Raw genomic sequence first — 240200 nt, forward strand, 5'->3', positions numbered from 1 at the left:
TCTCAGTTTCTTCATCTTTTTGTTAACTCTACTCAGTTTCCAAGCACTTGTTCTACTCATGATTGCCTGTGTAAAAAGCAGTGGCTTGTTTCATTTTTTAAGTTATTTGATTTAGTTTCAGAAACAGTGGTATGACTGACAACATCTGTAAACAGAGGGACAAAATGATCATCTTGCAGATTTTTCTCTGGAGAAAAAGAAAGTCCGTTAGCTTTGCTTTGTCTAGCAAAAGATTTCCTCTAGGCTGATGTTGCACCTGAAGAGCACACAGGTGACCCTGGACTTGCCTTGCTGATGCCAGGCTAAAAGAGGAGAGAACAGATGCCAATTCAGTTCGAGCCAACAATCATTAAGGGCTCCCTGTGGATCATCTTGGATATATGAGGGTTGTGTATGTGTTCCTCCTTCGCTTTCGAAGACCATGACATCAGGGAAATGATGACTTGACTTGCACTTGACTTTGTTTTGAGCGAGGGAGGGTGGATCCATGAGGGACTCGCTAGCTCAATGAACCTATGAGCTCTGCCACGCAGGGATACCCAGGACGGAGAGGTCATAGCGGAGAGTTTTGGCAATGGCAATCCACTCCTGTAGCTTTTCCAAGAAAACCCCAAGGAGAGGACCAGACAGGGGTGCTGTGGTCCACGCTGTCACGACTGAACAACAAACGGAAAGACAGGACGCCGAGCTGCGTGTAAACAAAGACTGAGCCATGGGTGAGTGTGGTGCAGAGATAGGGCAGGATTTGGAGACGAGAGTCCTGGGTTCGAATGCTGACCTTGCCACTCACTAGCTCTCTGACCTTGGGCTACTCATTCACCCACGCCACGCCTCAGTTCCTTCGTTTGCAAAATAAGGGACTTGAGCTAGATGACCTCTAAATTCTTCTTTAGATCTCTGATTCAGAGGTGAGATCTGAAGGGCTTTAGAAACGAAAGGAAGGTGAAATAAGTGGAGGGTAGCTCAGTTTACTTTGCGGGAGGCCCTAAGCGTGCACAAGCTCACATCTTCTGACCTACAAAGAGCACTCCTCCCGGCCCCGCCCGTGGGCGGGCCCTTCGTCACTTCCCTCTCTCCCTTTCCCACAGGCCCCGCCCAGTCTTCGGAGTCGCGGGCCTACTGGAAGGTGATTGGTTGTTAGAGGCCCGCGGGGAGGGGGAATGCAGGGGTGGGGACGGGGCTACGGGCGCGAGCCCGACGGCGTTCGCGTACCCGGGCTGCGCCTCTCCTTTTCTTCCGTCACCGCGTTGTGCGCGTGCGCTCCCGAGCCTCTCTTCCGCGGGCTCTTATAGCGGCGGCCGGAGCCCTACGCGGATCCAGTGACCGAGCGAGCTACCGAGCCAAGGCGCGGGTCGGCCGCTCGAAGACTTCGGGACCGCGACGCCGCGACATGGGGGCCCCGCTGCTGTGGCTGCTGGCGGCAGTGCTGCTGTGCGCTCGGGCCGCCTCCGGAACCGGTGAGTGGGGCTGGGGCCGCTGGAGGCCCCCGCGGCCCGGGCCCGGGGACCGTTGGGGGTGAGGGGACCCAGGGTGTGCCCGGGGTGGAGGGGTGAGCCATGCGGGCTGAGGAAATGAGGCTCTGGGGGCCCCGCGGGAGGGACACAGGCTGGAGGATTGAAGTTCAAAGGATTGGGGGGGTCGCGGGTTAGGGGCCTCTGAGGTTCAAGGGGTCCCGACGGGAGAGGGGTGCAGACTGGGGGCCTGGGGTCCAAGGGGTCCTGGAGGGGGAGGGGTGCAGACTGGGGGCCTGGGGTCCAAGGGGTCCTGGAGGGGGAGGGGTGCAGACTGGGGGCCTGGAGTTATAGGAGTCCTGGAGGGGGAGGGGTGCAGACTGGGGGCCTGGGGTCCAAGGGGTCCTGGAGGGGGAGGGGTGCAGACTGGGGGCCTGGGGTTCAAGGGGTCCTGGAGGGGGAGGGGTGCAGACTGGGGGCCTGGGGTTCAAAGGGTCCCGGGAAGGGTAGTAGAGGAGCGCAAAAACTAGAGACTTGAGACCCCGAACGCTCGGGAGTGAAGGGCCCCCAACTTGGGGACAGGTAGGGGGAGATGAAGCCTCAAGGTTGAAACGCTGGAGGGGACCTGGTGGGGGAGCTATGACTGAGAAGAGTTGGGGTCCTGGGGGGTCAGGAGGGGGCCTTGTATGGGGGAGGCATGTGAGGCGGGAAGGGTCAGGGACCTCGGGGGGAGCAGCCTCGTGGGGGTCTCGGAGGGGAGAAGGGAAGGATTCTGCCTGGCGCCTGGCTGGTGGGGGTGGAGATGGAAATGAAGTGTGACCCTGTGTCTAGAGGAATGGGGGCGGGGCTTTGGGCCTGCGGAGATGGGGCCTCCCCCGGGTGGGGGACTTTGGGGTTTAGGTAAGGTTGGGGAAACTGTGTTTGAGGACCGAGGCTCCAGGCTCTTAGGGAAGGATGTCTGACTCACAGCCCGTTTAGCAACTCGAGTCTCTGTCACTCCAGGGCTCTTTATATTTTCAACCCCCACAAATGGGGTCTGTTTGTACTCAATTTAGGCCAGAGCTATCTAGCCTTCATGTGACATAGGGTGGGAAATGTTTATGTAAAGGAAGATATCTTTTCCTCCTCTGTTTAGTTCTGGATTAAAGCAATTACAGGCAATAAAAATTTTAGCTACAACGGTTTTGTGGGCTTGATGTTCTGAATTCTGGTGAGAAATTCAGCTTGACTGCCATTTACTGGGGGAAGAGTTTTGCGAAAGGTGAAATAGACTTCATTGTAAGGAATTTTTCCCCCTCTGAAAAGACATAATTTATTTTGTTATGAATGATGGCTAATAATAGGATATATGTGTTGTGCACCCACATGGAAGAGAGAGAAGATTTGGAGTACAGCTATGACCCTTGAGGGTTTTTTCATGAAGTCCTTTTTGGACAACAACTATAAACTGCAAGTATTACTGTCCCTATTTTACAGATGAAGAAAATGTTCCCAAGATGGGGAGCAGTTTGCTCAAGGTCATAGCTAGTAAATGTTGGAACTGGAAAATTTCTGCCTTCCATTTAAATGTTCTTACCATAACACTATACTGAAATTTCTGTATCTCTAGCTATTTTCATTTTAATATTCTCATTATTACTGTGTTTCTGATTTTTTCCCCACTCTGCTCCTTTTCTCTTTTTCATAATTAAAAACTATTTCAATGCTCCCTGCACTAGACACTTGTGAAGAAAGACGAGATCAACAAAAACGTTGAACCTTTATTCCCCTTTATATTGTAGCCCTGGGAAGAAAGAAAAGCTAGAAGAAAAGAAAAAATAGAAGTTTTGCTCTTGTACTGAATTAATTCACTTTTAACTTGTCTTTAGGTCATGCTATTTTTGCCACATGGGTTTGTCTTCAATTAAATTTTATTTTTTCATTTATCAAGCATTTATTCTCCCCTCCCCCATTTCTTCAAGAAAAAGTTTTTATAACCTTGTAACAAGTGAACATAGTCAAGTGAAACAAATTATCCATACTGTCCAGATTTTAAAAATGTGTCTTATTCTGCATATTAGTCCGTCCCATCTCTCTGTCAGGAGGTGGGTAACATTCTTCATGATTGGTTCTCTGGAGTCATGGTAAATCACTGTCTTGAATAGAGTTCTTAAATCTTTCAAAATTGTCTCATGTATAATAATGATGTTATATAGTATAAATTGTTCTCCTAGTTCTTCCCACTTCACTCTACATCACTTCATATGAGTCTTTGAAGGTTTTTCCAAAACTATCTCTTCATTTCTTACAGCCCAGCAGTGTGCCATTATGTGAACATAATAATTTATTCAGCCATTCCCCAGTTGGTGGCCACTCCTGAATTTCCAGCTTTTTGCCACTACCAAAAACTGCTGTAAATATTTCCTATTTCTTTAGTTTCTTTAAATGACTCATTTTGTGCCATAGACAAGTTTGGTTGCATACTCAGGAAAAAGCAAAATAATTATTATTCCATTAGGATATTTTTCTCCCTGTGATTTGGTTCATCTGCTTTCTATTCTTCTCCTCACCTAAGGGAAAATTGACATTTAGTCCACTTAATTTGGGGGGAGAGAGGAAGGAGAGCTGTTCTCTTGCTGTAGTCAGATTGCTTGAATCAGTTTGATTTTTCTTGTAGTAGTTGAGATACCAAAGAAGAAGATTTCTTGACCCAGATTATACATCTTGGCTTTGTTTGTTCGTTTCTTGCCCTAATCTTGGAATGTAGCCAACTCCTAGTTTTCTTTAGGTGAATTATCTGCCTTATCTACAAAGAACTATAGAGTAAAAACCTAGAGGGGATCTTAGATGTCATTTTTGTCCAAACAGACCCCCTTGCTGGCTATTCTCGTGGCTTTAGTTGCCAGGTTCTTCCACATGGTTTCACATCTCTCATTCCTTTCTGCCATGGGAGCTCCAGAATGGGGTTGCTAATAAAGGTTATTTTTAAAGCTTTCTTTATCCTCATATCTGTCTCCCTTACTATAGTAGTAGTGGATTATCTAGGAAGGAGCCCAGTATTGTATCTGAAAGCTGCAGGGTGTGTGCTACGGGGCAGCTGAAGATGTAGAGGTTGTCCTGTCCTCCCCACCTGTTGTGGGATGTCTCAGTTAAACTTTGCTTACAGGCCAAGCTCTCTGGGCTCTTTCTTCCCCTGGAGCAGGTAGTGTCTGTTTTTAGGTGAAGGTGACTTTACTTAGGAGTCTGTCATTAGGTCACATGGTTTCCTTATGACAGAGGACCAAATGGCTGTAGTAGAGTTTTAACTTTTAGACTGATTTCGGAAAGAAATTTTACACATTCCTCCTGCCCCTAGTTGCTGGGGAACTTTATACCCTTTGTACTCTGTTCACATTATCCAGGCTCTGGCTGTATACCATTTGAGTTGTTGGCAATGATTTATTGCTTCAGGGTACCTGTAAAGCCAGGCTTGAATCATTGTAAATTCTTGCTAAATAGTGATAAATGGTGTGCAGTACTTCCTACAGATTTCTCAAATTTTCATATATACTTTCCATAATAGCTCAGGTTAAAAGTAGATTTTATTTAGTTGACGATAAACATAACTCCCTCGTTTTATAGATGAGAAAATTTAGGCCAGGAGTTAGTTTTTATGACTTGCCAAAGGTTATATGATAAGTTAGTGAAAGAACTAAGGTTAGAACCCAGGTCTGTATTAGTTCAAAGCATTTGTTAAGCACTTACTGTGTGCCAGGCACTGTGTTAAGTGCTGGGGATACAAAGAAAGGCGAAAGACAGTGCCTGCCCTCCCCAGTCTAACTGGGGAGAGATATTGGAATTAATGGAGACCTAGAAAGGCTTCTTGCAAAAGATGGGATTTTAGCTAAGATGTAAAGGAGGCCAGGAGGCTGACATGAAGAATAGAAAGGGAAGTGGGGAAGGAATAAGCATTTATTAAGTAGGGGCCAGGCATGTTGCTAAGTGCTTTACAGATATCTCCTTTGATCCTCACAGCATCTCTGAGGTAGGTAGATGAGGAGGAAGAGCTGTCCAGGCATGGAGACAGCCAGTGAAAACCCACAGAGTGTGGAGGTGGAGTGTCTTGTGCCAGGAATAGCAAGGAGGCTGCTATCACTGGACTGTCGATTATGTACAGGGGGTGAGTGGGTGGGTGTAAGAAGGTGTAGGAAGATTGGAAAGGTACGAAGAGGCCAGGTTAAGCAGGGCTTAAAAACTGAGGGATTTTATTTGGTTCTATAGTGATAGGGAGCCATTCTACACCTTAGGAAGATGATTTTGACATCTGGGGGGAGGCTGGACTGGAATGGGGAGACCTTTGAGGCAGCCAGACCAGCCAGCAGGCTAGTGCAGTAGTCTGGATGTGAAGTAACAAAGGTCTGAGGAGAGAAGGGTGAGGATGAGATGTTGCAAAATGCAATCCAACATTCTCTCTTGTGAATGAAACATCAGGGTTGTTTCTTCAAAGGGATACTTTCTTTAGAGGCCACATCCAGTTGCTTTTCATTTCTGGTATTTCATTTACTTTCCAAAGCCTGTACAGAAGTAGCTGTAGTCCTTTGCAGACCAGGGCAAAACTAGGCAACTGGTAGTACAGTAGATAGTCAAGTGCTGGGCTTGAAGACGGGAAGACCTGAATGCAATTCTGGCCTTAGACCCTGACTAGCTTGTGTGACCTTGGACAAGTCACTTCACCTGTTTGTCTGCTTTTCCTCTATTGTAAAATGGAGGTCACCTCCATTGCGCCTCCCTCCCAGGGTTGTTGTGAGGCCGATTGAAGTAATCATTGTAAAGTGCATAGGCCAATGCCTGGCACATAGTAGGTGCAAATAAGTGCCAGCTATTATGAAATGGTTGAGAACCAGACTGGCATTAATCCTCTAACAGGTGCCGGCTGCTCACAGAGACTGTTACGAAGTCTCTCAGTTCGTTTGGAATGAAAGCTGTGAAAGGCTTAAAGGCTTGATTCTCTTAAACCCTTGAACATTCACTTTGCAGAACGTAGCTACCAGACCCTTTCCCACCCACAGAAGTGTTTGTATAGGCTCATCTGTATGTATGTGAGGTGGAATATCACTGAAGTCCTCTGATAATCTGCTACCCGTCACCTCTCTGGTTTCTTCAGTTCCCCTTCTCACACACTCAGCTGCACTGCTTACTATACCTTGATCTCATTCCCTTGTCCTTTAATCTGTATTCCTTTGCTCATCCTCCTGTACTCCCAGGCCTGGAACAGATGACTTGCGTCCCTTAGCTTTCTTCTCTACCCTCTTGATACACCACCAACCACAAATCACCTGTTCATATCCCAAAGCTTAGCATTTTTAAGGCCCCATTCTAATGCCACTTCCTCAGTGAAGCTTTTCTTATTTCCCTTTTCTTTTTCCATGTTGCATCCCAAACTGAAAACAATCCCTTCTTCCTCAGTCATCCTATATCATGTAGCTTTGATCTGTCACATTCTAATTTGTATCCTGCTTCTTTCCTATTGGCTTAGGTGGAAGTGATTGTATTTTATTCCTCTTTATTGTATCCTGAGAGACAAATAGAGTCTATTGCACATAGTGAGTATTTAATGTTTATTTAATTGAACTGTATACCAGCTTCACATTTGGTTTCTTGAAGCTATAACACTTTTTTCCTCCTCCCCCTGCCCCTTCCCATGGAACTATAAAATCCATAATCAGATATGTGTCTATGGCTCAGTCAGGATTCATCCAATGTTATGGCTAGAAGCAGCATTCTTTGGGAAAAAGAAAAGAAAAGGAAAATGAGCTTAAGAACCATATTTATGCTTAGCCCAGACAATGAATGGCTCACTGTGAGAGCACAGATCTCTTCAGCCTTGTCAGCTGTTGTACAAAGTTTATAAGCTCAATCCCTCTGAACTGTGGCTTTGCATCTTAGAATTCCTGGTATACTGCCATTACCCTTTAGGGCTGTTCTTCCTGTATGGGACTTGAAACACTGCATGAATACGCACTATTGATTTTGCAATTTCTGAAAATGTTAGTTCCTCTTGAAATGTTTTGAGTTGAAATGAGGTGAGATGATTGTTTTGTTCTGGTGGCACCATTAGAAATTTTCAAGCCAAAGCAACTCTTTGAGGATTCAGAAATTCCTTTGGCTTCTGAGTTAATGACAGCTGCTGTTTCCACATGGCTTCATGGGTGCTCAAGCCCCTTAAAAGAGAATGTGCTGGTCAGTCATTGTGTTGCTAACAAGCCCCACACAGAATCTGGAGCCCTGGGTTCTGGCTTTGTCTTTACAAATAAGTGACCACACGACCACAAACAAATCCTGTGTTCTGTCTTGGGAGCTGCCCTGGGCCCCAGCAGGGGCTGGTGATGGGCTGACTTAGGAGGACAGTGAAGCTTGATCTTTTTTTTCCGAGTACTTAATTGGAACATCTATTAATGGCTGTTGGATTCATGTGAATTACTACACCTGGCCAGGTACCAAGTTTATATTTTGTGCTTTAGCTTTGCTTGGTGTTCTAGTTCAAAAAAATTGAGTTCTTTATCTTTTCTGGATTTTGTTACCTTCAGCAAAAGAAGTGAATGGTTTAGAAAGATTTATTTATTTGAGCTTTCTTTACTTTTAAGCTGCATCTTGGACAGTAGGAAATATTTATTTGTTACAATTGTGATCAGAGAAAGAAAACTGGATGTTTCTTAATTCCTGTCAGGAGCTGACACAATTAGAGATACTAGAGATACTACCTATAGGTAATATTTACCTTATATAGTGTCTTTAGAAATATATTTGGATAGTTTGTGAAACTGAGAACTTCTGTTCTGGACTTCTACATTTTCCCTCCTATCCTCCACTTTTTTTTCTTCCCTCCACTACCCCCAAGCCACACCCCACAGGTGGATAGATGCAAACAGACAGCAGTTGCAGTAATAAAGACAAGCCAGTGTGAAGCTGCTGCTTTGTAATGTTCATAGTCATTTGTCTTTCTAAACTATGTTACTCACAGAAACATCTTCCAAAGTATGCTCTCTAATGAGGAGGGAAAAAATGCCTTCTGCTCTGTACCTTGTATCCTGCTCTCGAGAACGGTTCATTAACCTTTGTCACTTTGTGAGAAAGCTCTTAGAAATGATTTATTCTTTATTTATAACATAGAGCAACATTTCACTCAGCTGAATTTGCTAAATAATAAGCAACTTTTGGATATCCAAATAGTGAATAATTAAGAAGCAAAGAAATGCTTCTGTGTAACCAAAATGACAGTGCTAGTCCATGTTTCAGCCTGTTTTGCAGGTATGACACAATCAGATATGTGTCTATGGCTCAGTTACCTCTCTGTAAGGTAGGTAGGACAACTAGAGCTCTCAGTTTAGAAATGAAGAACTAAGCCTCAGAAAGCAGCTTGCCTAAAATCCCACAGCTAAGAAGGGAAAAACTAAGACTTGGACCCAGCTCTTCTGCATTCTGACTCCACTGCCCTTTCTTCTCTGTCACACTGCTTTTTAGAAAGAATGACTACTGCCTACCAAACGCTTTTTTTTTTCTAATGGAGACTATGTTAATCCTTCAGTTCATCCACTCATAATTTGTGAGAATTAAGGGCAGGGATGCAGTTGCTCCACCATGCCAGGGAATTTCCAAATACTTTTGAAGCATGGGAAATACCATTCCTTTGCCATCGTTAATGTGGGGAACTGACTTTAGAGAAGAAAGCTAGTGCTTTCTTAGATTTATTTTTGTTTTTTTTTCTTTTAAACTAACATTTGCACTAATACCTCTCCAACTCATAGCTGGCTTTATAAAATCACCACTATCCAAAAAGAAATTGGTGGAGGACAGTGTGGAATTACACTGTGAGGCAATTGGCAGCCCCATCCCAGAGATCCAGTGGTGGTTTGAAGGAAACGAACCTAATGAGACCTACTCCCAGCTGTGGGATGGTGCTCGGCAGGACCGCATCAGAATCCATGCCACCTACAATGAGCATTCTACCAGTACTGTCTTCATCTCTAACCTCACAATCAGCGACTCTGGCACATATGAGTGTCGGGCCAGCAACGACCCTGACCGCAACCACTTGTCGAAGAGTCCCAAAGTCAAGTGGGTTCGTTCCCAGGCAAACGTAATTGTCATCGAACGTGAGTGGTCAGGCTGAAGCACTTGACCAGACTCCACATTTCTCTGGATGTCTGAAGTTTGCAGTGCACCACCTCCTACCTGTGCCCTGTGGCTTTCTGAAAGCCCATTGTCCCTCCTCACTTCCCTGCTTTGGCTTTGTAGACCTGAGAAACTTCTTTCCTTCTGTGAGTCTCCCTCTCATTCCCTTACCACTGAGGCCCTGCTCAAAAAGGGTTGTGTGACTTTGATATAAAATGCTCTCTTACCATCTTGTGCTGGATTCCAAAGGCCTAGAACTGTTCCATGCTCCAAGCTGTCCTGTTCTGTGTTTGCAGATTTCAGAGTCTTGATTCTGTTTAAGGGCTCTGTTTTAACTATTACCAGTAAACTAGTCCTTCTGTTTTTTTCTTCTGTGAATACTCTGCCTTGCATTCAGAGGAATCCTGCTTTTTTCCAGATGATACAACCATTTTTGAAATGGCCATTTCTGTGTTACACAAGTAGATCATAGTTCTTGGTGTTGTGAACCAACCTTGCATACAGAGCTGAAAGTGTAGGTTTTGAAGAAGGAGAGTTTTCCCAATATTGGATCTACTCTAAAAATAGGTTACTGCTTCGGGAATACTGTACTCTTTGAATTATATTTGATTTCCTAAGACAGCTTTTTGATATTCAAAGCTGTTGCAGCCAAATGGTTTAAAATGTTCCCTGGCTGATAATGCAAACCCAGCTACACAGTATAGTGGGACTGTGCCCAGGTGGCCAAAACAGAACATTTTTCAGCCCTGTATGAACAGTTTGTTGGGTGGTACCAGGGTGACCTGGGCATAATAGGAGGGTAGACATGTGTATGTTATGATAGTTATATGTTTGTGGGGGGAATTTTAGTCTCAATTTTGGCTGCTTGAGGATATTTTAAAATATATGTATTTTTTTACTCTTCAAAAAAAAACTTTTAGTGATAATTAAAACTGATATTTCTTTAATGCTTTAAGGTGAGGTGCTTTCCATATTTAATTTGATCAACATAACAATCCTTTGAGGCACTTCTAATAGCTGGTGTCATCATCATTTTACAAATGTGGAAGAAGCTGAAGCCCTTTTTCTCATTACCCTAATTTTAAAGATTTCTGAGGCTAAAATAAAAAGAAAGCAATGGATGTATAGCTATTAACCTGTTGCTCACAAGGATATATTTGTTTATTAGAGGTAAAATTTCTTCCTGCAGAAAGGATTCACATTTATTTTGGGATTAAAATCAATTAATTTTTCCTATTAAGAGAATGGCTAGGAATGCTGCCTGCCTATATAGAAAAGCATTTTTTATATAGTCTCTGCTCAATACTTTGGTCTGTAGACTGCAGTAATGTTCACTCTTCCCTCTACCCCCATAAAGGAAAAAACTATTTTTAAAAAGTAATGGGGATAAGAAGGTAAAAAAGAAAGTGGAAAGAGAGAGAATTAAAAAAAAAATTCCGAATTTGACTAGATGATGGTTTTTCCTCCATTCCTTTTGTTAATTTTTTTTTTTTTTTTTTTTTTTTTTTTTACTAACTTTGTCCTTTTCTTTTGTAAAAATGTAGGAAGCACCGTTTTGACGACTATAGATGTTTCTGGCCATAGAACACTCCTGACTTGTACATTGAATCAAGCTTCAACTCAAATTCAGGGTCATCGTTGGCTGAAGGGTGGCAAGGTGTTGAAAGAGGATACGTCGGATAGTACAGTCACGGAATATGAGTAGGTTTTTCTTAAAATTAATCTTACTACAGAAGTAGTATTTCTGTGTGTTTTTTCACGTTACAAGGGCTACAGCAAGATTTTCTTTAAAAATTTTTAATAAATATCTTGAAAACCCTCTGAAATACCTACCCCTAAACCCTCTAAATTTGTCTTCCATCGTATCACTAAGGTAAGGGGGAATGTGTGGCTGAGTAGGAATTGGCTGTTGAACAAGGAAATGAATTGAGAAGGGGAGGCAGGAGGCAAGGAATTTCTAGGCTTCCAGAAGTGCAGTAACACTAGCCCCTCAACCAAATCTCTACTTGGAAAAGCCCATGTTTTGTTTTAACAGATCAACTTAAGCCACCCTCCCCAGTCTTTTCAAACTTTGAGCAATTTCCGTGGGTTTTTCGTAAGCACCTACTAGATGCAAGCACTCCTCGATGCTGAGGAAGATTCAAGGTTTGACTAGAATTTCTGTTCTTTAGCTCAAAGGTTCAGGGCCTGTAGACATGAAAAGACATAAAAATTTTATTGTATGTGGATATAATATAACTTCAGCCAGATCATATGCTGTGTATAAAAAGAGCCCAGAATTCTCTGAGTAGACCCCATGAGGAGGATTTTAGAAAGGACTGATATTGATTGACTTGAACAGTATCTGGTTAAAACGAAGAGAGATCTGAATGCTGTACTCCCTGAAAGGAGGTGAGTGTTATCCTTACAAAGAGCTGGTATGACTTCATCAAGAAAAGGTTTGGCCAGGCTAACCTCCATTTCTATTTTTGCCAAAGTAGATCAGAGTGACATTTGTAATTATAATCATGTACTTTTAAAGTTTGCAGTGTGTGTGCGTGTTGATATGTTAAATGACTTGCCCAGGGTCACACAGCTAGCAGGTGTCTGAGACCAGATTCTATCCATTCCTCTTTCTAGCCACTTTGTAGATCTGGGTTATCTAGGTTTGAGCAAAGGGCCTAGCAGTCTCTCTAGATATTCTGTAGACGGAGTAGAGATGTGGGCTAGGCAATGATGTAGTGAAGTAAAATGGTAACTAGTTGAATGACTGGACCCAAAGAGGATTCATTAGTAGTTGATGTCTCCTTGAGTAACATGCCCCTGGAGTTGTGACTCTTTATAACTGTCAGTGATTTGGATAAAGGTGTAGATGACATATTTATCAAATTTGTCGTGACAGAAAGCTAGGAGTACGAATGGGGATTCCAAAAGATTGACGGATCGGGGCTCTTAACTTTGGGTCATTGGGCCCTTACGGAATTTGTAGATAGATTTAAAGTGTATTTAAAGGGTGAGGGGAGATGACATGTTTGTTTTCACTAACCTCCAGCTGAAATAGCATTCCCTTCAGTTATGAACATAAGGAAAAGGGTTTACGAGGCTGTCCAAAAAAAAGTTACAAACCCATGTGTTAGAATTTGGGGGTGAATTTAATGAAATGAAATGTAATAGGAATTGTTTCAAATATAGTAAAGAGTTGCTAGATGGCTGGACCAGGGTTTGTCTGGGAAAAGATCTGAAGGTTTTTAAGTGAACTGACAGCAATTTCAGGGAGTTGATAGTATGATAATGGCGATCAAGAAGGCTAATTGTGTCTTTAGGCTACATGAAGAGTTAACATATCACTGACAGGAGAACAAATGATCCCACTATGATGAAGACAGACCACATGTAGAGTATTGTATTCATTTCTGGCAGCCCCATTTTAAGAGGACTTTGGTGAGCTGCAAGAATGACCAAGATAGTAAAGGGCCTAGAGATTATACCATATGAAGATGGGTTAAAGGAATTGGGCATATTTAGCCTGGAGAAGAAAAAGACTTAGGGTTGACGTGAGAATTGTTTTCAAGTATTTGGAGGGCTATGTGGCAGAAAAGAGATTAGACTAGTTTAGACTAGGAACAATGGGCAGAAACTGGAAAGAAGTGGATCAGTTCCAGCTATCCAAAAGAATGATTTCCCTCAGGACACGGTGGTTTCACTATCACCAAGGTCTTTAAGCAAAGGTGGTATGACTACTTGTTGGGTATGGTATAAAGCTTATTCTTGTTCTGGTACCAATAGGAATTGGGCTTGTGAAGTCCCTTCCATCTGAGATTCTGGATCCTGGATCCTGCTTCCTACTTTAAAATTGGAACAGAGAATCAATTATTTGTTACTCAGAGTCAGTGTTTAGTATGGTAAGCTCCATCAGTGTCCTTAGAGGTCATCTGATCCAATTAGCCTTCTACCTCAGGTAAGAATCACTTCTGTAGTTGATTCTTAGCCAGCCTTTGCTAGATTCCTTCCAGTACTGGGGAAGCGCACTCCTTCAGTAATGGGTTCTTTCTACTTTATTTGATCTATACTGATCTGAAATCTCTTTTCCAGTGAAACTCTCCCTGCCTCTGTCCTGATGCCGGTTCCTGTAGTTATACAGAACAATCTTCCCCTTGACCAACCCTTCAGATATTTGAAAACCACAATGTGTTCTCCCAAGTATGCTCATTTCTGTGTTAAATAGGCCTAGTTTCTTTAACTATTTCTCACAGAACGTGCTTTAATATTCCTTCCACATTCTAGCTTCTTTGTTGGTATAATTCTAGAGCTTTACCATGAGCCCAGTTTACTTTTAATTACCTGGAGGGATGGGAGCCTTAGGTGTCAACATGTCTTTTCTAAAATGTTAAGAAATGAGAGGTTTAACACAGCTTGTCCCATAGTTGCCTGCTGAGTGCCCTCATGCTGTTCCTTTCAGCTGATGGCCTTGCCTTTTACTTTACTGGGAAAATATAAACCATTTGCCATGAGTTCCCTCTTCTCATCTTTTCTCCTTAGCTCTGGATATCGTCCCTAACTCTACCATGGTCTCTTATGAGGTGCCTTGTCTCACTACTAAGGCAAACCATTCTTATATTCACCTTAATCCCTCCCCTTTCTGTCTTCTTCATTAAATTGCCTCCATATCATCCTTTCTCTGTAATTTTTACCTTCTCACCATCTGCCGTAAGTCTCCATCATCCTTAAGAAAAAATCCTTATTCGACTTTTCCATCTGCTTTTACTATTGTCCTATATCACTCCTCTTCTTGGTTGAACACCTAGAAAAAAGATGTCTGTACTGTGCCTCTGTTTCCTCTTCCAAATCCACTGCAAATCAAATTGGCCTCCAGCCTCATCTCTCAAGTGAACCTTCCTTGTCTAAAGTGACTAGTAAACTCTTTAATTGTCAAATCTTTGGACCTCTGCAGCAATTGATACTCAGGATTGTTCTCTTTCTGCATCCTTGCTCTTGTTTGCTTTATTGTGATGTTGGTCTTTCTCTTGATTCTTGTACCTGACTGTTCCCTTTGGGTGTCCTTTTAGGACAAGCAGTTAATGGAAAACATACTGCTTCTGAAGTCAGAGGTCTTGGTTTCAGATGTCACCTCTGACACTTTGTACTACTGTAACCTGTGTGATCTTGGGCAACTTACAACCTCCTTGGGCTTCAGTGTCCTCATCTGTGCAGTACAGGGTTTAGACCAGATGGCCTCTGAAATCCCTTCTACCTCCAGCCCTAGATCTAGGTTCTTGTGATCCTTCACTGGATTATCATCTGTATCACACTGTGTAGTTGTGGACCTAGTTTAAGGTTCTGTTCTGAGCCCTCTTCTCTCTTTGCAATTGACCTTATTAACTCCTGTGGGTTTAATTATTATTTCTACACAGATGACTCTATTTCCAACCATAGTCTCTATTCCGAACTTCTACTCCCCATTACCAAACACCTATTGGACAATTCTTAGCATCTTGAATTCAACCTATCCAAAACTGAACTAATTATCTTTTCCTTGATCCCGTTCTAAACTTCTGTTTCTCTTGAGGGTACCACCGGTCATCCAGGTTTGTAAGCTTGGTATCATCCTTGACTTTTTTCACTCTACTCACAGTGCATATTCATTCAGTTGCCAAATCTTTCTACCTCCACAAGATCTTTTGCAGTCCCCTTCTTTCCACCCTCATGACTGTTACTGGGATTATTTCAGTTAGCCTCTTGATGAGTCTTCTGCCTCAAGCCTCCTCTCCCACCCATCCTCCCATGGCTGCCAAAGTGATTTTCTTCAAGTGTGGGTCTGCCCAGCTCTCTCCCTTGCTCACTAAAATTCAGAGGCTCAGGAATTTGCCTCTAGGAAGAATATAAACTATTTTGTTTGGATCTTAAAGCCTTTTGCAACCTACTTTTCCAGTCTCTTACATCTTATTCCCCCTATGTACTCTGTGGTCCATCAGACTGGCTTTCTGTGTTTCATGCATGCTATTGCATATCCCTCTCTGTGCCTTTGAACTTGTAGTCTCCTCCACTAGAATCTTCTTCCTCCTTACCTCCACTTCTTAGAATTCCTACCCTAAGACTTTCCCTCATTTCTCCTCCCCTTCAAAAATCACCTGGTATCTATTTGATATATTTTTATATCTGTGTGCATGTTGTCTCCCTTGTCAGAGAATGTAAACCTGTCGAGGGCATATGGAATATTTCACTTTTGTCTTTGTGCCCCTAGTGTTTAGCTCAGTTTTTGGCACAAAGTAGATATTTAATGAATAGGTATTAGTTGATATAGAAAGGGATTTTGGATCAGTGAGATAACCCAAAAAAAGCTTGAAAGCAAACTCTTGAGCTTTAGTTTCTGGTAGAGGAGGAAACTGTAGGAGAGAGTCTCACACCAGAATCCTGCTAGTGGTGTGGATTTTTGCCATTTTGGGGACTTGTCGTATTTTTTCTGAGCTAATCTTAAGGAAATCTGTATTTCCAGTTGACTCTGCCATGGTTAACATTCCCAAATGTGAATAGTTATTTTGTAGAATGGTGAGAACTGAGCCTACTAATGGGAATACTGGCCCATTAAAATAACATAATAGGCTTCTCTTCTCATTACCATCAATTCCAGCTGGTGTTCAGAGCCAAGGCATCATGCTCTTTGTATAGAGGAGTTGATGGGCTTCATTGCCTCTTCTCCCTCCCTTCCCATGGCGACAGGAAAGCAAGATGAGGATTAAAGTATTTCTAACCTGGCCTTCCTCCCATGACCTCAGTTCCTCAGCTGAGTGGCTTTTGGGAAGGGGGCAACATACCCATCTGGTAAAATTAACAAACAAATCATTGTGATCACAAAAGACTCAGAACCCTTTCAGGGAAGGGCTCTGGGATTAGAGAATCAGATGATTTTGGGGAGTGACTAGCTAGGACCTTGAATTCTGTCAAGTCAAATACTCTTAATAGAAATTGCAAGTTTCCCTCTAAGTTTAAATGGGAAAGTTTTTGAATGGACATAGAGAAAGTAACTCTTTAATTCTTCCTATCTGTATAGATAGTGGTAAGAGATTAGTCTTTTGTGAAATGAGTGGAACAAAGTCTTCTTAGCTTACAGGGCTAGTTAAAGCCTGTTGGCTTTCAGTTCTGTAGCCCAAGGAAGTGATTGGAGAGCAAGAGAGTAACTGATATTGACATAGCACTTCAAAGTTTGCAAAACACTTTAAACATACAGTATCCCAGAGGCTCTCACAACAGCCTTTCATCATAGAGATTTCTGGTATGATCTCCATTTTACAGACAGTGGAACTAAGGCTCGGGTCAACTGACCTCCTTGCTGTTCCCCAAATGTGACTTCCCATTGCTTCACCTTTGCTCCTCCACAGGTCTAGCTGTCACTTCAAGGAGCAGCTTGAGTACTGTGTCCTTTGCCTGAACTACTCCCCCCCAAAAAATCCACTTCTCATTTTTTTGGATATATTTGTCTATATACAATACACCCCCCCAAATAGAATATAAAAACCCTGTGGAGTAAGCCCTGTTTAATTTTTGTCTTTGTCTTGAGTTGGTGAATATCAGAGGCAGGATTTTAAAAGGTCTCTGTTATTCCAACACTCGCACTTTACTGTACTACTCAGAAGGCAGAGAGCATTGGTGTTCAGTTACTATACTGTACACATTTCTACTGTTGTAGAAATATATAGCCTTAGCATGCTGGCCCTCTAAGGGATGTTAGGGATTATCTAGTCCAACTGTTTCCTTTTACAGATGAAAACACTAAGGTGTGGACTTCCCCAGAGTGACAAAGCCAGCTTGTGGCAGACCTAGAACAAAGCTCCACATCCTTTGGCCCTTGCCGTATTGTTTTCCTCACTTGAAATGACTGATGAGTTTCTTTAGTCTACTGTCTGGATGGGAGGGAAACGTTCTCAGAAGTGCCAGGCTTTTCTGTGAGCAAGGGGACTGGGAGCAGCCTAGAGTTGTGAACAGTTTGAAATCCTTGAGAAGTGAGGGAATCTATATCTTCCTAGAGAATTCTTAATTGGTATAGCAATTTCAAGGGAGTCTCATACCCAGGGGATATTTTGGGCTTGTATTTTGCTTTCTTTTTAGAATTCCACATAGACTCAACTTTTTCTCTCCTTTAAAAAATGTGGGAATTTGTATCTCTTAGTACTTGGGTGCAGTACTGGCCAGCTATACCTTTGATGTCTGTGTCCTAAGAGTTCCACTATACTTGACTACAACTGTCTGGTTTGTTTGTTTTTTGTCCTCTTTACCTTATACCTGTTTCCTCTTTCAGGGTTTCGTCAGATGATAGATCTGGGGAGTATCAGTGCATTTTTCTTCCAGAACTTACAGGAAAGGCTGATGTACAAGTAAAAGGTAATGTCTATCACTGGATGGGAGAAAGTAATTGTATATGTAAATTTTTTAGCCAAATGTTTATTTATTGGAGGTTAAAGAATTGAGAGAATCTTGAAGAAGTCATTAGGGAGCCACAGGGAATGTTTATATGGGAATATCATAAATATGGCTCCTGAAAAGATTTCTTCAGAAAGCAGTTAAATACTGGTATCCTGATGTTTGTAAAATCCATACTCAATGCCTTTGTGAGTAATCCTTAGAGTGTGTGTGGTTCAGACTGAAAGACCTACTGGGGCCCACTTCTACACTGAACCTAAAGCAGCCTACACCTCATACTAAGGAAATAAAGTCAAACCCTCAGAGGACTTCAGGAGACCTTATGTGAAGTTTTATATAACTAGAAAAAACTTGGAGTTTTAGAAAAATCATAATGTGCAATGGTGAACATTTCTTGTAAAAAGTTAAGTAGGAACTCAAGCTTTTATTTTTTTCTTAGTAAATAAAAGTTACCTTAGAAATAAAGGGATTTATTGTTGGCCATATTAAACTAATCTTGTCTTGTGTGTGCTCTTCTAGAAGAGTGAGTTGTATAAGAATTGGTTTGCAGATAACAAGGTTAACTTAACTGTAGGTCCAGTAGCCTTCTTTTCTTAGAAGGTAAATTAATGGGATGCTATACAGAAAAACTGGCAAGATGGAGTAAGATAGTATAGAGCGATTATAAAGCCCTTATTGTTCAAAGAGCTGATTTCTTCTGTAAAGTAAATCCTATTTTCCCATTTACTTTTTTAATTCTATCAAATATGTTTTTACAAAACCATTGACAAGAAAGGGATTGTCTGTGACATTTCTGGTGTTGTGTGTAGACATACGTTTGCCATTCTATCATACTATTTTACCCATATTACCTCATAAAGAATAGAATTATATTTTGTGAGATTCTAGTGCTGTCAGCACAGAGGTAATTGAAGTCATGGGAGTAAATAAAATTGCCAAGGGGAAAAGTGTAAGGAAAAGTGTACCAAGGAGACCCTTAGGGAAACCTTACGTTAAAGGTTTGAGAAGAATCAAGGAGAAGTGATTAGAGAAGGAAGCAAGAACCAGGAAATGTGGTCTTGGTGCCAAGAGAGGAGAGTCTTTCCAATAGGAGAAGATATTCGACTGTTCTAAAACTGCAGAGAGATTAGAGACTAATGATGGAAAAAATTGTGATCTTAGTGTAGTTTTAGAATGATGGAGGCAGAAATTCATTGTAAAGTCCCTTTCAATACCAGATATGTGATCTAAGGGACAATTTTGGTAAAAGATTAAGGAGAGATGAGTTAATGAGGAAATAAAGCCTTTGGGTCTTGAAAACTTTTTCAAATTTAGCAGTAAAGGAGAAGAGATGTCAGATGGATAGGTTAGGGAAGGTCGAGGTAGGAACCAAAAATTTTGATAGTTGGGAAGAAATTAATGGCAAGAAGATTAAAAATGCATATACCTGCTCTGATAAAACTCAGAAATCTCACCAGACTACATAATGATCAAGAAATACACTGAAAAAGTTTAGTGAATTCTTCCACCTGTGAACTACACAAAAGTTAGCCAGAAGCCCTGGACTGTAGGAAAGAGAGCTTCCAGAAAAGCTACCACTAGTGCAGGCTAACCAAAATATACATACCCTGCCTAGCTGTATCCTCAGATAAGAGGACAGAGGATGCCTACTTCCTAGGAAGCTCCATGGAGGTCAGCTGCTGAGAGGGGCAATGACCAGTGTAGTCAATGTGGCACTCAGAACCTCAAAGGTCAGTTTTAAGGGCCCAGTCCCAGATGGAGTTCAGTTCAGTAACTTAGGTGACAGTTCTAAGTAGGGCTTTGGCATATGATGCCAAAATGCATTGCCTGTACTGACTGACCATTCTCAAAAATTACAGTAGATCCAGAGATACCCCAGAATCTAACTTCCCAACAACCTTAAGCAGTGGTTCAAAGGAAAAAAATTCCCCCGAGACTATATGAATATTTAGAAGAAATGAAGCAAGAGTTTAAAAAAAAAAAATAAAACCTCTGGAGGAAAGAATTAGAAATAGGGTAAGTGGCTTAGAACAGAAAATAGTAAATCTTACCCAAGTAACACACCCAGAAATCATGACTTCGTGAGATAGTGAGAAATACCAGAGCAAATCCAAAGACTGAAATAGTAGGAGGAAATATAAGGTAGATGATATTAAAAAATCTGATCTGGAAAATAGAGATAACTTGAAAATTGCTGGACTCCCTTAAAATTTTTTAAATGCCTGGATACCGTATTTCAAGAAATTGTAACTGAAAATTACACAGATCAATTAGAACCAGAGGGCAAAATGAAGATAAAAGGAATCCACCGATCACCTAAAAGGAACCCTAAAACAAAAAGTCCCTAAGAATGTTACAGCAAAATCTAGAGCTTCCACATTTAAGAAAAAATACTGCAAGCAGCTATAAAAAATTCAAGTACAGTATCAAGGAACCACAATCAGTCTCACAGGCAGCTTCATTAGAGATGAGAAGAGATCTTGGAATACAAAGTTTCCAAAGGTGACAAAAGATACAGGCTTACAACCAAGAGTAATTTACACAGCTGAGGATCCTACAGGAGGAAAAAAACCTTTTACTACTTCATCACAATTTAAAGAATTTTTAAAAATTAATTTTTAAAAATTTAATGCTTTTTGGGCATTCCTGTTGTATATGTGTATAATGATGGGAGAAGTGGTAGAGCAAGGTCCTGGAGGAATCAAGGGAATGGAATCAAGAGTACAGGTCTCTACAGTTAGTAGTCATAGGTGAGTTATAGAGATAACTGTCTACTTTTGTATACAGTGACTGGGGACCATGTTGGGAGTATTGGCAAAGAAGAGTAAAAGTCTTGGGAATGTTGCTATCAGGAATTAGGAGTAAAGTGAAACTGAACAGCAATGACTGCCCAGCTAAGGTTAAGTACCAAGAATTTGATTAAACTCAATTGGCATTATCACTCATGCCCAACAGCCATATAATAGGACTGGAGAAATTTGTTAGAGATTACTTTTGTGATTAGAACAAGGATTCCCCTTATCAGGATTGCTGAAAGGTCAGTGCAGTAAAGGATCCTAGAGTAGTAACTAGTAAGTCATTAAAGTGGCAGATGTATGGTCATAGCTGGATATGGAAACAAGTGAAAGCAGAACAGAGGAGTGAAGAAGGAAATACAGAATAAAAGGTCACACTAAGGGTGTGAGAGGTACTGTGAGAGGTGGCCATAGAAGCCTCAGTGACAGCAGTGGGAGAGAATATTGGAGCAGCTAACATGTGTTGAGCCCTTACTCTGTTGGATCTTGGAAGTGGTGTAGTTCTTCGAGATAGTGAGGTCCACAGTGTGCCCACATCTGTGTGACTTAGAGGTAGAAGGGGATGGTTTCGTTGGGGTAGAAGTGACAGCAAGTTTCTAGGGATGCAGTCAGCATGATTATTGAAATGTCCAAGGATGAAGACAAGGGATGAAGGGAAGAGACAGAAATGATGAGCCACTAAATTCATATAATAGTTACCTGCAAATTAGTAGATGTCCAGCAACGAGGTGGATATGGTAATAACAAATGGAATGAGTGGACCTTGAAAAAGGAAATGCACTTAGTTTTAGAGAAGTAATTTGGGAAGGCAGTGAGAAGCAGAGTCCAGATTGCCTGTTTCTCCTAGCCCTGTGAGTTGAGGAGAATGGAACCAGTGAGTGTTCAGCAATAGGGAGGATGAAAACAAATGAAATATCTCCTGAGGAGAACCAGGCTTCTCTGTTGACTTGAAGTAGTAGGAGGAATGTTGTACCTTAAAGAATAATAAATCTAAAGAAATTAGAGAACCCTGAGAAGAGTTCGATAAAAGATGAGAGCCAATTAAAGTGAAAGGAGTGGGTATGTCCAGGGACTGAAAGACTCGCTGAGCAGCAGTGAAAATCTGGTTAGATACTATGGACAATATTGGTATCAGGGTTTGACAGTTAATGCCTATGATCTTCCTTTCAATGAGTCATTAAAGTGGCAGACCATGCGGTCGTAGCTGGACTCAGCCCTTCTCTTGCCTGGTTTTGTGTGACTGTTCAGGGAACAGGGGTAAAGGGGCAAAGTACTGTAATTTTAAGTTGTTCTAGAGCGTCTCTTGTAGCAACACAATATATTTATCAGGAAAAAAGTTCAAAGCTATAAATCAATTTTTGTCAAGCAGATTAATTCCAAAGGAACAATGGAATGGGCACCGAGATCACTGAAAGCAGGTGGTCGTGGGGCTTGCTGGGAGCTGGAGTGAGCACGGAGGGTGAGCAGGGTTCAGGAGCAGGGACAATGACATCCACCCTCTCCTAAAGCAGGAACACTGGCTAACAGACATCAGGAATCCGGTCCCAAAGGGCTGAGCCTGTGCACTTCCTCCGTAAAACTTCATTGCTGGAGGAGCTGTCTGCTATTAGTCTGATGCAGTCTGAGAGAATTCTGAAGCTGGATCACTTAGCTCAGGGCAGATCTGGGGGGAGATATAGACGTCCTGCCTCTGAGGCATTGCTGCTGACAGGTTTGGAGGCAGGGCTGTGCATGGAGTGATTTTACTTTAAATCTCATACTTTCTCCTCCTTTTAGGTCCTCCAAAGATTATGGTTAACAAGAAGTCAGAGCATGGGAATGAGGGAGACACAATAATTCTTGCGTGTAAGAGTCAGTCATTTCCCTCTATTGAACAGTGGAATTGGCACAGACAGCATGAGCTTGAAAATTCCACAGTAAGTATCACATGGGATGTCTGTGAATTACTTAGAATCTCTGTGGGGCTTTGCAGTCTACAAAGGCCTCCCACATAGTCAGGGAGGCGGCTAGGTAGGTATTAGCATCACAGATTTCTCTCCATTGTATAAATGAGAGCAGAAGATCAGGTCACATAGTTAGTTAGTGTGGGGGGGGTTAGAATAGCATAGATTAAGGTTTTGAAAGGACTGAAGAAGTCTCCTTTTACCTCTCATGTTTCTGAGGGAGGAGTCTGTGGCCCACAGAAGCTGTGACTTGCCCAAGATCTCATAGGTCGAAAGAAAATGGCAGAGCCCAAGTTGGAAGGCAGTTCTGTGATTTCAGATCTCTGTTTTTTCTTCCCATTGCACTGTGCTGCCTCTTGGGAATGCTGGCTTTTAAGTCACCATTCTCTCTGATGATAACTCCTCCTTTACAGAGTATTGTAAATGGCAGTGAAGGGAGGTACTTCATAATAGAGACACCTGAGAAAACAGAGCTGCACATTCAAGCAGCAGATTTGGAGAAGGATCCTGGAAAGTATGTCTGCACAGGTTCCAACTCTGAAGGCTCGGATTCTGCTGTGATCACCGTGAAGGTCCGCAGCCGTCTGGCTGCCCTCTGGCCCTTCCTGGGCATTGTGGCAGAGGTGCTGGTCCTGGTCACCATCATCTTCATCTATGAAAAGAGGAGAAAGCCTGATGATATATCAGAAGGTAAGGGGCTTCTTCATTAAATGTACCTGATTTTTCCTAACAAGGTGGGAAGGGAAGGGCAAGGGAGTAATTGGCAGAGTACTTACAAATCAGAGCACCACAGCCCAGAATCTAGACCACTGGCTTTCATAAAGAAAATGAAGACTTGACTCTTCAAAGTTCTCTTCTCCATAACAATTCCACAATTACATGTTGAATGACTTCTGTATGCAAGACATCATTCTTGCTGCTGTAATAGATGCAGAGATGAATAAAAATATAGATGTCTTACCATCTATTTACAGTGAGCACTTGAAAAAAAATCTCATCTTCAAGGAACTTGGACGGTGGGGAGCAGTCGATGCAATGGTCCAAAAGAGGAGTACAGACAACATTGGGGAAGTGGGGGGGTGTAGTGGAAAGATCGACAGCTCGGCAGTCAGGAGAGGGGACCGGGGTTCTCATTCACCAAGTAATTGGACATTACACCTTTTCTTCCTGGCCCTCATTTTCCCCACCCGTAAAATTAGATGCTCTCTAAGGCTTCTTCTGGTTCTGACATTCAGTGTTTTATGTGTTCCATTCCCTTCTAGCTCTTAATATGCTATGGTTTTGCTACATTCCAGTACTCAGCATGTGATTTTTTTTAAGCTTCCCCCTTAAATTCTGCCCCTGAATTTTCTTTGCTGAAAGCCTATGCATGTATTTTTTAAAGTGAACCCAAGCTTCTGCAAAATATTTTCACTGCTGGTCCCTGTTCTTTCATCTTTGTTATGTTTCATAGCCCTGAGGGCTTTTGTGACCCAAGCCAGACACCCTAAACCCCTCAGGCCCTCCTTCGGCAAATACTAGTCTGTTGAAAAGAACTTTGGACAAAAGGTTACAAGTATGGGTCTTGTCCCTGACATTGTGAACTTTGGTAAGTCAGTCATCCTCTCTCAGTTCTGTTGTTGTCAGTTGGAGATCAGGTACCTCAGTGAGGGAGTGAGAAATGCCAGGTTTCTTCCCTCTTCTTATAGGAGAGGCCCATACTGTAGCAGAAAAAGGATTGTGTTATATATCAAGGAGGAGCTGGCCTCATTTCCTATAACCTCAAGAAGGAATTAATTTTTTTTTAAGGTTACTAGCTTGATATATCAGGGAAATGTAAAAGATGTTGCATATCTAGATTTTAACAGAGCATCTGACAAAGTCTCTCATAACCTTCTAGACAAAGGTGGGGCCTTGTGGGTAGGATGATGATAATATAAGGGTATATTTATAGCTTCTTAAATGTCCAGACCTGCAGCTCTCTCTGTGTCTTGGAGCATGCTTCATCTTCTCTAGCATGCTTCAGGGTTTTCTCTTTAGATCTAGTATATTCAACATTTTTGCCATTATAAGACTTCGGAATTTTTAGTAAAGGTATGAGCTCAGTATGAACCAATAGTGTTCCATGGTCATTAAGAATGCTAAGAGACAGCTGCTGTTTGAGGAACAAGGGAGATGATATAGTCTGTCCATCTTCTGCACTGATCAGACAGTGTCCAGAGGATTCAGGTTTGGGCAGCTTCTTTTCAGAGAGACGTTAAAAGAAGAAAAGTAGATCCAGAAAAGAGTGACTGAGATGGGGAAGACACAAATGAAAGCCAGATGAGGAACATGGGAAGAAAATAAAGGAGATAAGTGGGAAGGTAATTGTTGCCTTCAGGTGTCTAAAGGATTGTCAGGCAGGAGATTTGTTCTAATTCAGAACAAGGACTCAGGAGATGGGAGTTAAATTTGGGCCCAATCTCCATCTGGCATTAGATGCCCTTCCTTCTTCTGGATTGGCTCAGTAGAGTGAGTTACCTTTAAGTGGAAATGTTTCAAGGAGGGACTAGATGACTACTTGCAATGTTGTTGTGAAAGGAGATTCTGTATCAGGTAAGAATTGGACTGGATTGCCTTTGGGTCCCTTTGAGCTTGGAAGTTCTGCTATTCTAGGACTTTGCCACATGTGATTGATAAAATCCCCTTCTTGGGGATTTGTACATGCCTAGGGGTTTGAGCATCCAGCCTTTTTTCCATTTACATGTTTGTTAGAGGGGGAGGAATGGGGAGAAATACAGGGAGGAAAAGGTCCTCTTCTGGACCACCTAGATGTTTGGGGGTAGGATTGTGTGATTTTTTTCCTTCAACTAAATAAATGAAGGTACTTTTCATTTAGCTGAGAAAAAATCTTGTCAGGCTTGGGATGCCAGAAATTCTAGAAGAATTCCAACTTTTTCAATGGCAGATTTTCATTTCCCACTAAGCGATAGAGATAGTTCTGGAGGGTCTATTCCTAGTTAGAAGAACATAAGACTTCAAAGGGCATTCCCCTGTTCCTGCATTGCTTGGTGGGTAATAGTACCTGTTCTTAAACTAGCTGTTTCTAGTTCTATGGAGTTTGTTGTCATAGGTCAGTAGGAGACAGTAGTCCAGGTTAGAGTGACAACTGCTTCACTTTTTCCTTGTTTTCTCCTTCTTGCTTCTGCTGCTAGCTGAACCCCCACGTGGTAAGTGAATGGCACTTCTAGTTGTCATTCGGCTTCAGCCATTACATCAGCTGTTTGAGTCCCAAGCATGAACTCCTTGACTTTGCATGACTTCTCATTGTCATTCCCTTAACTCTCAGGAAACCTGAGCCAAGGCAGCATCAGCTCCCAGACTACATTATGCCTGCTTGCAGAATGAATGAAAGCACCCTGTCTTTCACACTTTCCTTGACTGCATGTGTCTAGCATCAGGAATCCCCCAATATTAACTGAAAGCTGTCATCACAGTTTAGGGTGGTGGGTTTGAGCACCAAATTTGTTACCTTCACACAGATGTCTATAATTCTAACTCGTATTCTTCCACTTTCTTATTCACTGGATGAGGTTCAGATTTCAGTGACTGGCATACACACGAGTCGCTGAACGGCCTTTGTGTCCACTCTGGCCTCTAGAAGGTGCTGGGCATCCTGTCCTGTCAGTGCATGAAATCGTGGAGGCCACATTTGTATTGTGCCCTTGAGACCTTTTGTATCTGCTGATCTTCTCTAAAAAACAGAGAAGCTAATCTTTTACCCTCCCTCTGTCATAGGGAGATTGTAAGCTTAAAAATGAGTTATATTCAGAAACAGTTGGAAGGACCTTAGGGATTGCTTGTCTAGTCCAACTCCTCCATTTTGTCCATAGGATTTAGATCCAAAAGAAATTTTTATGAAGGAAAATAAGATGAGATGAGGGAATTGGTTTGTCTAAGATCTCATAATATGCTGGTGTTAAAACCAATTTCTCAAGAAGAGGTCATCATTCAGAAGTTTTAAGAAGTCAGTTGGCACAGGGTGGCCTTGTAAGGCATTGTGATATAGTCCCATGCCTCAGAGGCTTCCAGGATCTGGTAGCCACTTTTTAAACATGAATTCATCCCGGGGGGTGGGGCTCACATGAACATTAGACTGAACCAGGATTGCAAAGACCTACCTCCCAGCAGGAGCTCTTCCTCTGGTTCCCTATGTAACCAAGTGAGTTACTTCCCTTTTGGGGCTTCAGATTTCTTGTTTGTAAAATGAGAGGACTGGACTCATGATCTCTAAGGCACTTTTCCACCCAGATTCTTTTATAACTCTGAAGTATGTTCTCTTGGGCAAGTTTGTGTCATTTATTAGGAACCAGGAAAATGAGGGTATGTGGGAGAATGATCATTAATAGAATTAGCATGGCTGTGAACTAATCCTAAGGTTTTTCATTTTTCTCTCTTCTTGGTTTCCCTTTGCTTGAGAAGATGAGGATGGCGGGTCTGCCCCACTGTAAGTATTGTTTGGTCACACTAGGAATGAGCAGAGAGCCACTTTCTAGGGTTTGGGGGCCCAGCCTTTGTAAATAGTGTACCGGGAAGGGAGCTAAGAAGGCCATAACAAGTAAGAAGTGAATGACATTTCTGGGGGTAATTTTCAGGTGAGACACCTATTCGGTGACAGCTTCTCAATCTTGACTCACATATCTTTGGTGCATCTTTTTAGTGCATTTTAGATTCATCCATTTGAGTCAGCTAGCATTTATTAAGTTCTTACTGTATGCTAGGCACTGTGCTAAGCAGTGGGGATACAGAGAAAGGCAAGAGACACAGTCCCTGTTCTCAGGGAGCTCACAATCTAATGGGGGAGACAACATGATGATATATTCTGTATAAACTGGGGTCATCTTAGGGGGAAGGCGCTGAGATTATGAAGTACTAGGAAAGGCTTCTTGTAGAAGGTGGGACTTTGGCTGAGACTTGAAGAAAGTGGGGGAAGCCAGGAGGCCAAGATGAAGAAGGAGAGAATTGCCAGAGAAAGTGCTGACAGTCGGGAGATGGAATGGTATGTTTGAAGAACCCAAGAAGGTCATTGGATCAAAGAGTATGATGGGGGTGGGAGTGGGGATCTAAGGGAACAAAGTACAAGGAAACTGAAAAGGTAGGAAGAGGCCATGTCATGAAGATCTTTGAAGGCTAAACAGGACTTCATCCTTGATCTTGAGGTAATAGGGAGCCACTGGAGTTTAGAATGGAGTGGGAGTGAGGGAAGGATATGATGTGGGGAGATCAGTTTAACAACTGAGTTGAAGATGGATTAGGGGTGGGGAGAGACTTGAGAAAGGAAAGTCAGCCAACAGGATATTGCAAAATCTAGATATGAGATGATGAGTGCCCACGCCAGAGTGACTGCATTGTAGGAAGACAGGAAGGGGCATATACAAGCAATGTTGCAAAGGCAGAAACAATAGAATTTAGCAGCTGATTGGATAGGAGGAATTGAGAGAAAATATCCAAAGATGCCTCCTGGATTGCAAGCTTTGGGTGGCTAGGAAAATAGGGTATCCTTGACAGGAATCAAGAAGCTAGGGAGAGGGGAGGACTTCTAGAGAATGCATGAATCTACATTTGGACAGGTTAAATTTAATAGGTCTATGAGATATCCAGTTCAAGAAGTCCAGTAGCCACCTGAATGTGGTATTGAAAGGGCTGGACAAGTAGATCTGAAAATCATCTTTCATTGAGATGATCGTTGAATCTATGGGAGCTGATGAGATCACCAAGTGAAAGAATATAGAGGGTGTAGAGGATTCAGGACAAAGCACACAGCAGACTGAATGTCAATCCAGTAAAGGAGACTGAGGCTTGGTTATACTAGGAGGAGGAAAACCAGGAGAACCTAGAGAGGAGAGAATAGGAAGGAGAAGAAGGTGACAGATAGTGTCCAAGGCTGCAGAGGACTGAGAAAACACCAATAGATTTGATCATTGAGTTATTAGTAACTTTGGAGAGAGTGGTTTTGGTTAGAAACCAGACTTGAAAGATTTAAAAAGAGAGTGAAAGGAAAGAAGTGGAGGCACCAATGATAGATGGCCTTCTCAAGGAGTTTAGCCACAAAAGGGAGAAGAGATATAGGCCATTAGATGTTTGGCTCTCTGCCCAGGCTTCCTATTTTCCAAGTATGCCAAGAGGTTCTCTTCTCTCTTTATCTTCGTAGGAAAAGTGGCTTGTCTCCAAATGACAAAGATAGACAGAACGTTCGTCAGAGGAATGGCAACTGAACAAAGGTAAGACTCTTCCTTATTCTTAATAAGTTTAGAGTAGTGAATGGGAATTTATTTGAAAGACTGCCAAGTCAACTTGTCATCTCCACTGGCACCCACCTTCTCATAAAGACAAGATCACTGTCTAATGGGATATTTAAAGTGTCTTTAAAAACTCGATTCAGCACATAGAATTTCAGATTCATTAAAGTTTAAAACAAAAACTGGACCATGGAGAACATCTGGTCAGATCCCATTGTTTTGAAGATAGGTGAACACACCTGTTGTGTAATGGAATAAACCTTATTGTTTGCTGCATTGAGTTGGCCCTGGCACAACTGGTGCCTTGGGGTAACCAGGGGTAAATCACTATCTGTTTGGGCCTTAACCTCCTCAGCTTCTTGGACTAGAAAGATCTCTAAAAAATCTTGTTCTCAAAAAAGCTGTGATTCTAAACTGTGCCCCTTGGGGCATGTGGCTCTTGGATATTTTCCTCATTTCTTCCATAAGTTTATAATCTAAGTCATTGAATTACCTTGTTCAAGTAAATGCTTTCCCTGTCTGTAATAAGGAGTGAGCTTAAACACACTAAGACCTTCACTGCCTGACATTGTGATCTGAATATACACATGATAAATAACGAAGTAAATACAAATAGGTTTTCGTTATGGTCTGGTTGGCACAGGTGTTTCCTGCTTTTTGTAAATCTCCAATATATTTTGAAATTTTGTTTTGCATCAGTAGATAAATGAGAAGCTTGAAATAAAAGTATTGGTTTAGTTCAGAGATCTTGATCTAATTTTGTTCTGGTTTAGGTCTAGTTTGAGCTGGTTATCTTAGTGAGATCGACACAGGGACTGGACCTTTGTTTAATTAATTTAAGGAACTCCTATGTAAGGCAGTTCCCTCTGCCAATTGAGATGATCTCCTCTTGTACATCTTTGAGTCTTCTGTGCCTAGAGCACTGAGTGGTCATGGGACTTGAACCCAAGTCTTTTTGGCTTTGAGGCCAGCGCTCTGTCCTGCACTATGCTGCCTCTCACAAGCTGCCTCTAAATACTGATCTGGCTTGTGGCTTAATGAGAGAAGCCCAAAGAGCTTGATAAGTTAGTATGATTTATTTCAGCTTCTGGTTCACATGTCATTTTGGTTTCATTCATCATAAATTAGGGGATCATGTTTTGCTTTACTTAAAGTAAAAACTCAGTGTTTTTGATCTGAATAACAAGTTGTCTGTTGCTCATGAATAGGCCTGTGTCTTTTGTATAAGACTTATGAGTTCTTTGTGAACAGAAATAATTGCTCACAAGTAGAGAGTGCTTTTACATCTCATTTGTGGCTCACAAACACCTCATTGATATAACAATATCCTCATTTTACTGATAAGGAAACTGAGGCCCTGAGAAAGAGACTCACACAAGGTTACTTTGGTTGTATATAACATTGTCTCAAGTCATCTAACTAGTGCTCCTTCCATTACACAAGGCCATTGTGAGAGCTGAGTAAAAAGTATGAATTATGTATTCCTAGAATATAAGCAATAATTGGGGAAAAGGTTTTTATCTCTTGGAATCAGGAGACCTGGATTTCAGTCTTTGCTTTACCACTAATTTGACAGATGACCATGAGTAAGTAGCTATACTTCTGGACCTCAGTTTTCTTTATAAAATAAGGTTGGAGGTTGGGAGGACTCAACTTGATTATCCTTGGAGATATAGCCAGTAGTAATAAGGCCCATCAGGAGTTTTAGTTAATGGATTTACATCTCTTTTTTCCCTTATTCCACTTTATTCCTTACAGTTTCAGATGATCAGCAGTGAAAAGATGGGGGTGAAGTAAAAAAAGCTAATCTTTTAATCAGAACTTTATAAATGGAAAAAAACAGAAAATTCTCTTCACTCTTTTCTCCCCAGGTGACTTCTGATGAAGACCTCGCCTGGATGAATGTGTGTGTGTGTGTGTGTGTGTTTCTTTGCAGTGTAGCATGGAGTATATTCATGATGTATCTTGCAAAATCCAAGTTGTCTTCACCAAGTTATAGCAAACTAGGTTGTAAATTCAAGTACTTTTTACAATTGTTGGAGGGTGATGTTTTATGTTTTTGGTGTTTTGGGTTTTGTTCCCTCCCTCCCCGATATAAATTTTTGTCCTCTGCCTATCAGTCAGTCTGGTCTCTGGCATCAGTCCCAGGGGACGTGGGGTAATAGGTATCACGGTCTATGTGCCTGTGCTCTTCTGGATTTCTCTACCCTTGTTCTGGGCAATGAGTCACAGAATTGGGGAGAGTGTTCTTTTGGCAGGAAGAGTTCTTTCTTTTTTTAGAGGCCCAGCTGCCAATAAGGGATAAGATTCCATAGCGGCTGGCCACGTGTTCTAAAAGGGTAGAGTATGTAATATTGTGTTGTATGGGGGGACAAGTCCAGTGGGGCAGAATATAATCTGCTTCTGCCCAACTAATCAAATGAGGTGGCTTAAAAAAATTTTTTGTCCTGCTAACCTGCCTGTCTGAAGCAATTGCTGTCTTATCTTTTTAAAGAAAAACCATATTTAAAGCCACAAGTATTACTTGCAATTCTTGGGAGATATTCAGATGACCTTTTCTGTATGACATGATCTGACCTCAGCAGTTAAGAATAAGTGATGGGCAAGCAGCTACAAAGGCCCCTCTCCTAGTCCCTGAATGTCCTCACTGGCAGTTTGCCCACACCCTGAAAGGTCCTTTGCTCCTTCGCTTCACTATGTAACATTTGATATCCCTGCAGGGAAACCCACACCACCTGCTTAACAGAGTGTTGTTAGGTTAATCTCAATGTTCCAAGCTTGCCATTCGTGGCCTTTTCTTCCAAAATGCTACCTTCCAGCCAGACCATATAAAAAACAGAATTGGAAATCTAGGAAGGGTAATTGTGGTAATAATTTACTGCACAGACTTCTTTAGTGTTGTCATGATATCATTGGCACAGTGGAGCCAACCACACAGTAGGTGGCAGGACTGTTGTGTTTTCGTAGACTAGACAGGCGTAAAACAGTTTGTTATCAACCTATTCCACTTGAAATGTTGGCTCCTTATCCCCATCTGCCCTAGGAACCTGTGAGTGCATAAATGTGTGTGTAGTCTGTGCCGATTGCCAGTGTTCCCCTAGTGTTTGGAGACACCCCTGCCTGTTAACATTTCACCAATAAAGACATCTTTTTCCATTTTCCAGCTTTGTGTTCTGTGTGGTACTAATTGTGTCAGCTCCCAGATAGTCTAATTGATTTAATTTGTTGGACATTTCTTAAGAGCCTCCTGTGTTGTAAGACTGTCTACTAGGCTCAGAGGCTACAAAGACAATGCAACAGTCCCTGTTTTCCAAGGATTTGCATCCTACTGGGAAGGTAGAACGTTTCCACAGCAGTGAAAAACAAGATAGCTTGATTATAAGGGGAAGAAGAGAAGACAAGAGTGCATCCCAACAGGCAGGAGATAAACAGAGGCCACAAATGGAATATTTGGGAACCTTCATACTGGTGCTCATACTTTGTCCCCTCAGAACCTCGTCACCAGGCAGTTCACACACCTGATGACATCTGCACTTGTCAGAGAGTGCTCAGAGGATCCTTTCCAAATCTTTTAGGAGGAATTATGCACAAGCTGCAATTTATTGAAGAGGACCAGGATGGGGTCAGCTGATTCCACTTCAAGAGAAGATCGTTTCAAGGAATAACGTTTAGCTTGGTGAATAACATGGCAGGGATGTGTTCCTTACCTTTTCAGACATTTGAAGGACAGTCATAGGAAAGAAAGAGTTAGATGTGTAATATGTAGCCCCATGAACAGAACCAGGACTTGATAGGGACTTACAGGGAGCCAGCTCAGTATAAAGAAGGAAAGTGCTGTTTTCTAAGTCAGTTAACTGTCAGGGAAAGTATTCAAACAGCCCACTTATAAGATATTTGTAAGGGGGAGCTCTGCTCTCTGGAAGATTCCTGGATTCAATCATTGTCTGTGCCCTTGCCATTCTCTGCTTTTGCATTCCCTAGGAGCTCTACAATGCCGTTTGAAAAGCTGTTAGGAAAGCTTCTTTAGGTATGGCTCAAACAAAAAATTGATTACACGAAGAAAGACCATCCAACTAATATGTTTAAAGTTCCCTGACTAAGAGAGTGAGGGTTTTAATTTCTCATTTTAAAAACCTTCCTCATATCTCCTCATTTATCTACTCCACTGATGTTTGAGGATGCTTGACCCCAGTTGCTTCTTCCCACAACCAACCCCCTTATTAGGATGATGTAACCCTATTGGAAAAAAAAATTATTTTGTTGCTGGTGGTGTTCTCTATCATCTCTGACATCCTCTGAATGTGCTTGGTGATGCAGGACAGAGCATGCTGACAAGCCGCAGAAGCAGGGCCTCAGGAGCCTGTGCTGCCCTTCTGGGGTCTCTGAGGTGCAGGGGACTAACAATTCTGAGCTCTTTTGATTTTTACCATATTTCCCTGAAGTGTTAGTAAGATGTTTTTAAAAAATCCCCACCCAGTCTCTTGAGAGCACTGAGGGTTCCTAACTGAGGTATCCTTGACAGTGACAAGCACAGAACTCACAGTGATAGAGAAAGGGATATTTCTCTTCTCTTTTTCCCTCCAAATTTTGGGGGCTGGTTTGGATCTGCCTGGGCCCTCGCTGTCTCACATTCCTGACAAGTGAGGTGACCTGGTGTAGAGTACTGGACTGTAGTGTATAGTGAGGAAGACCACCTGGCCTTGAGTCCTACCACCTACTCTTACTAGCCATGTGAACTTCACCTAAGGTTAGTCTCTGAATAGAAATGTCCTCGGCGATTAAATGTAGCTACTTCACAAGGTGGCAGTTAGGCTTCATTGAGAAAAACTTAAGGCTTCTCAGCTCACTCCAAGCAACCAGAGCCTGAAAAGGCCTGCGTGAACGGCAGGGAGCAGGGCTTCCCATAGGGCTCCCAGGAGGCGAACAGCTCTCTTCCCAAACAGTCATGCTGTTTTCAAAACATTCCTCCCACAGGCTGAGGGCCCGTTGTTTGTCTGTTCACAGCAAAACGGCATGGGTTTGGCACCAGAAACAACTCTCGTCTCAGAAAGTGATGCCTTGTTCCTCTTCAGGGAGCAGAGGTGAGGGTTAATGATGGCCAGGCTCTCTCAGGGCTGGAGATGTCAGTTTGTTAAGAGGACCCTGCATACAGGGGACATGGAGTTCGTGAATTCGTTTGGTCTACCCAGCTTCAGCTTTGCCTGGAGGAAAACAATGGCGGTGACTGTACTCCTGGTCTTACCTTGGCCACTCAAGAGACATAAATAGGCATATTTGGTCTTTCTAATCCATCCCCTCCCGTATTAACAGCTGGGAAGACAGACTGAGAGAAGGAACTGGTTCATTATGAGTCAGCAGCCGATCTAGGTCTAGAATTTAAAATACCAACTCCTAGTCAAGAGCTCTTCTTGCTATGGAACATTCAAAAACCATATCTTAAGGGCTAACTAGCTATGCAAGGCACCTCACTGCTATCTGGGGATACAGAGGACAAAAACCAAGACTTTTTTTCCCCCTTCTTATCCCCAGTGCTAGTGTGAAACCTAATATATAAGGCAGTGGAGGTGCATTACTAGTAGCCAGAGACATCTGGGAAGGCCTCTTGGGCAGTGGCAACTGAGCCAACTTTTGGAGGAATCTGGATTTTAAGAGGGGCTGTGAGGAAGGAGTGTACTTCTTGACATGGTATGACTTGTGCTCAGTGAGTTATGCATTTATTTAATAAAGCATGGAGTCAAGATGGGGACCGCTATGTGAGAGGAATAAACAGCCAGTTTGGCTGATGCAGAGATCATATTAAGGGTTGTCTCATGGTCATATGGATGTTGAATTTGTTTTCCATGTGGCACAGATGAGTTGTAATGTCTGAACTGATCAGGATTATTACCAGTGGCACATCTACCAAGTCATCAGCTCACCTGTCTGTGGTTGTAGAGCTAAGACCCTCCCCACCTGGCACTGGTTCTGGGTTGTGACTGATTCAGTTCAGGTTGAACAAGCTGGTCCATCTTCCCCTGGTCCTTTTTACGAATGAGCAAAGATCCAGAAAAGCTGGAGCTTGTTCACCAGCACTGTGGGAAAGAGCCCCAGATTTAGAGGCAGACAGCCTGGATTATATGACCTTGTGCAAGCCTCTCTGAGTCTCAGTTTCTATTTATGTCATATGAGGGGATTAGACTAGATTTGCAGGGCCCTCCTGTGCTTGTTCAATAAATATTTATTAACCCTTCTAGACAAAAACAAAAACTGGCCCTGCTGGCAAGGAAATGACATTCTGTTGGGCAAACAGCCCATTTTTGTTGTGGCTAGAGCACTAGTCCTGGAGTCAGGAAAGCCTAAGTTCAAATCTTGCCCAGAACACTAGCATTGTAGTCCTGGGTAAGTCACTTAACCTCTTTCTGCCTCAGTTTTCTCATTTGTAAAATGGGGGTGATAATAGCATTTACCTCCCTGGGGGTTGGAGAAAAGGCAAGATGGGGGTCCATTGGAGATCACAGTTTGTTTTTTTTTAATCAATGACAAGAAGCAAGGAGGAGGGGGCGGAACTGCTTAGTCACACTAAATTGTTGCCAGATTCAACAAGAGGAGCGTCTCTTCGGCCTCCTGGCTGTTCCTAGAACAAGGCTATTGGCCAACTCTGGGCTATTTCACTGGTTTTACTCATCTCCACTTCCTGCTTCCCTGACTTCCTTCATGTCCCAGCTAAAATGCCCCCTACAGGAAGTTTTTCCTGATCCCTATTCTAGTGTCTTTTTTTCTATTGATTATTTCCAATTTATCCAGTATTTAGCTTGTTTACACATAATTATTTGTATGTTGTCACCCCCACCCCCCATGCTATTAGATTTGTAAGCCCCTTGAGGGCAGAGACTTACTTGTCTTTTACCTTTCTTTGAGTTCCCAGTGCTTAGCAGTTGAGCCTTGGCAGATCTTAGGGGCTTAACAAATACTGTTTCCTTATTTCCACCTGATTTAAACCAGAAACTCTTCCTTTTTTGAGAAGGAAACTAGATGCTCTCCCTGAGATCCCTCTCTCCACTCTGAGACCTCCTGATTTTATAACTTCATCTGAGCCCCACTGAGTTCCTAGATGCCAGATATAATGACTTATTTCCTCAGTCTTCATCCTTGACCTCTCTGTAGCATCTGACATGGTTGATCATGTTTTCCAGGACATGTACTCCTTTCTGTGTTTTCATGGTAGGACTCTCTTGAATTTATTCCTGCCTATCTGCCTGATGTTTCTTTTGTTAACAGCTTCATCCCATATCATACTCACTAACTGTGGGTGCCCCCTAAGGCCGCTGTCCTGGGCAGTCTTTTCTTTCTCTATTTTCTCACTTGGTGATGTCATCAGTTTCTGTGGGCTCAATTATCATTTCTCTGTAAATGGTTTCTAGATCCGTATTTCCAGCCCTGGTTTCTCTCCCAAGTCCTAGCCCTAGATTACCAGGTTGTCTTAGATATTTCAAACTGTATGGTTCATACACACTCAAACTCAATGGATACAAAACAAGTCATTATCCCTTCCCCTCCATCCTCCTCTTTTCTGACCTTTTGTATTAAGGGTGCCAACATCCTTTTAGTCACATGGTTTCACATCCTCAATATCATCTTTGGGTCCCTTCTCACTCCACTTATCCAATCATTTGTCAAATTTTGTCATTTCTACATTTTATGACATAGTTCAGGCCTTCATCAAATCTTACCTGAAATACTGCAATAGCCTTCTAATTTGTCCCTTCTGAAACAGTTAAAATTAAGGTAAACTGAGGCACAAAATTCTAGGCATGATCAATTTATTAGTTAAGCATGAATTTGCCAGCAAATAGGATCTCAGCTTCCTTGGCAAAAGCTGAGACTCCCACTGAAAGGGAGAGTCCCTTTTTCTAGTTTTGGGGGAGTACAGAACAAAGAACAGGACTTTGTAGGTGGAGAATAAGTTACAGTTAGTTGCCAAAGCTTGACATCATGAATGGCAAAATCAGTCGACTGGTTACAGAGCTGGACAATGGGGACAATATGATTGGTAGGAAATTAGGTATTTGGGGCTATAAACAAGCCTATGACTAAGAAGGGTTCATTATTTGAGTCCAGCTGCAATGGTAGAGCTAGTGGACCTGAATTTTTTGGATAGCAAGCCAGATATCCTTAAAGGACAGCTCGGTGGTGTAAAGATACTGAGCACCCTCCATGGTGTTCACCTGCAGTCCTCAAGGACAGCCGATTTCCCTCGAGGCAATAATAGAAGGGTGATTAGCCAGAGAACTGAATTTCTATCTCTAAGCCTAGAGACAAAGAACCGCTATTTAAGCATTTGCAGGACAAAATCAGTTTATCTGTAAATAGGATCAATAAAAAAACAGAATCAATCTAATCATTTCACTTTGCTTCATTTCTACCAGTTGCTCCAGGGATATTCCTCAAGCTCGATCTGCCTGCGTTGGCTCCCCACTCAATAAATCTCTCTTACATCCCAGATCAAATATAAAGTGTGGCGTTTAAAACTCTTCGCAACCTGGCAACTTCCTACCTTTCCAGGCTTAGGCTCTTCTCTACTCCCTTCCTCACTTTCTGCTATCCAGCCACATTGGATCTCCTTGCTGTTTCTCAAAAGCAACATGATGTTCCATCTTTCCGCATGACCTCCTCTCCAAGGTTACCTTCCATTTACTCTGTGTATATCTTATATGTATCTAGAATGTGACCTCCCTGAATCAGACACTGTTGGGTTGTTTGGGGTTATTTTGCCTTTTTTTTCCTATAACTTAGTGCCATGCTTAGCTCATTTTATATGTTTGATAAATGCGTGTTGGGGGATTCTATGACATGGCCCCATTCCTGGGGATCAGAAATCGTTGTACCATGGAATATCAAGACTGAACGAGATCTTAGAACATGTTAAATTAACATAGAAATCCAATACAAGTAGTATTTTTTAAGCTTTATATTATATGCAAAGTTGCTGAGGATATGACTAAATATATTCCCAATCTTAAGGAATTTATGGTCTACCAAGGAGATAAAATATGTGGATATAAAGATGAGAGGATACAAGGGTGGTGAACCTGCAGCCTCAAGGCCACATGTGGCCCTCCAGGTCAAGTGCAGTCCTTTGACTCAATTTCTACCAACTGCTACAGGGATGTTCCTAAATAAAAGGAACATTAATAAATTAATATTATTAATTGTTAATAAATTAATAAAATAATGTGTTCTGTAAAACCTGATCTCAGTCAAAAGGCTGTACCTAAGGACCTAGAAGGCCACATGTGACCCTGAGGCTGCAGGTTCCCCACCCCTGTTCTAGCAGGAAAGGCTTCCCTGTAAGAGCTGGCCCATGAATTGAGCCTTCATCCTATGAAGTTGAAGAGTAGAGAGGGTGCTTTCTAAACCTATGACACTGAGTTGTGCAAAAGCACAAGGCTAGAGATTTTGAATACTGAATTCAGTGAACAGTAATTCAACTGCTTAGCCTGAATAAATATATAGAGTTCATGAGGGTGGGGCAACGCATAATAAGCCTGAGAAGGTAAGAAGCATGGCTCTCACCTCCCCAAAGAGTACAGAATGTTGTCAAAGGAGGCATTCTTTATTTATCTCTCTTGCGTTATTGTTTGTTTCCTCCTGTTTTTATGTCATATTAATTTCTGAAAGTTTCCCTCTCCTTTCTTCCCTACTCCAGCAAGCCATTTCATGTAACAAAGATTAAAAAACATAAAACTTCAGAAAAAAAAAAACACAACCAATCCATTGACTACAGCTTTCAGCTTTCCACATCCCCAGACTCCTCACACTTCTATAAGTAAAGGAGATTTTCCAAATCTCTTAACCCAGACCAAAATTGGCAATCAGAATTACACAGTATGCAGTTTTTCTTTTTTTAATTTACATTTATCATTTATAATATATACACCTACCACAGCTGTTTATAATGTTGATAGTTGTAGTCAGTGTGTATAATGGAAGAAAGGAGATAAGTCTTTATTAATTACCAACTCTGTGCCAGGCATTGTGCTTTACATATATTACCTTATTTGATTCTCAGCAGCTTTGTAAGGTAGGTGCTATTAATGATCCTCATGTTACAATTGAAGAAACTGGGACTATAAAACTTCATACCCTTTGACCCATCAATACCACTAGGTTTGTATCCTCAGGAGATTAAAAAAAAAAAGGAAAAGGACCTATGTGTATGCAAATATTCATAGTACCTCTTTTTGTGGTGGTTTAAGAACTGGAGTTTGAAGTGAGGCTCTTTAATTGGGGAATGGCTAAACAAGTTGTGATATATGATTGTGATGGAATACTGTCATACTATAAGAAATGACGAGCGGGCAGATTTCAGAAAAGCCTGAGAAGGCTTACATGAATTGATGCAAAGTGAAGTGAACATTTTACATAGTAATAGTAATATATTGTACAACGATCAGCTACGACTTGCAACTATTCAAAATATTTCTGAAGGACTTATGATGAAAAATGCTATCTACCTCCAGAAAAAAACAGATGGAGTCTGAACGAAGATTAAAGAATACTTTTTTTCACATGACTAATATGGAAATACATTTTGCATGACTGCACATATATACCCTATATCAAATTGCTTGCCTTCTCAAAGAGGGGGGAGGGAAAGGAAGGTGGAAGAGTACTGGGAACTCAATATTTTTTAAAAAATGAAAGTTAAAAATTGTTTTTATGTGTAATTGAAAAAAAATTTAAAGCAATACCATCCCACATATTCTTTCCAGAACTGACCCTAATATAAAGTCCAGAGTCAGAAAGTAGGGGAGAAGAATGAGTAAACAGAAAAGGAATCCCATAATCAAAAGTTATGGTGGTGACCAGACCTAGAAGAAGAGGAGGACTTCAGAACATCTACAAGCAAAAGCCTCAAAGGAAAACCGCTTGAGCACAAATTCGACTAGAATTCCTGGAGGAAACAAAGCAAGAATTTTTTTTAAAGGCTTTTTTGTATAATTATTTTTGCATACAAAATGAGAGCATTAGAGGAAAAAAATTGGAAAAGAAATGAGAGCTATGGAAGAAAGAACTGGAAAGAGGACTAACAGCTTGGCATAAGAAGTACAAAAACTTAGCCAAGTTTTTGGCTGGACCAAATAACAGCCAGTGACAGCAATATTATAAAAACAAACCGTATTGAAAGACCTATATCTCCTTTTTATAGTTGAGGAAATTGAGGCATTCAGAGGTTAAGTGGCTTGCCCAGGGTCACACAACTAGAGACAGGATTTGAATTCTGGTCTTCCTAATTCCAGGTCCAGTTCTCTATCCACTGCACCATCAAGCAGTCTCATAGTTTATCATCTCTATAAACTATTTATGAAAATGCCTAAACAAGAATCAAAGGTATTGATTAATGTATGAGAAGGAAATAAGCAGGCTTTCACAAATGACTTTCTATAGCAGACAATGCCTACAATTGATCTAAAAGTATAGAGAATACCAATCCTACATTGTCCTTTGCTTGCTAATTATTTTTAAAAAGAAAAAAAAGCCAAACAACTCACTAGAGCAAGATTTGGCCCATTGTGCTCTGCCCTTACAAAATGTCTTCTGTGAATATGCCAAAATCAGTTAACATCCCTAAAAAATGCAACCACAAAGATAACTTAGTTCAGTGATCCTCTGATTAACAGTAGCAAAGAAAACACAAAATGACATATCTTGTTGGCCAAGGACTACTTAGAGAATGTTCTGTACAGAATGGAAGAGGGTCTCCCTATTAGTGGTGAGTTCTTTCAGATGCTACTGTTCATGGATGTCATGATACTGCTTACATCAAGCCCAACTCTCCCAAAGAGATGCATGACCATTTCAAAGAGATTAACTTTATCTTTACCACAGGAAAAAGCCAGATTTTTTTTAAAAAATGTCCATATTATGACAAGAAGTTGAATGAGCAGCCCATTCAGTTGGTCTGTGAGTGCATATGGATAGAGTGCAGGACCTGGAGTCAGGAAGACCTGAATTCAAATCCAGCTTCAGACAGTTACTAGCTGTGTGACCCTGGGCAAGTCACTTCTCCCCTTGTTTGTCACAATCTCCTCATCTGTAAAATGAGGATAATAATAGCACTTACATCTCAGGGTTGTTGTGAAAACAAAATGAGGTTATATTTGTAAAGCAAATGTTATGTAAATGCTAGTTGAAGTTGTTACTGTCATTACTATCATCCTTCCAGAAGCAGCCTTGATAATTGAAATAACCTGGTCCAACTACTCCTGGTGAAGATTCAGGTGGAAGGAGAGGTAGAAGAGAGTGAGTACAAGACCTGACAAGGCGTGTTAATGTGATTGGACATATTAAGGGAGAGAGGAAGCAGATACTGACTGATTCACCATGAGTCTGCATAATGTTGAAAGGGAAGTTCTCTTGAGTAGGGCAAGAAGAGCAGTTCCCAGAGGCCCTCCACCACCACCTTCCTCCTCCAAAAGGGCTAATATGAGTTATGGGATTGTGGAGACTGTGTACAAAATAAAGCTTAAGAAAAATAAAATGGGGGAGAGGTGGTTAGCTGTGAATGCCCCGACTAAGGCTAGGGTGCTGGTTCCCTGGGAAAGGGGATGAGTGCCATCTGCTGGAGGAGAGCCAAACTGCAGAGACATTGAGCCCATCATCAGAAAATATGATGGTGACCAGGATACTCAAGACACAAACCCAGAAAAAGAAGAAAGCCGCCTTGAGCGGCAAAAGCAAAGTTGAGTAGATCCAGTCACTGAAAAAGAGCTGATGCTCAAAGAGCAAGACTGAACAGCAGGATGCAGGAGCTGCCAACAGTATGGGAACAGTAACGGAGGGCAGCACCCACTGGGACATACAGAGGGGAGGACCAGGATGAGTGAAGACCTCATGCTGGATCTCCATCCAGATTGTACCATGAGTGTCCCCCAGTGCTGCCCTGGGCCCCCTTCTCTTTCAGCTCCCATTGATTCAATTATTATCTCTATGCAGATGATTCTATTTGTCTAGCTCTAAAACTTTTTTTCCTTGGAGGCAACCAGGTGGTTCAGTAGACAGAATGCTGGACCTGGAGTCAGGAAGACCTGAATTCAAATCCAGCCTCAGACAGTCACTTACTGTGTGATCCTGGGCAAGTCACAATCTTTGCTTGTCTTAATCCACCAGAAAAGGAAATGGCAAAACACGCCAGTATCTTTGCAAAAACAGAAAACAACTAAAACATGCTATGATCCACAGGGTTATGAAGAGTCAGACATGACTGAACAACATACTTTTTCCTGACTTCCAATCTTGTATCTCCAACTATCTATTTGAGCTGGATGTCTTGGACACATTACACTCTACATATCCAGAGTAACTTATCTTCCCACCCTCTCCCAAACCTCCCAACTTCCTTATTAGTGTCAAAGGCACCACCACCCTCCCAGTCACCTCAGTTCACAACCTAGGGGTAATCTTCCCCTCCTCACCCTCTCACCCATCATACCCAATCATTTCTAAATACTGTTGATTCTTCTTCCGTAACACCTCTCAATATGTCCCCTTGTCTTTTCTGACATTGCCATCCATTTAGTGCAGACCCTTATCCCTTCATGCCTGGTATATTGCACCGGCTGCTGGTGGGTCTGCCTGCCTCAAGTCTCTCCCCATTCCAGTCCATCCTCACTCAGTTGTCAAAGTACAGGTCTGATCAAGTCACTTCCTAATTCCAGAAACTCTTTTGACTCCCTGTTACTTCTAGGATCAAATTTAAAAAACCTCCTGATTTTAAAGTTGTTTTTTTTTATAACCTTGCCCCTTCCTACTGAGGCAAAATGGTGGAATAACAGGAAGAAAAAGCTCCCCCATTTCTCCAGACTCCTCTAAACATATCTCAGATATAAAACTGACCAAATTCTGATTGAGAAATCCAAGGAGGGGGCAGGGAATATCACATCATTTTTCTAGCCCATGTCAGCACAGGGAGACAGAGAGGTCTATACCCACAAAAGGAGTCTGGCTAGGCTCAAGTTTTGTGGATCATTCACACATGGGGAGAAGCCATGTACCAGCGGAAGAAGAGATCCTAGATCTAACTTAGAGGGGCCTAGACTTGTGTAGGGTGCAGAAATAGAGGCCAACTCACTCCCTCTGTCACTCGCTCCCAGTTCTAGGTAGCAGATCCAGGGAGGACTGAGGAGAGAAGCCGAGCCTGGGAGTGGTCTTCCAGGTTAAGGAGAGGCCCTGGGCCCAGGGCTATAGACTGAGCTAGGAACACATTTAGAACAAAGCAGCAGTTGTGTGGTTCAGACCCTGAGAGTGGAGCGGGATCTCAGATCCAACTTATATGTAGCTGAATCTGAAGCCTGCAGTAGAATGACCAGTGCAGGAATCTCAGACCGAAGGGAAGCCTACAGTTCTGTCATTGTGAACCAGCAGATCTGTCCAGCTGACTCGAAGTCAGAGCTGCAGAGCTCAGACCAAGGGTGGGGCCGGCAGGAGGAGTGGGGGATTGGGGGGGAGGCGGAGAAGTACTGAGCAGACTTTGTGCTGGATCAGACCTTTCTGAGAGCAGGGAACTTGCAGGTTCCCCATCTGGACTGTCCCTGAGATCCTGGAACATCTTACTCTCCCAGGCTCCTTATGCCTTATTTTCCTCACACATTCTGCCATCCCCTTATACCAACATCCTTTCCCTCACACCCACCACTCATTTTCACTGACTGTCTTCTATGCCGAGAATTCTCCCACTCCTGATTTCTGTTTTCTCTCTTTCTTGGCTTCCTTCCCTGACTTCAAGTCTCAAAGTCCCACCTTCTGCAAGAAACTTTTCCCATTCCTGCTGAATCTTGGTGACCTCTCTGAGGTCATCTCCAACTTGTTCTTTCTATGGACAGCTAGGTGGCTGAGCCTAGAGTTAGGAAGATTCATCTTTCTGGGTTCAAATCTGGCTTCAGACACTTGCTAGCAGTGGGCAAGTCACTTAACCCCATTTGCTTTAATTTCCTCAACTGTAAAATGAGCTGAAGAAGGAAATGGCAAACCATTCCTGTGTCTCTGCTGAGAAAACCCCAAATGGAGTCACAAAGAATTGGAAAAGGCTATACAACAGTCTGTATCTTATGTACACATAATTACTTACATATCATCTCCACCATTAGACTGTGAGCGTTCTGACTTTTTTTTCTCATCCTCAGCATTTATCAGTTCTGGTACAAAATAGGTGCTTGATAACTGTTTAAGTTCAAGCCTTACCCAGTCTGTTTGGGTTTCTGGGAATAGGTTGTTTACTGGGAGTGGGGTGGTGATCAAGAAACTGTTACTTTTTGTGGGCTTGAATATGGGTCCTACTTTTCCATGAAAATATTTAAAAACTGTTCATGTTTTAAACATTTGTACTTGCAAGAGATATTAAGTAGATGGAATAGTAGATAGAATCCTGAATTTGGAGTCAGGAAGACCTGAGTTCAAATCCTGACTCAGATACTTAGTCACCTCATTATCTCTCAGCCTCAGTTTCCCATTTGTAAAATGTGGATAATAATAAAGTCCACCTCTCAGGGATGGCATGAAGATCACATTAGAGAGTGTATGTAAAACTACATAGGCACCAAACTATTGCTATGACTCCATGGGGAGTACCAAGTGCTGAAATTACCAGATGATCTGGGCAGGAGCAGCAAATGAAAGAAATTAAGAACCCTCAAAGTCTAAGCCCTTCATGACTCTGTCTTAAGGCTTAACATAGGGGAGAATGTCCCAGATGTCAGAGTCGTCCAGCAGTGGAATGGGTTCTCTTAGAAGCACTGAGTTCCTCTTCCCCAGAGGCTGAATGACCTCTTGTCAGGGACACTGGAGAAGGGACTCCTGATTGTCACAAGTTACAGTGGGACAGGATAGATAACACATGAATATATGGTTATAGACAAGGAAGACACAAGGTACATGCTTCAAGGACAAGGAAAAGCCTCCAGATGACTCCATTTAGGAGACAGTATGGTGACATGGAAAGGACTCTAGATTGATAGTGGGAGGTCCTGAACCCTACCTCTTACTGGCTGAGTGACTTTAGGAAGTCAGTATCTCTGGGCCTCATTCCCTCATTCCTCATCTGTAAAATGAGTCTAAAGGACTGGACTAGATTAACTCAAAGGGCTCTTCTGATTCTATGATCCCAAGGTAATTTTTCCTTCATGTTCCCAAAAGGTGGAACTGGGAGTAATGGATGGAAATTTTTAAAAAGGCAAATTTATGTTTAAGATAAGGAAAAAGTTGCCAAATATTAGAGCGATCCAAAAAGTACATGATCTGGAACATAGTGGGCACCTCTTTCCTGCAGGCCTTGTTCAATTATCAGCTGGACTAAAGGGTCTCCCAGGCCTCCCTCAAGATTGAGGCTCTGTCCCTCCCTTGGTGACCAGCAGAGGGCAGTACTTCCTAGCAGAGCTCAGGAAACAAAGGCAAATGGGCCACCAAAGAGAGAAATATCAGTACCCAGTGGCTAACATGAACCTTTCCTTGAGATTCCCTAAGCACCTCATAGATCTCTTACTGGCCTTCAGTTTCTTCCACCCCATGGGATGGGGATATATGGACTGGCTTTCCCCATTTTGCAGAAAAGAGGATCAGTATTGACCCAGAGCCAAGAAGAAACTGACATCAAGGTAACATTACCTATTCCAGGGTCCCAAGCTCCCAGCTCTAAGTATCCTTATAGCACCTTAGGAAAGACATCTTTGAGGATGGGAGCCACCTCAATGGGAACCAGAACCAGGACCACAAAGCCAGCCTTGTTTTTTCCCCAAGGGAACCTACAATGTCTTGATATCTTGGGTCAAGATGAAGGAAAGATCTTAAAACCGAGGCCCATGATGACAATATCGCAGGTATCTCCTGAAAGTTAACTAAAGGAAACAGCAAAGTCATGAGAATGTATATACTAACACACACTTCCCATCACCCTTGAATTTCTAAAGTCTTAAGTCTTTAGACTTGAAAAGCCTTCTGGGCTACCTTTGCAAGTCATTCCTTCCATGTGTTGGTGAGTATAGAGCTTTCTGAGACTGGGAATGTTTGGTGGGGGAGTGTTGCAGCTCCCAGCTGAATAGAGTGCCAGAACAGATGAGCTGGAACAGATCCTTGAGCCTTAGTGGTTAAGGCACAGATCCCAAGGGGAGGCAGGGCCAAGGCATTGGGATGTGAAGAGATGAACAGAGATGAGGAGACTGGACGACGTCTGAAAAGGATTGGCAGGTGCCATGAGACCCCAGCTACGATAAGACCAAACAGGAAGGTATCCCCATACTCTAGCTCTTCTCCTTATTTTCCCTAGCTGCTTATCAAGTCAATCTCATTGAGTTCCAAAGGTGCAGCATTTTCCCCTTAATCCTTCTCCCTGTTCCCCAGGAAGGGAATGTGGTTTGGAGAATGAGCACTGCACAAAGCATCTCTTAACAAGTGTCTTATTCATTAGGTCCCTGCGTCTCTGAAAAGAGATGACTCAAACATGAGCCTCTATTCTAGTAACTAATCATTTCACTGGGCATGCACACACAGGCATATCCATCCAGAAACCAGAAAGTTTCTATGGTTGCTAAAAAATTGTGGAGGAAGTGTTTCTCTGTTTATGGGTTCCCTGCCAGGATCTACTGCCCCAGATATAGACTCCGATAGCAAGCTACTCAAGGACACCAAAAATAACAGAGAGATTCCATTTTAATCATATTTAACATGCAGATTCTCCACTGGTGCCTTCTCTGTCCATACATCACATATGGTATGTGAGTCATCCTGAGCAAAGAGTGGGGATTCCACAAGACTGAAAGGTTGGCAATGGAACCCTCACCTTCAACTGACGGTGGGAGTGTGCCTATAAGCTGATGATGTGCATTGTGACCCTCATAAAGCAGAAAGGTAGCTTTACAAGATTCTTTCTCAAAAAAAAAACATAGATGTGCTGAGCGAAAGGAGCAGAACCAGAAGAACTTTGTACACAGCAACGACCACAGTGTGCGAGAGTTTTTTCTGGTAGATTTGGAACTTTGTAATAATGCAAGAACTTTAAAAAAAATAATAATTCCCAATGGTTTTCTAAGACAAAATGCCTTCCACACTCAGAGAAAGAAATATGGAATTTATCTGCAGAATGTAGCAGATCATGTTTGTATATGTGTGTGTGTATTAAGTTTTGATTTGCTATATGATTTCTTCCATTTATTTTAGTTCATCTACACAGCATGACTATAGTGAAAACGTATTCAATAGGAAAGTATATGTAGATCCTATATAGAATTGTATGGTGTCTAGGGGAGAGAGTGGGGTAGTGGGGGGTAGGGGGGGGGTAAAAATCTAAGTTTTTTGGTAGTGATTGTAGAACATTTAATTAATTAATTAATTAATTAATTTTTAAAAAGACTCCAGATAGGTAGGGAAAAGAGAAAATTTAAAGAAATCCATGATAAATGATAAATTTTTCAAAAATAAAATTTGATTATCAATGCAAAAAAAAAATCATAGATGGAAGAAGGTAATAGTCTTCACACCAGGTAACAAGAGAATGAATGGTGTAACTGACAATCCTATTGCAAACTCTTTCCAGCACTAAGCACAGTGCCTTGGCACATAAGTAAGCATGTAATAAATGTTTATTGACCATTAGTCACATTATAAAGTCAAACCCAATGACAACCCAGTTATATCTGAGAAGAGGACAAAACAATTCAAAAGTATATGAAATATTGACTTACACTCATTATTGTTCACAATGAATCTCACCCTAAGTGTACAATATACACTTTGAGATATTCGCTGAGATACTATTGATATGGTATAAAGCCATCACAGTTAACAAGAGCTTTAAAAAACCATGCTTTTCATGCCAAAAACCAAATAATTATAAAAATTCATAACAAAATAACAAATAATAAAATATAAATAATAATAACGTGGATACATAATTGTTTAACTTTTTTTAAAATTAATTCATTTATTTTTAGTTTTCAACATTCATTTCCACAAGATTTTGAGTTCCAAATTTTCTCCTCATCTCTCCCCTCTCCCCCACCCCAAGATGGCATACACTCTGATTGCCCCTTTCCCCAGTCTGCCCTCCCTTTTATTATCCACCTCTCTTATCTCCTTCCCTTTATATTCTTGAAGGGCAAGATAGATTTCTATACCCCATCGCCAGTATGTCTTATTTCCCCATTGCATGTAAAAACAACTTTTTTAACATTTGCTTTTAAAACTTTGAATTCCAAATTCTCTCTCTTCTTCCCTCCCCACCCACCCTCATTGAGAAGATAAGCAATTCAATATAGATTATACATGTATAGTTATGTAAGACACTTCCATAACAGTCATGTTGTGAAAGAATAATTTCCCTCTATCCTATCCCGCCCCCCAATTGTTCTATTTTCTCTTTTGACCCTGTCCCTCCTCAAAAGTGTTTGCTTCTGACTCCCCTCTTCCTCAGTCTGCCCTCCCTTCTGTTATCCCCCCCTCTTATTCCCTTCCCCTCTACTTTCTTGTACAGTAAGATACCCAATGGAATATGTATGTTATTCCCTCCTTAAACCAAATATGATAAGAGTAAGGTTCAGTCATTTCTTCTCACCTCCTCCCTCTTCCCCTCCATATTGAAACCTTTTTTCTTGACTCTTTTATGTAAAATAATTTACCCCATTCTATCTCTCCCTTTCTCCTCCCAATGTATTCCTTTCTCATCCCTTAATTCTCACCCCATGCCCTCTATCTATCTATCTATCTATCTATCTATCTATCTATCTATCCTGTATTTCTTCCAACTATCCTAATACTGAGAAAAGTCCCATGAGTTACAACTATCATTTCTCCATGTAGGAATGTGAACAGTTCAACTTTAGTAAGTCCCTTATGATTTCTCTTTCTTGTTTGCCTTTTCATGCTTCTCTTGATTCTTGTGTTTGAAAATCAAATTTTCTATTCAGCTCTGATCTTTTCATAAAGAATACTTGAAAGTCCTCTATTTCATTGAATATCCATTTTTTCCCCTGAAGGATTATACTCAGTTTTACTGGGTAGGTGATTCTTGGTTTTAATCCTGGCTCCTCTGATCTCTGGAATATCATATTAATTTAGAAACTGCTAGATCTTGTGTTATCCTGATTGTATTTCCACGATACTTGAATTGTTTCTTTCTGGCTGCTTATAATATTTTCTCCTTGACCTGGGAACTCTGAAATTTGGCTACAATATTCCTAGGAGTTTTTCTTTTTAGGATGTCTTTCCAGAGGTAATTGGTGGATTTTTTCAATTTCTATTTTACCCTCTGGTTCTAGAATATCAGGGTAGTTTTCCTTGATAATTTCTTGAAAGGTGATGTCTAGGCTCTTTTTTTGATTGTGACTTTCAGGTAGTCCAATAATTTTTAAATTGTCTCTCCTGGATCTATTTCCCAGGTCAGTGGTTTTTTCAGTAAGATATTTCACGTTGTCTTCTTTTTTTTCATTCTTTTGGTTCTGTTTTATAATTTCTTAATTTCTCATAAAGTCATTAGCTTCCATTTGCTCCATTCTAATTTTTAAGGAATTATTTTCTTCCATGAGCTTTTGGACCTCCTTTTCCATTTGGCCAATTCTGCGTTTTAAGGCATTCTTCTCCTCATTGGCTTTTTGAACTTCTTTTGCCATTTGGGCTAGACTGTTTTTTAAGGTGTTATTTTCTTCAGTAGTTTTTTGGGTCTCCTTTAGCAAGCTATTGACTCGACTCGATTTTCATTATTTTCTTGCATCACTCTCATTTCTCTTCCTATTTTTTCATCTACTTTTCTTACTTGATTTTCAAAATCCTTTTTGAGCTCTTCCATGGCCTGCAACCAATTCATATTTTTCTTGGAGGCTTTTGATGTAGGAACTTTGACTTTGTTGTCTTCTTCTGATTGTATGTTTTGACCTTCTTTGTCACCAAAGTGAGATTCTATAGTCAGTTCTTTTATGATGTTTACTCATCTTCCTAGTCAAATACTTGACTTTCTAACTCTTTGTCAAGGTAGGACTCTGCTTTCAGTGGGGGTGGGGATGGGGGTGGGTATAGTGTCCCAGGCTTCAGGAATTTTGTATCAGCTGCTCAATCCCCCACAGTCTGTGGGCCCAGAGCTCTGGAAGCAGCCTGTGCTGCTGCTGCTGTTCTGCCACCACCAGCTACCATCTATCACCACCTCTACCTCCCTGGGGCTGGGGCAGGACCTGATCATACTGCATATACTCCTCTTTCACCCAGGTCCCACAGAGCTTTCCCACTGACCTTTTTGGCATTTATGAGTTGAAAAGTCTGGATACTGCTACAGCTGCCAATGATTCAGTTCCCTGAGGCCTGCTGAGCAGGCAGACTGCACTCCATTCTCTGACCAGCTTTCAGCTTTCCAGGTTGTCTTGGGCTGGAGATTTGTTTCACTCTGTCATTTTGTGGATTCTGTAGCTCTAGAAGTTTTTTAGAGTCATTTTTAACAGGTTTTTGGAGGGCTTTGGGGGAGAGCTCAGGCAAATCCTTGCTATTACTCTACCATCTTGGTTCTGCCCCTGTTTGACCTATTTTTTAAAAAAAAAAATTTACCAAATGAAGAATTTCAGTGGGATTGGGACCCATTTGTTTGTTAAAATGTTAAAAGGTAACATCTGATTTGTGGACAAGAACAACTGAGTGACATCAAGGTCACTGGAAATGTATTAGCTAAATTTCAACCAAAAACTTTGCATAATTGGTAGACAGATTTAAAAAATGAGTGCTTGAGTTCATACTGCCTTTGGGAGAGAGCTTTTTCACCTGTGACAGTCATTAAATCAACTGTCAGAATGAGCTGAACTTAGAACCACTTTGGAATGCACTGTATCACCAAGGGAAAAAATAGTTAAATGTATTCAATCACCCTGTTTATACTAAAGAACAAAAGATTTTTTGTATTGTCAATAATAGAAAAAATATGCATTTTTACTATTTATTTTATCTAAAATTTTTATTTTACCTTTATTATCCCATTTTAATTTTGCATATATTTAGCCATTTTCAGTCATATAAAACTCTTCGTTACCCCATTTGGGGTTTTCTTGGCAAAGATGCTGGAGTGGTTTGCCATTTCCTTCTCCAGCTCATTGTACATATGAGAAAACTCAGAGTTAAAGTGACTTGCCCAGGGTCACACAGCCAGAAAGTATCTGAGGCCAGATTTGAAGATGAGTCTTCCTGACTGTAGACCTGGCACTGTATCCACTGCACCACCTAGCTGCCCACTCTAAAATGTATGGAATGTTGGTAATTATTATGATGCCTATGATGTGCATCTGTTGGTGTTCAAGTATACCTTCAGTAATTTTTGCAGGTACTGACTGCAAAATATTTTGCTTAAGGAAGGAATGTAACTAGTGCTTCTGTATCATCTGTTCCTGGAAATGAAACTGCTCTCCACATATATCCTATGGTACACTCATCCCCTTGGAACATAAACAAAGGAGTTATAAAACACCCCCAAAGGCAAAGCTAACAGACACACACAGAAATAGTTCATGTCCAACATTGATATATAGGCCAGTGTCAGTCAAACTTTTATTAATTTTTATCAGCAAACTTTTATTAAGCACCTACTATGTGCTCAAAGCTTCTCTGGGACAGAGAGAAAACAGAAAGGCATTACTGTCCTAAGTGTGCTCTGAAACAAGATGTTACATGACATGTATGGCATGGCTTCCACGTTTGTGTCCCTGCCCTTGAGAATCCAACTTCCTGATTTTAATGTGAGTGATAAGTATGAGCAGCCATTGTTACTGGATTAAGACTTGTGGCTTTCCATGAGGTAGATGGGAACTTCTGACTATGTTGGCTGCTGCTCTCAAAGTCTAGAACTTGAGTGGCCAGTGACCAAGATTAGAAGCCAGTTCCTAGAGCAGAGATAAAAACTAGAGCTGTGAGGAGGAGGGATACTGGGTGCCAAGACTGAAAACTGCTGTGAATCCCATTGGGCTGTTGAACTGCAGGGGAAGATCGATTTCTCTCACTGCTCTCCCTGATTTCCTTTTGATTTTAGTTGGTAATACTGAGATGGCTTTCTGATACAAACCCTTTCTCATATCCCTTTTCCACAAGCTACAGGTGAATATAGTTTGAAAAGTTCTCTGACCACATCTGAAGATCTAGAAGGGCAAAAAGGAGAAGTTTTAGGAGACATCTGGAGACAAATAGCTCCAGTGAGTATTCTGGCAATATATTTCTTCCCTCCTCCCCATGGGGTTCTATGAACATCCCTTGAGAGCCTGAAGCATCTCTTCCTTAATACTATCAGCTTGAGACCCTATTCTGAAAAATTCCTTCCATTTTTAGCTGCCAGTTCTATATATCCATTTACTGTCAATTAGATTTTACAAAGCAATATTTTCTTTCCAAATATAGTAGGAAGAGACATATAAACACTTCCCTCCAACACTCTCCCCTATACAACCAAAGTCTCTGGGGAGAGTAGACTCAGACTTAATGCAATTTCTATATAGCATTAGTCCCACCAAGTTCATGTCCAAATACAACATCATTGGATGAGCCCTTGTCTCAACTAACTCTGAACTGAGTCTCAAAGGTTGGTCTTTGCTCCAAAGCTGTACCAGCTAGCTTAAAACTCTGGTATGGACCCCACTCCTTGACCACTCTGGTGGTCCTCTCTCCTAACTTTTTGAAACTCACAAGGTCTCTTAATATCCTTTGTCAACCAGACCAAACCAGCCTCTAACCTATGGGTGGTCAGAGTCAAACAGAGCAGACTAGAGATAGGAGAGTCAAGAATCAAAAGAAAGTTTAATTTCAAAATGAGGAAAACAGTTTGCAAGCAAGGACACCACTTCAGGCAAGAAAAAGAGAGCCAAAGAGAAGATCAAAGTTCTGGTCATCTCCTACCTTGTGAATGATAAAAGGTTCCTCTGCATTGAATGACTGGCCAACCAGAACCAGTTACAAAGTGCTGGTCCAAAGTCCATGGGATGGTTGCAAGAGCTGAGCATTCCGTGCATGTTTGTAAGAGCTGAGCTCCTTGGTCGGTCCTCCACTTTACACTCAACCTAATTCCTTTCATTTGTCACTTTCAGTAATAATGTAATAGAACATAAAATAATAATGTAATTGCAGTATGCTAAGACTTTGAATACATAAATATAAGGGGCTAGAGAATCGAAAGAAAAGGACACTAGACAATGGCTCATAAACTATGAACAGGACATAGATTTTAGTATTTTTAATGTTTTGAATGACATTACATTTCATCCTCTAGGATTAATTGTGGTCCTAACCTGTAGGTGAGTTGATATAAACCATTTTGGGGGGGTGTCTCCCTCTGGTGTCCAGTGGGGGTACTACAACTTTGTTTTTACAAAGGCAATCTCCTCACAGGCACCAAGATAAGTTGATCACTGAGCTTGTGACTCCTGCCAGTGGTCAGCTCAGATGTTGCCCTCTTTCACTGGATAAGTATTACAGTGATGTGCAATCTTCCTAAGGGCTCAAGGAAGGCGGAACTCAGGCCACATGACCCAAGGACATCAGGAAGGGAGCCACAATTCTCCCAAGTATCACAGATGTATTTATATGTGTGAACATACCAGTGGGCTTATTTAAATATATAGACCAGTACCCCTTTTATGGGCAGCACAGTGGATTCAGTGCTGGGTCTGCAGTCAAGAGGATCTAAGTTCAAATTGGCCCCAGACACTTACTAGTTGTGTGACCTTGAGCAAGTCACTTAGCTCTGTTTCCTTCTCTGTAAAATGAGCTGGAGAAGGAGAAAGAAAATGACAAACCACTCTAGTATCATTACCAAAAAACAAAACACCAAAACCCAAAAGGAGTCACGGAGATTTGGAGGACAGCAACACAATCAGTAACTCTTTTTATTTACTGCTTTAATAACACTTTCTGTATTTGCTATTTTTGCCTCCTATCCCAGGCTCCCATTCCTAAAGCATCTGCATGAAAGGAGAGGGTCTTTTTGCTTTGAGAATGTAAAGAAAAAGAGATCTTTTTCACAGACTCCAAGCTCAAGATCTTCAGTAAGATTAAAAAAAAATTAGCATTTTAACCCTAAAAACATCTGCCTATGCCTAGCCATGTATAGTTGTGATCTCTAATGCTCTTGCCATCTATGAATGATTCCCTGAATAGCAGTACACATGGAAAACAGCTTAGAGAGCCAGATTAGAATATACGTTTCATCTGGACAAAGCAGGGAGGGCTACAATAACCATGTACTTAGCTCTGGCTCTCACTAAGAAGTCAATTGGCTATATCCATAGCCCCTGATAAATTTCTCTAAGATATATAGATTTGTACATGTTCATTTCTCTGACCTACTGATATATTTGCAATAAGACCATCCATTTTGAGAATGTTTGCTGCTAAATGGCAAAGAATGAGACATATTGATCACCTCTCAAGCTTCTGAAAATTAATCACTTGAATCCAGAACAGCATTTTCAGATCTTTCCTCGTGCTGAAGGCTTCGACTTACCCCCTCCCCTACAAAGCCTGTCATTTCTAGCATAGTCAAATGTGGCCTGTAGAGATGAATGGAGGATTTCAAGGGCGACTGGGCAAATCGGAAAGGTTTCATAGGCAATAACCAAAGATCTTAGAACATGTATTTGTCATCAGTGCTGTTAGTTGAAGGCAAGGCCTTCAGAAGAGAGAGAAGGATGTGGGAAATGAACAGCACAATTAAAAATACAGTACTTGAGAAAGGGATTTAGATTTATGGATCACGGCTTAAAATATAATAATGATGAGCTCCTGGCCAGACATAGGTTAAACCAAACAAAGACTAACAAAAAAAATGAATATAAGAGGGATACTCCAGGGTTGTCTTTATTTATCTACTTCAGTCATGTCCAACTCCTTATGACCCCATTTGGGGTTTTCTTGGCAAAGATACTAGAGCACTTTGTCATTTCCTTCTCCAGCTCATTGTACAGATGAGGAAACTGAGGCCCCAGGGAGAGATCAACAAAAGCTGAAGGTCTGTATGAGCTGGAAGACAGAAATATTGAAAGGTAAAAAGGGGAAAGTCTCCAGATGAAAAATAGATGTTCCCCCAGCTGAAAAGGGTGGGAGGCATGAATACCTGAACTGATTATGCAAGAAAATGAATTGCCTTCAGGGCATACACCAAATTTACACCTCTGTCCCAGTCAAAGGAGTACTGGAAATAAAAATGACTGAACTGAAACTAATCACCTTAAGGCAATATGGAATGTTTTATGGAGAGAAATGGATTTTGATCCAGGAAAATTCTGTAAAAGGGTTAGGGTTAGGCAAGCTTTCTTTCATCTGGAGGTGACAAACAACCTCAGAGATGAGGTTCTAAGAGAGCAAAATGGAAAATGCTTCTGTCAGTCCTAAACTGGGGGTCCTTGCCCTACCTGGAGGAACTTTGTAGCACTAGCTGAAGAGAATGTAGGACATTCTCCATCTCCTTTTCTTAGCCTAGCCAGTGACTGAAGGTAGAAAAGAACTACAGCTGCAAGAGAGAGAGACAGAGAGAAAGGGAGAGAGAAAGAGAAAGAGAGAGAGGGAGCACAAGAGTGCAGAGGATCTAACCTGTCCAGCAGAAATGCTAGGTTTTCCAAAGAACTTCATGAACTAGCAAATGATGAGTGGCAGAGTGGTCTACCTGGTCTTGTTCAGCAGCTGCTGGGCAGTGGTTGCCCAGCCTAGCTAGTCTAGTGAGGAGCCAGTACAGCCTCTATGATCTGTTCAACCCAGCCTAACAGCAGACTACACCCTAGAAGGAGTAAGTAGAGCTAAACATCAGAGCAACTCACATAAAAGATGATGAGCACTTTCCAGAGAGATAAGGACACTGAGGCCAGGTCCAGAGTTATCAGTTGCCTTGGCTACATATGTCTTCTACATGTGTACCTCACTACCACTGTATTTTAAATCCATTCCCACCCATATTCCCTCTGCATGAATTTATGTGAGAGTTGTGTCCTTAGTGTTGGAGGAAATGCTTTGTGTCCAGTATTCTTGCTCCATTATTTAACTAAATGCCTTACTAAAGAACTAACTCTACTGGCTGATTATTAAGGGAAAGAATACTGATGGGGGCTTGTGAACCAGTATTTAGAAGGATGAGATCCCTCATGTAATTCCCCTTCAGTCTCATTTGATCATCTCATACTCACCACTGGCTGCTGGGATTCCCAGAGAGATGTTTTTTTCTACTCCAAAGGTTCTAGGGTTAACCCTCTGGATGGTTACCCTCCTAGATATTGTCTGTGGGCACATCCAATCTGCTATAGCAAGTCTCACAAATAGTAAACACAAGGACAATGGATTTTTTTAAACAAGCATTTACTAAGCACCTACTCTGTTCCAGGCACTATGCTAAGCACTTTGCAAATTCAACAGTTAGGTGCTATTTTTAATCTCAATTATACAATTGAGGAAACTGTGCCCAGGGTCACACAGCTAATAAGTATCTGAGGCAAGATTTGAATTCAGGTCCTCCTGGCTCCAAGTTTAATGCTCTGTCCTCTGTGCCACCTAACTGCCTCTTATCTTTTAATTTTTGTTTAATAATTAATTATTAATTTCCTTGAATGGTATCAGACATCAAAATTGTGACAAAGTAGAATGCCATCTTCCCTTTAAGTTACAAAAAAGGGGGGGGGGAATATAGTAAGGTTAGAGGGAATTAATATAATGAGAATGAGGCAGTGTAATATTCTCCAAAGGGAGTCAATGGACCATTCATGAGAATAACATCTGGTTGTTTCTATCATGACTATGGCTCAACAAATAACTAGTGACAACTGAGTTCATATTGTAGAAGGAACAGTTGAAGAAACAAGGCACCTTTAGCCAGGAGAAGAAAAGATGGGGGTTCGAGGTAGGATGGGAAAGGAAAATATTCAGGTATCCCAAGGGTTAGCCTATGGAGGAGGGATCAGACTTGCTCGGATTGGCTTCATAGAGCAGAATGAACAGTAATGAGAAGTGACAAAAGAGGCAAATTAAGGCTCCACATCAGGAGCTATACATAAGTGGAATGATCCGCCTCTGGAGGTGGAGATTTCCCCTTCTTGCAGAAGTTAGATAACCACCTGTCAGGTTTCCTGGTCTCCCTGAGCGCCATCATGCTCCAGGCACCCTTTCAGGCCACCTACAACTCCAAATCAGATAGGTGGTACAGTGGATAGAGTGTCAGACCTGGAGTCAGGAAGACCTGAGTTCAAATCCTGCCTCAAATACTTGCTAGCTGTGTGACCCTGGGCAAGTCACTTAACCCTGTTTGCCCCAGTTTCCTCATCTGTAAAATGAGGTAGAGAAGGAAATGGCAAGTCACTCCAGTATCTTTCCCAGGAAAACCCCAAATGGGGTCACGAAGAGTCAGGACATGACTGAATAACAACAACAAAAAAACCTCCACAAAGTTTCCTTGTATCAATGTACCCAGTATCCTGTACCCAGGCACCTTCCCCTCCCCTCCTTCCCTCCCTCACTCCTATTTCCAGCTGCATAGCTCCCTGATATCCTGGGATATCTCCACTTAGGCTGAACCTGTATGGACAATGACAACTTACCTGAACTCAATCCTCAATGACTAACAAACTCCAACTCTACCATTCCTCCCATCCTAGTGACTCTGAGCCCTCAGCTGACATTATTCAAACCCCTTCTCCATCCATCCCCCACTGCCTAATCCCTTATTCCCATGGCCCTTAACCCCATCCTTCAAGTCTCTCCCTAAAAGTATTCATCACTTTTGGATAACATTGAGAACATCTGCTCCACAGGTAACAAAGTAACTTTGATTTGAGACCTTTTCCTTTCTTCCACCTTCCATCTTCTTGAATTCCCTGAAATCTATCTTTTGTTGGATGACACAGTTTCTGGTTGCACTTGCTGACTCACCAATCCTGGTGGAGGAGTTGGAATACTCTTTGTGCCCTGCTACCATTTCCAGGCTCTCCCTCTAAAACAATAACTCAGTCATCTCTTCTTCTTTGTGATTTATTTATTCAGTTTGTATTTATAATCCAAACAAGATTCTGGTGGCTGTTGTCTACTGGCCTCCAGAACACACTCCTCTCCTCAATGAGTTCAGTATCTGATTCATAGTTTTTTCTCTCTTCCCCAACTCTTGCCCTCATATGAGGGAACTTCAGCATACATACTGATGTTCACTTAAAGACCCTAACCACTCAGTTCTTCACGCACAGAGTAGTCATCCCCTTGATCTTGCCATCACACACCAGTATTTCCATTTCCATAGTCATGGACTCTGAAAGAACTTTGTCCAATCACAATTTACTATTACTCTACCCGTCCCTCTGTCTTGCAACCCTAAACCCTTCAATCCCTCTCCTCTCAGTTCTTTTCAAGGTTCTTACTCCTACACTAGATATGCTTTTTCCCCTTCCCCCTCTTGGTCCCTTTGCTGACCAGTTCAACTCTTCACTGTCCTCTTCTCTTGAGTCCCTTGACCCTTTATCTTGATGGTAGTATTGCTCTCCTAAGCCTCAGCCTTAGATTAATCCCACTCTTCATTGTCTGAGTTACTATTCACATATTGCTAAAAGAAGCTGGAGAAAATCATGGTAATATGCTGGTCAAGTCCACTACAAATTTATAATACACACCCCTAACTGGGTCCTCACTGCTGCTAGGCAATCCTACTATACCTCCTTTATCAACTCACTATCTCACTCTCCACAAAAGGTCTTCCAAACTTCATCTCTCCTCAAGCCTCCCATTGCTCTCCCTTCCTGTCACTCCCTCAACTGAGAGTCTTGTCTCACATTTCACTGAAAAAATTGACATAAACCAAGATTTTCTTCTTCTCTTCCTTCTCCAATCCTTTCCTTCATCCCTGTCTCACATGAAAAAAATGCCCTGTCTGCTTGCCAAGACTATTAATGCCTCTATAAGCATAAGTGCTCTCATTCCATTCTAATTCCTCCAACTTTTATTATCCCTACTCCCTCCCTAATTTTTTATCTTTTCTTGTCTATTGGCTACTTCCTTACCCCATTTTCAAAAAACCCTCATTTGATTTATCCATCCCTGTTAGCCATCATCTCAAATCTCTACTCCCTTTTGTGGCTAAATTCCTAAAGAAATCTATAAGCAATGCCTCCACTTCTTTTTCTCTCACTTTCTTCTTAACTCAATAGTCTGGCATTCCACTGAAACTGCTCTCTCCAGAGTTACCAATGATCTCTTAATTGCCAAATCCAATGGCCATTTCTCAGTCATCATCTTTCTTGACCTCTCTGCAACCTTTGACACTGTTGTAACCCACTTTTCCTTGATACAATCTTCTCTAGGTTTCCATGACACTGCTTTCTCCTGCTTCTCCTCCTATCAGGCTAACCGCTCCTTCTCAGTCTCCTTTGCTGGATCTTCATCTAGGTCATGACTGCTAACTGTGAATTTCCCCCAAGGCTCTGTCCTGAGCCCTCTTCTCTTCTCCCTTTATACTATTTCAGTTGCTGAACTCATTAGTTCCTAGAGATTCAGTTATCTCTATGCAGATGATTCTCAGATCTATTGTCTCTTTCTAAATTCTTTCCCTACCTCCAGTCTCGAATCTCCAACAGACTATCAGCCATCTCAAACTGAATGTCCCATAGACATCTTAAACTCAAAATCCAAAACTGAACTCATTAGCTTTCTCCCCCAAACCCTCCCCTCTTCCAAACTTCACTATGAATTTCAATGGCACCACCATCCTCCCAGGCACCCGGGTTCATGACTTTGGTGTCACCCTTGGCTCATCATTCCCTTTCACCCCACATAGTCCATCTTGTAATTTCTTCCTTGTAACATCTTTCCTATACACTCCCACCATCCTGACACAGACCCTCATCACCTCATGCCTAGACTAGATGTTGTTGTGTTGTTATGTTTGTCCTTTGTTTTTGAAGAAGACCATGACATCAAGATGATGACATGACTTGCACTTGACTTTGTTTTGCATGAGGGAGGGCTGTGCAAGGTCACCAGCCTCACTCTCTCCTCCTGAGCCATCTGGATCCGGTGACCAGATATTCATCAGAATGACTGGAGATGGCCCAGGATGCCTATACTAGTAATAGTCTCTTGCTGGTTCTGCCTGCCTCAAGTCTCTTCTCACTCCAGGTCATCTTCCACTTAGCTGTCAAAATGATCTTCCTAAAGTGAAGGTCTGCCCATGTCACCCCCCCATTCCATCAACTCAAGTGGCTCCCTATTAATGATAATGATGATGATAAGTGGCTCCCTATTATATCCAGGATCAAATATAAAATTCTCTGTTTTACTTTTAAAGGCAAATCATTGATAAAAATGCTAAACAGTGCAGATCCAAGCACAGGTCCCTGAGATACTTCACTGAAGACCTTCTGCCAAGCTGATATTGATCTATCTATTAATGCCTGATTTTTGAGTGTAGCCGTTCATTCACTTCCAAAACCATCTAATGTTTTTATTATCTATTTCAGACTATGACTCTCTGGCTTTTTCACTAGAACATTGTCAGATACCTAATCAAGTGATTATCAAAATCGCTATGGATGGCATTGCCCTGATCTCCTCATTTAGGAACTCCATCAAAAAAGAAATAATAATCTGTGATTGAAAGGATGAATGAATGACCACAAGCAGAGGTTGACAGCCAGGCTCACTAAACAATCACGGATGGGTTTACAGGAGGCAAGGGTCATACCACAGACTCCCCCAGTTAGAGATGGGTACACTCTATTACAGACTCTTATTCAAGTTCAGTGGACCTTGGCATCTCTCTTTCAACTCTAATTTGTTGTGCTCTCCTGGGCTACCACACCATGCAAGATCCCTTCCTCTCCCATCAGCTACTAAAATCCTTCATGATGCACTGAGACCAGAAGGCTATGATATCTGGGTTCTATCCTGGATCCTTCTGGGCTCCATATTTCTATTTAGTCAATGAATTAATTAACCAATAAACATTTATTAAACACCTACTATGTGCCAGGCCCTGTGTTAAGTGCTGGGGACACAAAAAAGAGGCAAAAAACAGTCTCCTGCCCTCCAGGATCTTACAGTCTAATGGAGGAGACAACAAACAAATATATACAAGCAAGCTCTATAAATGGGAAATAATTAATTAATAGAGGGAAGACCCCAGAAGTAAGAGGGGTAGGAGAAGGCTTCCTGTAGAAGGAAGGATTTTAGTTGGGATATAAGGGAAACAAGATAAGTCAATAGAGGGAGTGGAGAAGGGAGAACATTCTAGGCTTGGAGGATAGCCAGAGAAAATACCCGGAGCCAAGAGAAGGAGGGTCTTGTTCTTGGAACAGCCAGGAGGCCAGTGTTACTGGATCAAAGAATGTATGTATATTGGACAGTGAGATGTAAAAAGACTGGAAAAGCAGGAAGGGTCTAGGTTATAAAGAGCTTTGAATGCCCAAACAGAGCATTTTATATTTGATTCTGGAAGTGATGGGAAGTCATTGAGTAAGACCTTCACTTCAGGAAAATCACTTTAGTGACTGAATAAAGGATGGATTGGAGTGGGGAGAGACTTGAGGCAGGAAGATCCACCAGCAGATTACTGCAACAATAGAGGCATAAGGTGATAATGGTCTGTAGCAGAGCAGGGGCAGTATCAGAGGGGAGAAGGCAGAGTATTGGAGAAATGTTGCAGAAGTGAAATCAGTGGGTCTTGGCAGCAGCTTGGATATGTGGGTAAAAGAGACAGTGAGGAGTCCAAGATGACTGCTAGGTTGTGAGCCTGAGGGATGGAAGGATGGCATTCCATCTACAGTAATAGAGAACTTGAGGGGAGAAGGGTTTGGGGGAAAGAGAACGAGTTCCATTTTAGACATGTTGAGTTTAAGATGTCTAATGGACATCTAGTTTGAGATGTCTAAAAGACAGTTGGAGATCTGAGATTGGAGGCCAACAGAAAGTTTAGGGCAGACTAGGTAGATTTGAGAATCATCAGCATAGAAATGGTAACTAAATACATGGAGCTGATGAGATCACCAAGTGAAGTACTGTAGAGGGAGAAAAGAAAAGGACCCAGTACAGAGGCCTGAGGGTCACCTATGGTTATGAGGAGACATGAGATAAAGGAGCCAGAGAAAGAGCAGTCAGAAAAGTAGGAGAAGAACCAGGGAGAGTGGTTCCCCAAAAACCTAGAGAAGAGAGTATCAAGGAAAAGAGGGTAATCAGCAGTGTCAAAGACTGCAGAGAGGTCAAGGAGAATGAGGATTGGGAAAAGGCATTTTGATGGCAATTTTCTCTGATAAAGGTTTTGTTTCTCAACTATATAGGGAACTGAGTCAGATTAATAAAAAATAAGAGCCAAGACCCAATTGATAAATGGGTAAAAGATATGAGCAGGCAGTTTTCAGAAGAAATCAAAGCAACCAATTTCATATAAAAATGTTCTAAATCATTAATAATTAGAGAAGTGCACATTAAAACAACTCTCAGGTACCACCAAATATACCACCAGATTGGCTAAAATGATAGAAAAGGAAAATGGCAAATGCTGGAGGAGATGTGAGAAAATAGGTACACTAATGCACTGTTGGTGGAGCTGTGAACTAGTCCAACTAAAAGGGCTATAAAACTATGCCTACCCTTTGAACCATCAATACCTCCAAAGAGCAAGGAAAAAGGAAGATGAACCATATGTACAAAAACATTTATGGCAGTTCTTTTTGTGATGGCAAGGAATTGCAAACTGAGTGGATGTCCATCAATTGGGAATTAACAAGTTATGGGATTTGATTGTGATGGAATATTATTGTGTTGTAATAACTGATGAAGGATATGGTTCAGAAAAACCTGGGAAGTAAGCAGAACCAGGAGAATATTATGCACATTAAGAACAAAATTGTAATGATAATTAACTGAAAGACACAGCAACTTTGATCACGGATCAGCAATGACCTATGACAATTCCAAAGGACTCATGATGAAAAATGTTATCCATCTGCAGATAGGGAATAGATGGATTCTAAGTGCAGTTTTAAGCATACTTTTTCTCCTTATTTTTCTTGTTTTTTTCAGTATGGCTAATGTGAAAATACATTTTGTGCAACTTCATATTTATAATGGATGTCTTATTTCTTGCTTTTTCAACTGGGTGGGGCAGGGGAGTGGAGGGAGAAGGAGAATTTAGAATTAAAATTAAAATGTTATTTTTTTTTAAGAGAGAGGGAAAAGATTATTGTATTTGGCCATTGAGAAATCATTGGAGAGCGCAGTGCAATGAGAAGGTCAAAAGCCAAATTGTAAGGGATTGTGTGTGTTCATCCTTCGTTGCCGAAGAAGACCATGCCGTCAGAGAAATAATGATATGACTTGCACTTGACTTTGTTTTGAGTGAGGGAGGACTGTGCAGGTCACCAGCCTCACTTCTCCTCCAGAGCCATCTGAATCCAGTGACCAGAAATTCATCAGGATGAGTGGAGATGACCCAGGCTGAGGCAATTGGGGTTAAGTGATTTGCCCAAGGTCACACAAGCTAGTGAGTGTCAAGTGTCTGAGATGAGATTTGAACTCAGGTCCTCCTGATTCCTGCACTGGTGCTCTATCTACTGCACCAGTTAGCTGCTGTAAAGGGTTAAGAAGAGAGTGAAAGGAGGGAAAGTGGAGACTCCTATTGTAGATAGCCTTTTTGAAGAATTAGTCACAAAAGGCAGAAGAGATATAGGAGGACAGTATGGAAGGACAAAGTGAGGATTTTTTTAGGATGGGGAAGACATGGGCATGTTTGTAGGCAGTAGGGAAGGAGCCAGTAGAGGGGGAGAGATGGAAGATAAGTGAGAGATGACAAACGGGGGAGTGTGTTGGAAGAGATAGAATCACTTGAACAAGTGGAAGGGTTATTCTTGGTAAGGAATCATGTGAGATAAGGGTGAAGGAAGAGAGTGGGGCAGAAGGCACCTGAGTGATATGAACTGAGAGAGAGTGGAAAAGAGGGAGCTCACAGTGAATGGCCTTGATTTTTTCTATAAAATGAGGCAGTTCAGTTGAGAAGGGAGGAAAAAGAGAGGAAGAGGGAGGTTTGAGGAAGGATGAAAAGATCTGGAAGAGCCAGAGTAGTGAGTGGGATAGTGAGTTGAAAAGGGAGGCATAGAAAGATTGCCTTGCAGCAGTGAGGGCCCAGTTGAGATTGTGTAACAAAAATTTGTAATAGACCAGGTGATTTTCTTCAGTTTCTTTCAGTAGCATGTGGTTAGGAGTGAAGGCTACAAATGGTGGGAGTGATCCAAGGCTGAGGCTTGTCAGGGCACAATCAGCAAAAAGATAAGGGTGTTAGGGATCAAAAGAGGATGACACTAAATTTGTTTACCATGGATCAAAATGGAGAAAATATGAGAGAGTAGCTGGTGCAGGGGAGATGGCCTAGGGGAGAATTCAGGGATCAAGGGACTGTAGGTCATGGTACAGACAATGAATAGAGTTTTATAAGGAAAAGCAGAGGGAGAGGTGAAAAGACAATAAATTATAGTCAGATGAGGGACTTTGGAATTCTTGAATGTGGTAGTGGTATATTTGTGGGTGATGATCAAGGGAAGGACCACTTTGTGTGCCTGACTGAGGTGAAGTGGATGAGCAGGTTATGGGAAGTGAGTAGGTTGAGGAACTGAATGGTTAGTATTTGAGGGATAGTCAACATGTATGTCAAAGTTCCCTAGTATGAGGACAGGAATTGGGAAGAAGAGAAAAAAATTCCACAGTTAAGAGGAAGCAGTAGTCTGAGGGAGAGAACCTGCTCAGCCCTCAGTCAGGTTCCAGACCAGCCAACGAATCTTCTCACAAATATATTAGCCAAGAGAGTGAAAGGTTGAGATAGTCCATCACTAATCCCTTTCCTTATGGTACAGTATCTTGAACCCTAGATCTTTTATGGTCTTCCTATTCGTGAGTGGTCCCTGAGGGGCATTGGAGCTTGTGCCAGGGGTAGGGAGTAGGGGAAACCTCAGGAACCGGAGCATTGGGTCACTCAACCCATGGCCTAGTATTCAGGGTCAGAGCCTAACTAACTCTAATCACTGATGAGCCCAAGTCCCTGCAGGGCATCCATGTGCATGCAGTGAGCCCCTGTGAGGAAAGATTGGAACATCTTTTCTCCTCCCTTTCTCATAATCACGACTTTTCAGCTCCAGACACCAGGGTCCTGGCTTCTTGCCCAGGGTGACATATTCCAAAGGCCCAGATCAAAGCCCTTTCAAATACATCCACCTCAGCCTGAACACTAAGCCAGACCCTAGGGGGTCCCGGGTTGACAGAGCCTGCTCTAAGCAGCCCCCATCTCTGTTTAACTTCCTTCTCAGCTGGGCAGGTCCAAGCAGGTCCAGCATATCTCAGACCTACCCTAGCCCAGGCTCTAACCCCTGTGGTAGAAATGCAAGCAGTGGCAGCTTCAGTACAGACAGCCTGGCTCTGCCTGTCCAAAAGCCCATCTGTCTCTCTGTCTGGCTGGCACAGGTAGAAGGAATATTAGGTCAAAACTAGAAGAAAACAAAACACAAAGTAGCAGAGCTGGAAAAGACCTTGGAACACAGAACGTGAAATTTAAAGGCATATTAGAACACTGGCTATTAGAGCTGGGAGGGACTTTGATGATTATCTGGTCCAGTCCCCTCATTTTAAAGATCAAGAAACTGAAGAAACAGGGGAAGGGACTTTGGAGAGCCTTCCGAAGATGACAATTGTGTTGGTAAAAGAATGAGATTATGTGGGCATGGGTGAGTTGAAAATGTTTCTCCTTAGTCTTGAGAGGGGAAACCACAATAACTTTGAAGTATTTGAAATAGGGGACAGCTAGGTGGCATTGTAATGAATAGAGTGCCAGGCCTGCAGTCAGGAAGACTCATCTTTCTGAGTTTAAATCCAGCTGCAGAGACTTACTAGTTGTGAGACCCTGGGCAAGTCACTTAACATTATTTGTCTCAGTTTCCTCTCCTGTAAAATGAACTGGAGAAGAAAATGGCAAACTACTCCAGTATCTTTGCCAAGAAAACCCCCAAAGGAGTCACAGAGTCATGCAACTGAAAACAACTGAACAGATGAAACAATGAAATGGGCATTAGACTTGTTCTGCATAACTCCAGAGATCTCTCATTAGACATGGTCATGTGATGGCAAGACCGACCACTTGGTGGAGAAGTCATAGAAGAGATTTTTGTTCAACTTCCAGGTGGTCTCTAAAGTTCCTTCCAGTTTTGAGGTTCTCTGATCCTGTGACTTCCCAAAGTCATACCAAGACTTATTGACTGATCCAGGAGAATATAGATTAGATCAGATTAACCTCATTTCCTTTTGTGAAGGGTTATTAGTAGAATGAGTAATTCTGTTGCCATAGGACATTTGGATTTCAGCAAGGTCTTTGGCAAAATCTCTCATGCTGTCCTTGTGAATGATGTCCTTTTCATTAATTTTTCATTCATTCATTCACTCTTTCATTCATTCCTGCTATCCTTTTTGAGATGATGAAGAATCATGACCTGAACAATAGCAGAGTAAGGTAAAGTCAGAACTTCTTGAATTGATCTTACACAGAGCTGTCATTAATGATTCTATGTCAACTTGGAGGCCAGTTTCTGGTATAATTTCCCAAGAATCTCATTCCTGATTCCTGTGGTGTTCAACATTTATAAGAATGACTTAGATGATGTCCTAGAAGGCATGACTGTCAAATTTGCAGATGACACAAGGCTGGGAGGACCAGTTAACATAATAGTTGAAAGTCACAATCTGAAAGAGCTCAATGGACTAGACTAATGGGCAGAAACTAATAAGATAAAACTTAATAAGAGACATATTAAGTTTTACACTTGGATTCTGTAAGTAAAGTTCACAAGAATAGAATGAGGGAGATATGGCAAGTCACTGGTTCCTCTGAAAAAGATCTGGGGGTTTTAATGGACCTCAAGTTTAGTATGTGTCAACAGTGTTATATGGTAGCCAAAAAAGATAGCCCATAGGGCTATAGTGGGTTTCCAGGAAGCCATGCACAAGATGGATTGTGTGATCTGCATCTTTGATAGGAATATTCATAAAAATCACATCTCAGATCCACTGAGGTAGATGTATCCTAGGTGGAATTAAGAGAAAGATGGTGTCCAAAACCAAGGGGGTTCTTGGATAACTGATCCAACCATATCTGAAGGATCATGTTTAGTTTTGGAGAAGGCAAAGAAAATGAAGCAGGTGTTCAGAAAAGTATGGTCAGGATGGTGAAAGAACTAGAGAAAATGTTGTATAAGAACTGGTTGAAGAAAATGGAAATGTTTAGCCTAGAGCAGTGGTTCTCAAAGTGTGGCATATGGCTTTCTAGGGGTTCACAAGAATACTCTCAGGGAATCTGTGGGATCTAATTTTAATAATGTTAGTAAGATGTCATTTGCCTATTTACTCCTCCCTTTCCCAATTACATAGATGTGGAAGGTCAGATTTTCTTCATACGCTCCAAACAAAACAACACATCACAACAGGTTGAATGCAGAAGCAGATAGGAAAATTTAACTGTCTTCAAATAGGCCAGACATTAAAAAGATTAAAAAAAAACAAAAACAAACCAAGGTAAACAATTTCAGTCTTCTCACTAATTTGTTTTGGAAAATAGTTGTTTTTCACCAAAATGTTATTTATGTTAACATGTGATGGGTTTATTATTGTTATTTTAATGAATTAATAAATTTTTAAATTTTTATCAGTTTTAATTTCTCATGTGGTAAATATAAAAAAAATATGACCTATATAAACAAAGGTCTTTGGGGAGTTTCAATAGTTTTTAGGGTGCAAAGGGGTCTTGAGACCAAAAAATTTGAGAACCACCTGCTCAGAGAAGACTTGTGTGATGGGGGTGGAAAGCATGGTGGGTGCGTGTGTATGTGTGTTTGTGTGTGTGTATGTGTAAATGATAGCTGTCTTCATGTATTTAAAGAGTTGAATGAGGAAGAGAGTTTAGCTTTGTTTTGTCTCCAGAGGGCTAAAACAGTAAACAATGGGACTGAAACTTCAGAGAGGCAGATATAGGTTTGATGACAGGAAAGCCTTTCAAGCAATGAGAGTGTCCCTCAGTAGTGTGGGCTGCCTTGGGGTGTAATGTGTTCCCCCTCACCGTCAGTCTTCAAGCAGAGGCTGAATAATCATTTAATGAGGCCATTGTGGAAAGGACTCAGTAACTGATTGTACCAAAAAACCTCTCAAGTTTCTCCCTGCTCCGACATTTGGTGACTTGTTTCCTGTGACTCTGTAGGGTTCCTTTTCTACTTAATAATGCCTATGAACAATCACAGAATAGGGGGTTCCTAGCCCAAGTCCCAGTTTGGGGGAAGCACTGGCCAACTCATCCATCCCATCCCTTATGTCCACCTCATGCTGGAAAAGGATGGGGAAGACAGAAGGAACCTAGCTTTGACTGTCCCAGTTTCTCAGCTCCTTTGGGAGCTGCCAGTTGGAAGACAGGCCAGGAGACCTCAGCTGCCATCAGCCACTGGGATTGGGGAGAACAGATGGACTGTCTTTTCTCCTCCTGTCTTCTGAAGGATGAAGAGATCCAGCAGCTGAGCCTTTGGGTAGGTGGGTGGGTTCAGTCCCCTACCTACTTCTGAAACTGCCTACTTGATGAAAGTAGCCTAGGGATAGTCAACAGGAATTTAGAGGATCTATATCTTAAGAAGAATATTCTATGTTCTAAGATCCCTTAGAGCTCTGATATTCAGTCTTCTAAGCAGCCTAATACAGTGAAAAGATCACTGTCTCGAAAATTAGAGGTCTTAGGTTCAAATCCCAAGTATCTGAAGGACCTTGGATGAATTTTTCACCCTTTGGGGCCTCAGTTTCCTATTAAATGAGGGTATTAGACTGGAGAGCCTCTAAGGTACTTTTCAGTTACACATTCTTTCCTGAGATCTAACCCCTAGCCCTCCAAATGCTGACATCCTATATTTCAAGGTCCCTTCCAGCTCCGACATTGTATGTCCTAGGTCCCTTATCACCTCTGACATTCTGGATTCTTGAGTTCCAGATTTTCTCTTCCCTCCCAGCTCTATGTTGCCAGGTACTCCTCACAGCACCCCAACTGTGACATCCTAGGTTCTAGGTCCCTTTCGACTCAAACGCTCTGGGTCCTGAGGACCCTCCCAGGTGTGACATCCCATGTTCTAGGTTCCTCGCACCTCGGACATTCGAGCTCCTGGGTTCCAAGTTCCCTCCCTTGCCCCAGCTCTAGACAGTCTAGGTTCGAGGTCCCTCTCAGCTCGGACACTCTGGGTCCTGAGGTCCCTCCCAGTTCTGATATTGTGAGATGCCAGCCTCTTCACCCCGCGCCCGCTCCCCCTCTGCCCCTCCGCGCCTTAGGCTCCTCCCTCGGCTCCTCCCGGCGCGGCGGCGCGTGTGCCTGCCCCTCCCTCCCGGGGTCTGTTGGTCCGCTCCCCGCCTCGGGCTCGGGGCGGCCGGGCGGACTCCGCACTGCCCAGCTCTGCGCGGCCATGGACGGGCGGGCGGGCAGCGCGCGGCCCGGGGAGGGCCAGGGGCCGTCCCCGGCTCAGCCGCCGCCGCCTCCGCCGCAGCCTTCGCCACAGCAGCCCCAGTGCCCGCCTAAGCCGGAGCCGCCGCAGCCCGAACCGCAACCACCGCCGCCGCCGCAGCAACAGCAGCACCCGCCCGAGCGGGAGCGGGAGCGCGAGCCCGGCCCGGGCGGCCCCGGGGGTCCCGGCAGCCCCGGGGGTCCGGAGCCCGAGACGGAGCCAGAGCCTGGCGGCCGGGCCCGGGGCAGCCTGAGCGCGCGGCCCGGGAAGCCGCCCCCCGGCCCGACCGCGGCCAAGGGCAGCCCGAACGGCGAGTGCCGGCGCGGGGGGGAGCCTCCGCAGTGCAGCCCGGGCCCCGGCCCCGGCCCGGGCCCCCCGGAGGATGCGGCCGCCGCCGCAGCAGCAGCAGCACGGGGCCCCAAGGTCTCCTTCTCGTGCGCGCCCGGTTCCGGCCCTGCCTCGGGCCCCGGCTCCCCAGGGCCAGCTCTCAAGGCGGGCGACGAGGCGGGGCCCGGGGACTGCGACGAGGCCGGCCCCGGCGGGGAGGCACGGGGCAGCCAGGCGAGCTTCCTGCAGCGCCAGTTCGGGGCCATGCTCCAGCCCGGGGTCAACAAGTTCTCGCTGCGCATGTTCGGCAGCCAGAAGGCCGTGGAGCGGGAGCAGGAGCGCGTCAAGTCGGCGGGGGCCTGGATTATCCACCCCTACAGCGACTTCAGGTGCCCGCCGCCCGGCTCTACGGGGCAGAGGGCTCAATAATGGGGGCAGGCCTGCAGGGGGCGCTGGGGGCGAGGAGGGAAGGGGCGTCTGGAGGTGGGAGGGAGACCCTGCAAGAGGTTCTGGAGGTGAAGGTGAAGTGGGGGGGGGGGTCTAGTGTTGGGAGGGGGGAACTTTCAGGAGCGACCAAGGTGAGGAAGGAGAGAGTGGAGAGGGGGCTGCTGGAGGGAGAGCTGACCTCTGGAGTCACAGAGGGGCGTATTGTTTGGGGCGGGGGGAGGTCTAGGGATTGAGGGTCGGAGAGTGGCACTTTGTATAGGGTCTGGGGACTGGAGGTCAAAGAGCGGCATATTGTATGTGGAGGGGGAGGGGCCTGGAGAGAGGGGGTCGGGGTAGCCGCATAGCAGAGGGGCGAACACGTCAAGATTCAGGGATCTAGGAGAGATGCCACGAGACCTGGGGAGTGCTTCTATGTGAGGAGGAGGAGTGGGTGGAGAGGTCGGTGAAAAGGACGAATAGAGGGGAAGGTCAAGGAATTGGGAAGGCCCGAATCTTTTTGGAGGAACCCGCCCAGTCCAGACCTGGGCAGCTAGGGCAAAGAGGGCACTGAGGAAGGACGGGGAAGGGGCGGGGGCAGCTGGGAGGGATTGGACGCCAGAGCTCCCAGGTCGGGCTTTAGGTGCACCGGCCTGAGGAGAAATGTTAGGGGTGGAGGAACAGAGCCTCAAGGACGTCGGTCTGAGAGCTGCCCTTCCTCTCCACCATATTAGTCTGGTTCTGAATCTGAGAGGGGGAGGCCCCTGTCTCTTGTTTTCTGTGTGTGACCATGTGTCACTGTATGTCTTGGTGAGGTACATGTCTATGTGAATGGGTGGTTTGACTGTGAGTTTGCGTTATCTGCGTGTGCATGTGTGTTATCTCTCTCAGAGTTGTTTGTGTGGTGGTGTGGTGTCAATATATGCACATGTGTCGGTGCGGTGTGTGACACACTCAGATTTTTGTTCTGTAAAATATAGACATAAAAAAGTCTTCCGATGCCTTCTCCCAAGTCTCTGTGCTCTAAGTCTTTCAGCACCAAGGACAGCAGCGCAGGACACTCCACTTAAGGATCTTTACCATGCCTGCTCATGCCCGAGTAACCACCTTCCTGCAACCGCAGGGCTGGGCCTTGGGCAGCTCCCCCCTCCTACTGTCCTCCCTGTTTGCTGTCTTCTGTCCATCCCTGTCCTGTCCCTCTGCTTATAGTTTTTTGCTTAAAACCAGATTGAAAGCCCCCTAGATCTTGTCTCTTCTTTCCCCCTTGTGTTTCCTTCTCTCCCATCTACATATGCCTAAACATGCTATTCTTAGGGGAAATCTGAGAATTGGAGGTCCAGAATAGGGGGAACAAGAATGCTTGGGCCCTATTCTATTGTCAGTCCCTCTAGGCCTCCATCCCTACTCAGTTTCAGGGGGCAGAACTTCACCCCTGTTTTGTTCCAATCCTACTGAACCTAGTGAGAGGGGAAAGGAAGGAGGCATTGTGTTGTGAAAAGAGCAGAGGATTTGAAATCAAAAGATCTGAGTTTGAAGCATAAATCTGCTACTTACCACCTGTATGACCTTGGGAAAGTCCATTGTTCTTTCTAGATCTGAAAAGTGAGAGAATTAAACTAGATTATCTCTAGTTCTGAATTCTGTGATTCAAAGGTGTAGGGAGAGATTTTTGGGGGGAGGGGAGGGATCTCAGAAACAATATGGAGGATTCCTTCAATTTCCTTGGGGAAAGGAAGTTCTTTGTGCTACACTTTCTTCAGGAAAGTGTCTTAGGGACCCTTCCCCAGTCTTTTTAGTTATATTCTGAATCTAGGGGCATGTGCCTGATCTTCCCGGGGCGGGGGGTGGGGGGGAGAGGCAGGATGTCTCATATGCTCAGTTAGTTCTCTCTAAACAAACCTCATTTTGAGAGTAGTGAAGGAAACATGGAACTAGGGAATGCAGAACACTTTTGTTCTGGGCCAAATCATTCTTTTACTTCACTGTAGAAATCCACTCAAACCACTCTCCTCAGGGTCACAGTTTGCCTTTCTGCAAGATGGGTAAGGAGAAAATATGGATGGAATGTTTTCCTTTGGGAGTGTCAAGAGGATGACTGACAGATGCCTAGCACTCCTTGGAGACACCAGCAGGGAGGGATAAGGAATTATTCTTTCTCTTTGCAGAATGTCCCCTACCCCCTTCCCAAAGTGGGTCTCTCTCCAATCATCCTATGTGTGGGTTGACCAAACGGTCCCAGTCCCACTTTGGACTTTGGATGGCTCCTTAGGGTGAGATCTAATTCTAGGGTAACTACTTATAGACAGGGCTACTTGCCCTGGGGGACCTAGGGAAGTCCCTAGGGAATCACCCTATGGAGGAAGTATTTTTTTTTATTAAGAGAATTTGTTCTGTGAAGTTTGGATTTAGTCAAAAGGCCACACTTGAGGACCTAGAGGGTCATATGTTACCTCAGGGCCACAGGTTCCCCACCCCTGATCTAGACCCTCCCAACCAGTGGGCTTCCCTAATCCAGGAGAGTTAGATCACTTCAGAACTCCATGCTTTTGAGCTGGGAAGATGATCCCACAAAGAATAGTCTTCCTTGCCTACCCCTTGGTGTTCCAAACTCTCTGAACCAAACCACTCCAGGATGAAATTAATATCTTGGAGAGGAAGTGGTGTGGATAGAGAAGAGGTTGGGGATCCAGGAGGTCTGCGTTTAGTATAATATAAAGGATTGAATCTGGTGTCAGAAAACCTGGACTTCCGTGTTTTGACTGTTGTGTTAGCTTTTTATGTGACCTTATGCAAGTCCCTTCCTCCATATGAGCCTCAGTTTCCCTCTTTCTAAAAGGAAGGGATGGGAGTGAAGTCCTGTCCAACTCTAACATTCTGTGCACTATATTCTTAAGATCCCTCCCAATTCTGACATGCTGCATTCTAAAGTCCCTCTCAGCTTGGATCTCATTTGATTCACAGTTGGATGAAATAAGAGAGGGAGTCCAGATGTATGGGACAGGTTAGATCTCTTGGTGAGAGGCACTGGGGACATCAAGGTGTGAGAAGACCCTGAATCGTCCACAAGGAAAATTACATATGCCTGATTCCTATGCTAGGAAGACTTCTGATTGTAAATAAGAAAGGACCCCTCTAGACACAAGTCTGCTCCTTCCTGGGGCCAGTAAGTAGGGCCAAGAGAGAGAAGCCACTCTCTGACTATTCTGAGTATTCATGAGGAATTCTGCCAGGTTCCCCTGCTCTGTGGAGCCAGGCCCCACACTCAGGCATCTTGCCTCCTGGCATCTTCTCCTCCATTCCTTCCTCTCATTAGTCCACTTACCCATGATTTTTTTTTGTATGCAGCTATTGCATTTACTCATGCGTGTGTAAACACACACACACACACACACACACACACACACACACACACACACCCCTCATCTAGTATTTAGGGATGAGTGAATGGGGTAAAGGAGTAAGAGGCAAGAGGCTGGTGTTCTAGAGATGAAGGTCTGCCCAAGGGTTTTGATATCCTTGCTACTGGGATATGATTAGCTCTGGATTAGAAATAAGGAAACTTGGGTTCTAATCATGGCTCTGTCACTATGTGGCAAGTCTCTTCTGTTCTCTGGATCTCAGTTTCCTGTTCTGCAAAATAGAGATAACCCTTCTCATCTCCATCTCTTGTGTGCTAAAGGAGATGAAGGATGTGAAATGATTTTGCAAACTGTAAAGTGTGCTGTACACGTGTACACATTACTGTTGTACCTGTGGTCATGCCTTTCAGGCACTAATTCTTCTGTGATTCTGGAAGTGGAAGATTCTTAAATCTCCCCTTAATCTGACCTGCTTTGGTTTAGGCCCTTTTTTTGGGTAGTACTGTGATGGAGTGGGGTGGGGTATTTGCTGGCTCTAGAATTACTGGAGAAGTCTATGTCATTAGAAGGCCTGTGCCTGAAATACCAGCCTGCGCTCAGTAGTACCCCACCTCCTCCAGTTGACTGGAGAAAGAGATCCATTACACACAGAAGAGCTCAGAGGGCCCTTAAAACACAAAATGTCAAAGCTGAGGCGGGTCCTTAGAACTCAGGATGTCAGGGCTGGGAGGGCCTTTAGAACACAGGATTTTAGAGCTGGGAGGGCTCTTAGAACCCAGGATGTCAGAGCTCGGAGGACCCTTAGAATGCAGGATATCAGGACTGGGAGGGCCTTTAGAACATAGAATGGCAGAGCTGGGGGGACCCTTAGAACACAAAATGTTAGGGATAAGAAGGCATTTAGAACACCGAAGAGAATGTTAGAATTAGAAATATCTTAGGGTATAGAATATGGAAATACCTGAAAATACAGAATGTAAGAATATCAAAATCATAAAGTACCTCAGACATTACCTTATTCAGGGATTCTTAACCCAGGGTCTGTGATTTTTTAATATTGAGATCACTACATTTCAATATGATTTTTTGAGTAATTTTATGTATTTTGTTTTATGTACTTAGAGACAAAGTTTTGAGCTGGTGATCTAGTCATAGGTGGAGGAAGCCTCTCTGTGGTATCCCCCATAAGCAGTCTCTTAGCCCTTGTCCAAAGACTTTAGACAATTCGAAGCTTAGCTTGAGAAGGGTTATTTTAGACAGATCAAGATCCTTTGGGTTTCTAGGTCTTTTTTGAGCCTCTGTGATCAGCAGGTTGGCAAAGGTTGAGTTGATCTTGGGTGGGTTAAATTTTCCCCAGATGGCTATAAAGATCAGCCGATCACAAGGTTGGAGGTCAAACCAGAAACCTTATTTACAAATCCCTGGGAAATTAATTCCTGCATTATCATCTCTGGGATAAACCACAGAGCTGACATGAATCACTGAGTTAATGCTTCTCCCCCTCACCCCTTATGTTCCAGTTCAAGGGAGGGAGAGGTGGGGGCTTTAGAGATAATAACCTAACCCCATGGGTTTTCAGAGGGCCTTATCTCCTGAAAGCCCAGACTCCTCTCTTGTGGACAATTGTGTTTTCTATCTATAACCTACCCAGAATGATAGACCTGTTTTTCAGATGAGGGAGACAAGGCCCAGACTGATTAAAGAAGTCTTTCAAGGTCGCAGAATCAGTGGGTGAACCATACCTAACAAGCATGATGCTTAATCTGCCTTCTTCCACATTCCCCATCCTGTCTCTTCCTAAGCTAACTTGCTACAGGTGGTGTGGAATTCTGACTTAAGGTACAGAGAACCATAATTCTCATGCTTGGGGGTGGGGGGAGGGGTGGAGAGGTTTAAGGGAGCGGGGAAAAATCCTTGCTTCATTAGTCTGAGGAGGTGGATGGTAGCTTCAACTGCATTTTCTCCTCTTCCTTGAATGGCTAAAAGAGCCCCTGGGCCATCTCTTGATGCTCATAGCCCAAGAGGCTGGCCAAGTAGAACCTGCCAGCAAGTTATCCATCCATCCAAGCCTCCCTAGGCCAACGATATGTCTCCCAATTTGTTCCAAGTTCTTTCAAGACACCACCTAGTAAAGGAGTAGAGCTCATTTCAGTGGTGGTTCTGAACCAGGAGTGCTGGGACTTCCCATCCCAGGGATGCCAGCATGGCTGGACTATTCACTTTCTGTCCAGACTCAAGGGTATCTTACCAAAGAATTTGCTGGTGCTAAGAAGGTGGAAAATGGAGGGGAAACTCCCAAATTATGAGTCTTAATTCTTCACCTCTGATCTTTAAATTCTGATCCCAGATCCCTAACCACAAATGATTCCTGGCCCAGGCTGTAGTTTTCCTGATGCTTGCTTGCGGATCAGAAGCTTGTCCCATTTTTTGTCATTGCCCCCTTCTGACCTCTTTCACCTTTGGCCTTGAGCTGGGAAAATCTCTTTTAGGTGCTGAACTGTGTTTAGAGCTAAGAAGTAACTCTGAATCACATCCCTTGCCTCGGATGTGTAGAGAAGAGTAGTGCCAATGCCCCTTGCCTAGGGTCACACAGTGAGTCTGGCAAAGCCAAGACTTGAACCCAGCCTTTCTGACTGCCTATCCAGGGCTCTTTCCATCATGCCAATGTGCCTTTAACTTCAGCAGAGGGAGAGAGGAGATCTCAGGGTTGGAGCCAGGTTCTTCAACCTGGGGCTGGTCGGGCTGGCAGTGACATGGGTACTTGCTTGGGCATGGCTAGGTTCCAGAGCTGCTATGGGCCAGCTGAGGACACTTGAGAAGATGGAGTGGCCTTGTCCAGTCGAGGAAGGGACCATGCTGGGATTTCAGTGGAAGAAGCCTGAGTCCCAGTGGCCTCCCTTATACAGTGACAGCATCAGGAACTCTCCTAGTACTATAGGATCGTGGAGGGGAGAAAGATGGGCAGCAGTCCCCTGTGAAGTCTAGGGGCAGGTCTCTCCTTGATCTGAGGAGATGTCAGTCCTGGTCAGGTCCTGTCTGTTATGTATTGTGTCCAGTTCTAGAGTCATATTTAGGAAGTGGGGGCTACCAGTGGTCTGGCAACCCTGCTACGTGAAGATTTTGGGGTAAAGGGCTATGAGTGTTGTCTTTAGGTATTAAAAAGGCTGACTCCTAAAAACTTTTGCTTGACCCCAGAGACTAAGAACAGGGCAGGATGTGCTGAATCAGATCTTGGCTCAATGTAAGGAAAAACTTTCTAACAATCTGAATTGTCCCAAAGTGGAAAAGGCTGCGTTGGGAGATAGTGAGCTCTCTGTCTTGGGAAATCTCATTAATGCCCAGCCCCAGGTGGGGGTGGGGGTGGGATAATTTGTCTTGATGGCAGCAAAGATGGGAAAAATCAAGGAGACAGCTGGTGTTGGAGGAGGGGAATGGGGATGGAGGAAGATGGAGGGCTTAGTGAGGGGGATGAGGGGACTTGATGCATTCTAGGTCGCCTCTGTGTCTGGGAGCTGAGGGCCTTGGGCAGGAGAAGGAGGGGGAAGCCTGGTTCCTGACCCATCTTGCAGGCTTGCCTTTAAGGAATCCACACAGGGAGCATTGAGGTATGAACCTGGGAGTGGAGCAGGACAGAAAACCTCCCTGAATCCCCATCCTGGTATTTAGCTTTGCTAAGGGAAATTATGAGAGTTTCTCAGGCCTTCTTTCGCTTGCTGCTGCCTGTGACCTTGCAACATCCTGGGAAAGGTCATGGGGATGCAGGGAGCATGGGGATGCAGGGAGCATGGGGACATCAAGATCTAGGGCCCAGGATTATTGGGGGCTTATCCCCTTCTTCCCTCAGCTTCTGCCCCAGCAGAAATGCTGAAGTCGGCTTGATGGAATGTTTGAAAACCAAGATTGTCTTTCTATGAAAAATTCACCCAAATCCTCTGCCTCTTTTTTTGACTCTTCCAAGTCCCTCCTAAGTACTTCTTGCCACCCTTCCAAATCCCACCCTGTTGCCTTATAGTCCACTGGAAAGACATCCATAGCTCCTAGCTTTGTGTCCTCCCAACTTCCTACCCCACTTGGGGGAGCTATTGGAGATGATCAGGACTCCAGACTTCTCTTTCTTTGGGCCTCAGCTTCCCCATGTGTAAAATGAGGAAGTTGCACCTGCTGCTCAGCAAGGTCTTTCCCACCAGTGAAATTCAGTCCTTGATGGATATTATCGAGGGGTTCTGAACCTAGGATCTGCAAACTTAAAAAAATTTATAATTATTTCAATATAATTTGTTTCCTTTGTAATTCCATGTATTTTAATTTTATGCCTTTAAAAATATTAGTCCAAGAAGGATTCCATAAGTGTCCCTAGACTCCCAAAGGGGTCCATGACACAATGGAGGTCAAGCCCTATTTAGACTAAAGACTGGAAGGGACTTCAGCGGTCCTCTGGCGCAGCCTTGCTCTTGGTGCAGGAATCACCTCTATAGTTTTCTTATGGAGGCTAACCTCATCTCCACTTGAATGCCTCCAGTAATGAGGAACTCTTCTCTCTCTCTCATACACACACACGCACACACACTTATCTCTCTCTCCCCCTCCCTCCCTTCATCCCTCTCCTTCCCCTTCTCCATCTCTATCTCCATTCCTCTTTTGAACAGTTCTAATTGTAAGGAGAATGTAAAGTGTCTAGAGTTCTGGACCAGTAGTCAGGATACCTGGGTTCTGTTCCTAGCTCTTCTACTTATTCATTCTGGGACTTTGGGCAATCTCCTTTCTCTGTGCTTCAGTTTCCCCATAAAGGTTGCCTCTCACTATTCTTCTAGCTGTCCTATTTTGTGAGTTTGGGTGGGAGTGGAGGGAGCTTCTTCTCAGAGACAAGGGGTAGACAGGGTTGGAGATGGGAGTTGGAACCTTGAATGCTATGACCAACTGCCACTTTCCCTGGCCACAGGTTCTACTGGGACTTCACTATGCTGCTATTCATGGTGGGGAACCTCATCATCATTCCTGTGGGCATCACCTTCTTCAAGGATGAGACCACAGCACCATGGATAGTGTTCAATGTGGTCTCAGACACCTTCTTCCTCATGGACCTGGTTCTGAACTTCCGCACTGGCATTGTCATAGAGGACAACACTGAGATCATTCTAGACCCCGAGAAGATCAAAAAGAAGTATCTGCGTACATGGTTTGTGGTGGACTTTGTGTCCTCCATCCCTGTGGATTACATCTTCCTCATTGTAGAGAAGGGCATTGACTCGGAGGTCTACAAGACTGCCCGCGCCTTACGCATTGTCCGATTTACCAAGATCCTCAGTCTCTTGCGCCTGCTGCGCCTCTCCCGCCTCATTCGCTACATCCACCAGTGGGAAGAGGTGAGGCCATGGCTTAGAGGGGGTTTGGCTCCTCATCTCGTTAGGGAGTTGGAGCTGCTCCTGGTCCCTGGAGGAGAGAGGAAGGACACAGAATGAAAACATTCCTTCCTTTCTATTGCCTTCCCTCTCCCTTCTTTCCTTCCTTCCTTCTCGTTTCCTTCCTGTAGTCTTTGGTAAATTTTCTTCCTTATTCTTTCCTTCTCATCCTCCTCTCCTTTCTTCTTCTCTTTCATATGTCCTTTCTCATTTTTGTTACTTCTTCTTTCCTTCCTTCTTTTCCTCCACTCCATTATTCCTCCATTCCTTTTTATTTTCCTTCTTTCTTCCTTCTCCTTCTACTCTTCTCTCCTTTCCTCCATCTCTCTCTTTTTCCATGGCTTTCTTCCCTCACTCCCCTTTTGCTTTCTTTTCTTTCTCCTATTCCCCTCCCTCTCCATTCCTCTTCCTTTCTTCCATCCTTTTCTTCCTTCCCTTTCTCCCCTTCTTTCTTATTCAGTCCCCTTTCCTCTCCCCCCATTCTTTTGTATCTCTCCCTGCCTTTCACCCTCTTTCTCCCAAACATTTGCTAAGACCTTACTATGTGCTGAGCTGAGCCGAGCCATTCACAAAGATGGACAAGCTCCTACCACTACAAAGTCTAGCAGGGGATATAAGCTACATCGCACAGATAACTATACTTATGATCGCAAATCATTGCTCCACTTTTGATGCCATTTTATGGCTTAATGGATATTAATAATAACAGCAGCTCTTGTGTCTCCAGGCCAGACTGGGCCTCTAAACCCTTTACTTGGGGCTAGGCCTACAACTGTCCTGGGAGGCAGGTAACATAAGCATTTTACAAATGAGGACTCATTTGGCGAAATTAAAGTCAGAATTTGAACTCAAGTCTCCTACTTAAATTCAGGGTTCTTTCCACTGAACCAGCAGTAGTTAGACTGAGAGCAGGGCTGTGGGAAAGACTCAGAGATTTGAGGGTTGATCTCATCCTAGGTCAGTGGGGGAGGGCTTGGGGTGGGGGCCAGGGAAACTTCCCAAAGGAGGTATCGTTGGAGCTGAGTCTGCAAAGATGGGAGCGCCCTGTGTTGAGAGATTGAGCCCACCTGAGGATCTATCCCCTCAAGCATGACTTTTGTCCTTCCCTCCCAACTACTCTGCCTAGCTCTCAGTGTGTGTCTCTGGATGAATAAAAAAAGGGCAGGGGAGGGGGGTGTTTAGCTGGGAGTGGGGTGGGGGGAGGGTATGTCATGGCTTTAAATAGCCTGGCATGTCTGAGGTGGGGCTGTTCCTCTGTGTGTGTGTAGGTGTTGGGTGTCTAGCCAGGGGGTGTGACCAGGCTGTAAATAGTCTGTGTGTGTGTTTGGAGAGACATAGGGGGCTGGGCTGGATGAGAGAATGAATAGGATGGGGCTGCTCCTCCTGTCTGGGCATCTGCATCTCCTATGGCCACCTCTGGGTGTCTGTGTTGGTCTCTATGTCTCTGCTAGGGATCTCTGTCCCTGTGGGTGTTTCTTTCTGACTTCTTTCTCTGGGTGCTGTTTCTCTGTCTCTCTGTCTCTGTCCCTCTGTCTGATTGGTTCTTTCTCTGCATTTCTGTATTTATCTCTGAGTTTTTCCCTTTGCTTGTATATAGGGGGATGGGCCTGAATACATAGGGGGAGAGTGTCTATGGATTGATTGTCCTTCGCCTTTCTGGCCTGGCACTCGAGTGTGCTAAGCCCCAGTCTGATAAACCCAGGAGCTCTAGTTAGGTTCCAGCTTCACTTCACTGGTTCCATGTGTGGCTTGGGGAAGTGTCCTCATTTCTCCTATCTGAAAAATGGACATTGAACGACACCTGCTCTGTCCAGATCACTCCCTAGACACCAAACCAGGATGAAGGGGGGGGGGGGGTAAAGGTGGGACATCCCTTCTTTCTCCTTCATTGGTTCCCTCCAACCCCTGTCCCTAGATTTTCCACATGACCTATGACCTGGCCAGTGCCGTCATGCGCATTTTCAACCTCATCAGCATGATGTTGCTTCTGTGCCACTGGGATGGCTGTCTTCAGTTCCTGGTGCCCATGCTACAGGATTTCCCCAAGAACTGCTGGGTCTCCATCAACGGCATGGTGGTAAGTCCTCTGCCCAACCTCCTGACCCTCCCAGAACAGAACAAAAGAAGACACAAAATTTCTCAAGCCTCAGCTCTTGAACCGGACGTCCCAGGCTCCTCTGCCCCACGCCCTCCCAAAACCCCCCAAACCCATCCCAGTTCCTGAGCTTGACCCTGCCACCTCCCAACCCACTGCCCGGGTGGTGGACCTTCCCTGGGGCCTGGGATGGGGCCCCCATAAAGGCTTTGAGCTGGGAGGAGTGGGGGTTGGACAGCCTAGCCAGGAAAGCAGAGGAAGGGAGCAAAGGAATGAGTGTCCGAGCAGGATCTGGGAGCCAGGCGCCAGCTGCAGCCTTTGTTCTCGAGCACTCTGCACAGGGGACAGTTTTTCTGAATGGCCTCCCCCTCCCCCATCCCTGGAGAAGGGCAAATGAGGACGCAGGAGGGGAAAGCTCCTCAGGAACACAGCTGTGGGGACAGAGCCACCCCTCCCTGGCTGCCTCCTGCCTTGACCCCCTCCCAGTCTCTCTTCCTCCAGCCACTGACCATGTCCTCTTTTCTCTGACTGGACCTCCTTCAGCTTCCAGCCTCTGTGCCTGCCTCTAGCTGTTTCTCCAGCTTTGTGTTTTTTCCTCTCTTTCTGTTTTATAGAACAGAGTGTCAGAGCTGAGAAGAACCTTAGGACACAGAATTCAGAGCTGGGAGGGCCCTTAGAATGAAGAATATCAGAACTGAGGGGAACCTTAGAACAGAGAATGTCAAGTCTGGGAGGGCCCTTAGAACCCAGGATGTCAGAGCTGGGAGGACCCTTAGAGCACAGGGTGTCAATGCTCAGAGGGCCCTTAAGAACACTGGATGTCAGAACTGGGAGGAACCTTAGAGAGAATTGAATCAACTTCCTCATTTGACAGATGGGGAAACTGAGGCCTAGAGAAGGAAGGGATTTGCCCAGGGTCAATAGATAAGGGGCAGAGCCATGTGGCAGTTGGTCTGTGGCTGAGAATGACTATGTGGTTTGGAAGACAGGTGACTGACAAGGGGGTTGAGGGTGGATGGCCTTGGGGCCTGGCACAAGAGTCACAGCCCAGCTGTGGCAGCCTCCCCATGGTGGAATCTCCCCTGTTTCTACTCTAGAACCACTCCTGGAGTGAGCTGTACTCCTTCGCCCTGTTCAAGGCCATGAGCCACATGCTCTGCATTGGTTACGGGCGCCAAGCCCCAGAGAGCATGACAGATATCTGGCTGACAATGCTGAGCATGATTGTGGGGGCCACCTGCTACGCCATGTTCATTGGCCATGCCACGGCCCTCATTCAGTCCCTGGACTCCTCTCGGCGCCAGTACCAGGAGAAGGTGGGTCTGGGTGAGTGGTGGTGGGGGAGGAGGGGTGGGGAGGGTGGTAGAGATGGGGCCCCTGCCCTCAGCCCCCCTCAGGAATGAGGGAGAATAATGTGGGCCCAGTCTAGTCCCTGGGATTTGGTACCATGGACAGCACCCACCCCCATTCCCTAATGATGTTAGCTGCTGGCTTTATAGAACACTTTGAAGTCTACGCAACATTTTATCTACATGCTCTCATCTGGGCTTCATAACACCTTTGTGAAGCAGGTCCTGCAGGTCTTATTATCACCATGTTAGTGATGAGGACGCTGAGGCACTTTTCTTGAGGTCACAGAGCTAGTAAGTGACAGGGACAGGTTCCTGACTCCGTGTACCAGTCCTCTGGTCATGAAGTCACTGAATGTTATCACTACCTTCTCACTGCAACCAGCTCCTTCTCTGTCCCCAACAATGGGGAGAGACTGCAGTGAGTCATCCACAATCTCAGTTCAGGATCAGGCTAGGAGAGGGAACTGGCCCCAGACATGCCGATATAGGATGTTCACTTGGGACCAGTATTTCAGGGGTGGAGGTGGGGACAAGGGATGAGGAATGTTTCAGCTGGCCCTCATGCTGGGGCTTGAGGCAAGAGCTTCCTCCTAGTGGTGCCCAGGGGTGCCAGCCGGGGTGAGCTCCAGCCTGAACCTCTTTGCCTTCATGCCTTCTCTAATCATACCTCCCAGCTCATGTTTGGGCATCATGCCCATACTGGTACCTCCCAAACAGAAGCCAATGGTCCCTTGCACCCAAACAATGAGGGGGTGGCACCACCCGGTCAGCCATCACGGGTTCTTGGTGACCTCAGGGAGGTTGCAGCTGGGGCCAGCGCAGGGCATGGGGGGGAGCAGGGAGCAGGAAATATGCTTGGGCATCCCCCTGACTCCTGGTACTGCCTGTCACTCCCAGGCGGCCAACATAGATGCCCGTCTTGGCAGTTTCCGGTATGGTCCAGGCTTGAGCTCTTATTTGGAAACCCCTTAAGTGGCTGCTGTCTCCCTGTGGGCCTAGTCTTGATTTAGACTCTTGGTTTTTCCAACCATTTTTCAGGAAGGAGATTTCCTGGAAATATCCCAGTGGAATAATGAACCCTGAGAGACTAGACATAAAGCTAGAAAAGACCTCAGAGTGCTTCCTCACCTCCCTCCACACATACCTTATTTTACCATTGAGGAAACTGAGGCCCAGGAGAGATTAGGTTACTTGCCCAAGGTCACACAGCTAATTGGAGACCTGAGATTTAAACCCAGGCATAATGATTCCAAACCCAGCAAACTTTCCACTACATGATTACCCTTGGGAATATGGTTCCTCCTGCTCCCCTCTCGCTCTTCCTGACTGTTACTTGGGCTGACACAAGAGGCACAAAAGGGAGAACTGTGGATTTGAGTTCAGACTGGTACCATAGAGTGCTGGGGAACAATCCAAGGATAGCTAAGTGGTATAGTGGAACAGAGAACTGGACTCGGAGTCAGGAAGACCTGGGTTCAAGTCTCACTCCACATGCTTACTAGCTATGTGATCCTAGACAAGTTACCTAGCCCCTTAGCTTCAGTTTTTTCATCTGTAAAATGGCCATGTTAAAAGCATCTGCCTCACAGGGTCCTTGGGCAGAATCCAATGAGATAACAGCTTGAAGGCTTCTTAGCTATTAGGAGATGGTGCTGATGCAGGATGGGAGGTGTGCCAGGGGCTTGCTAGGGCAGCATCTTGCACCAGGGGGTGGGGGTGGGACTAGCCAGGGAAAGGCAGGCCCTGACTGCTCTCTCTCTGTCCCCAACCTACAGTATAAGCAGGTGGAGCAGTACATGTCTTTCCACAAACTGCCCGCTGACTTCCGGCAGAAGATTCATGACTACTACGAACATCGGTACCAAGGCAAGATGTTTGATGAGGACAGTATCCTTGGCGAGCTAAATGGGCCCCTTCGAGAGGTGAGACCCTGATGATTCTGAGTCAGCCACCAGGGAAGACTTGGACCTAGCAGAGAAAGGGGTTGCCTGGCCCCTGGTCCCCATCACCTCCCACCTTCCCCTCTTCCCCTCATCTGAGAGCAATTACATCTCTACCACGCTTTCCAAATCACCAAATACCTTCATCTCCTGACTTCAAGGAATCCTAACATCCTCTGTCTAGAGGCTTCGAAGTCATCTAACCCACCTTCCTTAATTTACAGATGGGGAAACTGAGGCCTGGGGGAAATCAGGTGACTGGTCCTAGGTCACACAGAGGAAGCATCAGAGGATTCAAACCCAGGTCCTCTGATGCCAGAAGTGTCCTACTGCAACCCCCTTGGGAGAGAAGCTAGACAGGGAACATTCTTTCTCATTTTAAAGATTAGGAAACTGAGGCTGAGAAGTAAGAGTAACTTGAATGAGGTCATACAGCTGAGCTCATAATAAAAATAATAATCACAATACTTTAACTCCCATTTATAGAGCCCCTACCATGTGGCAGGCACTGTATAGCTGAGGAAAGTGAGGCAGACGGTGATGTGACAGCTAAGTATTTGAAGTCAAGTTTTCCTGACCCCAAGTTATGTGTTCTATATGCTTTGCCACCTCAGCCTCGAAACCTGATTGTCTGGACTGACTCATAGCCTAGGGCTCTGTTCTCTCTACCAGCTCGTCCTCTTCTCATCTGTCCTGCCTTCCCCTTCTGACTTCTTCCCCACTGTCTTTCTGACCAGGCAATCCTCCCGGGGCTGCAAAGGACTTCCCTTCAGGGTTCTATGCAGGGCCCTCTCATATAGAGTGCCTTTCCTGAGTCCCCCCAGTTGAGACAGTACCTCCCCCCCAAAAAAACCTCTGTGTGTGTGTTTGTGTATGGAGGGGAGAGAGAGTGAGAGAGAGGAGAGAAAGAGAATCATTAGAGAGAGGAGACAAATGGAGAGAAGAGAGAGAGCAAAGGAGGGGAGAGAGGGGACAGAAAGATTGAGGAGAGAGGGGAGGGAGAGAAGAATGATTAGAGAGAGGAGGAAAGACAGAAATAGGGAGAGAGAGGGAGACAGACAGAAAGACAGAGAGACAGAGAGAGACAGAGAAAGAGAGAAAGAGACAGAGACAGAGAGAAAGAGAGAGACAGAGAGAGAGAGAGAGACAGAGAGAGAGAGAGGGAGAGTGTGCCAGGGCAGCCTAGTAGATACAGAACTACACAGGAAACCAGGAAGCCCTGGGTTCAAGTCTAGCCTTTGACACATACTGACTTTGTCATCCTAGGTAAGACAACTTCTCAGTGCCCTAGGCAACTCTTTGAGACAGTGGTTCTCAAAACTTTTTGGTTCCAGGACCCTTTTACACTCTTAAAAAGTATTGAGGACCCTTCCCCAAGAACTTTTGTTTATATGGGTTATAGCTGTTGATATTTACCACATCAGAAATTAAAATGTCTTGGTATTATTATGACAATCGTTTCGACCTCGTAGACCCCCAAAAAGGGTCTCGGGAGTCCTCCCAGGGAAGTACTCTCAGCCTATTAGTTCCAGAGAAGGTGCTGACTGCCTTGCTGGAGGGACTTTCCTCATCTAGGATTCCTTATACCAATGAAACTCCAGGCCCAGACCCTCCCCCTACATTTTGTATTAGCTTGTCTGTATATGTATTGTCAGGTCCTCTTTCTTCCTCAGTAAACTATAAGCATCATGAGGGCAGGGGCCTTCAATGTCTATGCCTGGTGCTTAGTAGGCCCTGAATACATTCTCCTTGAGTTGAATGCCCCCTACCTCTCCCCCTCTCACCTCCCCACCTTAGATGAACCCAACGCCATAGGCCTTCTGCCTTCTCTGATGACCACTCTCCTCTCTCTTCATGCTCATAGGAGATCGTGAACTTCAACTGCCGAAAGCTGGTGGCCTCCATGCCTCTCTTTGCCAATGCAGACCCCAACTTTGTCACAGCTATGTTGACCAAGCTCAAATTTGAGGTCTTTCAGCCTGGGGACTACATCATTCGTGAGGGTACTATTGGCAAGAAAATGTACTTCATTCAGCACGGCGTGGTCAGTGTCCTCACCAAAGGCAACAAGGAGATGAAACTCTCGGACGGCTCCTATTTTGGGGGTGAGTGTCCCTGGAGACAATCTGGGCATAGCCTCATCCCCCAAAACTGTATCCTTCGGGTATGGCCACCCTCCCCCACCCCCAGCAGGAAGGCGATTTGGCTGGTACCCTGCGGCAGGGTGGGACCTCAGAGGACTGCCAGGCCAACCTCCTTCCCCAAGTAGAGGTCTGTCTGCTTGGATGCCTCCAGGGATGGGAGACTTAATCTCCTGAGGCTGTCCATCCCAGGGTGGGACAGCTCTGATCCTTAGAAAGGTCTTCCTTCTGTTAAGGAATAAGTGCTCATCTGTAACTTAAAGAATTTGAGAGATAAAAGAAATCTGAGGAAGCATCTATTCTGACAGACTCCCCTTCTTTAATACCCCCAACGTGGGTCCTTCAGCCTCTGTCTGAGAATGTCCACTGACGGTGACCTCTCACTGCCATTCCATTTGGGACAGATTTCTTTGACCTTAAGCCCAAATCTTTGTGATGTTCAAGAGACGTAGTTTCTAGGTAATTTAATCATTTTATTAATAAGGCCAGCGCATGATTAATAAAAGGATAGTCATTTGGCTCTTAGATCAAAGATGATCATGGCAGCTAGCTCACAGTTCAGATACCCTTCCTTTTAAGGAGTAGGAGCTCCTGAGGGGTGGCGGTCAACTCTGACTGCATAACACAGTGGGAGATGAGCTATATTTAAATGAAAGGCTGAGAGTGATATCATGTCACCCTTGGACAGAGAAACTCTCCCTATTCTCAGATTACCCTCAGTCTTGGGCTCTCTAGACAAAAAGAACCATACCCAAACTTAGCTGAATGGAATTCTTCTAAGATTAGAGATTCTTCGTAGGGTTGGGTTGCATCAGATAGAGAAGCTGTGAATCAGAAAAGGGGGAACTCTGAATCTCCCTGAATCATTAGTTATTAGTAATCATTTCTTCCTTTTAACCTAAGGGTTCATTTGTTCATGTAACTTCAATTCAGAGACAGCCAGGTGGGACAGTGGATACAGCAATGGACCTGGAGTCAGGAAGACCTGGGTTCAGATCCCCAGCCTCAGACACTTACTAGCTATGTGACCCTGGGCAAGTCACTTATCTGCTATCTTCCTCAGTTTCCCCATCTGAAAAATGGGGATTATAATAACACCTACCTCCCACATGAAGATATTTGTCAAACGCTTGGCAAACCTTAAAGTGCTAGCCCTAATAATTATTGCTGTCATTCAATAGCATAGTGTAGAAGTCACCCTACTAGGCTTGGAGTCAAGAGGTGTGGGTTTGAATCCTGCCTCATATTACTAGCTAAGCTGTGTGAGCCAAGGTCATTTGGCCTGTTTAATCCTCTCTGAATTGGGAAGAGTTATAATTTTATTCCGTACCCCACAGGGTTCTTATGAGAACAGCACTTCAAAGCATTCTCTGTAAATGTGAGCTCTTATTATTCTGCCAACATCTGCTAAGCACCTACTGTATACAGGTCATTGCACTCAGTTCTGGGGAGTATAAATACTCCTCCTAAGGACCCTAACCTCTAATGGGGAAGTATATGGAGGACTTATGGATAAAAGGGAGATGAAGAGGGATCTAGAATTCTTTTAATACATCTCAAGCCTGAAAAATTCACCTGTTTTCAGGCCTGGGTCAATGTACCAACCTCCCTCTTCCCTTCTAAAAAAAGAAGTTGTCCCAGAATTGTCCACAAAACTTGAGGGAACAGGAACTGGCATCTAGAGACACTACAGAGAAGGGAGTGGTCCTTATGTCCCACCAGGCCTGAAACCCCAAGCCTAGTGACTGACAAATATGGAGGATCAGGTCTTCAATACACCTTGCAACATCCTGTGACAACTGGGTGCTCCCTATCTGCCCAGAAGCATGAGATCGCTAGGGTTCAACCTGGAGTTGGGGATTTGGCCTCCATCTCAGTCCCTGCTCCAGCCCTGGCTGCTTCTCCTAGTGTGCCCATCCGACAGGACCCCCAGGCCCATCCCCTGGGACATACAGAAGTAGAAGTGGTCCTGTGCTTCCTGAGGACCTTTGGGGTGACTCCACCACAGGGTACTACTGTTGGGGTACCATCAGCCTCATTTCCCCCGATCCCTTCCATCATTAGGTCTGGGGCCCAGCTGGGAGTGGCCGGGCACCCAGAGGCATGGGGAGGGATGAGAAGGCCCACACTGACAGCTTCTTGCGGCCCCTGCAGAGATCTGCCTGCTGACCCGGGGCCGCCGAACAGCCAGCGTCCGGGCTGACACCTACTGCCGCCTCTACTCCTTGAGTGTGGACAACTTTAATGAAGTGCTAGAGGAGTATCCCATGATGAGGCGGGCCTTCGAGACTGTGGCCATTGACCGGCTTGACCGAATTGGTTAGTGGAGAGCCAAGGGAGGGAGGGCTAGGAAACAAAGAATAAGGGGTTCAGAGGTTAAGGAGTCTGAGGGATGCTGCAAAAGGGTCATGAGATGTCAGAGCCAGGAGAGCCACTAAAGAACATCTGTAATGGAAGGAGTCTTGGTGGTATGTCAAAGCTGAATGGAAGGGTCCTGGGAACATGGGATATCAGAGCTGGGAGGGCCCTTAGAACCCAGGCTGTCAGAGCTGGGAGAGCCCTTAGAACCCAAGGTGTCAGAGCTGGGAGGGCCCTTGGAACATAGAATGTCAGAGCTGGGAGGGCCCTTAGAACCCAAGGTGTCAGAGCTAGGAGGGCCCTTAGAACCCGGGATGTCAGAGCTGGGGGCGGGGTGGGCTTAGAAATCATATACATCAATATCACCATCTTCCAGAGGACAGATTAGTCCCTAAGAGGCCAAGGGATTCTCCCAGGGACCACAGCGTGTCACATTTGAACCTGGGTCTCCTATTTCCTGAATCCCCCGTCTCCTGGATACTGTATGGAGTGAGGTTGCCCTGTCCTCACCCCCACACCTTGTGACCTCCCCTCCCAGGCAAGAAGAACTCAATCCTTCTGCACAAGGTTCAACATGACCTGCACTCGGGGGTCTTCAACAACCAGGAGAACGAAATCATCCAGGAGATTGTGAAGTATGACCGGGAGATGGTGCAGCAGGCGGAGCTAGGCCAGCATCCTGGGCTTTACCCAGCGGCCCAGCCCCAGGTCACCTCGGCCATTGCCACTCTGCAGCAGGCGGTTGCCATGAGCTTCTGCCCGCAGATGGCCAGCCCTCTGGTGGGTCCCCTGGCACTGAGCTCCCCTCGGATGATGTACGCCCAAGCCGTGCCCAGCCCCTTCTCGGTCTCGCCCATTCTCTTCCAAGCCCCTCCACCGCCTCAACCCCCTCCTCCCCCAGCCACAGCCAGTCCCCCATCGCAGAGCCCACGGGCTAGCCGGACCTTCCCGTATGGGGCCAAGGGTGAGTCAGGTTCCCAACTCTCCCTTGGCCCAGCCCGAGGCCCAGGCTCACCCCAAAGGCCCACTTCCCACAAGAGCACACAAGCCCTGCACACATCCTGCCTGAGCCATGAGTCCAGGCCTCTGTCTGCTTCCCAGCCCTCCCTGCCCCAGCCCTCGGGCCCCAGCCCTGGCCCCCCACCCAGCACTTCCCGGGAAGCCAGCAGCTCCACTCCTCGCCTGGGACCTGGCCCAACTCGCCTTGCCCTGCCACACCAGCTGTCTAGTGGCTCCATGTATGCAGGCCCAGGCCCGGCCCCAACCCAGGACTCAGGGGCTGCCCGAAAGGATTCTGCTGCCAGCGCTCATGAAGTGGACTCAGCCAGATCGAGGCTGTCTTCCAACTTGTGACCCTCGCTTGGGCCTAGGATGGGACTGGTAGCCAGGCCAGGTTGGGGCAGAGGTATTCACTGCCTCCTTTCTCCCTCACCTCCCCAGGACTGAGGTGGCCTGGAGGGGAGCCTCTAGGGGGACCAGGACCTGGGCCTCCCCCGCTCAGCCTGGCTCAGTTCTGTCATCCAAGACCAAAGCCCTGTCTCATTCCTGCTGACATTCAAGAGAGCCTTTGCTCTCTTCTCTGCATCATAGAAGCCATAGACCTTTAGCATAGACATCCATGTGTGTCTGTCTGTGTGTGTCTGTGTGAGTGAGGGGGCCTGAGCTCAGGCAAGGTAAACGATGGCTAATTTCTTCATGTAACCACCTCCCCAGCCCCACCGACCTCCCATCCCCTTCTCTCTCACTCTTGGTTGATCAGAGAGAAGGTTCATGTCTGCATCCCAGGTCCCTTTGTCCTTTCCCAGGCACCATGGCGCTGAGATCTTGCTTTGCCTCTCCTAGACAACTATAGGACATAGAATAAAATGTAAAAAGTAGAACACAGGCTGTCAAAGTGGAAGAGACCCTAGAACTTAGGATGTCAGAGTGGGAAGGCCTGAGAGAGTGGCTAGCACCTCATTTTTTTTAGATGGGGAAACTGAGATTCACAGAAAGGAAGGGGTGTGTATAAGGTCATCCTGTTAGGAGTGGCAAAGCCCTAACTTGAACTGAGTCCAAGAGTAGGGTTCTTCCCATTGTACTATGTTGCCTACCAGACCAAGTCTGATAGGTTTCCTGCTCCCCTAAAAATAAAAATTGTAAACAATGGAAAAGGGGCCTCCTACAAATTCTCCACTCTCATCCCTGCTTCCCAGGATGTTAGGGACTCTGGCCCCTTGCTTTCCTTCCTTTCTCCTCTGAGCCACCCTCAGCATCAAGGTTAGGGGGGCTTATGTCACCTCTGTGCCTCAGTTTCCCCATCTGTAAAATGGGGGGAGAATGCTACCCTGCCTCTCCTAGGGTAGGTGCTTGGGGATCCTCAAGGGGTGGTGGTCCACTGGCTACTGGTCCCTTGGATCTCTTCCCAGAAACCCCAAACAAGACCAGGGTTGTCCCACTCTTCCAGGGACATCGAGGTCAGGCAGCTTTGCAGAGGCCCCCTTGCCTGGTGTGTTTTCCTCGGTCTGTGTTCCTGTTTTTTGGTTTTGGGTTATTTTTGTTAAGCGTAGTGTCCAGCCCAACTGAGCTGCTGCCCTGCCTTTCCACTGCCCCTGCCTTTGCCTGGTGACCCTGACACTAAGGTTGTGGAAGTCATCCTGCCTAGGGCACTGTGGTCCTCTGGGCAGCACGTGGTCCATGCTGTCTGTCCTGGTGTGTGTATTTGGACATGCACAAGTACTGTTTGTCCTGGTCTTCGTGGTGTGCGTGCATTCGTGTGTGTGTGTGTGTGTGTGTGTGTGTGTGTGTGTGTCCATGTGCGCGCACTTGTCTGCATGTCCTAAATTCAGAACCCACAGCCTGGCCAAACTGGAGCTCAGGGGACATGGGGAGATAGAAGGGCTCAGGGGTCTGAGCCCCATGGGTAGGAGAAGGTGGCTTAGGGGTAAAGTGCTAAGGTTATGAAGTTTGTCTCTGGAAAGTATTGGCTAAACCTGTCCCCCATCTTGTCTTCATTTACGAAATGGGCTCCCCTGGTTCCCATTAGCTCAGCAGTGGGGAGTGAAAAAGCAGCAGCAGCCAGCTGGCTCCCAGCCAAAGAGACCCTCCAGTTCCCTCAGGGCCTTCGGTAAGGGGGTGGGGGCAGTCTGGAGAATTCCCCTAGAGAGGTCTGGGATTTGAGATGAGCGGAGAGCCAAGGACCTGCCTACACAAGTAGCCAATACCTCTGTGTCTTTTCCTGAAGTGGTCTGGAGTAAGGGTGGGGGTGGGGAGTAAAGGGGAGAGTCTTTAGCTCTGGGGTCCTCACCCCACACCGCACTGAGTTCTTATCAGATCACTCAGCCATACACCCCTGATCATGCAGCCTATCTCCCTAACTGAGGCTTTCCCACTTCCCAGATGGGCATCACTTTCCACTCCCCTCACCCATCCAGCTGCTGCCATTTTGTTGAATGTATAACTGATAATGGCACAAAAAGGTGGCAACTCTCGAGTCTTGTCTCCAACTAACCCGACGGGGCCCCTGCGGGAGACCCCTGCCCCACTCCCACCCCATCCTGTGCAATAAACATGAGTGCATTGGCACCCTATGCCTCTGTCTGGTTCCTCCAGTCCCTGACTTGGTGGGGGCATGATGCCAACCCTGTCTTCCCCCAAAGAAGAAACACCTAGAGCCAAACCCTTGTGACCATCTACCTCTCTCTTCTGTATCATGGTGTGAGGGAAGAGTTAAATTGAGTGAGACCCAAAGCCTCCTTGTGACCTTGTCATCTCTGATCTGTTAGCCTCCGTCATGGGTCAAATAAAAGGATTTGAGTTAGATCAGGGGTGGCAAACTCCAGACAGAACCTGCTAAAGGCCCCTGCAAGCTGCATGTTGACTTGGAAAACTACGTTTATGCATTTCTCATTATAATTTGCTTTGTTAAATATTTCCCAATTACACTTTAATTTGGTGTGCTGTGGGCCACGTGTTTGACAACTCTGGGAGTAGGTGACCTGTAAAGTCCCTTCTAGCTCCAAACCCCGGATTCTATAAATAGCTATTCCCTTCTCTGTCTTGAGTGGGACCAATGACTTCCAACTGGGTTAGAGGGAATGGCTCTTGGAAGCCATCCCTGGCAACCTGCTTGTTCAGAAGCATTTGACCCAAGGGCCTCCTTCCCTCCATCTCTGCTACTTTACTACCCGTATTATCTGGGGCAAATTCCTACTTGTTTCTTGGTCTACTTCCTTTATAAAGTAAGGGGGTTGGATTGAAGGGTCTCCTGGCAGCTTGGGGAGATCTATGGACCCCTTACAACATTTTCAAACACATAGGATTAGAAAAGGAAATCAATTATATTGAAATTGTTACAAAAGTGACTTTTTTAAGTGCACAAGCCCCAGGGTAAGAACTAGATTGTCAGCCCTTTGGGTTCAAATAACCCATGTTTCTTTGATACCCTGGCCCTGCCTTGGCCTTCACTTCTGCTTAACTGCAGGCCGGGCCAGGCTCGAGCCCCCCCTTTCTGTGTGTCTGTGTGTAGGCGCAGGACTTGGAGTTGAGTTCTGTTTATTTGGTGTCTTCTTCCACTGTATCTTCTTGATGGGCAAAGGGCCCCATCACCAACCTCTGGAGTCAGCAGTATCAAGCCCAGCAGGTGTCCTGGGCTCCCAGGCAGGGGTCCCTTTGCCCTGTGCTGTCATAGCTCCTGTAGGGGATGCCCTGGTGCCAGTCTGTGGGCCTGTGGGAGAGGGGAGGCCAACCTTGGAGGCTGGCTCAAGCCCTAGAGAGCCTTGTCTTCCTTGTCTTCCTTTAGAGCTCAATGGAGAGGTCAGCCACTAAGCCCTTGGAGGCTATTTCTGTTACTTAACCGTTTCGTCCCAACACTGAGGGCAGAGACAGACTCTAGACATTCAGCTACTGTGGAATCTAGGGCTTGCTTTTAGTTCCAGGCTGCTCCCCTTCCAGTTCCGAGTGGGGCATGGGAGCAAGAGACTAGGCCCAGTGGAGGGAAGACTTCAAAGCCTGGACTGTTCAAAGGTAGAATGCGTCTAGGCTGAGGCCCTCTACTCCAGGCAGAAGAAAGGTCACCTTTTCTGCTGCCCAGCAGTCTCCTTGTCCACATGACAGGAGGAGGGGGAGAGGGGTGCTGCATGTTCCACTGTCCCATCTCCCGTGACCAGAGGTTCAGATTACAGCGCAGCCAGCCAGTCTATGCCCCAGACACCCTCCCTAACTAGCCCTGCAGCTTTGGGGAGGCAACAGAAGCCTGTGGGTCCCATAGCGAGGCAGCCCCAACCGCACAAGCAACCTCCCTCCCCCACTGAAGCCCCTGCCTGCTCCAGCATAAAATGCCAATGTCTCTTCTGAAAACCCCAAACCACACTGCTCAGTGTGAAATGGAGAAAGGGAGCCCCAGATGAATTTAGTCAGGAAGACAGACAAGGACAAAGGAAGTCACTTCCTCTGCGCCAGTGACAATATACCAGGAGGCCTAGAAAGGCTGGGCTCTGCCCCTGATCCATCTGTGAAGTCTGCATTCAGAGAGCAGCAGGTCGGATCAGGATCCTCAGTGGTACTTCCCCCTCTCCCCCACCTGCAGGCTGAGGTCTCTGGGACTTGGCAGTTCATCCCATCCCCTGCCCATCCATGGGTCCTTGGGTTAGACAGCATGCACTCTCACTGGAGTTAACAGTTTTTTATTTACACCACTGTACATGGGCCAGAAGTTTCTGGATGCTCAGGATGGACAAACAGGCAAAAGTATGGAAAATCCTGTGGTCCTCCTAGAAGGTGAGTCCTGTCTAATCCCGACTCCTCATCATTCCCCTGGGCCACGGGCCCCTTGACACTCAGTGGGAGTTGGGGGTCAGAAGGAATGTGGCCTGGCCCCAGTATTTTCTGGGAGGCCAGTTAGGAGAGCGAGGAGGCTCACACAGCTAAGGGAAATAGCCCCAAGAGCACTCTTTGTGAGGCACCGCACCAATCACTGCCAGATCAGCCCGTCCTTGGCCTGAGGCAGGATGACTTCTTGGAGGAATCAATGCAGGGAGGGCCCAAAAGGCACAGACCAGGAGGAATCAAATCCCCAAATCCTCAGGATGCAGGGCCTCCAGTCTCAAGAATGGGCGTCTGACATGCTCAGTCATCTTCAGCTGAAGAAGTAGGTGGATTTCTTCACATTCTGTAGATCAAAATTTCCTAAGAGAGGGATGGAGAAAAGAATGAGTCAGTGGAGCCAGAGCCCCTCCACCACGCATCAGAGTTGAGCTGCTAAGAGCTGGGGGAGTGGAAGGCGAGGCTGCAGGACCACAGTCCTGGGTTCCCTTCCCAGGTGTTCATGCACAAAGACCCTGTATGTGAGACTCAGGGCAGAGCCATGTGGCTGAAGCCAAAGCCTCTCTGCAGGGGTGGAGGGGGGGTGGGGGGAGCAAGCTCTCATTTGGAAAGGGTAGGGCATAGGAGGCTGAACAGAGTTGGAGGAAGATGGTTCTCAAGTGGCAGAAGGCTGCCCCCAGGTACTCCCCACACAATGCCTCTTCATCCTTGGGGCTCTGCTCTGCTAACATGGGGCAGGGGCAAGTGAGGGAGGATGGGAGTGGCCACAGAGGCTCAGTATGTCCCCGGATCCCAGGAAAGCCAGCTCCCAAGGACAGACTGTCCTCTCCTCCCCACCCTACCCCATGCCACTGGGCCATTTGGCCTTCCTACCTGTTTTAGGCACATGAGACAGCGTCTTTAGCATCAACTTCTCATTGACAGACGTTCCTTTAGAGGAATCACGAGACCTAAGATCAAAGCCCAGAGGGAAAAAAAAAAATCAACAGCCAAAGAATGACCAAGCAACAACAAAGGACTAGCATGAGGCCTGGCCCCCAAAGGGCAGGGTTTTCAGGGAATCCTGATAGAAGACCACTAAGCACAGCACAAGACAGGCAGAGGGCAGATGAGGAAAACAGTCACTGCAAGGGGAGAGAGTCGAGTGATTTGGGTTTGATTTTCCATCAGGAAATCCTGTTGAACAGCAGCTGAGGTGGATTGGAAAGTGTTGCAGAGACCTGGGGTCTTATTGCAGGTTCTGTCTCGACTTGGCATAACCCTTCCCCACTCCTGGCTGAAGCTTTGCCATGTGTCCAGTGAGTGGCTTGGCCTCAGTAATCCCACAGAGACTGCTTAGGGCTCAGTCACTGGGCCACAGACCCTTGTACCCCGGGGGTTTCTGTCCAGCAACTTCAGGAAAGGGAGGACAATGCTAAGTCTCCTGGTTCAGCTGCCCTCCTAACCCCCTGCAGAAGGGTAGAGCTGAGGAGACTGAGCAAGCCTTTCCCCTGTCGGCAGAGGGGAGGGGAAGCGGTTACTCACTGAGGCTGAGAGCAGTATTTCTGTACCAGGTACCGAGATAATTCCTGCAGAATGGGCTGACTGTGCAGATTCACAAACTGTTCACGACAGACCTGGAAAGCAGGAAGAAACTCAAGCCTCAGTCTCCTTCCTGCCCCTTTTGGATGGAGAGAGAAAATGGAGGAGATTCCCAGCTGAGACACCCTCCCCCTGAGCTGAGATCACCCCGACTGCGGCCCAGCCTTGCTCAGTCTCATCAGAGCAATGGCACCAAGGGGACCCAGAGCAGTCCTAGTCTGGGCTTCTGGACTCTCAAGGCAACTGCTACCTTGGAGCTGGCTTCAGAGAGAAACACAGCAGCTAGCCTCTAAGGCCCTGCCCTGGTAACTGATGGCCCAGAGGGAGAGGAGAGGTGAAGGATGGGAAAAAGGAAGTTCACACTCTCCAAACAGGAGCGACCTCAGTGCTTGACCAGCCCCCTTCCCTTTTTCTGTGTGAATTCCCTTTGGGCCTCCCAGGGTGAGGCTGACTGCCAGCATCTCTGACAGCAGCACAGGAGCACCTGGGGGGACTCCAGAAACCTTACTCCTCCATTTCAGAGCCTGTGAGCATGGCAGGGAAGGTCACTCACCTCATTCATGATGTCCACAGTGGAGGCGTGTGTCCAGAAACAGTCGTGAACAGACACAAAGGTCAGTCCCTTCCTAGGTAAGCAGGGAAACGTTATTGGGGGGAAGGGGGGACCGGTGTTACAGGAGGCAGTAGGCTTGGCGAGGAGAGAAAAAATGAACCCTCTGGGGACTCTGACTTCACACAAAGCCCAGGAGAACAGCTCCTTCATTTACACCTGAAGCTGCTCCCTCCCTGCCGAGGCTCCCAGCTCCTGCTAAAGAGTTAAGGGAATAAAACTCAAGAGGCGCAAAAGCAGAGCTCAGGGACACAGGGGGCTTAGGAGCTTTATGACCACAGGAAGAACCCCCAAACAGCCCCCCCACACTCATACCCACAGAGGCCTAACAGGAATGGAAGTGAAGAGTGTGTAAGGGGGGAAGGACAGGGAATCAAGCCGTTCTGCAGACAGGCCAATGAGGCTGTGTCTTACAAGCTGTTGGTAGGGCCACCTCTGGCACACCCACACCATCTGTGCACCCTGGGCCAGGGGGCCTGCTCACCTGTGACAGTACAAGGCTGTCAACATCATGTGGGTGGAGTCCAGCGAGTGGATGAAATTGGGGGGGAAAGCATTCGTCTGCTTCAAGGTGTTTGGTTTCCTGTGAGGACAAGAGGAAGGGACTGCCTGGCCCACTGGACTCCTGGGCCACAGAGACCTCTTCCTCCTTCTCCTCCTTATTCCCAACAACTCCCAGTATGCAAACCCCAAAGCCCCAATCTGAAGCAGGACTGGATCCCCAGGCCACTGAGAGGGGTTATCACTACTGAGCACTTTTAAGAAATTGCTGGCTGGGATGCCAGGGGCCTCAGCCCTTCCCCTGGCACAAGGTTGGTGAGGAAGCCAAAGGGGAGAGTGTTCTGAGGTGGGTATGTGGGACAGCTGGTGCTAGGGTCTTAAATCAAAGATGGGCACATGTTCCCTGTGATGAGGGAACCATAAAAAGGTCACTCACTGGTTGACATCAGAGCAACTCAAGAGGCACAGAGACTGTAAATTTCCTGGAATCTGAGGAAAGAATGAGGAAGTCACTCTTGGGATGTATACATGCATGCGCACACACGCATGCACACACACATTTTGGGAGGGAGAGGCAAGAGGCAGCAGGGATATGTGTCACTTACCACGATTTTCTGGGTCTTGTGATAGGGCTGAATGATGGGAAGGCCCAGAGGGGTGACCCACTGTACAGTAGACCCTGACTTGGAGATGAGGTGAGCGCTCTTTGTCAGCCAGTCCTACAGAGAGAACCAGGATTGGGAGACAGAGGGGAAGTGTAAGGTGAAGGCTCTAGAGGAGGGTCTCAACAGTAGAAAGGTGTCCAGATTTAGAGTCTGAAGGCCTGGGTTTGAATCACAGCTCCATGATTTAGGATCTCAGTGACCCTGGACAAGTTGTTCCCTTCCTGAGCTTCAGTTTTCTTATCTGGACATCAAAGATCCATGAGAACCCACTGATATAGGTGCCACCTTGGGCCCAATCGTCTGGTAATGAATTTCCCTACACGAAGCTAGGCCTTCACAAGTAAGGAAACTGAGGCCCATGGAGGGAGGGGGACTTAACCAAGGATTTGAACTCAGATCTTCCCATTGTACCATGATGCCTCTCACACTCACAGGCTTTCCTTGGCCTCTCAGAATTCGAACTCTCTACCTCACGGGGTTATGCTAGTGATTAACCAATATAAAACAGAAGCACTTACAGACACAAAGAGAATGCCTCACCATGCCTGGGAGGGAGAAGACAATAGTCCTGGGACTAACCAGCTAAGCCTTGGTCTAAGGCTAGGGCATTCCCTCTGGGAAGAAAAGCTCCTCCCCTGCTGTGAGTGGATCCAGCCCTGTATTGGGGGGTAGTTGCAAATCAATTCCATTTGAAGTCTGGTCTGAGGAGGTTACTGGGAAAAACTGGGGGGGAGGGGGGGGGGGGTGCAATCAGCATTCAAGCTACTGAATCACAGTGGTGGATTGAAGGCCCAGCTTGGGAAGCTGGCTTGGCCTGCAGAGTAAGCCGGGGTCAGCCTGTTCACTAGGGCAGGGCAGAGAGTGCCCATGTTAAAACATGCTAAAGTTCACTGAGTGCTTGCCTCACAACTCTTTGAGGCAGGTGGTACAAGTATTCTCACTGCACTCTTACAGATGGGGAAACTGAGGCCCAAAGAAGTGAGAGACTTGCTCCTTCATGTACCTAGTGGCGGAGAGAACCAGTCACCATCTTAAGAATTCCTACCAAGACTAAGGTTGCCCCTGCCGACCAAACTCAGGAGGGCAGTTCAAGTCGTCCAACAGCTTGCACCCATCCACAAGGCACCCACAGGTCTCGGTGAAGGGGAGGGGAGGAGGTACCTGGATTTCCCTGGTTGCTGAGAACATCTCACCAAGGCTACTAAAGACCAGTCGGGACAGGTACATGGAGGCTTCCCACACATGATCCTGGTAAGGGAAAAGAGAGGCAGTTGGCTGATGGTGGTCAGAGTACAAGGATGCTGCTGACTGCCCAAATCTGGGCAGCTAGCAGGAGCTGGGAAGGTTTTCGTCCAAAGTACCAGGGTGAGAGCTCCATCTGTGCACTGTGCTAATGTTTGTTGAATGACTAAATGAAATAATGGAGCAGGAAATGAACAGTGAAGCCTCAATGACTAGAAAGGCTGAGATGGGTATAGAATTACAGCCTACAAAACATTCAGGCCTAAAGAAGATGAGTTAGATATGCCCAACAAAAGCTAGAAACCAAGGGGTCCAGGAAGTCTGGAAGACAGAGATGTAAACAGATCAGAAAAGCCCTCCACAGTCCCACAGCCAGTGAACTTGTGGACTCTCATGCCTCAGAGTGAAGCAAGATGAAAACAGAAATCAGGCTCAGAGAAATTCAAGGATGAGGTAGGGGCCTTGCTGGGTTGTGAAGAGAATGACCATGACTTGTAACTGGGGGGAGAAGGGAGAGTGGGGGTCACAATTACAAAGCACACTTTCCATCTGTTCTCCTTGTGAATCTTCAAGCAGTGGCAGGAAGGAGGCTAAGCAGGGGTTATTCTCTCCATTTTACAGATGGAAGAGACTGAGGCTCTGGGAGATGTTACTGGCTGGGGAACTTTGAGCCAAGCCCCTCTATCCGTCTGCAAAACGAGCAGGTGTGACCCAGTGACTTCCAAGGGTCTTTCCAGCTTTACCTCCAAGCAACTTGCCCAAGGTCACATGGGATATAAGGTGCTGAAATGGCCCCCAGACCTCCTGAGTCAATGCCAGCCCAGGGCTCTTGCTGCAGTATCAAACTGGAGTTAAACATGCTTGGGACCTCTCCCCAGTGTCCACAAACCCTATTACCCAGAGTCTGGGGCCAGTCTGACCACAAGAATGCAACAGCCAAGTAATGGGAATATGGCTCAGGGGAAGGCTGCTAGAATTGGGAATCAGGTCAAGTTCAAACCCCAGCTCTGCCATTACAGGAGATCCTGGGCAGGTCAATTAATCTTTCTAGGCAAAAAGAAAAATGCACAGTAAGGTCTTACATATATGTATATGTGTGAAATATGTATGTCTGTGTGCATGTGTGTGAATATATAATGCTGCTTAATTGTAGCCTGGAGAAGAATAAAATAAAATTAAAAGTCCACAGCAGAAAACCTAGAAAGAAGCACAGAAAAGCTGGGTTGCTCTGAAAACAATGTGTAGCATTTATTATTTAAGTTTTCGTGAAATAGAAATTTATCGTTCTACACTGAATCCTCTCTTTTGTACTGTTGTGTACATGAAAATATTCTTTTATTGTTTTATGTTTTAAGTTTAAAATGATTAAAAAATTTAAAAAACAAACCAAATACAGTATGAAGGGGGATGACTTGAGGCCCTCCATGGTCCTTTCTAACTCTAAACACAGCACCTTCTATCAGCACGGGGATCTTGGGGAGGGGAGGCCCTGAAGCCTCAGAAGTAGGACAGTTTACTCTGGCAGTGGCCTGGAGCATGGACTAGACTCAGGGAAACATTGAAGGCACGAAAATCAGCTAGGAAGGAGACTGTCCCAAGAGGCCAGGCCACAGAGCTCAAGAAGGAACAGATGAATACAGAACAATACCAAACATAAATAGACACTGGTGCTTTGACACACGTCAGGAGGCACTGAAGAGCACGGTCCAGGCTTCCCATACCATAGTCAGCTCTCCATCCATCTGCAAGTCCCTTAGTGCCAGGGATGGTGCATGCATGGAAACACTCACACATTCACCACAAACGTGCCCTAGACAAGCTTCAAGAAGATGCACTGAATGTGGTGTCCCGATTCACTTTAAGATCATGGGCAGAGGGAGCCATGGTTGGAGAACCAGTGACTTGAGTGTACTGCCCTGAAGCCTCTGAAGGGGAGGAAGCTGTCTGGGACAAGTCAGTGAAGATGGCTAACAGGGCATCCCTGAGAGCAAAGGCCACAGCCTGCAGTCCTCACCTGGAAGGGAAGGGCATGTAACCCCTGCCTTACAAGGACCAACCTTGGGGAAATCATCCATCTCCTTCAGGCGCTTCTCTATCTGCAGTCGGCCACCATAGTGCGTCACGCCATAGACCACCGTCATCACAGTCTGCTTTACCAGCTTGCGGCCAATGAAGCCCTCCAGAACCTGGGCTATAGTGTGCCCTTTGGCAGCATCTTTTCTACGCTGCTCTTCCACCTATGCAGGGAAGAGGGGCCAAAGGGGTGGTATCAGGGTCTCTGACCTGGGACCCGTCCAGCCTCCAAGAGGCAGGGCCGCTGAGAGTCTCAGCCTGAGGGAGAGCAAGGAGCCTGGAAGGAGAAAGGAAAGGTGCCTTACCAGCTGAGCTACGCCGCTGTAGACATCCTGGGGAATGTCACAGGGCATCAGGTTGACAGAGGTGGCCCCGATGACATCTCGGCCCAGAGCTGCATAATGCTGGAGCCCATTACAGGAACCATCCTGGAGAGAGAAACCAGATTTGAGGAACAGTTCAGAAGATCTTAGCCAACCCTCAAGAGGCAAACCTACCAAGAAGGCCAGGACAAATAAGAAAGGTAGAAATGGACCAAGAGGGGTTTGTGTGGCTCAGTCATATAGATGGGCAAGAGCATTAAGAGGTACCAGCTTTAAACCCAAAAGAAAAGGAAGTTGGGTACAAGGAGGACCATGAAGACTCTGTGGAAAGGAGGAAGAGAGCAGCTACCCACAAAAACTAAAGTTGAATACAAAAGAAGAAAGCTTAGGATAGGATGGGGGAGGGGAAGAAAGCAGGAATTTGGTCTGCCTGTCCCAGAATAATATCACAGCCATTAGGAGGATGGAAGATTCCCTATCTTTGTGGGCAGCAAACCCTGTTGAGCCTGTTTGATCACATAATGAGATCAGGCAAATCTCTTGTAATGGATATAGACGACCTGGCCCCCTGCTGGGAGGGGAGAATGAGGCAAGGCATGAGGGGCTCAGTTCTGATCTAATCTCCTCCTATCAGTTCAGTCTTTACTCCTGACTACTTTGGTTCCCAGGCCCTCTTCTGCTTGTTCAGCCAGCATCCTAGTTTAGTTCCTTCTCATGTCTCGCCTGGACTTCATGGATAGTCCCCCTTCTTCTAGCCCCTCCCCTCTCCACAGCAGCAAAACTAATTATCCTGAAGTCCATGCCCCTGCTCAAGAAGGCTCAGGAACTCCCTATTACTTCTGGGATAGAACACAAATTCCAGACATTCAGAGATCTCTAAAAGCTGGCTCCAATGAATCTTTCTGCCAAGCCAGCCAGATAACAACTACCTGCACACATCATCCACCCTCCCCTCCAAGCCTAGAATGCCTGCCTTGCTCACAAGAGCCCACCAACTCTCCAGCTCCCTTCAAGGCTCAACTCAGGTGTTGCCATTGAGGAAAGGCCTGTCCCAAGTTCCTCATTGTTAGTGTTCTCCCCACTGCACTAAAAATTATTTTGCCTTGATGTGGATCTAGTTTAAATGTACTTATCTGTGTTATTTCTCCCTAGGAATGAGGGTGAGGCCTGTTTCATTCTTGCCTCTATCCCCAGGGTCTGGCACACAGAGGCCCTTAGAAATGCTGGTTGAACGGGCCCTCAGAGTCAGCTAGGAGGGGAGGGGAGTACTACCAGGTGCTCCAAGCCATCTGCTCCTCTCCAAAGTGTTCTGCCCAATCTCACTGCTCACAGAAAAATGGGTATACAAGGCCATAAGATCTGTCATTGAATTCCACGGCCAAGTAGGTGGCTCAGGTCCTTAGGTGGTTAGAGTCCTGGACCTGAAGTCACAAAGATCTGAATTCAAATCCAGCTTCAAACACTTCCTAGCTGTGTGATCCTGGGCAAATTACCTAACCTGTCTACCCTAGTTTCCTCAACTGTAAAATGAGCATTACAAGAGCACCTACCTCCTGGAGTTGTTGTAGGATCAAATGAGATAACTGTAAAAAGAGCTTAGCACAGTGTCTGGCATACAATAAGCATTTAATAAGTGCTTGTTTCCTTCCTTTTCTACCTTAGAGGGGAAACCTTGCTGGTTTCCATAAATGTCCACAGAATTTTAGAGATGGAAGGAACCTCTGAGATCTAGTCCTACATCCTCTCCACAGTGGATGGAGTCATTCATTCACCCCTACTACTACTTACCTGATGGACCGGGAAATGGGAGATATAAGCTGCAGGGTCCGGTGACCGGACAGCATTGGCTATTTCCATGCAGCAGGCTAGGGCCTGCCAGGGCTCATCGACTTCCATCCACCACTTCTTTCCCTGGGGAGAGGAAAGGTGGCTGGTTAACTCTGGGCTGATGCTGGCCAACCTAGACACCAGTTTAAGTAACTGGGCACACTGGCCAGTACATGGTCTTCTAGTGGCAGGTGGCTTTCTGACCTTCCTTTCTGACTCACTGATTCTCTGAGAAAGGTAGACCCTGAATGCTCCCCTTACCCAAGCCTGGGCTGGAAAGGCCCAGCAACCCTGCCTCTCCCACTACAACACCCTGTGGCCACTTTCACCTACAGTTAGTGGATTGTCTGCTGAGTCCAGGATGTCCTCTAAGATCTCATTGGCATAGGCCAGACGGGCCTGCAGAGACTCTTTCTTCTTGAGTCCTGTCAGGTTGATGAGGTGAATCTTTAACCAATTTAGGCCACTGGGCCCCAAGGGTTTCCCTTCAGCAAACAGCAAGATGGCCCGGGTCAGGTCATTGCCCAGGTGGTTGAAGTGTGGTGGGCAAGGGTAAGTGCGGCCCCGGAAGTCCATGTTGTGAGGAAACCAGAAGATCTGGTCTCGAAGGTGGTGAGCAATGGACAGTTTGTACAGGGCATCCATGCGCAGGCTGTACATTTCCCGGGCAGTCTTGTGGCACTGGACAATTTCTCGCCGCAGCTTCACCTTTTCTAAGGAGCTGGCATCTTTGGAGAGCTGGTAGGAAGGGGGTATGGGGGCCTCTGAGATGGGTGGGGGCACATCAAGCTTCTTGCTGCCCTTATCATTGAAGATGGAAATTATGAGGTCCAGCACTGGCTGATTCACCTTCCAGGCACAGTTACCTAGCAGATTGAGGGCATCAAGTACGGAATCCAAGTGCCCCTGAGGGCAGCTCTCCAGCAGCTCCTGATGCTGGACAGTCCCTTCTAGGCAGCGCATCAGCTTGGTGGGGTGGAGGACATAGGCCCCAAAGAGAGGTGAGATCCAAGGCTTGGGAGGGCACAGCATGGGCATGAGAGAGGAGTCAAAGGTCAGCTTGGTGTAAGCAGCTTCAGCCACCAGCTGATTAAAGGTTGGGTGGGGTTTAATGAAACCGACCTGGAAAATCAAGAATCAAAATAAGATCTTTAGAATCAAGGTCAACAGAGAAAAGGAAAGGCTTCCATTCAGAATTCCAAAGCCCAGGCCTCCCACTCAATTTGTTCATTTAATAAGAATGCAGAAAACAACAAAATCAAAGCTAGAAGGGGTCTGACACATGGCCAAATCTAGGGATCATCCTCTCTTCTCTTGGGAAAAGTTTCTCACTGCAGCCCAGGACAACATTCACCAGATAACCTGGGCCTTAAAAAAAAAAAAAAGCCCTGTGGACCTATGCCTGGTATTTAGTAGGCACTTAATAAATGCTTGGTGACTTGAGAGAGGTGAAACAAGGCTGGAAGAGGTGATGGAAAGTCATGTAAAATAAGGCCACAAAAGTATGGCAGTTAGCATAGTCAAAATTCAAACTCAGAGCTTCTGTCCACAGATGTAAAGAGTCTGAGTTCACTACAGCATGAAACCAACAGGATCTGAAGAGTGATTAGATTTGGGAGATGGAGGAGTTTAAGAACATCTTGCCACCATGAAGGTCAACAGGCCTGTGGCATCTTTACCTGCTTTACAGAGAGGAAGGAGTAAACATGGTACAGGACAGGGATGAGTTTCTTCTCTGCCTGGGGGGAAAACAGATTGCTAGGCATGTGAATGGACTGCACCAGCATCTCCACAAGTTGTGTTCCTAGACGCACCAACACCACTTCTGGCCAGACCTTCTCTTGAGTGAAAAAATCAGAGCAGATGGTGGCTTCTGACTCCAAGGATTTCCAGCGCTCCCGGGGCAGGCAGGAGTCAAGCTGCAAGTCCCAGAGAGAATCATAAGGGAGAAAGTCTCATCCAGGCACTCCCACACTCATCAGTCAATTCCCTCCCCAACTCTGGGATACAATTTCTCCTGTAGATTGGATGCTAGATAAATTTCTTACACACCTTCTAGCTCAAGGACTCTCTAAGGGTTTGTTCTAAGGGTCCTCCCATGTCTGACATCCTGTGTTCTAAGGCCCGCCACAGCTCTGACATTCTTAGTTCCTTATAAGGGCCCTCCAAGCTCACTATACCCACCTTACCACACAGGACCCATGGAACACTTCCTAACAGAACCAGCAGAAAACTTGTTAATTATATCCATGATAAGACTGGGTTTGAGATAAAGGCCCTTGCTTGCCCCTCTGTCCTGAGTTCAAGTTGAAGGGGAGGATCAAAGAAGGGAGGAAAGTCATACAAATTCTTTTTACCTGAGTGTCCTTGGCCAAAAGATGTAAGTAATTCATATACTTCCTCTTTAGCTCATCTAATACAAAGGGTTTCATCTTTTTCTGGATTAAATTCTTGTCGTAAACTTTCATCGCAAGATCCATGACTAAGTGGATTAAGGAATCTCCATGTGGAGGCAAGTTGAAGAGGGCCTATACAGAAAAAGCAGGGGTGAATCAGGCTTCAGAGGGCAGGCAGGACCATGAGCAGGCTACTGGAGAGCCCAGAGTCAGAACTTTCTGGATCCCCTTCCCACTGGGAGTAAATATGCCTCAAGAAGTCTGAACAGGTTGGTGCTTAGCTAAAGGCTATGGGAATCCAATGCACAGACAGATATGCAAGCTAACAGTTCAGGACACAAGCCAGCAGATGGCAGCCACCTATTGTACAGGTGCTGCTGCAGGCCATCAGTGGGATGAGGTAACAGGCTCTGTAAAAACATACATAGCAGCTATTTCTGGATTGGCAAAGAAATGACTACTGAAGGGGTGCCCATCAAATAAGAGAAGCTGAATAAATCATGATATATGAAAGACTACTGGGATGTGAGAAATGATCAAGGGAAGGGTTTCAAAGAAACTTAGGAAGACTCATGTAAACTGATGGAACATGCATTTTGTTTATTAAGCACCTACTCTATGCCAGGCACTATGATAAACACAGGGGATACAAAGAAAGGCAAAAAAACAGTCCCTGTTCTCAAGGAGCTCATAATCAAAGGGGGAGAGAACATGCAAAGAATTATTTCTAAATGAACTACAGATAGGATAAAACCAGAGATCATTTCAGAAGGAAGGCACTAGAACTACAACATATGCAACTGGCAAGAATCAAGAGAAAAAGCACTAGAAATTAGGAGGGATGATGATAGGCTTCCTGTAGAAAGTGGGATTGTTAACAGACCAGAAGTGGAGATGGGGATGGAAGGCATTCCAGACATGGGAGGGAGAGAAGGCAGATTTTGGTTAATTGAAAAAAAGAAATGTAATTGCAGAGCAAACAAACAAGGGCACAGCTCCCCAAGGATTAGCCAAGTGGAATGAGCCAAGAAAGCAGACAAACCCTGGTGAAAGTCCTTTGTTATGACCGAGGACACGCCTTTGAACGTCACCTCACTGTGATGACCCACTTGCCATGGGTCAAGATTCAGGAGAAAATCAATTTCAGTCATCAAATAAATAAGCACCTACTATGTGCAAAGCCCAGGTTTAGGTGCAAGAGATGCTGTGCCAAAGACCACGTTGTCTTTGCTGAATTCCCCAAAACATTCTTGCTTCTCTTCTCAGGTGCCTAGAATTTGGTGTCAACTGGGACCTTAGAAATCCTCTAGTACAAACTTCTTACAAAGGAGGAAACTGAGGCCCAGAAGGGAAGGAACTTGCCCAAGGAAACCTGGAGAGTCAATGGTAGAGCTGAGACTAGAATTCAGGTCTTTATGCCACAGGCCTCCCTGGTCAGATAAATGGTTTTCATCTCTCCCTCTGCCAACAGTCCTTTTTGCTTTTCCTTAACTAAATACTTTGAGGACCTTCCTTAAGTCAGTCTGGGCCCCTCTACTCCAAGCACTGTTTAGTTTTCCTTCAGTCTTTCACTACTGAAGAAAATTCTGTTTCCTGATCTCACTATTTTGGTTTAAAAAAACAAAAATGTTCAGACAGAAGAGAAAAAAAAATCTTCAGTGTTCCTTTTAGAAGTGATCCCTAAGGGCCCTTCCAATTCCCAGAGTCTGTGTTCTAAGAAGACCCCCCTGCCCCTGCCAAATTCTGCTAGTTCATCTTCTCAAGGCCTTTTTAATTCCACCATTCTATATTCTTGGGTTCCTCCTTGCTTTGTTATCCTACATTTTCTAGCCTCTTCCAGTCTAACATTCCACAATCTACCTTTAATGGGCTCCCCTGGTTCTGACACTGTCTTCTGTGATCCCTGACCCCTTCCATATATTTAGTCTACAGTTCCATGATCACAGTCCACTAGCAACTGAACCTCAGGGCTGCCCTCTCAGCCCTCCCTCATATGAAACCTACACCTCTAAACCCTGGAGTAATCAACTCTTCCCTTGAAAAACTCCCAATAAGGGATACAAGATCACGACTTCCCTCCTCCCCTTCATTTTCCATCTGATGGGGTTGATTATAGAGCCAGAGCTGCTGGCAGCATGCTCTGATGACAGCTTCTTGAGAAGGCTGTCTGCTGAACTCCTCTTGGAGTTGGCACTGGCCAGTCTCCTCAGCTGCCACCTCAGCACAGCCCCATCTCTTGGCTTTCTTTAAAAAAAAAAAAATTTCAATTTTATTTTCAGTTCCAAATTCTCTCCCTTCTCCCACCTTCCATCATCAAGAAGACAAGAAAACAAAACCCATCACACATACGTACAGTCTTACAAAATAAACTGTAGCATCAGCCATGTCCAAAAAAACAACAGGCATCACTCCCTGTGTTCATCGGCTTTCCATGTGGAAGTTAGCCACATGTGAAGCACGAGCCCTTTGGAACTGTGGTGGGTTATTGTGTTAATCATAGTTCCTAAGCTTTCCAAAGCTGATTTTCCTAATATTGCTCTTGATGTACAACTATTTCTCCTGGTTCTGCTCATTTCACTCTGCATCAGTTCACAAGTCATCCCAGGTTTTTCTGAAACCCTCTCTATCTCTTGACTTTCTGGCTGTACCCACTCATGTTCTGACTTCAGCTTTGGGTGCTAGGTGATGCTTGGAGTGCTCCAGTCAAGGATTTTAGAGTTGTGCTTCAGAGACAATCCAGCTCAAACCCCTCATTTGTTTCCCATTTGAAAGGTTACAGATAAAGAAACCTGGCACCAAGAAGGTCAAGCAGCCTGCCCATGGTCACACAGCTAGGAGGAGGAAGGGCTGGAGACAGAGGCTGTACATACACCACCCACCATCCTCTTTTCTCCTCCAATATACTCTAATAGTAAAGAGATGGGTATTTTGGTAATTAAAGATTTTCGTAATTAAAAATGTTTTTAAACCACTGTGCAAGAGTTCAATTTTAAGTGCCCTCCATTTAAAATCTAACAAAAAAAAAATCACAAATTCTTCAGAAACATAACTGCTCACAGGTAGGACCAAATAAGGTGTTTGTATACATAACTTTGTTGTAAGGAATTTATTGTAATCTATCCCAACAAATCTGTTTCTAAAGAGTCATCGGGCCATGAGTGTGTAAGCCTTTTATTCTCTCTGGCTTACAATTTCTAGAGCCCAGACTTTCCTCTCAGGATATTTTTCTCCTTCCTGCCTTCTGTGCTCATCATTCCTTGCTGAACTATCTGATGTATAATGTATCCACAGGGAGGCTTTAAAAGGACTTTCTCAGCCCATCAACCCCTTACTGATTTTGGGTCCTTGGGGTCTGATGGAGGAATACAGACAGTGCTACTCCAGGGTGCTCTCTCCCCACTCTTCTAGGGGTTGGGGAGTTAACAGGAAAGAATGTGGGATGGGGCCTGACTAGCTCAGCACAAGAAAAGACCATCTTTGGGCCTTTGCAAATATGAACAAAGCTTTCTCTTGCAGCAAATATTTACTTATCAGGGTAAATGTGGTCATTACCCCCTTCCCTTTTCTGAGAAGGTAAGCTCCTGGAGGGCAGAGACCGGTTCATTTCTGTCTCTGTGTCCCCAGCACACAGCCCACAGCCTGAAATATGGCAGGCAATGAATAAATGCCAGATGAACTGAAAGACTCTTCCTCTTGAATTTCTTTAAGAAACTTTGGTTCTTAAAGAACTATGGAGCATGAATACAGATCAAAGTGCACCACTTTGACTTTTTTTCCCTATCTCATGGTTTTTCCATTTTGTTCTGATTCTTCTTTCACAACATGACTCGTGGAAATATGCTTAATATGATTGTAATAAGCTTGCCATCTTGAGGAGGGGTAAGGGGAGGTAGGAAAAAGTTGGAACTTAAAATCTTATAAAAGTGAATGTTGCAAACTACCTTTACATGTGATTGGAGAAAATAAAGTACTATAAGTGGGGGAAAAGTAAAATTTGCTCTTAAATCCTTTTTGCTCTCTTTGTCACTCCTCTATTTCTAAGATAGAGGAAAGAACGGTTTTCCTTCCTCTTCTGGACCAGCAGTGCTGGGCTCCCAGAAGGGCTGCAGTTATTGAAGACTGTAAGACACCCGAGAAACTATGGGGAGTGAGTGGGGTCTCTGAGCACCACCCTGTTCAGCCTAGGGCTGAATGTTTCAGATATATGTCTATGCGGTTTAGCAGCACAATGTGGTAAGGAAAATCTTTCCAGCCCAGGCACAATGGTCAATGTAAATGCTCCTAGTCCCTTTCCCTGCCCCCACCACAGATTTAGGAAGGTGGGGGGCTTCTGCTCACACACACCCTGTTCCTCTGAGCAAAGGCTTCAGGCCTGCACGACCCAAGTTTCTGACCTGGTGTCTACCCTCAGTTCAAAGCAGAAAAGCTTTGTCCTTGACTGTTCCTTGGTAGTCTAGTCTGGGAAGGGGACCTCAGGGATTCCTCTGCACATGAGTCATCTCACAGGCCCCAGCAGCTAAGCTCACAGCGCTGCTCTCTCTCTCTGGAGCACACACCAAGGGCATGAAGGCGCCACCTTGCTTACCTGCATCATAAGGTCCACATAATCTGAGTCTTTCAGTAGGCACAGGTAGGGGTAGAGGTTGGCCTGGTGGTGTAGGTCACTCATGTGGACTTTGGTCTCCCTGAATGTCTTCATCAAGGCCTCCTGCCACTGGGATTTAAGGTCCTTAAGAAGCTTCCTCTGTAAAGAGAGAAACTGGTCCGTCATGATTTCCTACTCTCTGAGGGTGTGCTGAGCAGGCTGCTAAGCTAGCTGGGAACACAAGTCCTGTCCTTGACACATCTCCAAATTTACTAAACTGAGGAGAAAAAACAGACCAGTTTAGAATGGTGATGACACCTCTCTGAGATGCAGTCTCTTCCCCAACATCCGATTGGAGGAAGACCACATCCTCAGGCGCTCTGACATTCTCTGACTCAGTTTCCTGAAGCTAGCCCGTCCAGGTGAGTAACCCAATCAGATCAAAGGAAGCAGAGATCCAATAAGACCAGAAGAGTCCAAGAAGGTTCCATCCAAGAAACGGGCCTCAAGCAGGACCGTGAAGAAGTCAGACTCAGTCTAAGGGGGCTGCTCCGAGGGGGGGGCATTTCAATCAGCAGAAACAGGAGGAATAAAGGCAAGTATTTACTGAACAGCCACAACGTTCAAGGCTTTGTACTGGGCACGTAAAGTAATGTCCATGGTAGGTGCAAGGTCTGATAAACTAGTCTGGACTGGACGTGGACAGCAATATAGTGACATGGTATTTGATAAGAGAAGAAAGGTAGGCTTCAGACAGACTGGGAAGATCCTGGAATGCCAGGTTGAGGAGTTTGGATTTCCTCCTACAGGGAGCTACAAGAGAAGGAAGGTTCTTGGCAGGGATGAGTGAGGGGGCTGACCAGTCAATGAAGGGCAGGTCAAGGGCAAGAAAGAAGACCACCAACAAATGCCATAAGGAAGCTCAAATAAGGGGTAGCTGCTTGGAGAAGATGGGCAATGATAACAAAAATTGAGACAGCAGATTTACTTGATACAGACACTGCTTCACTTCTTTTCCTCTATCAAAAAGATCTGGGACTTTTAGTGGGCAACTAGATAGCACAATGGATGGAGAGCTGGGCCTGGATCAACAACTCATCATCCTGAGTTCAAATTTGGCCTCAGACACTTAACTATCTGTGTGACTCTGGGCAAGTCACTTCACCCTGTTTGCTTCAGTTTCTCATCTGTAAAATGAGCTATAGGGTAAAGAAAGACTCTGAGAAGATGGTGGAGTAGGTCAGGCTCTTCCAATTTCCTCCACGAACAAGAGAGAACATCACCTCAAAGTAAATATAGACCAGCAGGAATAAAAGTCAGGGTAAAATAGTTGCCCTCCTAAAACAACTTGAGAGGACCTCAGGAAAGATCTGACTTCCAGGGGCACAGGTCTAGCCTGAGTAAAGTGCAAATGCCTGTGAGGCAACTCCACTGAATCAACAAACAACAAGCTCTGGGGACAGTTGGGTCTGGAAGGCAGCCTCTGCCTTAGGAATTGTCACTTCACAGACAATGTCGGGGTCAGACTCTCAGTGGGGGAGGAGTGAAGGACCCTCTGCTGTCAAGGGATGCCAGGCACAGGTGCATTCACTGGACAGGTCTGCTTGGTGGGGACCTTGCTGGCTGTGGGCACTTGCAGGAGAGTGGAGTCCCTTGTTTCATCACCCGGGCAGAGGGAAGAGCTCGAGTTTATAGCTGCTGGAGGGACTGCAGGGAGCAAGAGTATTTTTCTAGCACTGCATGGCTAGGGGCCCAAGCTGTGGCTTAGGGGTAGAGAGAAGTGCCCAAGCTTGGGACCCAGAGAGAGCTCAGAAATTATCAGTAAGAAGGATCTGAGCCATTCCCCACACCCTGGAACTAGAACCAATGACAACAATAAGTTTCTAAAAGTAAACTAACACAAAATAAAAAGGAATAAGCAAAGGAAAAAGAACCCAACCATAGACAGCGACTATGGGAATAAAGAAAAACTGGCTCCATAATTCAGACAGTGAAGTTAAAAAAGCCCCTCCTAATTCAAGGGAAAAGTCAAATGGTTACAAGCCCAAAGAGTTCTTGGAGGAACTGAAAATGGACTTAAAAAGACTCCTTGAAAACTAGAATTAGACAAGAGGGAGCTAATACATTATAAAACACCAAGAAATAATAAGATAAAATCCAAAGAATGAAAAAGTAGAAGAGAATATGAAACAATCTTATTGGAAAAACAATGTATCTGGAGAACAGCCTGAAGAGAGACAATATAAGAACTGTTGGACTGCCTGAAGTTACAACCAAAAAAAGAATCTTGAAACAATTTTTATTACAAGAAATTATTAAGGAAAATTGCCCTGAAGTTTTAGAACAAGAGGATAAAATAGAAAAAAAAATCCACTAATCATCACCTTTATGAAAGAGATCCCAGAAAGATAACTTACAGGAATATCGTAGCCAAGTTTCAAAACTCCTAGGTTAAGAAGAAAACACCATGAGCAACAAGAAAGAACAATGTATATACTGCAGAGCTACAATCAGGAGGATTACACAAGCCCTAGCAGCTTCTACGTTCAAAGATCATAGGGCTCAGAATATAAGATTTTGAAGAGCAAAAGAGCTAGGACTGCAACCAAAAAAAAAGATGAATATGATCCTGAAAGAAAAAAAATGGTTACTCAATGAAGTGGAAAACTTTCAGGTATTTATGATGAAAAGACCAGCACTTAATGGAAAATTTGATATATAAGATTCAGAAGAGACATAAGGGAAATATTTAAGCCCAATTATAAGGGATTCAATAAGGTCAAATTGTTTAGTTCTTATATGTGAACATACCATCAGTATTCTTACAACAGTCATCATTACTTGGGTAGTCTGAAAGCAGAGCTTGAGTTAATGATGGGTTATTTGATGGGTTATTTCTAAAAAACAAAACTGGGTAGAGAGAAGTAAAAAGCAATTGTCTCATACAAATAAGGCACAAATATGAAATAGAAGATGCAAGTGGGGATGAAGGGCTGGTAATGCTGGGACCTTACTCTTATCAGAACTGTGGGAACAACATGTGTCTAGAATAGTGTAAATGTCTTCTAAACTTATAAAGAAATAAAAGGGTGAGTAGATAGGATAAGGGAGGGACTTTTAAGAGGGTGGGTATATTAAGGAATAGGAGGGTAAGCTAGTGGTTAGAAATGAGGAGGGAGAGGATAAACAGACTGAGAAAGATAAACAGCAAGGAAAAATAGGATGGTGAGAGATACAGCTAGTAATTATAACTCTGAATGTGAATAGGATGAATTTACCCATAAAACAGAAATAGATAGCAAAATGGATTAAAAATCAGAACCTGACAATATGTTGTTTATAAGAAACACAATTAAAAAGGAGTGATACACACAGAGTTAAAAATAAATGCTTCAGCTGATGTAAAAAAAAAAAAAGCAGGGCTAGCAATCGTGATTTCAAAGCTAAATTAAAATATATTTAATTAAAAGAGAAACAGGGAAACAAACTACACTATGTGTCTCCAATATCATTCAGAAACACTAGCAACAGAATAAGGAAAGAGAAAGAAATGGAAGGAATCAGAATGGGAAATGAGGTAATAAACTAGCTCTTTTGGCAGACAATGATGATGATATATTTGGAAAATCTTAAAGATTCAACTAAAAAATTAGTTGAAACAATAATTTAGCAAGGTAGTAGGAGGTAAAATAAACCCACATATATCATTAGCACTTTCATGTATCACCAAAAAAACCCTGCAAGAAGAGAGATAGCAAGAGATACTCCATTTAAATTAACTGTAGACAGTACAAAATACTTGAAGAGCATACCTGCTAAAACAGATCCAAGAACTACATAGACATAATTATAAAACACTCTTTATACAAATAGTCAGATTTAAATAACTGGAGAAATTATTCACGGATAGGCAAAGCCAATATAATAAAAATGACAATTTTACCTGACTTATTCAATACCATTCCAATTAAATTACTAAAAAATTATTTTACTGCACTAGAAAAAATAAAAATGAAATTCATTTGCAAGAACAAAAGGTCAAAAATTTCAAAGAAACTAAGGACCTCAAATGATATTAAAAGGCAGCAAATATCAAAACCATTTGATACTGGTAAGAAATAGAAAAGCAGATCAGTGGAACAGAGCAGACACACAATACACAGTAGTAAAGGATCACAGTAACCCTGTATTTGACAAATGTAAGATTTACGTTTTGGGGTTAAGTATTATTTCCTAAAAATTGCTGGAAAAGCTGGAAAATAGTCTGGCAGAAATTGGGTATAGACGAATATCTTAAGTCATGTACCAAGATAAGATCAAAATGAATACATAACCTAGATATAAAAGGGGATATCATGAGAAAGTTAGAAGAATGTGGAACTAATTACATTACTTATCAAACTAATGAATAGGAGAACAACTTATGAATAAAGAGAAAGAGAGCTCTGTAAGGTGTAAAATGAATAATTTCAATTATATTAAATTTAAAAGGTTTTGTACAAATAAAACCAACGTAGCCAAGATTATAAGGAAAGAAGAAAATTGGAGAAATTTTTCATAGACAAGTCTCTCAGATAAAAGGTCTCATTTCTCAAACACATGAAGAACTTCATAAAATTTACAAGTATAAGACTCATTTCCCCAAATGGTAAATGCCCAAAGGATATGGACAGGCAGCTTTTTGGTGGGAAAACCAAAACTATCTGCTGTCATACAAAAATGCTCTACATCATTACTGATTAGAAAAAGGAAAGCTGAAACAGCCTGGAGAGATCATCTTATACCTATTAGATTGGCTGTGCTATGTGATTGTGATGGAACACAACTGTACTCTAAGAAATGATGAACTGACTGACTTGCATGAAAAAATGAAAAGTGAAACGAGCAGTACCAAGAGAAGAGCGTACCCAGTAACAGAAATACTGTCCTAACAACAACTCTGAATGACTAATTCATCGAGAGTATCACAAATACTCAAACCAACTACAAAGGACCTATGAAGGAAGATGCTATCCACTTCCAGAGAAAAAACTAATAGAAGCATGTACAGTATGGTTCTGCATGTATGTGTGTGCATGTATGTGTATGCTGTGTATAACAGGTGCACGTGTGTATCGAGACACATAACATGTACGCATACATATTCATGTTTAAATTATATTGTTCTCTATTGTGGAGGGGGGAGGGAGGAAGGAAAAAAATAAAAAGTCCACGGCAGAGAACCAAAGAAAAGTTAGAAGAAAGCACAGAAAAACTGGGTAGCTTTGAAAACAATGCATAGTATTTATTACATAATTTTTCCAAAACAACCAAAAATCCCCAAAACAAACCCCAAAAAAATTAAATGGGCTAGAGAAGGAAATGCAACCACTCCAGTATCTCTGCCAAGAAACCCCAAAAGGGTTACAAAGAGTAGGACATGACAGAAAACGACTGAACAGCAGTAGCCACACACACAGTGAGTCACCAATGGGCCTCCTCTACCATGAAGCTTAGCACCTAGAATTGGGTGATAAGTCATAACACACTGTGCGCTGCTTAACTGTGCTCAATTCTGGGTAGCTCATTTTAGAAAACGTTCTGATAAATGGTAGCACATCCAAAGAAGGGTGGCCAGGATGGTGAGTGGCCTGGAAACTACACCTTCACAAACGACTGAAGAAACTAAAGTTATGTAGCTAGATGAAGGGAAGACTTGAAGAAAGACGCATAGCTACCTTAAAATATTTTAAGGGTCATGATGGCAAACTTTGCTGCTTAGATACAAAGGGAAGAATTGTGAGCAAAAGGTAGAAGCTGCAGAGAAATAGATTTCAATTCAATGTAAGCAAAAACTTCCTAACACTGAAAATTCTCCCCAAAGAGAATGGGCTGCTCTGGGAGGCTGTGGGTTTCCCATTCTAGGAACCTTGAATTAGAGGCTGGACAACCTTTTGTTTGTTAGATATGCATTAGGGGGAGTCATGCTAATATAATGGATTAGATTCTGACATTCTGGCATCCAACTGGGAGGCTACTGCAGCAATCTAGGCATGAGGTGATGGCAGAAACTGAAAAAGATACCCAGCTGAACTGGGAGGGTAAGAGGATAGTAATGCCAGCCCTAAGGAGAAGAGTTTCCATCTAGTTCACACTGACCCTGCCTTCTCTTCTTTTTCTCTTTTGCTCCAGCCAGGCCTCTCCTCCCCCTGGATGAGCTGTGAACTGCAGCACCACTGGGACATGCATCCTGTGAATGGGACGGTATCTTGAAAGGTTTTCCTGATATCTCCTAGATCCTTTCTTTCTTTTTTCTCTCGAGTCAGAGATGTATGTACTTTCCCCTCTTGCCTCTGGGCCACCAACCCTTTCGTCTCTATATCATTAGCCAAGCAAGTGGCTCCAATACACTCAGACCATTCCTTTTAACCAACCTGGAGAAAATTCAAGAAACTAGACCCACCTCTGGAGGAAAAAGAAAAGAGCAGCCAACTGACAAGTGTGTGTGAAGCTCCCAGAAGAGCAGAAGGCTTCCCTGGAGCTCAACAGCACCTGCAACCCCTAGATCAAGTGCAGGGCACAGGGTGGGAGGATGGGGGACAAGACAGATAGCTGAGTTCAGAGATGGCAGGAGGAGAACAGAGGACTCACTGCGTGATGACTCTGGCTCGTTAGTGGTTTCTTTTCCACTGAGTCAATAGTGATTGTCATCGCTGACTCCAACTTTAGCTGTTGCTGGAAGCGTTTCTGCAGCTCAAGCAGAGACAGCGGCAGCTTCGGATAAGACACAGGCTGTTCCTACAAATCCAAAACAGTAACATCAATTACACATCATGGAAGTTAACTCCTGACTATCCACAGCAATGGGGGGAGAGGCTCAGAGGAGACAAGAAGGCAGCCAATCCCAGCCAGACATGGCTTTGTGTGGCATAGGGTCACTGGGCAGTAGTCCCAGAGTCTCTTCCTCAGGAAAGAGCCTTCCTATGACAACAAACACTAAGAAGCAGAATTGTCTTTCCTAACAGTGCCCTCAAAAGCTTCAGGATGTCCCTCAGACAGGCCAGATTTCTCTTATGACAACCTTTCACAGCTCGGTTGTCCGTGCTCTTTATCCTAACCCTCTCTAAGTCTCTGTGGTGTTGATCAGCACGACCCTGAAGTGACCACCAAACAGCTTCTACTCTGTATTCACAAGCTCTAACAGTCTAAAAGGACCACAGAGATAACTTGGCCCAACCCCTTGATTTAAGGGGGAGGAAACAGGCTTGCTCACAATGATAGTGCCAGTAAATGGAACAAACAGGACTCAAGCCCAGATCTTCAACTCCAAGCCGAGGCCAAGGCCCTTTAGTTGCTCCCAAAGAGACAAGCCCCATTCAAAACAGATTCGCTGTAGAATGAGCTAAGTGCCTTCACGGTCCTGACTGAAGTAACTCAAAAGGATGCCTAATGTCACCTTGGAATAGAAGTCTCTAAGCAGAGGAGATACAGGGATCTTGTTAGAGGCGGCTGGGGGTGGTGAGAATCCGGGCTCTGCCTTCCGGATGGCGTACAGCACCATCATTCTCTCCTGTGTGTGGAGCGCCACCTGGTGGAAAAGGTTTTCCAGGTGCAGGCCATCTGTTGCCATCTGATTCAGACAGCTGTGTGGAAAGGCAGACAAATGATAAGACTGGGTCAGTGGTTCCCTCCTTTATAAATTTAATATCTCCTTAGGACAATTTAATTCAGCAAATAGCAATGAAAACTCCTACTATGTGCCAGAGGCACTATGCTTTACACTGCAAATAAAACGCCAAAAACAGCCCAGTCCTTGTCTGTCCCACAAGGAACTCACAACATAAAGATTCCTAGATAGAGTAGTATTGTGTTCGTCCTTCGTTGCCAAAGACCATGCAGAAAGACCATAGAAATGATGACATGACTTGCACTTGACTTTGTTTTGAGTAAGGGAGGCTGTGCAGGTCACCAGCCTCACTTCTCCTCCAGAGCCATCTGAATCCAGTTGTCAGATATTCCTCAGGATGACTGGAGATGACCCAGGATACACTGGGAGACCTTGGGCCCTTTAGGCCAAGGACTTTGCAGGCACTCACTTAGGGTGAGGCAACATCCATTCATTGAATAGGCCTGTTGAAAAAGTAGCCAGGGCATGGCTCCTTTAATGAGGTCAAGAAAAAGAAAGACATCAGGCTGAGTGGGAAACAGCAAAGTTACTATTGATAATCACTGTAAAGCTAGGAGGGTCCAGAGGAGCCCTTAGGCAGGGGCCCACTGGAGTCGCAGTTTCAGAGTGTAGTAGGTTTAATGTTTTGGGAAAGGACAAGGGAGGGGAGGGGAGGGGAGGGGAGGGGAGGGGAGGGGAGGGGAGGGGAAGGAAGGAGCCAGTAAAACCCAAGTCAACTGGGCCTCTTTTGGCCACCCAAATTTTCCTTCCTTTGAAGAGGAGAAGGGGAGAGGGAGGCAGACAGGAGAGGAGGAGTTGAGTTACCCAGCTACCTGGGGCCCCATTCAGCCAGCTGCATCTACTCACAGACAGAGAAGTCAAGAATAAGGAGGGAAGTCAAGATATCCAAGTACTTTCAGAATATCTTAGGAGGAAGAGCACTATTTGCTAAGGAAATAGATGGAGGAGGGGAAGAATTTGAAACCAAAAATTTATTTTTTTTAAAGGAAACAGTAATTAAAGAAAAAAAGACACTTTCCAGTGTGGCCTGAAGGACAGAGTACTAGACTACAAATTAGGAACACTAGGCTCTCCTGTGACAATTAGCTAAATGATCATCAAGTTATTTAACTTTTCTATGTGTTAGTGTCCTCCCCTGTAAAATGCAGTACCTACCTCACAAGAATATTATAAAGCTCCAATAGCACTTTGCAAAAATGTCAAGTGCTGGGATAGGGGAGGGGGGAAGAACTATTGCTTCCCAGAGAGGATGGGGTCAGGACAGGGTAGGGAGAGAATCTGGCAAAGGCTTCCACTGGCAGAAAGAATGAGGGCAAACAGGTGAGGACTCAAGTCACCCTGAAGACTTCCTACCACCTGCTCTACCTTGGATGTGCTCCTGAACAGCAAGAGTTTGACCCTATTGTCTGGTGTTGAGCAAAGCGTCCACCACTGGGTATCTTCCCTGCCACCTCCGGCTTCTGGGAACCACTGTCCCTCCCGTCAGCTCTTCTTACTTCCTCCACAATTAGGGCAAGCCTAAACAGTTCTCAGCAAAGCCCTTTCCCTTCCATCCTCCCTCAAAACTCTCTGTACCCAGGGGTCCCAGGTCCCACAAGGTGTAAAAGAACAGGACCAGAAGACAATGAAGCTGGAAAAAGAGGCCCCATGTGGCAAATCTAGCCCCTGACATCAATCTTTGAGGAGAATATTAAGAGCCCTTCAAGGAGGGACAGGGCACCAGACAGTAAATGATCAGGGAAGAAAGACTCAGATTACCTGCAGGACTTGTGGACTGTAGACATGAGCCTGCCAGGACTAAAGAAATGCTCAGAGTGGGTGAGGGGGCCAAGCGAGCCACCACCCAGGCCCAATTTGTGTGCTCAATGAGTAAGCTGCTAGTCAGGTCAGATCAGAACTAAGACCAGGACCTGAAAAAAACAGCCAGTTAAAGTCTGGGATAGGAGTTGTGCAAAGCTGAGACCTCTGGAGAACTGGAAAAGTACTATTTCAGTCTAACTCCAAGGTCCTTCTGAGGAGAACGATTGGCCTTGGGCTCAAATCTTGGCTTTTCTATTTGGGTGATCTGGGGTGAGTCACATGACTGCTGATTCTCATTTTTCTCATCTCTAAAGAGAAGGGACTGGCCTAGGTGACTGCCTCCAGGTGTGCACAGATGGAGTGCAGAGCAGGATGGCACAGGGGTGCCCTATACACATGACACTGATTCTCAGGGCGATAAAAGACATGTATGACCAGAGAGGGAACCCTCACTAGGCCCAGGGGCAGCTTTACCTCTTGATGATTTCGATGTCTGCGTTTACTCGACCCATACACTCCAGAACCGAAGCATAGGAAACCAGGTCAGGAGTCAGCCTTGACTTGTTCATCATGGAAAACAAGATGCTTATTTGATGCAAGGAGCCCTGAGAGAAGGGGAAATAGACAAAAGTTCTGAGCTCTTGGTCACAGGAGACTTACCCAAGCCCTCAGTGAAACCATCCCTTTCCAACAATCCCCCCAACATTGTCCACTGACCCTCAATCAAGTGATCTCTGTACTCTGCCTCCCTCTTTAACCAAATTTGGGTTCACGCTTGTCTTAATGACTCCTCTCCCCTAAACACTACCTGCCTCACTCTCCTGCCAAAAAGAGAGAAGGCAACATGCCTTCAGTTAGAGAACCCAATCCACACTAATGACAAAGCTGCCACTCATCCCTAACTTTATTGGTTTCCATAAAGGATGTGGACATGGGCACAATGGAGGTAGGAGCAAAAGGATGCCACTTTGGGAAAAATGGGCTGAACAGAGGGGAGTGGACTACACAGGCAGGAACAGCTTCTACCTGCACTGGGTAAGGGCCTAGGAACCTTCTGGTGCAGTGCTGGGCAAGGGCTGATTAATTTTTCTAACCTTTCATTTCCTCATTTGTGAAATGGGGATATCTACCTCATAGGGTTGTTATAAGTCTTAAATGAGAAGGAAAAAAGAAGGACTTTGGAAAGGAAAGACTGTTAGATATGCGTTAAGAAACTACTATTACTTTTAGGGAACGACATGGAAGCATTCTAAAAATATACCCAATAAAAGCATGCTAAGGACATTTGGTAACATAGAGAGGGAAGGCAGCAAGGGGAGACCTCAGCATAGCTTTGAGGACAAAGTGATGCCAGAGGGCTGCCCTGTCCTCAGGGAATACACTATCCACTGACCCCAGGAGGATGCCCAAGCTATTCAAACATGCAGGCCAGATTCTAGGGCAGGATTTAAAAGACACCAGTGGCAACCTGAGCAAAGGAAAAGGGAAAGACTACCCACTGCCAGTCTCCCAGGGAAGCAGTTTTACCTGCTTGGCCCAAGCTTTCAAGAGGCAGTTGTACATGGGCAGAGTCAGCACCTTCTGGCCACCAGGGCGATGGAAGTATGAGAGAAGAATATGATTGGCTCGTGTCACATGGTTCTGAGAGAGCAAGCACTCCAGACAGCTCAGAATGAGAAGCTGTTTCCTGGAATGTCTAACCACTTCTGGCATCAGCGTGGAGGGGTCGGAGTTATCAACACAAGTTTTATTTTTCTGTACAACTTTCAAGACTCTTTTCTTATCTTCCAAAGACTCTTGTCTCATACTGCAATGTGAAGTCTCCTGACGTACTACAGCTTTCTCTTTCCTAATACTGGGCATCTCTTTGTTTTCTTTCAATTTTCTGGGAAGAAATGCTCTCTCTCTCTTCTTCACCAGGGATTCACAAAAGGTCTGGTTCTTGAGTTTGACTTCTAGTTTCTGCTGTCTCTTATGTAAAACACTCTTTTCCTGAGTAAGCTTCTCCACCCACCGGCCTGAAGCCTTCCCCACTTTGGAGGGTACACTGTTCGCATCTCCCTTGGCTCTGTCCTTCACCAGTCCAAGGGCCTGCAGTTCCTTCTGATCGCCTGTCCTCAGTGGGGCCACTTCCACTCGATTTACCGTCACTTCGGATACATACTCGGTCTGGAGTTGTCTCACTCGGGCTTCTAGCACTGAGTCAGGGAGAGAAGAGAAGACACAATCACAAGTAGGCACCCAAAGCCCAAAGCACCTTTAAGTTGCTCCCCAGGTTCAATTCTGTCCTAGATGGACCTAACAGCCTAGTGACTTAGGCAGCACTTGAGCTGGACTGAACCTCCTGGGGTTCAGGCCCAGCCCTCTATTCCTACCCCAAACTGAAGCCAAAACCAGTTGGGTCCCGGAGGCAATATGAAATGGGTACAAAGTCATTCACCTCTTCGCATCCTACTCTTATCGGATTCCTTTCAAGAACCAGCTAGTGACTCTCTCCATGCTTAGAGACACGTCAGGGAGAATACAGAAAAGACACCTGATATAATTAGTGTGTCAACCTCTCCGACCTCTCTGCAGCTCGTGATCCCGCTCACATTCCCCCTTCCTGGTCATTCTTCACTCCTCCCTTGCTCTCTCCTGGTTCTCCTTCCTGTCTGACCATTTCTTCTCCATTTTCTTTGCTGAATTATTGCCCATCTCTTGCCTCCTAACCACAAGTACCGCCAAAGCTCTTGTCTTAAGCCATATTTTCTCTCTGTGATCTCATGAGCTCCCATGAATTCAGTGATGTAATCAATACAGATGACAGTCAGACCTATATACCCAGTCTTAGTTTCTCTCCTGACTGGGGGCCATTTCCAGTCATACTGATGATATCTGGCCACTGGACCCAGATGGCTCTGGAGGAGAAAGTGAGGCTGATGACTTTGCACAGCCCTGACTCACTTAAATCCAATTCACGTGCAAGGTATGGCATCACCTCCCTGATATCATGGTCCTCTTCAAGAAACAAAGGTCAAACAACAAAACCACCACCAATGGCTAATGGCCGTCTGGGAACTTATATCTTCACATCTTTCAATGTGTCCAGAATAGAACTCATAATCTTTCCCTCATATCCTTCCATCCTCCGCTGAGGGCACGGCCATCTTTCCAGCGACTCAGGTTCGTAGCCTAGGAAGGAGTCATCTTCAACTAGTCCTCTTCTGTCCTACCCCTTCCCATTCACCTCCAATCAGTCCCTTGGTCTTGTTAGGTCTATGTTCATATTACCTGTCAGTCCCATTCTTTTCACTTACACCATAACTACCCCATCAGCTCTGCCCTGCACAAGTACAATGGTCTCCTAATTGTGCTTCCTCTTTCCACCTTTTCTCCTTTCCAAACTATCTTTTATCTTGGGTCACAATAGTTTTCCAAAAGCACAGGACTGACCATGTCACTCTCCCCTCTTACAAAATCCCCATCAGCTTCTATTACCAGTGAAAAAAATTCTTGCTTTTGCATCAAAGGCCCTTGACAATCGGGAGCCATCCCTGCCTTTCCAAATATATTTGACATTTTCCCTTCATGTACTCCATGAAAAGGTCAAATTAGCCTACTTGTTGTTCCTTAAATCCAACTTGTCATCTTTCCCCTCCATCCCTTCTACATGCCCCATCTCCTCAGTCCCACCTCTTAGGATTATTAGCTTCCTTCAAGGCTCAGTTCCGGGGCTCCCTTCTCCATAGAGCCTGTTGGTGCTCCTTCCTTCCCTCTCAAATTAGCTTGTATTTCCTCTTCTTACTGTCATGCTATATGCCCTGAGAAAATGTAAACTTCTCGAAGACAGGCTTAGGCCAGGGCCTGGCACATGGAAAGTGTTTAATGTATGCTTGTTGAACTGTGCTGTACAGGGGAGATAAGGTAGTTCAATACTCCAAGAAGGCATGATTTTCTCATTGTAGGTTTTCTCTCCACTGATATACATAGTCGCTTGGAAAAAATCTTTGAGTATGTCTTTTGGGTCTAGCCAATACCTCTCTGAACTTAGAGGGGCAGGTTCTTGAACAACAGACATACAGCCCATCAATTCGGGAAAGCTTTTCAGCCTGGAAGGCTCTACTGGCCTACCCTAGAAGAATGACCTATCAGTCAAGCCCTTTTTTAAAGCTAAAATGCACAAGAAACAATCACAGCCTCTACACACCAGTTCACACTTTATCTCACAGAAGCACATCCATGGCTATGAGCAGTAGAAAAAAATGAGAAGCATGAAGCATCCTCTCATGCCAGCATCTGTCCTGGTGCATGCTTTTCATCCTGGAACAGTTCAACCACAGAGCCAAAAGGGAGAAGACAAATGGCTGCCCCTGTGACTTTTTTACTTTGGGGTTCTTCTGACACTGCTGTCCCTGCCCCTTCCAACCAGTCTGGTGTTGCATCTCCTCTCCCTGTATTTTATGAGTTATTTCATGGTTGCCACGTTAGGAAAAGTGCACATTATCAGAATTAACGTTTTGTTATAAAGAACTGTATGTAGAAAACTGGATCTTCAGCAATCTTTAGGGAAAGATTACAGTTCTGGGTGGTCATGGATACCCAACCCCCCAATGCCCATGGTTTGATCTTTCATGCTATTTTCTAGGAACATTACCTTCCAAAAAAGTTGAGGATTGACTGTGTATTAAAGGTCTTGATATGCAAGATGCACTTGGAACTGGTATAAATCTATAAAAACATGAGCCATTCTCAGAAGTTAACTAGTCAAAGGATATGAATAGGCAGTTCTCAAAAGGAGTAATATAAGCTGTCAACTACCACATGAAAAAATGCTCCAAGTCATTCACAAGAAAGAGAAATGCAAATTAAAACTGTGACTTTTTATAAATCGTACATGGTACTTAGTATGGTGCCCTGCACATGGTAACTGCTTAATAAATGTTTACTGGAGCAGCAACATTGTGTGACGACCAACTTTGATAGATTTAGCTCTTCTCAGCAACGTAATGATCTAAGACAATTCCAAAAGGCTCATGATGGAAATAATATCCACATCCAGAGAAAGAACTGTAGAGTCCAAATACAGACCAAAGAAGACTATTTTCTTTTTTTTTTGTTCCTTGTGGTTTTTCATTTTGTTCTGATGCTTCTTTCATAACGTCACTAATGTGGAAATATGCTTGTATATGTATAGCCTATATCAGATTGCATACTGTTTTAGGGAGAGGTAAGGGGAAAGAGGATAGGAAACTTAGAACTCAATATCTTATAAAAGTGAATGCTGGAAACTTTAAAAGGAGACATAAAAAAATAAATGTTTACTGGATATTGGATGTTTCACTTCACATTCATCAGATTAACAAAAGACTAAAATAGTAAATATTGGTGTGGCTATGGAAAGAGAGGCTTGATAATATACCATTGATGGAACCATAAATTGGTTTTAAATTGATCTGATTATTCTAGAAAACACTTTTGGAATTATACTAAAAAAAGTCATTAGACCATATATACCCTTTGAACAAGTGATATTAGTAACAGGCATATACTCTAAGAAAATCAAAGACAGGTAAATGTCCTATATGTACAAAAATATTCATAGCAGCAGTTTTTGTAGTAGTAAATAGCTGGAATGAAACTGTGTACCCAGAGACTGAGGAATGACTGACAAGTTGTGTCCTATGAATGTTACTGTGCTATAAGAAATGAGCATAATACACTCTGAGAAACTTGGGAAGGCTTGCATGAACTTATGCAGAGCAAAGCAAGCAGAACCAGGAAAAATTTAAGTGATGACCGTGATAATAAAAAGGAAAACCACACTCAAAGACTTGAAACTCCAACTAATGCAATGACCAATCATGACTTCAAAAGACTGACAGTAAAGCAGACTAGCACCCTTCCTAAGTGATATGAAAACTACTCAGATCAATACCAAAGAAATCTGTTTTGAGCTTGTCTCTAGGGGCAAATGGACTGCCCTGCTGAACTAAGCCCTCTCTTCCCAACCTTCCCTAAGAACAAGGCCTGGAGCCAGGAAACAGTGTCTGCTCAGTATCATCAGCTGTAAAAGTAGGGGGACAGATGAGATGGCCTCTAGCTCTGGGGCTATAATCCTGTGATCTCCATAGTTATAGGAGGCATTTTCTCCAGAAACCTCTAAAATGACCTCTCCCTTTCTACTCCAGCTTCTTAACCAGAACTCTTCCCTCTTTCCTGCTTTTCTCACTTTCCTCCATAGTTCTTCGTGTGTGGGTTTTCCCTTGATTAAGTTGAAACCTGCTTGAAAGGAAACTTTGAGTCTCACCTTTCTTCCTTCAATACCTAATTTAGGGGCAGCTGGGTGGTGCAGTGGATAGAGCACTAGTGCAAGAGTCAGGAAGACCTGAGTTCAAATCTCACCTCAGACACTTGACGCTCACTAGCTGTGTGACCTTGAGCAAGTCACTTAACCCCAACTGCCTCATCCTGGGTCATCTCCAGTCATCCTGGTGAATATCTGTTCACTAGATTCAGATGGCTCTGGAGGGGAAGTGAGACTGGTGACCTGCACAGCCTTTCCTCACTCAAAACAAAGTCAAGTGCAAGTCATGTCATCATTTCTCTGACGGCGTGGTCTTCTTCAGCAACAAAGGACAAACGCACACATGTTCAAAATAAATACACAGGGAAGGAGGATTCGGTGGAACCAACCCAATCAAAGGAAGGGAAAAAAGGCCTTGTGGAGGAGGGGGAGATCCATCTGTGCCAAGAAGGAAGCCTATCCAAGGTAAGAGTGAGGAGGAAAAACACTTCAGACATGGGAGAAAACCCACAGAACCCAGGGAAAGCTGCCTAGGGGATCTGGCAAACATTAGGCATGTGTGAGGGGAATAACGTGCACTAAGTTTAGAAACAAGGCAGAGGCCAGACTGTGCAGTCTGCACCTTATCCTGCCAGTGTGTGTTCATCCTTCGTTGCCAAAGAAGACCACGCCATCAGAGAAATGACATGACTTGCACTTGATTTTGTTTTGAGTGAGGGAGGACTGTGCAGGTCACCAGCCTCACTTCTCCTCCAGAGCCACCTGAATCCAGCGACCAGATATTCATCAAGATGACTAGAGATGACCCAGGAGGAGGCAGTTGGGGTTAAGTGACTTGCCCAAGGTCACACAGCTAGTGAGTGTCAAGTGTCTGAGGCAAGATCTGAACTCAGGTCCTCCTGACTCCTGCACTGGTGCTCTATCCACTGTACCACATAGCTGCCCTGCACCTTTATCCTAATGGTAACGGGGAAGCTTTATGGCTCCCATATCTGCGCTTTGAGACTAACAATCAATGAATGGTGACATGTTTCCAAGAAAACTGTTTTCCTTCAGGAGCCTCTCCCAACACCCCAAGGTCCCAAACTTACCTTCCAATAGTTCCATCTGCCCTGCATCCCTCCTCCTATCCTGTTCTGGAGCATTGACTGAGTACCTTCTGCCCCAAGTCCAGGAGGCCCCTGTAGGAGAAAAGACTATGTGAACTCCAGCCCTAGAAGGGGGCAGGAATGGCTCCAGGACCGAATCCTCTTCTGTCTCTGAGCCCCTTAACAGCTGTAAAGTGCTCGGCACACTGCCTTGCGTACAGCAGGCACCTAGTGGGCCCTGGCATCACCATACAGCAGATAGGGTCCGGTCCAAGCACCTGCTCTGGTGATCTTGGAGAGATCACTTCTCCTCACTCTGCCTCCAAGGCTCCATACCTGGGGTTCTACAACCTGGTCCCTGGTTCCCCAGACTGACAAGTGGATGGAGGGGGTGGGGGGACCTTAGGGGACAAATGAGCCAGGACCCTGAGGTCACCTCCTGAGGCTGCTGGGGGGATCACAAGAGATAGTGTTTGCAAAGCCCTGGGCACCCAGGAAGTTTTCACATGCTTGCTTCTGTTTTCACTGAGTGCCTACTATGCACCAGGCACTGTGCCAAGCGCTTACACCATCTCATCTGATTCCCCAAGCAACTCTTGGAGGCAGGGCATCTCTATTTTACAGCTGGGGAAACTGAGGCAATCGGACGTGACTTGCCCCCAGAACCTTATGTCTAGTGAGTGTCCGGGGCGGGATTTGAACCCAGGTCTTCCTGTCCACTCTTTCCTTGCAGCCATGGCGTCAACGGTCACAGGCTTCCCTGAGGTGCAGGATATTGGGGAGGGAATAACAGTGGGGGCGGGTGTTAGAGAGTGGGGGTAAAAGTCAGAGACTGCGTGTGGGTTCAAAGTCAAAGGTCAAGGCTCCCCGAATTTGGAATTCTTAAACCTTGGGGGCGAAAACGTGGGATGACCAGATACCTGACCCGCAGGGTCGGGGGTAAGTAAGGGGTCAAACGGGCGCCGAGGTGGGGGGGGACCCTAAAGGCTCTTCCTAAGGGTCAGAGGTCACGGACCCAGAGTCCCGACAGGAATTCGAGGGGCTCCCGTTTACCTTTCTCGGAACCAGGGCAGGAGCTGCCCTCGGGCCGGAGGGCTCGGCCAAGCCCTGCCGCCCCCCGGCTCAACAGCGAAGCCCTCAGCCGAAGCACCGACATGCCAGCGGCCCTGGGGGCCCCAGGGCAGCACGAGGTTCAGCCACACCGCCCTCCCCGCCGCGAGCCCCGGACCGGACCGCCCTCCAACGCGCAGGCGCGTGAACTCCGCGCTGGCTGCTGGAAGTCGTGGTCTCCCTTCCACGAGGAAATGCGGCCTCAGGCGCACCGGGGGGGGCAGTGCTTACACTACAAATCCCATGAAGCCATGCGGAAGACGAGGCGGGGCGGAGGTTGCCGAGAATATGACTTCTGATTGGCTGTTCTGCTTCTCCGTCTTCCACTAGGAGAGTTGTGGAGCGGAGACAGCTTGCAGGCCTGTGGCGTCTTGCTAGTTCTTCCTACTTCCGGGGCGGGGAGTGGAGGGGTCCCAATGGTCTCCCCTTCCTCAAACACTCTCTTTCCTCACGAGATTGTTCTGAAGCCCAAATGAGTAAGGTGCTTGAAGTTTACATAAATGCTACATAATTGCAAGCGCAGAAGGTTCTCCTAGTCCTCCAGTCTTTCTAGGGGGTCCCTCTGCCCCCCCCCCCCCGTCTGTGTCCTGTGTTCCGCTTGGCCTGCGTTCATGTTTATTCGACTGAAATTTCCTTAAAAGGGCAGTATTTCACCTCTATAGAGCTAGGACTGAGCACAATTCCTGGTACAGAGAAGGTGCTTACTAAATGCAGGATGAGTGAGCTGCAGTAACCCAGGAGCTTTTTGGTGAGGACGGGGATTGTTGTTTGTCCTGCATTCTCAGAGGTCCATGACGTGCAAGCGAATTGGGTTTCATGGAAGAGGACCATGCCATCCCTTGCACTTGACTTTGATTGGAGGGAGGGAGGGAGGGCTGTGCAGGTCACCAGCCTCACTTCTCCTCCAGATTCATCTGGATCCAGTGACCAGATATACATCAGGATGACTGGAGATGACCCAGGATGCAGTGGGAGACCTTGGCCTTTTAGGCTAAGGTCTTATCAGATTCTCACTTTGAGTGAGATACACCCATTCAATGAATGGGCTTCTTTAAGTAGTTACTCAAGGGATGGCCCCTTTAATAAAAAAAAAAAAATCAAACAGGGAGGGGAAGACCCTTTGGGTTCCTGGGTAAAAGAGATACAGTTACTATTTAGTAGTTACATTCACTCTGGGCCAGGTGGGCGGGGACCTGTTGTCCCATCTATGAGCTAGGTTAGAAATGAGGCAGAGAATAGCCTCTTTTACCTAGTGAAGAAAAAAATCCATCTGCCAGGACAAGACCGTCTGTGTTTCAGGCTAAAACAGAAACAATCGTTATTTACATTTGCTCTGAGCGAATCAGGGCCTGATTGTTGGACAATCAATAAGAGTTTGAGTGATTTAGCTTTAAGGCAAGATCCTTAAAGAAAAAAAAGTTTCAGAGAACTTGCAGGTAACAATATGGTACCCTGTGTGAACAGAGGGGAAAAAGAGAGACAGAGGGAAGGAAGGATAGGAGGGAGGGAGGGGGGAGCTGTGTTGCCCAATTGGCCAGTTTCATTTGGGTCCTCAGTGGGTCAGCTCCGACTTTTACTCACCGACACTGTTTGTCTTTCGTTCTCGAACAGGACTTTGACATCAGGAGGTGATGCAAAGTTGGATTTAATTGAGTTGAATTTAAGTGAGGGACAGGGAGAGGAAAAGAGAGGTTCCATGATTTTGAAAATGAAGCCCTCTACTGACCTGCCCTTCTGGGGAAGGGGACAATAGGAGACTTAAACTAGTGACCAGTGTTTCCTCCAAGAATATATGGGCAAGACTCCAACCTTCCTGGACTTAGATATCCTGGCTCATCACATAGTAGTCTTCTCCAACTAGACATGTCATATCCTTCCCCCACTCCCTCCCCTTCCCCCTATTTCTTTACCCTGGAAAACATGGAAAATCCAAAAGACCACTCACCCTATTTTACAGATGGGGAAACTGAGACCCAGAGAGGAGCAGGAATACACCAGAGCAGAGCCTCATGCTTTTAGCCCTGGGCTTTGCCTCCCATTCCATCTGAACTCACCCTCATTTCCATCTCTGGGTCTGGTACCAGACTGTCTGAGCCTTGGGTACCAAAACAAAGTGCTGCTGAGATGATCTCCTGCCATCCCACTCTGCCGGTTGGGCTACTTATGGGTGTCACCAAAGCTACTGCCAAGGTATCACCCATGCCTTCACCTCTTTGCTATTTAAAGAGCCTCCCCCAAGAAGGGGGGAGGGGACAGCTCAGACCTTTCACCCTTCCCTGGCCACTTGCCCCACCCCACGTCCCTGAACCAGCCTGTGTGAATCACAGACATATAGATAATTGATGCCGGCATTCAGGAAGTTTAGAAACCATCCAGTCTGATCCTTGAATTTCACAAGAAAGAAACTGAGGTGTAGAGAATTGGAGTGAAGTCCGATACTGGAAGATGCAGAATCAGGATTCAGACTTGATGCCTCATATCCCAAATCCAGAGCTCTTTCCACTATGTAACACTACTATACCACCTCCTAAACTGATGATTCCCACCCATTTATAAACAATTAAAAAATGAGGCCAAGAGAGAAGGAACTTGCCCAAGGTCCCATAGTAGCCTCCCCTTCTATGATCTTGAACGAGTCTCAACCCCTCTCCCCTTCCAGGCTTGGAGGATCTGGACCTATGAAAGTAGCACAGATATCACCTAGTCTGTTTTATAAATGAGGAAACTAAGGCCAGAGAACAGAAGAGACTCTTCTAAGGTCATAGAAAGCCACTGAGCCAAGATTCCATTTCCCCAACAATGGAATAAGAAGGTTGGTGGGTCTTCATTGAAAAGCCCAGGTCTGAAACCCTGGAGAACCGAGGTCTAGCTCTCATTCTGCCACTGACTCACTTGTGACCCTGATCAGGACCTCTTTCAGGCTTCAGCAGCCCCACTCTGCAAAGTGCAGGATGAGGTCTCAACACTCTGAGATCCTGTGAGGACATTCCTGACTCCAGCCAAAGTGAACAAGTAGATAGGAGATCCCTCCTTTTACTCACTCATATACCTAAGACACACACACACGCACACACAAACATACATACTTGTACACATGTGAGGCTTGCTTCCTGACAGATTCAGCCTTTGATACACATGGCCCAGCAGACTGACAAGATGGACATACACTTCTCCACCCTCAACACAGGATCACATCATGCCTTCTTAACTGCTGAGCTGCCACATCTGCTGCTGGGCACATGCACACAAACACACCCCCACACACAAAAATACACAAACAGCACAGAGACTCCCACACTAACAGAAGTCCACTCTCCTGCATGGCCTGAGGGTCTCTCTCTCTCTCCCTCCTCTCCTTCCTTCTTTCTCCCTCTCTCTCCTTCTCTCTCCTCCCCCTCCTCTCCTCTCTTTCTCTCTCTCCCTTCTCTCTCCCTCTCTTCTTCTCTCTTCTCCCTCTCTCCTCTCTTTCTCCTTCCTCTCTCTCTTTTCTTTCTCTCCCCTCTCTCCTTTCTCCCTCCCTCCGTTCCTCTTCTCTCTCCTTCTCTGTCTCCTCTCTTTCCCCCTCCCTCCTTTCTCCTCCTCCTCTCCTCTCCTCCCTCTCTATCTTCTCTCACTCTCTCTGGTTTTGTATCTGTTCCTGTCTTGGTTCCGTTCCCATGTCTGTCCCTGCTTCTGACTTTATGTCTTGTTTCTACCTCAGTCTCTCTGAATCTACCAGTCTCACTCTCCTTCTCACACACTCCCATCCACGCTCCCCTTCCCCCACCCTTCCCTCTTCACTAGGACCCTCAGGGCAGAAACACAGGCCAGTAAAGCCCAAAGAATTTTGTGAATGAGCCCCCACCCCCGACTCTAGCCAGGTATGGCCCGTCCCCCTTCCCCTCCATTTGTTCAGTGGCAGAAGCCCCACCCTAGTGGGAGGGACTGGTTTGAATCTAGCCTCGGAGATTATGAGCCTTCCATAGAAGCCTGTGGATCCTTGAGCCAAGAGCAACCTGGCCGAGGGGACAGCAAAAGCCAGCGAAGCAGACACACCCCTCCTACTTTCCTTTCCTTGTGGCTGCCCAGGACTAGGGGACTCTGGTGGGACCTTCCAGGAAACATCTATCTAGACTTTCTGAGCCAGAAGGTACCTCCTGGAGTGTCCAACCTGCCCATTTTACAGAGGAGAAAAACCGAGACCCAGAGATAGAGGACTGACTCGCCTATGGTCACACAGTGGGTCGGGGGTAGAACACAAATTTTCTGAATGTGAATGAAGTCTTTAGGGAATCAGGACCTGTGAGGAGGCTGAGAGGCTGAACTAGGGCTACCAGGGCTTGATCTTCATCTTGTATTGAACTTGACATCCTCCCCAACTGGCTGGGACATGGAGCACCAGCAAAGGCCAACCAGGTCCTCTGGCCTGGACAGCAAGCAAGAGTGAGTCAACCACCTCTCTACCATGCCCCCAGGGCCCTGGCTTTGCTTGGCCTTGCTCCTTGCAGCCCGGGCCCAGAGCTCCTGGGGTCCCTGGCCCATAAGGGCCAGGCCCCGGTGGCCCCGTGACCTCAGCATTAGCATCAGCAGTGCCCGTCACCCTCGGAGCTACCATCACCTGGAAGGGGATGTCCGATGGCGAAGACTCTACTCATCCACCCACTTCTTCTTGCACATTGGGTCCAGTGGCAGGGTCGAAGGCACACGGCAGCCCCACTGCCCCAACAGTGAGTAGGGCAGTCTGGAGACTGAGGCCTGGCCTGGACGGGGGAGTCAGTCCCAAATTACAGGGGGGCCAGAGGCTTCCAGGGATGCTAGAGGGTCCTAGAAAAGGATGAATAAGAGGGACCAAGTCTAGAAGGGATGAGAGAACTGGAGAAGGGGACCCAAGGAAATGTCAGTGTTTGGCCTGAGGAAGGGGGTGGGGGGTCCACCAAGAGCAAGACCACCGAAGCCCTGGGGGGCAGCCAGAAGACAGCCCAAGTCAAAGGATGGAGACATTTTTTTCTAAATCATCAGTGGGTAGGTGCCCTTCTACCATCTTAAGTTTTTAGACTGTCCAATGTAGAAAGAAACCTTTTTATGGAGGAGGAAACTGAGGCTGAGAGGAGAAGGAATTTGTCCAAGGTTAAACAGACAACTGTGGACTAGAACTCAGCTCTCCTGGATCCCAGTCTTTCCCTGTTCCCATGGGGCAGAGGGGGCAAGGTGTCCTCGTTCTCAGTGATGGTGACTTTGCTGCTATCCTGACCTTATCTGTAGACCTCAGAGGGTCTAGTCCTAGGAAGTGTTAATCTGGAGAAAGAAGGAGGCCTTTAGGGCCCCAACTGTCTTTGGGATGGATGGGATGGGGGAGACACCTAGAGCCATTAGTCCTAGATTGGGGAATCTGAGTACCCCCAACACTGGACTCCAGGCTAATCACCTGCTTCTATATTTAATGAGAACTCAGTGAGTAATCACGGTAATTAAGGAGGATAATAACCCTCTGCCCTTCCCCAGCCCCTTTCATCTGGGGATCTCAAAGCACTCATTAGCCCATGTGCCTCCCTGGGTGAGGACAGAGGACAGGGGTGGCTTGCTCACCAGATGACTCAGTGGTGGGCTTAGTGGCTGGAACCTGAGTATCTGGCTTCCCTTGGATGGAGGAGAGAGCAAGGTCCCTTTCACAGTCAACATTCTGAGAGGTCCCTTCCTAGGCATTCTGGGGGCTATGGTACTGGAGTCCTGGGCCTCTCCATGCACCATTGGGTTTCCCTAGGGCATATCTGGCATCAGTGCTTTTGGACATCTGGACAACGTCAACTCTACCCTGATCCAAGGATGCCCCCCCTCTTCCCTACCTCTCGCTCCACCCATCCCAGGACACATATAGATGGAGAGTCAGTTCTCTTCTGGCTAGATTTTGTCACAACCACCCTTCCAGCCCAGTTACTGCTGGTCAGCTCTGACTGAAGAGGAAGCTCACTGGACAATAAAACCCATCCTGGGGCCTCAGGCTCCTTGCCCCTTTAACCATCTCTGCCCACATCCTAAGGTGATACAGCATCAACAGAAGCAAAACTTGCCCCATGAGAGCCAAGGATAGACGCTGCTCAGGGCTCCCTAGGGCACTCTGCTCAGTTCTGGGGACTCTTTTCAGGGAAGACAGTGAAGGGGACCCAGAGGAAAGCAACCAGGAAGAGGGCAGTGCCATAGGAAAACAGAAGGAACTGGGGATTTCTGTCCAGGAAAAGAGAAGATTTGGGGGGATTGAGGAAGCCAACCTTGGCTTTCTTGTTCAAGTCCGAGATCAGCAGTCATGAGGAAAGAGTTAAGCCTTGTCCTGCTTGACCCTAGAGGGCCTTGTATATTAGGGAGGGAGCCACTGACAGGCAAACTTCAGCTCAACTGTTTAACAATCGGAGTTGTCCAAAGGGGAAATTCTCTAGTAAAGTAGGGAGTTCCCTCTCACAGTAGATCTTCAGCTGGAGGTTCAAACCACTGGTCAGGCATGTTATAGAAGGGGTTTCTGTGCAGATATAAGGTGGGTAGGATGCCCTCTGAGCTTCCACTTGCCCCTGAGGTTTTATGAGTCTTTCTGACAGGGGTAGAGAACGGGGTGGAAGCTGGTCAGGAAGTTCTAGCCCTGGCTCAGGTCTCAACGAGCTTCAGAGGCATCCTGTTCAGACACAGCTACCAATCTCCATCCCCTCCTCCCCAGACACAGCAGAGTGCCTGTGTACATGAGTATGCAGGGGGGGGATAAGTCCTGGCAGAAGGATGGGTTCAGACTTGACAGTTGGTACCCTTCAAGGAAAGGAGACCAGAGGCTGCCAGAGGTAGACTGTGCTTTCTGCTTCCTCAGTGTGGGCCATCCATCGAAGCCTTGGGAACCAAAGCTCTGTCCTGCCCCCAAGTCTCCAGTTACCTTTGGGGAATAGTAGGCCATGACCACAAGGTGTAAGGTGTGAGTAAGGAAAACCACGAGTGGGCAGCAGGACAAGTCAGGGGCTGGTAAATCTTGTTCTAGTCCTGCCCCTGGCAGACCCTGTGTCAGTCCTCTTTGTCCCTTTACTGCATCCATTGTAAGGTGAGGAGATGGTATTAGATATTCTCTACAGGTCTTGTAATTTCTGATCATCTGTGAAGTTCTATAAACTTTTCCTGATAACAGGCTCTATTTCCTCATCCTAGGAAGGGAGAGAGGGCAAACAGGGCACTTTAATATCAGCAGAATTGTCAAGGTCACTGATGTCTTTCAGAGGAGATGCTGCAGGGTAGGGCTGGGTGTGTATGAGGCAGAGATGGAGAGAGAGATCACAGGCCAGCAATGGAGGGAGGGTCCCTAGAAGAAAGCCTTCCACCAGCTACCTCTTGCCCAAGGATACTCAGAATTTTAGAGCTGATAGGGATGTTATACTCATGACTTTAGAACTGGAGAGGACCTTAAGAGACACCATCTGGTCCAATCTCATTTTACAGATGGAGAAAACTAATACCTAAAGAAAGGAAGTGAAGTCATCCAGTGAGCACATGAACCAGGTCTAACTCTAAAACCAGGGCCCTTTTCCATGACCATGCTCCCTTTCAACATAGAGGACTGTGCATCAGAGTAGGAAGGGTCCTTAGAGATAAGCCAATCCCTGCCTCTCACCTCACAGACTCAGAATCCAAAGACCATGGATCTCACCCCATCCCTTACCAGGTAAATTTGGGCAAATTAACTTGACAGAAAACTTCAGGGTATTTCAAGGGACTGTGAAGTGAGAAGTGTCACTGAAGCAAAGGATCTGTGTATAAAAACTCTGCAGGGGAGTAGAGCAAGGAAGAAAAAAGGACAGATTAGGGACCGGTCATGGAGGACCTAAAAGGCCCTCTTTGGGCTTTCTCTTGTGGAATGTGCAATCTCTGGATAAATGCCTGAGAGCTTTAGGAAGACAACTCTGGTGTACTGTACTAAAGAGATTCAATGGCAAAACAGTGGAGTTAGGGAAACAAAGTCCAGGCCAAAGGGGATGTGGGAATGACAGGATTCAAGAGACTTTTCTGAATCTAAAGATCTGTCCTTTCACCCCAGTTCCAGACAGCTATCCCCTAAGCATCTGTCATTGCCCACAAAGGCAAACAGATCATTGAGTGTGGATGGCTCAGAGAAGCTTTCTCCTGCTGCTGCTGGTGGCTGCTATTTCCTGATTCAGAGGGGGGAAAGGGCAGATTTACGTCATCCTAAAAGAATTGAGACCCAAGTTTCAGTCTTGGCTTTTCCTCCTCCCTGGCCTAAGTTTCTCCATCTCTGACATGAAAAAGTTAGACATGATGAAGTCTCTAAGACTCCTCACAGAATGGATGCTGTCTTGAAGAAGAGTGCCCAGGCTACCAAGTAACCCTTGGTCTTCACTCCCCCAGGGTACCTACTCCATTCTCCCTTTGTCCCTTAGGGCCATCTCTCTCTGCTGAGATGGAAGACAGATTCTCTGGACCTGAGACAGGCAGGTGAAGAGGTAGTGAGACAGAATAGATGGAGAACAGAATTTGGAGTCAGGAATTCTTTGGGTTCTAATCCTGCCTCAGATTCCTACTAGCTGTGTGGCCCTGGGCAAGTCATTTAAGCTCTGGGCATCAGTTTTCTCATCTGTCAAACGAGGGGGTTGGAATCAGTGATCTCCCCCACCCCCAACATCCCTTTTAGCCCCAAATCAATGCTTCTGTGTTAGCCTAGCTGGATGAGCAGGGCTTCAATTGTAGCTTTTCAGCCCTGAAGGTGTGTTGATGTACATATGTGGGGGGAGACACCAGTTTGTGAAAGCCAAGGGCCGACCCCATTCTACAGCCTGGCAACACTTTTGAGCTTCAGGGATTGCCAGGGAGGTGGGAGATGAGGCTAGATAAGGAGGCAGACAGGTTATACAAGGCCTTGAATGACAGTCTGGGACGTTTTCCTGTAGGTACCAGCGAACCATGGGAAGTGAACAGAGAAGAGCTAGAGAATCACAAAACACTCAATATTATCTGGGAAGGACATCACTTGAAGAGCCCTCAGAACAGAGAATGTCAGAGCTGGGAGGGCCCTGAGAACATGGAATGGCAGGGCTAGGAAGGACCTTAGAACATGAAATATTAGGACTAGAAGGTACTTAAGGGATTATATAATAATTATGGTGGTAGAGATAATAATAATGATAGCATTTTTCTAGCACTTACCATACACCAGGCTCTGTGCTAAGCACTTTACAATCTCACCACAACCTTGGGAGGTAGGTACTATTATAATCCTCATTTTACAGTTGCGGAAACCAAGGGAAACAGACACGAAGTGACCTGTCCAAGGTCATACAAGTGCCTGAGGCTGAATTTGAACTCAGAGCACCCAATCCTCTGTGCCACCTAGCTGCTTTAATGAAATTTAACGGAAACCCTCTTACCTGACAAATGAGGAAACTGAGGCCCACAGAGGGAAAGGAACTTTCTCAGGATTACAGAATAAACTAATTGTAGAGCCAAGATTAGAACCCAGGTCTCTCAACCCACAGGCTAGGACTCTTCCTGCTCAATTTAAATGACTTTCCTATCAGGATAAAAAAACCTCAGGATGGTTCAATCAAGTTCCTACACATCTGGAAGTCTGCCAAGTAGAGGAGCTGAGCAGTAGGAAATAAGGTCAAATAGGAGGTTACTCCCCTCAACCCTTCAATCCCCCCTTCCTCCTAGCTGCCCCCTCCCCACATCAGATAGACTTTGCCATTTCCCCCACCCCCAAGCTGGCTTCCATGGTGCTCCCTCCACATTCCAGCTTGCTCCCACGCCCTGGGTCCGGCTGTCCGGCCCTGCTCGCCTGCCCACATTCCTGTGGGAGCTGGGCTCTCCCAGAACCTGCCCTATGGGCTGCTAGCCTCAGCCTCCTCCCTGCATCTTGCCCCAGCACAGGAGAGCTGGACTATGGGACAAGGAAGATGAAAAGGTCACCTGTGGTACCCAGGACCCTTCCCCACCACCGTGAAAGATAGACTGATGAGACAGCTTCCTGGTCAGCAGGTGCAGACACCCATGGTCCATCCATCCAGGGAATGGCTCATTCCTCTTTTACTAGCATTATAATTAAATAACAGCAATTCCCATCTCAATCCCCTTTTAAGGTTTACAAAGTGTTTTTCTCATAATAGCTCCATAAAGAAGGTAATGTATTATTCCCATTTTAGAGCTAGTCAGTGACAGGGCAGGGATTCAGTTTCCTCGCTTCGAGGCTCTTAAGCTACATTGATAGAGCATTTTAACATTTCCAATGGTTAGCAGTTCACATTTGTACGGTGGGTGTTTCACAGTTTATACAACAGCCCCAGGAAGAGTGGAGGTCATGTGTTATATTACTCACACTTTAAGGACAGACTTTTCCTAAGACCACCCAGGAATCACTAGCAGAGCTGGGACCTAGACTCAGACCCCCATCTCTTAGTTGTTGACCCAGGTGGGAGAATACTGCCGGCTGCCCACAGTCCACCTCAATATCTTCTCTCCTCAGGCATTGTGGAGATCCGCTCTGTCAGAGTGGGTGTTGTGGCCATAAAAGCAGTCTACACAGGCTTCTACTTGGCCATGAACCGGAGGGGGAAACTTTATGGGACGGTGAGTATTCATCTGAGGAGTAGAAGGGGGAAGGGTCCACAGTGAGAACATTTCTGGAAGGAACCTTGCTGGCCAGGGCCCCAGGGTAAACAGAAGTCTCACCATGCTTCTTGGGTGTGGAGCCCTCTCACTTTGAGGCACTGGGTTACTGGGAATATGGAGACTTGGGTGCCAGCCTGGTGCTGCCCCTGATTCCTGTGTGACCCTGGTCACATCCCTCTCTGGAATTCTGAGGAGCCCTTTAAGGCCTTTTGCCCCAATCTTATATTTCTCTTCCGCAGAGGGAATACAGCCCCAACTGTAAATTTATGGAACGGATTGAGGAGAATGGCTATAACACCTATGCTTCCCTTCGCTGGAGACATGAAGGTCGACAGATGTTTCTGGCCCTGGATGGACGGGGTGCCCCTCGCCAAGGTGGACGGACCCGCCGGCAGCATCTCTCCACTCACTTCCTGCCTATCTTGGTCTCCTAAGCCTGAAGAAAGGGCCCCTGTGTAGAGATAGATGGATATATATTTTTTTCTATTTATTATTTTGTAAAAGACAACAAGGGAAAGGAAGATGCCTTCCTTCTGAAGACTTGGAGAGAAAAGGTCTGGAACCTTCTGGGGAGCCCCCAAGCCTGCAACTGGAGAATGTAGAGGTCCTGAAGACTCTGGGATGCTCAGCCCCCAGAGGAGGGGTAGTCACTGCTAATTCCAGGCCTCCCAAAAGGAGACCATGTATTTATTGTACAAACACTTGGAACACAAAAAACAAGGATCAGTGCAGCCATATTAACTTGCATTTCTACAATGCCTTAAGGCTTACAAAATATTTTCCTCACAACAGACCTATGAAGTAGAGAGTATAAGTAAAATTATTCCCATTTTACAGAGGACAAAAATGAGGCCAGAAAAAGGAAGTGAATTGCCTGGGATCACACAGCTAATCAATGGCTGAGTCGGTAGTTAAACACATCCCAGTCTCTTAAACTTTAATAAGCTCACTGTTTTCCTCTGTGTATTGTGGTGTAACTCAGTGGCATTGAGTGCCCACTTTCCTTAGGAGAGAAGGTAGCTATACCTGCTATCTTCCAAGGGAGCTCTGGGCTTCAGAGGAAGCAGTGTGGTAGCACTATGGGGTGGAAGGCCCAGATGGAGCTGTGACCGTCCCCACTGTGGACCTGTATAGTGAAAAATGTTGGACCCAGTGATTTTTAGCATTCTTTGTTCTGTGGGCCATTAACACTCTATATTCTCTGTTCTAAAAGCCCTTCCAACTCTGACCTTCTTTGTTCTATTGACCTTCCAGTTCAGATATTCTATATCTTTTGTTCTCTGCCCCTTCTGACTCTGACCTTCTCTGAATGTCCCCTGTGTCTATAAACTCTAGCTCTGACTGAGGATCTGAGGTCCTCTCCAGCTCTGATGTTCTAAGGAAAAGACAGTAATAAGGGTAAGCCTATTACATGAAAATCCAGATTCATAAAAGAAAATTAGGATTTAAAGCTTTATAAAAAAGATATTTGAAAGAGGGAACTCCCTTGGGGACTTTAAAATAGGACTGAATTTACAGAAATCCATTTTCCCCTCTACCTTACCTGGTATCTGCCAAAAAATAAGCCCAGTCTCTTTCATTTCTAGATGACCAGGGCCCAGGCTAGACCAACAATAGGGCAATGTTATGTTGGCAAAAGTTTAACAATCAGGATTTTTGGAGGGGGAAAAAAGTATGTAGGACACATTTTTAAGTTTAGTCTGCAGCATTAACATTTTCTCCATCACTTTCTTAAATCTAGATAATCAACAAAACAATAAATTAAGTAATCTATGGCTGTTGCCAGTTTCTAAGGAGTAGATTAATATTCACAATGAAAATTTAACAATCAGGTCTCAAGATCTGGTTAGAACTAAATTTAACATACCTCTGGCTGGACTTGACCCAAAGTGCCTTTGAGAACTGGGTGCCTACTAGCTTCCTCTCCATCATGAGAGGCCCCAGCAGAAGGGTGGGTCCAGGTGAGGAGATAGGTTGGCCCTAAGGCTAGACACATAGTAACTATATATCTTTCCCTGGGGAAAATGCTTATGCTTTTTTCTCTGAACTTCATCTTACTTCTCTACCATAATGCTACAGAAATTTGGAAGGGACAGATCTATAAAAGCCATGTCAAAGAAAGAAAGACCTTAGCTGAATTAAACCCTCTTCATCTTGTAGGCTAGTGCCATTCAAAGACAAGAAGTATTCCTCCCTGCAAAACATCTTCTCAAAGAGAGTTTGCCACTCTCAGGTCCTCAGATAAGTAAGAACGACCTTCTATTTGTGAGCTTAGCAAAGTGACCACCCCTTCCATTCTCATATGTTTGTATCATCCTAATAAGAAAGATAGGACACAAATTATTACTCTTATATTACAGATAAGTATACTAAGGACCCAGAGCAGGGAAGGGACTTACACAAGTACCATAACTAAGGGGTAGGTTTTATTTCCTAGAAAGAGGCAACTCAGGAGTTAGAACCGGGTCCCAGTCCTGGTTCCATCGCTTACTTGTTGTAACCTTCAGCATGCCATTTTCTCTTCCAGTGTCTCAATTTCTTCCTCCATTAAGGAATGTGTGTGTGAAATAAGAGTAGCACAACCAGCCTCACCTAGTTCTAAAGTGCTAATGAAAGACACATGGGTGGCTATTATAAATTCATGGCTTCTTCTACTACTTTACCATGATGCTCCTGAAACTTGGGAGGGACAGATAGGAAAAAGAACGTGAGAGCAAGGAGAGATCCTGTCATCCAGCCCTCTCATTTTATAGTGAAAGAAACTGAGGCCCAAGGAAGGGAAGGGACTTACCCATGACCACATAGGGAGCTAGTGCAGAGCTCCTTCTAGAACCTCAGATTCAATTCCCAGGCTGGGGCTCTTTTCACCCTATAGACAGCTTACTTCTCATACCTGGGTAAAACCACAGAGTTTCACTCAATTCAATTTCAGCAAACATTTATTAAGCACTGACTGTATGCAAATGCTCAGTACAGGGGATACAAAGCAAAACCCCCAAACATAACCTTTTCTCGAAGAACTTACATTCTTTTGGGAGTTCTTGCCTGTCCAAATAAAGAGAGATAGAAAGTAGGAGAACCCAAGAGATAATTTTGTTTCCTCTTTATCTATGGTTATTCCCTTAATTTCATTATATCCGTCTCATTATTATAGTAAGCATTTCTGGCACTATATCAAATAGTAAAGGGCATCCTTGCTTTACCCCTAATCTTATTGGAAAGCTTTCCAGTTTATCCCCATTACATGTAATGCTGGCTCTTGGTTTCAAAACAGATAACTTATATTAAGGAAAGGTCCATTTAACCTTATGTTTTCTAGTGTTTTTTAGCAGGAATGAATTTTAACAGGAACAAGGTTGGAGTGAGGTCCCCACTTCCTCACACCTCCATCTCTCCCTCCTTACCACCCTTCAGCTATCTCTACCCAGGCCCACAATTCTATCACATCACTCTCCTAGCAGGGAGAGAGGATCTTGCGTCTAGGGCACATATTACCTCAGTTCTGAATTCGAACTCTGTCCTTCTCTCTTCAAGGGAGAGGCCAAGGGAATTTTTTTTTGGTCTACTCTGTCCAAAAGGAAACGCCCATATTAAGATTAGGGCATATACTTGGGTACCTGGGGCCTGAATCACCAAGAAGCCAAGGCCCTTCCTAGGGAGAGAATGGGAGAATGTGGCAAGAGCCCAGTAGGAACCATTCTCCTGAAACAGCAGGTCTGTCTGGCATTTGGTACTCAAGCACAAAAAAAGGCTCATTTCCATTCGATGGTAAGCTCCTTGAAGACAGGGACTGATTTTTGCCTCTTTTTTGTATTCCTAGCACTTAGTACAGTGCCTGGCACATAGTGGGTCCTTAATAAATGTTTATTGATTAATTGATTGATTCCTAATTCTAGGCAGACCAGTGCAGATGGGGTATTAGCTTTTGGAGACCAGATTGGGAAATGGACTGAATTTGAGGAACCAGAATCATGTACAAGTGGTCTCAGCAGTCAGAAAATTTCCTTTGATATTGACTACTGGACAGTTCTCATGCCCCCTCAATCACAGGCCTTTTGAAGGCTGAACTCCTAGGACTCAAATGTTCTGCTATAAGGATTGAAGAGATAGGAGGTTTCCCAGTTAACTAAGTTAATTCAAAAAATATCAGGCAGTGAGGAAAGAAAATTTTGCCCTGATGGACCTCTGAGACCCTGAGCTCAAAGATTCCATTGTGAGCTAAGAGGGGAGGTGATTGACCTGAGGTGGAAGGACCCCTTGGATAGTGAAGAAGGCTGAAGACCTCAAGTCAATCTTACATGAGGCTCATCTTCATCCTGAAACTGCTGTTTCTATTATTTCTATCTCTGGTAATGAAAGTGTAGCACTGGCCTATTAGTGTGGGAGGCAAAAGTCTTGGTGCTGCCCCTGAATGAGCTTCATGACCCTGGGTAAGTTCCTCCTCTTGAGAATAGTTGCTTATAGCAGATATGGTGCTAGTCTTGGGCCTTAAGAAGCCCTGGGTACAAATTTCACTTCCTAGTTGTTCAACCAACTCACTTCACCTCTTTTTTCAAAATGGGGATGATACAGTAACTACAGGCAAAAACATGGTCATAATAACACTGGACTTGGAGTCAGGAAAACACGAAATAGAATTCTGAGAGCTTCTTGTACCTCCTGGGGTATGAGGTCTCCAGCAGAATTTTATACTTAGGATCCTATCTGGTCTTTCTTTGAGCCTTCCCCAAAAGTTAGGGTGCATGCCAGACAATGTCCAGCCTGCCTACCCTCCATCATGAATTCTAAGATGGGGCTCTAGGCAAGTCCCCTAAACTCTCTGCCTCATCTGTACAATGGGGAATAACCGCTTCTCCCTCCCAGAGTTGTCATAAGGCTCTAAGGAGATAATGTATGTAAAGCTCTTTATAAACCTTAAAGTGATATAGAAAGTCCTGTCATGCTCTTCTATTACTCTGTTGTAGCCTTTTAAAACAAGACGATTTCTCAGCTTTCTCAGACCCATATTTGGGTAGTAGAGTATAAAAAAAAAGGTTTGTGAAAAATCAGAAAATGAAGAGAATTTAACAATATTCAGAGGGGGGAAAAGTAGGTCCTCACAAGAAAAAATCAATCAAAGTGAGCTTGCTCAGCCCAGAAAAGGTTGAGGGAAAATACTTTCTACCTTTGAGGATTTTAAGGTTTGCTGAGAGCAACTGTATTACATGTTGAGGGATAATCACAGAGGAAATTAGGACAGGCCTGGCACACAGTCGGTACTACATAAATGCATATTTATAAATTGCTTATTTAAAGTAAGAGGATATACAGCTGGATATGTGAAGAACAATGGCAGAGCTGGGAAGGATCTCAGAGGTTGTTAAATTCAGCTCTCTCTTTGTACAAAGAAAGAAACTGAGATTGAGAGAGGCCTGCCCAAGGTCACAAAGCCAGGGCTGTGGACACCCAAGTCTCTTGCTCTTTTTGGACTGGACTGTAATTTCTGAACTTTCACTAGCCTGGATGTGAAACTCCTTCTAGATCAGAGTACTAAATCAGGTCATAAAAATTTTGGTCATCTATGCAAAGTGAGGAAAGGAATAGAATTGGCCTTAAGGCAGCTCTGGGTACCTTTCTTAACTGTTGCTATTTGCAATTTCCACCCTCTCCCCTCTAGAATCAAACAGGACAAGTTTAATCCCTCTTCCATTTAGGAGAAGGGGAAGTAGAGGAGAAGAGTACCCTCTCAGGACTCCTGCCTTTCTTCAGTCCATTAGCATCTGGGATAATAACATCTAACACACACAATCCTTTAAGGCTTTCATGTATCATCTCATTTAGGTGCTATTATTATTCCCATTTTATAGATGAGGAAGCTGAGGCTGAGAGAAATAATTGACTTGCTTTTTTTTTTTTTTTAACAAGTGCTCGAGGCAGGACTTAAACACTGGTCTTCCTGACTCCAAGTCCAGTACTCTATCCATTGTGTTACCAGGTCAGCACCTTCTAGATTTACAAGTTCTTCAGAAAAGGGAACCTGGACCCCTGTCCCAAAGTAGATTCTCCATGCATATGCTTTGAACTAGCAAAAGTTGAGACTGGGAATCTTGGCAGGGAGGGACATGATTGTTCCATCATGATCAAGGACAGGTAGGCTTGACATTGTCTGACACGCACCCTAACTTTTGGGGAAGAACAGATTTTAAAAGGCTCAGAGAAAGACCACATAGGATCCCAAGTATAAAATTCTACTGGCGACCTCAGACCAGGAAGCATGAGGAGCTCTCAGAGAATGAAATTCTGATGGCCAGAAGTAATCCCAGCTACTAACAAGAAGGTTAAGGCTGGCAGATCCCTTGAACCGAGGAGTTCTGAACTGCACTGTCTGAAATAAGTTTGGCATTAATATGGTGAGAGCCTAAGGAGGATGCCAACATAAGATTCCAATGAGGAAATAGGTCACTGACTAAAATAGATTGTTTAAAGACCTATGTAAAAGGTGGAAGCAAGAACAGGTCATGGAACAATTCTCAAAGAGGAGCAGCAGGAATGAGAAAGCTTGGAATTAGCCGAAGCAGAAATGAAATGCTAAGGGAAAAACATCTCTTTTTAGTGATAACTGAACGAAACCAAATAGATCAAAGAAAGAACAGCCCCTCGGGGTGGACTGGACAATGCTACTAGGTGACAGACCAAAAATAAACGAATTCATCCTCATCCTTCTTAGAGTCCAGGAAGGTACCCAGCTGTCTGCAATGAGGTTGGGCTGGTTGACCCAGGTGGGCTACACTTCAGGTTACTTAAAGAACTGCTCCATGCTGAGCCATTGCAGTCTACAATTCTGGCAAAATGGTGGATGAGAAACAAAAAGGACAGAAAATGTCCAGCTTTTCTAAAAAGGGAAGAGAAGCTGCAGTTTTCAGGACACCGGGTATGATTTTGGCTTCTGGATGTATCAGGATAGCTAGTTACCCTTCTAGAAAGAGAAGCAATGGTCTCCACCAATTAGCATTCTCTAGACCTCCCTTTCCTCTCCTCCCTCCCAAGCCCCCACTTTTTTCAATAGGGACACTTAGTCTGTGGATCAGGGAAATATCATAAATATCATCAGCAAAGCATCATGTACCTCCTTGTGGACAAGATAAAGAGCTATGGGCACCAGATGATGGTATGATTAGGGAGAGTCAGAACCAGTGAAAATCTCCAGTGCCAGAGTAATCAGTCATTAATGGTTTGTGAACTTGGAGTTTCCCAAGGATGTGTCCTCGCGCTATTTTAACACTTTTATCAATGATTTGGATGAAAGCAGAGGACAGCATGTCTGTCAGAGTTGCAGATGACTCAGTTAGGAGAGACAGCTAATATAGTGGATTACAAAGATCTCAAAGGGCTAAAAATATGAGCCAAATTTAACATGAGCTTAAGGTGAATCAACTTCACAAGTACAAGGGGGGAGGGGTAGGTTTGACTAGATGAGTTTGGGTTAAAAAAGATCTGGGGCTTCACTGGGCTGAGAGCACAACAGGAATTAATAGACACAGCACCCAAAAAGGCAGAATCTTAGGCTAAGCTGAGAGAAACCTAGTGTCCAGAAAGGGAGCTAACATACCAGTCCTACGCTGACCAGAATACATCTGGAGAAATGGGGTTAGCCCTGGATGGCACACTTTCAGGATGTGGACAAGATGAAGGATGCCAAGGATGGTAAGGGGTCTGAATACTATGCCAGATAAGCATTGATGCAAAGATCTGGGAATTTTGAGTCTGAAGATCAGACTTGGGGGCAGAGGGAGAGAAAGAAGACACATAACCTTCAGTTATCTAAATGGCTATGATATGAAAAGGATTAAACTTGTCCTGTTTGACTCTGGAAAGGAGTAGGATCTGTAGATGGCAACTGCAAAGAGGTAAGCTTCTGCTTTAAAATGGAGAAACTTCCTAATCCTATTTCTCCAAGAGGAATGGGATGCCTCCAGAGGGTATGGCTTTCTCTTCACTAGAGGTATTCAAAAGAAGGCCGTAAGTCCACTCCCGGGATGTTCTATGCAAGAATTCTTCATCAGGTAGAAGGGCCTACATGGACTCTAAGGTCCCTTCCAGCTCTGACTGGGTGACTCTTCTCCCAGTTCCCAGTACCAAATGGTGTTATGGAGAGACCCTACAGCCGCCTGGCGCCACCTAGAGGCACTGATTACCAGGGCCTTAGAATGGAATCCCAGAATCTCATGTCTCCCTTCATCCGTGCTCACCCACCTCTCCTGCTCCACCCCCCCAACCATGTGAGGATTCCTGAAAACCTCTAGGGATGAGTCAACCCATCTCACTGTGGAATGTCTGACTGTTAGCCCAGCTTAGGCCCCTAGCTTCTCTTGATTGGTCTATGGCAACAGTCTTCTAACTGGTATCTCTGGCTAAAATTTCCCCCTCCTCCATTCAACTGTCAAGGTGATTTTCTTCTTTGAGAGTGGGTCTTCTGGTTTCTAAGTACATCTGGAAGAACACGGACAGTGTGGTTGTCTTCTTGGGAGAAGGACTCTAACGAGCTCACTCAGGGCTATATTTATTTTCACCAGGTAAACTTGACTGGCCTAGGCACTTCTCAGGACACTTGGGTCAGCGCTTTGGCTTAGGGGCAGGTGGACCAGAGCCGGGATTTCATGAGTCAGGAAATTCCCTCTGCCAATGCAGGTCAGCACCCTCTCTGCCACTGAAAGACCTGGAATGTTGCCTAACAGCATTGAGAGGGGCAGTGACTTGACCAAAGTCACCCAATCAGGAGGTATCAAGTCACTGAGGGGCAGCTAGGTGGTGCAGTAGATAGAGCGTCAGTGCAGGAATTAGGAGGACCTGAGTTCAAATCCCACCTCAGACACTTGACACTAAGCTGTGTGACCTTGGGCAAGTCACTTAACCCCAACTGCCTCATTCTAGGTCATCTCCAGTCATCCTGGTGAATATCTGGTCACTGGATTCAGATGTCTCTGGAGGAGAAGTGAGGCTGGACAGCTCTTCCTCACCCAAAACAAAGCCAAGGGCAAGTCATTATTTCTCTGATGGCATGGTCTTCTTCGGCAACGAAGGACGAACACACACACACATCCTATCTCACCTAGGCTGGAAAGAAAGTGGCTACCTATGGACCCAATCCCACCACTGATCACTACAGGAGCTTCAGTTTCTCCATTTCAGAACTGGAATGGTTTACCTGTCTTTAGACAGCTCGACTGCCCCCTGCTCCCTAGGGGCTCGTTATATCTGTCAGCACCGGACTTGTGTCAGTAGCCAATTAAAAGGCTTCACTCACTACAGCTCAGAGTCCCTAAGCTCAAGCAATCCACTAGCCTCAGCCTCTTGGGATTACAAATGAGGTGCATGACCACAACTAGCTGATTTTTCTAAGACATAGGTTTAATCATGTCTTCTATCTCCACCCCCAACACCTCACCCCAGGAGCTCCAATGGATCAAATATAAACTTTTGTTTGGCATTTAAAGCTCTTCATAACCCAGCCCCTTCCTATCTTTCCAGCTTTCTCATTATTACTGCCTTCTATATGTGATCCAGATCCCACAGAATACCATCCCGTGTTCCTGTGTGTGGCTATAGGACTCAGCTCAAGTCCCACCTGCTACAGAATGCCTTACTATTTCAGATTATGTTCAATCATGCTGTATCTTGTATGTGCCTAGACTTGACCTGTTGTTTCCATCACAATATATATGCTCTTTTGAAACAGAAACTGTTTTTTGGTCTTTGTTTATTTTGGTGGTTATCCCAGTATTTAGCCCAACAGTGTGAAGCAGGCACAGTCAGTCTTTCCTATACTGAGACTAAATATGGTTCTATGTCCCATCACATTAGTTCTAAATTTGCTCTTTGCAAAATTTAAAATCTAATTAAAAAATCAAACTTATTTCTAACCATTCTGCCCTAATTGCCTGATCCTAATCAATCCCTAATCAAATGCCAAACTATTCTGCCCAGTGTTCCGTGCCAACTTTTCATATACTAAACCTAGGTTATCAGGTTTCCCCATGCCTGCAATCCCCAATCTTCTCCAAGTTCAACCATTCCCTCAAACAATCCTCATGCCAATCAAAGGCAATTAGATGACTGTTGGTAGGACCACCCTAGCTAACATTTCCTACAGGCAGCATGCTATTGTGAAAGAATGCTAGACTTGGGGTCTGAGGCTCTTAATTAAGGTCTATCACATACTAGATGTGACCGTGGGCAAGTTGCTTTCCTTCTCTGCCCTTAGTTCTTCTCTTAAGAGTTGAAGCAAGGTCCCTTCCAGCTTAGGTTAATGGCTGTCAGGGTCTCACTGAGCACTATTGGAGGGTAATCATGACTTACCTGGCCTTCACCAGGAAACCCTCATGAAAGGGATTTTTCTAATGCCCAAATATCTCTAAGCAGCTGGGCCCTCTTCAACAGCAAATATTTACTTGAAACCAGAACCTCTCTGCCAATAATCCTAGCATTCTTAAAGAGTCCATGTAAACATCAGGATGAGAAGGACCCCTCCCCTAAGGGCCACTGACTGGGAGCCCTTCAAGTTCCAGAACCCACATTAAATCTATCTGGTCATAAAGGATCAAATCAATTAATCAAAAGAATAATGGGTAGAAGTTACAAAGAGGTCAGTTTAGGCTGGATGGACATCAGGAAAACCTTCCTAACAACTAGAGCTGTCCCAATGTAGGGTTGCCAGAGGAGGTGATGGGTTCTCCTAACTTGGGAATCTTGGAGTGGATGCTTGCCAACCATGTCAGGAGTGGTATGGTGAGATGTCCTTTCGAAGATGAGTTGGTTAGATTAGAAGACCACTGAGGTCCCTTCCAATTTTCAGATGATGTGGACAGAACATAAGCAATAGACACTGGAGTGAGGACTGCTTGCATCTTGGCTCTGAAAATTGGGGCAAAACACTAAATCTCAAATAGGTTATGTGCAAAACAGGATTGTGTAACTTACACTGTTGTGAGGCTCAAGACATAAAACAAGTCAATGCCCTTTACAAACCATAAAGCATCAAAAAGCACACAAATTTGGTTACACACACACACACACACAGTGTAAGTCTTGGTCATGGAGCTTGGGTAGCAGATAGGGTAAGGGTAAAGAGAAAGCAGAGCCAGAGCCTGGACATCAAAGGGGGTGGGGGATGGTAGGGATTTCTTCCCAAGTATAATGATGACGGAAACATGACCAAGGACCCCCAAGAGCCTGGTTACCAGATGGAACAAACAACAGTCAGTACACCTCCAGAAAAAGAAGCCTTGTCTCCATGTTCTACCTGCAACCTCTGAGGAAGCAAAGGCTAACATCTGGAGCCTTCCTCTGCCAACCCCCAATGTATCTTGGAAAAGCTAGAAGGAAAGAAAAGCTAGTTGGAAAGAAAGGGGTAAGGGGTAGAGTGAGGTGTCAACTATATGGCTGCAAGCCAGGATTTCAAGAGTCCAAGATCACCAGGGCCAAACATTGGAATTGAGAAAATACTGGTTCTACTCCCAGGCTTGGTCACTGATCACTGTGTAACCAGAAACAAGTTACATCTTTTCCCTTCTGCACCTGTTCCTTAGCTTAAAAAATGGGCTTTTAACAGCTGACTTATCTAGGCTAGTGATGTGAAAATCAAGAGATGTGAAAAGTATCACACATAATACACACAAGGTGACATTTTTAGAGTCAGATTCCTTATGTGGTCCCTAGACTGGGCTCCCCTGGGACAGGGGCCAAAGAATGATTGGTTAAGGACTGAGTTCTCTGTTCCTAGAGCTGAGCACCTATCTCTAGGGAGGAGGGGGAGAGAGAATCTAGCCTTGGTAAGCCCCCAGTGGCCATGAAGCAGCTCATCAGAGAAGCCTCAAAAACTCCTGGCTAGTAGTGGGGAGATGCTGGAAGAAAAGATTTCTTCATGCTACTTCTGATTTTTAGATGTGACCAAAGTACCTGGCATTGAGAAGCAGTGGCCACTGTATTCCTTTACACTTTTAGCACTCACTTCCATTTGTGACGATGAGCCGAGGTAGGCTTGTGACGAGAGCACTCAGATTTAGAAGACAGTGCTGTAGCACTGTCCAGGGTCAGAGCCAACAACAGATGCTTGGAGAGGTTCCCTGGACTAACAATCATAAAACTGCCTCTAAGTTAGAAAGGGACTTATGAGGCATCTAGTCCAATCTCGTCCCCAAAGTCAGAATCCCCTTTCTAATACAGAATTTCAGAGCTGATAGTTACCTGAGGGGTTAACTCCTCTATTCGGCCAAGTAATCCTCTCTCCAGTGTCCCTGAAAGTTAGTCTCCAGGTGTTTGCTTGAAAGCTTGCAATAAGAGTCTGTACCACCTCGTATGGCTGGCCCGTTCTGATATCATGCAAGTAGGTGGCACGATGGATGAAGCGCAGAGCCTAGAGCAGGTTCCCCACCCCTGGCCTAGAGTCAGGAAGACCTGTGTTCAAATTTGGCTTATGACACTTACTAACTGGATGACTTTGGGGCAAATCACTTAACCTCAGTTTCTCCATCTGTAAAAGGTGGGTAACAATAACAGCTACCTCCCAGGGCTGCTGTAAGGCTCAAGTGAGTCAATAATTGTAAAGCCCTTATTAGCACACTGCCTACTACATGGTAAGCACTATGCAAACATTAGCTACTACTGCTAAATCTAGCCTTAGATGTTCGTCAAGCGTGTGACCCTAGGGAAGTTCCTTAACCTGTCTGCTTCAGTCTCCTCAACTGTAAAACAGATCACACCAGCATCCACCTCCCAGGGTAGCTGTGAGGACCAAATCGTACTGGGTTTCAGTGACTGAGTCTGAGTAGTGACGGAGCGTGTCCCCACATGATGCCGGCCACTGAGTATCCTGAAGACGCATTTTCAGGCTCTAAGAGTCAGATGTCCTAAATGTCCAGAGGCAGAACACTCCACAACCATCTCAATTCAACAGACCTTGTACAAAAGTACCAAGCTGAAGAAGAGTAGGACTACGAATCCAGCTAAGAACAACATTAAACAGAGTTAAAGACCATTAAATAGACAGGAAACTGAGAAAATCCCAGAGAACTATGTGTTGGGGAAGTTAACAAGCAGCTGCACCTGAAGTTGACTGAAAGCCAGAGAAAGCTGATGGTGGAGCTGCTGGAGAAATTTCAGGATACTTGGCAATTTTGGAGAGTGGTGATATTGGCCCAGTTACAGGAACCAACAGATCCTGGAAAACCAGCAAGAAACAAGCAAGTGTCAGAGACTGTTTTGCTCTTGGAAAGCCTGAAAAATGAACTGAAGCCTTTTAACTAGACAGGTTAAAAAAGCAGATGGAGGAGTTACAGACATTGCAAGTGAAGATGGAAGAGGAGGAAAGATCTCTTTTCCTAGGAAAATAGGCAGCATTAACCACCAAAGCAATGATCTCATGGCTACCCTTGAACAAATGGAATAATTACTAGCACTCTGAGAAAAAAGGGAGTTCATTCCTTCAGTAAGTCCAACCATAAAAATGTTCTCTTAAGTTTTCCTAGGACAACTAAAATATCTTCATAAAAAAAGTTGGAATCATCCAGGTTTGCAACGAGGGGTATTCCCACCTTCTAAGCATGTGCTGGTCAAGCAGCTAGATATCTGAACCAACTGTTAACAGACAGCTTAAGATCCAACAAGGAAAGCGGATCCTAGGCTGCTCTGTTGTAGTTACTATTCAGTTCAGGGGCAGAGTCGGAAATTTAAATGAGCAACAGAACCAAGAAGAACCATTCTCAGACCAGGAATTGTAATGTGGACTAAAAGTCAAGTGCCCATGCTGTCACTCTTATTTGAGCCATACTTTTTTGGTTAGACCTCCCTAGTTGGGAGGGATTTAGTTTTGGGACCTCCCTAGTTGAGATTTAAGCAGATCTTATGGTATGAACTCTGAAATTATGTGACTTCCTTTTTACTCCTAGTCAAATTTCTAAACTTGAAATGGGTTAGCATAGATTTCCCTAAATGAGGAGGGAAGTATACAGATGGATGAATCGAATGAAATAGTGGACTTCGAATGAATTCATTACTGTGATCCTCTCAGTCCAAATCACCTGGCATTTGTTTTCATTTTTTTAAGCTAAAAATACTTTTTTGGATAAATGTTTCTTGGACTGGAAAAAAATGAGATCCTATTTATAGAGAGCTCAGCACAGCACCTGGCACATAGTTGGTGCTATTACTTGTTTTAATAAGTTCGGTATTTCATCTATGAACTGAAATATGGCTGTTGAACCTTCTCCCACTGCTCCAAGTTCTACCCTTTAGAGTCACACACAACTTACTGTTTCCATGGGATATATGAAGATGTTAATCCTGTCCCCCTTAAGTTTCCTCTTCTCCAGGAAAAAGATGACCAATTCCTCGTACTGACTGCGATACGGCATGATCTTTGGTCTTATTCTGGTCAGCTCCCTCAGGACACGCTCCAGTTTGTTCAATATCCCTTCTAAAACAGGCAACCCAACTTGAACAGTATTTCAGAAGTCTGACCAATCCACAGCATGGAGGGATTATCACATCCTCCTAGACACCAGATATGGTGAAAGCAGCTTTTAGGATAAGAAGAGCTCAGGCTTCAGTTGGAAGCATGAGTCAAATGTAGCATAAAAGATCCTGTCTGGCTGTCCCTGAAGAAAGAATGCATGGAACTAAATGGACTACTTTCTGAAAAGTTAGGGGAAAGGAAGGTATGGTCAAATGGTGAACAGGTTAGAATCTAAGAATGTCAGCCCTGGAAGGGTCCTCAGATATTTATCTAAGTCCAATTTCCTTATTTTACAAAAGAAGAAACTGAGGCAGAGAGAATTAACTTGCCTAAAGCTATGCAGAGATACAGTGCTCTGTAGAGATGAGATTAGAAACCCAAGTCTCCCCATTTTCAGTCCAGGTTCCCCTTCACTACATTAGAAAACCTCAAATATGAGTCAATATTGCTTCCTCAGTTTCCACAACTGCTAAAAAGAGGAAAGGATGTGTGGGCAAGTCAGTCTTTAGAAGTTCAGCAATGGTCACCTGGCTAAGCTTCCTCAATTTCATCTACTAGCTGTCTTACCACTGATTACCCTCACTCAGGTCTTCTCAGCCTTCAAAGACCTGGAAAACCCCAACTCACAATTCTCTTCTGTCTTCTTACTGGACTGTGGCTTTCAATCCTCCACCAATCAGGGGGTTTTTGATAGTAAGTTTGCTCCCAGGGTTTCTGCCACCCAAGTACTTGACTAGACACATTCTGCTGTAGGAGAGGCAGGTAGGTCTGTGGTACAGTTTGGAGACAGGGAAAATTAGTCTACCAAGGCCACCTTGTTCAGCTTAGAGTTTAAGCAGAACTGGACAACTGGGAAGGGACTGCCTGCATGCAGCTCCTGATGAGAAGTCAGGGTGGAGATGCCCGGGGAAGGCAGAGGGGCCCTGTCAGAACAGGCGGGCCCTGATGGGCCAGAGACAAACACACACAACACGACCAGGCTTGACGAGGAGCTGGCGTCTAAGGAAAACTCCAAAGCATCTGCTTCTCATTTTGAAGTAGCTGTATTTTTAAATAGCTTTCAAGATACACATTTCTTTCTTTCTTTCTTTAAAAAAACAAAACAAAAAAATCTGTAAGAGCAACTGACCACTAGGGCAGTTTCTTTTTGCTGGTCCTTGTTGTGGTCCCAGTCCCAGTGCTCGACGTAATTGTGAGCTCATCCGAGCAGTGAGGCAGGAGAGTAGGGGAAAAGGGGAAGGGATGACTGGGGAACAGGACAGATGTCAGGGAGAAGAGGTTGTGAGGAGGTTAAATGCCAGACCCAAATAGGTTCTTGGCTTTGTTCCTGGGAGCCAGGCATGGTGGAGGCTGGGGAGTGACAGCCTCTTGGGCTAGCAGCCGACAACCGGGCTGCACTTGCCCTAGGAGAGTCTTACCCTGTTTTCCACAAATCATGCATCACCTCTTGTTGAGCTAAAACGTCCATTTATTTAATAGCAGTAATAATTTAAAATTATAAAAACCCTTTCCGTTGTTGAGCATTAGAGGGCGAGGTTATAAAGAGACAGGATGATGGGGGACAGGACAGCTGAAGGGGGAGTGGACAGTTCGCATGTTGGATGGCAATGAAACAGCCACACTCCACCGGCCTTCCCACCTGGGAGCACTGTCTATGCTCCCTCTGAGGGGGTTACAAAGGTTAGGGGGGGCTCTGTTGGGGAAGAAGGGGAAAATGAAAAGTATCTCAAATCCACAACCATAGAGATGGCCTAGCCACATCCATCCTTCATTTCAAACAACCTGGTACCTGCTAGGATCCAGACTGATGAAACACAGTTAATGTGACCTGGGGGCTTTGGGAGCCAGCGCAGTGGTGGCCATCAATTGGCAGGAGAGACAGAGCTTCCCTGGAACCGTCAGATGAGTTGGGGACTGGCGGGTAGAGAGGGGGGGAAAGGTCTAAAGGCCTTTGGTGCTTCCAAAGCTTGTTTAAAAAAAAAAAAAAGAAAAAAGGGGGGGCCTTAGAGTCTCTCCCGCCCCCTCCCGCTTCCCCCCACTCTGTCTCCTGGGTTCAGTGTGGGGTGGGAGATTAGTTGCTCCCTCTGACCAGGAAGCAGACAGGAAATGGACAAGGTAGGGTTGGGTGCAAAGGGGAAAGAGGGAAGAAGGTCGGGGGTGGTTGGTTGGACTGGCTGGTAGTGAGATTCACGAGTTGTTTGTTGAGTTTTCATTACTTGGCGAACTGGAGGAGGAGGAGGAAGAGGAGGAAGAGAAATTCATTCCTGTCAGTCCCGGGGGGTTTGTGGCAGTGTTCTGTCCACTTAAGCTTTTCCGACACACTGGGCAGGTATCATGCTTTGAGAAGTGGAGAATGGGAAAGAGAAAAAAAGAATTAGAGTTCATATATGAATGAAAGTGAGGGAGTTGGGTGGAGATGGTCCTAGACCCCAACTCACCTGTTCCAGCCAGGGGACTATGCAGCCATCGTGGAATAAGTGATTGCAAGGTAACTGCCGGACATTCTCACTCAGCGTATAGTCATCTTTGCATACAGGACATTCTAACCCTGAACCTGAAAGTGGGAAGGAAGAGACCAGCATGGAGACTTCCTAACCCCAGAACACAACTTCAGATTCCCATGGTTAAAAATACAAGACCAAAAAACCCCCATTCCTTGGCTTCCCAGTTCGATTCTGTCCTAGAGGGTGGTTCAACAACCACATTTTAAACTCCTAGACAACCAGCGGTGGTATTGATTTTGAAATAAAAGCTCCTTCAATCTGTCTCCAAAATCACCACCACTGACATGCTCTATGTAAGCTAAGTCAAACCACTTAAGACTTTTGAGAAGCCCCAGGAAGCTGCCAATGATGGAACATTAGGGCTGGAAGTAACCTTAGAGATCCAACCCTCTTGAAAAGGGTCCAACCCTTTTAGAAATAGGCTCAGAAGGACTAAGATGAGTCTCCCAATTCCTAGCCCCATCCTGTTCCAATTCAGTAGGCTGACTCTCCCACAACATCTGTCCTGATATACCTGAGAAAATCTTGGCAGCAAATAAAAGGCATGTTATGGAAATGTCTTAGTAGGAAGAGTGTGTCTATTAAATTGGAGTATCTCAAGATACAACTAGATATTACACTGCAGTGAGATGTTAACCTTGCTTTACCAGAGAGCAGAGGGAAAAGAGAAACATACTTCAGGTCAAGGGAGATAGAAAAACCAACACAACTGACTAAGAATAGCCTCCTCAGGCTTCTGGCCCCACTGAACCGCCCCCAACACTGTCACTGTTGAAACTCAGGCTCCAGACCAAAGAATCGCACACTGGTGGAGACTTCCATAGACTATCTGTCCAACTGAATTTTACGGGTGAGAAAATTTGAGTGCAAAAAGGGAAGTAGACCGTGTCCAAGGCTACCTAGTCAAGTCTGGGCTGGAGCCAGGTCTGGACCCTTGCTCTCCCTGTTCCCAGGCCAAGGTTCACTTGGCTGCATCCTCAGGCCCAGCTTTCTGCCTCCAACATGCCCCTCCCAGCTGAGCCTGGGATACCTACCTACGTGTTCCTCTGTGATTTGTATGGTGGGAAGGGCTTGTATTTTCTCTTTGTCTGCTGGTGGGGGACCGGTGTTTTCAAACTGATTAAGGAGCTGAAAGACAAGAGGCGAGAGGCGAGAGTGCCGAGATCCCTGGTCTGGGGCATAGCTTCTTTTGCCAGAAGAAATCAGTTCACTGAGCTCAATGTGTCTGGGGTCTTGCTTTTGGCCATGGATAGTAACTGAGGCAATCCTGCCACCTGAATCCCAGGGAAGGCCTCTTCCTGGGCCCTTCTGGAGTCAGTTTAGGCTCTGAAAAGCAAGGACAGATTGCCTGCCAAAGCCCTACAATCTGCTATGTATCCTTTGCCCAAATCTTTGGGAAAGCCTGCCCAGCAAAACAAAACACTCTTCTGTTCACCATCAGGGGAATGAGCTTCTGGGATCAGCTGGACTGGGCTGAGCTGACTTTTCCAATTTAGTTTGGGACACACGTGCTGCTAATCTCACCCACTGAAATTGGCCCTGGCTCAGCCTCTAGTTACCCAGGGTGTCATAAAAAATAGGAGGGCCACCATCTGCCTTTCCAAATGAAATAAAGTCATGAGGGACCCAGGGGCTATTTCTCAGAAGCCAGGGGAGTTTTGCAAGAATTCCAAAGGGTTCAGGCCATTTGTTTTCAAACAGAATTTTTCCTGAAGGAAGAGTTACTGATGGGATAGTGTATTTGAATAGTCACTTTCCTTAATGGAAAGAACAGGAAAGGATACCAGTTTAAAGGATGGGGAGAGAAGTTCAATATGGGGATCCCTTCCTGTCCTATGACCCCATAGCTGGATATTCAGCCTCCATGCCCTAAAGAATGCCCAGAGTCATAAGCCAGCAGCATGCAGCACCGCCCCCCCCCCCCCCCCCCATCAGAAACTTGGCCAATTCAGTGTGCTGGCTCCCCCCACCTCTCCTGCCTCTTCCTAGGTGGGCAGACAAGCCCCAGGGTTTGAGACTCTGCTTTTACCTGTGTAATGATCGCATCCAGGCCATTAGCACCCCACGCATAGTCCATTGGATTTGAATGCAAAACACCCCTTGAGAACAGAGAAAAGATTGAAGGTTAAAATGGATTGGAGGGAGAGAAGAGCCATACAGTCACCAACAGCTCACATTTGATGGTTCCTGACTCACCAAGGGCCCAATCCCAGGTTTGGTATTGTTGCAGGTGCAATAATTCCATTGACCAACTGTTGAATAATCCTAAAAGGAAAAAAAAGCAAAGAAAAAATCAGATTAAAAAGAGAAGGTAGCCAAAAGAGCCTTTCTGAAAGGCTGAAAATTTGAAACCAAGAGGAAAGGCAATGTGGTATGATGGAAAGAACACTGGTTTTGGAATCAACACCTGGATTCAAGTCCTGGGTCTGAAATTTACCGGTCACATGATCCTGGCCAGGTCACTTCCTCTCTCTGGGCCTCAGTTTCTTCAATATCAAAATGGGAACATTATCATTTGCCCTGATTACCTCCAAGGGCTGTAGGCTCAAATGTGATCACGAATGTAAAGTGTTTTTGAAAACTGGAAAGTGCTATAGAAGTATAAACTTTTATTACAGTGCACTCCAAAGGTGGGACACTATACCAACTGTTAGGAATCACTGCAGATTTTGCCTGAGCTCGATTCTCACCCTTCTAACGTTGGGACGCCTTCATGCCTGCCTGCAGCACGCCGTGCAGTGAGGCGGGCCCGTGGCTGCCGTGCGCCATAGCGGTGGCGGGACTGGTGCTCTCTCTCCCGCCTGTTCTCCGAGTCCCTGGTGTCCTCAGACTGCACCCCAGAGCCGAATGTGGGAAATTCAAAGCTGTCATCAAAAATCCCAAAGGCAAACTGGCCATAGCCCTGTGGCAAGGTGAATAAATGCTGATCCACATTCTACAGAGGGGGAGAGAAGGTTAGGTGAGAGGAGCCTGGTGGGGTAGCGATCATTTTAACAATAAATTAAACCCAACAAACATATTTTAAGTGCCTGTAATATGTAAAGCACTGTGTTTGACAAAGGAAGATGACTCAATCTTAGAGTTGTAAAGGATTTGGAAGCTCCTCTTGTCCAATCCCTGAAAGCGCAGGATCCTCCATCTTCTGGGCAAGTGAATACCACTGTCCTCTAATCAACCATTTCCAGGGACAATCAACCTGTTTCCAGAAAACAGGCTCCCATATCATTGATAGATAGCACTCATTTTTGGAAATCTGCCTCCTGGTGATTTTGCCAGCTTCTACTTCTAGGACTCACCTGAGACCATGCAGAACAAGCCTAATTCCTCTTCCTCATGAGGGTCCTGCCTTCAGATATTTGAAGACAGTAATCATGTCTTCCAAAACCTTCAATTAAGTTTAACGTAGGTCCATTCCATGGAGCTCTAAATGCCTGTGGCTCCCCTGCATGCATGGCTCTTGCTTCAGAGCTCAGACCTCACAAAGAGGATGACTCATAAGTAGTCTGGAGGGTAAGAACAGACCACTGGACTAGCCTAAGGCAACTCTGTGGGTAGTAACACAAAGACACAAGTCCTGCTCATCTAAGTGCTAGTGTACAGCAAGGGGATCGGAAGATGTTCCAGATCAAACCTTCTGAGGTTTACACTCCATTCCCACTTTTACAAAAACTCCTTTGGCCTGGTTGCTACCTAACTCTTCCACCTTCTCTCTCATTGCATTCATGCTGACCCCTTCAGTCTAGATAAACTGGGCAAATTCACTGATCCCTAAGGATGCCTAATACATTTCTACCTTCAAACTTTGCTCCCATGAATCCCTTCTTCACCCAGCTCTCTCAGCATCCCCATCTCATCCTCACCACTCCACTCTGCTCATCTAAATCAGTTTCATTCTTTATGGTCCAGTTCAACCATTATCTCCTCTTTGGAGCTCTTCCACAGCCTTTTATCTGTGTGACTCACTGGGCACTATGCCTATCCCATACAGTATTTGCCTTTGTATCTATGTTCTATCTCCCCAAGCAAAGTAGAAGTCCCTTGAGAATTGGGACTATGAATTATCCTTCTGTCCCCAGCAGCTAAACATAGCAGGTGTCCAACTGATAATCTGTTGATGGTGGTGATGATATGGAGGTGGCCATACTGAAAAGGGTCCTATGGCCTTGATTCATAGCATCAATGAGATAACAGTAACAGCTCACATTTCTATAGCACTTTATGGTTACAAAGCACTTTGTAATCCACTGATGCTCAGAGAAAGGAAGTGACTTGCTCAAGGTCTCACACTTAGGTAAGTAGCAGAGCTGGAACTAAAAGCCAGGTCTCTCCTGACTCCAAATCAAAGGTTCTTTCCACTATACTGAGCTGTCTCCCCCTGAGACAGAGATGAGTGGATAAGAGGACACAGACAAATCAGGGCTGAGATTCGAATGCCAAGTCGTTAAAACCACTAAACATCAAGCATTGTCCAAGGTATCAGACATTGCCCTGAAATGTTTTGACAACGGCCTAAACAGGTTAAATAGGGTGAGAGATTCTTCTTGTGGAAGAATTTTGGTCCTTCCCACCCGACAGATATATTTTGAAACATGCCTGGATTTAGATGTCACTTAGCCAAACTCTGATATATGACAGAGAGATTCATTCTCAGAGGATGACACCTAGGGCAAATACAGGTACTGGCTCTGAGTGGCGTCTTCGGATGACTGGACACTTCTCTTCCCTCAGAGGAGGAAGGGATAAATGTATGTGTGTTCATGCACACACATGGACATGAATGTGTCTATATGTGCATGAGCATGTGTACATGTACTGGCTAAACCTGCCAGAAGGGGGGGGAAGGGGGAGGAAGAGGCATCAGCAGTTTTCTTCTTACCTCAAATGGTTGTCTATTCTGATCCGTGGGAGCTGTAGCAGAACTGGAACTATTTTCAGTGTTTCTGAGGAGAATGATATCACATGTTAGAAGAAATTATGAAAATACCAAGTCAGGGCAAATTGAATCTCTCCTTCTTCCACCCCTCCCCGAATCTGCAGCAGGAGCTGTGGGATGATGGGAATCACACCCAATACTAGCCCCACGCCTACCACTCTGAACACCACAGCTGTTTTCCCTTCTTTAGCCTGCACACAATTATTCTGGTTTTTTTAGTCTGCTTTCTTATTTTCCATGGTTTTCTCCCTCATTTTTGTTCAATTCTTTGTTGCCCGTGTATTTACTTAACTAAATTTTATAGAATTAGAATTGAGATGGATCTGAGGGCACCTGGTCCAATTCATCTATTGGTATAAATTTCTCTATAATGCCCCTAACAAGGTCATCCAGATTCTGCCTAGACATATCCAGTGATGGAGAAATCACTCCCTCACAAGAACAGGCTATTTAGTTGAAAAGTTAGCTCTGAATGCTGGGAAATTATGATATGGAGCTTAAATTGCCTCCTGATTATTTTCCCCAATGATCTTGGTTCTCTCCTTTCCTGCCCAACCTCAGGCAAAAATCTTCTCTCTTCTATATGACAGTCCTGTAGCTAAGTAAAGAGGCAATTGAGTTCTTCCACATCATCAACTTAAGGTAACGTCATTTCAATAAAAAACAAACGGTTTTCTAACTACATCAAGTGTTCAGGTTCACTTAAAAGAATAGTGCCTTGCACCCCTAAAGTCAGCCCTGGGAAAAGGTTGAAAAACAGTGTTTAAGCAACACCTCCTGCCCACCCCCCCCCCACCCCCCCCCGAATAGTCAAAAGACCAAATAAAGCCCACTCCATTGCTGACAGGTATCCATTTTTATCTAGGTATCATTTACCAGCTATATCCACACAACCGACTTTACACACTTTACACACTTTTTATCTCTGCTCTTCTTGAGGGGGACTAAAAAGAAAGCAAAGCCAAGTTCAGAAAGATGTGTGGCAACATGTGTGCCTATCTCATTTCTGTCTGCTAACCCCCCCCCCCCCCCCCGACTTATTTCTGAAAGGGAAGCTTGTTACTTTTAACGATTTAGTCCAATATCCTCAGTTCCAGATGAAGAAATTCAGACTGAGAAAGTGAAAGCAACTGGCACAAGGTCATACAACAAGGTACCAGCAGAGCATAGTCTAGGGCCCTGGACTTGACTCCAACCGTCCCTCTACCATCAGGTGTGCTAAGGAAAGATCAGGCTCTGCCTGGGCTACAGGGCCCTGCTGCCCAATCAGCACCACTTTCCTGGGCTTCTAACAGGTGCAGAGGGTCCTCACATCAGGCCACAGTTCTAGAAGAGTGGTGTAGCACTGACATAAAGCCTCTTTCAAGAGGGAAGGGAGCTCAGACTTGAGGAGCTTTTTCACACTTTTCTATACATAGCACAAAGTGTACCAATTTCTCTTGATGACATGCTACACCTGGACTTAAATGGACACTTTAGGGATAACTCATGTTACTTTTTGGTGTAGTAGCTGAAGTTGCTTCATTAAGAAAGAAACTTGAAAGTGAAATCTGACCAAGTCTATCTTAATTCACTCATCTTGAAGACCTTCCACTGGTAGAGCAGGGAGGGGAAGCAATGATTTATACTACTATTCTCTTACTACTGCCCTCTTACTGGTCCTACTGTGGATACTGATGGCATGCCCTTATTATCCTCAAATCAAAGAAATCACAATCTCAAAGGCCAAAGGGACTTGAGTCATCTGGTTCAAAATCATTTCTAAGGTAGGAATTCCCTTTATAGCACCCTGGGAAGTGGTCATTTAGCCTCTGTCTGAATATGGCCTGGCCTGGGGAGGGAGGGGAAATAATTGGTTCCTCCTTCCAGAGAGGACCTGTTTCTTTGTCAGACAGCTCAATTTATTAGAAAAATCTGCCTTCCTATGAAGGCACCTACTTCACCTACTTCTTTCCTCTGGAACCGTTCGAGGGAAAGGAATTCTGCTTTCTCTACCCCATGAATCTTAACATGATTTACAGGCAAATTCCTCATACTAAAAAAAGGTGGCAAATTCCTCATACTAAAAAAAGGTCTTCTGGAATTAACAGGCACATGCTAAATTCTGGAATTAAACAGATTTTTGGTTCTGTGAACATAGAGTTTTCTGAACCCTTTTCAGAACTTGATGAGAGACTAACCGGTCAGCTATGACTTCTAAGGACAGAGAAAAGAATCTATTAGGCATCCTTAGCCTGAAACAGGGACACTTTTTCTTCTCTGGGAAAGGCTATGAAAAAGAACCACAAAATTGGGAACTTCAACAAAGGGGAGGATAATGACCTGGTCTCTTCCGGAAGCTCTTCAATAAAACCAGACTCACACCTTGGGCAGATATAATCCTAGAGAAGAAAAGAGACACAGAAAGGTGAATGGCAAAGTTAAGCAGTGGACTTTCAATAGAATCAACTGCTTTAGTCAACATGAGCTGCTGGGTTTTTCTTCCTCCTTGGTGCTGAAAGAGGACATGGCAATCAGTTATGACAGGCAGGTGAAAGTACCCAGCACGCCCATGAGTGGCATTTAGCAAATCTAGAGGGCACACCCCAGTAGTCTGAAGAGGTCAAAGTCATTGCATCTGAGCACCCATTTAGTCCAACCCATATGTGAAAGAATTCCCACAGAATACACCCAGCAAATGGTCACTTAGCCTTTGCCCGAATATCTCCAAGGAGGGGGATACCATAGTAGCCCATTCCATTTCTGGACAATTCTGCTATCAAGCTTTCCCCAATTTCTTCTCTTTGGTTCTGCTTCTTCCTCAGGAGCCAAACAGAACAAGTCTGATTTTTCCTCCATGCGATAGTCCTTCAAATACTCTCAGAGAGCATCCTGTCCAGGATAATGTGGCCAGCTTCTTCACCTAATCCTTATATGACCTAGAGGTAAGGCCACCATCCTGGCTAGCCTCCTCTGGACACTCTCTCTGCAGCTTATCAAGGTCCTTCTGGATCTTTGGCTGACCATACTGGAGTGACTTCTTCCAGGAAGGCACATGGGATTACTACCCTGCCTTCCTGGACGGTGAGTCAGGGCATCTGGGTTCAAGTTCTAGTCACTGTGTAACCATGGGTAAATAATTTAAACCTCTCTGTGCCTCAGTTTCCTTATTCATAAAATAATGAAAACAAGCTGCTGTCCTGCTGGCTTCATGATGGGTTGCAGGGATTAAATGAAATGATGGTTGTGAAAGCATTAGGCTAAATATGAAGTGCTATAAAAATTTAAGGTATTTTCCTTCTTCCAGAGCCTATAAGATTCATCTAATTCAAACCCTAATGAGTTCAGTAAGTAAGGCGCAGAGTTTTTTGATGTTTTGATCAGTTTTGTTGATCCTCCTCCCTTTTTTTACTTAAAAAAAAAATCTTTGTTTTATGGGATGGCACATTGGGAGGGAGAGGGGAAAAGACATAGTAGGAAAGGTGGCATAGAAACAAAAAGATAACCACAAAAAATTATTTTAAAAAATAAGTGGCAGGCAGCATGTCATAGTATATAAAGAAAGAGCCAGCCGTGGAATCAAGAAGAGTGAGGTTTCACGGGAGAAACTGAATAAATGCTGGATTAACAGAAGGAAAACAACATCACTAACCTACTCAGGGGTTGACTGGATGACTATCTCATCTGACAGAAAAGCAAACTCATGCTTAATGAGGTTGAAGGAGCCTCTTAAAGTCCTATGAGCTAATGAAGGTGCACAGACCAAATCTGGGCTCCTGATTCTCAAGTCATTTAAAGTGTGTTGTAAACACTAAAGGCACATAAGAGTCACTTACTAAACGTTTACTGAATAAAGTACTAGGTAAACACTTTGTTAAAGACTGAAAAATATCACCATTAAAAACCTAATCAAATACACCCACTTGGACACCCATACAACCCCCAGGTTTAGGGCCTGTGTCTGGTATGACCTTAAAACTACTTAAAGGGCAAGTGTCCCCAAGAAGACTGCAAACTACAGATAAGCTGCCAATCAGCACCAGTGGAAGGAGTTTTCCACACCACTGATACCAAAAGTTTTGACCGTTTCACCAACTGCCACCCCCCACAAGGAAGCTCAGTTTTTGAACCAAGAAAACCAGGCAAAACAAAATAATGAGACATAGAGTCCTCTCTATAATTAGTCTGGAAGCCCAGGACAAGTGCTTCTAGACAAACCCCAAGGTTTCTTCTTTCTTCCAAAGCACCAAGCACCAAGGGGAGTTTCTCAACGGAGAGAACAATAGCCCTGAAATCAGAAGAACAAGCTCCCATGTTTACTCGCTGTGTGACCTTAGGTAAATCATTTACTTTCCTCAACAGTATAAAAGGGGCCTACCCAGCTTCTGTCATAAGACTGTCCAAGGACCAAAGAAGAAAATGGATGCAAAGTATTTTATAACCACAAAGAACTCTATTAACACAAGCTATTATTTAATTTTAGGAGCCCAAGAGAAAACAAATACAAAGAATTTTACAACCCATAATTACACAAATTCACCTTGACAAGTTTTAGGCTCAGAGCTTTTCCATGACTCCTGTGCAGTAGCCCTTCTAGTCCACACACACACTTGCATTAAAGGACCAAAATGCTTCCAAAATACACACGCACAAGCTGGTTCCCTGAAGACATTATTTTGGCAGTTCTAATGCTTAGTCTCCAAAGTCAAGGGGTTTGCACAATAGAATTTTGATGGCAGCCAGGCCAAACGAGGCCTTCAAACAATTCAGAGGGGTTCTTTCGCCCTATACCTCCCTTGGAATTACTTTAAGACATATATATCCCAGCAAAAACCTGAAATATGCACCAGACTGAATATTGATTGAGAAACCCAATAAGGAACTAAAGGAAGTGACTTCTTGCACCCCAGAAATGCACTAAAAGTCCATCGGAAACAAGGAGGTCACCAGCAAAGCTAGCACAGGCAAACAAATCCAGACTTCCAATAAGACCAAAGGGTCAGAGACACACGTAGCCTACAAGGCTCTGTTGACTATAGGTAGCAAAAGTGGAAAGCTCCCCCCAAAAGACCCAGGGGGGTCAGAGAGACCCAGGGTGGGGTCCTTGGAAGCCCCAGGGAATAGCAGTGATCAGAGGAGGGTCAGATAGGAACAGCCCGTACTCAGGGGCTCTGAGGTCTCTAACACTCAGGCCTAAGAGGGTCTTGAAGGGCCAACACTGAATCTGAGAGATCTAGAAGGCCTGAACCCTGGAGAATGAGGCCAACACAAAACTCCCGGGTAAAACCAGGCAGGGACATGCCAAAAGTACATAGGGGGTGGGCCTACTACTGGCACAAAGCTTCAATTCAGGAACTAAAGCTAGAGACAGTAAATCAAAGAAGCACAAACAAATATTGTTGATTTAGACATCCCCCCCCAAAAGGAGGAAGTAACTATAAAAACTACAAGCAGTGACTCAAACAAATGGATTTTCTACAAGGAGTACATTAAAACCTAGAAGAAATGAAGCAAGCACTAAAAAAAAGAGAAATAAAAGCTCTAGGAAAAAGATTTAGAAGGAGAATGGAGGGCTAGGAACAGAAAATTCTTAAATAAATTATATACTTGCTAAAACCAGAAAAGATTAAGTATAAGTCAATGATTCTACAAGAAAATAAGAAATATTAGAACTCAAAGAACTAAAAAAAATTATAATAAAATGTAAGATATTTGATATAAAAAATAACTGACATGGGAAAACAGGTCAAGGAGTAATTTAAGAATTATTGTATTCTCTGAAAATCATGATTAAAAAATCCTGGAGATTATATTTTAAGAAATTATAAATGAAAAAAAGTCCTAGGAATGTAACAGCTCAAATTCAAAGTAAGAAGCCAGTTCAAGTACCAAAGGAATCAGTCAGGAGCACCTAAGACCTGGCAAGTTCTACTTCAAAGAAGAGATCTTGGAATACTATATTCCAAAAGGGAAAAGAGACAGACTTACAACCCAGAATAACTTAACCTGTAAAGCTGAATGGTCCTAACGACCTTTAATGGAAGAGAGAACTTACAAGCATTTCTGATGAAAGGAACAGGGCTGTGAAAGAACTTTGGAATATAAAACACAAGCTGAAAGAAACCCAGAAAAGTAAATTTATTTGAGCAACTGGAAAAGGCTATGTGATGCAAAGTGTAGGATATAGTGTTAATATCCTAATAAGGGGGGAGAACAAGTAAAAAATACCTTTTGTACCTTAATGTCTTTAAGGGGAAATGAGGGAGTTAAATAAGAAAAAGGTGGATTGATTCTGTTCTGACCATTTTAAAAAGCAAAAGAGAAGGGAGGTAAAAGGAATATATGACACACATGTGACCACTCCCTGGAATTCATTATTCACACTAATGAGGAGCTCTCTGTGGTGTGAAAAGGAGGAAGGTGGCGGGACTTTCGCAAGTTCCAAAAGGAGACAAACATGGAGGAAGAGGTGGGAGGATTAAGCATCACAGGAACTTCATTCTTTGCTGAAACAGAACACAGAGGGTTAAATACATGAGCTCAAATTTTGTATAGAAATGCATCAAACTTGACACAGTGAAGTGAGATGAACCAAAAGAACAATTTATACAAGGTCAAAAATAGTGTAAAGAAAAACTAGGAAAGACTGAAGAACTCTGATCAATGTAATGACTAATCAATACTTCCAGAGACACAAGATGAAGCATGCTATCCACCTCGTGATAAAGGGATGATCACTGCAAGGCACGGAGACATACATTTCTGGACTAGGCTACTGTATTTTGTTGTTGGAGTATCTATTTTTTTGTTGTAAGGATTTCTTCTTTCTCTCACTTTTTAATTGAGAGTGGGGTGGGATTCGATAGAAAGGAAGAAGAAATAGTGATGCAAAAAAAAAAAAGAGGGCCATTAAAAGAAGGAAGCTGAGAAGAAAGGAGAAGTAGAACCATTTTGAAAGTAAAATGTGACATTTATTATGAACTTTTAAAAAGCAAGCAGAATAAAATGTAGATTCAGAGTTTTGTATGGAATCTTTTTGTATTTAGTTGTATATATGGAAACTTTTTGGTGTTTAAATTGGGAATAAATTAAATTTTAAATTACTATTAAGAAGTTCTAATTTTCCAACCTTTGTGCACCTGAGCTTCCATAACCAGAAATGGGTTCCTCTTTAGAGATAAGAATGCTCTGCTGAACCTCTGAAGTGTGGATAACAAATGCCATTTCTTCAGACGTTAGAGGATGAACCCCTAACACTGTCAAGATAATACAAAAGACAACCAGGTTCAAACTAATTCAGCCTAGGGAGGGAGGAAAAAAAGCAGGCTGTAGCAAGGTCAGGTGAAGAGACCCTCCCAGTGCCTGAGGCTATCTTTCAGTCTTCACTCTCCACCCATCCCCACGCATATCCAACAAGGTGCCAAATCCTGTGGATTAGACCTTTGCTAACACCTCTAACCTATGGCCCCTAGTCTCTGACACTTCAATGACCCTGGTTCAGAGCCTCATCACCTCAAGTCTGGACTATGTCTGTTTGGTCTCACATCTCCAGTCTCTCCTCACTAGAGTCCATCTTCCACTCAACTATTAAAGTAACCTTTCTAGAGCATCTGTCCATGTTATCCTCTACCCTACTGAGTAAACAGAAGGGATACCCCATGATCTCCAGGATCAAATGTAGAATCCTGTTTGGCTTTCAGAGTCCTTCACAACCTAGTTCCTTCCCAGCTTTGCAGCCTCCTTCTATGATACGTAATCTAGTGACACCAGCCTCCTTGCTATTCCTTGCACAAGGGCTGTCTGCCATGGTCGGAATTTTCTCCCTCCTCATCTCTTCCCTGGGTTGCTTCAAGTCCTAGCTAAAATCCTACATACTACAAAAAGTCTTTCCGATTCCCTTTAATGCCAGTGCCTTCTCTCTGTTGATCATCTACAACTTATCTCGTTTTCTAGCCTGCTTATATATAGTTTTCATGGTCTCTCTCCCATAAGACCATGCACTCCTTTAAGAGCAGGAACTGTTCTGTGCCTTTCTTTGCATCCCCAGCACTTAATACAGTGCCTGGAACAGGGCAGGCACTAAATGCTTATTGACAGGCCTTGGTAAGAAGCCAGCATTGCGAGGACTCATTCTAGCTGAAAGCAGACCTTCCTGAATCCTAAGAGCTCATTCACCTCAAGAATGTTTCTTCAGAATGGCTTCAAGTGCCATCTCTGACACAAACTGTCTGTGGGGCTTGAGATAAGTCACTCGATCCTCAGTGTTCTAGACAACCCTCTAAGACTGCTGATTGGAGTGATGGGGCTGGTCTAGGTTGGTAGTGGGAGCTGCCACATCCGAAGTTTCCTATGTCAATGAACTCATGAATCCAGTAGTTCCTATCCCAACCTGTATCATGATGAAATGAGCAGAGGACTTGGTGTCATATGACTTGGGTTCAGATCCAGCACCTAAACTTACAGACAGTAAATATGCATGACCTTGGGCAAATCAACCCCTTTCTCCAAGTGTTTCCTTTTCCATAAAATGAAAAGGTTGGGCTAAATGACTTCTAAATTCCTGTGCAGTTCTTAAGGAATTAGTTTTAGGAATTTAGAATCCTATTATTCCATAAAAGTAAAAATCCTATCATTCTATTTGACTTCAGGAAAGATCCTTTCTAGAAAGTCTGGGAGAACAAGATTTGCCAGTCTGTGGTAGGTGCTATGTCTCCACAGGGAAACACTCCCGAGTCTGTGCCAATGACAAGGTGGCACAGCATGCAAGGCAGCTCACCAGAGTTCTTAAAAGATGCTGGTCCCTCCCAGCTGCATAGCTCATGAGAGCTGGATGATCTTGTAAGGTTGCAGTTAGAGAGAAGCTGATGCTCTGAGAAGAGGCCCTGACTTGCTGGAAACATACTTCTTCTGCTTTACCAAAAGCACCCCCATCAAAAACTGGGAGTAGGATCTGGCACTGAGAGACAAATACTAACCTGTGGCTTGGCATCAAGCCTTCTCTGAACTCCCTCTGCCACCAACCTAGCTTGGGCCTGCACCATGACTCACTGCAACTCAGCTGGTCTCCCCGTCTCAGGTGTCTCCTTTCTCCAACCCATTTTTCACAAAGCTGTCCAGTAATATTCCTAAGGCACAGGTCACTGCCCTGCTCAACTGATCAATAAACATTTATTAAGTACCTATTGTGTGCCAGGTACCTTGGCTGGGGATACAAAGAAGCAAAAGATAGTCCCTGCCCTCAAGGAACTCCTGCTTTAACCTTGGTGACTCTTGAATTCCTTCAGAATAAACCACAAACAGCTAAGTCTGGCTTTAAAGCTCTTCACAACCTGGTTCCAACTCATCTTTTCAACTTTATTTTATATCACTCCATATTCCAGCCTGAATTCCAGAATTACCTGCTGTTCCCCATATTTAACACTGCATTTTGTGACTGAGCCCTGAGCTGTTGCCCATACTTAGAATTCACTCCCTTTAACAGGAGCTTTCTCTGACCCTCCTAGCTAAGTGGTTTCCTCTCTCCCTCAACAGATGCTCCTAAGGCTAATCTGGACTTCTCCTTTGCCACCATCACCCTTATAGCATACAGGGTATCCCAAGTCTTATGATAGCCTTAAACTTGTTAAAACTTATTTGTGTAATAAGTCATACATAATTTGTAGGGGAGATGAATGAGTTCCTTGAGGGTGGGGACTAGATCATTTCTATCTCTGAATCCCTACCACCTAACAGAGTCCTCCTGCACAAAGTATGTGTTCAGTAAAGGTTAAATTGGAAGAAGGAACAAGTCATGGGACTAATGATCATTTGAATCAGTTAAGATTTTCAATTTTACCATATTCAAACACTATGTTTTAATGATCAAAAAGGATCTGCTACTTATCAATTTGAACATTTCAACAAACGGTGCAGATCACAGCCTATCTATGCTAGCCCACCCTGTGTCTTTCCTTTGGGTTGACATAAGAAGTCCACTCAACTTGCTGGAGGCCTTTCTTCTTGGTCTTTTGACAAAGAGGATACCAATACTCAGGCTGCACCTGAGTTAACCAGCTATCCCTCACCCTCCCTATGTGACCTGTCTGCCTTCTTTTTCAAGAAAATATATTTTCCTGATAACAATCTTTATTCTAGCATCTAGGTCAATATCTTACAAAGCCCTGTGTAGTATAGTGGAGAGGCTACTGGAGCTGGAAGAAACCTGAGCCCACTTAGCCCACCCTAAGCACAAGACCTGGGTCCAAATCCCAATACCCCCACTTATTAAGTATGAATTATTCTGTCAGCATGACTTTGGACAAATCCCTTAGTCTGCTCTGAAACTTAACTCTAAGATCCCTTTGCTCCTTTGAAAATCCATATATACATCTCTAGGTTTTGTTCATGGTTTTGGCATTAGTTAGCTAAGAAGGAATTACTCAAGTTTTTCTCCAGGGGAACAGGAGCATTGGGTGGAAACTGCAAAGACACTGTGGTATAATAAGTGGTAGAAAAGGCATATCTGGGTCTAAACGCAGTCCTGCTATTAATTATCTGTGTGACTTTGGTCAAGTCACTTCATCTCTATACAATTTTTTCCTCATCTGTAAAATGAGGGGGATAGACTAGCTACAGGTTTTTTCTAACTTTAAATATATGATTCTATAATCTGTAATGTGAGGCTACTACCAACTTCACAGAGATCAAATGAGAAAAAGGAGATAAAACACAACAATATAAATCAACTACCATACCTGACTTTAACCTCAAAAGCATCCTGAGGTAGACCAGAGGGTGCCCTTTACAGACAGGAAATGACTGTCAGATCAAATTACATGCAGTCCTTAAGAGCTGTGCTATCTCATCTGGTGCTCAGGTCAGCCCTGTGAAGTAGGTGCTATCACTGATCCCATGTGTCCAAATATACACTGCCTGAACTGGAAGAAACCTCGAGCTCATAGTGCAGAACCCTTGTTTTACAAATGTAGAATATGAGGCTCAGAGAAGAGACTACTGACTCAAATCTTCAACTGAACATCCTGAACTGGATGTCCTTGGAGTCATCTTAAACTCAATATCAAACCCATTATCTTTCCCCTAAACCCTTTGAAGAGGGCACCACTGTCCTCTCAGTCCCCCAGACTCACTCCTTACTAGCTCTCATTTCCCATATCCAAACTGTTGCCAAGTCTTGTCAATCAACTCCAGTGGTTCTCTATACCTATAAGATCAAATATAAAATCCCCTATTTAGCATTCAAAGCCTTTCCAGTTTTCTTACACCTTACTCCCATGTATTCTGGGATCTAGTGACATTGGCCTTCTCACAGTTCCTTGTTCCATCTCCTGACTCTACAGGCTTCTTCAGCTGTCCGCCATGCCCAGAATTCTCTCCATTCTCATCTGTCTCCTGGCTTCTCTGCCTTCCTTGGACTCCCAGCTAAAACCTCCTCTTCAGAAACTCCTTAATGCTAGTACCCTCTCTTTGTTGATGGAGTCCACTTTACCTTGTACACATCATGTTTGTATACAGTCCTTTGCCTATTGTTTCCCCCATTAGACAGTAAGCTCCTTGAAAGTGGGGTCTGGTTTATTTTTCTTTTTATTCCCAGTGCTTAGCACAGTACTGAGCACATAGTAGGCAGGTGCTTAATAGATCTTCACTTACTTGCTACAAAAGTACTTCAAGCTACAAAAGTAGGAAGAAACAACAAATCCAGGACTAGAGGCAAGATCTATGAACCCAAGGGCCAAGGCTCAGGCCCAATTCTCCAGTGATGAGGAACACAGGAATGCATGCCATCCTGAAAACTGTAGGTTTTGCAGCCTGCTCCCCCAACTACAGTCTTTATGGTCTCCTGAAGGGGTGGTCATTATACACAACTAAACCCCATAGGAAATCCTACATACCTCTATTAATGGTCTTTGGGAGGTGGGGGGAAATCACCAATCCTCTTTAGGGAAGTTTGCCCAGAGGTTCACTACTAGATGACAATCTTTGGGGTCCAACATCCTTCCATGAAGTTCACCAGAAAGAACCACATACCATCCACAAGGGAAGGGATTCCTGTGGATAACATTCAGAAACTTACAGCTGAAAGACACCTTCAGGATCATCCAGTCCAAAGCTCTCTTTGATGAGGACTCAAGAGAGAAGAGATTTGCTTACTACAGCCAATGGTGATTAGCAGAGCCATGACCAAAATAGGTGCTGATCCAAGTCAGTATATTTTGTATAGTATGCTGCCTCCCTTAGCAAGTATTGACACAACCGCCATTTAAAGATCTCTGGTGATAGGGACCACATTATATATGAGGCAGCTCACCCAGCTTTTGGACTATTCTACTGTCATGAGTCTTTCCTTATACAGAACCAAAAGTGGCCTCTCCAGAACTTCCACTAGGGCTTTAACTTTGCTCAAAGAACTTTCCAATACATTCTCTCATTTGAGTCTCACAACCACTCTGTGTCCAGTGAGGCAGTCTCTATCATCCCTATTTGACAGAAGAAGAAATGGAGAACCAAAAAGTTTCATTAACTTGCCATAGGTTGGATGCCTAACAGTCATACTAACTTTAGAGCTAGAAAGAATACTAGAAAATACTCAGTCCACAACCCTCATTTTATAGATAAGGAGCTAAGCCCCAAAGAAGTCAGACAGGCTATAATAATTAGCAGCCCTGAGTACTCAATTGCAGGCTCTCTAGTTCGAAGGCCTGAGCTCTTTCTACTCTGTGGCACCATGATGGCAATTTCCATCCATCCCTAGTCCCTTGAAGGAGAACTTCATTAATTCCTCCTCAGTTGACTCATGAGAAACCCAGACTGCCTACAAAGGAGCAAAATGGCCCATGTGGGATATGGAGTCAAGGGAAGTTCCCCTGCTCTGATAAAGAGTAGGATCTAGTCAGAGTAACTGAGGCACTCCCAGGCTGGGGGAAGATAGGTAGTCCCAGTCCCCTCCTCCTACGCCCCCAGAAAAGATAATGTCCAGGACTCTTTTTATAAATACCAGGTTGAGTTTTTCTGACAAAAATGGGAAATGAGGAAGAACATTGAAAAATTTAAAGTGCTATATAAATATGAGATTACTTGTGCAGAAAACTGAAGGACAAGTAACATCTGAAGGACAAGAGATCTCTCATAAAAATGTCTGCTTAGTCAAAACTCTTTCTCTACTGACCAACACTGCAGAACCGTTTAAGATGAAATAAGTATTCACACTCAAAGGGGCTCTCCTTTGGGGATTCCTTAATTCATGGAATGAATGTATTCTGCACCTTCCACCTGGGAAACACAGTACCTCGCAGGACTTCCATTTAACATACCTCTTTTCTTTACAATTTTTAACAGCTCCAGGTATGAGAAAGAGACAACAGATTGCTAAGCCAAATTTTACAACAAAGAACTCTAAATTTCCCAGGTCTTGGACATTTTTGGCATATTCATCAATCAGTCAGTTCACAAGTATTTATTAAGTACCTAATACATGCTAAGTACTAGTCTAAAAGGGCAGACAACATGAAAAAAAATTTGTACAAAAAAGACACAGACAGGATAAATTGGAGATAATCACAGAGGGATTGGCATTACAGAAATGAGGTGAGATTTTAGCTTGGACTGAAGGAAGCTAAGAGACAAATGAAAGAGAGAATTTCAGGCCTAGAAGGAAGACAGGGATTTGTGTTACAGTGAGGCTGTTTTGTCATTTAGTCATTTTTCAGTTGTGCCTGACTCTTTATGACCCCATTTGAGGTTTTCTTAGAAAAGAAATGAGGAAACTGAGGCAGTCAAGTGACTTGCCCAGGGTCACACAGCTAGTAAGTGTCTGAGGCCAGATTTGAACTCAGGAAGAGGAGTCTTCCTGACTCTAGGCCGGATAGGCACTCTATCCACTTTGTCACTTAGCTGCCCACGTGATGGGATTGGTATTTGCTTTATGGAAAGAGTACCTAAACAGAATGATAACAGACCAACCCACTTTTGGAGTTCAGACTTGCAAATTTACATTAATTTTCCTCCCATTAATCTAGATTTAGTGGAAAGAGGGCTAAGGTTGGAATCAGGAGACCTGGTTCAAATCCTGCCATTTCCTAGTTATGTGGCTTTGACTAAGACTAAGGAACCCTGTCTTAATATTACATTCAGCTTCTAAATGGCTCCTTACTAAGAAAAGCTCATATTTTACACAGTGATTCAAGGTTTGCAAAGTGTTTTCTGTCTTCCTTGGATCTTCACAATAACCCTGAGAGAGGTGCTATGAGTCCCATTTTACAGATGAGGAAATTAAATGGTTAAATGATTTGTCCAGGATCATACAGGCAGTGTGTAACTGAGGAGGATTCAAACCTAGGCACTCCTGGCTCTATGTCCAGTATCTCTATCTACTATAGCAAGCAGCCTCCTTTCCAACCCATCCTCCAAACTGATAGTCCTATACAGGTCCCTTGGCAGATCAACAAAAGTCTCAGTGGCCCCCCTACTGCCTCTATGCTGAAACATCAATTTATCTGGCTTCCCCTTCACTTGGCAGGCTGATGCCTCCCCCAGACATCCTTGACATTCCAGCCAGATTGGCATGACCTGAAGGCTCTAGACTTCTGGTTCCTTTCAAAGGTCAGTTTAGTTGCCTACTTCAATAGGAGGCCTGACCCTCCTCCCCACAGTGGCACTATGGTACCCATCAAGGCCCTGAAATGACTGTGTATTTAAGTGATCTCCATTTCATCCCAAATCCTACCAAGGAATGGGAACCAGACCAAGAAAGTTTCCTTTTCCATCCCTCCTACAAGTTAATCTCTCTAAGGTTGAACGTTGATCACATTCCTCTTCTCCATAGATACCTTCAATGGCCCATTGCTACACTTACCCAAGACTTTCCCCCATCTGTTCTCAGTCTTCTTCTACTTTGTCTTCTATTACTACTTAACTTCAATCCAATTACTGCCCTCTAATTCTCCAAACATGCCCAGAACTTCTTCAGATCTACATTTATGTTGACATTTTCCTTTGCCTCTCTCCCATTTAAATCCGACCTTCAAGGCCTAGCTCCAATAACATGAAGCCTTTCCTAAATTCCCAAACTGGAAGTGAATCCTATGTCAAAATCCACTACTTGTCTAACATACCAAATACCCAATAAATATATCAGTTCAACAACACTAACATGAATAACCTGGGTTACCCCATGCCCTGAAGGTCTTAGGCACATGCATATATGACATGTTGATGGGCATAATGGGTAGATATAAAATTTTTAATCCCGTTCCCTTTATTAGGATGTAAGACATTTATTTCAATTCTCATGATGGCAATTTTGTAACCCATTCAACCATAAAAAAACAGACACATTTTGGCATCAACACAAGAATCAGTTTGGGGAAAAAAAACACAAATTTCAGACTAGCAGAATTAGAGATATTCCTAAGGATTTTAAGAATTTAAATCTTACATTGATCAACCTAATTTCTTAAGCTAGAAACTTTTTTTCTTAGAAACCAGACTAAGTATCACGTAGCCATCATGAAATCATTGCACAGAACAATTACTCCTTTAATCACATTCCAAAAAGAAACATGGGCTGAAATATCCCTATTTCAGAGGTAGATTTTTTCCCCTTGGTGAGGCTGTTGGAATCTGGGACATTCCTTGGGAGAGAAGTGACTACCAGCAGGCCAAGCATCCTATGAACAAAACAGACGTCATTATCACCTCCTCTCTCTTCCTAACTTCCCTATTTTTCTCAAGGAAACCACTTTCCTTTTCACTTGTCCTCTCTCTCATCCCTATCTCTCCACCTCAGGAGACTATCATCACCTCTTAAGTGAACTACTTCAATAGCCTCTGGTTTCTCCCTTACTCAATCCATCCTTCACAGATTTGTCAAATTTATAAACCCAAAGGGTAAAACACAAACTATTCTGCATGCCACTTAAGTCCTTCAAAATCTGGCTCTAACCAATAATGAAATGTTACCCACCTCTCAAAGGAAGGTGAGGGACTCAAGATACAGATCAAACATGATGTTTGGCCATAGCTAATTCAAGGACTTGTTTTACTTGATGATGCATACTTGTTATGAAGGTTTTGGGGGGTTCCCTTCCTTTTTCAATTGGGGAAGGTGATGGGAGGGAGTCAATCAGTAAGCATTTATTAACTGCTTACTATGTGCCAGGCACTGTACTAAGTACTGGGGATACAGAGAAAAGTAAAACAGTGTTCCCAAGGAGAAATATACTAAATAAAAAACAAAGCTTAGAATGGAGGCGCGAGCCATGAGCATGTTCCTTGAAAGTATGATGGTTGTAACTACAGAAGAGTGTTTCAGTAATGATTAATTTCCTATTTCTGAGATGTTATTCCGCCTTTTTCTTTTTGATTCCTGAGAGTTCTACTGGCATCTTTGCAACAATTCTTCACAGTCTACTGGGGGAAACAATATGCAAACAACTAGGAACAAACAGAATATATAAAGAATTGGGATTAATCTCAGAGGGAAAATAAGACTGAGAAGGCTTTTTGCAAGAAGGTAAGACTTTAGAAAGGGAAGGCAAGAGGCAGCAATGAGGAAGGAGAGAGGGAGATGAACTATTTGTTTGAGGAATAAATAAGCAAGGAGATTATGGTCATGGATCACAGAGTCCAGAGAGGGAAGGGATGGAAAGATGGGAAAGATAAAAAGGGGCCAGATTATAAAGGGTTTTTGTTCATTCATTGAAAAAAAATTTAATGAAGTTTTAAAGTATCTAGCTCTAATGGATCTTTCTAGACTAATTTCACATTATTCCTCAACACACAGAGTTCTAGCCAGGCTGACCTCATGGCTGTTCTCCCTAAAGCCCTTTCATCTTTTCCCACAGTGCTTTTGCCCAAGTCTACATGGACTTCTCTTCTAGCCTCAGCTCTGCCTCCTGGACATTCCTAGCTCCTCTTTAGGTTTCACCTTCTAGGTCTTCCCCAGTCTGTCCTCTTCCACCCCTAAAATGACTTATTTACTCTGCACGTAACTCATATTCACTTACTCACACTTGTTAATAATAGCTAATATTTACATATGGCTTTTTCATTTGCAAAGGCATTTTATTTCATTTTCACAACAACCCTGAGACAGCTACTATTAATATCGCTATTTCAGAGATGACGAAAATGAGTCAGAGAGAAGTTAAGTTGCTTGCTCAGGGTCACACAGCTAGCAAGAGACTGAGGCAGGATTTGAACTCAGGTCTTCCTAACTCCCAGTCCAGAGCTCTAGCTACTATAACAGAGTGCCTTTTACTATAAGTAAAAACATAAGCTCCTTGAGGGCACAGACTGTTTCAATTTTTGATCTTGGCATTCATGAGTGTCTAGCCTTGCACATAATATATAAATGAAAACACAGGAATAAATATATTTGCACTCTACCCTCAGAAACTGGGTAAAGGAAAGAGTCTAGACGACTAAATATCCCCCACCTTTTAGAGCTTAGACCTAAACAGACAACACACTAGTGAATAGGCCTACAACTCCATTTCTCACCTATCAAAGGACTTTCACTGGTCCTCTTTCCAAAGAAATCAATCTTATGCCTATGGATCATGAATGTGACACCAAAGCTGGTCCCCAAACAGAACGGCTTCTTCTCTACCTTTATGCCCCAAGAAACACAATCATCTACTCTGAGGGAGTCTCCCAATCCTAAAAAGGTTGCAGCCAGTCTAGGAATCCAGAGGGAGTTCTCACAGGTATCTGGAGAAATACTAGGAGACTGTAATACCTTCGTTTCAAAAAAGTTAAGCAACTGTTCACATTCTTAACTCTTCCCCACTTTAAATTTTTAAAAGCCAGAGCACTTTGTGAAGCCTGGGCCTGAAAAACAGGAATGGACTTGGGGGGACCTGGAGGAGTGACCAGTCTTGAAGGATCCCTTGGCTGGAGGCCTGGAGGGTGGAAGGGAGAGCTCCGACCTCACACTGGCTTCCCGAAGCATTCCTGGGGGCTGATTCGGCTGAGGTGAGAAGCCCCCCCACGTGCCCACCCCCCAGCCACTGAGGCAGGGGTCTCCAGGCCCAGAGCGCCCAAGGGGCCCATCCTCGGCTCAGTTCCCAGCCCTCTCCACCCCCTTAGAATTCTCAATCTTTGCTGAGGACCCGAGGGAAGAAAGAGGAGGCCAAGTCCAGGAGTGAGGGACGGCTAGACGGGAGCAAAGAGCAGGGAACCCCGAAGGAGAGACGGCGGGCCAAAGCAGGGGGGCAGGAGCCGGAGGAGGGAGAGAGGGCAGCCCGGGAGAAGGGGAGACGAGTGGGGGAGGGGAAGGCAGGCCCAGGAGCGTGGGAGGGCAGCCCCGGGCAGGAAGCCGGCAGGCCCGAGAAAGGGTAGGCCTGGGCAGGGAGGAGCGGGGCAGGCCTAGGGGGGCACGTGGGAGGGTGCGGGGTTAGGAGAGGGGCAGGCGGGGCTGGGGAGTGGGAAGGGGCAGGGGCAGGCGGCGGAAGGGACAGAGCAGGAGGTGGCAGGCCTGGGGGGGGGGGTGCCGTGGGAGGGGACGGGCTTTGAGGTGGGAGGGGGGCCGTGGGAAGGGCCAGGCCTTGGTGAGAGAGAGAGCAGGCCGGGGAAAGGAGGTGAATGGGGAAGAGAGAAGGCCTGCGGGAAGGCAGAAGACTAAGGCCTGCTGGGCTCCTGCCCGAGGGATGAGGAGAGGTAGCTTGGTCCCCGGTGCTGGTCCCAGTCCCCGACCCCTCAGCTCACCGGCAACCGCGGGGAGATCTCGGCCGAACAGCAGTGGCAGAAGTACCGTCCGGGCTGCGGCGAAGCCTCCGCCATTTCCCTTCCCCCCCACCCCTCCCCCCCGGAACCCCAGCACGCACGCGCAGCACCCTCGCGCCCGCCCGGCCTCACGTACGTAAGCACGCACGCTCACGCCTGACTCGAGATTTCTCGCACGCACGCGCTCGCCTTCCTTGCCCCTCCTTTACGCATGCACGCACGCGCGCGCGCATACAGGCGTAGAAGGAGCTCGAATAGGCGGTGCCGCAGAAGCGTTGAGCAAGTAGCGAGGAACGAGGCTGCTGACCTGCTTATGGCAAGCGGAAAGGACCAAGAAACATAGGAGGGAGTTTCTATGCGCCTGCGCGCCTGAGTCCTTTACACGAGCGGCTAGACAAACGTGTGCGTCCCCTGGCGGGGGACCTTGGAAGAAGCTCGAGGGAAGCACGTGGCGGGGAAAGGGAGAAAGTCTGGAGGATGGGACCCCGGGAGTGCTTCCTCTCCAACAGCCCCAGGGAAGATTTCTACTCCCGGGCGGTCTTGGATGCGGAAGCTCGGAGGTTAAGATAATTATAAAGATCTTAGTGTCTGAGCTCCGTCTCCCAGGGAGAGGGATCAGGACCCAGGCTTTTTGCCTCCCAGCTTTGGGCTTTCCCTTCCACGGGTGACTCTCAGTCGTTCGCTCGCAGCGTGGGGCTGCAGGCAGCCGGCAGTCCAACAGCTCCCTCAAGCCTTCATTGTGAAGCCCAGAGAAAGGTCGTAGGAATCATCCCACCAGACCCTCTCATTTTGCAGATGGGGAACCAAAGCCATGGAAATCTGCCCAGGCTGACGGGTGAGTGGCATGGCCAGAACTTGAACCCAAGTCTTGTGTGCAGTCTGGTGCTCTTCTGCCTCCCTATTCATGCTGGAAGTAAAGAGCATCCATCATTCCTCAGAACAGTGTTGAGCCCCCAAATTAGGTTGGTTCCTGGATTGTGATGAATAATTAAGAATTTTGGCTGAAAAGATCCTTTTCCATTGTGGGTTTCCCACAGTGTCCGTTACTGCTCAGTGTCAGTTAGTAGATCAATCAAGCATTGATTAAGCTCCTCTCACATGCTGGGCACAGGGGGTGGTGGTGATGGTACAGAGACAAAAGCAGTTCCTACCCCCTCGTGATCTACCTTCTAGAGAGGGACGAAACAGCCTCAGCTCAGTATATACGGAAAGCTGGTGGGGCTCAGAGCTAGGGAGTAAAGAGATGAGGTGCAGGCCAGGGAGACGGTGTCAGATTCATGGAAGGTTCTTCCTTCAGTTTGTCCAGAAAGCAGAGTACCCAGTGGGGAGTAAGATTAAATTAGAAAACTAACAGTTCAGAGCCAAATTGGGGAGGGGGGTGCCGTGTGGAATGCCAGGTGAAAGATTTGTTTTTTATCCTAGAGACAATGGTGAGCCATTGAAGGTTTTTGAGTTAGGATGTTATAAGGTCAGCTCTGTGGCTCATGGAGATTGTTTTTAGTAGCTGTGAGGACTGAGGAGGAAGGGGAAACCTGGAGGTAGGAAAATTAGTTAGAAGGTTGTCCCTAATAATCTAAGTGAGTGATGATGCAGGCCGGAGCCAGGGTGGTGAATGAAAGAAAAGGAGGAAGAGAGGTATGGAACTAAAATTCAATAGGACTTAGCCACTGAAAGGATGGAGGTAGGGGAGTGAGGGAAAAGGAAGGGTCCAATGGCTCAAGGGTCAGAATTTGGGTGGCCAATGGGACACTTATGAGAAATAGGATGTCTGGAGGACAGAATTTAAGAGAGAAGGTAATCCTGTTTTGGACATTTTGAGTTTGAGATACCAGTGGGATTGAGAGGGCAGGTTGTCCAGCAGGTACTTGGAGATATAGGACTGGAGTCCAGAAGAGATATTAGAGCTAGATATGTAGATCTACAATGGAGATGACACTTCAACCAATGGGGGTTTAATTAGATCACCAAGAGAGGTAGGCAAAAGAAGGCCCAAGTTAGAGTCTTGGGGAACCAGTCAGTCAACAAACATTTAAGAAGTGCTTGCTATGTGCTAGGCCCTATGAAAAGAGAACCAAGAGAAAGTGAACATCTTAAATCTTTTAGAAAAACCAAGGGAAAGGAACAACTCCAGCAGGAAAAAAATGGTTGTCAGTGTCAGAAGTAGCAGAAATATTAAAAAGCTAAGGACTGAAAAAAGGTCTTTGGGTTTATCAGCAAAGAAATAGCAAACAACTTTTTAGAGGGCTGTATCACCATGCTCTTGTAGTCTGAAGCCAGATTCCAAAGGATTGGATAGGATCAGGAGGAAGTGTGGATAGATGGTTAACTCTGCACGAGTTCATCTGTGAACGAGACTAGATACAGCACAGTAGTTTCAGGGGATGGTTTATAGTCTGGGTCTGATCTGTCTTTCTAGCCTAATTTCATATTTCTCACCCCCAAACTTACCACATTGAAGTCCTGTCAGCAAGCATATATTAAGGACCTACTAAGTGCCAGGCACCATTCTAATGACTAAAGATACAAAGAAAGGCCAAAGACAGTCCCTGCTGTGAAGGAGCTCCCAGCGTACTGCGGGAAACAACATGTAAAGAACTATGTACCAACCAGATGGAGACAGGAATTGTTGTTCGGTTACTTTTCAGTTGTATCGTATTCTTTGTGACCTCACTCGGGGTTTTCTTGGTAAAGATTGCTAGAGCGTTTTTCCATTTCTTTCTCCAGCTCATTTTATAGATGAGGAAACTGAGACAGGGTTAAGTGACTTGCCCACTGTCACACACCTAATAAGTGTCTGAGGCCAGATTTGAACAAAGGAAGATGAGTCTTCCTGATTACAAACCATGGCTCTGTCCATTTTACCAGATAACCCGAGAGAGGATAAATGTGGATAATCAAGAGAGGGAAGGCACAATATTAAGGAGAACTGAGAAAGGCTTTTTGAAGAAGGTGGGACTTGATCTGAGTCTTGAAGGAAACCAGGCTTCATTCCAGCCAAGGGACCTTCCTGGCAGTCAGTCAGTTGGCCAACCAGCATTTACGGAGTGCTCCTGATATGCCAAGCCTTAGGCTTGCAGGGAAAGGCAGATATGGTCTCTCCTCTCAAGGAGCTCACAATTTAATGGGAGAGACAACCTGTAAACAACTACATACGTACAAAACACATACTGGGATGTAAATGGAAAGCCGGCTCAGAGAGAAGGCAGCAGCAGGGGTAGAGAAGCTGCGGCCTTGAGATTCCCCACCCCCATGACTAGCGAGTGGAAAGGACCAGGAAAGATTTCTTACAGAAGGTGGGATTTAGGTGGAATCTAATCTCGAAGAAGTCAAGGAAAACCAAGAGGCAGAGAAGAGTTGAGGGAATCATGTGTAAGGAGGCCAGTGTTTCTGCACTGCAGGGTATGTGGAAGAGAGAAAAGGGTCAGAAGACTGGAATGTAGTCAGATCTGTGCTTTAGGACAGAATGGATTGGAGTGGGGAGAGACAAGGCACAGAGACTTACCAGAAGCTAATTTCAGGAGTCAAGGTTTGACGTGATGGAGGCTAGGGACCAAGATGATGGCTGAGTCAGCAGAGACAAGTGAAGGGAAAAGGAAAAAAAAACCACAACAAAATATTTTAAGGGTTTACTCTATGCTACTGTGCTAAAACAGCTAGACTTGGCAGCAGATTGGATTTGTGAGGTCAGAATAAGTGAAAAGTCAAGGAGGATGCCAAGGTGACTGGAAGAAAGGTGGTGCCCTCAACAGTAATAGGAAAGCAGAAAGAGAAGAGATTGAGAGATTGGAAAGATGATGATTTTGGTTTGAAGATTGTTGAATTGGAGATATCCAAAATGTGGCAACTCTCAGGAGAAAAACAAAATCTAAATCTGGGGAGTATCTACTGCCCCCCTCCATCTCCCCCCACATATAACATTCCTTCTCTGTGTCCCTGGATGTTCCCACTGCTTAACTCTTGTCTCTTGGCATCTAATCTCCATTGGAGGTCCTACAAGTGCACTTTCTTCACTCTTCACAGTCACACCTTGAAAATTACTTTGTATATATTATGAATTTTGTTTTTATCTATGCATATGTTATTTCCTCCTAATTGAAACTAAGCTCTTTGAGGGAAAGGCTGTTTTTGTTTTTGTCTTTGAATTCCCAGTGTTTAACAAGTGCCTGGCACAGAGTAGGTAGTCACTCATCAATCAATCAGCAGTAACAATTATAATAGCTAGTACCATTTCCTAAAATACTTTTAAGGTTTGGAAAGAGTTTTACATTTCTTATCTCATTTGATCCTTACTCTGAAGGAGGTATTAACTATTATCTCCATTTTACAGATGAGGAAACTGAGACTGAAGCCTGATAGTTGACTTACCTAGAGACAAACAGCTAATTTTGAGGCAGGATATGAACTCAGATCTTCCTGTCTCCAAGTCCAGTCCACCTGTCTACCAACAAGCATTTATTAAGCACTTCCTATGTGCTGGGCACTGTATAATAGCAAGCTAATTGTAATGATAGCCAGCACTATATAAATAGCTAGCATTCACATAGTGCCTTAGCATTTGCAAAGCACTTTACAAATATCTCATTTGATCCTTGCAACAACCTTGCAAGATAGAGGCCATTATTATTCCCACTTTATAGCTGAGGAAACTGAGGCACAGAAAGGTTAAATTACAGTTACACAACTAGTGAGTAAGTGAGGCTGGATTTAAGCTCAGGTCTTTCTGACTCCAAGTTTAGAGCTCTCGCCCATTGTGCTGCTTATACTAGGAATACAAAGAGAACAAACTCTTGATGATCTGGATTAAATTGAGTGGTATGTGTCTTCCACACCTTTCTTCCCTCTATTGTGTCATTAAACTACCTCTTCTCCAATTAAATCCAGTTCAACAACCACTTATTAAGCACCCTATTAGAGATATAAAGACAAGATGAAAACAACCCTACCTTCAAGTAGCTTATATTTTAGGGAAGATGGGGAAATACAGAATATAAACATAGGTTGACAAGATCTGTCTAAAATACTTTTGACAGTGTCATTGATTTACCTTTTCCCTGTCAATTAATTGCCTGACTCAGTGTCTTCCTTTCCACCCCAATGCTTGCTCTCACCCCAGAGGATTCCAATATTGATATTAATGTCCTATAAGAAGCTGGGGGTGGATGGGGAATTGATCTAGGGGGTTTCCTTAGGTAAATTCAACTTGATGCCAAGGGAGTGAAGCTTTGTTTGGGGTATTCGATGGACCCCTCCTCATAGTCATGCTCATTGACACCTAATGGCAACCCCTAATTAGATCTCAGGAACTGGGACATCGCCAGAATGCATTGGCTTGATCAGCTGTGAGATACTATCTGATCGGCATTAAAGGTCAGAAGAATTTCAGAAATATAAGACAAGTTACAAAGGCACCCACAGTGGCAGTTACCTTAAGAGAATTCACCATCATTCAAACCTTTCTCTACCTCCCATGTTCTTGCTGAAGTTACCCCCTCCAACTACAGCTCTTATCTTTCCTTTTCTCCAGTCTCCACTCCTTTTCTCCTTTTATTCATTCCTTAGCTGCATTGTATCCAGAAGAGATAAGCAGTATGCTGAGAGGATGACCTTGAGATCACCAGATGCATGTGAAGATCATTTGAGGGAACTGAGAGTGTTTAAAAGCCTGGAGGAGAAATGACTGATAGCATTATGGGAAGGCATTTGATTTGTCCTCAGAGGGAAGATCTAGGTGTGCAAGGAGCAGAGGAGCAGATTTCACCTCATGGTTAGAAAGAACTTTTCAAAGTCCAAAATGAGACTGAGTTCAAAGGGGAAATGGGCAGCCTCTGGAAGCAGCAGGTTCTCCTTTGTTGGAGGTCTCTGAACAAAGGTTAGGCGGTTGCTTATTGGGCGCATTGGAGAGGGAATTCTTGCTCAGAGTTGAGTTCTGAGGACCTCCGATGGCCCCCGAGGGCCTTTCCAGGGTTGAGGTTTTGTGATTGATGGGATGACAGAGACTGTTTCCTTCTTCAGACTGGGGCTCCCCAAGGGCTGAGCCAGTTTTCCATCTCAGACTGGGGGTTCCTTTAGATCAGAAGCCATACCCCACCCTGCCTGCCCTTCACCTCCCCCACCCCAAGACTACAGGCTTATGTTTGCTCTTCAGAATCATTTTTATTCCCCCTCAAGGGCTAAGGCTAGATGGCCCCCCTTAGATTCAGGCAGCTGTCCCTTCATCTCCTAGGTCTCCTCCCTGCCTTCCTGTCTTCACTCTCCCCGCCAGCCCCCATCCCTCCTACTGGAGCCCTGCTGTCTCTCTTAAGTCCCAGTCTCGTGCTGACATCACCCCGTGTTTACCAGAATCCCAGATGTGTGTCCACGTCGGCACAGCCCAGCTCAGCTTGGGGTCTTTCCAAGGGGAGGTTCCCTCTCTGGCCCCTCAACCCCCGCTCCCACAGGCACCAGGCTTGGGCCAAACCCCATCAGTCCCAGCTCTTTCCTCGGCAGCCAAGGGCAGAGACCCGGGGATTTCTAGGACTCTACGTCAAGAGCCCAGGAAGGGATCTCAAGAGGCCACAGGGTCTTACCCCTGCCTTATAGCCTAGCTGAAGACCAGTCCCTCCCCACAAGCTCTCTACATCCTCTTCTCCTTCACTAGTTCCAGCATTTTCGCCTCTAGAATCATAGAACATAGAACATAGAATGTCAGAACTGGAAAGGACCTTAGAACATATGCAAAGAGACAGATTCAATCATGATATAAGGAAAAACTTTCTAACAATTTGTGCTGTCCAGAAGAGGTATGGGCTGCCTGGGGGAGGGTGTGGGCACCCCCCTCATTGGAGACCCTCAAGTAAAGTCTGGATGACCACTTGTCAGCTCTAAGGAGAGTGGGAATAATTTTTCAGGTATGGATTGGGTTGGATGATTACTGAGTCCCTTCCAAGCCTGAAATTCTGAGATTCTATCAACATAGACCATGCGCTGTCGGAGCTGAAAGACACCATAGAACATATGAAGTCATTACTAAAAGGGACCTTAGGTCATAGAAGAGCAGACCCGAATTCAAATCCTGCCTCAGACACTTGTTAGCTGTGTGTCCCTGGGTGAATCACTCATTGTTTTTCTGCCTCAGCTTCCTCAGCTGTAAAATGAGGATAATAATAGCACAGCCACTCAGAGTTGTGAGGCAGGGCAGAAAGATCCTGAGACAGTATCTAGCCTAGCCACTTCATCTTACAGATAGGAACACTGATCTCCCAGGGAACGGAAGGGATTTACCCAAGGACATCCACCTAGATTAGTGGCTGGGCTGGGACTTGAGACCCCAGGCTTGCATCTTAGAGTTCTTTGTCCCAAATCACTCTGCCTTCTCTGAGGTCTACCCTAAATCCTCCACTCTGCAACATAAACTGCTAATGAATTCTCTCACCTCCAAGAACCTTTATGTAATAGGGGTACAAGAAAAGTAGGTGCCACAGTAGAAAGAACCGCAGATCTGGAGGCTGAGGACTCAAATTCAAACCTTCCCCTTTTGGGGCCTCAGTTTCCTCATTTGTAAAATTAAGGGATTAAACTAGATTACCTCTAAAGCTTCTTCTGTAACTCTGTAAAGGTAATTAGGTAGGGAGGTGGATACTGGTGGTGCATTTGGAGCCAGGAAGACCTGAGTTCAAATCCTCTCTCAAACATTTAGTAGCTGTGTGACCTGGGCAAGTCACCCTCGTTCAGTCTCAGTTTTCTTCATCTGCAAAATGGAGATAAGAATACTAGCCTCCTGCCTTCCAGAGTTGTTGTAAGGATCAAATGAAATAACATGCAGCTAGGTCTTCATTAATGAAGTGATGCACATATTTGAATTCACACTATTCAAAATTAGAATTATAGAAAACATGGTCATTGGTTCCAAGCCAGTGGAAAGATGCAATGAGAATTCCCACTTGTTGAGACTTTACCATGTGTGCACAGCAAACCTTAAAATGCCATATAAATGCTAATTAGTCTATGAAATAAGCTTGAGGACAAGCCCCTGGACAATTTTTCACCTTTTATCTCTCAAGTCATAAGAATACAATTTAATTTTTAAAGTATTTATTAAGAATGTACTATGAATTTGGAGCTCGAAACTTAAAAAACAGTAACAACAAAGAATACTAAACATTGTTTTTATGTGTAATTGGGGGAAAATAAAATATTATTTATTTGGATTTTTTTCAATTTGTTTATTTTTAGTTTTCAACATTCACATCTATAAGTTTTAAATTTTCTTCCCCTCTCTTCCTCCCCTTACCTCAAGATGGCCTGCAATTGGATAAATAAAATATTATGTTAAAAAAAAAAAAACCATACTATTAAAAAAAAAGAACCTGTTATGCACCAATGGCACAGGGAATTAAAAAGCCAAAAACTAATCTCAGACAAAAGTTAGAGATAACTTGTTGCCAATTCTCTGATTATTCTTATCAAATGAGACAGAAGACAGAGGCCGAGGCTTCCCCAAGGAAGGGAAGGGAATGAGCATTTATATGTGCTTTTTACAAATGCTATGTCATTTGGTTCTTACAATAACCCTGCAAAGTAAGTGCTATTATCATCCCCATTTTGCTGGGGAAGAAACTGAGGCAAACAGAGTGACTCACCCAGGATCACACAGCTAGTGAGTGTCTGAGGCTGCATTTGAACTCAGGTCTTCCTGACTTCAGGCCCAAGGCACTATCCACTGCACCACCAACTGCCTCAAAGCCAAGACCAAATCCAGAAGAAATTCCCAGTAAAAGGTGAGTCATTCCAGGATGCTTCTGTGTACAGATGACAGTGTTGCAAATATTCTTTTATTGGTACATTTTGTTTTTACATCACCTTAATTTCCAGTTATTTCCTTCCCCTCAAAGAGCCCTCTCTCAGGATCAGGGATTTAAAAACAAAGAGAAAGAAAAACAGTTCTGGAAGTAAAGTCTGTCCAGATAATGCTTTATACCAGCAGCTGTCCACTAGGTGGCACACTTAACAGAGTGCTAGACTTGGAATCAAAAAGAGCTGAGTTCAAATTCTGCCTCAGATACTTACTAGTTGTGGTGACCCTGGACAGGTCATTCAACCTCTCTGTGCCTCAGTTTCTTCACCTGTAAAATGAGGAGGTTGGCCTCAATGGCTTCTAAGATCCCTTTCAATGCTCTGTCTGGGATGCTGTAATAGTTTCCCATCTCTGCAGAAGGGAGGAGATTCCTGATCGCAATATACTCAACCATTTATCAACATAAGAAAAACCAAGTGAATGGAGAATTTCTGTTGTCTATCTAAGATGTCCTTCTATGATACGACCCTGGTCTCTTGGGGCCTTCTAGGTGATATAATCCACTCAGCTTTGGCCAGAGATGTGCTGGTGCCAGATCTATCAACTCTGAGGAGCCCAATGTTAAATTTTCAGTGTGAGTATGTATGTCATAAATCAGCAATTACTACAAATCAGAACTTTATTCATTGTTTTAAGGCTTAAGAAAGTGATGGAGAAAATGTTGAAAATGTAAATGAAACTTAAAATCGTGTTACACATGTCCTTTGTTTTTCTTTTGGAGAGCTGGTTGTTAAACATTTACCAGTACACCCCTGCCTTTGGTACCACCATCCTGGGGCTGTGTCATCCTAGCACATGAGCATATATATCTAACCTGCTTCAGGTCCTAGACCATATTTCCCATCCCATCCAACTACTTACCCTATAAATAGCCATTCCTTTCCTACCTCTTTCTCGGGACAGGAGTGGGGAACCTGCGGCCTCAAGGCCACATGTGGGTTTTTGACTACCTCTAAGTTTTACAGGGTAAATCCTTTTATGAAGGGGATTTGTTCCAGGAAGTTTGGATTCAGTCAAAGGGCTGCACTTGAAGACCTAGAGGACTACATGTGGCCTTGAGGCTGCAGGTTCCCCACCCCTGCTCTACTACCACCATATTGGGAAGGATGGCTCCCTCCAGTCAAACCATCACTGCAAGGATGTTGCAGTTACAGAGCTTGAGGTCACTAAAGAGCACCAGGAGCCTTGCCCACTCTCTTTCATTTCTGGGCTGTGCTCATTATTCCTTTGTAGTGTCTGTCCAAGGTATACATATGTGCTGATGCATGGATGAAGGAATGAATGAATGAAAAGCATTTATTCAGACCTCAGTGCTAAGCACAGTGCTGAGTGCTGGAGATACAGATACAGAGGCAACCTCTCCCAGTGAGAAGCTTACAATGCTTTCCTCATCCTCCTCAACCTCTCTGCAGCCTCTGGTACTGTTGGCCGCTCTCTCCTCCTTGATCCTCTCTCCTCTCTAGGGTTTCAGGACCCTGCTCTCTCCCAGTTCTCCTCCTACCTAACTGACTACTCCTTCTCTGTTTCCTTTATTGGATTCTCCTCCAGACATCCTTCAATTCTTTTGTTGTTTGGTCATTTTTTTTTTTCAGTTGTGTCTGACTCTTCATGACCCCATTTGGGGTTTTCTTGGCAAAGATGCTAGAGTGGTTTACCATTTCATTCTCAGCTCATTTTTAACAGGTGAGAAAACTGAGGCAAAGATGGTTAAGTGACTTGCCCAGAGTCACACAGCTAGTTAGTGTCTGAGGCTGGATTTGTACTTACAAAAATGAGTCTTCCTGACTCCAGGTCTGGCACTCTATGCACTGTGCCACCTAGCTACCTATTCCAGGGTTCATAAGATCCTAGAGTGCTAGCATTGGAGTAGGGAAGCCTGGCTCAAATCTTCTCTCTGATACTTGAGCAAATAACTTACCCTCTCTATGACTCAGTTTCTTTATCTGTAAAATGAGAAGGTTGAACTAGATGCTCTCTGAGGTCCATTCAACTCTAATTCTAGGATCCAATGATCATAGAATAGCAAGGAATCGAAAGATAAGCCAAAAGGCAATGGAGAAATGCATTGTGGGAGCAAGCAAGCTGTAGCATCTTACAGGTGAGGAATTGGGCAGAAGTGGTGTGAAGGATGTCATCAGAAATATGAGGGGAGAGGGACAGAGAGGAAGGGGAAGAAGGTGAGCCAGTCACTTCTTGAGAGCTTTCGCTCTCCATTGGCATCAGTTTGTCAGCAAGAGAAGCTGAGATGGCCCCTGTCAAATTGGGTGGAAACCCAGTGGTGAATTCATGGGAGGAGAGAGTCATCCAGGATGACCAGGGGTGAATGGACTGGGACCTGCATTATTCACCCTTGAGGCCTGTGAACTATTTTTTTGTTTTTAAATTTGATAAGTTTATTTCAATAGAATTGGGTTCCTTTGTAATCCTAATGTATTTTATTTTTTACATTTAAAAAACATGATTCTGACAAGGTTCCATAGGCCATAGTCTAAGGAAATGCTCCTATGATGAAATCTAAGAACCCCTGGTTTATTCAAGTGACCTCCAAGGGCTTATAATAAAACCTTTCCTCTACCTCTTCACTGAGGTCTTCTCACTTTGAAAGATACCTCTACCTCTCTGGGGACCTCCTCTCCATTTCTCCTTCCTTCTGGAGTTCCTCCAGAACCTCCATTTTTTTCTTTTTTCTCCTCTCCTGACTTCCTCCTATCTTTCCAGATTTTTCCACCATGCCACTTCTTTTCTGTTCCATTTTATGTGTTCTCTTTCCCTATTAAAATGTGCATTCCTTGAGGACAGTGTGTCTTTCTTTTTGTCTGTATTTGTATTTCCAGTGCCTGACACATATCAAATCCATGATGAATGCTTATTGACTTACCCACGCAAAAATGGTATTTGGTAAAGGTTTGTTGAATGGAATTTGTTGAATTAAAAAACTTTTTTTTACTGAACCTGGTTGTCACCGATTTGTTTACTTTGCCTTCTTGAGGTGAGTGGAAGATCTGTTTCTCCGAAAGGAAAAGGTTGGGACTTAGAAGTCCCAATTGTGACTGAAAGAATAAAAGGAGGGAAGGAGGCAAGGAGATCTGGGGGTTTTAGACAAGGACTCCCCAGGGAGGAGCCAAGAGGACCCAGAGATTCAATGAATAGAGAGCAGTGATTTGGGAAACTTGCCTGGATGACTTGGCTCACTTTCTACCTGACCTTGGCAAGTCACTCCCCACCAGGTTCCTCATCTGTAAAATGAACCTATATCCCAGGGCTGTGGTTAGTAGGGAAGCACTCGATAAATCTTTGAGCACTCTACAAATGAGAGATTTGCAGACCCAAGGAGGAAGAATCACAGGGTCTGGGGCCAACTTGTCACCAGAAGCTCTGGCATTGGCTTTGTTCTGTTTACTATCTGAACTTTGTTTCCTGCCTTTGAGCCCTGACCTCATGCTTGGGGAAAAGTCACAGGATGAAAAAACTGCAGTATTTCAGAGGCAGAAGAGAGCATAGAGAGCATGCAATATGTCCCCCTTGTTTGATAGGGCAGGGGAAACTGAGTCCCAAAGAAGGGGAAAATGTACCCAACTTTATGAGAAATTAGGAGCAAAGATGGGATTCTAGCTCTGGTTTTTGACCCCGTCATATGTCCAGTGGCAGTACTGGGGCAGATGGTCAAAATGAAGGAGCCTATGCCTAAAGAAGGGCAGGGAAAAGTAAACTATGGGGGAAGCCCCTGGTTCGGGGTCCCCATAACTTTATAGCCATACTTATTAGTACGTACTCCAGCATACACAGGAGGGCCTGTTGCACAGGTTCTTAGATCTGCTTTCCTAAAAGGAAAGCACTTTTGAGGGGTCAACAATCTTTTTTAATAACCTTCACCAACAGAGAAAATACAAGCAGAGGAATAAAGATAAACAGACAGGGCTTCCAACTGTCTGACCATAAGCAATACATCACAGACCAACGGACTGATCCAACTGTCTGACTGTTACATACATACGTAGTTAACAAAACCACACACACACACACACACACACACACACACACACACACACTCTCTCTCTCTTTTCAGAGCCAGAGGGTACAACCCTGGTGACCCAGTGCCTCATTAGAAACAACAGGTATGGGCCTTCCTACAAAATAAGTCTCTCCTAATCAAGCTTCCCTTAATGGGCTTCCCCTGAGGTCTATAAATGGGCAGAGAAGATCTTTAACTCTTCCCCCCACCCACCATTAACTTTTTTACATTAACATCATGTGCCAAGACCCTAGTTTGAGGATCATCCAATGAGCAGGTAAGTCAGTTAACAATCGCTATTAAGCCACTGACATAACAAGCATTGTGCTAAGTTCTCGGGCTTCTAAGAAAGACAAAAACATGGTTCCTGTCCTCAGTGAGCTTCCATTCTAATGGAGTAGAAAACATGCAAATAACTACATACATGCAGTGTGTGTGTGTGTGTGTGTGTGTGTGTGTGTGTGTGTGTGTAAAATGGAAGGTAATCTCAGAGGGGCACTCACAGCTTGGGGAACCAATAAGGTTACCTACAAATGATGCATCTAGAGTTAAGTCTTGAAGCCAGGAAAATCAAGAGGCAGAGGGGAGGGAAAGCATCTGAAGCCCAGGGGATAGTCAGATAGTCAATAAGTACTTATTAATGCTTGTGTGAGGCACTGTGCTGAACCTGAAGATACAAAGAAAGGCAAACTCAAGGCGCCTAAAGATAGTACATAGATAGATCCCCAAAACCACAGCACTGTCCTGGCTTTATTAGATATATCTAAAACAATGTGTAGCAGAATCTGGTGGTTAGAATCCCAGGACGTACATCCTTGAGGGAGCAGAGTTTTGTACCCTTTAAAGATTCACTGATTGGACCAGAATATTGGAGAGTCTCTGAGCTGATAGAGACCTCAGAGGATTGAGGATCAACATTTGATGCAGAAAGCCCAGGCCTTCTCACCCACCTGCCCAGCATTATCCCTCATCACTCCCCCTTGCCTAATCTACACACCACCCAATCCAGACAACTCCAGATCTCAGCATCTTAGAGCTGGGAGGGATCTCAGGAAGCCTCCAACCTAACACTCGCCTGAGCAAGAACAACTCTGAGCCTCCCTCCCTTGTTCTCATTCTTCCCTCAAAAGGATCCCCTTCTCCCATCTTCACCCACTGAAATCCTGTCTTCAAGATCAATCTCAGATGCCTTCTCCATGAAGCCTTCCCTAATGACATCCCCACTCCCGAGTGGAAGGAATTTCATTCTCCTGAAATTGATATAGCACTTCTACAGGATCTCTCCTTTGGACTCATTCTATTCTGCCTTGGACTTGTGCACATTCTCTTCTCTTCATTAGAGTAGAAAAACCTCCATCTCTATCCCTAGGGCCAGTTATGGGGTCTTGAACACTAGAGTTGCCTCATGTTTGTTGACTGAATCTTCCTGCCAACTCAAGATTCTCCCTTACTGTAGCAGAACACCTCCAATAATGGGGAGCTTGAGCCTTCCTCATCCCAGCCTAGGTTGTTGGAATGTTTTCCCTTACCTAAACTTTAAAAGAAAAGAAAAAAGCATCATATTTGGAATCAGAAGATCCAAGTTCAAATGCTGGCTTGGCCATTGATTACCTGTGTGATCTTGGGTGAGTCACTTCCTCAGCTTGGGTTCCTCCTTTAAAGAGCATCTGTAAAATGAGAGGTCTCTTCAGGCTGAATCCCTCTTATTTTACATGCTAAAAGGTGGCCATCGAGATCTCCTTTCTATAAGTTTTTCCGTCAATAGTCTCTATGGCCAGGTTGCTAGTCCTGTATCATTTGGCTGTAGGCTCTCCTTACTCTTGGGGAGTCTCTCAAGGAATACCGTAGGACAGCGAATTGAGCCCATGTCAGTTTGTCCATGTCCTGCCTGGAATGGGCCAAGCTCCTGGCTTGAATCCCCCTGGACACGTCCAAATGGCCTTGAAGCCCAGAAGGGAGGACAGGAATAGAGAGCACTCCCTCTGGCTCACAATGTTTCCCTCTGGGGCATACTGACTCCCTGTCCTTGAAGCACTGAGCAGAACTGTGCCTTTGGGGTGTCGAGAGAAGGGGATAAAAGGCCTGGCAGTCCAGAATCCCTAGGGCTGGAGGGATCTCATAAAGGTCATCTTGTCCACCCCTACCTCCTCTTCTTGTATGCCCCTCCTTTCCTTTCTCCAGGTCAAAAACAGAATTGTGGCTTTATAAGTTTAAAGGGTACTGGATGGGACTTAATATATTCTATCATCCCAGATGAACCCTAAGTGTCTGGGGATGAGTTGTTTCCTTGAAGTTCCTCTTTGCATTGTCATTTGGGGGTTTTGTGATATGGTGGAAAGGGTCTTGTGCATCCTTTGTTTTAAAGATGACCAATGAGGGACTGCTAGATAGTGTAGTGGATAGAGCACTAACCCTGGAGTCGGGAAGACCTGAATTCAAATCTTGCCTCAGCCACTAGCTGTGTGACCTTGGGTAAGTCACTTAAACCCGATTGCCTCCCCTAAAAAAATAAAAATTTAAAAAAAAACACCTGAAGAAGACCAATGACCTCACAGGTGAGCTGGCAAATCACTCCAGTATCTCTGCCAAGAAAACTCCAAATGGGGTCACAAAGAGTAGGATATGATTGAACAACAGCAGAACTTGAGAGATAGCCTACATTACCATTCATTTTATAGAGGAAAAAAGCAAGGCCCAAAATGAGCAAGGAGGTTTTAAATTTATATAGACTTAGAGCCAAAGATGATCCAAATCAGATCCCTATGTGACAGATGAAGAAACTGAGGCCTGGCCCAGAGTGCTTAAGTGATTTGTCTAAGATCACACAAATGGATAAGAAATGAGATTTGAACCCAGTTCCTCTTGATTTCAGAGCCAGTGCTGTTTCCACTGTACCCTCTGCCCCAGAGCTCACCTGTCTGGGTAGCTTCTCAAGGAAGACCACAAGGAAGGGGTACCATATTTTGACAGGAGACTACTCAGCCTTTCATTTCCCTCTCTCTCCTTAGAGGTGCTGGGGAAGAACATCTAGGGCTGATGACAAGAGACTTGAATTTTTTTTTTTTTTTAAGATATTCAGGGTTAAGTGACTTGCCCAGTGTCATACAGCTAGTGTCTGAGACAGGATTTGAACTCAGGTCTTCCCGACTTCAGGGCTAGTGCTCTATCCACTGCACCACCTAGCACCCCCTCATTAGTTATCTTTAAAAAAGGATGCACAAGACCCTTTCCACCATATCACAAAAGCCCCAAATGACAATATAAGTGTCTAATGCAACATTTGAACTCAGCACCTCCTGACTCCAGGGCTGGTGCTCTATCCACAACACCACCTAGCTGCCCAAGTGGTTTTGATTCTAATCCTGGCTCTGCCCCCTGATTCAGTTTATGTCCTTGGGCAAATCCCTTTCCTATCCTCAGTTTCCTCATCTGTTTAATGGGAATGGTTAGACCTAGTTGGATAAAGTCAGCAAACAGCTTTGGGCCTCAGTTTCCTCACCTGTAAAAAAGAAGGTGCAGGGAGAGTGGACTAGATGTCTTCTAAGGTCCCTTCTAGCTATAAATCCCATGACGCTAAGAAACTACCCTTTGTAGCTGCCAGGGCTGTTGAAAGGAAGTGCTTTGTAAACCTAAAATAACTGTGAGCTCTTGTGATCATTTCTTCAGTAGGTGCCTTCAGTTTCCCCACCAGAGGAAAAAAAAGCTTGAACTAATTGGAAGTTCATACCTCCTTTTGGAAGCCCTTTGCAGAGACAGGGGTCAACCTGTCCTTTTGTATTTCCCAGATAGGGAAGGAGGGGGATCCATCGCAGGACTAGAAGGAAACAGGAGACAGCTGCTTAAGGGTAAAGGGAGGGAACAACCAGCCTCCCTCCCTCAACTCCTGTTTCATTCTAGTGAGAAAAGAAGGTCCCTGAGCCCTAGGTCTCCTCCCCACTGTCCTGGCTGGGTTTCTTTCTAGAGGAGGATTCACAGGCAACTCAGTATGGAGAGAAAGGTCAGGGAAGAAGAAAACATCTCCTTCCCCAAGGCTAGCTAGCCAGTCAGCCCGGAGTCTAGAATTCTGGCCCAGTGTCTAGGATTCAGTCTCAGATTCAGGGACTGACGTTATTGCTCAGACCCAGTGCCCAGGGTTCAAGCCTAGGATCAGGGGCTCAGATTGAGTAAAGAGGCTTAGGCCAAGTGCCTAGGGTTCAAGCCTAGGATCAGGGACTCAGATTGAGTAAAGAGGCTTAGGCCAAGTGCCCAGGGTTCAAGCCTAGGATCAGGGACTCAGATTGAGTAAAGAGGCTTAGGCCAAGTGCCCAGGGTTCAAGCCTAGGATCAGGGACTCAGGTTAAGTGTCCAGGGCTCAGCACAGGACTCTGGGGTTCAGTCTCAGTGACAGATGCTTAGGTTTCGTATCCAAGACTCAAGCTTAGTTATCCAAGGATGAGGCCCAAGTATCAGAACAGCTCAGGATAACTGGCTGAGGCCCCCTGGCTATGTCTCCTGACCATCTTCTTTAGGACTCAAACCCTTTCTATTCCAAACTCAGTAGAAAAGGGCCAACAAGTAGGTTCTGCCTCTCCCTACCTCTCTCCCCCCAGATCACTCCTAGGCACGAGTCCCCAGAACCCAGGACAGTGCTGGAGCAGGAGGGATAGAGATGAAGAGAGCCAAGGTCTCTGCCCTGGCCCAGACTGTGGCGCCAGCTCAGTGACCTCGGTCCAAGGCATGGGTCCAGGCCCTGAGAAAGGCCAGGCAGTCCAGATGGGAGCTAGATAGTGATGGGGGATGGGAGTTGGCCCACAAATGAGAGAATCTCTCTCTTCCTATCTAGGCCATGAAAGTGAGAAACTGTGTTTCTCTTCCATGTAAATAAAATCACCAGTTCCTAGACTTTTGGAGCTGGAGAATATGGAGTCCAGCCATCTCATTTTAAGGATGGGGAAATTGAGGCCCAGATAGGGTCCTGTCTTGAGTCACCCAGAAAGTAAGTCTGTCTCAGACTGTCTCCACTCTGGGTCTCTCTTTGCCTTCTCTGTCTCTCTCTCCTTCATATTTCCAACCCTTCTGTCTCTGTTTCTTTCTGTTCTATGTCTCTGTCCTTTCTACATCTCCATTTCTTTCTATCCTGTGTCTCTGTCTCTGCCTACTTTGTGTCTCTGTCTCTGCCTACTTTGTATCTCTGTTTCTTTCTGCTCTGCATCTCTCTCTGTCTTTTCCCAATCTGTGTCTCTGTTGTCTCTGCCGGGTCACACATATTGACTCAACCATCTCAAATTTCCAAACAGCTCCAGGCCCACAGGCCCTTCCCCGCAGGCTCAGACAGGGGTGTGTCCCCGCCAGTCCCCCTCTGGGCCCTACTCCAGCCCAGCCCCAGCCCCTGCCCCAGCCCAGGTCCCTCCTTCTCCATCCCTCCTTCCAAGGACAGTGGCTGGTGGCCTGTATTCTGGCCAGGACAGGAGGAAAGCACATATCTGGAGGACTGAATAAGTCTGCCTTCCTCAGGCTGGAGACCCAGAGGAGTGGGCGGTGGGGGGCCCAATGAGGGCCAGAAGGAAAAAGGGGCACGAGCCCCATCCCCTCCCCCAGTCCCTCCTCTCCCTCTGTCCCCTGGGATGAGGCCATGGAGTCTAGATGGGCATGGGAGATCCTCAAGAAGCCACAGACACACTCAGAAAGTCCCCAAACAACACACCAAGGCACCCATGAAATCACAAAAATGACAGACATCACACACTCTGTGCTGTCCCCTTCCTCTGGGACTTTGTCTGGGCTGGTTTCCCAAGTATGGAATGTGCTCTGTCCTCATCTCAGCCTCATGGAATCGATTTCCATACAAGGATCAGCTCAAGGTACTGCCGCCTCCAGGAAGCCTGTCTAGATTTTCTCTAACCACACCCCACCCCCATCCCATTGTCGGGGTTTGCTTCTTCCTCAAATTATCTTGTAGGTATTTATGTCTTTACACACTGGGACACACTCCCACACTGACCCACATCTGTGGCACACAGCAACACTAACAGACATATCCTCACGTGATCTCGCTGACATACATACGCAGTAACACTCACAATACATATCAGCCATACACACATGAGCTGTCTGTTTGGGAACTTGAGACAGTGAAGTCAACATGTGTGACCCAGCAGACATGATGGAAACACAGATTGTGGAGAGACAGAGGGGAGTAGGGGAGAGGGAGAGAGATAGAGAGGGAGGGAGGGAGGGAGGAAAGAGAGAGGGAGAGAGAGAGAAGGAGGGAGAGATATTGGGAGATAACACCAAGAGAGAGGACGGAGAGAGAAAACAGAGAGAGAGACTTAGACAGAAACAGAGAGTAGAAAGAAACCAAGACAGAATGGGCAGAGACAGAGGGCTCAGAGATTAAAAGATCATATATATACATATATATATACACACTATTACACACAGTAACCCTCTCACACTCAACAATACCAAGTACATTCATTCACACAGGTACGCAAAGTAACACACATAGACAGTTACATTCTGACATATACACTCACACTTGCGTGTGCACACCCATACGCGCAGTTACACTCATACAAAGATATACACAAGCACACATGAGCACTCAGATGCATAGAGAACCACACTTATACAATGTTAAATTCTCATGCTCACCCTAACACATACACACACACTGTGTCTCACAATCATACTTACACACACTCATCCTGATACGCACATACACGCATACTGCCCCACAAACCTATCCAAGAACATCCTTGTACACACACAGTTCCAATCTCACACACACACACTCACCCTCACACACACAGTGTCTCACAGTCACACCCACGCACACTCACCCTGATACACACATACACATACACACCACCCCACAGACCCATCCAAGAACATCCTCATACACACACAGTTCCAGTCTCACACACACTTACATACACACACTCACCCTTAAACACACACACAAACCGCCCCACAGACCCATCCAAGAACATCCTCGTACACACACAGTTCCAATCTTACACACACACACACTCGCACATACACTCACCCTCCCCCTGGCCCAGGCTCAGGCCCCGCCCACCCCTCCCTTGTTCCTCCACTGAGCAGGAGGGAAAAGTCTTTATATAGAGAGAGGCTGAAACTGGGGCTTTAAGTCAGCTCCACAGTCCTGGGGAGACGGCTGATCCCTGAGCCCCCCAACAGGCCCCGCCACCTGCGGGTGCCACCCCACCCTCCACCTGCTCCCTGCCCCTCAGGGTTCCGCGTTCTCCCCCACTCCTTTAGCCATGCCGCTGTGGTTCCTGCTCCTGGGGGTGCTCTCCTGGCCGACAGCCCAAGCCGAATCTGGCCAGGGTAAGTGAACTTCCCCCATCCCAGGTCGCTAACTCCCTTCTCTCTTACCCTCTCAGCCCCCAATCTGTAACCCCCTTGACCCCTTCGTCTTTCCAGCACCATGATCATACCATTCCCCTGGTTCCCTGACCATCCCATCCCCTGACTCCTAAACTCCTGGATATTAAATCCCTGGCTTCCAGATTCCCAAATCTTTGACTCCTAACTTTCCAGACCTAGACCTCCAATACCCTGGGTTCCTGGACTCCTGACCCCCTTGCCCAGACCTCTGATCATTCCATCCCCTTAATCCTCAGTCCCTCAATCTTATGGCTCCTAGAAGCCTAGGATACCTAATGCCCTGGACTTCCAAACTCTCATATCTTGGAACCCCAACACCTTGGCCCTAGAACCCCTAACATCTCACCCTGCCAGTTCCTTGACTCAATTGAACTTGAACCTTTGACCATTTCATTACCCAGTCTTGACACCTGAATTTCAGGCTACTAGATTCCTTGAGCTCCCAGCACTTTGGCTTCTAAACTCCCAAACCCTGGGCATTTGATGCCACAGAACCTTGATTTTCCAACATTGTGAATTCCCAAACTCCCTTGAATCCAGGCCGTTGATCATCATATTTCCCTGAACTTAGATACCTAATCCTTTGTCATTTAATGCCCTGGCCCCCGGAGCCCTCAGATCCCCAACATCATAGTCTCAAGAATCTTCAGATCCTGGGCCCCCAACACCCTGGACCCCCAGATCCCTGAGCCCCTCATAACCAGACTTCTGATACTCACCATCCCTAGGGACCCCAAAGCCCTAATCCTATCCCCCTAAAACCTTGACCCCAAACTGTAAGCCCCTGTCTCATCAATACTTTGAAACCCCCACACCTCAATACCCTCATACCCACACCTCTGGTGCATGACTATCCCCATGGATCCCAAATTTCTAATCCTTGGCCCCTCTTAACCTTAAACCCTAGATCCCTACCACCTTTACCAGTGGCCTCAAGCCTGTATTGCCTAACCCTAGAGCTCATTCCTCAGATTTGAGAGAGGAAAGCAGTCTGGCTTTATCAGAGGTGGACTATGGTGGGGTGGGAGATGAGCAGCTGGAGCAGCCCAGGATCCTGCCTGCCTACCTTTGTGGGACTATGGCTTCTCTATCAGGACTAATATGGATTTAGTCTGGCTCCTTGTCGACCGAGCTCCCCCCCATCCCTCACAGGCCCAGAAGGGGAGAAGATGCATAGAATATGGCGGCTAACGTCCTGGGATTGAGGGAAGGGAGAGAATAGGAGCTTGGCAAATTTCCTGCCCCACAACCAAGCCTTGGCAGCATTTTGAAAGTTGAGGCACTCCTGTGCCTCTATCTCCTTAGCCCCCTGGGTCTATTCAGCCCCTCATTTTCTCATACCTTTTCTTTGCTGTCCCTCCTCTCTTCTGGGAGCAGTTCAACTTCCTACCCCTATGATCAGGGGTTGGACATTAGGTCCTCTTCACCCAGGGGCTTCTACCCTCTGAATATAATCCAGCATCTCTGCCGCCTGGCCCTGTGCAAATCCTAGAAAAATGAGGGTCCCATCCTCTTGTAGGGCCAGGACCAGGATGGGCAATGAAAAACCATTCAGGACAATGGCATGTATCTTACCCCACTCCCTCCCAACAGATACATGAGAAAACTGAGGCTCAGTTATGGTCACATACTAACTCTCTAGGAAGAGTAAGAACTAGAACCCAGGTCTTCTGACTCCTATCAGGGCTCTTTCTGGACTCCATATTCTCTCCTTGGTATTATAAGGGACACTCCAGGTGCCCCCCAAAGACCAGGAGTAAGCTTCTTATTCCCAAGCTGGATAGTGGGATGGGTGGGGTGTGTTTTGCTAGAGTCTCCAGCCAAGAACTGTCTTTCTCATCCCTACCCGCACCCTATCCCCCAGTGACTGAAAGTCTACCCCCCCCCTCCAGGGCTCCCAGTGTGGTGACTGTACTGGGGAGACTCGTGAGCTCATGCTAGGGGAATGTTCCCGGAAGGCTTGGGTGACTAAGAGTTTGGGGGGGGCAGGAGGTGGGCAGGAGCACAGGCTGGGTGAGGAACTGGGATCTTGATCTGGGCTTGAATTGCATCCCCTAGACCTCAAGGCCCCTGCCCTAGCTTCAAGCTGTGGTCCTCAGACTCCCTCCCTCTTCCCCCCCTCCCCCAAACGACCCTGTTCTTACAGTGTTAGGAAACCGGTCCTAATCCTAGTCAAGGTCCCAGACCTGGCTCCGGCCTCGGGCAGATTCCTCCTGATTCAGGAGTGATTAAGTGATTTCTGAGTCCTGGGGAGATGAAGGAAAAGGTATATCCCTGAGCTCCATCAACTTCCTGTCCCAAAATGAGGTCTTAGGGAGGGAAGAGGTGTCCTCAGATACCTTGAGATCTTCAGAAAATAATGGTCCAAAAGAAGAGATTTGGGACATACGCAGGAGGCATATTAGATTGTGACATACATTAGTGATTAAAGGTAGGGGTTGTTTAGGCACTGGGGTGAAGTGACTTGCCCAGAGTCACACTGCTAATATGTGTACAAAGCTGGATTTGAACTCATGTCCTCCTGACTCCCGGGCCAGTGCTCTATCCATTGTGTCACCTCGCTGCCCCTTTATTTTAATTTTTTAATCCCTAGCACTTAGTACAATACCTGAAACACAGTAGGTACTTAGTGAATTTTAATTGACTGACTGACACAGGACTTGGGACTGATTGTCCTTGGTATTTCTTATCCTTTCCAAAGACTCTTGTTTACCCCCAAATCCTGGCTGGGCTGGGTTCTAATGCCCAGGCATTGAATTTGGAGTCAGAAGACCCAGATTTGAATTTCTGCTTTGTCACTCTACTGCCCACATCACCTTGGCCAAGTCCACTCCCTTCTCTAAGCCTTAGCTTCCCTGTCTGTAGTTGGACCATGTAGATGGTCTGTGAGGTCCCTTCCCAGTTCTAAATCCTCTGATCCCATGTCTCCTTGGCTTCAGGTGGTATCTGCTGGCTTCGCCAGGGCCGAGAGGCTCAGTGTAGCCTGATTCTGAGGGCAGGTGTGAGCTGGGAGGAGTGCTGCTCTGCCGGTAATGTAGACACCGCCTGGTCCAATTACACCCATCAAGGCAACAAGATCAGCCTGCTGGGCTTCCTGGGCCTGGTGACCTGTCACCCCTGCAAAGGTAGGAGCCCCTCGAGCCTGGCACTGCCCAGCTGTACCCCCATGGGAGGTAGAGTGGGGGAAGAGGGGGGTGGGCTCCAGCCTCCCAGATGTTGGAACCGGCAGCCGCCGAGGCTCAGTGGTTGGGGATGGTGATTAATCCCAGCTCTGCCTGGCTGGGTGGTCTCTGGGAAAACACTCTCCCTCTCTGGGCCCCCGCTCCTCCCTCCTTCCCTCCTGCCCTCCCTTCTCTGTTCCTGCTCACTTCCTATCTGGGGGTGGCTTTGGGGAATGGGGATAGAGGCAGGAGGGGAGGGGAAGAGGAAGGGGGGAGAACGCAGGTGGCTTTGGGATAAGACAGGGCCAAACTCCAGCTGGAGGTTTGAAGATGGATCCTCCAGGGTCCTCCAGGGCTGGGGATGGAGGTGGGGCAGGGAGGGGGGCATGGGCGGGGACTCGGCCTGTTGTTCTCTCTTTTCTCCAGTCCAAATCTAGACTGGGAGAGGCTCCAGCTGTGTGTGGCCAGACTCTGCCAGATGTGTGGGAGCTGGTGGCCAGGTGCAATCCACATGTGAGGAGCCACAGGCCCCTCCTCTCAGTCGGCCTCAGGAACCCTCAGGGAACTCAGAAGAGTGGGAGAGTGAGGCCCGAAGGACCCTGTCCTCCTCTCTGTTGGTGCAGGGGAAGGGGCCCTGGTGGGGAGTTTCAGTCCTAGCCAATATGACCTTTCCCTGCTAGGGTCCCCTATTTTCCCATCTCATGGCCCAGAGGCCACCTAGTTCAATGCCTTCTTCAGATGCAAAGAAAAGTGAACTCTGATTTGCTCAGGGTTACACAGTAAGTAGCAGAATAGAGATCTGAACCCAGTTCTTCTGACTAATGCCTATCCCGGACTGTCTAGGCTAAAGTGCAGTGGCAAAAGCTCCCGAATAGGAGTTAGGAGACCCAGGGACAAGTCCCATCTCCAATATTTACTTCACTTAACCCCAATTGCCTCATCCTGGGTCATCTCCAGTCATCCTGATGAATATCCGGTCACTGGATTCAGATGGCTCTGGAGGAGAAGTGAGGCTGGCAACCTGCACAGCCCTCCCTCACTCAAAACAAAATCAAAAGTGCAAGTCATGTCTTTATTTCTCTGATGGTATGGTCTTCTTTGGCAGTGAAGGACGAACACATACACTATCAGGTTGACCTTTGACAAATCACTTCACAACTATGTGCCTCAGTTTCCCCATCTGTAAAATATTGCTAATAATGGGCACCACAGAAATAGGGGTTTCAGTTATTGTTGAGTTTCCTTGCACCTAATAGGTACTTAATAAAGGTCGAATTAGATTAAATTGAATTTCAGTATGTACTGTCCTTAGTCCTAGGGACTGGGCACGTGGGGCTATGAGGATCTTTCACCTCTCAAAATGGGCAGGCAGGCAGGGAAATCGAAATAAAAAGGAGGGCACTGGTCTTCTCCTTTCTGACTCAGTTATCAGTCTGCCAGGCTTTCAGGGCCAAAATCAAGGGTCAGTCTCTATTCAGTCCGGTGAAACTGGAACAGAGAAACATTCCGTCCCTGGTTAGAGGCTGACCCCTGATCCTCACTGCCCCCTCCTTTAACCACAGAACTGCATAATCCAGTGCCCAGAGCAAAAAAACAAAACAAAACAAAAATCTGCCCCAGAATTATTTTTTGATTAATTAAGAGGTTTTGGTTTTTGTCTTTTTGTGGGAAATTTTTTGTTGTTTTGCGACATTAATTCAATATCATGAATTATGTTTCTCAGTATTTGCTGTTTGGCAGTATCCACCTTTTGTATTGTGTTGTAGACCAGGGGTGTGAACTTCAAATAGAGACAGGCCACTAAAGTACATAAAGATCCCTACGAATTTAGTTTGAAAATGTCATATTATCTCAGCTTTATTTTGTTTTTATGTATTTTTGTTAAATATTTCTCAATTATATTTTAATCTGATTCTGGCCATCTATCTATAGCCTGCTGGCTGCCTGTTTGACTGATATAGTCTGAAATAGACTGTCAATCAACAAACATTTATTAAGCACCTACTATGCATCAGATGGACAGCTATTAGTGAAGTGGATAGAATGTGGGGCCTAGAGGCAGGAAGACTCATATTCCAGAGTTCAAATCTGACTTCAGACATTTACTAGCTCCGTGACCCTGGGGAAGTCACTTAACCCTATTTGCCTCAGTTTCCCCATCTGTATGAACTGGAGAAGGAAATGGCAAACCACTCCTTTATCTTTGCTGAGAAAAACACCAAAAATGGGGTCATAGAGTCAGAAACAGCTGAAGAACGGCAATAGTGTTACTGGGCCCTGTGCTATGACCTGGGGTTACAAATAAAGGTAAAAAATGGCTTGCCTTTCTGTTTTCTGATCCAGACCGATACAATTTCATCAGTCCGGAGAAACTTCCAGTGTAGAAACTCTCTTCATCTGGACTCTGTCCAATGACAAGAAAACTAAGGCAAGTGGAGGTGAAGTGGCTTATTCAGGGTCACACAGCTAGTAAGTGTCTGAGATCACATTTGAACTCAGGTCTTCCTGACTCCTGACCCTTGCACCAGTTAGGTGCTTTGTAACACACTGACTGTCTGTCAGATTGCTTGAAAATATAGGGAAACAACTAGTTAGTTAACAAGGATTTATTAAGCATCTAACATATGTCAGGTATTTAAATACAAAAATAAAAGTGAAATGGTCTCTGCCCTGAAGAAATATATAACCTTTCCTGTGGCAGCCAGGTCTACTCTAAATTTATGTTATTCAATCTCAACCAAGCCCTCCCTTCAGCAAAGCAAAAAATTTAATTTCTAATTGATCCTAATTGATTCTAATTGATCCAGCCCCTTCTCCACCCACCCTCTCTCCTGAGTATTCTGCCTCACATTCACAGCCACCAAATTGAGACCATTTGGGGAGGGTTCCCTCTTCCCTGCTCCTCATCTCACATCATCCAAACATTCTCCTCCACCATTTCCTGCATCATTCCAGTCTTGGAAGGAGTGATGGCCCTTCCGCCGAGGCCAACCCCTGTACAAGCACTCTTGATCCCAACCTCTCCTGGAATTTCCAACAAACTGACCCAATTGTCATCATTAACCTCTTCTTATCTCCTGCTGCCTATAAACATGCCCAAGTCTCCTTAATCCTTAAACAATCCTTTCTTGATCTGACCATCTCTACTAGCTGTTGTCCTAAATCTCTTGGACCCTTCATGGCTAAACCCCTTAAAAGAGCTATCTATACTCACTGCCACCCTTTCCTCTCCTCTCTCTCTATTTGAAACCCTCAGCAAGCTGGCTTCCAGCTTGACCACCCAATTGAAATTGCCCTCTCCAGGGTTACTAATGACTTCTCGATTGCCAAATTGAATGACCTTGTCTTAACTTTCATCCTTCTTGACCTCTCTGCAGGATTTGACAAGGTCCATCACCTTCTTCTCCTATACTTCTCTATACTCTCACCTTTAGAGGTCTTTGTAACTCGGTTCCCTCCTGGCTCTCCAGTTATCTTTCTGATCACTCTTCAGTCTTCTTGGTTGGATCTTCCTCCAGGTCATGCCCACTAAACTTGGGTGTCCCTCAAGGCTCTGTCCTGGGCTTTCTTCTCTTTTTAATCTTATTTTATTATTTACTTTAAAACAAATATATTTTATTAAAATATTTTACTATATTTATTTTAGTGTTCAAATATTTAAAATATAATAAAATATTTTATTAAAATATTACAATAAAATACAATTTTATTTGAATATAAATAATTTTTTTAATTTTAAATTTTTATTTATTATTGTTAATCACAGTGATTTCATCAACTCCCGTAAGTTTAATGATCACTTCTAAGCATATGCCATATGTGTATATTCAGTTCTCATCTGAACTACAGTCACACATAGCCAACGGCTTCAGTGTCATCTTGAACCAGATGTACTATTTGTTATTTTTTCAGTCATGTCTGACTCTCTGTCACTCCATTTGGGGTTTTCTTGGCAAAGATACTGGAGTGGTTTGTCATTTCCTTCTCCAGCTTGTTTTACAGGTGGGGAAACTGAAGGAAATTAGGGTTAAGTGACTTGCTCAGTCACACAACTAGTAAGTGTTGAGGTCAGATTTGAACCCAGCAAGATGAGTCTTCCTGACTACAGGCCGAGCCCTCTATCTCTTGTGCCACCTGGCTGTGCCATAGATCAGACTCAACACATCCAAGAAAGAACTCACTGTCTTTCCCCTAAAACCTTCCACCCTTCCAAACTTCTTTATTATTGTTAAGGTATCACCATTCTCCCCATCACCTAGGCTCACAATTTTGTCATTCATAACTCCTCACTCTCATTCAACATATTGAAACCATTGCCAAATCTTGTCATTTCTACTTTATTAATAGCTAACATTTATTTTTAAATAATATATTATTTTCCCCCAATTACATGTTAAAACAATTTTTTAAAGTTTTGAGTTCCAAATTCTATGCTTTTACCCTTCTCTCCCTTCCCCCTTCCCTGTGACAGTAAGCAATTTGATATATGGTATATATGTGCAATCATGTAGAACATTGTCATATTATTCATTTTGTACAAGATGACAAATAAAGAAAGGTAAAAAATTAGTATGCTTCAGTCTGTATTCAGACAATACCAGTTCTTTTTCTGGAGGTGCATAGCATGTTCCATCAAATCCTTTGGGATTATCTTGTATCATTGTACATTGCTGAGAATGGTTAAGTCATTCACAATTCTTCATCCTACAATATTATTACTCTGTATAATGTCCTCTTGGTTCTACTTTCTTCACTTTGTATCAATTCATGTAAGTCTTTCCAGGTTTTTTCTGGAATTAACCAGCTTGTCATTCTTTTCCCTTTTTTTTTTGATCTCTGGGATATAGACCTAGCAGTGGTATTGCTCGGTCAAAGAGTATGCACAGTTTTATAGCTCTCTGGGCATAGTTCCTAATTATAACTAACATTTGTATTGCATTTACTGTGTGCCAAGCACTTTACAATTATTTCATTTGATCCTCACAACCTGTGAGGTAGGTATATTATCATCCTTGTTTTATAAATATGGAAACTGACACGAACAGGGTTAAGTGATTTGCTCAGTCACACTGTCAGTGTCTGAGGCTGAATTTGAATTCAAGTCTTCCTGACTCCAGGCTCAGGGCTCTATCCATTATATTACCTAGCTCTTCTCCCAAAACCACAACCTCACATCAGGCCCAATCCTCTCTCTCCAGAACTTTTGTAATCACCTTCCCACTGGTTTCCCTGCCTCGACTCTCCCTCCATCCGATCCATTCTCCACTCAGCTACCAAAATGATTTTTCTAAAGTTTAGGTCTGCCAATGTCACACCCCACCTCCCCCATGAACTCTCATGGCTCCGTTACCTCTAGGATCTGGCATTTCAAGCTCAGCATAATCTGGCTCCTTCCTACCTTTCAAGTGTTCTTATACTTGACTTCCTCCTATATGTCCCATGATCCATCTACATTGGCTTACTTCAGCCTGACCCTCCATGTCCCCTCTTTGCATTAGCTGTCCTCCATGCCGGGCATGCTCCATCCTCTCATTTCAGCCTGCTAGTTTCCCTTGCTTCCTTCAAGACTGAGCTAAAGTCTCACCTTCTGCAGGAGGCATTTCACCATCTTCCATGTCTCTTGTTCCCTCCTCCCCTAGAAATACGTTTTACCTACTCTATATATCTTACGTCTACCAATTTACATGTTGTCACTCCCATTGGAATGAGAATGTAAGCTCCAAACATGGCTAATATGGAAATGTATTTTCTGCATGACTTCCCATGTATGTTTGATATCAAATTGCTTACCTTCTGGAGAAAGGAGAAGGGGCAGGAGGGAGAGAGGATTTGGAACTCAAATATTTAAAGAATGGTTGTAAAAAATGTTTTTACAAGTAATTGGGAAATATTTAATTATATGTATTTAAACTATATATGCATGCACACATATATACATATGTGTATATGCCCCTTGAGAGCAAATACTGTTTTTGTCTGTCTTTATATCCCTAACACTTAGCAAAATAAATGCTTGTCTACTGAGAAAAGTAGATGTTGAGATAAACCTAGTGAAGACAACCTGGGTTTGAATACCAGCCTCATTGCTGTTTCTTCTTCTTGTTCAGTCATTTCAGTTGTGTCCAACTCTTCCTGATGCCCATTTGGGCTTTTCTTGGCAAAGGTACTAGAGTGGTTTGCTATTTCCTTCTCCAGCTTATTTTACAGATGAGGAAACTGAGGCAAACAAGGTTAAAGTGACTTGTCCAGGGTCACATAGCTGGTGTGTTCGAGGCCAGATTTGAACTAGTCTTCCTGACTCCAGACCTGGCACTCTATTCACTGGGCCCCTCAGCTGCTCCACTCCCAGCAGGTCCCTTAACCATTCCAAGCCTTAGTTCTCTCATCAATAAGATTGTGATAATGACACTTTTAGTACCTACCTGCCAAAGATGATATGAAGAGCAAATGAGATAAAACATATAAATGGCTTTACATATCTCAAAGCACCGTAGAAATGTCTGCTTTTAATCTTATTCTTTCATTTTGAGAAAGAAAGAGGGAGCTTCTTTGGGGAGATCCATCCTTTTAAAAGTTCACCTATTATTATTAGTCATTGGTTAGATTGTATTTCTCTATTGTATCTGTCTTTATAAAAGTATGTGTTACTAGATTAGCCATGATTTCTGGACTGTCAGTGAACGAGCAGCAGTGTGGAGTGGTGATTAGAAAGCTGACCCCTTGGGACTCTAAACAACTAAAGCTTGGATGTCAATTGCTAAAAATCAATGAAACTACAAGCTTGCTTGTGGTTTAAGATTATTCACAACATTAAATTATCTGTGGTTTGTTTCAGGCAGGATTTGAATATTATGTTTTTGTTTTTCAGTTTGGTGCACTAGGAGGGGCCATACTGGCTCTTCCAAGTTCACTGTGTCTCCTTCTGTCCCCAGAGACCTGTGACGGAGTGGACTGTGGTCCAGGCAAGGTGTGCAAGATGCACAGCGGCCGGCCCCACTGCGCTTGCGCCCCGGACTGCTCGGGACTTCCTATGCAGCTGCAAGTCTGTGGCTCTGATGGAGTCACCTACAGGGACGAGTGCGAACTGCGAACAATCAAGTGTCAGGGGCACCCAGACCTGGGCGTCATGTACCAGGGGCACTGCAAAAGTGAGAGACCAGTCTCATCGCTGCGCACTCACCTCTCTCACCTTATCCCTTCACAGAAAGCTCCATTCTCACTGAGACCCCTCCCCGCCCACCCCCGTGAAGTCAGGGAGGCGTCAGGGTGGATAAAGCGCTAGACCTGGAGTCCGGAAGACCCGAATTCAGATCCAGCCTCAAAACCCTGAATACTAGCTGTGTGTCCCTGGGCAAATCACACCACTTCTGTCTCAATTTTTGTCCTGGGGATAATTGCACCTACCTCCCAGAGTCATTGTAAGGATCGAAAGAAATATTTGTAAAGCACTTTTCAATCCTTAAAGTTATCCTTGTTAAGTCTGCCGTACTCTTCACTGAACCCCTGCACTCTTCCTCACTGACCTCCCATCCCCCCATTGTCCTCCCCTCCCCCTCCCTGAGCACTTATCACCTTACTTAGCCATCTCCTTCACTGACCCAACTCCTCGTATGCCTACTTCTCCCTCAGAGAGCTGCTCCCTCGTGGTGTGTCCAGGGACTCATACGTGCGTGGTGGACCAAACTGGCAGTGCCCACTGTGTCATCTGCCGCTCTGCCCCCTGCCCTGTGCCCTCGAGCCCCAACCAGCAGCTCTGTGGGAACAACAATGTCACCTACGCCTCTTCCTGCCACCTTCGTCAGGCCACCTGCTTCCTGGGCAGATCCATTGGCGTCCGGCACTCCGGGAGCTGCACAGGTAGGTTTCCTGGCCCGGGACTCAGGGTCGGGGAGGGCTCGGGAGCCACCAGTCTTAACACAGCCCCTGTCCCCAGGAACCTCCTGGTATGAATGGGAGATTCAGCACTAGCGGGAACACATAGCCTTATCCTTGGGGAGTCCTCAACTATAGGGGAGACCCTGCGCTTCCCCACTCCCTGAGTCTACCTCCCTCCTCTCTCCCCTTGCAGTCAGCACCACGTTTGCTGGGCTTTTGGCGGAGGTGGAGGATAACTCCGTGTGAGTCGACGCCACAGGTCCTGCACAGAGCCAAGGCAACCCTATTTATTATGAAGAGGGAGGCATATTTATGGCCCCCCAGACTCCAGCTGTGTTCTCTCTTCTAGACAACTCCCAGAGACCCTTGTGGAGGGGAGAAATTGGGAGGATTATTACAGCCCGACGGGAGCTGCCATGAGCCGCTGGTGGTGGTGGGAGGGGAATGGAATGGGCGAATACCTTGGAGGGTCCCAAAGAAGGCGAGCTAATCTCAGGGAGGCGGGGTGGCCGGCAGCTCGGGGAGGGGGAGGGGCGGGGCAGGGCATATGTTTCAACATTCCATGGGGCCATCAAGGGAGCCGCAGAGAGGGACAGAGACAGTCTCCCAGCTGGGGTTTCACAATCCCTCCCGCTTAATGACCCTACTGATGCAATTCTGGGCCCTAAGGGCTCCGCAGAGGGTGGAATCCATGAGTATATGTTCCCCTTCTCCCCCTCCTCCTAGAATAGGGGGCAGAGATCTACCTAGTTCCTGAGCTTGAGTGGTTTGGGGGACCCCAACCCGCAAATATGTATTGATGATGCTCTCAGCTTTGGAGATAAAAGGGGTGTGTGTCTATGTTGGAGTTGGGGGTAGAGGAAACCAGGTTCGATATAGTACCTTCCATGACTTTTCTTGGGAGAGGGATCCCCAGCTTCAACCCTTGACCCCATTCCACCCTGAGACTCAAAGTTCCCAAGCCAAATTCTTTCCACAAAGTTAGACTGTCTATAGAAAGGCCCTTCTGTTAGAGGGGAGGTATCCTCTTCCCCTCCCAAGTGCCAATTATTTGTTCTCCTTTCTCCTTTGGTGGAGGAGAGAGGAGGCTCAGGGTCCTCAAAGTTCACTGTGTGACTTTGAGTTAATCCCTTCCCTTCTCTGGTCCTCAGTTTCTTCCTCTTTCAAATTGGGACAAGAGCACTTCCCCCTGCCTGAGGATCATGGGAATGTTGGTGATTTCCTTTGGAAAGTAAAAAGATCTGTATAAATGAAGTTCTCTTGTTCTCATTCTTAGGATGGGGGTTGGATGGAGCCCCGGGCTGGGAGTTAAGAGGCTGGGATTCTGGGACTCCCTTTGTCTCTGACTGGCAGCGTCCTCTTGGAAAAATCATTTCCCCGCTGGTTTAGGTTCCCTGTGTGGAAAATGATGGGGTTTGGGTCGATAGTCTCTAACAGGTCTTCCAGTGTGTGTGATCCTGCCCATTTCTGGATTGGATTCCTGGAGGAAGGTCCAGGAAAGGGGACCATGACCAGGACTCAGACAGGGGAATGGGATGATCTAGCTAAGGGCTGCCACCTGGTGGCAGGTTGGAGAATATGAAGAAATGGGAATGAGGAGGAAGGGGGCAGACAAAACAAAACACAGGAGATAGAGAAGGGGAAAAGACGCTAAGAGAAACAAATATAAGAAAGAAAAGGACGAGAGAGAGAGTGAGAGCAGGAGGTGGGAAAGAAACAAAAGTAGGGGGAAAGAAGAAAGGAGGGAAGACAGAGGTGGGTAGCTGGAGCTGGGAAGTAGTAGTTGCCACTCCTGCTATCCCCACAATCCAGGTATTTCTAGTTATCAAAGCCAAAGGTTTGGGGTAGGGAGGTGGGGGTGGGGGTGGGGGGTGGAAAGGTCCAGGATAAAAGCATCTTGGGATACTCTCCAAAGGAGGAGAAAATTGGGAAAGTCAGATGCCAGGCTGTTAGCTCTATGCATGACCTCATTGGTATGGAGGGAGTGCCCTGCATATAATCTGCATACGATTAACATATCATTTACATACACTTATCTTTCTTGTTTGCTTCAGGGCAAAGACTCATATCTCAGGCTAGGCTGGGGAGGGGTTAAAGGGGTAACAGTGGGGCCTATTTGGATTCCTGGATCACACCCTGGATCCAGGTGATGTAGGCGGAGACGAGTGTGTAGACATCTGGGGTCCTGGGGTCTCCACACCAGGTGCCGGAGAAGGAGACAATGCCCTGGGCTTGTTTTCCACAGATCAGGGGCCCTCCAGAGTCGGCCTGGCAGGGAGAAGGGTCCTGCTGGTTAGAATGCTGATCTTGGGAGTCCTACTTTAGCACCTGGCACTACTCTGGGTAAGCTCCCACATGACGCGGTGCTTTGGGGCTAGTCTTAGCTCTGTCCTTGATTAAAGTCCTTCCTTCTCTTTGGGACTCAGTTTCCTTCTTGGTAAAATGAGTAGATTGGATTCAGTGATCACTGAGACCCCTTCTAGCCTGCAAAGTTTTATGGCCCTCAAGTGCCTTGATCTGTAAAATGGGAATAACACCTACCTGACTCCTCACAAAATCATAGATTTGGGGAATAACCTTAGAGATAATTTAGTCTAGAGATTCTTAACTTGGGATCCAGGGATCTACTCAAGAGTCCTGTGGATAGATTTCAATGGAATCTGTGAACTTGAATGGAAAAAAAAATATTGCATCTTTATTTTCACTAACCTTTAACTAAAATTGGGCATTTCCTTCAAATAGGATTGATTTTTTTGTTTTAACAAATCATTATTCTAAGAGAGATCCACAGACTTCACCAGATTGTCAAAGGGGTTCAGGACACTAAAAAGTCACTTCTGTTAAGTTCAGCTGCCTCATTTTACAGCAGAGGAAAATGAGGGTCAACCAAACTAGACTCAAATCCAGGGTTCTCCTGTTTGGGGGTCCCACCCTCTATCCCTTCTATTTCTGTCTCTTTCACCCTTTCCCTTGTCTCTGTCTCTGTTATTTCCACATTAGGACTAAGGCTAGCCAGCTTAGAGAGTCCTAAGAAAGTGAGAAGGGGAGGAGAGCTGAGCAGCACATCTACTTTCAGGCAGGACCATATACAGAAGTGACTAGTGGGGGAGTAGAAAGGTCCTGGGAGGTGGAAAACCCCTCAAAATGACTGCCTCTTTGAGCTTTCTTGCTTCCCCATGTAGAATCAAAGGACCTAGGTCCAGATCTCACTTACGATGCTAGCTGTGTGGGCAAATCACCTTTACTTTCCTGGGACTCAGTTTCCTCCTATGTAAAAATGAGCCGGTTGGGCTAATTGACCTTTGAGGTTCCTTTGAACTCTAGATTTCTGATTCTATGGTTCATATGGAACACCTTCTTTTCCAGGGGCTATGGGGTTAGTTGGACTTCGTGACCTTTAGGGATACAGGGTCACTCACCGTGCAGAAGCCATTGTGCCTCCAGTTCCCACTGTTGGCACAAAGCATCTTGCTGCTGATCTGGCCTTTCCAGGAGCGGTTGCAGGTCTCCCGACCCAGCACACTCACGTTTGCCTCCATCAGGCCTGGAGGCGGCTCCCCAAAGTCAGACAGAGAACCCCAGCCTGACACCAGGCACTTTGTACCCTGCTTGGGGTCAACACCCGCACTGGGCAGCTTCAGTAGTCCCACTGAGGAGCTGAGGACAGCCTTGTGACTTAGCTGGGGAACAGAGATGGATGACTGCCAGTTAGGAAGCTAGCCATGGGTCATGCCATCCTCAGCACTCTCCCCCTCAATATCCCCAACAGAGTACCCGCCACTCACTCAGCAATAGGAAAAGTCTTCTGAATTCTTGTTTAAACACCTTCTGTTGCATTTACACAGGATTGGAATATTTGAAAAGAGTTTAAATTGAAAACATTGTCCCACTTGACCCCCTAAGACCCTATTTGATTCAAGGAAAGCCCTCAACACTGTGGATGGACTCCTTGTAGTGAACTTATGGGAGGGCACATAGGAGAATTGCATAGGATGGATGGACAGGAATGGATGTGTTAGGAGAAGCATCTTTAAGAAGCAATATCCACACTGAAGAGATCACAGATGCATTGCAGTGCTAGAATATGAACGGGGAAACTGAAGATAGGAAAGATTAACTTGACTGGTCTCCCAGTCAGAGTGTCAGGGTAGGGGTGGGTAGCAGAAATCAAACTCAAGTATCTCCTCAATCTAGGGTCATGATTCTTCCATTTATAACAAGCTAACTTTCTACAAATCTCTGCCTCTACTGAGAGATACCCACTTATGAAGCCCCTCACTCCACCTACAGCCCTCTGGGCTAAGTAATACCTGTTCCTATAGCCACTTGCTTTGTGACCTTGGAAAAGTCTGTTCCCTTCTTTGGGGCTCAGCTTCCCTATATTCAAACCAAAGGGAATTGGACTCTACTCTCTAAGTGCCTTTCCAGCTCAGACTCACTATGGTTCTATGTGCCAGGCTGCCTTCCAGCCCGGACATTCCACATATGTGTGTATATGACAATAACTTTGGACACCAGGAAGGAGAAAAGGAAGGGGGAAGGGGCAGAGAGAACATCCCCCTTTCTTTATCTTACCTTCAGCAGGCAAATGTCATTCTGATGGGACACAGGGTCATAGTCTGGGTGCAGGATAGAGCGCTGGATTTTGAACACCTGTTGAGTGGGCTCAGGGTTGCTGAGAGAGTGGGCACCCAGCACTACCAGGCCAAGGTTGCTGTCCCTGTGTTGAGAAAGGGAGATGACCTTCCAATCTACTGCCCTCAGAAAAGATCACTGGGGGACCCAGCTCTCTGGGGAGAACCGATCTGGGAACCAGGAGCCTAACTTAGAATTCCGCTCCTTTTTTTTTCTTGTCTATGAAGCACTTGGGAGGGAGGAAGGAAGTGCAAATAGAAATATCTCTATTTTCTGGATGAGGAAGTTGAGGCTCAAAGAATGAAATAATTTGCTCAAGATCACATAGCTAGTAAATGCTAGAGTAGGGATTTGAACTCGGGTCTTTATGCCTCCCAAGTCCCAGGTAGGGTTCAGACAGTTAAGGATAGGTGTCTTAGAGGGTATCTGGAGCATGGAATTCTCAACTCAGGGGCTGTAAATGTTTTTTAAAAATATAACTATTTCAATAAAATTGGTTTCCTTTATAATCCTCTGTAGGTGCCAGGTGACACCATAGTGCATAGAGTGCTAATCAGGAAGACTCAGTGTCCTGAGTTCAAATCTAACCTCAGACACTATCTGTGTGATCCTGGGCAAGTCACTTCACCCTGTTTGCCTCAGTTTCCTCCTCTGTAAAATGAGCTGGAGAAGGAAATGCAAACCACTCCAGTATCTCTGCCAAGAAAGCTCTAAAAGGGATCTGATAAACAACTAAACAACATAATCCTCTGCATTCAATTTCCACTCATTTAAAAACATTTTTCTGAAAAGGGTACTATCCAAAGGCTTCATTGGACTTTCTGTGAAAAGGAACTAGGTTAAAAATTCCTGCTCTAGACAGATATAAGACTATCTGAGAATAAAAGACAAGGGAATTCATTGTTGGTATGCCTGCCAAAAATAATTGACATTTCTGTAGTACTTTCAGGTTTGGCAGATATTTTATAGGCATTATCTTGCTTGAGTTTCACAACAGAAGTGGGAGGTAAATTCTATAGTTATCAGTATGTCAGTCACCAAGCATTTATTAAGCACTTACTATGTGGCAGGAACTTTACTAAGCTCTGGGAATATTAAGAGAAGCAAATAAATAAATAAACAAAACCCCAGTCCTTTCTCAAGGAGGCCTACAAGCTGGCTATTATTAGCCCCCGTTTTGTTTTTCCTTTTTTACAGATGATGAAACTGAGTCTCGTGGAAGTGAAATGATATCCCTGAGGTCCCATAGCTTGTAAGTGTCAAGAACTGGGATTTAAATGCAGGCCTTTCTGACCCCAAGTTTGACTCTTTACCCTCTATTCTACATTTTGAAAGTTTGCTGTGGGAGGATCAGAGGCTCTTGAGCTGGAAGGGACTTCAGACATGGTTGAATTCCAATCTCTTTCCCTCCAGCCAACACCCATGTCACAAGCCAAGTGTGACAAAAGGGAAGGAGCCTTGGATTTGAAACCCAAGAAAACATGGGTTCCAATTTCATATGACCTTAGGCAAATCTCAGTGGACCTCAGTTTCCTCATCTGTAAAATGGGTGATTTGGGTTAGATGGCTTCTAAGTCAATGATTCTATGACCCTAAGAATGGGGTTGAGCTTTGTCTCTTAACTCTCCAAAGGTTGCTAAGGCCTGGGCTCATGGTATTCTGGGAAGAGGTCAAGGAGTTTAAGGAAGGTGGGACCAGGGGATAACCCCAGGTTTTCTAAACCTCAGTTTTCTCATCTGTCAAATGGGAGAGTTAGGTTTGGTTAAACTGCATAGTCTCCCTAAGTTCTAAATGTGACCTATGATATTTGTCCCACCTCTTTCAGGGAGGAAGTGAGAAAGTTAATATCTCTTTCACAAGTAAAGAAGTTGACTTAGACAAAACTTACTGAAGTTACTTCAGGTCACATGGTCATTACAGTCAATATGTGGCAGGAAGAGGAAAAAGCTTTCTTTATGTGAAAGTGTTCTCTTTCCCTTTGAGACCCTGGCCAAGTCTGAGCTTTTATTTCCTCATCTGTAAAACGGGGCTAACACCTGCAGTAACTGACAAAGAATCATCATCGCTGGGCTCAAATGAGACAATGCATGTAAAGGAATTCTCACACTTTGAAATGCTATATAAATACCAGTTATTATTATGTGAGGGGGTTGAGAAGACATCCAGAACCTCTTCTTGGTATGTTATTTCTAGGTTTTACATTCTAAACTCTTGTCCTGATGTTGCCACTATTTTTATTGGGTGGCTTTAGTCAAATTTCTTCCCCTCTCTGGGCCTCAGTTTTCCCATCTGTAAAATGAGGTTTTAACTTGATGGTTTGGGGGATCCCTTTTAGTTTTGACAATGTAAGTCTAAAAGATAGTTGCAGCAAATCTTGGAACCCCGGAGAGGAGAACAGGTTCAAGATCAGGTGGTTCTGGGGGCTTTTAGTTCAGGAAAGGTTAAAAAGGGGTGAAGGATGAAAGCTCTGGGGAGATTAGCTGGGTTCCTCCCAGTGGGGAGCCTAGGAACTGGAGTGAGAAGGTCCCTCTCACCTGTTGAAGAAGCAGTGGGCTGCTGTTAACACCCACTGGGCCATGAAGAGCACCCCTCCGCAGTGATGTTCACCCATAAAGCGCACGGAAGCCATATAGGGCCTGGAGTGTGGCTTCACCTCCCGGCCTCCAACAATTCGACTGCCCTTACAGCCAGGGGGCCCCCAGCCAAGGAGGAAGGTAAGGATACCTGTCAGGGGCCAGGAGAGGGGAACACAGAGGATTGAGGAACTGGGACCCTTTGTAAAAGACCGGGGAAGGGGTGAAAAGAGAAGCTGGGTTTCTTGCTTCCCTGTCTCAGGTGAATAAGGAAGAGAAACAGCAAGAAGGTAGAAGGCAGCAGAGAGAATTGGGAGCAGAGAGTGAGGACGGGGCCAGAGAAGGATGTGGAGAGGGAAACGGATAGAGAGAGGTGAGGAGGGGCATGGAGATTGGGGTCAGGAAGCATGATGGGAATGGGTACAAGGAGAGATGAGGGCAGAGACGGGGATGAGAGAGGGTTACAGGGAAAGGAGCGAGGATGGGGAAGAGGCAGGATGAATGAGAGACAGGCAGAGATAAGGGATGGCTTGCAGAGGGGGAAGGAGATATAAAGAGAAGAGAGCCAGAGAAGGATAGATGGAAGGGAAAGGAAAGGGAAGATGGGGTAGAGGACCCCAGGGTATCCCTGTCCCAGGGTTCTCCAAATCCTGGGAGCTCCTGCTCACCTACAGGGTCTATGGGAAACAGTAGACTCAGTGCCAGAATTCGGGAGCTCCAACCCGGCCCCATCTCCCTTCCTCAGCTGCTACTACCTACAGCTCTGGGCTTCCCACTGGCTTGGTGGCAGAAGGGACAAGGGAACCGATGGGGCTCAGGAAGGAAAGGAGGGCCTAACCCTGTGGTTAAGGTGCCCCACCCCAGCCACTGTCTCCTGCCCTTTGAAGAAACCTAACTGTCTGTGTGACCCAGGGGAAGGCTTCTTCCCGCCTCTGTTCCTTGGTTTCTCCATCTATAAAGTGGGGAAGGGGTGCGGCAGATCAGCTGAGCTCTAAGGTCCCTTCAGATGCTAACATTCCAGAATCCCATGTTAAGTCTTAGGATTGTGAGTGATCCATCTGTTTAAGAATTCTAGTTGGGGGAGGGGCACAAAGCCTTAGAAAGGAGAGCCAGCCCATAAGAGACTCAGGGTCCAATGGAGGACTCTTGGTTCCAAATGATTACCAGGGGCCCATCTGGAAACAGCAAGGGGTCCCAGCCACCATCTTCCACCTCTTTGATGATTTCAAAGCATTCTGAGACCTTATATATGTAGTAGACACCTCTCCTTTCCTTCCAAGTGGTCACCAGGAATGTTCCCTGAGCGTGTTCCAAAGTTGGGCAGCAAGGAGAGGAGGAAGAGTATCTATTATGGCTGGAAAGTCTGAATTGCCAGAGAAATGAGGGCCACATTAGAAAGCGTCAGGTCATGAACAGAGCATGAGAAGATCTGTTTTCCAGGTCCAACTTCACCACTGATTCACTAAGTGACCTTGTCCAGGTCCTTTCCCTTCTCTGGGCCTCAGTTTCTTCATCTGTGAAATGGGCAGGGTAATCCTGGCCTGGCCTTCCCCCTAAGGTTAGGACTAGATCTATGGGGTCATGAGTGGAGCATCAGAAGATGTGCTTTTCAGACTCAGCTTTGCCACAGACTCATTTAATCTGATCCCTTTCATTCTCTGAGTCTTAGACTTTTTAAATCTGTGAAATGGGAAGGCATAACCCTTGCTTGGCCTCTCTCCTCAGGCTTGGGCGAGGCTCACCATGTTGAGCTATACTGACCAGAGGAAGAAGAATGAGATTGGGAAAGAGTCTTTATTCAAAATTAAATTCTTCTTGTAAACAAGAAAGCCCAGTCAAGTCCCCACCACTGGTGCAGCTCAGTGGACCAGTTAGAGGAAGGTCCCTTCCTCTGTCTTGGACTAGGCTACTCCCATGTGAGATTACAGGAGGAGGAGGCTGAATCAGGTGGACCCTTAGGGCCCCAAAGTCCTGACTTTATTCATGTCGGTTACTGGCAGTGAGATCAATAATGCTGTAGCACGTCATAGATCCAGGCCACAAAGGTGGAGACGCGGGCATAGACATCAGGATAGCGAGGATCCCCACAGATTGTGGAGGAGAAGGACACCACTCCTTGAAGCCTCCCTCGGCAGATGAGTGGTCCTCCAGAGTCCCCCTGTCAAGCAGGAGGGGACAATGTGAGGGTAAAAGAAGGTTAAGGGAATACTGAGAGACCATGGGGAGGGAGAGAGAGAGAGAGCGAGAGATGGGGGTGGGGAGAGGGGGTGTGTGAATAAGGATAGAGATGGAGATAGACATAGTGGCCTAGTCAGCTCATGGGTCTGCCCCAAAGATCTTCCATTCTAACAGAAGACTACTGAGAGAGTAGTACTAACAGTTGCCTTCTGAGAAGCAGAAAGACAAGGACAGACAGACAGAAACACACATACAGAGAGATAGGGCCAGAGACAGAGAGACAGACACAGAGGAGAGGAAGCTTTTGAAAGGTAGAGAAACTGGGATCCAGACCAAGGAAGGAACTCTCCCAAGGTTACTCTACATTGGGAGAGGGGGTTGGAATGCCATCCTCCTGCCTCCCATCTTCCCATCCCTCATGAGACTCACCCCACAGACACCCTGTAACCTGCTTTTGCTACAGCCAGAGGTGCAGACCATATCCTGGTTGATGTTTCCCCTCCAGGAACTGTTGCAGGCCTGCCGGGCTGTCACCACTACGGACGTCTCCATGAGTACCATGGCGGGACCTTCCTGACCTGGGATTTCCCCCCAGCCACATATAGAGCACAGAGTCCCTGGGCGAACCGATGTATTCCATCGAGGAAGGCTGATTGGTCTCACTGAGCGTGTCATAGATGCGCTGCCATTGAGCTGTGGGGGACAGGAGGGTCAGGGACAGTGTTACAGATGGGGTCAAGGGGCAAGGATAGAGATGAGGACAGATACAGGGGGAAGGACAGACAGACAAGCATTAGAGAGATAGAGAAACAGGAGTAAGGATAGAGATAAAGACAGACATGGGAAGAGGGACAGAGATCAGGTTAGAAACAGTGACAAAAAGATAGGGACAATAAGGCACAAAAACAAAGACAGGGAAAGATTCAGAGACTTGTGAAAGTCGGGCTCCACCGTCCTCTCCCCTTCCCCAAAGGCCAAGCCCTCCCTCTCTCCTGCACCCCAAGCTCATTCTGCCTCACTGGCCTTTAGAGAGCTGGGGAGCTCTTAGTTTCCAGGACTCACCTTGAGCAGCTGTAGGTCGTTGATATCAGCCTGGGCATTATAGAGTGGATAAGGGACAGCCCGAAGGATCCCAAATACCTGCTGGGTTGACTCTGGAGTAATCAGGGAGTGGGCACCCAAGACTACTTGGAAGGCAGCTGTGTCACTATAACCCCAAGGAGGGAAGAAATGATGTTGGCTTTTAGGGGATGGAGGATCTTTCCTCCATTTCCTCTCCAGTGGTTTCAATATTCTGCCCCCACCCTTGGACCTCTGGGACTGCCAAATAGCAGCTGGGAAAACTAACTCCCCCAAAGCAAGGCATCTCCCCAAGATCACACAGTGAGTCCGAAGGGTAAGAACCTAGCCAGGGCTTCTTTCCATCCTGCATTTCTTTTCCCCTTCTCCATTTTGTATTTGACAGAAAGGGAAATTGAGGCCCAGGGACTTGCTCAAGGTATAGGACTGGAATTCAGTCCCAAACTAGGGTGTACTGTCATATGATTTTAGTGGGGGCCCTGGGAGAGCTGATGTGACTGGAGGAACCCTTGAAATTGGGACTTTGGGCAGGGTATCAGGGAAGGGGTGGTTTTCAGGGCAGGACTCACTTGGAAACCTCACAGTGGGCAGCTGTGAGCACCCAGTGGGGCCGGATGAGGGCCCCTCCACAGAAGTGCTCACCCTGGTACTGGATGGAGACTGCAAATGGGTAGGAGTGGGGTATTGCTTCTCGACCTCCCACAATTCGGCCTTGATGGGCCCCTGGGGACAGAGACAAGTGTCTGAGCCTTCTGCATTGAGTTCCACATCCCAGATATGGGGGATATACTGTCTCTAGAAGGTACTTTCATTCACTCCTGAGTGGGGTCAGTATTATCACAGGGTCTTGTCAAGGGGCTCTCGATAGGTGGATCCCCAAAGACTTATTGGAATGGGGAGCCCAAGGCCTTCCAAAATAATCTAGCTTTCAACATCTCAAGAAAAGTCCTCAAATCAGGCTCAAATCTCAGACACAGGGGCAGAGATAGGAAGACATCAAGAAATGTCAATGATTCCTGATTGCTTCCTGATTCATCTCTGGGAATGCCAATCTGACTCCAACCCATCTTTCTAGACTGACTCCACAGCATTTCCTATGTCCATGTCTCTGCTCCAGTGTTTCACACAGGGGCACTGTCCCCCCTTGCCTTGCAGGGGACTCCCTGGACACTATGCCTGGAAGAGTCTCCCTCTTCACCTTCCTTCCATGGGAGTTTAGGTGACTCCTATAGGAAATCTTTCCTGATCTTTCCTGTTGTTAATGCTCTCCTTGACCCCAAAACTAACTTTGTATTCACTCTACAGATATTTATCTATGTACATGTTGCTTCTCTCCCTCCCAAACCTGGACTCTTTGAGGGCAGGGATTGATTGTCTGAGTTTTGTCTAGGTATCTCTACCCCTCAGCAGAGTGCCTGGCACACAGTAGGCACACCACAAATGATTGTTAAATAGAAATGAATTTTATTTGCTGTTAAAACTACCCATCTCCCCTTTTCCCCCTTGCAAAACACACCCACACACACCAGGCATCCATATAGCTGCCAAGGATGGATGACACATTTTAGGGAGGGGACGTTAACAAATTGGAGTAGGTCCAGAGGAGAACGAGTGTGAAACAAAAATAAAAGATATGAATCAATTACACCAGACAGGGACTGAAATAGGGGCAGAGGCAAAAATGACTAGAGACTAGGACTCTCAGTCAACAAGTCATTTATGAAGTCCCTACAATGTGCCAGGCACTGGGCTGAACAGTAGGGATACAGAGAAAGGCAAAAGACAATCCCTGCCCTTGAGGAACTCACAGTCCAATGAGAGAGGCCACGTGCAAATAGCTGGCTACAAACAAAAGGGCATTTAAATGGCACAGTGGATAGAGTGTCCAGCCCGGAGTTAGAAAGTCCTGAGTTCAGATTTGACCTGAGATACTTACTACCTGTGTGACCCTGAGCAAGTCACTTAACTCTGTTTGCCTCAGTTTCCTCATCTGTAAAATGAGCTGGAAAAGGAAGTGGCAAACCACTCCAGTATCTCTGCCAAGAAAACCCCAAATGGGGCCACAAAGAGTGGGATGGGACTGAAATGACTCAGCAACTGCAAACAATGTACAAAAAGCCATATACGGAATAAATTCGAGGTAATCATCAGGGGAGGCATTCACATTAAGGGGGACTTGTGAAAGTTTTCGGTAGAAGGAAGCTAAAGATGCCAGAAGGCAGACATGAGGAGAGAGAGCAGTTCTGGCATGAGGGAGAGCCAGTGAAAATGCCTGGATTGGAACTGAGGCTGGGACAGAGATACCACATCCCCAGGAGAAAAAAAAAAAAAAAAGGAAACCAGGAGATGGAGAGAAAGGAGATAAATCCCGGTGGTTGGTGGTGGCTGGAAAGGAGGTGTCATCTCTAAAGAGCCTGGGGGCGGCTGGTCTCCACAAGCTTCAAACACTCGAACCCCTGTGTTCTAACGGGCTTGAGCCCTGGGGACAGAAGAGAGTGCTCCCTCAAGAATTTCCTCAATTCCACCCCAAAAGCATTCATTCTTCTGTGATATGCAAAGCATGGTGCTGAGGCCTTAGAGAACCAGCCATTGCCTATTTAGGGAGGGGAGGATGTATATTAAAGGTAATTGGAGAGGGAGGGAGAGAGAGCCAGTAAAACGCTGTATAAAAGCCAGTAAAAAGGCGGATGTTGCTCAGAGAATTGCAATTAGTCAATAGGAACTCTTCTTTCCCCCTTTTTCCCTATATCTGATAAGACTCATAGTTGAGCCTCTCTCCCTCTCCAGATGGAGAAACTGAGGCCCAGACTTGGTCAGGGTCACATGATGATTCAAGCACAGAGTTGAAGCTAATGCCTCCATCTCTTGGCTTCTCATCTCTCCTCCCCCATATCTGGGGGCTGAGGTGTACTTTTGGGCAGGGGAAATCCATTACCTGAGGGGGCCAGCTGGCCCAGGGTTACCACGCAGGACAGGAGCATAGAGATCCCAGGGGCCCTCATGCTTCTTCCTGGGGTCCTTGTTGATGCCTTGGTCCAGAACTGGGCCTGGGATGGTTCCAGTTAAGTAGTGTGTGTAGGGGCAGGAAGCAGGGGTTGGAAGACAGTTATGGGGGGTGGGGGCGAGATATCTGTCCATGCCATCCATCTGGGCTGGGCTCCTTCCTGATCCCCCCTCTCCACTTCTTCCCTTTCTCTGGTTTGGCTTGTGAAATGGGAGTAATGTCATCACCTCCTAACGGCCCCCCAGGGCTGCCTAAAGGGTCTGGAACCAGCCTCAGCGTCCAGAGCCCCTCAGAACTTGCTTCAGTTCTCAGAACTCCTTGAGACTTAATTCAACAGCCTAAGCACCCTTTAATGTGCCTTAGTGACCAGGCACTCCCAAGGACACATCTCAGGACTCACTAAAGTATCCACAGTCCCCTGGGTCCTTCTTAGTATCCAGAGCACTCCCAAGGATCCACCTGGAAGTTGCTCAGAGTCCCTTAATTCTAGGTACATCTAGGTACCAGTTCTAGGTACATCCCAGAACTATCCTACTCTCTGGAATCTGCCTCAGTTTCCAGAATCTGTCAGGACCTTCCTCAGTGCCCAGAAGTCGCTAGTATCCACCTCAATTCCATAACCTATGCCAGTCTCTTAGGGTCAGTTTCAGTATTGCTCTTCTCCCTTCAGCATCTGTCACAATCTACAGCCTTCTGACACCTATGTCAATGCCCAGAGATACCCCCCCCAGGACATGCCACAGTGCCCAGAGACTCCCAGGACCCTCCCTAGTGCTCACAGCCCACATAATCCAACTCAGCTTCAGAGCCTCTTAGGAACCTATCCACCAGAGTTCCCAGAGCACTCCATAATTGGCCTCAGTGCCTGAAATTCCTTGGAACATCCTTTAATGCCTGAGATCCAAAACTTCAGAAAGTGACCCAGAGTTCAAAAGACCTGCTTTAGTGTCAGGAACAACTAGGAACTTAACCTAGTTCCAGAAGCCCCCTAGGATTTACCTCACTCAATAAATGCCTTACCCTTTTTGAACCTCAGTTCCCCAACTGGAAAATGGGGGAAACTTCCCAGTTCTGTTTCCGTAATCTCCTAGAACCCACTGCAGTATCTGGAGCTCTAAAGGATGTTCACATAAACACACACACACACACACACACACACACACACTCTCTCTCTCTCTCTCTCTCTCTCTCTCTCTCTCTCTCTCTCTCTCTCTCTCTCTCTCTCTCTCTCCAGTGTCCAGAACTGACCGGTACCAGCCTCAGTGTCCTGGGTCTCCCAGAAGAGACTCCAGTTTAGAATCTAGAGTCTAGAGTGCCTCTCTACAGAGCCTAGAACATAATCGGATTTGCGTCAGTGCTCAGTCACTACCTAGAATCTCCCATGGGAGATTTGGACATGGATGAGTCACTTGGGTCTGGGAGTAAGGAGATGAATTCCAGTCTTGGGTCTGGCCCTAAATTGCTGGGTTTCCTTAATTAAGCAAGTCCCTTCCCCTCTCTGACCATCAGTTTCCCCTTCTGTAGAATTCCTTCCAAATCTGAGAGAAGCTGTCTAACACAACAAAATATTGCTCTTCGTTGACTGAACTCAAGACCCTATGCTGAGTGCTTGTGATTCCAAGATGGAAAATGACATTTTAATTCAATGAAAATCTTGTCATAGGACCTGGGCATTATTTTATTGTGTTCTCTAAGGTCCTCTTCAGCTCTGTCTGTGATACGATGACCTTTTCAGCTGTGCTAATGGTCTCTACATCCCCACCTGTACCACCTACCAGCAGCTTTCAGGCAGGGTATTTCAGGGAGGAGAGGAAGGAGTTTGGGGGATAGGTATTGCCCCAAATCCAAATCTTGAGAATGGAAATCCTTGGGAAACAAGTGCATGATCCCTGTTTCCTCTAACTTTCAACAGTCAAGAAACATCAGCCACAGTCATGGCTATGGCCCCAACACCCTTAGGATAAAATACAGGTTATTTATCCTGGCATTTGATGCCTTCACAATCTCTGCCTGGGCAAGGCATAAAAGAAATCTGGTCTAGAAGTCAGGACATCTGAGTTCTAGTCCCAGCTCTGCCCTGGCTCACTGTCTGACTGTGGATAAATCATTTCCCCTTTCTGGTCCTCAGTTTCTTCATCTGTTTTATCTTTAGAATTTCTTAAACTTTTTCCACTCACGACCCCTTTAGTGCTTCTTAAGCAGTGGGTACCAACCCTATCCATGATCCACAGTTTAAGAAGCAATGAATTTATTCTATATCATCAAAATGGTAGAGAGCAGGATTGGTTGGTGGACTACGTGAGTTTCTAAGAAGCTGATTTGTGCAATTTCCCCTTCTTTCCTTCCCCTTCAAGAGGCCTCTAGGATTTCCTGAATTGGTCCATTGGAGGAAGCAGCTGGCCACCCTGCCGTTAGGGGGAATGGGGAAATTGTGGGATCTCGGGATCTAGAGCTACATGCACCAGTAGAGATCATAGGAGAAGAAATGGGGTTTACCCTATTTACTATGCAGCACTGAGCTTGGAATTGGGGAAACTCTAAATTCAAATTCGACCTCCTACAGCAGCATATTCAACTATGGGTTTAACTTTTTCTGAGATTGTTTCTTCATTTGCAAAATGGAGAGACCAATACCTGTAGTCCCTATCTCCTAAGGTGGTGAGGCTCAAAGGAGATAGTGTGTATAAAGTGTTTTGTAAACTTCAGAGAGGCATAGAAACATCACTCATTTATTGTTAATGGATCGTAGACTTGAAATCAGGAGAAATCTTAAGAGATCATGAGATCAAAGATTTAGGGATGACAGAAATATGGATTGAGAGAGGGAAAAAAATCATAGATATCATTGGATCATAGATTTAAAGAGAAAAACAAATCTTAGGATTAGATGATAGGATCATGGATTTAGAGACAGAAGTGTCTGTCATCAGGGACCATCCAATTCCTCTCATTTTTCCAGAGGGGGAAATTGTCTTCCTAGAAGTTAAATGACTTGCTCAAGGTATAAACAATAGGTGGCGCCATAGTGCATAGAACCACCAGCAAGGAGTAGGGAGTTAGAATCTGGTCTCAAACACTAACTTAGTAACCCTGAGCAAATCACTTAACCCAGTTTGCCTCAGTTTCTTCATCTGTAAAATGAGCTGGAGAAGGAAATGTCAAATCACTCCAGTATCTTTACCAAGAAAACCCCAAATGGGGTCACAAAGAGTCAGATATGACTAAAACAACTGAACAACATCTTCCAGAGTTCAAATCTAACTTCTGACACTGACTTGCTGTGTGACCTTGGGCAAATCATTCAACCCTGTTTGTCTCAGTTTCCTCATCTGTAAAATGAGTTGTAAAATGAGTCTCTCTAGTATCTTTGCCAAGAAAAGCCCAAATAGGGTCAGGAAGAGTTGGACATGACTAAAAAATGACTGGTCATCAGACAGGTCATCAGACTCCCAAAACAGCCTTCTTTTTGGCATGTTAAACTGAAGTGAAGGGCTAGAGATGGGAAGGACAGGCCCTGAATTTCTCCATAGAGCCGGAGATACCATTTCCTCTGTCCCTGCAGTTTTCTAAGATGCCAGCTACTCCTCCTGGGGTCTCTTGAGAAGGGAGGGAGGTTTGAACATCCTTGGAGAAGGAGGAGGAAGAAAAAGAGGAAGAGGAGAAGGATGTCCCTAGAAATCATTCTAATGCCATTAGGCCTAGGGCAAGAGTGGAAGATGGAACTGGTCCATATCAAAACTCACCTCTCCGTGTCTCCTTTCAGAGCCCTAGGCAGGGAATCAGGAGATCTGTTAGTTCCCATCTGCCATTGACTTGTTAGATTATGTTGGGCAAGTTTCCTCCTCTATAAAATGAGAGGAGTGGACTAACAAGGCACTAAGGTCACTTCCAGCCCTAGATCTGTCTTCCTATGTTCAACCTTTCCCTTCTTTGTTCCTTGGTTTCCCCACTTGTAAAAACGCCCAGTGAGGTGGAAATGCAGGTAGATTATAGAATTTCTAAACTTGTCTCCGGTTCTGATGTTTTGAGGTTAAGGGTGCTTCTGGAAACAATACCCTACCCCAAAGGAAGCAAACTATCCCCCACCTCCTTGCACTGTAGGGGAGACAGAGGAGGAAACAAGCCTCCTTCCTGTTTCCAGAGGAAGACAGATGTTTGGAGTTTGGAGGAGGGAGAATTCCCTAGAGATTGGGGCAGTCAGGAAAGGCTTCCAGGAGTAAGACTTGGGCAGGAACTTGAAAGATGGAAGAAGATAAAAAAGGAAAGATCTGGGACTAGAAGGGGAGACTAACCACACCTGGAACTTTTGTTAAAATAATGACAACAGGCAAGGCAAGCATTTCTATGGTCCTTTAAAGCTCCATTCCCTGGAGGAGGAAGTGGTGGAAGGCAGGGATTCAGAATACCACAACAGATAGCATAATAGTTATTAGAGTCAGAAGACCAGGGTTAAATTCCTACCCGGATTACTTTCTACTTGAAAATCACCTGACCTTTCTGGGCCTCAGCTTCCCTCATTGTAAAATGAGGGTTGGTCTTCACTAGAAGATCTGTTTCTAAGATTCCTCCCCATTCAATAAGCATCGATTAAACATTTACTAAGTTCCAGGCACAGTTTGAGGTGCTAGAGATAACAAAGACAAAAGAGAAATCAGTGCCCTCAAGAAGCTTCTATTGGGAGTTGGGGTGGTGTTGGGTGGGGAGAAGCAACAGATAGACCAGTAATGATACACTCAAGTAGAAACAGGTCCCTAAGGGTCACATATTGACTTTGAATTTTGCTGGCTGAGTATGACACTTCTGACGTAAACAAATAAATAAACAGAAAGTAATTTTGATGGGCAACTAGGGGGTGCCATGGATGGAAGGCCAAGCTTGGAATCAAGGACCTGAATTCAAATTTGACCTCAGATACTGACTAGCTGTGTGATTCTAGACAAGTCACTTCAACCTGTTTGCCTCAGTTTCCTCATCTGTCAAATGAGCTGGAGAAGGAAATGGCAAACTACTCCAGTGTTACTGCCAAGAAAACCCCAAGTGGGATCTTGAAGAGTCAGACATGACTGAACAAAAATAATTTTGATGGGGCGGGGAGGGCTAGGGGCATGGAGAGCACCAACAATCAATGGGATGAGAAGAGGCCCAGGTGGTAGCCCTTGAGCTGAAAGCTTTCAATGGCGCTAGACAGAACTGAAGAAGGGGAGGGTGCTTGGCATGGGGGACAAACAGTCTGTACAAAGACATGGACCCAGAAGGTGGAATCTGTCCACAGAGAAAAGCAATGATGGGGTGATGGCACCTGGACCCCTAAAAGGAAAAGACCATGTGTTTAAAAGCAACCCAGTCCCTGAATTTTGCCATACTTCAGCAGCAAAAGTTACTGGCACCTCCACCCAAGGCACTGGGCCCATCTCAGCCCACCTAGATCACCTAATTAGCTTATTTGACATTCCTTTCATTGTCTTACTTGGCCCACCCCAGACTACTTGTATGTACAGATGACTACTTAATCCCATCTGGATCATTTAATTAGCCTACTTGATATCCCTTTCACGGCTGCACCTGGCCCACCCCAGACTACTTACCATTCCTTAATCCCATCCAATCCTTTCACTATCCCTTTTGTATATAAGCATCAGCTTCCCTACCACCCCCTACCCCCATTAAATTGTAGGTTCGCTGGGAACCCTACCCTCTTCTATTGACCCTAAAATAAAATTTGCCCTCGCTTGCCAAAAGGTTTGAGTGTGAGAATTCACTTCCTGTGGACATGGCCCTGTACCCTGACATTTCAGGGTGACCAGCAATCCCAAACCAAGTTAGCAAGAAGGCCAGTTGGCCTGGAATAGAGAGTGTATGAATAATATTGATGATAACTTTCATGTAGTAGCTATTACATGACAGGAGTCTTGTAAAGATTATCTCATTTGATCCTTATAACAACCCTAGGAAGGAAGTGCTATTATTATCCCCATTTTACAGTCAAGGAAACTGAGGCAGGCAGAGGCAAAGTGACTTGCTCAGGATCACACAGGGAGGTGTCTAAGGTCCCATTTGAACTCAGTATGAAATCAGTGTGAAAAGACGGTACAGAGCCAAATGATAAAGGGCTTTGAATGCTAAATAGAGCAGCTTGTGTCCTGGAGGTGATATGGAGTCACTGGAACCTCTAGAGCAGGGGAGTGTTTTTTATGACCATTTTACATAGAAGGAAACTGGCTTAGTTTATGAGGTTGCTGAAGAGCCATACACCTACAAAGTAATAATAATGTCTCAGTTCAGTTGTTTTTCAGTCTTGTCCAACTGACCCTATTTGGGGTTTTCTTGGCAGAGACACTGGAGTGGTTTTCCATTTTCTTCTCCAGCTCATTTTACAGATGAGGAAACTGAGGCAAATAGGGTTAAGTGACTTGCTCAGGGTCACACAGCTAGTACATGTCTGAGGCCAGATTCTAACTCAGAAAAATGAGTCTTCCTGTCTCCAGATCCAGCAATCTAGCCACTATGCCACCTAGCTGCCCTAATATTAAGGGCTAGTATTTATTATTATCAATTATATTAGTAGCAATAATAGCATATTATTATTTACTAATTTTGTTACAATTTTATAGATTAAATAATTTTTCTAACAGACTTCCTCTGCCACAAAGTATGCCTCAGACCCTATCCTAGGGGGACACAACCTACAGATCATTGGTAAAATTCCCTTTGAATCCTTACAATAATCTTGGAAAATTTTTTCCATTTTCTGGATGGGAAAACAACCAGAGAGGGAAAGGAATTTGCATAAGGAAGCACATTGGTAATATCAGAAAAGAGGATCCAGGCATCTTGCCTTTCCTCCCTGATAGCTTCTTCTCGGTGGTCCCTTCATCCCCAAGCTCCTCCGACTCCTGGAAGGGAGGTCCCAGGGACTAGGAAGCTGAGCAGGGAGGGCTCTGGAGAATATTGCCTTTTTTGTTTTTTAATTTATAAAGGGCTGACTTTGGCCAAAGTACCTGGATTTACCCTGCTTCTGAAACATTTTAGCAGTGGAATCTATTTGTTTAATCTCTAAGTACTCGGGGCAATTTACTAAGATTCTGAGTTACACTAGAATCGCTGATCCTCATCAGTGGAGGGCATTTCCATACCAGAAGTTCTCTAAACTATGAAATCACAAGTCTAGATTCCCCACCCCCAACCTCACCTCTTCCTCACAACAGCCATATGCTAAAGAGGGAAGCAGTAGTTGGAGGAAAGGGAAGGGAGTCAGGAACCCACCAGACATTTTTGTCTGTTTGTTTTTGCCTTTCTTTGTACTCCTAACGTAGCAGGGTAACTGGCACATAGCAGGTGCTTAATGAATGTTTGTTGACTGAATGATTGACACCCTCCTGGACTCAGAGATCTACAGCAAAGCACAAAGTAAAAGTCACAAAGTGATTCAGACACCTTAATCCCTCTGGGCTGAAACTGACAAAGAAAAATTGAATGGGTTTCAACCTAAAGTTGTATTCTTTACAGCTGCCCCAATAGAAGATGGAGTGAGGAGACCTCAGGAACAGGAGATCAAGGTGAAGTTATTGATACATGGATGGATCTGTGATCCCCTCAACATAGCTCCTTCCTCTAATGGCCCAGATTAAAGCCCATCCCAGCCTTCCTATCTCGTGTAACTATCACGCATATGCTCCCATAATTGTTATACACAAGGTCTGCTTTTCCAAGACGCCTTCCTCAGTCACTGGGCTCTGCATTTTTAGGCATAAGTCTTCCAGAAACAATTTTTGTTCATCTAACATTCTTCTCAATGCTTTTGAACACTTTTGAAAGAGAAATGTTCAAACTGGCATAGTCCCCAGTGCCTGTGGACATCTCTCTACCCCCAAGACCATATATGATAACATTCATTCCCATGCTGCCTTCCCCTTGGTTTTGGAGCTCCTGGAGGACAGGAACTGTGTTTGCTCCTCTTGTAAGTCTCATTGCTTAGCACAGTCTCTGACACATAGTAGGTGCTTACTTAATAAATGCTGGTTGATGAATTAACATTTACACTTATTTTGAACAAGAAGAGGAAGAGGAAAAGGGGACAAGCATTTATTAAGCTCCTATTATGTGCCTGGGAGCTCTACAAATATTATCTTCTTTGATCCTTACAAAACCCTGAGAAATAGGAGCTGTTATTATCCCTGTTTTACAGATGAGGAAACTGAGGCTGACAGAGGTGAAGTGACTTGCCCAAGGGTCACACAACTAGTGTCTAAGGTTGGATTTAAACTCAGGTTTCCTGACTCTAGGCCCAGTGCTCTGTGTCCCCTAGCTGCCTCTAGGAAACTAGAAGTCACAATATTTTTAAACAATTTTTTCCCCAATTACATGTAAAGACAATTTTTAACATTAATTTTTTGTAAGATTTTGAGTTCCATATTTTCTTCCCTCCATCCTCCCTAAGACAGTAAGCAGTTTTATATAGGTTATATATGTGCAATGTTCCATGTTAGTCATGCTTACTATACACACATATATAAATATATATACATATATATACACACATATACATATTTAATTATGTTAACATTGGGGCAGCTAGGTGACATAGTTGATAGAACCCTGGGCCTAGAATCAGAAAGACTCATCTTCCTGAGTTCAAATCCAACCTCAGATATTTACTACCTGTGTGACCCTGGGCAAGTCACTTAACCCTGTTTGTCTAAGTTTCTTCATCTGTCAAATAAACTGGAAAAGGTAATGGTAAACTACTCCAGTATCTTTGCCAAGAAAACCCCAAATGGCATCACAAAGAGTCTGACATGACTGAAAAAAACAGAACAACATATACATAGATATCTATATTTTCCTATATATTATTTCAAATTATGTATAGGTATATGTGTGTGCAGTCCTCTCGAATAGTGAGTGGTCATTACATGGATCAAGTTCCTAAGTGTTTCAGAGTTGTTTGTCTTTACAATATTGTTGTTAACCAATCCAGTACCCTAGTGAAGAAAACCCCAAATGGAATCATAGTCAGACAAGACTCAACAACAAAATGGGAACATTCCAGAATAGTAAATAATAATAGTGATTTCATTTGGATCTAGAACTACCCCATTCTTTCTTTCTTCCTTTCTGGCTGGCCACTTTTATTTTAATTTTTTAATTTTTATTTTTTAAATAATTATTTTATTAGTTTTCAGTGTTCTACAATCACTTCCATATATCTTAGTTTTTCCCCTCGGTCCTCCTTTCTCCCTCCCTCCCAGAGAGGGTGTTCTACACATACATTCCTATTAAATACAATTTCATCATAGTCATGTTGAATAGAAAAATTAAAATAATACCCCATTCTTCCTCTGACCCTGCCCTCAAGGATAAAAAGGGCTCCTCCCTATGATCAATATCATAATCCTTTCTAAATGGAAGACACTGGGCACATCTCCCTCCTTCCACCCTAAACTGAAAAGAGGGCACTTCCCCGCAGTGGATCACAGGCTTATGGCTTCAGGGGATGGGAAGCTGATAAAGGAGACGAGACAAGACTACTTTTGTCCTAAATTAGGTTTCCACCCTTAGTCCAGTTTCCTTAAGAAAGGACTTTTGTTCTTGAGCCTACCCACCTTTCTAAGAGTTCCAATGTGGAAAAGAATTTGTGACTAGAGAAATATTTCTTTCTTAGTATTTCTAGAGGCTAGAGAAACTGAAAGGAAGGTTTTTTAATATACTTCCACTCTTCTCTTGTTCAGTCGTTTTTTTCAGTCATGTCTGACTCTCTATGACCCCATTTTGGAGTTTTCTTGGCAGAGATACTGGAGTACTTTGTCATTTCCTTCTCTACCTCTTTTTACAGATGAGGAAACTGAGCCAAATTAAGCCAAGGGTTAAGTGACTTGTTCGGGGTCAAACACCTAGGAAGTGTTTGAGGCCAGATTTGAACTCAGGAAGATGAGACTCCCTGTCTCCAGAGTCCGAACTCTAGCCAAGTGCCACTTTAGCTGCCCCAGAATTTAAGACTCCATAAAAACAAAAGGTCAATAATAACAACAAAAGATAAAAAATAAAAATGTATTTGAAAAAAAGTAAGATTCGAGTTCTCTCCGTTACCATAGTTTTCTCCTTTTTGTTCTTTCTTCTAACTTGTTATTGATTTTATTCTTGACTTTAAAAACACCAGTGGAATTATTTGCCCACAAGCAGCCAGTTCGGAAATGATGACATCATACTTGTTTCCTGCCTGTTAAATTATAATCAGTTTCATTTCTTGTTATGGTTAGTGCTTGCCTCAGTGAGTGCCTCTGACTGTCTTCTTGGAACAAATCAATCAACAAGCATTATTGCGTGCCTACTATGCACTAGGCACAGTACTAGGCACTGGGGATACAAAAATTAAAAAAAAAAAAGAAATAATTCCTATTCTCAAGCTTAGGAGAAACCACATATGCATAGACAGGGATTTATGATACACAGGCATAAGACTTCTGTGCCATACACAAGCCTTTTTGCCTCTTTCATTTCTCACTCCTGAACAGTAATCTTCCAATATTTTCTGCCCACTCTGCAAAAATGCCCATCTTTGAATCAGTAAATATTTAAGTACCTGTTGATTAAATGATCTATTTTTCAAAAGTTTAAAAATTTTATTGACAACTTTACATTTTCAGATTACCTCCATCTGATTGTGAGAGCTCTCTTGCAACAAAGTAAAACAATTAAGCAAAACTAGTAATAGCACCTGAAAGTGCATGCAACACACCAAACCAGTAACCAAGCTTTCCCTCCACCCCTGCCTCCTTTTAAAAGTGTTTCTTTATTAAGTGAGCAAAAATTATTTTCGCTTTCTACTGCCTGCTACGCACTGCAAAAAAAGGAACAAACATTTAATTGATTATTATTTTGTTGATACTATATTTATTATCTCATAATATATTTATTAAGTGCCTACTATATGCCAGGGATAGCTAAATGGCACAGTGGATAGAGTGCTAGCCTGGAGTCAGGAATACTCATCTTCCTGAGTTCAAATCCAGCCTTGGACATTTACGAGCTATGTGATGCTGGGCAAGTCACTTCACCCTGTTTGCCTCAGTTTCCTCATCTGTAAAATGAGCTGGAGAGGAAAATGGCAAACCACTCCAATATTTTTGCCAAGAAAACCCCAAATGGGGTCATGAAGACTTGAACCTGACTGCACAGCAACATATGCCAGGCACTATGCTAAGTGTTTTACAGATATTATCTCATTTGATCCTGAAAACAGCCCTGGAAGACAGGTACTATTATTATCCTGATTTGACAGCTGAGAAAACTGAGGCAAACAGTAAGTTATCTGCCAAAGAACACGTCTTCCTAACTCTAGGTCCAGAGCTCCATCCACTACACCAACTAGCTATAATAAATATGAATAATCAAACAAAATAAGTTTCCTCAATGGTTGTAGGTTGTATGTGAGCTGTGCACACAAAATACACATATATGTGTATATATACATATATGAATATGTGTGTACATGTATGTTTATTGTACACATACATATATAATCATTGGAGAAATTTGTTTTGTTTGTGTTTGTGATTGTTGACTAAGAATAAAACGTTATCTGCAGTTTGACTGAGAGGTGATAGTACCCTATATCTATCATCTTTCAATCAGGATGTGGATAACATATTTCATCACTAGGACTTTAGAATCATGGATGGTCATTGCATTGATCACAAACAAATTTGAAAGATGTCAATTTAATTATGAGGAAAATATTAAGTCCTTTCTATAATTTTTTTGCCTCTTCATCTGTTCCAATAGATGTTGGCACGTAAGCTGAAGTTAGTCAGCTCGTGGGAGTCTTTTTCCAAGTATTTACCATGAGCATCCCAACAGAAGCTAATGAAGTATCCCAGGAACTGATATGACATGATGCCTTTGAACTCATGATCAAACCAGCTTTCCGAGCACCCTTATCTGTCATTTCAGCGAGACATATTTAGTTTCCTGGGTCTGTTTATAACAGAACTTCTGAACTTTTTTCTGTCATGGACTTCCTTGGCAGTCCAATGAAGGCTATTGACTCCTTCTGGGAAGAATGTTTTTTAAAAATTGAAGTAAAGGTTAAATTTCAGTTTCAAGTTAATGGAAATAAAGATGTAATTTTGGGTTCCCCTGAAATCCATCCTTGGATCCCATGGTAAGAACTCATTGATTGACAAGTGTTGAGATTGATACAATGTATTCCTCCAGTAGTGCATCCACTTGTCAGCATAGAATAATGATACGAATGACAATAATATCTAGCATTTACATAACACTTTATCATTTGCAAATAATATCTCACTTGATCCTCACAATAATTCTGAGAGATGGATGCTGCTATCCCCATTTTACAGATGAGATAACTGTAGCTACCAAATGTTGAGTGATTTTCCAGGCTCACACAGTTAGTTTCAAGCAGGATATGAAGTCAGGTTTTCCTGACTCCCAATATCCCTTACTTAGACCACCAGTGATTAAGTAAATGTTTGTTGTTTGGTCATTTCTTCAGTTGTGTCTGACTCCTTATGACCCCATTTGGGGTTTTCTTGGCAAAGATACTGGAGTGGTTTGCCATTTCCCTCTCCAGTTCATTTTACAGATGAGGAAACTGAGGCAAACACAGTTAAGTGACTTGCCCGGGATCATACAGCTAGTAAGAGTCTAAAGCTGGATTTGAACTCAGGAAGATGAGTCTTTCTGACTCTAGGCTTGGTATTCTATCCACTGCAACACCAAGTTAGTAAATGCTTACAGATGGTCTAATAATCCTGTGATTCTCAGCATCCTCTGTCCTCCTCACTGCAGAAATGCCCTGACACAACTAAGGGCAGCTTTGAATTTGTACTCATTTCATGAGTCTCTATGGCCAAAGAATTCATCATCATATTTCTGGTCTACTGGTAGATGAAGAGATTCTTTCCTTTTGGCTCACTTGGTCTTCAGCAAGATGCTTGTTGCTGGATAGGCTCCTTTCCAGGCCAGACCTTGCCAAAATCAATTCTCTGGTAGCGTGGCCTCCAAGAACTCAAGGTCACCTCCATACCACAATGAGGCATCCTGGGAGAACTTTCATGCTGTATCTTAGCTATCTGATTTCTTCATATCCCAGTATCCCTCCCTGTGAGAGGCTTCTCCTGATCTTCTGAGTTATGGGTGAGCTCTCCTTCACTTTTAAAATGAATTTGTGTTACTCTGCATCTCTTTTGAATATACTTGCCTGCAGACTGATAGCTCAGTGGATAGAGCACTCAGTCTGGAGTCAGGAAGATCTCAGTTCAAAAGTGACCTCAGAAATTTACTAGCTGTGTGACCCTGGGCAAGTCACTTAACCCTCTTTGCCTCTGTTTCCTTATCTATAAAATGAGTTGAAGAAGGAAATGACAAAACATTCCAGTATCTTTGCCAAGAAAACTCCAAATGGGATCAAGAAGAGTTAGACATCCCTGAAAACAACTGAACAACATACACATAGATATAGATATCTATATTTTCCTGTATTTTTTCCTATATATTATTTCAAATTATATATAGGTATATTTGTATGCATGTGTGTGCATATTCCTCTGGAATAGTGTTTGATCATTAAATTGATCCAGTTCCTAAGTGTTTTAAAGTTGTCTTTACAGTACTGTTGTCCCCATATAAATCGTTCTCCCATTTCTATTCACTTCACTCTACACCAGTTCATACGATTCTTCCCAGGTTTCTCTGAAATCATACCTTTCATGATCTTCAGATTTTTAAGGATTTTACAGACAGCAATCTTATCAAAACTTTTGTATCATTCCCAGTAAAAAGAATGTTCTTCACATAGGAGGCACTTAATACAATTTTGTTGAATTAAATTGAATTTGAAAAAGGCCAATGGGTTTTTAATAAACTGCAAACTCAATATGACCCAACAATGTGATAAAACAACCAAAATTCCCAATTCAGTCTTATCCTGCATTATAACAGCCACAGTGACCAAAACTAGGGAGATGATGGTCCTGTAGTCCCACTACATAGAATCATAGATCATAGATTTAAGAGACCTTATAGGTCATCAGTTGACATTATAGGCTATAAATTGACCTTCAAGATCAATTAGTTCAGTCAGTTCATTTTATAATGATAGCAGCTAGGTAGTGCAGTGGAGAGACTGCCAGATCTTGGAGGCATGAAGCCCTGGGTTCAATCTGTTCTGATACCATTAGCTGTGAAATCCTGGGCAAATCACTTGCCTCTGCCTGTCTCAGTTTCCTCATCTATAAAATGGGGATAATGATGGCACTTGTCTCCCAGGATTTCCATGCAGATCGAATGAGATCATATGTAAAAAGTGTTCTGTTGACCTTCAAGTGAAAGTGCTATATAAAAAGTTAATCATTATTAGCCTTATACCCACAGGCAAATTCCTTAAACTTTTGAGTCTGTTTCATTGTCTGTAAAATAAGAATTACTATATCTGTAACAGCTACCTCATAAGGTTGTTATAAAGTTCAAATGAGATAATGTCTGTAAATTGTTTTATAAGAAGGACAGAAACTGGACCTGTCATTGCAGAGGAGGCCTCCTGACTCCAAGCCCAGCATGCAACTTCATCACCTTTTAGTAGGCCTGAATTATAGCATGGGATTAATAAATGTTTATGGAATGACTGATTTTGATAGAAATGATCGTAAGACAAGCTGCAATCTTGTTATTATCATTTTATATCTAATTCTGATATTGATTCTATTAATTTGATAGAATTTAAATCAATTCTAATATTCTTATGTTTATATCTGATAGCTAATAATCATAATTATTGCCCATATTTAATACACTAAGCAAACTGCTTTTTGTAGTTGAATAAAAAAATTAGGATATAAGTTCTCTCTCTGTGGGCTATGATGAAGTAGCTTCCTCATTCTCGAACCCCAGTCTATTCCCACAGGATTGTGAGTGCCTCTGTAGGATTCTTTGTTGTGAAGCTTTTCATTCCATGGGCCTTGAAGTCAGGTAGACCTGAGTTCAAATTTGACCTTGGTCACTTACTAGCTGTGTGACCCTGGGCAAATCCTGTTTTGCCTTAGTTTCCTCATCTGTAAAATGAGCTGGAGAAGGAAACGGCAAACCACTTCGGTATCTTTGCCAAGAAAACCCCAAATGGGGTCGCAAAGAGTTGGACACAACTGAAATGACTGAAAAACGATAACACCTTGGAGATGAGGAGGATTTGGTGTAGTGATAATCTCGGAAAAAATATGTTCTTGTTCTTATGGATCAATGCTATATTGAAGCCATTATGGGGAACAGTTTCATGTGTGATAATGGTCTGATTCCAGTACAGTCTGTTAATTGAGTTCTCTGGGATATTTTGAGTTCTGTATGTTTAATAATGGGATTTGTCATGTCAGTCCCTGAAAGATGATGACCTGATGAATAATTCTAGCCCCCAGGTCATGTCTAGCTTGTTAATTACTAGTATTATTAAGATTATTATTATCTTCATGCTTTCTCTTTCAGAGACTTAGGTGGGGCATCATAGCTGTCTCCAAGTATTTGGAGGGCTGTTACAGGGAAAAAGGATTACACTTGTTCTATCTGGCCCTCTGGGTCAGAGCTAGTAGCAATGGGGGAGGTGGGGGTGAAGTGGCAGGGTTGGACAGGAGGGAGGGAGGCACTTTCAGAGAGGCCCATTGTGCCTGACTATCAAGAGGAACTTTACAACAGAGCTGTCCAAGAATGGAAAGGGTTGACTGTGGAGATACTTAAACCAAAGCTAGATTTAGAACTGTTGATCAACAAGCATTTATTAAGAGCCTGCTGTAT

General features: G+C 45.0%; 8 protein-coding genes, 1 long non-coding RNA gene and 1 pseudogene across 14 annotated transcripts; 6 read left to right on the top strand and 4 right to left on the bottom strand.

Annotated features, from left to right (window-relative positions):
• Nucleotides 1-1142: 1142 nt before the first annotated feature.
• Nucleotides 1143-32133, top strand: BSG (basigin (Ok blood group)). 2 transcript variants are annotated; one of them, XM_072601725.1, is made up of 9 exons: nucleotides 1274-1457; nucleotides 9215-9562; nucleotides 11126-11282; nucleotides 17854-17936; nucleotides 22547-22686; nucleotides 23127-23403; nucleotides 27154-27178; nucleotides 28883-28952; nucleotides 30842-32133. In XM_072601725.1, the coding sequence occupies exons 1-8, from the start codon at nucleotides 1391-1393 to the stop codon at nucleotides 28944-28946; spliced, it is 1161 nt and encodes a 386-aa protein (XP_072457826.1). In that variant the 5' UTR covers nucleotides 1274-1390; the 3' UTR covers nucleotides 28947-28952; nucleotides 30842-32133. The 2 variants fall into 2 exon arrangements, with proteins under 2 accessions (XP_072457825.1, XP_072457826.1); XM_072601724.1 differs by lacking the exon at nucleotides 9215-9562 and having other exon boundaries at nucleotides 1143-1457.
• A 37250-nt stretch (nucleotides 32134-69383) lies between these two features.
• Nucleotides 69384-92418, top strand: HCN2 (hyperpolarization activated cyclic nucleotide gated potassium and sodium channel 2). Its single transcript, XM_072601728.1, has 8 exons — nucleotides 69384-70176; nucleotides 78509-78932; nucleotides 80884-81045; nucleotides 82161-82379; nucleotides 84191-84337; nucleotides 86220-86460; nucleotides 88651-88815; nucleotides 89393-92418. The coding sequence occupies exons 1-8, from the start codon at nucleotides 69422-69424 to the stop codon at nucleotides 90205-90207; spliced, it is 2928 nt and encodes a 975-aa protein (XP_072457829.1). The 5' UTR covers nucleotides 69384-69421; the 3' UTR covers nucleotides 90208-92418.
• Nucleotides 92419-94501: 2083 nt separating this feature from the next.
• POLRMT (RNA polymerase mitochondrial) lies at nucleotides 94502-128608 on the bottom strand. The gene is made up of 21 exons (XM_072601726.1): nucleotides 128353-128608; nucleotides 127303-127392; nucleotides 121453-122123; nucleotides 120400-120530; nucleotides 117895-118081; nucleotides 117090-117236; nucleotides 110460-110618; nucleotides 105836-106006; nucleotides 105158-105397; nucleotides 103812-104600; nucleotides 103440-103562; nucleotides 101634-101756; nucleotides 101313-101492; nucleotides 99175-99261; nucleotides 97954-98067; nucleotides 97785-97837; nucleotides 97332-97430; nucleotides 96791-96863; nucleotides 96181-96272; nucleotides 95530-95606; nucleotides 94502-95019 (listed from the first exon to the last, which is right to left on the bottom strand). Exons 1-21 carry the CDS (start codon nucleotides 128453-128455, stop codon nucleotides 94970-94972), a joined length of 3759 nt encoding a protein of 1252 aa, XP_072457827.1. The 5' UTR covers nucleotides 128456-128608; the 3' UTR covers nucleotides 94502-94969.
• Nucleotides 128609-132310: 3702 nt separating this feature from the next.
• On the top strand, nucleotides 132311-143887 carry FGF22 (fibroblast growth factor 22). Its single transcript, XM_072601737.1, has 3 exons — nucleotides 132311-133115; nucleotides 138887-138990; nucleotides 139272-143887. The coding sequence occupies exons 1-3, from the start codon at nucleotides 132854-132856 to the stop codon at nucleotides 139464-139466; spliced, it is 561 nt and encodes a 186-aa protein (XP_072457838.1). The 5' UTR covers nucleotides 132311-132853; the 3' UTR covers nucleotides 139467-143887.
• Nucleotides 143888-146669: 2782 nt separating this feature from the next.
• Nucleotides 146670-152470, top strand: LOC140502232 (small kinetochore-associated protein-like; annotated as a pseudogene).
• A 2074-nt stretch (nucleotides 152471-154544) lies between these two features.
• Nucleotides 154545-179888, bottom strand: RNF126 (ring finger protein 126). The gene is made up of 9 exons (XM_072601731.1): nucleotides 179639-179888; nucleotides 163280-163338; nucleotides 160901-160964; nucleotides 158715-158959; nucleotides 158221-158289; nucleotides 158054-158123; nucleotides 157059-157152; nucleotides 155959-156074; nucleotides 154545-155857 (listed from the first exon to the last, which is right to left on the bottom strand). The coding sequence occupies exons 1-9, from the start codon at nucleotides 179711-179713 to the stop codon at nucleotides 155708-155710; spliced, it is 942 nt and encodes a 313-aa protein (XP_072457832.1). The 5' UTR covers nucleotides 179714-179888; the 3' UTR covers nucleotides 154545-155707.
• A 227-nt stretch (nucleotides 179889-180115) lies between these two features.
• On the top strand, nucleotides 180116-212183 carry FSTL3 (follistatin like 3). 2 transcript variants are annotated; one of them, XM_072601735.1, is made up of 5 exons: nucleotides 180116-180491; nucleotides 202833-203018; nucleotides 209987-210202; nucleotides 210684-210911; nucleotides 211123-212183. In XM_072601735.1, the coding sequence occupies exons 1-5, from the start codon at nucleotides 180452-180454 to the stop codon at nucleotides 211173-211175; spliced, it is 723 nt and encodes a 240-aa protein (XP_072457836.1). In that variant the 5' UTR covers nucleotides 180116-180451; the 3' UTR covers nucleotides 211176-212183. The 2 variants fall into 2 exon arrangements, with proteins under 2 accessions (XP_072457836.1, XP_072457835.1); XM_072601734.1 differs by lacking the exon at nucleotides 180116-180491 and adding an exon at nucleotides 199587-199833.
• Nucleotides 211195-219174, bottom strand: LOC140499839 (serine protease 57-like). Of its 3 annotated transcripts, none has more exons than XM_072601732.1 (6): nucleotides 218806-219174; nucleotides 218099-218288; nucleotides 215505-215649; nucleotides 214349-214609; nucleotides 213065-213197; nucleotides 211195-212323 (listed from the first exon to the last, which is right to left on the bottom strand). In XM_072601732.1, exons 1-6 carry the CDS (start codon nucleotides 218867-218869, stop codon nucleotides 212238-212240), a joined length of 879 nt encoding a protein of 292 aa, XP_072457833.1. In that variant the 5' UTR covers nucleotides 218870-219174; the 3' UTR covers nucleotides 211195-212237. The 3 variants fall into 3 exon arrangements, 2 of the variants coding, with proteins under 2 accessions (XP_072457833.1, XP_072457834.1); XR_011965559.1 differs by having other exon boundaries at nucleotides 212176-212323; nucleotides 212960-213197; XM_072601733.1 differs by lacking the exon at nucleotides 211195-212323 and having other exon boundaries at nucleotides 212948-213197.
• Nucleotides 213166-221197, top strand: LOC140499844 (uncharacterized). 2 transcript variants are annotated; one of them, XR_011965561.1, is made up of 4 exons: nucleotides 213166-213272; nucleotides 216762-216816; nucleotides 218400-218510; nucleotides 220821-221197. It is a non-coding gene; the product is annotated as an uncharacterized lncRNA (long non-coding RNA). The 2 variants fall into 2 exon arrangements; XR_011965560.1 differs by having other exon boundaries at nucleotides 216762-218510.
• LOC140499842 (serine protease 57-like) lies at nucleotides 219914-224460 on the bottom strand. Its single transcript, XM_072601736.1, has 5 exons — nucleotides 224331-224460; nucleotides 221965-222118; nucleotides 221378-221522; nucleotides 220745-221008; nucleotides 219914-220295 (listed from the first exon to the last, which is right to left on the bottom strand). Exons 1-5 carry the CDS (start codon nucleotides 224395-224397, stop codon nucleotides 220143-220145), a joined length of 783 nt encoding a protein of 260 aa, XP_072457837.1. The 5' UTR covers nucleotides 224398-224460; the 3' UTR covers nucleotides 219914-220142.
• Nucleotides 224461-240200: the final 15740 nt, after the last annotated feature.

This window comes from Notamacropus eugenii, chromosome 4 (assembly GCF_028372415.1).
Source record: "Notamacropus eugenii isolate mMacEug1 chromosome 4, mMacEug1.pri_v2, whole genome shotgun sequence".
Taxonomy (NCBI): domain Eukaryota; kingdom Metazoa; phylum Chordata; class Mammalia; order Diprotodontia; family Macropodidae; genus Notamacropus; species Notamacropus eugenii.

Excerpts from the sequence above, each read along its gene's own strand:
- BSG (XM_072601725.1), top strand. The coding sequence starts at position 1,391 with ATGGGGGCCCCGCTGCTGTGGCTGCTGGCGGCAGTGCTGCTGTGCGCT. Across the intron at positions 1,458-9,214 it reads TCGGGCCGCCTCCGGAACCG|CTGGCTTTATAAAATCACCA; the intron begins GTGAGTGGGGCT and ends TCCAACTCATAG. Across the intron at positions 27,179-28,882 it reads GATGGCGGGTCTGCCCCACT|GAAAAGTGGCTTGTCTCCAA; the intron begins GTAAGTATTGTT and ends TTATCTTCGTAG.
- HCN2 (XM_072601728.1), top strand. The coding sequence starts at position 69,422 with ATGGACGGGCGGGCGGGCAGCGCGCGGCCCGGGGAGGGCCAGGGGCCG. Across the intron at positions 84,338-86,219 it reads TAAATGGGCCCCTTCGAGAG|GAGATCGTGAACTTCAACTG; the intron begins GTGAGACCCTGA and ends TCATGCTCATAG. Across the intron at positions 86,461-88,650 it reads GGACGGCTCCTATTTTGGGG|AGATCTGCCTGCTGACCCGG; the intron begins GTGAGTGTCCCT and ends CGGCCCCTGCAG.
- POLRMT (XM_072601726.1), bottom strand. The coding sequence starts at position 128,455 with ATGTCGGTGCTTCGGCTGAGGGCTTCGCTGTTGAGCCGGGGGGCGGCA. Across the intron at positions 127,393-128,352 it reads CTGCCCTGGTTCCGAGAAAG|GGGCCTCCTGGACTTGGGGC; the intron begins GTAAACGGGAGC and ends TTTCTCCTACAG. Across the intron at positions 103,563-103,811 it reads CAGCAGACAATCCACTAACT|GGAAAGAAGTGGTGGATGGA; the intron begins GTAGGTGAAAGT and ends TCCTCTCCCCAG.
- FGF22 (XM_072601737.1), top strand. The coding sequence starts at position 132,854 with ATGCCCCCAGGGCCCTGGCTTTGCTTGGCCTTGCTCCTTGCAGCCCGG. Across the intron at positions 133,116-138,886 it reads GCAGCCCCACTGCCCCAACA|GCATTGTGGAGATCCGCTCT; the intron begins GTGAGTAGGGCA and ends TTCTCTCCTCAG. Across the intron at positions 138,991-139,271 it reads GGGGGAAACTTTATGGGACG|AGGGAATACAGCCCCAACTG; the intron begins GTGAGTATTCAT and ends TCTCTTCCGCAG.
- RNF126 (XM_072601731.1), bottom strand. The coding sequence starts at position 179,713 with ATGGCGGAGGCTTCGCCGCAGCCCGGACGGTACTTCTGCCACTGCTGT. Across the intron at positions 157,153-158,053 it reads TGGATGCGATCATTACACAG|CTCCTTAATCAGTTTGAAAA; the intron begins GTAAAAGCAGAG and ends CTTGTCTTTCAG. Across the intron at positions 156,075-157,058 it reads AATCACAGAGGAACACGTAG|GTTCAGGGTTAGAATGTCCT; the intron begins GTAGGTATCCCA and ends TCCCACTTTCAG.
- FSTL3 (XM_072601734.1), top strand. The coding sequence starts at position 199,767 with ATGCCGCTGTGGTTCCTGCTCCTGGGGGTGCTCTCCTGGCCGACAGCC. Across the intron at positions 203,019-209,986 it reads GACCTGTCACCCCTGCAAAG|AGACCTGTGACGGAGTGGAC; the intron begins GTAGGAGCCCCT and ends TTCTGTCCCCAG. Across the intron at positions 210,203-210,683 it reads GTACCAGGGGCACTGCAAAA|AGAGCTGCTCCCTCGTGGTG; the intron begins GTGAGAGACCAG and ends CTTCTCCCTCAG.
- LOC140499839 (XM_072601732.1), bottom strand. The coding sequence starts at position 218,869 with ATGGGGCCGGGTTGGAGCTCCCGAATTCTGGCACTGAGTCTACTGTTT. Across the intron at positions 215,650-218,098 it reads GCCCACTGCTTCTTCAACAG|GGACAGCAACCTTGGCCTGG; the intron begins GTGAGAGGGACC and ends TTCTCAACACAG. Across the intron at positions 214,610-215,504 it reads ATGACATTTGCCTGCTGAAG|CTAAGTCACAAGGCTGTCCT; the intron begins GTAAGATAAAGA and ends TCTGTTCCCCAG.
- LOC140499842 (XM_072601736.1), bottom strand. The coding sequence starts at position 224,397 with ATGAGGGCCCCTGGGATCTCTATGCTCCTGTCCTGCGTGGTAACCCTG. Across the intron at positions 222,119-224,330 it reads GGGCCAGCTGGCCCCCTCAG|GGGCCCATCAAGGCCGAATT; the intron begins GTAATGGATTTC and ends CTCTGTCCCCAG. Across the intron at positions 221,009-221,377 it reads ACGACCTACAGCTGCTCAAG|CTCAATGGCAGCGCATCTAT; the intron begins GTGAGTCCTGGA and ends TGTCCCCCACAG.